Source organism: Lonchura striata, chromosome 17 (assembly GCF_046129695.1).
Source record: "Lonchura striata isolate bLonStr1 chromosome 17, bLonStr1.mat, whole genome shotgun sequence".
Lineage (NCBI taxonomy): Eukaryota > Metazoa > Chordata > Aves > Passeriformes > Estrildidae > Lonchura > Lonchura striata.
The window spans coordinates 7,022,305-7,301,199 of record NC_134619.1 but is presented as its reverse complement, the minus strand read 5'-3'; the positions used below and the strand labels follow the sequence as shown (position 1 = coordinate 7,301,199).

The window sequence follows — 278,895 nt, the reverse complement described above, 5'->3', positions numbered from 1 at the left end:
GGTACCGACATGACGCCGCCTCTCCGCGCTCGGTCGCTTTGACCTTTCCTGCGGTGACCTCGAGAGCGGCGGTGGCCCAGGGGCTCCCGCGGGGCCCGTGCCCGGCGCTTCTCAACCCAAACTTCAAGGCAGGCAGACATGCCCTTTCCCAGCGAGGCAGGGGCATGAAGAGGCATGTTGTTCCCACCCATTTGCGAGCACCCCCTGCCAGCTATGGGTGAGGCAAAACTCCGCAAACAGCCCGAATTCCCACTTGGAGATGGTAGTGGAGAAGGCATGGAGAGGCTCTGGTGAGGGCTGTCTTGTCTTCTATGGCAGGAACTTGTTTTTCTTGCTGCCCTCCTGCTTCACCCCGCTGTGGGCTCTTTCTCTGCTTGACTGTTGGGCACTGAAGTGGTGGAATTGCAACACCTCTGGGCACTCTGTCCCATGTCATCCTGTGTCACCTGAGGCTCAGGGTGCCCCAGACCTCCCACGGGCTCATGGCTCCACCAGTTCCTTATAAAAGCTGGGGCATGCAGCAAAGGAGCAAAGTGTGCCACTCTTGGCTGTTTCCCTTGCCGGCAGCGCGAGGTCTCTCATCCCACCAGGAACAAAGCCCTGTGGTGACTGCTGCTTTCAAGGATGTTTCCTTTCTAGGGTGTTTCGTTTTGGGTGATTTCGAAGGAATCGCTCTCCCTGCCAAGGGAGGAACGGGTTTTTTGAGGCAAACCTGCAGCAATAGTGATGCATCTTCAGGAGCATCTCGCTGCTGAGCTTTTTGCTCAGTTCCAACCCCATCCCTTCCAGCCAGATCCCACTACGAACAGCCCAGCCCAGGTTCCACGAGGGAAACCCGCATTCTCCCAAGCCCATTGAAATAGTTACCATCAAAGCTTTGCTTGGGCAAAGAGTTGGATGAAAACTTGGGTAGAAAGCAAATGCTTTCAACACAACGCTCCTTGCTTTGAGTTGCCTGATCACAACTGAGAAGTGTTGGCCCCAAACTGAAAACTCTGGCTGCTGAGAGCCAAGAAGACTTTGGCGGCGAGTGCGGCTTCCCAGTGAGCCGCTGCGATTTCCTGCGTGAAAGAATAGCTCCAGCAAGCCTCCCGAACTTAATTAAATGTGGTCTTAGAGTAACAACCCCATTTCTTTGAGCCAGCCATGGGAAAAAACCACCCTGGGGTTTTGAAGTGGTTTGCATCCCTGATTTTAGGTGCAAACGTGCACGTCTTTTTTTTCCATATGGCGAGTCCCTCCTGGGCCGTGGCTCAAACTAAGCTGAACTCCAGCAGAGTTGGCCCAGGCTCCCACTGCCGGCTGTTCCGACAGCTTCTGCAGAAGTGAAGGGGAAAAGGAAAGGTCCTGGAGGAGACCTTCCTGTGGGGCAAAGGCAGCAGAGATGTGGGAACCCAAACAGCAAAGCCCCGTTGAGAAACTGTGCCCTGCGGAGCCCTTCCATGCTGGTCTGTCCCCACAGAGGGTTTCAGCCGTGCTTCACAGAGCCTCTTCCAAAGGGGAATTCAGTTTCCTGCTGGGGCTCTGGCTCTTGGGATGAATTTTTGCTGATGCTGGAGGAGGGGAGCTTGGAAATGGTGGCTGCGTGTGAGCCGAGGCTTCCTCTGATGTCAGGGATGTAAAACACAGCCTTTACTACAGCCCTCCCTGGGCGCCCTGGGGTCTGCTCAGGGCTCAGCAGCTCCCCAGGGCTTTCCTTGCCTTCCCTGAACAGCAGATTCCAGGCCTTTTATAGGCAGCACCTGTTAGTTTCCGCCCCTGGCAGCCCTGCTGCAGGTGAAATTCCAGCAGGATTATTTTGGGGTTCCCTTGCCCATTGGCTTGCTCCTTCAGTGAGTGACTGTGGGGCTTCGGATGCCGGTGACCAGCTGCACGTCGTTTCTGGAGCACACAGCCATCCCGGAGCTCCTCACCCAGCTCCTTCAGAGGAAAAAAAAATCTATTTTTACCGGGAAGCATCCAAGCAGCCTCTCCTGAATTAAACCCCGGCCTCTTGCAATCTGTTCAATATCAAATACTTCAAAAGGTGGAATATAGAAAAAAATGTGTCACCAACATGGAAAACTTGCACTGCAGCAAGAGCTGGGATTATTTTGCTCCCAAATTAAACTGAATAACGGGAAGGAGGCAGGCTCTGCTAGATCGTGCTCCTGCCTCTGCTCAAGGCTGGAAGTGCTCTGGGTCTGCACTGCGAGGGTGCTCCCACCTACATGGGAACTGTCAGGTGATGCTTTCCAGGGCTCTAAAACCCTTGGCTAATTCTGGAGTGTAGGATAGAACAGATTACAGGGTCAGAGCACCTAAATGCCCCATGATCTTGGGGGCAAGAGGATCGTGTTCCAATTCCAGGTGGCTTGAAATCCAAGTCGAAGAAAAAAGGTGTCATCAGGCAGTAGGGGAGAAGCAGGGAAACAGTGAGAAATTGTGGTGTTCCATGTTTTTGTGATTTGAAGACCCCCAGCATCTCACTCCTGGTGCACAAGCATGTCGTGAGCTGCTGGGAAGAAGCTTGGCTGGGCTTTTGCTCCCACTGGCTGGGTGCCTCAAAAGGGGAAGGAGACATATAAGCTGTGTGTGAGAAGCTGTGTTCAGGGAGAAAGAGGAAAGAAGCTTTGGTGGAAACTTTGCATTTTCTAACTTGTGTGTTCTGGGGTTTTCTGCCGACTTCCCCTTTGTGTTTTCCCTTTGGGGAGGGGGGGCATTGCTGTGAGCTGCTGCAGGGAGCTGGGGTCATTCTGAGCAGGAAGGGGTCAGGTTGGGTGTGGTGTGGGCTGATGGATGCAGGCAGGAAGTGGAGAAGCCAGGTCTGGCTAGGACTCTGCTTCTCAGCCAGGAGGTGCGAGCTGGTCCTTGTTGGGGTGTTCCTGTGGTGGATCGTGGCTGGAGCTTGTGTGTCACAGATCAGAAATCCCTGGATAGGGTGATCTGAGCAGAGCTGGGTGAGGGTCTCTGAAGTAGCAGAGGAGAACACGTGGAAAAATACCCCAAAGGCTCATTTCAGTCCTGTCCGAGGGGCTTCCTGGAGCCTCACAGCATCTTCTGCAGTGACCAAGAGCTGCCAGTGAAGCCTCTGGACAGGCGGCACTGCCGGCAGCGTGAAGCCCTTTCTTTCCTCGATCTTCTGGGAGCAGTAGCAGGCAGGAAAGCAGGAAAGCACCTTGCATCCTATCCCTGGACAACAGCATGCTCTGTGCCTGCTAATCCCTGGGCAGGGGAGGCGGGCATGCTGCTGCCCCGGTGAGGAGGGAATGTGAGCTCGGTGCTGTGGAATGCATACAGACCATCCACATTTGGCTGCAAATCGGGACCCTGGGAGAGATCCCTGCTGCTTGCAGGGATAAATCCCTGCGGTTCCAGGAAGGCAGGACCCTTGTGCCAAGGTAGTGGGCAGCCCTTGCTGCACACCAGGCATGGCAGCCAACCCACAGGCAGGGCACCCAGCCACGCTCAGCTCCATGTCCCAGTGCTTCTGTGGATGTTTCACTGCAACCAAGAAATGAATTTTGGGGTTGAGCAGTGCCCACCCTGACACTCTTGGTGTTGGGGTCAGCTCTGGGGCCCCAAAGCAGGCACATCCCCAGCCCTCCCCCTCAGCACACCGCGTGCCTCATGGGGAGATGGGCAGATGGAGAGAGGGAGGATGAGGAGGAGGTGCTCGGCTCGCTCAGGTTGGGCTGTGTGGGGCGGTGCAGGCAGTTCTACCCAATGCAGGGGACCCTCGAGGGGGTAGGGGGTAACCACTCCATAGAAATTGGTTTTACAGAGGATTGCAGTGAGTAACACACTCATCACAGGGCACAGAGTGTGTGGTGGGGGTGGCCCTGACTTCCTGCTCCTGTGGCCACACATGGGATGTGTCCCTTGCTGTGCTGAGTTCTGCCCGCTAATGAGCTTTGTTTGCCTAATTTGGTGGAGCCAGTACTTGGTGTTGTAGCCCCCTGGGTACATGGAAGGGCTGGGGGTTCCAATCTCTCTGTCTGTCTTGGCCTGGTCCCTGCCTGTGTCACGTCCATGTGCGGTGGATTGGTGAGAGACAGATGATGCCATGATGCTTCTGTGCTTTTGAACTTCCTGTGTGTATTTCTCAACCATTTCTTGCAAAAGGTCTCTCGGCAGCAGGAGATGGAGAAGTCCAGGAGATGCCACAGAAGCAGATCTGGTGATGTTTGCCCTGTGTCAGTGCTGCGTTCAGCTCATGGAGTGCCCGAGACCTCTGCTCCAGGGCTGCTCCCCACAATTTGGGTGTCACCTGAGGATGGGGTTGCCTCACAGGTGCCCAGGGCACGACTGCTCAGGTGCAGACCAAGGCTCAGAGTGAATGACTCATCTGAACGTGGCATGAAGCAACTCTGTCCCTCTGTGCTTGTTTTGTGGGAAAAACTTGTTCTGATGCTGCATTAACCCTGACACGGCTTCAAAGGGAAACACCAAGGCCTGAAGGTTTCGGCTGAGGATGCTGTGGACTGCTGCCCTGAACAAAAAGCCTTTAACTGGGGCAGGCTGGAGAAACTGCTCCTGGTAATTCTGGCCATAGAAATTGAGTAATTCTGCACACAGTGGAGCAGTGAGAACATCTGTGGGTACAGTACATACCGCTGTGAGTCAGGAGGGATTAACAGCTGCCAAAAATCAGCTCTGGTCTCTCTGACAGCCAGCTGTGGCCAGAGGGGTCAGAGCAGCTTGTCCTGCAGCAGGTCCTCCTGGGAGCATCCAGCCAGAGATTATCCTGCTGGGTCCCAAGGGAAGCCTTGGCACGAGTTGCTGTCCTGGTTTTCCCTGGAAGGAGGCTGTAGCCAGGTGGAGGTCATTCTCCTTTCCCAGATAACGAGCAACAGGACAGGAGGAAATGGCTTCAAGTTGTACAGGGGAGGTTTAGGTTGGATATTTGGGAAAAGTTCTTCACTGAAAGGGTAAGAGAGCTGTCCAGGGCAGTGGTGGGGTCACCATCCCTGGAGGGATTTAAAGGATGTGTGGATCTGGCACCTGGGGTCATGCTTTGTTCAGGGGCTTGGCAGTGTTGGCTTAGTGGTTGGACTCAGCAATCTTAGGGCTTTTCCAGCCTAAAAGATTTTGTGACTCCATGATGCTGCTGTGATGGATGTGGGGTGCCAGTCCATGTGCTCCTCGTGCTGCTCAGCATTACCTGCTCAAACACAATGATCTCTGTGTGACCATGACACTGGATCTGGCTGCCACAGCCACCCTGTTACCAGCAGGTGGGTCTAAGTGGGTCCCCCACTTCTCTCCCCATGTGGCTTAAAAAAATGTTCTTTTAAGCAGTGACCAGAACTGATATCTTTTGTGAATTTAGTTGCAATAACTATATCGGCACAGGAAGCACTGACAAAATTAACCCCTGGGTAACCCATGGGTGTGTGGTGAGGGTTGTCTGGGATGTTGCTGTCTGTGCAGGGAGGTGTGGCACAGGTGACTGGATTTGGGACCAGTGGTATGGAGATGCTCCAAAAACAAGGTCTCCCTGTGGTTACTGCTGAGCAGGAACAGTGCCTGCTTGGCTGGCATTGGTGGGGGATTAGCTGTGCTCTGCTGGGATCACCAGGGCTGGGATTCCATGGAGAAATGGGACAGATTCAGGATAGAAAATGCAGTGTCACATTGGTGATGGGAGATGGCTCTTTGGAGCACTTTGTTTTGTACACTTCTTTCTCCTGGCTGACAAAGCCAGGTGGCTGTGGGAGGCAGCCCAGCCTGCTGGAGACTTTGGCAGCTGGGATGTGCTCCATGATTGATCCGTACAGAGCACAGCACAGTCACCAAGCAAAGCTCCATCCAGCTCTGCTGCCAAGTCCTGCAGGCAGAGCAGCGTGCCCATGGCCACAGCCCATCACCTGGGGTGCTCAGCATGTCCCAGGCTGGGAGAACAGTCAGGAGTCTGGCTGTGTGGTGCCAGGTGAGACCCGGTCTCTTTTTTTTCTCTAGGTGTGTGCGCCCAGGCGGGTCAGGCATTCCAACTGCAGCAGCCCCAGGACAAGGTGACAGTGGAAGCGGGGGAGACACTCACCCTGAACTGCACCACATCTGGAATCGCTGGACCAGGTCCTGTGATGTGGCTGAAGGGCTGGGGCAGTGAGAACAAGACTGTCTATGACCAGAATAAGCAGGATCCTTCCTCCCGTGTGACAAGAGTAGTGGATAAGTCTGACACAGACTTCACCATCCACATCAGGAACGTTCAGCCTGAGGACACGGGCAGCTACTACTGTGTGAAGTTTGTCAAGGGGGACACTGGTGATGATGAGGTGTTTCAGCATGGCCGTGGCACAGAGGTGTCTGTGCAAGGTGAGTGGGGCTCCTGTGGCACAGAGATGTCTGTGCAAGGTGAGTGGGGCTCCTGGAGCAGCTCCTGATGGGAACAGCCCAGCGGGCTCTGCTCAGGTAGAGCCGGGATGGGGAAGGGGCTCAGGGCTGGTCCAGGAGAGGATCCCATGGGCCATCCCCATGCCCTTGTGTGAGACTCTGCTCCAGGCAGGCCCGGGGCTGGGCAGGGGGCAGAGCCTGCTCTGATGGCCCCGTGCTTCTCCCCACAGCCAAACCCAGCCTCCCGCTCGTGTCTGGGCCTGAGCAGAGAGCGAGGCCGGGGCAGTCGGTGCCTTTCACCTGCACGACTGGAGGGTTCTTTCCTGGAGAGATTGAGGTGAAATGGTTCAAGAACGAGAACCCCATGGGGGGTCAGCCGCCCCAGATCACCGAGGGGAGGATGAAAACCTACAACATGTCCAGCAGAGCCAGGCTGACCCTGCAGAAGGATGACGTCCTCTCTCAGCTCACCTGCAAGGTGCAGCACCCCACGCTGCCGGCCCCGCTGCATGGCAGCTACCAGCTCAGCAGAGTCCTGCGAGGTGAGGGCTGGGGGACTCCCACTGCTGTGAGCTGCTGTGGGGCTGGGCTCCCTGGGAGGAGGACGGGGGTCCCTGTGGGCAGCAGAGCAGGGGACACCAAACACCGAGCTCTGCCTCTCTTCCCAGTTCCCCCCAGCATCGAAGTGCGCGCTGAGCCGAGCCCCATTGAGGTGAACAAGACCGTGACCTTCACCTGCCTTGTGAAGGAGTTTTACCCAGCAGATGTCTCCGTTTCCTGGCTGGAGAATGGGATTGAGATAAAGGTGGAGAACGCCTCTCGGCCATCGGAGCTCCCCCAGCATTTGTTTGAGCTGAGAAGCCAGGTGGAGGTGCAAGCCACCGAGGAGAAAAACGGGTCCACGATCACCTGCATGGTGGTGCACGATGCCCAGGCCCCTGCCAACAACTCAACCTTCCTGTGGATCTCCAACCCGGCCCAAGGGGCATTGAGCAACGGGTTCCAGATGGCTAAAGGTATGTCAGAGCTGCTGGGATGGGGTGCCTGTGCAGCTGTGTGGTGTCGCCCCCCAAAGAAGTTCAAAGCCCCATTAAAATCTGGTTGAAAGACCAAATCTTCATATCAGGGGGCTGGGGGATGTGATGGTGGCAGGCTCTGAGCTGTCCTCCTTGGAGCTCCATGCCTTGCTGAGCCAATCCCAGTTGTGAGGCTGCAGGGACTGGGACGTACCACGTTCTTGGGCCATGTTGACCTTTTCCATGATGTTTCAGATGATCTGCTCATCTACATCGTGGTGGGTGTGGTCTGCACCATGCTGGCCCTGCTGGTGGCTGCGATTCTATACCTGATCAGGACCAAGCAGATCAAGGGTAAGGGAGCCAATTGTGTGGCAGGGAGGCAGCTGCTCCCAACCCCATTTTTCCTCTCTTTCCCATGGGTTTCACATTGCCCCATTGGACAATAACTCCTGGCAGTGCAGCTGCAGTCCTGCCCAGTGTGGGTGATGGATAGAGCTGCCCAGGTTGTTTGCAGGCTTCAGGGAAAGCTCTGGGTGGTCTAAACCCTGCCCTGCACCTCCCGTGCTCCCCCAGGAACAGTCCTGAACAAAATTGATTGAAACTCCAGGGAACTGCAGGCCCTTGCCTCTGGGAAAAGATGTGTCCTTGTCCTTGAAGCAGTCTCTGCATGTGGTCTCTGTGCCCAGGGAAATGGGGCATTTATCTTGTTTCCTCAATTAATTTTTCCCTTTTTTTTTTCCTGATTTTTTTCCTTCTCTTTCAGCAGGTAAAAGCTCACCATCTGCCAGGTAAGTGTAGATCTCTTCTAGTCACTGGGTAACCTGTGGGGACTCTGAGCTGGACCTCCAGTCCACAGAGTCCCTCAGAAGTGGGACAGAACTGTATCCCCAAAACTTGTGAAAGGGAAGACAGGAGCACAGTCTCTGTCCATCTTCCCAGCTGGGCTGGGGATTTTTTGCTTGTGGTGGGGCTGAGCAGGCTGATGGGAGCTGGTCTCTGGCCAGCAGAGAAGCAGCTGGACCAGCACAAACCAATGCTCAGGACCTGTTTTGCTGGGTGCAGCTGCAAGGACCTTTGCTTGCATCTGACCTCCTCAGCTGATCCATCACCAGGGAAGGGGCAACAGGACTCTCCATCCATCTGACTGCTTTTGTCCCTCCTTCCAGATTACATGAGCCAGAGAAGAGCAGCGAGGCCACGACACAGGTGGGTTATCCTTGGACTGGGGAGGGAGAGTGGCCCAGAGCCACTGGAGAGGGGACTGGAGGGTGGTGGTTCATCTCAGTGTCTCTGCTCTGTGGCTGGAGGTGGAAGGGAGGCTGCCCCAGGAAGAGGATAGCCACTTCCCAGAATCTTTTCTGCCTTCACCCTCCTTCCTCCTCCTCCTTCTCCTCCCAGTAAAGTCTGGGTTGGTGCTGCCTGGAGAACCAGCTGTGCGATAGCCAGCCAGGCTATTTGTGGAGTTATTTTGCATTTGGTGACGCAGCTACGAGCGTGAAGTCGTGATCAGCAGCAATCTATTCATCCCACCCAGGCTCTGCCAGCTCCCGTGTGGGCATCACTGGGCAGTCTGGCCCTGCTGGGATGGAGTGGCTCCAGTGATAGCTCTGGAATTGTGGCAGTGGTTTTGAAGCCAGAGCAGGGTGACAGGGTGGCTCATGATGTGAAGCTGTAGCATGGGGTAGTGCATGGCTTCAGGATGGTGGCTGCTGGCCTTGTTCCCTCATAGAAGCAAGGTTGAGGTGCCCCAGGCTGAGCCGTGGTGGGATTGACTCCAGAACAGGGCTGTGGGTACAGGAGCATGCTCCCAGAGGAGGAACTCTTGGTGCCTCACACAGGAATCCGACCCCAACAACCTGACCTATGCGGACCTGAACTTCGACAAGGAGAGGAAGAGCATCCGGCGGATGGTGGAGATGAGCCAGCAGTCGGAGTACGCCTGCATCCAGACCAACCAGGCACCCAACGGCGACGACAACCTCACCTACGCCGACCTGGACATGGTGCACCTCAGCAAGGCGCCCAAGCGGCCGGCCCCGCGCCCCGAGGAGGCTGGCTCCGAGTACGCCAGCGTCCAGATCACCAGGAAGTGAGCAGTGGCTGCTGGGACCCCCTGTCCTGCTGGGAGCAGCTCTGCTCCTCCCCAAGACTGTTCTCTTGGAAGCACCGGGAGCCATGTGAAGATGCGCTGCGGTACCTGTGTTTTGGGATGGAAATGGAGCCCGCAATACTTGTGGGGATCTTCTCCCATCCACAGAGACATGATTTTTGGGGGTAGTTTGGTCCTGGGGCCACCAGCTCCATCCCTTCAGGACCCCCATCAAGGGTTGCTCAACCTCAGTGTGCCGGGTTTGCCCGCAAGCAGGTTCAGCCAGCGGAGCAGCGGCTCCTCGGGCAGCTCCAGCTGGGCTGAGGGGACAGGTACAGTGCCTCCACACCAGCTCTCATGGGGACGCCACTGCCTGGCCCACGGCTCCCCAGGACCAGCAGGGCCCCCACACTGCCTTCTGGGGCTCTGCCACCACGCCTGGACACCAAACTCTGGCTTTAAAGGAAGGACCGACGTGTCCTCCTCTCTTCCCAAGTGTCCCTTCTGCGGGACCTCTGTCTCGCCACAAGGCCAAGAGGCTGCAAGGCCGCTGAGCCAAGGCCCCCGCCCTGCCGTCCAAGGGAGCTCCAGGTCAGGCTCCCCAGCACCGAGCATCCTCCTCATCCTCATCATCTCCCTGTGCACAGCCTTGCCCTGCATTGGGACCCACCAGCGCTGCCCCAGGCTTGTACAAAGCGTGCGAGGGCCCCCCCAGCCTGGCTCCCCCCAGGAGCTCCCCGCAGGTACCGTGTAACATGTTTTGACTGTTTGACATGTAACTGTTAATTTTTAGAGCTGAAACCCCCAATGTTTTGTGTTGTACGTGGGTGTACTGCTGTGTACTTAACACTAGAATAAGATGTGCAAAATTAAGACTGAGGCCTCAGTAAAGAATCCCCCAAACCCTACAGAGTTTATAAGAGACTTATATGCTCCCCCCACCCCAGTTCTGTCTGGGGGGCCAGGCAGGCTCCCCCCAGCCCAACCATGGGGACAAATGTCTTCCATGTGCTCCCTACCTGGGCCACTGTGTGGAGTCTCAGCCTCTGTTGGCTCCTGCAGCAGTGGAAGTGTGGGGGGCTTGAGGGCACCTGGGGTTCTTGAGGGTGCTTTGGGAGCAATGTGACTGCTTGTACAGGCCTTTTTTTGTTTTGTTTTTTGTTTTTTTTTTTCTTTTTGCTTGCAAGATATTTTTATAATAAAAGTGAAAAGTCCTGTGCTGCTCCCACACATCAGCGTGTCCCTGTGCTCAGGGGGGGTCACCTTGTCACTGGCATTGGGGCTGCAGGGTGGGTTTGGGGGTCTGTGTGTCCTGCAGGGAGGAGGAGAGGAGGGCTCGTCCTGCACAGCCCTGTCGTGTGCGCTGGAGGGAGGGAAGAGGAAGGCAGGAGGTCAAGGCTGGGATGAGGGCTATGGTGCTGGTTCCCCTGGGCACCATGAGGGAGGGGAGCAGTGCACCCCATGCACTGCTGCATCTTTGGGTGCAGGGAGCTGAGCTGGAGCTGGGGTGCCCAGACTGGTGTGCAGGTGGGCTGGGTGCTGGCTCCAGCCCATGCTCTGAGTGAGCTGAGTGTTCCAGTGCTCTGCAGTGACCTTCCCCCCTTTCCCAACCTGGAGCTGGTGCCTGGGCTGTGTCTGGGGCATGAACTGTGCCTCACCAGAGCCAGGAACTGCCCTGTGAGGCTACACAGATGCCCAAAAGGGAAGTTGGTGCCCAGGCTGGGCTTCCTCAGCACGGAGCTGCTGTTGGGTCACATATGATCAGAAAAGGGACAGTTTGCCCCCTGCCCTCAGCACAACTGTCCCTTCCCAGCTGGAGCAGGAGCTGTGATTCCCAAGGGAGTCTCTCCTGCCTGCTGCTGCAGGAGGTACCTTGCCAGCACCCTACACACCCCTGCAGCAGGCTGAGCATGCCTGCCTGCACTTGCTCAGCTGCGATGGCCTTGTCACACTCGGGATGTGGCTCCAGAGGTGAGTGGGGTCCCACATTCATTTTGGCACCCATAGCACAAGAATGATACCACCATGTGCTGCCTGCAGGTCTCACAGCCAGCACCCCTGGCACATTTGGGCACCCCAGTTTGGGGTGCTTGCTCTGCCCTGCAGAGCACGATCAGCACCCAGTATGGCTTCAGCTTCGTTGGCATCTGCCTTTTATTGACTGCGGCGGGGGAGTTGGGTGTTGGGGCATGGGGCTGACCCTGCCTCTAGAGTCACTCTTGGAGGGGGAGCCTAGGGGCACCAGGTGGGTGCTGGGGTTAGTGGGACACTGTGAGAGGCTTGGGGAGGGGAGTGGGGGCTGGGCTCAGCACTTCTTGAGCACCTGGTGATGGTGCTGTGGCTCCACCAGCCACCTCTGCCCATGGCCATGGCAGCCACCTCCCTGATCCTGGTTCATCCTGCTTCATTCCCAGTGCTCGGAGCCCCCTGCACTGTACCTCAGCTGTGATGGTTTCCAGACCCTGTTTTTCCAGCAGCTATGGGAGGATGGAGGATATAGATGGGTATGTGTCCCCAGCAATACACCCCTGGGAACCCTGGGCTGGGCCAGCAGCCAGAGGAGTGGCACTGCCCCCTCCATGCACAGGATGGGCAGAATGAACCAGAGAGGGACAGCTGGGGACAGAACTCATGGTCCCCTCAGGGGAATGAGGCAAGAGTGACACCAGCCACAGCAGGCTGGGCAGGGGCAGGGCTGGGGGCGATGGCACAGTCGGGGTGGCAGTGTGGGGACCGCGGTGCTGCCGTCCCACGCCTGGCTCTACAGGTCCGAGACCTCCCCTGAGTAGGCGCTGGGGTCCTCGTCCGACCGCGTGGTCACCTTGAACTGCCTCCGCAGGAAGCCCCCATAGCGCTTCTGATTGTCCCACTTGAGCTTGGGCCTGATGCGGCGCAGGAAGCCCCCGTAGCGCTTGTGCAGCTGCGCCAGCTCCGGCCCCTCGGCCCCGGCACCCGTGGGATCTTCATCCCCGTCCTCTGCCGGCCCCGGGGAGTCCTCGGGGGCCGCTCGCTCCCCCGGCTTGCGGCTGAAGCCCCCGGACTTCTTGCTGAGGCCGCCCTTGCTGTGAGCGTTCTCGCGGAGCAGGGACAGCAGCTTCGCCTTGGACATCATCTTCATGAAGCCCCCGTAGCGCTTGGCCGGCGCCAGCGGCAGCTCTGCGGGGCCCAGACCCTGCTCCGGCTGTGCCTCATCCTCCTCTGCCTCCTGTGGGGACGGGTCTGTCCCTTCTGCCAGGGCCACCAGTGGGGCCAGGAGCGCCAGCACCTTCCTGCACATCTCCCACTCAGGGCCGGGTGACGAGGAGCCCTGGCATTCCCACAGGCACATCTGTAAGACAGCGGCCGAGCGGCCCCAGGTGCTCGGGCTGAGCCCTTGCCTTCGTCCCACGCCACCCCAAGCCCAGGGGGCTGTGCCCACCGCGCTGCTCAGCTCAGCGAGAAGCTGAGGTTTGCACAACCCCAGCACCCTGCGGTGCCCATGAGCACCACACCAGGTGCCACCCAGCTCTGCCACCCTGCACCCGTGACACTGCACTGCTGTGGGTCCCTGGCTCAAGCCCGTGTGGGGCCAGCACTCACCAGGGGCTGGACGCTGCTCTCGGCACCGCGAGTCTGGGCTGCGCAGAGGGAGCACTGGGTGACACAGTCGGCAGATGCCACCACAGACAGGGACAGGCAGAGTGCCAGTGCCAGTGCCTGTCGTGCCATCTCGCCCTGCAGCCTCTGCCTGGAGAGGGAAGACAGCACAGAGCCTGTTGCCATCCCTGTGCCAGTTCTGGGGGGCCATCACCACTCCACAGGCACTGGGCACCTACCATCTCCATCTGTGAGCTGCTCCTGGGATCATACACAGGGACCTGTGCCTGTGCCCATTCCCATGTCACTCACCTCCAGGTGCTGCTTCCACCAAGGACACCACAAGATGTGACCCCTTACCCTGGCTGCATCCTAGTCCTTGGCACAAGCCCAGAGCCATAGCCAGTCCCTGGTGGCCACCAAGTCACTATGGACAAGACCACTGTTGCATCTTATCTCAGTTCCATCCCATCTATCCTCTCCAGGTCTTACCATACCATTAGAAAGAAAAGTCCCTTTTGTTCCCCAGCATTGGGTTTCTCTGTGATTGCCACGTCTGCGTGGCGCAGGCAGATGAATCACCAGCTCTTCCCCTTGGCCTTGGGGAAAAGAGCCACAGCAAATGGAGCCGTGGTGGCAAGGGGATGGGGTGAGGCCATGGCCCAGTGTGAACTCACCCCAGGCTCCTTAACCCCATGCCAGTGCAGCCTCATCTCCTCTCCCTCGCACCCACCAAGTCTGCTGGGCTGGTGCATCAGGAGAAAGGGGGGGAAAGGAGGACTCTGGGTTCAAGCCTACCTGCAGACCATTGCCATCCTCCAGACATTTGAGAGCTGTGGTGGAGCCTTTGGCCTCTGCGGACGGACGAGGACACTGTGCTCAGCTGGGAGAGGGGTTCTGCAGGTGGCAGTGCCAAACCTGACTCCAGGTGAGGCTGGAGGGGCCACTGCCAACCCCAGCTGCAGTGCCACAGGATCACTGTGCCATTGGAGCCATGACAGCCCTGGAGTAAGAGCCAGCCCCAAAGGGTGCACTGCTGCAAACCCCTGCCTGCCTCTGTTGCTGCTTTTATCTAGGGTGGGTAAGGCATGACCCAGAGGGATCTGTTACACATTAATGACGCATATTAGAGACTATTGTGCTCTCTAGCAGTAGCTGCTAATGTACTGTAATTGGTACTGATGAAGAATTGTTAATGCCACAGTATTAATTCATGCTAGATTAAAATTTAATTTGAATTATCTGCACCATCGTGTGTCAAGCTGTCTGCATTCCTTGGCTGCACAGCCACCAGCTCCGTGAATCCTCCCTATGCCCTGGCAGTGTGGCAGGGAACAGGATGGCAGCTGCCCAGGATGGCAGGGGCTGAGGGACCTCAGCCAGCCCTTGCCACTGAGACACGGGGACAGTCCCTTATTGCATCAGGGCCACCGAGACAGCACCGAGGAGCGAGGACAGGCCAGCCACACAGGTAGGTGCCAGCTGCAGCACTAGGGGGAACGAAGCTCCCCAAAAGAGCTGATGAGTGCTTCGCAGGAGCCCCACTGGGAATCTTTTCCTTCCCTTTCCACACCTGCTTCCCCTCCCTTGCTCCTCTGCTGCCGGTATCCCCGTGGGTGCCGCCAGAACAGCGCGCAGGAACGGCACCGGGGATGTGCCCGTGCTGGGAACAGCTGCTGGTTTGTCTGACACTGCACAGTTCAGACCTCTGGCATTCTGGACACAGTGTGTCCCATCCCTGTCACCCCACTGCCGACAGAGGATTTCATGGCACTCAGGGGAGCTGCAGTTCTCCGAGCACGGCATGGCCAAGGACACTCTGGGACACCCCACTGCAAACGTACCGTGTCCAGGTGGTGTCACAAATGTCCCAGCAGTGCTCTGCCTGCTCCTGAAGCTGGGATAAGGAGGACTGGCAAAATGGGAACAGGAAAAGGAGAAGAAAACAAAGGGCTTTGGACAAAAGAGGAAAGAAGCAGTGAGGAGGGAAAAGCGAAAAGAACACAAAGGGAGGAAGAAGAAAAGCAGAGTTTGAGCTCAATCCTGTGTTACCTGGAGGAGCCCAAGGCTCCGGAGCCATCCCTCCTGCAGGAACATCTTGGAAGGATCATGGCAGGATCTGACAATGCCAGCATTGAGTCCCAGCCTCTGTGGCCACACTCAGCACATTCCACCTGTGCCAGGTGCCTGCTGGTGTCCCTTCCTCCCCTGTCCCATTTCCACTTGAGACTTCAAAGACCAGGCTTTACTTTGGAAAACCCCCAAGCTGCATCCATGCACCCCAGGGGCCAGTTACAGACCTGGTGACCCAAAGGAGGGATGAGGAATCAGGACTGTGTGTGCTGGACAGCAGAGACTGGCCCCATCTTGACTAACCTGTGATTATACCTAACAAAGGATGTGAATGGCTCTCCCAGACTGAGCAGATCCCTCCTCCCACACAGGTCCAGCTCCACAGGTTTTGATCCTGCACATAGCTCTGGTGGAGAAGAGCAATCAACCTTCCAGCATCTCCTTTCCTCACCTCTAAAAATTTCCTGGAAACACTGTCAGGACAAGGCTTCTCCAAAAAGCTGGTAACTTTTGGAATAGAATCACTCAGCACTGCAGCCACACTACTGCTTGACCAAAGGAAGGGGAGAGAGAATCCCCCATCCTCTCTGCCCACTCCCTTTGCCCCTCCAAGCCTTGGGTGATTCTGCTGCCAGGACGGATGGAAATGAATCCCAGCAGAGCTCTGGACAGCTGTTCATGGGCTCTGAAACCGCTCAAGGGATGAGACGGACCTGCAGCCATGTGGAAGCTCCCCAAAATAACACAAGTCCAACCACAAGCCACTCTCAGCAGTGCTGCTCAGGGGGTGTTCTTAAACTGTTGCTTTTTGGGGAGCAAGAGCGATATCCCCTGGTTGTGCCCACGCAATGGAAGGGGGATGACAACCCCGGCAGCCCTACCTGCCGCTGCTCCCCGTCCCGCCGAGCACCTGCTTCGCCAAGTCAGGACGGGTCGTGGCTGATGGATGTCCCTCCACGGGCGTCAGGCTGCGCCAGTCATCGGTGGCAAGGCCACAGCGGCGGGTGGCCCCACGGTGCCGCCCGAGTTGTCCACCGGACTCGCCGGCGGCTGCCTCTCACCCCGCTTTTATGGCCACGGAGTCTCCTCCTGCGGCGGGGCCCGGCTGTGCGCGGCGGCAGAGCCAATCGGGGCGAGGGAAGCTGTGAATAATCAGCCCCGCAGCATCCCCGCCACCTCCCGAGCAGGCTCGCCCGCACCGCCGAGGCCTCCCCGCAGCCCCCGGCCGCCCCGGGGATCGGGGTGCGCATCCCACCGCTGCGGCTGCATCACTCGGAGACTTCCGTCGTGCCCCGCCGCGGTCCTCGGGGCCGAAACGCGTGCCCCAAACAAGGAAGGTGGCAGAGAAGTGGGATGGGGTCTGTCGGTCTTCCCACACAGCTGCTTCCCAGAGGGGTTTGGCTGCTGGGGGTGTGAATCCCCTGGACACTGAATTCAAATAGTGTCCAAGAAGGGTGGAGGGGGAAAGGTGAATCCTTGACCTCCTCTCACCCTGTTCCCCAGGCTGGGGAGAGGCACCGTCCTCGTGGAGAAGCTGGGGAGAGAACTGAGCCCATCCAAAGCTGCTGGGAAGGGAGAGAGGGTCTTCATGCCCCGGGAAAAGGATGTCCCAACCCACCCAGCCTAGCTGCTGTCAGGTGAAAAAGCTTTTGCATAGAAACCCCCCAACCTCTGCAATGTCAGAGCTCAGAGCCCAGCTCCACATCTCCCTGAGCCCCCTCCTCATGAGGGCAAACACTGAGATGAGCCAAAGAGGCAAGGGGGGCTGGGTGGGGGCAAAAAACCACCCCCACTTTCCCCACTCAGCCCCGATTCCTGTTCTCACACATTTCCAAGTCTGATGTGGGGATAAAGGAGAACAGCACTGGGGCAATGACAGGCAATCCCTGAGCCCCTACACCCCTGTCTCACTGCACCATGTCACAACACACGTGTGGGATGGGGGTCCGAGGTGCAGACCCCACAGGACATCCTGCACTGGCCCCCCACACCCCGGTGGGTGCAGACACATCCCCTGCGTCGCTGGCAGTGCAGCCAGTCCTCTCGCCTTGAAGATGGAGCTATTTTTATCGGAGCTCAAGAGGGATGTTTCCCAGCAACCTACTATTCTCCCAGCTCGAACACCAGCTGCTGGACCTGGTGCCCCCTTGCTCAGCCCTCCCAGCACTGGTGAGGGAAGTGGGAGCCATGGACACTGCTGGGATCCTCTGCTGGGCATTCGGCAGCCACGGCAGCCTGTGCCCCTGGTCCTGTGTCAGGGATGGTGATCAGGTCCCCCCCTCTCCCCAGCTCCTTGAAAAGCAGGTGGGACCCCACGGCTTTTGTCTGGAGGTGGATTTTAACTCATCCAGGCTGGGGCTGTGCTAACACGGAGGGACCAAGGGAGCAGGGTGTGGGGTGAGGGGGAGGGCAGAGCCCTGCATCCTCCTCAGGGCCATCGGAGGAGCCCATCCCTCCATCCCTAGTGCTGCAGCGAGGGGGGATGGAGCTCAGGCCCCGCAGGGGCACAGGGCAGCCACGGCCCCGCCTCGCTGTGTCGGGGTGTGCTGGGCTGTGAGGGCACAGAACAAAAGCTGAGAAGAACAAAACGCATCTGCAAACGACCACAACACCCTGGGCGAGGGGCTGTGGGCAGCCCTCGGGCGGTTTAACCCTTGCTGCTGCGACTGATGGCCGTGCGGACACCACAGACACGGCGGGGGGGAGCATTTCCACACCAAAGCCATTATTTTTATATGAATATGTATATATGCACCCAGCGGCCTGGGGTGCAGTCACCTCCCCGCACAGGGTAATTGCACACGAGGGAGATGTGTTAGAGATCGAGCAAATCCTAAGAGTGAAAAGTCGTTTGGATTAAGGTTACTTCCCTTTGCTCCGGGTGGGAGGTCGAGTTACTCCGGTCCCCAGAGCAAAGTGCCACAGATCTACTGAGCTGGTTAAGAGGGTCCTCCACGGGTCCAGGGCGTGGAGGGTGTCAGGGTCCCCCGGGAGAGGAGCTGGGAGCCAGCCCACCCACCAGCAACTCAACTTAATATTCATCTGTCTCTTCCTAATGGAAAGTGTCTCTGAGTCACACTGACATTTCCCTGGGACAATGGTAATTAAGTACCTGGGTAAGTGAAATGTGCGGTAATAGAAAAGTTAACTTTTCCAAACTACGTGAGTGAAAGGCGCGCTCGGCGAGGAGGGGGCCGAGCGTGCCAGGCACCCGCGGAAAGCAGGTGGGAGTTAATGTCAGCTCACGTCACACGGCGCTGCCACTCTGCCCCTGAGCCCCCCCGAAGGACTCTGCCCCAGAGCAGGCAGGGCTCCCCATGCCGGGATGGGGTAAATCGCCCCTGCGGCTGCTACAAGCTCTGCCAGCCGCCGCGGCTGTCCCCAAGCAGAGGGACCGCGACCCAGAGCTGCCGGCTACGCTGTGGTTCCTCCAGCATGCTCAGCTTTATCCCATTCAGGGACAGGGCTTTTCCAGGAACTCCCAAAACGTTTGCTTGCATTCCTGCCTGGCTTTGCCGTAGGCAGGAGAGGGAGGTGTTCAGATGCATTTTGCAGGACATGGGAAGAAACGCGGGTGGGCGATGCCCGGGATTCTGCTCGGATCGAGCGTGACCGCAGCGGAGCGAGCCTCCGGCAAAGGGAGCACCGGAGCAGGGGGCGGGCAGCGCTGCCCAGGCGGGCACACGGTGACCTCCCTGCGTGGGCAGGAGGCACAAGTGCCACTCGACGGTGGTACGAGAAGCGGCGCTCTCGTAAACACGGCGAGTCACGCCGCTGCCACCGTCTCCGAGCGGCACCGGGGACACGGGGCTGCGGCACGACCCCCGCAGCCTCCCCGGGAGGTGAAGTGGCTCTATTTAAAACCAAATTGAGGTCAAACCACTTTCAGGAGCTGCAGCAGGCGCCGTGACACCGCGGGGCAGCCCCGCATTAGAGTGGCCGGTGGCTCCGGGGGTCGCCGTCCCTTCCCCGGGGGGACCAGCGCGACGCAGCCGAGAGCCGCTGGGGCTGCGTGACGGCAGCGGCACATGGCTCAGCAGTGGGTCAAGAAAACGGAATTTTGAGAGTTCCTCCGTGAACCTGCGCTGAAGACGCTGTCTTTGACCGGCCGCAGTGCCCGCTGCCAACGGCACCGCGCGGGGGGCAGGAAAACACGGGAGAGGCGGCTAGAAAAGTACATTTTGCAGGGTCGGATCGCCATTCCCTCCCCAAATCCACGAGGAGCGAGACGGCAGCGTGCAAAACCCCGAGCCCAGGGGGCTGCCAGCAGCGTCAGGAACAGGATGAGACATCCGGGCAGCCCGGAGTGGACGGATAAGCGTGATGCCCACGGCCCGGGGAGTGAAAAGCAATTTCGGGATGGTGCGTGGTTCATGGACCTCTGTGGTTCACCCCACCTGCTCGCAGGAGAAATACCACCAAACCAGCCAAGATTCAGCCCCGCGGGGACACGGCCATCCCGGAGGGACACACTGCAGCCCCGCGGTCTCCCCCCGGCCCTCGCCGCCCCTCGGGGTCCCCGCGGGCAGTCGCCGGGTCCCGCTTTTGTCGTGCCCGTCCCACCAAACGGACACCCAGTGGGTGCCAAGCCGCTCCACGCCACCCTGGGGTGCCCCCAAAAACCTCGGTCCCGGCCCGCAGGGATCCTCTCGGGATCGCAGCCCCTTTCCCGGGAACTTCCAACTGGAAAGTCCCCGGTGATCCCCGGCAGTGGGGTCGAACCGTCGGGATGAGCGTGGTGCCCGGGAGGGGCCCCCGAATGCTGCCAGAGCTGTGAAACTGGCCCCGAGCCGCGTACCCGCCCCTCCCGGTGCAGCTGCACAGCTCCAGCCCGCCGAACACCCAGCACGGCGCACTACCGGCGGCGCAGCGCGTCCCGGGGATTTACCGGGAGCCCAGGATTTATTGAGTCCCGGGCCACCACCCCCTCTCCGGGGAATCACCTCCCCGCCGGGTCATCACCTATAATGTGCGCACCGCCCCCCCTCCCCGGTGCCCCGTGTCCCGGAGCATCACTCCCCTGGCGGCATCATCACACACAGCCCTCCCGGTGCCCCCGGACCCCTGTACCCCACGGCCGGTGCACCGCTCCCCCCAACCCATCCCGGGGCATCCCGCCCTCCCGGGGCGGGGGGAGGGGGCTGGCGGGGGCGGGTCACCCCCCCGCCGTTACATAAGGGGTTACGTCAGGGCGCGCGGCCACGCTCTTATCCCACCGCCGCCGCCGCCGCCGCCGCCGTTCCCCCACCCCGCCCATTCACACGCCGCCGCGCAGCGCCCGGCCCGGAGCCGCCGCCGCGCCCCAGGTGAGCCCCGCGGGCCGAGCCCGAGCCCGCAGCGCCTTCCCCGGGCCGCACCGGGAGGGACGGGGGGAAGGGGAACGGGGGGAGCCCCGCGGCGGCGCCGGGGCTGCCGCGACCGCCCTGTTTACACCGGCGCGGCGCGTACCACCGTGGCGGGGGAGCGGGAAGGGCCTGCCGCCGCGCTGAGCCCCGGCCGCGCCGAGCCGCGCTGGCGGCGCCGCGACCCGGCTACCGCGGCCGGGGCGGGAAACCCAGGCCTCCCTTTCCGAGTACGCGGCCGGCACCGAGGACAGGCCGAGCCCGGTCGCGGCGGCCGCCGGCCCCCCCCGGCGCCGCGGTGGTTCGGCCCGCGCGGCCGCGATTGGCCGAGCGCTTAAACGGGCCGGCAGCGCGCGCTTTTCCGCCCCGCGGCGCGGCCGCGGCATCGGCGCGTGCCCCCTCGCCCGCGCGGCGCTGCCCGGCACGCGGGGCGGGGGGGGCCATGGACGGCGGCCGCCGCGGGACACAAAGGACGGCGCGGCGGCGGCGGGCGGCTCGGCGCGGGGCCATGGCGGCGGCGGCGGCGGGGCCGGGCATCGGCGGCGGCGGCGGCGGCCCGCGGTACAGCCTGCTGGCCGAGATCGGCCGCGGCGCCTACGGCGTGGTGTACGAGGCGGTGTCGGGCCGCAGCGGCGCCCGGCTGGCGGTGAAGCGGATCCGCTGCGACGCTCCCGAGAACGTGGAGCTGGCGCTGGCCGAGTTCTGGGCCCTGACGAGCCTCCGGCGGCAGCACCCCAACGTGGTGCGCTTCGAGGAGTGCGTCCTGCAGCGGCACGGCCTGGGGCAGCGCATGAGCCACGGCAACAAGCGCAGCCAGCTCTACCTGCGCCTCGTCGAGACCTCCCTCAAAGGTACCGGCACCCCCGGGGCACCCCTGGCACGGCCCCGCGCCCTCCCGGGCCGCCCCCCGGCTGCCCTCCGCACCCGCGGCCTCCAGCGGCCCCGTCCCTGCCCCCCGTGCCACCCATCCCCGCCCCTGAGCACCTGGGGCTGCCACCCATCAGTGCCCCCCACGCCCAGATCCTCCTGCTCCCTTCCCAGGTGAGACCCCTGGAGCTGGGGTGCCCCATGCAGGACATCCTGGTTTTGTTTCTCCTTTCTCCGTGGACAACCTTCCACCTCAGACACTGCTGCTGCCCTCCCTTGCTCCCCATCACGCTATTGCTCAAACCCTTCCTGGGTATTGCCTGTGCTTAAGAGCACCCAAAGCTTCCCTCAGCTCTCACAATGCCCTTCCTCCCACCCTGACTCACTGCTTTTCCTGTTCAACTGCCCCTGGGCTCTCCCCACTGTGCCCCTGAGTACCCATCAGCCCTGCACTCTTGGGGTCCTCTCTGGGGTATCTGCTCTAGGCTTGCTCCCATTACCCATTTCTGTCCTGTCCCTGCAGGGCTCCCCAACAGGGTCTCTTTGCTGCCACTCACCCTGAACACACCTGAGGGACCCATGTTCTGGATTCTATCCCCCCATGCTGTGCCATCCCCTCCACTCTACCTTTCCTGTGTGATGCTCCCAAGAACCATTCCCTAAGTCCCACCCATGTCTTGCAGCAGTGCCAGTGGAGTCCCTCCATGTGCCCTGCGGTCCTGCCCCCAGTCCTGAGGGACCCTGTTGCCACCTCCAGCCTCAAACCTAGCCCCTGGGGGACATCCCTGTGTGCTGGAGCCCTGTCCAGCACTGACTTGTCTTCCCTTACCCCCCAGATCCTGAGGCTCCATCTGCTGCCCTGGCCTGTGCCACAGCCCACACACATCCCCTTGGGGACCGTCATAGCCTGTGCCCCAGTCACAGCAAGGGGACATCTTCCCCTCTCTGCCCAGTGTACTGTCCCATCTGCAGCCTGTTACAGCTAAATATCTCACTGTCCCCGTGTCCCACCAACTGCTGGCTCTGTGGGAACAGCCCTGGAAGCACTAATGCTGTAGCCTGGGCTGATACCCTCATTTTCCCCTGGAGACCCTCAGCAGCATTATGGGGCTGTCGGGGGTCACCTTCTCCTGTCACAATCGATAGTTGCGATGGTGATATCTCTGAAATGCTCCCTCCCTCTCCTCCCTTGGCTGCTTGTCAGACCCAGCTTTGCCAGTGTGCTGTGAAGATGTGGAAAAATACAGGAGCCCTGTGCCCTTGATGCCCCTGTGCCTCCCAGCCTGCTGTGAGCAGAGCTGATCTCCCCAAACTTGTATGCCAGGATTCCTGTCAGCTCCTTGGGGTGCTCTGTCTCCCTCAGCCCCCAGACCCTGTGCCAGGCAAAGAGTTCATGAAGAACTCCTGGGATCCATCCTCTGAGCAAACCTCTGGCTCTGACTGTCCCTGCCTTGCCTGTCACCCTCTGTGTCCCTGGTGAGTGGACATGTCCAGACGTGCCTGGCCTCTCTGTGCATCCCAGCTCCTGCTCTTCCTTCACACAACCACCCAAGGGAGGCTCCCTGAGAAGGGCAGTATCCAAATTCCTGTACAGCCAGGGCACACAGCTCCCTGGGAGAGCAGCCAGCTCTTCCCTTTGGGTGTGTCCAGCTGTAGCAGGAATAGGGGGTCCTGCCTCCTCTGACATGTTCTGTGCCCTGAGGAGGCTTGGCTTGGGGGAATGCTCTTGGGTAGCTGGAGATGCCCCATCTCCAGGTGGGGAAGGAGACCCATCTCTGGGGGGCATTGAGCCTCCTGAACTCCCAGCAGTGGGGAGGGCTTTGCCTGCCCTGGTCCTATGGCCACCCCTCAGAGGGGAGCAGAGCTGGGCTCCCAAAACCAAGCTGGAGCAAATTCTCCTTTCCATCTGCCCGGCTGCCCTCGGGGCTGTGTTGTGCCAGGCAGCCTGTGCTCGCTGCCTTCCCGAGCCTTAGGGCTGGTGGAGGTGGATAAATATTTTCAAAACAAGAAGCTGGAGCTGGATGAGCCCTGCAGGTCTCCTGCTCTCCTTCCCTGGCGGCAGCAGAGCGGTGGCCGTGGAGCTGTGCTGCCGTGCCATTCTGCACGACCGCAGCTGGGCTATTTACGGGCCAGCGCAGATGCTGTGCCAACGTGCTGGGGCTCAGACACGGCGAGGATTAATCTGAGACTTTCTGAACCGGGAGCGCGACTGCCGGGATAGCAGGCGGGCTTTGGTCTCGGCTACGGCACAGAGCCTGAACCTTCATCATTTTAACGAGGTGTGGAGTAATTAAATTTAGGGGCAGGATGTGAAAAGGAAGGTGGAAGCTCGGCACTGAGCTGGAAGAGAGGCACCTGAGCCCTGTCACAGGAGCACCTCCAGTGCTTGTGCACATCACATGCCCCTCTTGTTCCTAGCATAGAGCAGTGACGGAGCTGCCTTAAGTGAACAGGTATAAGGTGTTGATTCCTGTTCCTCCCATCTCATCTGTGGGGCCATCAACCTACCACCAGCACTCAGCCTCACTCATGGGCTGCCCTGGCATCACCTGTGTGTGTTGTCATCATTCCAACTGCCTGGAATTCCGTGCTGCCAGCTCCTATCTCTCTGGTGCAGCCTCCTTGCACAGAGGGAGTCAGAGGTTACATGTGTTTGTGGGCACTGGGATGCTGCTTCTGCTCTCGCAGGATTTTTATTTCCCCTGTGAAGCTAAGCAAATTAGCATGCTGTTAATGAGCTCCCCAGGGGGGTGGAGGGGAGGTGTGTGTGTGCTGCTGGAAAGATGGAGTGCGAGTGTATGCCATGCTGTGTTTGGGCAGGGAGCACATGGGGATGCTGGCTTGGTGATAGAGAACAGGTCCAGCCTGTCATTGGCATCTCCTCAGCTCTTGACTGCTTGTCTTCCGTTTGCTAACATCTCATCTTTAGGGAGCGTCTTGCCAGCTCTTTATGTTTAAAGCTGTTTGTTTTGAAAGCAGGAAGATGATTTAACAACTAAAACACTTTCAGATTATAGAAAGAAAATGAGGAAATATTACTTTTGGCTTAAGTCTCTACTCACAATGCTCCACCCAAAGCGAAGTGCCTGGTGCTCACAGCAACTGCTGGATCCCCATCATTTTTCATGTGTTTGCTGAGGTTCAAGGGCCAAGTTTTAAATCAGAGCCTTCCTTATGCTAAAAAACAAACCTTGTCTTGTCAAAAAAACAAACCTTGTCTTGTCAGAGCTAACAGGTCCTGGCTGCTGCTGAGTCAGTGTTTGAGCCACTTCCTGTGGGAAGGGGCTGCCAGCAGTGCTGTGTGGATGCTCTCACCTGTCTGTGTGTGAGGGATGTGGGGCTCTGCCGTGCTCCCTGTCATGGTTTGGTTCCTGGCAGAGAAGAGACAGACACTCCTGCTCCGTGTTGGGGCTGTATGGCTGCAGAGGGGAGCAGGAAAGCCAAAACCTGTGTCCTGCTGTGATGTCCCTGGGATTTAACAAATCAAAGTGGTGGCAGCTGTGTGAGCTGAGGCTGTCCTGGCTGTGCCAGGGTCTCTGTTCCCAGGACAAGCAGACTCTTCTTCAGCTCCCATGCTCTCATGCCAAAGGTGGCTTGCACCAGAGAAGCTGCCTTTCCTGGTCAGCATTTTGGTCTCCAGAGCCAAGCTGTCCTGTGCTGCTCCCAGCAGGTCTTTGGGCTTTCATGGAAGTGCATCCAGTGCCCTGTGTAACTCCACCCTGTTCTTTCATCCCCTAGATCTAACCTTCAGACTTAATCTCAGCAAAAAATTGCTGAGGATGGGGAGGTGCAGCCAAATCCTTCTGTTGTGCAGATTACAATTTCCATAGCAGTAGCCATGGATACAGACTGTTTGTGCAAATAACCAATATTCCCACCCACACTGACTGCTGACCAGTGCAGCCCAGGGCTGGGTGTCCCTGGTAGTCCTTGGCTTTACCTGCTGCTGGAAGTTTCTTGCTTTCCCAGATGCTCTCTAGGGCTTTGCTCAAACAAAACCCAACTTTGTCAAATGGGTGGAGTTATTTAACTGCTTTCAAAAACACTTGAGTTCAGCTGTGGGACTTTTTTAGCTGTGGCAGAGGTGAGTGGTGTCCTCCAGCTTCTCTCTTATGGTGCTTGAGGATAAGAAAATCAATTTCTAGAGCAAAATGATGCTCTGCTGGTGTGTGTGGGCTCTGCCAGTCACCTGGGTGCTCTCTGGAGGAGACTTGGGGTCTAACCCTGGGGTTTGCATTCCTGGCATGAGCTAATGGGGATGGGTCTGTTGCCAATACTCCCTGAGGCATCCTGGCATCTCTGGGGAGCACTAGTGGCAGACTTGGCCCCATTAGCTGATATTATGCTATTGTGTTCTTCATGCATCTAATTGATGTGCAAGAGAGTTCTTCCTTAGGCAGGAGTTTTATGGAGTAAAGCCTGAGATGCTCTGAGCTTGAGGAGCTCAGTTTGATGTCTGGTGAAGGAAGAAGCTGTTTGAGGTGTAATACTGAGTAGTAGGAGTACTACAGTCACAAGTGTGGCTGACATTACACTCAGCAAACATTGTTTGCAGCATAGACCTCCAATTTCCTTTCATTAAAGACTTGTTGGCACTTAATGAAAGCTGGACGAAGTGGCAGAGTTTCCTCAGCACAAATGCAATCCTTAAATGCACAATTTTGGTATAGGAAGACCCAGAGGCCATAGGGCTTGGACGCTGGGGTGGCCACTCTTGGCAAGACTGTGCTGGCACAGTGTTAGGGGCTGTGATTTATTCCAGCTCCAGTAAAGTGTGTGGAACAACCTAGCCTTTGCCTCCTGCAGCAGAGCTTAGGTGGGAGAGGAGGCATTCACAGAAGTGATTTTATTTTTCCTGTAGACTCACTGCTAATTGTGCTTTTAACCTCTGCTGCTTTAGCTGTCAGAGCCTGGGGAGAATGGCCTGCTGGTAGGACTGAGGAAGATGTGTTCTCTGCACTTTGCTGGGAGGAAGTCCCTGAGCTGATTCCCAGCAGTGGGTTTGGATAAACACAGTGCTGGTGTGTCCTGCTCAACAGGATCCCAAAGCACTTGAAGCCACACCAGTGGTGCCTTGCAGTGCAATAGGTCCCAGTCACATTCCCAAAACTTTTACTATCCACATAAGCCAGACCTGTTCCTCAGCCATCCTGGGTTAGTGTGGACTTTGAAATGTGTCTGAAAAACCCATTCTTTTATCCCTTTTGATTAGGTGAGAGGATCCTGGGCTATGCAGAGGAGCCTTGCTACCTGTGGTTCGTCATGGAGTTCTGCGAAGGGGGAGACCTCAACCAGTACGTGCTGTCCCGAAGGCCCGACCCTGCCACCAACAAGAGCTTCATGCTGCAGCTGACCAGTGCCATTGCCTTCCTGCACAAGAACCACATTGTCCACAGGGACCTGAAGCCAGACAACATCCTGATAACTGAGAAATCTGGCACTCCTGTGCTCAAGGTGGCTGACTTCGGGCTGAGCAAGGTCTGTGCTGGCCTGACTGCTCGGGGCAAGGAGGGTGGGCATGAGAACAAAAATGTGAATGTGAACAAGTACTGGCTGTCCTCGGCCTGTGGCTCTGATTTCTACATGGCACCCGAGGTGTGGGAGGGACACTACACTGCCAAGGCTGACATCTTCGCCCTCGGCATCATCATCTGGGCCATGATTGAGAGGATCACTTTCATTGACGCCGAGACCAAGAAGGAGCTGCTGGGGACTTACATCAAGCAGGGGTCTGAGATTGTGCCCGTTGGGGAAGCGCTGCTAGAAAACCCAAAGATGGAGCTGCACATCCCTCAGAAACGCAGGACTTCCATGTCTGAGGGGATCAAGCAGCTCTTGAAAGACATGTTGGCTGCTAACCCACAGGATCGACCTGATGCCTTTGAGCTTGAAACCAGAATGGACCAGGTTACATGTGCTGCTTAAATTCAGGGCAGAGCATCACAGTGCTTTGCAGCTGGGTAAGTGATGCACATTTTTTGTCTTATTTCTGTCGGCTGTACTGGCCCAGTAGTGCACTTTGTAGTGACACAAAGGAGCCTTTTATGTTCTTAGAGCTATTTCTGTAGTGACTCATCAGAGCCCTGCTTCTGAGGTTGTTTTCACCTGTTCTACAGCAAAAATAAAGTAGAGGTGAGAAATAGAATTAGCAGCTGCACATCCTGTCACTGCCCAAGGGCCCAGTGGAGCTGGAAGTGCTGGGCAGGAGCCTTGCTCCTCAGAGGTCCTCCTGGCTGGTGGCTGAGACAGGCTGGGGCTCAGCAGAGACACCTGCAAGCACTTGGTCTAAAGTTTGGTGACATCTCTCTCTCAGGGTCAGGGAGGGGTCTGCCAGTTCTGCCTCCTCTGCTGTGTGATGTAATTTCCACAGTCTGTGCTGGAGCTCCCTGTCTAGCACCATCCCCCTCCCCTGTGACACTTGGACAGGACACCTCGGGGCCCAGCTGGCTCAGAGAGTAGGCACCAAGTGGCACATCTGCCTTGGCACAGAACTCTTTGCTTTCACCTACCAGGCATGTGGGTCCATCTTGTGGCTCTGTTTCATTTCCCTATTAAAGGCAGGACTTCCCTTTGGTGTGAACGATAGTGGCCCAAAACCAGGAGATGCTCTGGTCTCCAGCATCTGTGTTTGTAGACCTGTGTCTACTCAGGAAGGAAGCTTAAAAACAGCTCTGCTCAGATTGAGCTCAGCTCTGTCCAGAGTCCCCTCCCTTCTCCCCCCCTGCTAAACAGCCTCAAGCTCAGAGGTCCTGATCCTGAGGCCTGGGTGGTCACACATGGTCTGGAAGGACCCCAGGGATGTGGTGTAGCTGGCAGTGTCACTCACCAGTGACACAGAAGGACTGGGAGGTGTTGCCTACATGGCAAAGCTTGCCTGTAAACAGAAGCTGTTACTAAGGATTCTCCCAGCCAAACATTTCAATGAAACTGAAGAATTACAGATTACCAGGGGTGAGGTTGACATCTTTCCAGCCCACATCCTTTCTCAGGCTCCTGCAGAGCTGCCTGCCCATTTCTGGTCCCAGGAGATCTTTGACAGCCTGGCTGTGTCAGGTGCTGGCATCACCAGCCCTCCCCTCACCCCAAAACCATACACAGCCAGCTGGACTGGAGCTGACCATGGATGCAAGAGTGTAAAGAGGGAGGAAATCGTGTCCCTGCCCAGCACTCACCAGCTCTCAGCTGATGGCTGTGTGCTTGTCCAGCTCTGAGAGCAAGCCCCCAGCAGCAGGTGGTGGGGAAGGTGGAGGTATTTTGGCAGGTTTTGCTAAAACCCCTCATTGTTGCCACCTGAGGATTTCTGAGCTTATGGAAAACGCTGTGGTGCCTGACCCCCCACCTCTGTGTGCCCAGGTACACTCTGTGCTGTATGTAGAGAAACAGGGATGGAAATTAAAAGACCCATTGGGTGGGTCTTGTTCTTCTCTGTTGGTTTGTCCAAACTGGTTCACAGACCATCCCCTCCTCACTCTTCCATCACAAAATATTTAACGCCCATCTCAAGTGCGAGTAACTGGTTCAAGCACTGCTGCCTGGGGCTGGATACTGGTCCCAGTGCAAGTGTGGGCTGGGGATGAGGGTGGGGGAATGAATCTGGAAATGTGAGCCCTTCAGATGGGTGTGCTCCAGCCCCGGGGCAAGAGCACACACCCTGCCCTGTGCCCCGGGGCGAGGCGTGGGGCTGTGGGAGCAGCTCTGCCGGCACGTGGAGGGTCAGGCCGGGCTCTGCCATCTGCGCTGGCTCTGTGCTGACACGATGCTGCTGCGTTATGCAACCAGCCCCTGCCCTCGGGGGGAAATTCATCCTGCGCAGTTCTGCGGAATAGTACATGAAGGGATAACAAACACCGAGGGGACAGTCCTACCCCGCGGCTGTTTGCTCAAACCCAGCTGCCTTCTGCAGCCCCCCTCCCACTCCATCCATGAGTCTGCACCGATGGCTCCATCATGACACAGCTGCAGCAGCCAGGGATGCTCTTACATAACCCAGCCTGGCACATGGTTGCTTGGCCCAGATAGAGCCCAGCACCTGCCATATGTTCCCTGCAAACCCAGAGGATCCCTCCGCCTCACTCGTGGGGCAGCCACAATATTTGGTGCACTTTACTGTATGGTCTTCCTGGTGTACTTGTGTATTTAAATCAGCCTTCTGGTTGCTATTAAATGTAAATCTTAAATTGGAAACCTGCTTGAGAAGCTTAAAATGGGATTTAGAGCAGGACCTGAATTCTGCTCTCAGGTAATTTTAGTTGACCGAGAAACTCACGTAACCTCTTCCAACTTATTTGTGGCACTGGTGTGTTGCTTTGCTCAGCTGGGTCTTGCAGCAGGTTCTTCCCCAGGACAGTTCAGACCTGCTTAGCCTTGGTTCATGTCATAACCTGAAAACCTGTAACCCTCCCTGACCAGGGAATTGGATTTTTGCTTATTCTTTCCTATGCCACTGACCTCTTCAGATTTCACTTTGTGTCTCAGCAGCTTCAGCTTTAGTTCTGCCATAGATGCTGTGCACAGCTGAGAGCTTCATGCTCTGTTACCCTTCCAAAATGCAGGTAGGAAATGTCAGTTCTCAGACAGAAAAGTGTTTTTGGCTTGGTTTATGCTGGACACTGGGCTGCCTGAGGTGGAGATAACTCATTATCTCCTTGCTTTTCCCACTGCTAGTGGCACTGGTGCAAATAGTTTCAGTGGAGGTGGGCAGCATTTCTGTGGGAGAAACAAAGGTATTCTCTTTTTAATTTTAACACTTCTTCCCTACCTTCTGCAAATGTTTAGATAAAGCCAAGTTTATCTACAGCTCTCTAGAGTTGTTGGCAAAAGCTGCCTTTTGGGCAAAGAGGACAAAAGCCTTTCTAGTACAATTAGGAAGTGGCTGGGTTGTGCTGGGTATCTGCTGATGGGTCTCTTTCTGTGATAGCCCAGCACTGACTGCACTGCCCACTGGGGAGTGTTTCAGCCTTCCTTGCCAGTCCTGGAAAGCTGGAATGATTCTCTTTTCCTGCAATGTGAACATCTTTCATTCTATGTCATTTTTGTAGTTTCCCTCCAATTCCCTAGGGATGGTCAGGGGCCTCCCAGAGATGCTGCTCTGGTGGGATGCTCTGATGGGGTGGCTTTATGCAACCCCTAGGGAGGTTGTAGAGGAAAAGGTACAGTGGCAGTGTGGCCTTTTGCTGCTCCCTGCAGTGACACAGGGACCTTGGCCACAGAGATACAAAGGGTGAGTACAGCATCACCCGCCACTGACAGTTGTGTTTAAGAAACTTGGTAGGTTTGATTCACACAGGACATCAAACTACAATGGTTGTGATCGGTGTAGAGGCAGCTTGTTCTGGTAGACTTGTATTCCATGACATTTTCACTGTGGATAAGACAGTTGGTCTGATTTTGGGTGGATAATTAACATGAATGGCAAGAATCTGTGCAGGCTGCAGCATCTCAGGGGCTGTTGTGACCAGGAAGGTGTTCAATAGCTGCAGCCAGTCTGGTTTTCTCCAGCACTCCTCTGTCACTGGGTTTGATTATTCCAGTTTCAGCTGAAAGTGGCTGTTTGTATTTGCATTGTTCTGCTCTTTTTACAACCAGGATCTGATGCTGAACAAGCTTTTCTGCTCATCCTGCATGATGGTGTCTACCCTGGCCAGAGCTCTCTGGTGCTGTGCCCAACCACCCCCAGCACTGCTGATAAGCTGCTGCCCTGTGGAATTTCAGAGCTGAAGGAAGGACAGGGATCAGGGACACAACAGCAGCTCTGAAAGATGTCAGCGAGCAGGGAGTGCTGCATCAAGTTAGGTCTTGGTTAGTATCACTCAGGTCAAGCTTTACTCTCTGCCCTGTTAAAGGACAGCAATTTCATTCCTAAAGCAATCTTGGTTTTGACTTTGGACAGTTTTCACTGTTGTTTTGTGGATCTTGGCATGGACAAAAGCCACAGGACAGTAATAGCAAGATCAGTTCCTCTTCATAGCAGTGAATGCAGCATCACAGGGGCAACCCCACAGAGTGGTGACATCCTTATGGGCAGTGTTGATTCTACTTGGAGTAAAATGAAGCCCTGAGAGTGACCTGGACCATGGACCATGTTGCCTCTGGCCAATTGTATTGGTGTTTGTGTTTGCTCACTGTCACCCCTGCTTTGCCTTCTGGGAGAGGTCACTGCAGTTGGATTTAAGGATGCACCCAGAGAACGCATCGCAAGTATAGGTACAGAGCATGATGGAAAGCTCAGGAGATAAATCAGGCACTCAGCTCCCTTCCCTCACACTCTGTGTTCCCACACAGGGGCAGATGACATGGTTAACACGAGGAGCTGCTGGGTTATCTCTCCCTCCTCTGCACCGAGTCCTCTCTGACGTGCAGACCCCACTGCCCCTCTGTGTGACCCACACATTGGTGTCATCTTGTGTGCTGGGTGAGGGCTGCATGGGCTGCTGGTTCACATCCTGCTAATGCCAAATGAACATTCGAGCTGATTAAAACTCTAAGTGGCATCAGTGGAGGGATTAAAAGCTCTTGAACAAGCCCCTGCAAAAACGTGCGTCAGCAGGGTGAGCTCTCCTGTCTCAGAGCAGTGAGCTCAGGGCTGCTCAAGCAAGCACCTTCCCTGATAATGTTCCTGCTCCAGGGAAGCACAAACAGAAACCATGCCCTACTTGCTAACGAAGCTGCATCATAGGAGCAACCTTCCAGAAGGATTCTTGTGTGTTTGCCCTGACCCGATGTCTGTGTGCCTCTCGCCTCCTCAAACAGAAAGGCTTTATTCTGATGGCAGCCTGCAAAAGTGGCATCCCTTTGGTTAACCTCTCCTGGAAAGGAGTGCCCATGACCTTGCCTTCTGCTCTGAGCAGCCTTGTCCTTTAGAAATGTGTTCCTCAGACAGGGATTTCTTTAATGAGATTTCTTAGGGCTTAGGTATTGCAGTAATTTGCTGGGCAGTATTATTTCTTTCTGCAGCGGGTCTTTCCCACTGCTCCTTTGGTGTCTCTGCAGAGCCTCTCGCCCATCCCTGGTGTGGTGGGACCTGCTCCTGCTGAATGGAGGAGCTAAATCCATCCCCCACATATTTTTCCAGCTAACTGTCTGCATTTAGAGCCTATGGACCACCCCACTGCTTCCCAGCACAACCACTGCACTCAGCTCTGCTGGTGCCTCCTTGAGTTTGGGACATCCTAAAGGATGTATTTTCAGTACAGACATGACATCATGTGTATGTAGGTGTGCTGTTCTTCTGCTGTCGACAGGGAATTTTCTGGGTTGCAGAAAAACTGTGTGGAAAACACTGGTGGCTTATGTGCAGAGTTGAGCATTCCCATGTCCCTGAGCTTGGAGGACAGGAGGGTGCCAGGGCTGTGGATGAATGGGTGCAGGACCTCTGCTGCTACAGGAACCATGGGGGTTGTTGTCTGTTGAGGCTTCAGCCAAAGCAGGGATTGGTGCAGCAAATCTAACTCTAAACTCTAAAATCCCTGGCACTGAGCATCCTTGTGGGCTGAGCTGTAAACCTCTCATTCTCTGCTTCCAGTTCCATCAACTTGGATTTTACCCACCAAACCTCTCCTGCTCTGCTTCCAGTTGCACCAACCTGGATTTTACTCACCTTTTGCAGAGCCACTTACAATGCCTGAGCTGCTGCTGACGCAGCAGGCGAGTGGTGCAGGGCTTCTCTGGGGTTGCAGCTTGTTCCACCTTTCCTGGTGGAGTGCAGGGAGCCAGCACTCACAGACACGTCACATGGACTCTCAAGGCCAGGCTCTGCTGTGGGAGCACTTGTCCTTGTTCCAGCAGGACTGTGACTGCAGGGAGCTGTGTGGAGTGGGGGTGTGAGGAGATGCTCGGCCCCAGCCAGCGTGTCCCAGCTCAGCCCCCGGCCTGGGGCAGCTGGATGTGTGCTGTCCTTGGCAGTGTGCTCCACGCACTGCTGTTTGAGTCCTTCTGGGAAAAAAACTGACTGTAAACTGAGCCCAGTTCCTATCTGGATCAACAGCAAAAGCACTGGGCAGTAGAGAGATGTGACAGCACTTGTTTTGGGCTAACTGGGATAAGTGGGCAGGTGGTAGGAGCAGTGTCCTACACTCCTTCCATCCAGGAGCCAATGCCTGCAGTCACAGTGCAGTAACTGAGACAAACCACTGACAAACCTGACTTCCCTTTCTCCTCTCTTATTTTTTTCTTGCAGATTCGTTTACCAGGGACCCATAACCTCCATTATTTACATGCAGCAAGGAAGTCAAAGATAAGGGAAGATGATGATACAGAAGATCCCTGGTCTACAGGATCTCCGGCAATGTGAAATGTTTGGTGTTACTTTTTTATGTTGGGAAGGGGTGTTGTGGGGGTGTGGGAGGGGGCTGCAGGGGCCTGTGGAAGAACACAAGCTGGCAGCTGTCACACTCATGAGACTTTGAAACAAGATCCAGAGAGCAGAGCTGCCCTTGTCCAGCCCTCCCCATGTCTCCTGTGCTGCTGTTTGACTCAGTAGGTGTTTCTAGGAATGTGGTTCTGTAAGGAAGTGGGAATCTGCAGCCTGATGGTGAGGTGTGCTGCCAGGCACCAGCTCAGAGTCCAGCTGGGCACAGTTTTTGGGTTCAAAGGTATTGATTTTGCCTAGGGAAAATGGGAACAAAGTGATGGCTAGGTTTGCATTGGGAGTGCAGTGCTTTAGGAAAAATGAGTCTCTTGGACCACATGTTGAAGCAGCTAAGTAACTTCATAGCCAGGCAGCTCCTGAATAGGTGGTGCTGCCCTGGCTTGTGAGCAGCTGCCATTAGGATAGAGTAGGATAAACAAGCTGGAAAGCCATTTGGCAAAGCAGGTCTTCCCAAGCTGGATTTCATGATCGTCTTTGTTACTGTCTTTCTATACAGAGGGAACTGAGGAGCTGCTGAGTACATTTTCAGGTTGACATCATCTGAGTACAAGAGAAACAGAAAGCAGTCCACTGCTCTGATCCATTTAATGCCAAACTTCAGTCGATAGGAACAATGCTGTGGAGAGAAGGAGGTTTGGCCTTAATTGGTCATGGGCTGGATTTTAGCCTCCCACAGGACACTTTTCCCTGCTAGCTAATGATCTCCAGGAAGCAAAAGGCAATGCTGCTGTTCACAATGGGTTACAAGTATAGTTCAGGTCAGGAGATTGGAACCTCAGGCTGAGCACTTAAAACTCCTTGCCTATATATAAAGCAAAACTCCTGTTCCAGGGCTGCCCTGTGTTGATGATCTTTAGACTTTGCTCACTGTAAATGCAATGTAAAGCACCACCTCTTCTCCACCCTGCAGCTTCTGAACCACCTAAAATGTTTCTCTGCAGGTGAAATCACCAGTAGTGGTTTGGGATGTGGTCTGGTCTGACCCAGCATCACTGCTGAGCTGTCAGGGTGCTCAGTCTGGAGCTAGCCATGGTCACAAGCAGGAGAGGGTCCCTCTGGTCCCCTCATCCCTGGCAACCTTCCTCTGCCATCACTGGAAGGTTCCTAACTGGCAGCACCTCCATGTCTCTCCTCAGTGTACTACGCTGACCTCACAGGAATGAACGGAAATGGAGGAGATTCAGGTGGGCTCAGGCAGAGCAGGGAAAGGAAGGAGGGGTTTCCTCTCTTCCATCTTTTCCAGGACACAAAGCTAAAGTTGTGGCTGCTGGAAGGCCTGGTCCTTCTAAGGAGGACCAGGAGGCTCCAAACTGCCTGTCTGTGACTTGTGACGGTTTGGACAGCACAAATGCACTGCCAAACCCTTGTTCTCACACTGTGCTTGTGTTTGTCCCTAGGTATGCTCCTGTGAGCTGCAGCTGGGTGGGTTTCCTGCAGCTTCCTGTGCTGCATCCCACAGGAAGGGGAGAGTGAACCATTTAGCTCCCAAGTGCAGTGTTAGTGCCCTGATCACTGGACCATCCTTCCTCCACCTGGCAGAGCCTTTGCTCATGACTGTTAGGACTGTTCTAACCGAAGCCTGGCCTGAACGGGTGCAGTGAGAGGGCAGGAGGTGAAGCTGGAAGGCAGTCAGTGGATTGCCCTGTTCTTCTCGGGACAGGAGTGAGTCCAGCAGGCCCTGGGAGGGTCAGCCCTCTTGGTCCACTGCTGTTTCAGGCCATCTTCAAACCACACGTCTCCACCTCAGCTTTTGCATTGCAGATGTGTTTTTCAAGCAGCTTGATGTTAGTGAGCTAGACCGTAGTGCCTTACTTAGGATTTAGCAAACACTTCCAAGGAGGAGTCCTAGGGCTGCTAGCCTTTGGCCAATGTGGATGTTTCCCTGGGTAGTTTGTCATTTCAAAAGCATTTCTCTGATTTTGCTGCTGTTTGTGCTCAACTCCCTGGACTATATAGGAACCTGCCTTGTGTTTACAGCTCCCCACATCTCTCCTTCAGTTACTTTGGCCCAGACCAGCACTCCCTCTAGAACAATATGGGAACAGGGAACAGCTCAAACCTGCATATGCTGTGAGATGGAGAATGTTTAGGCTTCTCTTCCCAGGTGGGTCTTTTGGGCCTCACCTGCCCAGCCCCTGCAGGCCAAACTTCTTCCTCTGCTGTGGATGTTTGGCACTAGGATGTACTGCTGGGAAAATCCAAGTTTAAGAAAGCAGCACCAGGCCTGTGGCCCATTTCCCAGCTCAGGGCCATGCTGTCTGTCTCTTCCTGGCTGCAGTGATGCTGAGCATCCAGGTGCTGGGGGTAGCTGATTAGTATGGGGGGAGCCAAGCCACCCTTGCAGAACCCTCTGGGCTCGTGTGGCCCCAGATGGTGCCCATGCCAGGGGAGTGATTGTATGAAACTGTTTACTTCTGATTTTGCTGTTTACAAGAGGGATGTGGGGTGGGTGGGGGGAACAAGCCAAGCCTCAGGAGGATTGGGAACTGTGTTATCTGCACCAGCCTGCAGCAAGGCTGACACCACCAGCATCATGCAGGTGTCACGGGGATCTCCCAGCCAGCTTTGGTCCATGGGGAGGAAAGCAGAGGTGGAGCTGTAGCCTAGTGGGGTTAGATTAGCTCCCCTATATCCCCTTGCTGCTGTGTTTGAAGTTCAGCAGTGCTAGTGACAGATAAGAGTTACCCCTGTGGTCTTCCTTTACTCCTCAGGACCCAGCTCCTTCACATATCACAGGCTCCCAGAGCCTTTCTGGAGCAATAAGATGTAAAACAAGTGTTACCATCGTCGTGGAAATCCTCCGTTGTGTGCAGTGTCTGTCTCCTCCATATGCAGTATGAGTCTGGGTTTAAGCCTGCCAAGCATCACAGGGGAGCTGCTGCAGGCACACACTGGGGTTTGTTTCCCTGGGCTTTCTGCAGGTCAGAACAGGGAAACATGCTGCTCCTTTCCTTCCTTACCCCAGGCCTGTGCTGCCCAAGCCTCACACTACAGCTGCCTGGGGCAAGGGTGCTCCTGGTCCCCCTTTTTGGCAATGCTGGCATGGGATGGGTGAGCAGAGCTCAGTGCTCCACTCCTCACAGCCCCCATCCCATCAGCCAGGGCAGCATTGGGAAAGCAGAGCCCCCATTTCCTTTGCACCGGGGGGCAGCCAATGCTTGTGCCACTGGCATGGGAGGAGTTGTGCCAGTGGCTCCTGTGCTCCTCAGCTGGCCACAGGCACATCCATGTGGGCCCTTCATGTCCAGAAGCATTTTGCACTTCAGGGCAGGGTGTCTGGTGGGTGTAGCTGGAAGGGAAGTGCAGGGAGCTGCTCTCTTCCAGCTGTGATCTGCCAGATCATTTCTCTGCAGCCTGCCCAAATGCTTTTAGCCCTGAGGGTGTCTAGGCTGCTGGAAGAGCTCACAGGGGCCACACATGAGTGCCTGGTGTTCCCAGCCTGGTGCCTGTTGCCAGCAGCTGCCCAGGCCAGCATGGACCTTGAGCTCACTCACCCAGCAGAAAACAGCAGCTTTGCAGGGTGAGCTGCTTCCCTACCACACCAGAGGAGTTCTGTGTGAGCCCCAGGACAGGGGCTCATGGCTGCCCCTGCCCTGCTGAGGGCTCTCCTGGCTCCCCACAGCTCCTGTCCTGAGTTAGCAAGAGCAGAAGGCTTAAACCCAGACTCCAAACTAAAGATAATATTAGTAAATGAGTCTGTATTATTCTTTTTTTTTTTTTTTTGCACAGAAGCTGGTTATCTAGGACCTATGTGTGAACAACTTTATATAAATATTTTTTGTACTTGGTTTCCTTGGGTTAGTATGAAACATTCTATTTAAGTTTTTTGAACACTGTGGATCCCCTGATGTGTATGAATGGCAGAGGCTTTGTAAATTAAGGGACGTTTGTGTGAATAAAGCTATTTGATGGGGTTGAAAAGCCACAAACAACTTGAAACATGAGCTCTTGTGTGTTTGTCCTTTGCTGTGCTGGCAGCAGTGGGGTTGAAAGGGTGTCCCTGGCAGCAGTGGGCAGACCAAGGCCCTAAAGCAGCTCTGGCTCCATCCTGGAATGCAGGTCCAGCTAAGCCTGAGCTGGAACTGGGCTAGCTGGACTGACCTCGGGGCTTAGGGCACCAAACCAAGGCACCCTGGCCACTGCCAACCAGAATGTGGCTCATGAGGCACTTGTGGCCCTTTATCCTTGCCCTGGATTAGGATTAACCCCATTCTAGATGCAGACACCAAGTAGGACATTGTGATTACTGGGACAGGCAAGCTTGGCCTCTTGCCCCTACAGAAACACCTCCTTATCCTGCCCCTTCCCCCTCCTCTGGCCACAAGTTGGCAACCCTGTGGTTCAGGAGCCAGAAAGGACCAGCAGCCCCTCACCCAGCTGGCTGCCTGCTCTGGGGGTGCCTGCAAACCCCACAAGGGAAACAGCCAGCAGAACTGCTATTTGAGTAGCCACAATAATTTTCTCCCTTTGCACAGATCCTCTGCCCCGAATCCCAGGTGACCAAGCCGGTCACAGCAGCTGGGAGCCTCCAGCGCCACAATTGCTCTCCACGATGAGAAAAGCATCACGAGGCTGAGCTGCATCCTGTAGCCACGAGGAGTTTTCCTGTGGGCGATGTCCACGGGAGTCCAGCAGCCTGGGGCCACCCGTGGGACACGGATGTGCTGGCACCCGCCAGCCCTTGCGTAACAGCCCCGGCAGCCTGGCACGACCCGCGGCATTGCCGGGACGTGCCGGGCAGCCAGTCCTCCCCTGCGGCAGCCCCAGCACGGCCCTCAGCATTGTGCTCCTTAATCGCTGCCGACAGGCTCCTCAAATGGATGTTTTCAGCCCAGTGGGGCCGGCAGACCACAGCCCGAGCAATGCCTTGCCCCCCTCACTGGCTGGCAAGGGGGCCCAAGCGGAGTTTCCTCCTGCTTCCTGCTGGGTTATCTCAGGCATTGGCTGCTCAACACCCGCTGTGAGGGGCAGCCTGGGGTGCTCAAACATCCCCCCCCAGTCCTGCCTGCAGGCTGTATTGGCTCCAGTCACACTGGCCCCCAGTGTGGGACGAGCCCCAGGACTGTCCCTGTCACGGTGACAAGTGCAGCTGCAGAGACCCGCTGTGCTACACTGCTGTTCCCCACCAAATACAGTCACCCCCAAAACCTCTGTCACAAATGCTGTGGCACCTCCAAGAACACTTCTGCTCTTGTGACTTCCCCCGGTTTAAGCTACACCAGTGACAAAGTTCATGTTGCCTCCAGGCTCATGGCACCTCGCTCGACTCTGTGACCAGACACAAAATGTGCTCCATGAGCCCCACAGTCTCTGACTCCCAGCTCAGCACTTGAAAATGGGATGAAACTGAACCCCAGCAGGAGCTTGGGGTTGGAGCCTGGCTCACCTCTCACGTGTGCTACAGGTGAGGAGCTGGTAAGGGCAGGTGACCACACAGCACAGCAGAAAAGCACCATTAACAAGGAAGTTGATGTCAGTCACCAGGAGAGATGTTTCACTCTGGATTTGCTCTCTGGAGACCTGCTATTTCGTATGCAAAGAGGTTTGCTGAACTCCACAAAGGTGCTTCAAGCATTTGACAGCTGACAGGATCCCCCAGGAGCCACCAGCCCTGTGCTCCTCAGGGACCAGGAGTGGGGCACGTGCTGGGGCAGAACTGCACGTGGCAAAGGCCACAGCCAGGCAGCAGGGCCAGGGTGGGAAAGGCAAGGACAGCCCTGGCAGCCACTATGGCCGTGAGGCCAGTCACAGCCCTGAGTGCCAACACCAGCCTCACCTGGAGGGTTTAAACCTCAGAGTAGATGTGAGGTGCTGCTGCAGCCATGGCTTTGCTCTCCCTCTCTCTGCTTGCACACAGGAACATTTTCAAGAGCCTCCTCTCCACAGAGACTGTGTTTTACAGCTGAAGCACTAAGTCATTCATCACAAAACAATAAATCCAGATTTTTTTTAAGATCCCCTGAGCTCCTCAAGCAGCAGCACTTCAGCAGCCCTCGCTGGGCCAGAGCGACACCAGCTGCTGCTTGAGCTGGTGGGAGGAGAGCAAGGTCCATTGTATGGTCAAAGGACATTCATTTGCCTCATCCCCACATTGATGAATTGCTCCACTTGCCCGTGTCAGGCTCCAGCACAGCAGAGGATGAACAGCTAAAGCTGCACTAAGCCCACACACTCCATTGAGCCGGGAGATGACTCAGAGGAGGCTCTGGTGCGGGTGGAGGTGACAACACAAGGGACAAAAACTGAGTGAGCAGGGACTCTGCTCTCCCCACTGACCCACTGTGAGGCAGAAGCTGGGACCCTCCTCACCCTCTGTCCCCCTGTTCAATGGCAGGACAGTCACAAAGGTTCTTGGACAGCCCAGCCCCAGTGCTCTGACACACAGCAGACAAGGCCAGGGATGGCACCAAGCTTAAATACATTTCATCTCATTGCACACAATATCCCAGCAGCTCACCAGCTCAGACAGGAGCCCCCCATGTGTGTGGAATGGCTGCAGTCCCCATCCCTCCCTCTGCACCTCCAGCCCTGCCCACGGAACCCTAGGGATGGGGCAGGGGGAGTAGCATCGCCCAAACCACCTCCTGATTCCACCCAAGGCTTCAAAAAATGTAATTTTTGCCTGCAATCTGTCTCAAATGCATTGTGCAGTCTGCCCACCCCACGCACACCCCACCTGCCTCTCCCCACAGTAGGAACTGCACGTGGCAGCAGCAGCAGCTTCACTCAGAGAGACTTCGGGTCAGTCTCAGTTCCGTGAACAAAAGCTGCTTCCCCAGCTGATTTCCTGACAGAGCTGATGGCCTGTGCCCTCTGGGGACCCAGAAATTGCTGGGAGGCAGCAAAGGAGGGAATTAAGGACTGTTTCCTCTTCCAGAGATAAGATCTCTAAACAAGCTTCTCAGCCAAGAACTTTTAATTTTTTTTTATTTTACAGGTTTTGCAATGGAATCTTATTCTCCAGAATTGCATCCGCCTCCAACCCCATTTAGAGCTGCCAAAGCCTGCACTTCCCCCGGGACCAGCCTGCAAGTGGCAGAGATGGATGGGATGACATGGGCATGACTTCATCCTTCTGTCCTGCTGCTGGAGCCAGGGGCTGTCAGGATTCCCAGAGGGAGCCCCCCTGCTCTGGTCCCATCCAGCCCCCCTGGATCCACCCCCCAGACCAGAGCCATGGGGTGCCACAGCCCTGCCCCAGCCTCGGGGCTGGATGAGGCCCCGGGGAGAGCACCCCTGAGAGCAGCAAGGCAACATCAAAGCCCAGCATCACTCCAGGCTCTGACTCTGCTCCCTCCGGACAGATCCAGCCCCACAGTCACTCCTGTTACCCCAGGAAGGGCCAGGGTATTCCTGCCTCCCCTGAAAAGCTTTCTGGGAATCAGTGGGGGCACTAAACTGGCTGTGCAGAGTTCACCTGCCCTTCTGCACAAACCCAAGCAGGTCATTATCTCTCTGTGAGCCTCAATCCCTCCTTGAGGCACAGACATGCCCCAGTCCTGGCCCTTCATACAGACAAGTGTTTCTTAAAACACTGTAGCATTTAAGAAATAAAAGCCCCTGCCCTTGTCCTGCCCTGGCAGTTCGCAGTCCCCCTTGCTTGTAGGTTGTTGTGGGATCAAACGCTTCAGGCTGATTTATCCACGGGAGATGGAAGCCCAGACAGATGGGAGGGAGCACAAGCCCAGCCGGGTGATAAATCACAGCAGGGCAGGCAGAGCTCTGCGGCTGTGCCAGCGGGACCAAGGCTCGAGCCCCGAGCTGTGTCCATGTTCCCTGGGGAGGGCAGACTCCAGCTCCACAGGGGTGACATTATCCCAGCTCTGCTCCCTGCCAGGCACAGCCCCGAGCACAGGCTCAGCAAGCTTCCCACTCCCCGCCTTTGCCCTTCCACATCCAAGGAAACGTGATCCCCTTGGGAAGTTTCCTGGAAAAAGGGGAAACACACTCGCTGCTGGGATGAGGCTGCCAGCAAGGGATGTCTCGTGGGATCCGGGACAGGACAACTTGCCTTGAACTTACGCTCAAGGACGTCTGTCCTGCAAAGCTCAGCACAGCACAAAGAGATCCGGACGGGCTTTTGATGAGCTTCCAGCAAGATAAAGGAGCTCCCCTGACCCCACTCCATCTTCCCTGAGCGAGATTATCAATAAAGCAGCACCGCGGCTCGGACGGGTTCTCCACTCCCACGTCCACACGTGCTTAAATTAATGTCACCGCTGGAGAAAGGAGGGGTGTCCATCCCAGGGGTCCCCCTTGGTGCCAAGACTTGGCCGGGCTGTCCATCCATCAGCAGGGGAGGAAAGCAGAGCCTAGGAGGCAACTTCTGAGGAAATACGGGGCTCTCAGCCCTGCGTGATCGAGGCTCACACCAGAGAAGATTTTTGTCCCAAACCAGCCTCCAAAACCCCAAATTTATTGACCTGCTCTATGCAAACAGCCGCTGCAAACTCTGGCACGTCCAGGCTTTGGGGCTCCCTCCTCGGGTGCCATTAGTGCGTGTAATGAGGTGGAGATAATTGCTGCCTCGGGGACACAATTAACTCTTTCCTGCCCTGGTCCAGCTGGGGCTTTTGCATCCCACAAGAGCAATTCCCTCCCTCCTTCCCCCGGGTTCCTTAGAAAACTTCAATTCCTCTTCCTTCTCGAAGTGAGCCTCTGAATCAGAGTCTGACGAACACCACGAGTTCACTGATGTGTGGCTGTGATTTAGAGTTGGAATATATTTGGAATGTATAATTTATTTCAGGTATCTGAGGCACCAGTGAAACTGGGAGCAAGCAGTGAGTAAATCAGTCATACCCTTGTGATGATGGGGGCTGGAGCCTTTATGTTGCTCTAAAAATCCTGCTTCCACGCAGCCAGGTGAATATCATGAAGGATGGGTACTACTTGGGGCTGCAGGGATAACTCAGGTACTCTGGAGGAGATGATGTTGGGAGATTTAATGACAGTGCTGCCACTGGGACACAACCTCTAGCAAAAAGGTCAGTGTCAGCCCTCTGTCCTGGGACAGGGATCACATTGAACCAGGTGCTACCCAAAGAGCTGCTCCAAACCTGGCACCCACCTCCACCTGCCAGGTACCACCTGGAAACAGCAGAAGAGGAACCAGGCACGAAGTCCACCCTCCTCTCTGCATCTGTGGTTGTTGCCTTTACAGCAAATCTCTTTTTCAGAAATGCAGATGTGAAATATGAAGACAGAAATTGCCAGCGACTTTTAATTTGGGTTCTGCCAATTTTTCTGTTCCAGCTATTGATTTTCCATAAAGATTAATCCTTGCTCCCAGCCTCCTCTGACAGGCACTATCTGGATGTTTTGCTTACCCTGAGTGTGGAAATATATGTTTTATTAAGTGTCAGAACTAACTAATGAGAAGAAGGAGGAAAATCAATTGTCTGCTTATATCTTGATCTCAGACAGGACTAACAAGTTCTTTATTTTGATGCTGTGGACAAGACAGGCAGAGTGACAAACAGAGTGACAGTGGCTGTCAGCTCTGTCACAGAAACAGCTCAGCTGATGAGGGGGGCAAAGGGTTACATGGTGTTGGAGGCTTCAAACACATTTGTATGTGTATTAATTCAAAGATATTCATAGAATGCTATAAAATCCTACAGTTGAATTGATGATCACTGTTGCAAAAGGATGGAAAACACTAAAATTTCAGCTGTAGACTGTAAGCAGGTTTATTCTGCCATCCCTAAAGCCAAGAAAACAGCTTGGCCAGCAGCTCAGGGTAGGGGCAACCAAAGGGATTCCATTTTTCCACACTAAAGTTGGGATTCAGGTTAGTACTTATGGCAATAGGAGTACAAGCAAGCTCAGTGCAAGTCTGTGCACAGCTGCAGCCATAAAGCCCATTTCAAACGTGCACCGTGCTGTGCTCAGATGGAACAAGATGAGCATTAAGGCCCCTTCCAGACCAAGCCACCCTGTGATTCTGTGGTTCCATGATTCCTCCTTGGGCATCTGGCACAGGGCCCAACTGGAACAGGAGTCAGGGTAAGCTGGGCCTCCACAGGACTCTTCTCACACCCTCAGAGCACCAAGGCTGATTGCAAGGGGCAGCTCCATTTCCCAGCACACGCAGTCCAAACAACAGGATCGAGACCCATGGCACGAGCACGAACATTGATTTCTCACAGAAACTTTGTGTAATTATCAAATACTAATCTCTGCTGGCCCTCCTCCCCAAACAGGGCTAAGAACCTGCTTTCACTCATATTTGTTATCTTCCTTGTCTGTGAGAGGATCACACCTGACAGTTGTATAGTTAATCTCTTGGCAGCTGTGAAATGAAATGGTAAGCTCTGGCTGCCTTGAGAAGATGCATTGATTTCTTAAAATGACACATCACCTCCTCCCTTGATGTTCAAGCAGGAGCCCAGGGCTGGCATTATGAATCCTGCCTGTCATTCAATTAAAAAAGCTTAGCAGAAATGCTCCAGCTGAGCCCACCAGACAGCATCAAGGCTAAGCCTTGACCCAAAGATTCAGTAGCAGGGAGTATGAAGGCACCTGCAGCCCCAGAGGCTTGAGCAGTTTGCTGATGAGTTCACCAGCTGTGGCATGGAGCTTGCCACCTTGAACCACACCAGCCACTCTCTTCTCCACAGCAACACAGCTGACTGGGCAGCCAGGTCCCATAGGAAAGCAGAGCAGGAAAATCCCTTCCTTCCCAGAAGGAAGTTCACTGCACTTAATGGAGCAGTCTATACACTATTTCAACACAGCTCTTTCATAATGATTATGTGTCTAACAAAACTCTTGACACAGTGAAACAGCTTCAGTCTCACTGTAGAGTGAAGCCCTGGTGTCTGGCCTCAAACTCTTGACACGGTGAAACAGCCTCAGTCTCACTGTAGAGTGAAGCCCTGGTGTCTGGCCTCAAACTCTTGACACGGTGAAACAGCTTCAGTCTCACTGTAGAGTGAAGCCCTGGTGTCTGGCCTCAGATGGACTTTGCAAGATTCCCCCACAAAAAGCCCCCATTTGCAGCAATGCCATAAAGCCCAGAGGACTTTATATGAGATTTAGATGGGATATTAGGAAGAAAGTCTTCCCTGTGAGGGTGGGGAGGCCCTGGCACAGGCTGCCCAGACAGCTGCTCCATCGTTGGAAGTGTCCAGGCTGAACGGGGTTAGGAGCAGCCTGGGATAGTGGAAGGTGTGGAACGGGGTGACGTGCAGCCCAAGCCAATTTGTGAACCTGTGATTTCATGGTTCCACCTTCCCCGGTTCCACCAGCCCATTGTGATGCCGCGGCGGGCACCGAGCAGCGCGGCGCTGGCCCGTGTCCGGCCGTGCCACCGCCACGCAGACGCCGCAGACACGTCCGGTGGCACGGGCAGCGCAGGCCCGCTCTCCCACGGCGCCCGGAGTCACCGAGCTGAGGCCTCCGACGTCCATGGCTGGGCCGTGGAACAGGATGAGCTCTAAGGTCTTTCCAACGCAAACGAGTCTGTGAATTACGGGTAGGAACGATTCCGGGGCTGTCCTGGTTCGGCCGCAGCCCCGCAGGCCGAGGGCTCGCCGTGGCAACAGCCACGTCCTGCGGGGCCAGGCCGGGCCGGGACCGGAGCACCCGGACACCGCTCCCGGGGTGGGAACAGGACCTGGACACTGAGTGAATAGCACCTGGACACTGCTCCCGGGGTGGGAACAGGACCTGGACACTGATGGAATTGCACCCGGACACCGCTCCCGGGGTGGGAACAGGACCTGGACACCGCTCCCGGGGTGGGAACAGGACCCGGACACCGCTCCCGGGGTGGGAACAGGACCTGGACACCGCTCCCGGGGTGGGAACAGGACCTGGACACTGCTGGAATAGCACCCGGACACTAGTCCCAGGGTGGGAACAGGACCTGGACACTGCTCCCAGAGTGGGAATAGGACCTGGACACTGCTATCAGGGTGGGAACAGGACCTGGACATCACTCCTGGGGTGGGAATAGGACCTGGACACTGCTGGAATAGCACCCGGACACTGCTCCTGGGGTGGGAATAGCACCTGGACACTACTCCCAGGTGGGAACAGGACCTGGACACTGATGGAATAGCACCCGGACACTGCTCCCGGAGTGGGAACAGGACCTGGACACTGCTCCTGGGGTGGGAACAGGACCTGGACACTGCTGGAATTGCACCCAGACACTGCTCCCGGGGTGGGAATAGGACCTGGACACTGCTGGAATTGCACCCGGACACTGGTCCCAGGGTGGGAATAGCACCTGGATACAGCTCTTGTGGTGGGAATAGCACCCGGACACCGCTCCCAGGGTGTGACAAGGTCGGCCAGGGCTGAGCAGGCAGCCCCTGGGTGCCCCTGCAGCCTCTCCAAACCCCGGTCTGGGTGAACTCAGAGCCCCTCCTGGGGCGATGCAGCTCCTCCCGGCTGCAAACAGAGCAGCAGTGCAGGGAATACAGCCAGCCCTCCCTGGCAGGAGGAGAAAAAAGGGATGTAAAAACATGGGGAAAAGTGAGGGAAAATAAGCACAATGACAGCTCGGTCTGTGGGCAAACACATTGCTTGGCAGAGCCAAATCCCTCCAAGAGTGGGGAATGTCACCTGGCACATGTGCTGGTCCTGCTGCTTCATATACGATGCTGGGAGCTGGCACTGCTTTGGTTTAGGTCGGGTTTTTTTGTGGAAAGAAAAAAGTGAAAAGGAAATACAGCTTGTTTTTCTTCAGTTGACAGCTCTCTTGGAAGATAAAGTTGCAAATGAATGACTTACTATAAACTGTGGTGCAGCTCAGGGCCAGACGGCTGAAAGCTTTACAAATGCTTGGAATTCCTATGAGGAAGTGTTATTAGCTCTGTTATGAATTTAGGGAAAATGAGGCCAAGAAAAATGGCTTTGTTAAGTAGATCTCACCACTACCTTCTACAGGGCATGTAAAAATTAAGATATCCCAATTAGGTTTTAGTTTCAGAATACTGTATTTCTTTTGTTTTCAAATCAGGTGTATTCAGCATGTGAAAGCCACCTAAATATCCATCTGGGTTTCCATTATAGTATCATTGACAACAGGGACACAGGCATTTATTTAGCTAATTGCTGTTTGTGGTACATAAGCTGTGTGAGCCACAGGCACTTCAGCTAAAGCACAACACACAAACACCTTCCACCTTGGCACAGATGGCACCATCAGCCAGGGCACATCTTTGCCAGTAAATGAAATATAAAATCATCCCAGAATGGTTTGAGTTGAAAAGGACCTTGAAGCTCATTTCATTCCAATGCCCTGCCATGGGCAGGGACACCTTCCACTATCCCAGGCTGCTCCAAGCCCCATCCAACCTGGCCTTGAGCACTTCCAGGGGTGGGGCAGCCACAGCTTCTCTGTGCAGTCTGTGCCAATGCCTCACCACCCTCACAAGAATTTCTTCCCAATATCCAATCTAACCCTGCCCTCTGTCAGTTTGAGGCCTTTCCCCCTTTTCCTGTCACTCCAGACCCCTGTAAACAGCTAAGATTATGCCAGCAGAAGCAGTGCTGCAAGAACCACTGCCAAAATGCCCCCACAGCAAACTGTTACCTGTTTACAGGTGCTTTACATGTGTCATCCTCTTGCTGTACACTGCAGAAAATCCAAGTAGACCTCATGGTCTGAAATGATTCAAACTAAACCCAAAGATAGGGAAAGCAGCACATACAGAAAACACTGTCAGGGTATGACTGTCAATCCACTGGTGAAGCTAGAAGCACAAGGAAAACGCTGTCATTCCTCTTGGAAGCTGTCGTGAGGTGGCACTCAGTGGATTGTGTTGTTCTTCCTGCTGCATTCCAGCTCATGTGGGGGCAGAGGGTTAATTTGAATCACCAATGTGATTATGTAGCTGTAGGAACTGGCTGAGAAGATGGGCCTCAAACCTCAACAGCCTGGCAAATTACAAAGAGAGAAAAATAGGCATCTCCAGAGAGGTAGAAGAATGGAAAGAAATTGCTTACAGGAGTACAAAGGCAGCTAATTAGAATGAAACAAGATAATAAGATAGGGAGAAATTTTGGCAGAGTGTATCAGAGAATAGCTCCTGTCAGTGAATCTATTAAGTAGAGACAGAACCTCTCAAGGGCGGGTAGAGGGAGACCAATTGGAACACATATAAGTAGAGGATACGAAACATTAGACACCAGGAAAGTATAAAGGAAAATTCCTATGGAACTACATCTAGTCTGACAGTTCTTTGTAAGCTAAGCTTTAATTAAGAGAGAAGAGTCACAGCCATGATTGTACTCCCTCACAGCTGCTTTTCCTTTGGTCCTTAATGTAATTATTGTTGCTTTCCTATACAGCAGCTAAGCTTTGGAAACATGGCTAAGATTTGGCATGAGACTGAAACCACTTTGGACAGTACCTCACCCAGAGAACAACAGGACGAAAATGACACCATGAAGCAGTACCTGAGAAACAAAAACCTTGTTCTGGAATTCCTGCACTCTGACCTGAACCCCCACCACCTCCAGTACCACTGGAACAAAGTTCATCTTCTGAAGAAGTGTTACTTTTATTTGAAGTTTGAGCCCAGACACGTGTGCGTGAGAGACCAGAACAATATGATGATTTTTGCTGACATCTTGCAAATAGCAAACCCCTGCCAGCTCCAGAAGATCAAGAAGGTGGGAAGAAAACAGACAGAAATCCAGCTGGCTCTTTTAACTGAGCTCTTGGAACAGCTGGAACGAGGTCGGGAGGAGCTGAGCCGTTATGTACAGATCTGTGACGTAGAAGCTTTCCTCTCCCAGTGGAACTTGAACATAAAGAGAGTGCTCAAGCTCTCCATGTTTCTCAGTAAGCTCATTTCCTTGGAAGAGCCGAGGAAGCTCCACGTCAAGCACAGTTTGGTATCACAGATACATCTTGGAGGTGCCCTACACCCTCCCATTACTTTTACTCTCTATACGAAGAAGCCGCCGATTTTTGATCGGACGGAGTCATTCGCGTGCCAGACCTGGGCCCAGCTCAAGTGGTTCACTGAAAGCCAGGAGTCACACCTGGAACGATGGCAGCTGGAGATGAAGCTGGTGCCAGACGACAGTCAGACAGAACCAGGATACCATCAGACCCAGGAAGTCATCTCCAACCCCTGTGTCATCAACCACCTGATCCCTGGCAGGTCGTACGAGTTCAAAGTGAGGAGGTCTGACACTCACACACTCGTCTACTCGCAGTGGTACGACTGCATTGTACTGAAGACAAAAACTCACCCTGCTGAGGACACCAAGGAAGCCCCCAGCCGCAGCCTGATGAGGCGGCTCACAAGACCGACTCCTTCAGTTAAATGGTTTAATGAAAAAGGTGAATAAGAGTAATTAAGAATAAATTGTTTAAAGAGTTTGCTTTAAATCAAACTTGTTCTGTTTTCAACAGCAATTGTACAGGTGCCTTCCCAAAAATCTCTCCGGGTTAGCAGTAAGCCATTTGAAATTTCTCACAAAAAATAACATCTTTAAGCAGCATTTGGGACTCAACAATTTTGTCCCACTGCAATGGTGGGAGCAGCCAGAACCAGAAAATCTTGAAGGACACCTCTAAAGCAAGCACAAGAGACAGAAGCACCTCTACCATCCAGTGCTTTCCATCCACTGAAGGATGCTCAGTGTCAGCTTCTTCCAGTGATGTTTTGGGTTTGTATTGTCCTTCCTCCAAAATACCTGAACTCAATTCTTAAGCTCTTCAAATCACCCACCCAACCTTATGTCCATCACTGGTTTCTCTCACCATCTACACCCTGTGCCATATAGGTACCTAAGCATGACCTCACCCCTCTATAGTGCATGAAAAGATCACTTTAATTAAAAAAAAAACACCAACCAAAACCCAACAATAAATACAATAAATAATCCCCAACAATAAATACAATAAATAATCTGCCAAAAACCTGAAGTTAATGTTTTCTTTTTTACCACTTGGTTCAGTCCAAACAGAGCTGTCCCCACACAGATTCTAGTCAAACCATCACATAAACAGACCTTTTAGTAATAAAATTTATTATTTAAATAAATTCAAATAATTTTTACAATTATGGCTTAAATATCAAAAAAGGAATGTTGAGATTCATTCTTATGAACAGTCAAAGCAGATAAAAATATTGGTATCCAAAAGGTCATTTGAGGTTTGCTGCAAGTCACAGACATACAAAAGATAAAAACCTGCCCCATTTCAAGTTCCTTAATTCAGACTTCATGATACTTGACATTTCATTTCTATTTTTAAAAACCCCATCGATTTATTGCAGTAAATTGATTGTCCTACACAGATCTGTCCAAATCCTCAAAAACAGTCCAGCCCACCTGATGCTGGGCTCACTCCTGGCTGCCTGCACAGGTTCCCCTTGTTCAATTTGTGCTCAAGCTCATGCTAAGGAAATTAAGTTAATGCTGTTGGATGAACTGGCATTTGTGTCCTGCAGCCATGTGCTTCTGTCTTTGACTGTGGAGAACACGGAGCCTGTGACTGGACAGATGCCCTGGGCACCACACTGCCAGGGTGTTCCTATTAGGATTACCAAAAGTTTGGTATTTTAAGAATATTGCTCAAACATAAAATTCTTCCAAAAGTAAATTCAAAATTCTGCATGCAAATGAAACCAGGCTAATTTGAACTTTTTTTCCTCTATTGATTTCTGTGATTCACTCCATGAGCATAAGGACAAGAACATGATACTCAGCTGTCACTACAGTCTATAAAAAGTTTAATTGCACTTTCTGCTATCCCTGACTATTGCATGACCTCCTGACAACACCAGCAGCCCGAGGGCCCAGCCTGGCTGTAACTGCTGCTTGGGTGCATTTCCTAATCACCAGTTATAAAATACATCCTCAGAGGAAAAAAAAAAATAACCTATATATATGTTCTCTTGCAACACAGATGTTACCAAGCAAAACATTTCATTCTACCTCCAAGGAGTAGAAATAAACACTTTTTTCCTCACTAAGGACAAAGGGAATTGCTTTATAAGGGCTCCCTCTTGGCCAAACCCCCTCCAAGAGCATTGACTAAGCCACTACATCAAGGGTGAGGCTCCTTGTTTGTGTTACATGTATGAAATAACCAGCACAAAACCCAGGAGAGAAACTCTTCACTTACAGGAGATAATGAAAATGAGACCCACAGTTCTAAAGGAATCAAGGTGGCTTTGTTAAATGAAGCTGGCACAGTGCTAAAGTAGTTATCCCAACAATTCCAGCATTTTTTGCAAATCTCATCTTGGAGCTAGATGATTTCATATCAGTAGTCCAAAGAATGATGCACAGACAATCTTATTTTGGAATTGCAATAATATTTGCTAATCCGGCTGGTGCAGAATCCTTTAAGATCCCATGCAGGATGACTTCAAAGAGAAACAATGAATTTTACACCTTACTAGCTTTTACCAAGCATCTTTAGAACCAGCAGGAGATACTTCCTATGGGTTTTTATCCTTCACAGAATTGCCAGCCATATGCCACTTTTATGTTTCAGTAGGACAAGAGCAAGCCTGGGTGGTCTTTGGCATACAGCTCAAACCCCCCAAAAAGAGACTGCAAGAAGGCAACTTAGACTAGGAAGAGAACAACAAAACCTCCCCATAGGTTCTGGAGGCAAGTCTAACAGAGAGTCATGAGAAGAAACACAGTGTTAAATTGAGACTTTTACAGACACAATGCTTTCCTATTGCCATTCCTCCACATGGGAAAGAACCACACTGGATTTCAGTTGCAAACAGGACAAAATTCCTCCTGCCATAGCGCTGTGACATCACCGGCATCCACACCACAAGGAAAACCTGTGTGATTGCATCTCAGCTCCATCCCACATGAACACCTAAGGACAGCCAAGCATGTGGTTTAGGGAGAGCCGAGGCAGGCCCTTCACACATTCAGAATTGAAATGAGATAAAAGACACCGCCCCTCAAAATTGTCAGGCTTTCAAAAGCAGCTCCATGATTTTCAGAGGGCACCATTCACCACAATACATCTCTACCAGCCACATGTCACTGGGTGAAAGCAGCCTCTCTAGTGAACCACAGCTTCCAGCTCACAGCAGTTTGGCTACAGAAAATATAAAAATACATTATAGGCATACACTCCTTCACTGCTCTTAAAAACTCAGGCCATAAGGCTGTGAAACAAATTCACAGAGTTAAAAGTTAATAAATTAAAAGCAGCTTTAAAAAAAATGGGGTAGGAAAGGGAGGGAGGATCAACAGGAGATTTCAAATAAAATTCTGAACAGTTTAAAATGGGTTGACAAATCCCAACGTTTCCTAGTAGGAGAGGTCCCCGCTTTTCATTGCCTTTATGCTGGTGAGGACAACTTCTTTTGTACAAAGAACACTTAAATCTATTTACAAAATCACCTTGGCCTTGCCGCTGCGATATTTACATGCTCAGAGAACATCATTTTGGCTAGACAAAGAGTGGTACATGCATCTCTGATTGCTTTCCTCCATCATTTAAAAAAAAAAAAAAGTAAAAAGTGGGAAGTCTTAAAAATCTTTTGTCCTTGGATTTAAAATGAGAGGCAGTGCTCAGAAGCTTTGGTCCTCCACGTCAAACAGCATCTTGCTGCACTGCTCCACTGCACACAGTTGTTCCACCCCGATGAACAGACTGAGCATTTGATCCCCAAAGTGCAACCCTGACAGCTGGAGTAAATATTTGGTCCCCCCAAACTGCAGCTGCAGCAGGATGAGGGTTCTGCTGAGCAACTTACAGTTACAAAAACAGTATCACCATCAGTAAAGTCACATGCCCATCATCTACCTTCAATGCCTTTTTGGTTTGCTAGAATTGAAAGTTCCTGCCCAAGATTGCACTGATTAAAAACACCTCAAGACGCTGAAGCAGACGCTGAAGCCGAGTTGTCACAGTGCTGGTAGCTCCCAGATCCCCCGCTGCGTTTGGCTCCGTAGGTCATTGAACAATGGGAAGATTTGGTCCTTCCCAAGGCACACAGAATGCAGTTCAGGCAGAGAGGGCCCATCCTCACCGGGAGCGGGCTGGGTTCCTCCTGACACGGATCTCCTGGGCTGCAGTGCAGCTGTTGTGGCGGTAGTAATGCTGCACCAGTCTCTTCCACAAAGGGTTGCACTCCAGGAGGTACCGGTTCCCTGTGGGCAGCAGGATGGGGACAGCAGGTTAGTGGCTCAAAGAGGTTTGGCTGATACCATTTGTGTCTATAATCTCTAGCTGAGCGTGCTGGGTCACTTGCAGGGGCATATCTGTGAAATCCCAGCTCCCTTTTCCATGCTGTCATGTCTGTGAGCAGCATCCTTACACATCACAGCCTACACCAGCATGATTAGGAGTAAAATGAGAAGCCAAATTTTTGTTAGGACAGAGTTCTAGCATGAAAGCAATAGAAACACCATGGTCCAAAACAAAGGGTGAGAAAAACTAACTATACTTGCTGTATTCAAGTTATGAATGGGCTTTGCCCAGATTCCCCAGTTTCAAAACCCCAGACTAAAGGGCATAAGAATAAACCAAGATCACTGGTTGTACTAGTTTGGATCACCATCCCTTTATCCAAGAATCCCATTCCCCTGAAGGCTTGTGCATGGTCCAAGGATACCAACCTATGATGCAGAGCCCTTCCTGAGCTCGTGTGATGCCGACATTGACCTGGTTTGGGTCAGTAATAAACCCCAGGTATTTCTTCTGCCAGCTCTTTGTGGGCTTCCTATCGATCTCAGACCGGGGGCAGGACCGTACAGTTGACAGGATCACATATCTCCATTCACTTCCTAGAAAGGGGAAACAATCCAGATTTTCTTAGAGGGAAGCATCTGGCCATAGATGGAAGCATCTACCCCACAGGACACTCATTTCTCTACTGCCACCCTCTGGGTTTCTCCAGCTTTGGAGGCCTTTGGACTCCTGGTCGTTGCTTTCCAAAGAGAACAGAAGTCTTCTGGCAGTTCTCTAACACCCTTTTCAGATATAGAAGCACAGAATAACAGAATGGTTTTGTTTGGAAGGGACATTCTGTGTTCCAACTTCCCTGACATGGGCAGGGAACCTTTCACTAGAAATCTTCCACTACAGATCCTTCGCCTTCCTGCCTTCAGCAGCCTCACCCTGCCCAAGCACTCCAGAGGCTTCTAAAGGATTTATTATAATCACAAATCACCCAGAAATCTGGTCTTCCACGGCTGAAATGACCCTGGGGTAGGGTTTGCTCGGAGACTGTATCTGTGAGCAGCTCCTCAGGAAGGCAGGAGGGGACAGACCCAACGCTCCCCCTCCTGTGCCCTCACCTTGACTCTTCATGATGGTGCAGACGGTCACCCCGCGGACGCCCTCCCTCTGCAGGCTCTTGTTGATCTCGGACACCTGGGCGCTGTAGGGGCTCAGGATGGCGATGCTCTCCGGCCGGATGGTGCCATCTAGTGTCAGCTGCTTGGCTATCCTCACCTGCGAGACCAGCGTCCTGCTCACCTGCGAGCGTCCTGCTCACCTGCGAGCGTCCTGCTCACCTGGGAGCATCCTGCTCACCTGGGAGTGTCCTGCTCACCTGCGAGCGTCCTGCTCACCTGGGAGCATCCTGCTCACCTGGGAGCCTCCTGCTCACCTGCGAGCGTCCTGCTCAGCTGGGAGCATCCTGCTCACCTGCGAGCGTCCTGCTCACCTGCGAGCGTCCTGCTCAGCTGGGAGCGTCCTGCTCGCCTGGGAGCATCCTGCTCACCTGGGAGCCTCCTGCTCACCTGGGAGCCTCCTGCTCAGCTGGGAGCGTTCTGCTCACCTGCTCACCTGGGAGCATCCTGCTCACCTACGAGCGTCCTGCTCACCTGGGAGCGTCCTGCTCACCTGGGAGCAGCCCGGAGGGAAGAGCCCCCAGCACCCCTCCCCAGGCCAGCCATGGTGCCTGCCTCACCATCACCTTGTCCTACACCTGCGTCTGCCCAGGGGCATCCTGGTGTGCTCCAGACCCAGGAGGTACCAGGCAGACACTGTTGATCTTTGTATCTTTATCATCCCTCCACAATTCCAGCATATCACCCTCCCTTCTGCATCCCCAGCAATTCCCCAGGCCCCTGCTCACCGCCTGTGCCACTTCCTCCAGGTTAGCTTTGGAGTTCTCATTTCCTTCCTCAGTAGAAATCATGAGGGAGTGCTCCTTCCCTTCCACGTGCCCGAAGATGATGGGGCAGCAGTTGTTATCTCTGTGGTGGAGCACGCTGGTTTTCCGAGAAAGCTGAGGACATGTTCTCAGCCGCCTGTCATAGAACTCCTGGGATGGGAACTCACAAATGCTCTTGTGCTGGCAGAGAAAAGGAGGGAATCTGAGGTGAACAAAACCCAGTGAACTTCTCAGCCTGCAGCATCTTTCTGGGCAGGCTTCAGCACAATGCCATTCTGCTGGAGCTGGCACTGGCATATTCCAAGATATAATCCTGTGTCTAGGAAGGGGAAGCACTAGTGGAGACTATCTGATGCTTAAGGCAAGCCTCGATTTTCTGTGATGGAGAGAAGACAATCCACTGGAGGGCCTCACCATGCGGTACTGCGTGTCCAGCATCCACGCCTGCTCCTGGTAGCGCTCAAAGAGAGACGTCTCCATGCCAAGAGTCTTGCAGACATCATTGTTAACCACGGGCCGCAGCTGTTTGTGATCCCCCAGCAAAACAACCTGGAAGGAAGAGCAGACACCTCAGCTGCGAGGTGGTGGCACTGTAAAGGCCGTCAGCTCTTTGAGAGGCTGTCTGCACACAAATATTTGGTGGTACTTATTTATGTTACAGCAACCTCAGCCAAAGACCACATTGGACATGACATAAAGGTCCTGTCCTAGATAATGTTTCCATCTGATGGGAGGAACACAAAGAACCATAGAATTCTAGAGTCACAGAATAGTTTGGGTTGGAAGGAGCCTTAAAGCTCACCTTGTTCCACCCCCTGCCATGGGCAGTGACACCTTCCACTAGACCAAGCTGGCCCAAGTCCCATCCAACCCAGCCTTGAACATTTCCAAGGATGGGGCAGCCACCGCTTCTCTGGGCTCACTGTGCCAGTGCCTCACCACCCTCACAGGGAAGAATTTTTTCCTAATAGCCAATGTAACTCTGTCCTCTGTCAGTGTGAAGCCATTCCTCCTTGTCCTGTCACTCCATGCCCCCAAGGTCATTCTCCATTGCTCTTGGAGTTCCTTTGGGCACTGTAAGGGGCTCTAAGGTCTCCCTGAACCCCTCTCTTCTCCAGGCTGAACAGCCCTAACTGTGTCTATGCTTCTTGTCATGTTAATACTTTGTACCTGAGCCAGAATATTTTTTCGGTGGCAGCAATACCCACCCCATAAAGAAGCACAAACCTTAAAATCCTAACAGTTCTTGTAAAAGCAGCGTGGTAAGGGATGGAAAAGGTTTGAGAGCCCTGAGCAGCTGTCCCAGGGACACGTCTTTGGCAGGGACATACCTTCTCAGCACGGCGGTGGCAGACCAAGGGGATGAGGGTCTCGGGCTCTGTGGACATGGCACACTCGTCAATGATTATCTGCTTGACATTGAGGTGCTCCAGGGCGCTGGCAGACGAGGTAGAGCAGGTGCACAGGATGACATCGTGACGTGCCAGCTGATACGAACGACCTTGTGACAACCAACTTTTGTACCTAGCGTTGATGCAGAAAACACCAAGTTATGAATAAGGGAAACACCTCCAGATTCCTCACACGAGAACCAGGCAGAGGCTGTGCTTTACCAAATGTTTATGGCTTCACCTTCCTCCCCAAGATGAGCTGGTGCTCTCAGAAAAGGGCTTTGAATGGACAGTGTAGGAAATGTACTTTGTCCTGAACTCAACAGGGCAGGGGGTCTGGGTGAAGGATTCAAGGGTCACACAGGCAGAATAGGAATTTTGGTCCAGATGGACAACAGCACCAGTGCAAAAGTGATTTTGAGGCTCTATGCTGTACCTGTAACCTCGAGCTCATCACTTTTTATCATTATTCTGAACACACAGTTTATTACTCTGTGCTTCAGAGGTGGCACACAGTCAAAGTCAGCCATCTCTCACCAGGGTCTCTTCCTACTCACTCCTTTGTTTCTTCTTCTGTGATCTCCTCTCCATTCCTCACCCGAGCGTCAAAGTGACAGATCCTCTGCCAGAAGGGGCTGGGTGCCCGCCGGATGCGATGATGCAGGATTATTTTACTGAATAAAGAGTCAATATATAAATATTTTCCCTCAACACTGAGACCTCAGTAATTTCTTCTACAGTGAAGCAGACCACACCACCCGCCTATGTGGAGAAACCCCATTAGCTAAAAAACGCACAGCCAGACTTTCCCATCTTTGTAGACCAAATAATTCAACCTTGAGGACATAAAATACCACCACTTCCCTTTAGCAGCTGCAAGCAGGAATTAAGTCAGAGGTGTTCAGGGCTGTTCCAAAAGGAGATGAAAACATCTAGGGACTTTTCAACAACCTGGATTTCCTGACTAGGTGCCACATTAGAGTGTACACATTCACTTGAAAAAATTCACTACTAATTAATTAGAAAGCAAATAGTTTCATTCCACCACTGCTGCTCTGCAGCGATGGAATAAAACTATTTGCTCTGGTTTGTTCAGTGTCACTGACACAAAAGCCACCTCTCCCCAGCACCCTAGAAGCCTGCAGGGCCATGTTGTCCTACCTGAGCTCACGTTTTGGCTTTGCATCCCGTAGGGATTTACGGGAGATGTTCCGGTTGCTGCCCGGGTATGGGAATTCCATCGCCTCAATGGCCTCCCCATACACCCTCAGTGGTTTCAGGTCCTTCATCTTCAGCAGCATCTCTGCAGAAGGAGGGCAGGTCTGCTCAGACAGCACCAGGCACTGGTGGTGCTCAGGCCTGTCTCTCCCTGTCCCTCACTCACCATCCCATCTCCACTGGTCCTCGCCCTGCAGTGCAGGGTCTTCCATAAGGACCAGCCCCACTTGTGGCCCCTCCACACCACATGTTCTCCCTCCCACCAGTACAAGCCACTTCAGGGGCTGGAAAGATGATAGTTACCAGCAACAACATCAACAGACTTGTTGGATGGGCCACAGTACAAGATGCACTTTGCCTTCTTGTCCTTTTCATCTTCAAAGCACGGTGTTTGGTCCTTCTCAACACTCTCCTCATTCAGTTTGTGGAACCAGTAGACAATGTGAGTTCCAACAACAGTCTTCCCTGTGCCTAGAAAAAAAAAAAGGAATATGCTGAGAACATTTTAACCACAACACTCATGCTCTGGATCTGCATCCAGCTGATCAGTCACGAAATAAAATCAAGAACGGAGGGGACTGCCTTGTACAGCTGTGGGTGATGCCAACCCATGCTCCCTTCTCCTGGCTCTACCAATGGTCCTATGGAAAGCAGCAATTCACCTCTCACCTGGGATTCATACCACAGCAGGTACGTTCTGCTGTCCCCCCCTTACCTGGTGGGCCTTGGATGAGCATGAAGGAATTTTTTAGAGCATCCAGAACAGCCTGGTTCTGACTCTTGTTAAGTTTCCAGTTACTGTCAGGGATATCAAAGGATTTTTGCTGCAGGAATCTGGATGTTGTCACTGTTACAGCAAAGAGCCAAGAAAACAAATTTAAAGAAGGTTACTGAGGGCAGCACAGAAGTGATTCAGCAAGAGGGTGCAGCAGGTACCTAGTGATGGTGGCCCATTACAAGACCACCTAGAAATAATCCTTGTCCCATGCCATGATACTTTGCTCATGAACCATCTCTGAGAGTCCTGGGGATGACAATTTCAGCTGTGCCAGCCACCAGCAGGGCATCCCAAATGACATAGCAGCTCGTCTCATCCCCTTGTCAGGGGAACCTCCCGGTGTGGGAGCACCACCCCTATGGCAAGGGCCCACAGAAACTGCCAGGGCACCTGCCTGGCCAGAAGCAAGTAGCCACAAGGTAAGAAAGGTTAATATTTGCACTTACATTTTTGAGGAGGTTCGTGGCCAAGGGCTATGCATTTAGCAAGGTCAGAAGCATACTTGAGCTTCCAAAGTGCCTTTTCTTTCCGTCTGACAGACAAGAAAAAATAGGAATGAATGGAATGCAGTATAAAATAGCAAATACAGCTTTGCTTAACTGCCTTACTTATTCCTTCTCTCTGCTTTGTTGTTGCATTAGCTCCTTCCATAAAGAACTTAAACCACAAATAACTTAAACTTATTCTGCTCCTCTGCATCTGGGACCATTTGTTAACTGACTGAAGAGCTGAGCCCGCAAAGATGTTGAGAGCAAGCAACACAGCTCCTGTCCTAAGTCTGTTTTATTATGGCCCACACAATTTTACTGGATTAGCTTCCAATATTTCCTAAAATTCACGATGCAAAAGGAAGCACATTCTGCCCTGAGAGTGCTGCAGCACTGGGGGTGCATAGCAGCCTATGCTGTGTACAAGGAAGGGCAAGCTAGGCATCAGCTCTGATTTTAAAAGAGCAGAACTTGCTTTGCAGCAACAACAAAGAGGAATGATTTAGAAATCAGGGAACTCTTCCACTGAGAAAATCACACTCCAGGTCTTCACTTGGCCTCTTAAAACACATATTGCAGCAACCCAATAGCATAAGAAACAGGTGCCCAGGGAAATTTCACCACCTTCCCTTATCTCCCCATTCTCAGGGACAACCAGAAGAGCATGAGACCCTCTGGAGAACAGATATGAGGAGTGCTGCCACCCCCTCCAAAGACCCACAGCCCAACAGTATGGCCAGTCAGAGCAAGAATAAAGGCAGGTTTTTCAGGGGATCAGCCACAGCAGTGAGGAAAGCCCTGGGTGTGCAGCAGGGGCGTCCTGTGGGAAGCCACATTAACCAGAGCACACTTACATGTCTGGCAGCATCTTTGGAATGAGCTCCACTGTGAACCTCGCAGAATCCTGTGAGATCTCCACAGGGATGGTCTCCATAGACATATAGTGGATGTAAAAATTCATAGTCTGACAACCAGACCTGTCCGACTTCTCGTCATCATTGAACTCCTCTGTGACCCCATGAGCCACCCAGGTGTAGGTATCGGGATCAACCACAAGTTTGTTCTCTGATTTGCCATTGTCAAGCAAAGACAGGCTCTGGAGGCCATGGCTAAGGCATTCCTCATCGCTTTGAGGGCTCTTGGGAAGCTTCAGCCCACCTAAACGAATGCACAGGTAACAGTGGAGGAAGTCCACTTCAATGGAGCAGTTCTCCAACCACTTCTTGTTCAGCAAAAAGCTCCCTTGCAGCTGTCCTTTGCTTGTCCTTTGCTTTGCCCACTTTATTTTAACATCACAGATGACAATTGAGTCATTCTCGGCCACGGCACACGACGCAGACTCCATGGCACTCATGGGCACCCACACCTTGTTGTACTCCGTTGTGCTCTTGTACCTGTCCTTGGACTGCAGCGTGGCATAGGCCGAGAAGCAGTCAATTGGCTTCTCCATGTGCTGCAGGCAGACGTCAAACCCCGGTGTCACACACCACAGCTGCACAAAGGGCACCAGGAAGCCGCGGCTGACGTCAGTGGTGAGCTGGAACCACAGCGCGTCGCCGGCGCTCAGCTCCAGGGACAGCTCCATGTAGTGGGAGCAGGAGCTCTTCCGCACCCAGCCTATGTGCCGGTGGTACAGCTCCTTGCTCTGCTGCAGGAGGGATGCGGCCCTGTCAAACTCCTCGTTCCTGATGGCCGTCAGCACCTCTTGCCACGTCTGGGTGCGGAAGAGGGTGACACTCTTGTCACAGAGGGGTCCTTCCCGCAGGCTCTGCTCCTTTGTCTCTGCAGAGTACATCCTCCTCTTCCAGGTCAGCTTGATGCTGCTCCGCTGCTGGATGAACACAGGCTGCTCTATCAGCTGAAGGGACCTGTAGCTAATTCTCTGCGGATCCGGAAGACTCTCGTTGTTCAGGGGAAACAGGGCTTTAAAAAACCTGCTCACTTCTTCGATATCCACCACAAAGGCAATCTTCTGCAGGACTTGGTCCTTCAGCTGGCTGGCCATCTGCAGGGAATGGGCTCTCTTCTCATACGTCATCGCCTGGCTATTCTTCCTGTTGAAGTCGTGACAGAGAAACTCAATGTCTTCCGCAGAATAGATGAGGGGCTGCTTGCGGAGCACAGAATGGAGGTGCCGCTGCACCACCACATCCACGTAGCGGCGGATGGGAGAGGAGGCCCAGGTGTAGGAGTCAACGTGCAGGGAGTAATGGCCGGCCTTCGACTGCACCGTGGAGTTGGAGCGACAGAAGTAGGAGCGGCTGAGCAGCCTCCTGAACTCCAGGACCACGGGAGCCAGCTTTGGGTGGATGTCATCAGTGACAACGAGGTCGAGCATCTTCTGGAAGTCACGGGCATTAGCAGCTGACTGCAGGTGCTCCCAGATGGGGCCCAGAAGACTGAATTCCACATTTTTAGGGGACTCTTGACCAGGAGGCATTTCTCCAAGGTGATGCAAGAGATGAATGGACAAAGGAATGAGGTGGCTATACTTGTTTTTCATGTGTGACAGCTGTCCAAGGCTTGGCTCACACTGACACCGGAGAGGAGTGACGCTTCTGGTCACCTCCTGGTTGGTGAGGAACTCGGCCACGAAACTATTGAACATGATCATTAACTCCTCTATCATCTGATGGGACCCCCTGTTACCTGGGGAGCTTTCCTCATCCAGCCGGTCATAGAAGCAGTCCTCCTGCAGCCGAAACTTCCGATGGATCCTGGAGAAGTGATAAGCCACAGCTATGCAGTCCTCCAGGGTATCATAACGAAGGGCCTGTGCTGCTCCCCTGTAGCAGTTCTTAATGCAGAGTTCTGCCTCTTCGTAGGACAGCTGCCTGTCCGAGCGGATCACAGAGATGGTGAAGATTCCCTTTAACATCTGATCAGTCTCCTTCTCTACGGTGACAAACAAGGAGATCACCCGTCGATCTTTCTGCGGGAGGAGGCTGCAGACATCTTGGCTGATTTTGGGTGGGAACATGCACAGAGGCTCCTGCTTGGGAGCATAGAAGGTGACACCCCGCTTCTTTGCTTCCTGGTCCAAGGCACTGCCTTTGGGAATTATGCCAGCCACATCTGCAATGTGGATCCCAATCTCATAGTGACGCCCAAGATCTCTAACGCTGATGGCATCGTCCAAATCCTTGGCACCCTGGGGGTCAATAGTGAAGGTCATGTAATTCCGACAGTCCTTCCGAGTTTCCTTGGTGAGGTTTATGTTGCTGTTGGAGTTGTATTTGGCTGACTCTCTGGTGACAGCAGCTGGGTATTTTTTCTCCAAACCATACTCCAAGGCAAGGATCTTTAAGCCTTCTTCCAAAGTCAATGCTGCCTGCAGGATCTCTGTTATTATCCCCAAAGGGTAGTAAAAGCCTTCCCGCCAGGAGATGACCTGGACACAGAAGAACTGGCACCTCCTTGTCTCCTGGCTGATCTTCTCACACTTGACCACTCTGTACTTCCCATTGACAAGCCTGCGGATGGGAATGACATTGGGTTTCTCCTTCAGCCCCGGGACGAATATTTTGGTGACAGTGGGATCGATGGGTATCATCACACGGGGATCAAACTCATCCATCATGCAGACGAAGGTCCGTTCTCTCTCGGCACGCTTCAGGATGCCCACCACCCTCCCCTGTGGGCGGTAGCTGCTGCTGTCATCTGTGCTGTTCTGCAGGATTTCCACTAGCACCTCATCCCCAGTGAAGGCTGTCCCACAGTTAACTCTGCCTTTGATCTGGATATTCATGGCAGGGGAGTCATTGAGGGTGAAGGCAGAAGCTCTGTCAAACCCCTCTTTGACCAGCTCACACCTCTTGTACATTTGGGGGTGCATATGCAGGTACTGATGCATCATCTGAGAAGAGAAGCTGACATACTCCCATTTGTCTTTCCGCTGGTTTGAAGCCTCAGCCTTCACATTCAGCAGCCCTTCGTCAGACACTGTCACCAGCATGTTCTTGCTCTCATCTAAGAGCTCCTGGAGGATGGGATCATCGGGATTCATGCTCTCGCCCTCAGAGCTCGAGGAGTCTGTGTCGCTGTCCTCCTCGTCCCCCTCCACGCTCCTGCTCCAGCTCTCCTTGTCACACGCAGCCTGTTTGATCTGAGACATTGTCAGGCTCTCCGGGAAGATGCTCCCCTTGTCGATGCACTGCTGGATGAACCGTTTCCACACCTTGCTGCACTGGCCATGGGAGCACAAGGCCACGGCGTCTCCCACCACAACCACCAGGGACTGAGCCCGGGTCATGATGGTGTTGAGCACTCTGGCCTCGTTGAAGAACTCGAGATGGTGGGAGGCTGAGACGCGCAGGCTCTCGCTGGTGTGGACTGTGCTGATGATTATGACCCGAAACTCACGCCCTGCACCAGAGGGGACAAGGGAAAAAAATCACTCATGAGAACCCAGCAGGGAAGAGTGTGCCTGGCTGTCACCTGTCCACACTGTGTCCCTGATGTAACCCTGCTTGGCTGAAACATGGGGGTCACCCAATGTGAGTAAAGCAGCTCTTGGGGATCGTGAGATCCCCTGTGCATGAACCAGGATGGACATCACCAGGCACCGTCACCCACACACCAGGGAAGGACAGCTTGGAGATGGGATAAAGGCTGAGCCCTGGACCAGTGCAGCCATGAGCACTCATAGTGTAGCCCAGCATGCCCAGTGCCACCAGCAGCCCCTCCTTGCAAACATGGGTAGAGTTTGCTGTGAATCTCAAATTCCCTGAGGAACTGAGGGTCTTGCAGAAACAAGAGAAGTGATCATTTGCAAGGATCCCTCTCCCCTCAGGAAAAGTTCTGCTGATCACAAAACAGATAACCAACAAGAGGCATCCTAGTGATGTCAGAGCTGGGAAGAGGCTGCAAAGAAAGGGTGTGGAGATCACAAACAACCCCTGGCGTCAGTTATTCTCACCACAAAAAGTCACAGCTGCGCAATAAAAAAAAGATAATGAAAACACAGATGAGTCATAAATTAAGTCCTTGAGGACAAAACCAGCCTTATCCCTCTCTTGTCATCCAGAGCAGGAGACTCCTCCTCTAGTGAGCTGTTCTGTGATTGGTACCCATCCTGGTTTCAATTCACTTCTGTCACTAGCCTCCCTCACTGGTACTTAGGGCTTCACATGATTCACGCATACTCAAGTCTCTGGAATGGCACTTAGAGGGTTTGTACCCTCCTACAAAGCAACGTCCATATATTTGAAATGAGTTGACAGCTGGGTGCAGATTTAATTCAGTGTGAAATCTTATTCACTCAGGAAAAGACAAACTCAAAGATCTTCCAATCAGAAGGGTATGGAAATCAGCCAAAGGCACTCCCTCCTAATCGGTGTTACGTGGACTGGACTGTGGTGATGGCAGAGACACTGAGAGGGCAGGGTAGCTCTGCCTGGCAGCACCTCCCATAGAGGTATTTTTCCATAACAATAGCCAATTTTTTGCATTTTAACAAGGAGTAAAATGTATGTTAGAAACTCCTCTGCTAATACCCCAATGTCTTTTCCCTTTGCCTGTTACCCCGTGGCTGTAGTTGCTATGGATCCCCATGTCCACCAGCATGACTGCAAAAGCTGTGTGTGACTCTCACACAGAAGACCACCCCAAAATGCAGCCAGGCATGAGGGACTGTTGCACAAGACACACACCTGGCAAATTTTCGTAGTTTTCCACAACCACCTCTTGTAGCTGCTTCTTCCTCAGCTCTTGTCTTGTTGCAGAAACCTGGTAAAAACGAGGCACAGGTGAACTCAGCTCAGAAATGCCACCCTCCAAACACCAGGTTCCTCATCCTGCCCAGCTGCAGGTTCCCCAAACTACTTGAAAGCAGCCACACATCTGGGCTGACTTCAGCCAGAGTTCCCACTGCCCTGTCATTAACCTGCCTAGAAGATGCTGATAGAAATGTTTAACTTAGCCATCCCACCATCTCTTCTCCAGCCACCCAGGACACTCTACCTAAATGAAGAGTGCCTCAAAAAAACACTGAAGGCACACGAGACCCCAGATTTCCTATTTTCACTAGCACAAATACTAATAAATACATTACAAGGGTCTTTCTTAGGGAGTGTTTGGTCAGCAGTGCAGGCATAGCCCCCTCAGGTGGAATGCAGGATTCTTCTACGCACCTGCGTCCCATGGGAGACCACACAGATCTTCTTCAGATCCCGGACACCCCACTCATCTGGCCACCTCTGATAGATCTCCTTCACTTTCTCAATCACTTGTATTATCTCGGAGACGTTTTGCCAAGAAAGCATGGAGATATCCCTTTCAGCCACACCACACACATGGCAGAACACGAGGGGATAGATTTCGGGATGGGGTGGGACATTCCCACTGGCGTGGATAGCATTGCCATTGCCGATGTAGAAGTGCTTGGAGATGAACTCAATAATGCCGGCAGTGGAACGATAATTCTCATTGAAGATGATCCTGCTCTTCATGGCCACCTCATGCTTCTCCTTCTTGTAGAACAGAAAGAGCCGGTTCAAGAGGGTGTGATCAGCAGATTGCCCACCCCCAGCACAGAACAGCTTCGGGGTTATCTGCATGTGGTCCCCAGCCAGGACAATGCGGGTGTTAAAAGTGGCATAGGAGAGCGGAACCAAAGCTTCGCACTCCAGCATCTGCGCAGCCTCGTCGATCATGATGTGGGTGAAATAGCCAGGGGACACTTTCAGGTCCTTGGATAGCATGGAGGTGGTGATAATGATGTGGTGCTTGTCGATCTCGGCCCGCGTGGGCTGGCGGAAGGAGCGCTGGTCCGGCGAGAGGCAGCAGTACATCCGGGTGATGGGGTCCGTCATGTTGGTGGGCCGGTCGCTGGAGATGATCCGCAGGGGAACAGCCCATGGATGCCCCGTGGTCACATAGTTATGAAAATACTCCCGTATGTAAATGTCAGCAGCGCTGGAGGGGAACAAAAGGGAAAAGCATCAAGGAATCTTTGCTGCTGTTCTTAAATTCTGTGACACGAAGTTCTCTCTCATCATTCTGCAACACACATCCAGTTTCTCTCCTGGCTCTGGTGACACCACACTTGTCACAGCAGACATTCACAACTGCACAAAGGAACCAGTGCCTACACAGCCCCCAGTTCCCAGCCTCTTCCAACAGCATGATTTAAATAGGAACTGGTATTTGAGACTACGACATCTCTTGACACTCTTATGGAAAACTGTGATGTGCCCAACAAAACCTGTGGCCCTGATGTTGTGCAGGACCAAGTGACAAAGAGCTCTCCTCTGACAGCAAAACATCCCCATCTCCTGGTCAGACAAGACCTACAGGAGAAGCTTCCGTGCAAGCAAACAGCCTGGAACAGGCTAAGATTAGCAGTCACCATCTATTATGCATTAAAAACTGAGGCAGTAACAGCCTGCAGGATCAGATGTGGACACTCTTTTCAGTGTAACTGCTCTAATTTTAACAGTCTTGGCCTGGTTTCTCTGAAGGTAGATCCAATGGCATTCAGAACAGATCTGCATTTTCTCTTCCCCAAAATCTACCTGGAAAAGTGAATAGGTTGGCATGTACACAGAGCCAAACAGTCTTCAATGGCAACTAGAGCACAACATTATCCCAGCATGGTCAGGCAGCAGCTTTCTACTTCTCGCAGTACACAGTAAAGGCTGGAGAAAACTGTCTCTCCAGCCACATTCCCATTTTATGATGAGGATGGAATATGTGAAGTGCTCAAAGCTAGGATGGACAGGGCTTGGAGTAACCTGATCTAGGGGAAGGGTTTGGAACAAGACAAGCTGTAATGTCCTTTCCAACCCAAACCATTCAGGGCCTCTGAGTCTGCATTGCCTCTTCCACAAAGACTTCCACCCATACCAGGCTTCCTCCCACCAGGAAGTAGAGCAGTTTAAGACAAATTCAACAAAAACTAATTTATTTAAACAAGCCATTGAAGTGCACACTGAGAAAGGGGCAGCTCAGCTCTGGCTCATACTCCCTGGCTCCCCTTCACCCCCTCAGCAAGCAATGCACCAGCTTGCCCACAGTTCTCATTGCCTCTTCCCTGCTAACCTGTTTGTGTGAGTGCAGATCAGCACCCGTGTGTTGGGCTGCCTGAGGATCTCCAAGGTGGCCATGGCCAAGGTGAACGTCTTCCCTGTGCCAAAAGGCCCATAGATGAGCAGAGGTGGGACCTGCCGGCTGGTGGTCGGCTGGCCTGTGATGAAGGAGATGGCCTGTTTCTGCTTGCTGTTCCCTCTCTGTGGAGACCCAAGAGAGTAGGGGATGGAGCAACTGGCAACATCTGGCAGGACCAGCTTCTCATCAAAGAGGGAGTCCACAGCTTGGTGCCACTGCCGGAACAGCAGCTGGTCTATTTGGAACTGGATCTCCACCTTGTGGGAGGTGTTTGCCTTGAAGTTTAGCTCCGAGCAGCATCTGCGTGGTATCTGTAGCCAGATAGTCTTCTCGGTGGTGGCTTTACGTTCCACAAAAACTTCATAAACCCGATTGTCCACAGGTGGGTCAAGCGCCAGGAAGGCGGTGGGCACAGACCTGATCAGCAGGTACCCCTCGTCCGTGTCTGGCGAGAGGTTGTAAGGGGTAGGCACTTCAGCAAACAGCTCCCCAGAGAGAGCAAACTTCACCCCCATGGAGAGGCTCTGCAGCATGGGAGTCAGCGAGATGAGCACACGCAGGTTGAGTCTGAAAGGAGGAAACACCCAAATGAAGAGCAGAGAAAGGATCTGTCAGTTCCTGAGCCCTCCTCCATGGAGAAGGAATTGCCACCTACACCCAGAGAGGGTCTGCCAGCCCCACAAGCACATACGGACAGAAACCATGCTCTAGCTAATCCACGGCCACAGGATGAGACCCAGCAAGCCATCCTTCTTGGTAGGTTTCCAGTTTTCTGGGAAGGCACCACAAGATTCAACCAGAATGGACAGAAGACCCCAGGAGCAGCATGGCCCCAAGGGTTAGCAACAGGCCTGTGGTCCCCAGTGAAGGGGAACTCCAAAAGGGTTCACACCTGGCACTTACTTGGCAATCAGAGCCTGCTCAGCTTCTTCCTCACGGAAGAGGAAGCTGTGCATCTTCTCCCGATAGTTGAGCCGGGTGATGGGAACGACTGCACTACTCTCACTTTGGCAATCCAGTGCCAGAGCAGGAGGTTTGTACTTTGCCAGCAGAGCCACATCTTCATTAGTCTTTGGCACGCTGGGAACGATGACGCGGTTACCCCGGTCCCAGCGCACAAAGTTGACGGGGCGGCTGCTCTCCCTGGTGCTGGGGACGTGCTGGGGGGTCTCCCGCCGGCCCACCTTCACCTTGATCTTCTGCAGGAGGACGGGGCGCTTGCCGAAGTCGAAGACCACCCACTGCTCGAAGATGCCCAGGACGCAGCACTCCAAGCTGACCTCCACCAGCGCGGTGCGGGGCGAGGAGAGCACGGTGGCCACGTGCTCCCCACAAATGTACTGCAGGCCCCGGGAAAGCCCATTCCCTGAGAAGTAGAAGTTGACTCCAGGGTCCCGCTTCAGCAGGGCCACGTGCTGTAGACGCATCTGCCATTGAGGAGAAGACAGGGACACAATGAGGGAAGCCCAGGCGAAGAGCCCAGCAGCTGGTGAGGTGCTCCAGCAGCATTTCCTAGGAAAAGCTGCCAGAGGAACCAAACTCTTTGCCAGTCTCACCACAGCTTATTCCTCATGCAGTCACACAGCAATTACCCTAAGGTCTCAGAGAACCTCAGGTTTCAGTTTAATATCAACCAGCATGCAGTAAATGGGAAATCTACTTTGGAGAAGACAGGCTCTTGTCCCCAACATCCACAAAATCCTGGTCAGGAAAGCAGCTGAATATTGTTATTTGTGATGATACAGGGGAAGTGTTAAGAGCAGCCAGGTCTGCCCCAGGACTACTGCACAAGACAGAAGACACAGTGGCTACATGCCCTGCACACAGCCCCAGTGCAGCTCCCAGCACTTGTTCTCATATAAACATCCCAAATCCCCATTCTTGTCCCCCTTGCAGACGTAATAACTAAAAAGCTCCCCAACCAAACAAAACCCGACAAAGGACTGAGCTTACCTGAGAGTGGACCTTGAACCGCCATTGGTATTTCTTCTTCCTGTCCTCCAGCTGCACATGCAGAGGCTGCTCACACATAACTTGGACACCTTCAACATGTTCAGCCATCTGTGGGGAGTCATGAGAGGAGAGAGACTGAAGACAGCATCCCAGAGACACACCTTAAAGCCCTCCACAGTGCCATCTTCATCCTTGCCTGTAGGCTACATCCTCCCAAGAAAGATCAAGAGTACATCCTCATATTCCATCCTTCCCCACCGCTGCTCCGGGTCTCCAGTCAGCAGCTTTGGGGAAGCAAGAGGACCCACGGCATAGCTTGGGTACCCTGAGCAGGCTCTCAGGTTGCTGTCTCCAAAGAGATGAAGGAAGGAGGACGCCACATCCCTTTTTGCATTCCCATTAGGAAGCTGAGCAGTGGGCTCCATTCCCAAGCTCTCACACCAGAGAATTCCTGTGATGCCCTGGACCAAAGCGCTCCCACCCTGTGCCCACCACTCACAATTAACACCTCGTTGGAGCACATCCGATACTCAGCAAGGAGCCGGTCCTGGTAGGACAAGAGCCCATCCTTCAGGGCCTGCTTCTTTTTCTTCACAGAAACCTTCACCCTCTGGATCCACTCCTGCAGCTCCTCTTTGGAATGAGCCTTGGTGCAGCTGTTCCCCATTTCACACACTTCCGCTCTGTCAGGAGAGAGGTGTTCCAGGTGCCACCCATGCCTGGTGGCACGGGGATCCTCCGGGAGCCAGCAGCTCCCTGCCACCCCTTCCCTCTTCCCTACTGGATGTCTTACCTGCTACACAGCAAGAACTTGGTCAGCCCCAGCGGTGGTGCACGGTGGACCCACTGCATGGAGCTGTCGGCCGAGAGCATCTGCACGTGCTCAATGGAGGAGCAGTGGTTCTCAAAGCTCTCCTGCGAGCTGCAGGTCACCAGGCAGATGCGGCAGTAGAAGTAGACGGGCGCAGGCGCTGCTGGCTTGCCGCTGGTGCTGCCGGTGCCCACAGATGGCAGCAGGTCGGAGCGCAGCAATCCGTGCTCCCTCTCGGCCTCCCAGACGGCCATCTCCACGTCACTGTGGGCGTACTGGCAGCGCTGCGGGCCGTGCCGGCAGGGCTGGCCCCGGGACACGAAGCAGCAGTAGGTGAGAGTCTCGATGAACTCGGGGCAGGGCCGGATGGCCGTGTACTGCTGCTTCTTCTGGCTGTCCAGCACCACGTGCACCAGGAGCGGGTCCCAGGTGCGGTGGGACTCACAGAGCCGCCCGCAGCCACCCGCTGTGATGCGCTGGGGGCAGCCAAAGAAGCAATGCTTGCAGATCTCCTGGAAGTGGCCCCCAAACTCGCTGGTGATCTCACTGGCAGCACTGGCAGTCAGGTGGGGGGTGGCAGCAGGTTGGTCCCCCAGCTGCGCCTGCAGCACCGCTGCCTTCAGCCAGCGCCGCTCCAGCTGGTGTTCCCTCTCAAAGTTCCAGACTGTGGCCTCCTCCGCGCTCCAGGCAAAAGTGCACTGGTTCTTGTGCCTGCTGCAGCCCAGGCCCATCACGTAGTACCTGCAGACGGCGTAGCGCGCCGGGTTGGGGAAGCCGGGCCGCCGGGACACCTTCCTCCATGCTGTGCTCCGGCGGCTGCGGCAGCGCGCCAGCAGGATCTCGTACATGCACTTGTGCTCCACCTCCTGCGGGTGGTAGGTGATCTCATTCTCCTTCACACTGCACTTGGAGCAGACCAGGAGCAGCTCCAGCTTTTGCTGGAGGCTGCCCAGTGGCACCTTTGGGCCGTTGGATGTTGGCATCTTTGGCAGCAACTTGAGTGGGTCAAAATTAACGGTGGGAAGATCTTAGAAAGTGATGCCGTGGGGAGGAGGTGCCATGGAGCGAGTGGTCTTGTCCTAGCTCACTGCACGCCTGCCGGTCATCGGTGCGAGCTCATGAAGCCTGACAAAGGAACAAGGAACAAGTGACTTAGCAGGAAATATCAGACAATCCCTGGCTGGGTGCATGCAGAGGCACTGGCACAGCCAGGAACCTCACTCAGGCAACCTTGGCCTCAGCACCCTCTCCCCCAGCTCTGTTCCCCCGCCACCCTGGATCCCAGGTGAGTGCTTTGCACAGGGATCAGGCTGCCAAGTGGTGCTGGTTGCCAGCAGGGCTCAGCCTGGTCCTCAATATCCCTATAGACCATCAGCATTTACCATCCAAAGTGGCAAAGCAGCAATTGCTCCAGAGGGCCCAGCACGGTCCCCACAGCAGCCACTGATCTTCCCCTGACCATGGACAAATGATCCAACTTCCTCTTCCTGCTGCCAGCATCTGGCCCACCTTGGTCCCTCCTGCCAACTTTCTTTATTCTGTTTTCCTCCCTGAGTTGGCCAGGCAGCCCCACATTGAGTGGGAGGAACCCAGCTCCAGCTCCTCAATCTATCCGTCCTGTAGCACAAAAGATTAATTGGAATTAATTAATAAAGCAACCACCCTCTTTGCTCCTGGGATGCAGCACCCAAGGCTGGGAGATGGGCATGCTGGAACAGCAGCCTGCCAGCATCTCTCCAGCTGACAGCTTGGTAGACATCCAGCTGAGAGGGCTCGGCCCTAGCGGTGGGGAAAGCAACTCAGGGCTCACTGCCCTTCCCAGCCACCAGCTCCAGCATTTGCCATCAGTTTCCTGGGTAACCAGAGGGCAGAAGCAGCCCTGGAAATGATGCTGCAGGGTTTGGTGGCTGGGCCACATAGTCAGGGTGAAGGGAACATGCCGGGGCACATCTCTGGGCAGAGCGTGCTGCCAAGAAAAGCCACCAGCCTCGTGCTGAACACCCAACTCGGGCTCCTGGCCAGCAGCCATCGTAGACTCTGGCAATGCCAAGGAAGAGCAAGATTTACAGCTGAGGTCCAGTGGACAATGGAGCAGGAAGAAAACTTTGCATTGCTTCTGCATTTTTAATTAAGAATCCTTTGCTCTTTTCTGGGATAAACAGGGTGCTGGGGAAAGTGGGCAAGGAGTGCTGAGGCTGCTGCTCCAGCTGGAGCTTCAGACAACAAACACCAACCTGGAAGTGGCTGGAGCATCACCCACATTCCTAGTGTAATATATATTATGGAATAATTTGTGCTTATGTAAAATATATATGTAATAAATGGTGCTTCTATGAAAAATTCTTAAAGTTTTTAAACCACAAGCCACAGCGAGAGAAAGGTTGCAAAACCACAGATGGCAGCAAGCAGAAAGACCTCATTTACAAATGAAAAAGTGGCTATGTGGAGATGGGCCCTTCCCTGGATCATCCAGGAGACGTCCAAGTGATGAATACATGGGAGATATCTACTATCAAGATAGTCAGAGTCGATCAAGATAGTCAGGAACATGCACCCCAATACCAGGTTCCTGTAACTCCATGATCAGCATTCATCCCTTCCCAGAAACAGCTTTGTCCAGCCCAGCACAGAGAAAAGGAGACTCCATGAATATGTGAAGCAAGGAGAAGAATAGAAGAACCTCTGCCCCAGGCAGAAAAAACTGTATAAAGCTAACCAGACAGGGACAACATGCGTGAGCAGAGGGATCTGAAGGGTAGAGTCTGGATCAGTGTTCACCCAGTGCTGATCCTGGGCTCGGCACTGTCCCTTTGATTGCAGCTATCTAAGACCATGAAATAAAAATCGATTTTATTAATTATCAGTTTGTCTTGGTCATTTATTACCTAAAACACCAGCATACCCTTAGAGAGCTCCTCACCTCCCATCCCAGTGTCACAGCATCCACCTGCTGCTGAGCCATGGTGTCATCTAATCCTGCTTCTCTGTGTGCATCAGGTCAGACACGTGCTCAGTGGATAAACACCCGCTCAGTTTATCTCTCAAGGCCTGGCAGCAAGCCTGGCACTGGGCAGAGCTGCAGGTTTCCATTTTGAGAAGCTGTGGGATTCCGTGGTGGACTCCCACGCCAGGGCTGGCTTGATTTGGGTCAGTGTGCCACGCCACTGTGCCATGCCACAAGCTCTGCATCCAGAGCTAAATCACCAGACTCAGCTCTGCGCTTTCACTTCCAAACCTTTGCTTGAAGCACTCAGTGCAGGCTGGCAGTGAAAGAAGAGCAGTGACCCCGAGCAGCAGACAGCCAGGGTATTCCTATCCTCTGGCTGTAACAAGGCCATGGTCACTGGATAAAACTTTCTGTAGTCCAGGGGTCAGGAGCTCTTTGTTTGTTCTGGTTCTACTACAGAAAAAGAAAAATTGGAGACACAGCTGAGGTTCTGGTGCTCCCTAATTACTGATTGATGCAGGTAAAATGCTTTGCTCTGAAATGAAATAATTTGGGAAAATTTGAAAATAAGCACCTATAAAGAGAGGAGGGAGAGTGGAACAAGCTGTCTCATGCCCAAGGGCATCGAGGGATGCTCCTCTGATTCCCAGCAAGACAGCAAAGACAGCACGATGCTGGTGGGGCTGCAGACCCCGTGGAGCTGCTCCTGCCAAACTGCTCCAGGCTGTGAGTACCAGAAAAACCCCCGGACAATGGAAACCAGGCAACTGTCCGGGGAGACCCAGACTGGACTGCGGGAGGGAAAAATCCTGCACCTTGTGAGGGTCAAAATCCCTCCTGTTTGAGCTTGGGGACCCTATTTGCTCCAAGGGAGCATCCCCACTCGGCTTTTCCCGGGAGATCAGGGATGGGCCGGAGCTAAGCGGGACGCCAGGGCAGAGGGATTGATTGTAACTCACGACCGCAGGTTCAGCCTGCCCGGGGCAGGGGGACACGGGCAGGGGGACACGGAGGCAGCGGCGGCCGGGCTGCTCCCGAATCGCCCGGAGCGGGACACGGGTCACGCTCAGCCGCCAAGAGCCTTCCAGCTCCTTTGAAGCTGGCGAGGGCAGGACATTCCCTGTGGAACTGACTTCTGCACTTTCGGGAACACTTTGGCATCCCTCCCTTACAGTTCCACCTTCCTTCCTCTGGAAGTCTCCGCCTCCGGCCGATCCCTCCTGGGAAAAGCACTCGGGGTTCGTGCGACATCTGTGTAACACTGTAACTGGGGAAAACTCCTGTAAACCTCAGTTATACACACGGGAGAGGAAGAAACCTGATCGCTGGCGCTGGGCTCCGTGCACACGGAGCCGAACTTCCCGGCCCGGGCACATCCACGGCCGCAGAGCTCACGGGAGACCCGGTCCTGCAGCACCCCGGTACCGACCCACCCCGTCAAACGCTTCAGGACTCAAAAAGACCGAGCAGGACAGCCAGAGTGCCACGAGAATTCATGTCTAGGCAGGGCATCCCAGCTGGAAAAAGATAAGAGGGAATATTCCACCTTTAAAGAGGTCAATTCCTCTGCTGTTTATTTTTTTAAGAAGGCGTTTGATTTTGAGCAAACTGCCAGAACATGCTCTGGGTCTGGAGGTGGGAGGGAAGAGGAAGTGCAAATCCCGCTCTAAGTGTCTGCTCAGCACTAGTGCTGATGCCAAATTAAAGCTGTTCTCTCTCTACAGCACTCTTATACTAGGAAAGGGAAAAAAAAAATAAAAAAAATCTAAGGGAACTTTTGCAATCCAAGCTCGGGTGGAAGAAGATGCAAGGCACAAGGAAGGTCAGGGAGTTCTGCCCTAAGACAGCTGTCCCATTGGGAATAAAACTGATGTCAACGGGGCAAAATCCAAATGCTTCAGGGAAGGTAAGAGTGGAAGGAGAGCGGTATTTACCAGCAAGCCACAGACCATGATTTACAAGCTGAATTTTGTATATTTCAAGAAAAAACAACCATTTTTACAATGTTCCTGAAAAGCTCAACCTGGCATTTAAAGCCACTCAACCATGACAGACAGAGGCTGGTTTATTGTACCCCCAGCCCCATCTCTGCGAGTTCTGCCTCTCTCCCAGGCACCACCAACACAGTCCCACACACCCTCTGCCCAGCTCTGGTCCAGCCTTGCCAAAAACCAAACCCAAACAGAGCACACCATGGCCTCGCTGATGGCATTTCCTCCGTGCTCAGGAAAATGCTTTGGGTCAGGGCCAGGCCATGCTGTGTCCAAGCATCGTCCCTGGCAGGCACCTTGCAGGGCTCGCTGCAGCCAGAGATAATCACATTTCCCTGGAAATGGCCAGGGGAAGCACGGCTGTGGTAGAGAAATGCTCATCGTGCCCCTGCATCCCAACGCTCCGCACCCATCCTACCCAGCAGGAGGAAGGTGGCCCTTCTCTGAGCTCTTGGCTTCGTTAATTATTGACAGAATATTGGGCAACGCGCTACGCTGGAGTAAGCCAAGTGCTCCTCAAACAGAGCAAGTGACGTGGATCAGCGTGCTGGGAGTGGGATGGGGACAGGGGACCCTGTGCCTCGGGGGGCTGCAGCCCCACACCCCGGTTAGCAGACCTAGCCAAGCACTGGCCCTTGGAAGTTTTTCTACAGCTACAAGCAGCACTCAGAGCAACGGTGCAAGACCTTCCCAGCATCTCCAGCACCCCACCAGCGATCAGTGCAGCCAGGCTGGCCGGGAGGGTGTGGAAACGGTGGAAGAGGAGCTGCCTGGCAGAAGCTGGCCAGTGCCACCCCACCACCCGCAAACCTCCTGGCTGCACCGGAGCCGCACCCCTCTGGAATCTCCCTCCAGTGCAAAAACAGCCTCCAAAGTTCTTGGCGCTCCCCTTTCCCAGCCTTTTTCAACCAGACAACTCCCTCCACATCCCATCCAAGAGCCGGCACTACCAGCCTGGCTGCTGCAGTGACCGCCGTGACACCGCTGCCCGAGTGTGTGTGCAGGCACAGCCCCTCCAGTGTGTGCAGAGCCCCGAGACACGTGGACCCCCGGACGCTGCATTTGCTTTTATCCAACTGTAAGAAGTTCATCGGGAGCTCCCAGATGCCATCCCCGGAGTTCTGAGGCGGCAGCAGGGTTAGAATATCTCTGTCGGGGATCGCTCAGCGAAGGCAGCACTGTGCACCCCCGGGGTTCTCCCCACTCTCCAAACAGGGCTTTGCACCTCAAAACCTGCACGCCGGCTATGATCCTCCTCTCCCGAACGCATCCCAGCGCAGGCAGGGACGCTGCGAGCCGCGGCAGGGGCTGAGCGGGATGCGCTCCCCGCACGCCCTGCAGCATCCCGCACGCCCTGCAGCACCCCACGGCTCGCTGCGGGGCTACCGGGGGCACCCTCGCTCCTGCAGCCCCCCAGGGCGTTCCGCTGGCCGCCCATCCTCGGAGCTTCCCCTCCCCCCGGAACGCCCCCCGCCGCTCTCACCGCCGCCGCCGCCGCGGTGGGGGGACCCGCGGGGACCCGGGGGCTCGCCGCCGGCGGCAGTTTCGCTTCTCGGGCCTCCCCGCATTCAAACCGGGGCCGGACTTCGCGGAAATTGCATCACGGCGGCCCCGCCCCGCCCCGCCCGCCGGCACCGGGGGGAGCAGGAGCCGGCACGGGCACCGGGAGGGGGAGATCGGCACCGGCGCTGACGGGAGCCCCAGCCGGCACCGGGACCGCCACCGGGACGGGGGACCCGGCACTGGACAAGACGGACAGGCAGCGGGGCGGGGGGCCGGGCACCAGGGGGAAGGGGCACCAAGGGGAGCGGGCAGCAGCATTCAGGGCAGCAGAAGCCGGTGCCGGTACCGGTAGCGGCACCGACGGGACAGAATCACCCGCATCGCGCAGCGAACGGGACGGGCGCTCCCGGGGGTACCAGCCGCACACCCCGGTCCCGTCCCAGCCCCGCATCCCCGCGCATCGGGGGCCGAGTCTCCCCGCGATCCTGTCCCCCCCAAGTGCAGCCGCTCCCGCGGCCGCTGCTCACCCGTCCTTCCTGCTCACCCGCAGGTCGGGATTCCCCGCGCTCAGATTCGGTCCAGAGTCGGGAGCGGTGGCACCGTAGTTTTAAGTGAATATTGAGCGGCAGTCCCGGTCCTTAGCCCAGCGCCCCCGGCAGCCTCCTTTTTAACGGGGCTCGGGGGCCGGGGGTGGGGTGCAGAGCGCTGTCCTCCTTTCTGTTCATCATGACTTTCGTTTTCCGTTCGGTTCCCTGCCTGGCGCGATGCACCCGCTGCAGAGCTCAGCCTCGAGCCAAAAAAACCCTCAAACCCCAAATCCACCCCCAGCAGCAGCCGAGTCTCATTTGCATCGTGTATTACTGTGGCAGCACCGACAGCCGGGGGTCAACACCCCGCACCCCAGTTTGTGGGCACGTGTTACCACACAAGCAGCATTAGCTGATGCTCAGAAGTGAGGGATCCTCAGCACCGGACTGTGGAGCTCCTTCTCAGCCCATTCGCGCTTCACCAAACCCATCCCACAACAGCTTAGCATCTCATCCCAGCCCTCCCCCTGTGCGGTTTGGTGATGGGGCAAATGTGCGGTAATACACACAAAACCAAAAAACCTTGCAACCCGATATGACCCCAAAACACACACCCCCAAGCAAAATCCCAGGAAGCTCCTCTAACAGCCCCAGCCCCAGGAAACCATAACAGCACCCCGCATCTCACCAGCCGGGACACAAGACTTAAGAAAGCCCTGACCTGTAAAGCAGGTGCCGTGCCAAACACTGAGGTCCAGCCCCAGCATTCCCACCTAATGGAATTGTCTTCATGCCAGAAGCCAGCTGCAAGCACTGGAAACAACCAGGGAAAACGAACACACCTCCAGCTACAAGAGGCTGTAAAAAAATCGCAGGCCCCAGAGGCAAAGTGTCCCTGCTGACAGGGACCTGTTCAATCCTTCCAGCAATTGATGGGCATGTCGGTGCCGCCTCAACACAAAGCCACCCTTAGCGACAAAAAAAGTTCTTCCTCAAAGCAAATGGGAGGAGGAAACACAAAGCCAGCCTGTGGGGCACGGCAGTGGAGCAGGAAGGAAGGAGGGGCAGAGACCAGTTTCTGGCACGTTTGTCAACACCGGTGGAAGGAGGAAGAGAAACGATGTTTTTGACCTTCCTGCTTTGTGCAGTTGCAGCCACTGGGTGCCTCAAAGGGAGCTGTCACCTTGCTCCCGTCCAGCAGCACCCTGCAGAGCCAAGGAAAGGGTTTTCCCACCAAGGAGAGGAGTGGGGCAGCCCAGGCCTGTGGGTGCTGAATGGACCCTACTGGAGCAGAGGGCACTGTATGGATCCCAGCAGAGTACTGTGTGGCTGTGGAAACCAGACATTCCTGGGCAGCAAAGCCACCAGGGCTGTGCAACAACACCCTGGTCACTGCTGGACCCGTGGCAGGATGGCCACCTGCACAGGGCCACCTGCCCAGCTCTGCTGCACTCTGTGCTCTGCCAGCGAGGAGCAGTGGGTGGCTCAGCCTCACAGCAGGATCTGACCCTATGGAGCCCCTGTGCTCAGTGTTCCCATCCAGGGGATGGGAAAGGGTTCCCCAGCTTTGTCCTTGCAGCTGCCATGGGAACTCTTACGGTTTGAGCAGCACCAATCCCATCCCTGCCTGGGAAGGAGTGACCAAGCAAAGCCCAGCCCCGGTATCGGAGTGGTCCATAGTGATGGAGTCCATCCCCATTTGCTACTGCCTGGGGCAGGAATACCCTCTCTGCAGCCCTGACTCTAAACCACAGCAAAGCTCTCTGTGACAGCACCAGACAACAGTGAAAAACAAACAAAATACCTGGCACTACTCCCCTGAGGTGCCCGAGCTAGGACGGGCAGTGCCCAGCTCACCCAAGCAGAACAGCCTTGGCACTGAGGCTTCACAGGTGGGATATCTGGCGGTTTCACTGATTTTACAGATGGGATATTTTCCCCGCAGCCCTAGAAGCAAACAGCTTTCACTGTGTTATATAAAGCTTCCGGCCCTGCTCATCACGCCACAAGGAGCAGCGGAGCAGCCCCGGGAGCCGCCGGCTCTGCCGTCCCTCCATCGCTGCGGAGGAGCGCAGGAAGCCACGGCTGGAGCAGGGAGGAGGCAAAGCAGCGTCACCACATCCACAGCATTAGGGCGGGGGAGAACCGAAACCCAGGATCTGCCGATTTTAGACAAACAAACACCGAGTCGAAAGCCCTGAGTTTCGGTTTCCATTCCTGAGGGGACACGGCCGACGGTCACAGAGCGGTTTCCCCAGGAAACCATCGCTGCTGCTCCCCGCCCCAGCGCCAGACACGGTGCCCTTTGTGCGCTGCACCCCCCCGCTTGTCCGAGGAAGTTGCTGGGAGCTGGGAGAGCCTTCCCGCGAGGATGCTGGAGCATCTCCTGTCCCGGTAACAGCCCTAACCTGCCCAGAGAGACGCAGAGAGTGAGGAATCAGGGATTTCTCACAGCCCCCCCTCCCTGGCACCCCACAGGCAGCTGCCAGGCAGGACCGTGGCAAATCTCTGCCCACGGTGCTGCCGGGAAGTGGGAGCCTCTGCTCTTTCCCAAAAACTGCACTCTGCTCCCGTGGATACCTGGAGGAGAAAATGCAAGGGGCTGAGTCTCCATCACCGCACAATCCAGGGGAAAGCAGGGACCTGGCATGAGTCATCCGCAGCTCTTACATAATTTTGTCTCTGGGTGCGGGTCCTCTACAGCCGGCTGCGAGCAGAGCGGCCCTGTGCTCCCCACGGGAGGAAAGGGGAGCAGATCTCAGCCTGAGCACCCAAGAGAGACCAAGGGGACCCCAGGAAGGCAGTGCCGGCAGCACCAGGCTGCCAGGATGGGTGCTGAGAAGCCCAGTCCTGCCCAGGGACCCCAGGCTCACAGAGCAGGTTGACCCGCCGGGATCCACAGCAGTGTCCCAGCTGTGGGATGCACGACACCCACGACACCCACGGCAGCCACAGTGGGAGGTGCAGCCCCCCGGGGGGGCTTGGGGGGCTCTCCCCTGCAGAGCCCCAGAGCTCAGCACCGTGGGGAGGGACAGCTGACCCACAGGTGGATGTGCTCTCCACAAGCCACGCTTTACCACCCCTGCCGAAACCAGGGCTGCGAGACCAGGATCTAGTGCCACACTCATACGGGACTTCCCCCCGGCCAGGGAATGTCGCCAGATCGCCCACGGCCGCATCCAGCCCAAGGCCACTCATCCAGACACTGACAATCTCTGCAGACAACTTCCCCTCTTTGCTTTTCCTTCTCAGCCCTCATCCTACCGCGAGCTGCTGACTCTGCAAGGCCCCGGCTGCCCTCGGCCGGGCGGGGAAGCACCGCGGCACACCCGGGAGCAGCACAGCCACCCCAGGAGAGGAGCACTTCACCGGGGCATCCCCGAACGTCCCAGGCGGTCTCTCGAGGGAGACGGGGCTGTCCCACCGGCACCTCCCCGACTGGCTGCCCCAAGAGCTGCTGCAAAGGGAGGGGAGGATTGCACCAGCCCAAATCTGCCTGCCGAGCTTTTATTGCTCTGGGAGCTGTTTACATCCCAAGGAAGCGCTGCTTTGCAGGGCAGAGTACACCTACGCTGGGAATGCTTTTCCGATGATGTGATCTATAGTCGCCAGGGCAGGTAAAGGTGCACGGAGCCAGAGAAGAGCTGCTGCCTCCTGCTTGCCCTGCTCTGCCCCGGTCCTTGCTGCACCACACCAACACAGAGCTGACACAAACCCCATCCCATCCCACACTCCACTGCCACCTCTCAGATACCTAGAAGGAGGCAGGAGGTCTCTCCAGCTGCCCCCTTTCCTCCCGATCATTCCCTCTCCCACAGTCCCTGGATAACCCAGATGAATTTGGCCAAAGCAGAGAGGGCTGGAGTAGTATGCTCAGCCCACAGCTCTCCAGGGCTGGGCAAAGGCACCACAGCTTTTCAGCTGTGCCACTGCTGAGGAAAGGTGTCCCTGTGTTGCAGGACATTCACTCACCATTGCAGCACAGGAAGGGGGGAATTCGGGCTGGAAACCCACCTCAGGTGTGGCTCAGCACTGCTGCTCACGTTAGAGAGGCAAAAGGCAGCTCAGGGTGATCACAACCCTTTATATGTCCTCAGTCTGACATGCTACTGCTGTCCCAAGTACAGAGATAGGACGGCGATATCTTAGCAGCAGCCAGCTGGGAGGGAAAAACCTCTGATAAGGCAGGACTCCTCCTCATCAGCTGTGGCCTCAGCTGAGTCTCGGCCAAAACGAAACAAAATCTAATGCTTCAGAGGAATAGATCACTTTTCTTCCTGATTACGTGTCAAAACTCTCCTAACCACAGGTTGGGGACCAGTGGTTATCAGCACTGGGTGCAGCCACGTCCCAGCCGTGCCATGGACAACCAGACTTTGGAGTCACATTTCAGGCTCCTTGCACACCCACGGCCAGAGGGAACACAAAGGACACATACATTTATATTTAATAAAGTGTGTTCCTGTCCTGCCTTTACCCCATTTCACAATCCAAGCTGTTATACCTGGACATAGAAAACACAATACACCAGCAACATTCTTTCAAAAAAATATTTATTACTCAATAAAGTGACCTGTCGTTGCTGCTGTTGTCAGATCAAGTTTGGAGAAACCCCAACACTCCAAGCACCCGACTCCTTCCAGCCAGAGACACTGTGAGACACACAGGCCCTGGCATGGGACCTGGTGAGAGTCACAGCAAGTGGGGTGGCTGAAGGAGAACTGGGGGGTTGACCACCCCGTTACAGAACAGCTGCTTGAACCCAGCAGGGAGGGGATGGCAGAGCCCGGCTCCCATGGGGTGCTGGGGACTGGGGACAGCAGGGTCTGCCCTCGTGAGGAAGTGTGAGCTCCTTGGAGCACGGCCGTGGGGCTCAGCTCTGCGCGCTCTGCAGCACGGCTCTGCCATGCAGAACGAGCTTCCCAACCAGGGCTTTGCTTAAAAATCGCCATTGGCTTAAAAAAATCCCAATAATGGATTTTTTTTTTTTTTGAGAAAACTAGAAAAAGACCCTAAATCCTCAGAAGTCACAGCTCTTCTCAGTCCTCTGGGTTCCTGTCTTCCTGCTTCTTCCCCAGCAGACCTGGGCAACCACCATGCCCACTGTCACAACAGCTCCCACTTGTTCCTGCCACCCAAAGCCAGTGTCACGCACAAAACCCAACCTCCAAGGGGCTGTGCCCATGCTGCCAGAGCCCTTCCTGGTGTCAACGATTGTACACATCCACAGAATTCCTGCTCTTGGCATCCCTCTCCGCTCCTGCAGCCCGTAGGGATGGGGAGCAGCCAGCTCCCTGCACATCAGACCCCTCGGCAGCTTCCTTTTGCTACCACCTTCTCCCTGCTCCTGCCCACTCCTCCAATGGACACTGCTCCAGCTGTGCCAGCCAACAAGGCTGGGCTGATGATCCAGAGCAGGAAAACTACTCCAAGACAACAGGGGAGGAAGGCTTTATAAAAAAATAAGCTCTTTTTTTCTTCCCTCCTCCAAACAAAGCAGAGCATTTCTGCCTTTCCCTTCTCCAGGCATCCTTGCTCCCCCCTCCTTCCCTCTGACCTGAACCTCCTTGCTCCCAACACGAGCTGCTCTGAGTCTTGTTAGCCCGTGCCCCTCATGACACCACTCCTCGCCCCACAGTGCAGCCAGAGAAGAGGCAGTTCCCCCCAGAGTGGCACGGCCAGCGTCCCTCCAGGCAAGTCCCCCCTCTCACTTCTGCTCCGCCTCATCAGCCACTGCGGTCACCTCGATGGCGGCGGCCGCGTGCTCGTCCCCGGCAGCCTCGGTGGCACCGGACGGGACAGTCACGACCGTGCTCCCACTGGGAGCTATTTGTGTCACATTCTGGATGGTCGTTCCAAGTCCTGGAAGCGTCAGGAGCTGGAAGGGGCTCACCACCTTCACCACCGTGCTGCCGTCCTGGACCGCAGCCGTGCTCAGCACCGTCAGGTTGGAAGCGTCCGGGTGGATCTCCACCGTGCCGGGGAAGGTGGAGCCGGCAGAGGCCAGCACCGTGTACCCCCCCAGCAGAGGGGAGGCCGGGGAGCTGGCAGCGGGGGGCTGGGCCGGGCTCTTCCCCAGCACCGAAGGAGGGAGGGCCGAGACCACTTTGCCAAGAGGGAGATTGGCAATCTGGGACACTGGCACGCCGGGGGTGACAGTGAGCTGTGCTGGCTGGGACAGGACTTGGGAGGTGATGGCAGCTGGTCCAGAGGTGGCCCTGGTCAGCCTGGGGCGTTTCAGAGGCGTGGGAACAGAGACGGGCGTGAGGGTCATCAGGACGTTGTTGAGATGCTGCGATTTGTGCTTCAGCTCCTTCGCTCGCTTGCGGTGCTCGTCACACTGCTGCTCCAGAGCTGGAGAGAGAAGAGGTTTGACTCAGCCTGGATCCTGGACAAGCTTCCCAGAGGTCTGTGGCAAGGCCTGGTGTGGCTGGTTTAAAACCACTGGCTTCAACACAACCCCCACTTTCTCAGCCCAAAAGAGAAGGCGCTGGCAGCGATGCCCGGTGCCACACTGCTGGGTCCAGGGCATACCTGCCAAATCCCGCGTGTACTGCTCCCTCGAGCGATCCATCTGGCACTTGTGGCTGGCCAGGACCTTCTTGACCAGATCCAGCATCCCAAAGTTCTGGACTACGTTGTTGAGTAAAACAGCATCTTAAAAACAAGACACAGAATCTTTGAGGAAGCAAAACTCCCTGTGTAAACTATTTGTGGCTTGGCAAAAGCCACACAACAAACATGTCCAGCTGAGCCAAAATCTGTGGGAGGTTAATGCAAGGGGCTGGGGAAGAGGAGAAGGCAGAAGCCATGAGAAAGGGCAAGAGGTCACTGGTCGTGTAAACAGTCCTCTCTTGCCTAGCAGGGGTGATAAGCAATCTGCTGGCACAGTAGCTGCTTGTTGCATCGTTATTCCAATTGCCTAAATTCCACCTCAATTCCCAAGCCAAGCATTTGTCCAGACCCAATGCCAGAGAGAGGAAGCCCCAGGCATGGGGAATTGGAAAACTGAGGTCACCTAAATTATCCTCAAGCCCAACCTCACCAATCAGCCAGAAATTAGATTTTTTCATGATGAGCTATGTGTGCCATACAGATATCCCTAAGGATAAAAAAATCCACAAGCCCCTCTCCCAAGATAACTGACCACCCGTGTCCAGGTCCTTACCCCCAAGCTGCAGCGGGGGATCCTGTGCTCGCTGCTGCAAGCCCTTCATAATCTCCACCAGCTCCTGGTGGAACTCATGGATCACTTCTTCCAAGAGACCACTGTCCTTCAGACCTTGCCAAAAAGCAAAGGTGTCATCTGGAGAAAGAGGAAGCAAGGGAGAACTTCAAAATCCTCAGCAGGGTTTAATGGTAATCTGCTATGGGTTCCCTGTGGATACCCCTGTAGGGGTGCAGTCCTGCTGGGCTGGGAGAGACCCCTGAGGTCACAGGGCTGGGGCAAAGCCCACCCAGAGCATGGACACAAATGAGGATACGCTCTTCCCACCCTTGTCCCACACCAACAGGACACTTTGCTACAGCCAGTATCACAGAATCACAGAATAATGAGGTTGGAAGAGACCTCTAAGATCATCAAGTCCAACCTATGCCCTAACACCTCAACTAGACTATAGCACCAAGTGTCATGTCCAGTCTTTTTTTAAACACATCCAGAGATGATGATTCTACCACCTCCCTGGGAAGACAATTCCAGTACTTTATTATTCTTTAGGTGAAGTATTTTTTCCTAATATCCAACCTATACCTTCCCTGACATAGCTTGAGACTGTGTCCTCTTGCTACCCCAGTAGCACCAAGGAGAATGATTTAATGACCTCTCTGAGAAGAATTTTTTTCCCTGGAGCCACATTTGGCCTGGGCTTTGATGTGTTGGTGCTTGGAAACCACTTCATTGCAAGGCTGTGCAGCCAGCCCACACACCGGTGGGATGTAACACAGCGCTATTCCATCAGCAGAGAAGGAATAATCCCAGTGGAAGCTCTTGCAAGATTGCTCTGGTAAGAGGGTCCTTCCTCTCCTTACCCTGCTGCTTCCCTCTCTCCCCACATCTCCTGCACACAGGAGCCCTGCAGGATCCCAAGCCATACCTCCAATGCTGGTGCTCCAATCGCTGGCATCCTCGCATGTTTCTATGGTTATTGTAGCCGGGGATCCGTTCACTGCAACCAATAGCAAAAAAGAAGGGAAAAAAATTCCCAGGTCCTCATTTTAACCTGTATTTTCACAGGCTGTTTCCAAAGGAAGCACTCCCTTGCTGCATTTCTGTGAGTTCTCCTTTATATTGCAGAGGATCACATCTGTTTGAATGCAGATCTCAATGCTGAACAGAGACACCCAAGTGGCTGCTGTGGCAGCTGTACTTCTTTTCCTACATTAAAGTGCAATCCCCAGGGATTGCTCCTGCAACCTTTGCAGCACAAGAACACATGCCTGAGAGCAGCATTTCCCTCCTGTTCCCCCCTGAAAATACACCAGCACCGCTCAGGGCAAAAGTCAAACAGATTGAGACTCTGATTGTTTTGGCAGCCCTTTTTATCCAGCCACCATTTGTCTGGAGGATTTCTAAAGCCTTCAAGGGAAGAGCAGCCCCCCACTGCACAGGAATGCAGGGGGGATCCCTCTTTCCCTCCAGCTCTGCCAAATCTCAGCAGTTTTGTTACCATAGAGCCGGGGAACAGGCGTCATTCACGCCGTGCGCAGGAGCAGGATGGATGGGAATCTGGCCAGAGCCCCACAGAGCTGTGCAGAGCCTTTGGAACGCTCAGTTGCAGCCATTAAATCCAGTCCCTCTGCTGCTTTACTCCACAGCTTTCAGGGCTCTGGTTATTTCAGCACAGCCCAGCAGCTAGCAAACATCTCCCATTGGTGAGCTCATGTTTAACACGGGTTCTTGGAGTGGGCTGGGCTGTGCATCAGCTTCCTCACCACTATACCAGCATGTGGTGGATGGGTGCTCTGCAGAACCAGCCAAGGGGCTTATCCTGTCCCAGAGACACCACCAGGAGCTTGGGGTGTGAGGCCAGGGCTGTTCTTAATGCTCAGGAGCAAAAGGAGTTAAATACAGAATTATTTGGAAATTAGAACGCTTTCTGATGAAACAGTTGCCTGTAATTATAGGTCAAATTCATAAAATCAGAGAATGGTTTGGGTTGGATGAGACCTCAAAGTTCATCTCATTCCAACCCCCTGCCATGGGCAGGGACATGTTCCACTAGACCAGATTGCTCCAAGTGCTGTCCAGCCTGGCCTTGGACACTTCCAGGGATGGGGCAGCCTCAGGGACCTTGGTTATGTGGCACTGGTGAGCTTTGATGTGTCAAGGCCCTGCTGAGGGTGAGGAATGGCTGCACATACCATCAGCAGAGGCAGGAGTCAGAGGGATGTACTCTGTTGATGTCTGGCTGGTCAGGGACACCCTGGCTCCTGTCAGGTCAATTTTGGTGCTCCGGCAGGTGTTGGAACAGACCTTTGTGTGCTGATAAAAATCCAGCTCTCCTGAGTCCATAATCTTCCTGAAAGACAGGGAGCAAGCACAAGGACAGGCACATCAGCAACAGCTAAGAGCTCCAAGATTGCTCCTGGCAGCCTTCACCCGAAACTTCTGAGTCCCAAAACACCAGGAGAGCAGGCAGATCCAACAGGAGCCCTTACTGGGACTGATTTAACTCATTTCTTGAAGAAGGAAGGGGAAGAGAGAGCTCCTATCTGGTGCCACCAGCACATCCCATCCAAAGCTACAGCTTCCAAACAAAGGATCAGCAGAAGTCTAGTTCAGGGAGCTTCTTTCTTGCCTTTTTGACTCTATAGCTCGAAAGGAGATAGGACATAACCATATTTATAAACTAAAATCAGGTTTCTCATCTCATTCAAAGGGAGTGGCAAAACTGGAACATGGGATCTTCCAAACCAAGAACATTATCTCCAAAACATCCCCAAGTCTTGCTGGCCAACAACCACCTAAGCTTCCTGAGATTTGCTCCCATGGGCTGCTGGGTTTGCCCTCAGACATTCCCCTGAAACTTTTTTCTCCCTCTCAAAGCCCTGCCTTGACGAAGCCTAAACCTATTATGCAAAATTTATGTGGAGCAAAAGCTGCTTAAAAGGAATACAGGAGATGCCTGCATTGAAGCAGAATAATACAGGGAAAGGCAATGTCACACTGTGAAAAGAGCACAAAACCACTGACAATTCCTGGGGAAAGAGGTGATTCTTTTTTATCCTGCCCAAAGGCAGAGAAAGACTTTAATTAAATCACAGTCTCAGGCTGGTGTTCAGAAGGACCATAGAGGAATTGAATTACTGTAGTTAATACTAGAGAAGAGAAATGTTTGCAATAAAGAAGCTATTTTTTTTCTTTTTTGCCAAGGACTTATTTAGAAGCGATGTCAAGCAGGAGTGCTGCAACCAGAGCATTGGTGATGACCAGACTGATTTCATTTGGTGAGTCATGCTGAGAATCCACAGACACCATGGCCCAACCACCAACAGCCATTAAAATTTCCAATGTCCCTACACCAGCTGGAAACTCAGTGTGGTTCAAGCCCTGAAAGGGCCAGAGAAGTATTTCTTGCCCCAGATTATTCTCTAGGCACAAGGACAGAACAAAGCCATTGGACTGACCACATTTGGGACCCGGCTGTCATTAAGACAAATGTTTATAGTGGTTCATTTTCTCCCTCAGCAGCAAAACTGCCATTGCAAAGGTTCTGTTCCACCCCACAATCCCCCAGAAAGAAGTGTCCAGAGACACAAAGGAAGGCACTAACCGGAGCATGATCCCGTTCATCCGGATCGCCCGCTTCCAATCTTTCAAGGTCGACTTGCCTGCCAGGTGGACAAATTCCTTGGGGCTGATTAGGTGATCATGAAACTGCAAAAGGCAGGGGTGCAACATCAATGCCATGAGCCATAAACAAGCCAAGGGTGCCCTGTGAGCAGGGTTCAGCTGTAGTCTGTGCCATTTCCCAGTGCCCAGCAGCGGCTGCAGCCCCCACGTGTACTGAACACCCCCAAAACACAAGGCTGCCAGGCACTCCCCACCCCACAGAACACTGCCCAAGTTAGAAAGATTAAAGCCAAACACTGCTGTCACCAATGGTTAGTTAACAGCTGCTCCAAGCCAAGGCTTCAGGGGTGTGTGAGTTTGCCCAGCTCAGGCAGGACAGCTGGGAAAACACCCATAGCTTGTGCAAAGTCTCATTAACAGCAGGGAGCTGCTCACACTCCCACTAACAACAGACTCAGTGAAAGCTGGGCTGCACTGCTAACATTTGGGTCCAGGGGCATGTTATGCTCCATGGGGGAGAGAGAAAAAGCCCACTTGGTCTTTGACCTCCTGTTCCCAAGCCCAACCATTGGTATCAGGGAACCTCTGGCCTTTCTGGCCGTGCACACCCACTGCTACTGCAAACCAGCTTCAGGGAGCTGCACACACTGTGCCAACTTTTCCCTTTCTTTTATTGCCCTACACACCCAGACATGCCTGAACCTATCAGCAACCTGAAGGATCATAGAATTATAGAATCACTAAGGGTGGATCTTGGAGAAGTCCTCCAAGACCCTCTAGCCCAACCATGACCCAGGCAGTTCTCTTTAAGAGCTGCATTACAGCCCATCTCAAAGGATTTCCCAAGTCCAGGCCTCCTCTTTTCCATGACTGTGTTGACCAACATAGAGCAACTCACTGTTACTGCATGAGAAACTGCATCTCTGAACAAGGACAAGGGCTTCAGTGCAGAGAGGACAGATTTTAAGAGGCAGCAGCATCTCTCCTCTGCCTCATGGATAGAGAAGACCACCTCTGCTGGGAAGGGCAAGGACTATCCTTTGGGAGCCCAAGGAGACTCTCCCTCAGCAGAGTATTGTTTAGGCTGTGTACAAATGCAAGCAATGACTCACTCGTGGCATGTTTCTGAATTCATGTAAATTTTAACCATGGGTTACCCAGGGCACAGCAGCAACTCTTCAGTAGGTCCTCAATCAATACATTTGTCAAATTATTAACTTTACAACTGAGCAGATACCGCAGGTACCCAAATTTCTAAAATTTTCAATAACACATTAAATTAAGCACCATCTCTCCAGCCAGAATGACACAATTTAGTCAGGACAAATATCAGGTACCCAGCACCAGGAAAATGTCATCCTTTCCTACCATGACATGGTTCTGATGCAAAGCAGCTGATCAATGCTTATCATAACCAGGCCAAGCCAGGTGACCTCACAATATGGGCAAGGGGAAAGCACAAGTCCAGTGCTGGGCTCTCTGCTCTCACCTGCACACACTTCACATTGATTCCAGGGCACACAAACTTCCTCCAGATGAGGTTGGCTTTGCTGTCCCCGCAGGTGATGGGGTAGACAATCTCTGCCTCCAAACTGTCCTCATCTTCAGCCATCTTCACTTCTCACAGGGATCAGAGGAAGAGACAGATCAAAGAGAAACATGAGCCACAGCTTCTGATTCACATGCCTGAGCCACCCATGCAATGATAGTTTTGAAACTCAGAAATATAAAATGATATATAAAATGATGCATGGTGGGGTGTGCTGGGGTTTGTGGCCACCACTCACACTTTGCTATAAGAGTATCCAAACACCCGAATTTCTCAGGCAAAACAGCCCAGGCAGATTTATGCCAATCCAGCTGCAGCTGAGCACAGGGAATACGAGAAGTCATCCATTCTTCATAAAAGAGAATGAAGTTATCTGGGTGGAGTCACCCTTGGTTTTAAAGTATAACTGGTTTTAAGTCAACACTAGCCCAGTCTTTGCTCCCTAAACTCACTTTTACTGCAACCAAAGCCAGCAAGTTGCTGCAAGACTGACATCCCCGTGGCAAGCTGGAATGGCAGGAGCCAGGGGTGGCCGGACACAAGGACTCATCCCAGACCAGGAGAGGGCAGCAGCAGCCCAGCCAGCCGCTGCCAGCTCCCTGCTGGTCACCGAGCCCCGTGGATGCTGGGAGAGCATCCCTGGTACCCTCGGGAGAGAGCCCCAGGGCCCACAAGAGAACACCCCGGAGCCCCAGCAGCTCTGCACAACAGTGCTTGGACTGTCCCATCTGACACCAGCACAGGGCTGTGCCACACTGGGGTGGCAGAAGAGGCTATGGAAAGAGCTGACCTACCTAGAACTGCTTCCTTCAGGTCTGTGGAGGCTGTGAAGGCAGCAGCAGCTGCAGCAGCTGCATTTTCAGTCTCCAGAGTGTCTTCGTTGATGTCACCACTGGGGAGAGAGGCAGAGGCATTCTTAAGCCATGTGGCTGTGCCACCCCCACACCCGATGCCCTGTGGAGACATTGCCTCAGAAGTCCCTCAGATCACATTTTCCCACAAGAGCTAAGAGTCAGCTCTGGGTTTGGGAGGCTCAGCTCCATTTTTTCATGTGGAGATGAAGAACTCCACAGCAGGCAAGCCCCTGTCAGCAGCTTGGCCAGCCCTCTCTTGCCTCTCCTTTAATCCCAGCCCTGTGGATCTGCCTCCAGCTCAGCCCGTGCTGGAGAGCTGGCATGGAGAGATGCTGTCAGCACAGCCCCTTGCTCAGAAGTCACTGCCAACCTTTGGAAGCTTTGCCTGAGATTTCCCCAGGAAAAACATGTGGGAAATACGCTGCTGCTGTCTGGGCAATGGACTGGCTGAATCCCCTGGTAATGCAGGATGCTCGAGGGAGCAGGACCTCAAGGAGCCACAGAGACACTATAAAGGAACTGGACAAACCCCAAGAGAAGATCTGTGAGCAGAGATAACATAACATGAGTAACAGACACTTGCAATACAATCTCTGAGCCTCTTAAAACTTGATATATCCATGACATTCATTAATAGCTGGCTATCCAGCTGCTTCCATTGTCCCCAAGCTGACATCTCCATCTTCTCTGGGTGCTTTGCCCATGGAGTCATACAGTGGGTCCTGCACAGCACCCACTCCCTCACTGCTCTTCCAGCTCTGCTACAGCAATACAGGGCCCCAAGCCCCTCCAAGGAGCTTCCCACACTCAGAGGGAACAGGCACTTCTGGCTGGGATGGGACATGCTCCTCACCCCCTCAGCTTTGGAGGTGAGGCCCCAAAGGGAGGGAGCCCACATTGGTGCCCCTATGGATCCACCTGTACATCACAGCCAATGCCCAGCAGGAACCACTCCTAATGGGTTTTCATACAAACACAGAATGGTTTGGGCTGAAAGGGATCTTAAAACTCATCTTGTTCCAACCCCCTCCCATGGGCAGGGACACCTTCCAGTATCCCAGGTTGCTCCAAACCCTGTCCAACCTGGCCTTGAACAATTCCAGGGATGAGGCAGCCACAGCTTTTCTGGACAGCCTGTGCTAGGGTCTCACCAACCTCACAGGGAACAATTTCTTCCTAATACCTAATCTAAGTATGCCCTCCTTTTAAGATGTATGTTTGGTGGTACCGAAGCCAACTAATTGCTGCAGAAAGCTTGACCCACAGGGGCAGGGGGAGACACACAACTAGCTTTTCACATACTCTGGCATATAAACTCCATAGGAAGACTCCACAGAGAAAATAAACCTGAGAACTCCCTCAGTTTGGTACCATGGATGAATTAAAAGACAGTCCTAGTGACTCACTGGCAACCACTTTTCTCACCCGTGATGCCACAGGGACAAAGAAATTCAAGAGCAACTGGTTTTTCCATTCTGGGCTCCCAACACAGCTCCAGGGTGGAACTGCAGCTTCAAAGCATCCCTCCCCTCAGCAGCTGCAGGGCAGGTACCTGTGGGGAGCAGCACAGACATAGGAATGTGGGCGGCAGCTCAGCCTCACCAGGTGAGCAGCTCACAGATGCTGCTCCAGAGAGGGGAGACAGCTCCTGCTGAGACAGAAGATGGACACAACTCTGCAGCTCACAGCAACCACCAGCCCAGAGCCCTGGTGGAGCATGGGGAGGGTAACATGAAAGGACTCAAAGAGGTAAACTCTGAGCTAAGGCATTTGCACACAGGTGATTATTACACGAGTGACAGTCTGACAGAAGAACAGAAGAATTCTAACCTGGGTTTTTTCATCAGTTTGCTGCTGGGTTCTTGCATTTCTCCAGGTGAAAGGCCAGCAGTGGCACTTCAGCAGGGTGCCAGAGGAAGCACCCCCTTCTGGCATGCAGAGCCCAGACCCCACAGCCCTGACCTGCCTCCAGATCAAGAACCTCCACCAACTTACCCAGAAAAAAGCCCTTCAGCAGAAAAATCAGCACCTTTCAGAGCTCTCTCCAGAACTCCACCACATTTACACCACTCCGAAAAATGACCAAAAGGCGCAAGTGGATGGGGAGGAATAACCCAGCCCACGCCTTTAACCTCCAGAGGAAAACAAACAAACCAACTCCCAGCTTGCATGAAAAATTCAGGCAACTGAAGTCTGCATCTGCCATGGACACGTGGAGGAGAGAAAACCACAAAAAAAGGCTAGTGTCTCCATGCTGTTTCTCCCATCCCAGGGAAACAGACCGAGGCAGATGCAAGGGAAAACACAACCACCTTTCAAGGCCCAGCAGTGCAGCCCCCCAGCTGGCCCTGCCTTTGCCAGTTGCCATGACGAAGGCAGGGGAGGATGGTTCTCATCTTCCTCCCCAGGAGGATCCATAAACCAGATGGGAGGAATAGAAGAAAGCATGTGCAGATAACTCAGCGGGCTGACGTCTCCTTTCTTTTCTGCCCCTGCCTTGCCTGGAAACTTGAGAGAGAAAAAACTCCCCCAGAATCCTGTGCTGATCAGAAATACAAGCACTTTATCAGAGCATCAAGCACAGATCCTCTCCTCTCAGAGATCAAAGAGAAAAGCTTCTTGCTCATTATTTTTTCCCATTTCCCTCAGCCTTTTCCTTAAGAACACATGAACTAATTAAGCTCTTAACAATTGGTTGTACAGAGGGTTTTTTTAATAGCAAAACCATACCCAGATGAGCACCAGAAAAAGGCACCAACCCCCAAGCTGAGTTTGGTTTAAGTGTCACACCAGGCAAACAGAAAGCTCCCCATGTGAGTTGTGACTGAGCCAACACCAAGGGATCCCAGCCCATGCCTGCAGCTGCTCTCCTGACACCAGCTGAAGGAAATCAGAGGGAAAGGGAGAAAGAGCTAGCACCACCATGACACTGACCCAGGAGGAGCAGAGCCTGTGGGGGGCAACTGTCCAAGGCCACAGAGAGACCATGGGTGGCTTGTGCTGCCACCCACCACCAGCCCTCACTGCTCAGTGAGGGGAGTCAGGCAGGTTTTACTCTGTGACACCAAAATTCACATCCTTTCCATTAACCCACCACTATCCCCAAGAATGGGGGAGCAAAGAGCCTGTCCAGGAGCTCTTCTCCAGAGATATGCATGGAAAACTCTCAGGGAATCTCTACATACAGGCCAAGACATCTCTGCTCACAGCTGTGACTAAATGAAAGCATTCCTCTCTGTGCACTGTGGAGCTGTCCTGCTCCTGACCACCCAGGGGACACTGGGAGGGAGAGAAAAGGTTTCCAAAGAAAAACAGGAAAGGAACTTAAGAGTGAAAGGAAACCAACTGATTGAGCCAGCCTCTGGCATGATCCATTTTCCCAGACAACACCACAATGCTGCACATGGGTCTGTAGAGGCTTAAAGCCACATGACAAACAGGAACCATTCTGCATCCAAGAGCAGCCACATCCCAAGTGTCACATCTGGCTGCTTCTCCTCTGAGGGAGACAAGGGAGTCTCCATGGGACAGAAAACAAGAATAGAGACCTCGTTCCTTGCCATCACCGTTCTTCTGGGAATTGAAAAGGTTTTGGAAACACTCACAGAACCAGGGTGTGGAGGAAGAGCAGGGCAGATCCTGCCTATCCGAGCACCAACAGCCCTCATCTCTACCTGTCCCTGCCCATTCTTTACCAAAAATTCATCTATTAATGGGCTTTATCTCAGTTGAAGCAGCACAAGGGGAACGCCCCCGGACTGAGCTGTCACCTTCTGCCCTGCCCAAAGCTCCCGGGCACTGACACAAAAGCACGTTTGAGAAAAGAAGACAAACCCCCTGTGAAGAGCAATAAACAGCCATTCAACACCCACTTATTTCAGACAAGCCTGCCTGGATGCAGCTCCAGGTGTGAACTTGGATTTTCTGCCCACTGAAAGAAAACACACAAACGTGTGCCCCACCCAAAAAAACCACAGAGAAATAAAGCAGAGTCCATTGCTATGTGGGCCTCAAGGTACCAGCCAGGCTCTTAGGCCATGGCCAACCTGCCACTGAACAGACCAGACCTAACCAAACAGCAGCCCTGAATATAAAATGCCAATAAAAAAGGCAGAAATTGGGCAAAACAGCAACACTTGAACAATCAGACCTTCACTCTGTGGTTTTTTTTTTTTTTTTTTTTTTTTTTTTGAGCAGTGCCTCTCCATTCAGGGCAACACCGTTTCAAGGACACCTCTCCCACTCCTGTTGCTGGCAGTGGAGGTTCCTGCAGAGCTCAGCCAAACACCAGTCAACCCCAAACTTCCTCAATCTTCAGGGAAGGGGAGCTCAGCTGCACAACCCTCAACCTGGTGAGGACAAACTTGTCTCTTGGAGTTCAGAGCTTAGCACAGCCATCATGAAATATAGCAGGAGAACACTGATTTAGCTACTGGTGTCCTGTTCCAACTGGATTTGTATCCACTCCAACATGCAAATCCACGCAGAAAAAGGAATTTGGGGTTGGTCTTTCCCCCCCACCTCAAAAGAGGGAACGAGTGGAGCCTGTTCTGCACAGAGCTGCAGAGCCCTGGTGTGGGAAGCCCTAGCAAGGAATTGGACACTCCATGGCCACCGCTGAAGTCCCCGCAGTGAGCAGGGATGCAGGAGGAAGCAGTGGGGGATAAATCCCAACCTACAACCATGTGTGGGAGGGTTTCCAGCACATCCCTTCAGCACGCCCCAGCCCCAGCTCTTACCCGTGCTGGGACAGGTTGGTGGTGACCAGCACTGTCTTCACCTCCTCCATGCCACCGCCGTCCATCGCGCCGTCCGGCGTGGTCACCACCACCACCTCCTCCATGTGCACGCTGACGTCCGGCGTGGCCATCGTGGCCGGAGCAGGAGAGCCACCAGCTCAGTCACCAGCTGCTTGTGGGGGAAAAGCCCAGAGTCAGGAGGTGAACTCGGTCATGGAAGGATCCTGGGTGTGGTGGGAGCAAGGAGAGAAGGGACTGCAGGGACCCCACGCTCCTAAGGAGGAAGGCATGAGCAAATCCCCAAGTGCTCCATCCCAGGAGGAAGGATGAGGAGAAGCTCAACCCAACACATGCTCTGCAGGCTGGGTGAGAATGATGGGCCTGGGTGGGACTGGGGTGAAGGAGGTAAAGGGCAGAGTGTGAAAGAGGTCCAAAAAAGAATGTTCCTGGCATCCATCTATGAAGCTATTCAGTTTGAAGGTGCATTTCCAAATGTATTTCAAACTATCTCACGATTTCACACTGTTGGAGGAGCTTGTCACTGTCTCCTCCACAGTAAAACAGGGATTCTTCCCTCCTCCAAAGTCACACTGACAAAAAAAAAATCAAATTAAAAAAAGCACATCAAGCCTGTAGAAACAGTGACATCTGGAAACTATTTCAAAGTGTGCATTTCAAATAAATCAGCAATAGATGTAAGACAGCACTCCCTCCCCAGCTCTCTTGGAGCCCCTTTAGGAACTGAAAGAGACTCTCAGGTCTCCTCAGAGCCTTCTTTCCTCCAGCTGTTTCAGCCTGTCTCTAGTGCAGAAGTGCTCTAGCCCTCAGAGCATCTCCATGACCTCCTCTGGAATCACTCCAGCAGCTCCACATCCCTCTGATGCTGGGAGCCCCAGAGCTGGATGCAGCACTGCAGGTGGGGGTCTCACCTGAGGAGAGTAGAGGGGGAGAATCCCCTCCCTTGCCCTGCTGCCCAGGTAAGGAGAAGCTGGTGCCTATTAAGCATCTCCTACAGCACTGGTGTAGCCCTCACAGAGACAGGTAAGGGAACAGCTCATCCAGGTTTGGCTGTTCCAGGCTCAGACCCCCATGGAGAACTCCAAGCAGCGGCACAGAGCACAGCAGAGATGCCACCTGGCTCCCACCACTTCCCCAGGCCACGGCCAGAGCAGAGCACTGATCCAGCATGTCCAGTGTGACTTCACAACCAAGTTCATGCCCTGCAGAAACACCTGCCCAACCCACAGGGACACCACAAGGTGCTCCTTACCTCCACAGAGCCCATAGTCTATCCAAGGTGGAATAGCCCCTCTGTGCCAGCCCAGCACAAAGCCACCAGCAGAAGGACTTCAGTTTTCACAGCAGCACAGATGCTCAGCTGCCTCCAGCTCACCCATTCCAATTTTGGTTGTCACTCTATCCTTAATTTTGGGGTAAAACCCCTCCCACTTAGTGATTAGCATCACTCAAAACACCCCTGAGCTGGGACTCAGTTTCAGGATGCCCCAGACATCCTGCCCAGCATCACGGGACTGAACTCCACGTGTGTTGGTCAGATGCCTCTGGGAGGAACCAGCACTGACTGGAGAAAAAGTGGGCTGAAAACATAAGTAATCAAAAAAGTGGCTAAAAACACACCAGCAGTGGGGCTGTGGAGGGGGACAACGAGCACCCCAGCTCTACCAGGACTCAGGGTGTTCATGCCTGTCCCTCCTGGTGCACCTTGCAGGGTGCTGAGAGCGTGTCAAGGGCTCAGCGAGGGGAGTCAGGCAGAAAAGATTTGGGGTGAAGCGAGGAAAAAAATATAAAAGGAAAAAAAGCATAGCACAGCTGGGAGAGCAGAGAGATTTTTGGGTGCAGCATCAAGAGGGCAGAGACCAGACTACACTGTGGGCAGCCAGCAAGGCTGAGCGCAGAGAGGGGGATGCAGTGTGGATGCAGAGAGGTACTGAGAGAGAGGGGATGCATGGGGCCGTGGCTTCAGGGGGTTAAACAGAGGCGCACAGGGTGGGGGAGTCATGGGGTGCCAGAGGGTGCTCAGGGGTACGTGGAGGGAGAAGATGGAGAGAGCAGCACAGCCAGCACGGGTGGGGGGCTGCAGCTGCACGGGGGTGTGGGGACACAAGCTGGGGGTGCAGCGCTGGGGGGCTGCCCGGAAGAGAGCGGCGGGGGAGCCGCAGGGCGATGGAGAGCGGGCTCAAGGAGGGGGGAAGAAGCCGGAGTGCGGCTCGGGGGGGACACAGAGAGGGGGTGCCGGGGGGGCTGCGGCTGCAGGGCTGGGGGCGGAGGGCGCTGCACGTGGAGGCGGCCCGGGGAGGCTCTCCCGGTGCCGCCCCGGGTGCCGCCGCGGTGTCCCCCCCACCCTCACAGCCCGGTTCCCGTTGCGGGCGGCGCGCACGGGAGGGGGTGCGGGGAGGGGGAGAGGGGCGCGTGGGCGCGCTCCCGCCGGCAGGGAGAGGGAGGAGGAGGAGGAGGAGGAGGAAGAGGAGGAGGAGGAGGCGGGGGGGCCGCGGGGCGGGCGGGCGGCCGGGCGCTGCCGCCGCCGCCGCCGTAACGTCCTGACGCTCCGCAGGGACCCGGGCGGCGCGTGCGGCGGAGGCCCCGCGGCGGGCGAGGCCGCGCCCGGCGCTTACCTCGGGCCGGGGTGCCGCGGGCCCCGCTCGGGCTGCGGCGGCGGGCGCTGGGGGCCGGGCGGCGGTGGGCGCGGGCAGGGCGGCAGCGGGGCCGGGGGGAGCGGGGCTCCGCCGCGCGGCTCTGGGGCCCCGCGCAGGCGCACGGCCCGCGCCGGCTACCGAGACTTATTTGGCGCGGGCGCCGCGGCCCGCGCTCCCCGTGAAATAGGGACCGGGCGGGCGCTCTGCGCCTGCGCCGCCGCCGGGCGGGGGTGGGAGGGGGCGCGGTGCGCGCCGCCCGGGGGTCCCCGCGCGCGGGGTCCTGCGGGGGAATCCCCCCTTGTGTCCCCCCGCTTGTGTCCCCCCCTTGTGTCTCCCCCCTTGTGTCCCCCCCTTGTGTCTCCCCCCTTGTGTCCCCCCCTTGTGTCCCCCCCCTTGTGTCCCCTCCTTGTGTCCCCTCCTTGTGTCCCCCCTTGTGTCCCCCCCTTGTGTCCCCCTCTTGTATCCCCCCCTTGTGTCCCCCCCTTGTGTCCCCCCCTTGTGTCCCCCCCTTGTGTCCCCCCCCTTGTGTCCCCCCCCTTGTGTCCCCCCCTTGTGTCCCCCCCTTGTGTCCCCTCCTTGTGTCCCCTCCTTGTGTCCCCCCCCTTGTATCCCCCCCTTGTGTCCCCCCCCTTGTGTCCCCTCCTTGTGTCCCCCTCCTTGTTTCCCCCCCCTTGTGTCCCCCCGTTTTGTCCCCCCCTTGTGTCCCCCTCTTGTGTCCCCTCCTTGTGTCCCCCCCTTGTGTCCCCCCCGTGTCCCCCCGCTGTGTCCCACTCTGTCCCCCTGTGTCCCCTTTTGTCGCTTTGTGCCCCCCATGTCGCCCGTCTGTCCCCAACCCGTGCCCTTCGTGTCCTCCTCCTGGTTCCCGCTACCCCCCCCCCCCCCACCCCGGCCCCTGTGTGTGTGCCCTGTGCCCCCCACATCCCCCATGTCTCCTGTCTGCCCTTGTACCGTGTCCCCTGCGTGCCCCCGGTGTCCCCTGCATGTCCCCCCTGTCCCATGCATGCCCCCCCCATGTCCCTTGCATGTCCTTTTTTCAGGTGTGACCCCCGGGTCATTTCCATGTGTCCCCTCTGCCCTGCATGTCCCCTTCTCAGTCCTCTGTGCCCCCCAATGCCCTCTGTGTATCATTTTCACAGGCTCTGCATCCCCCTCATGTCCCCTGCATGTCCTCCCTGGGCTGTGTGTGTCCCCTGTGTGTGTCCTCCAAGCCCTGTGTCCCTCTGTGGCTCTCCAGGGTTTTGTGTAACCCTCAGCTGTTCATGGCTGAAACTTCTAGTGATGGGGCAGCCACAGCTTCCCTGGGCACCCTGTGCCAGGGCCTCACCCCCCTCACAGGAAGAATTTCCTTCCAATACCCCATCTGACCCTGCCCTCAGTCAGTGTGAAGCCGTTCCCCCTCGCTCTGTCACTGCAGGCCCTTGTCCAAAGTCTCTCCATCTCTCTTGGAGCCCCTTTAGGCACTGGAAGGGGCTTTAAGGTCTCGCCAGGGCCAGCATTTAACAATTCCCAGCGTTTAAAAAGTTTGATTCAGGGCCTGTTTCCCTCTTTGAGCCATCCCAAGGTGCTGCTGCTCCTCACCAGCACTAACTCTCGAGCTGTGACTCTGCTCTCCGTGTTTCCCCAGCCACCACAAGCTGTCACAAGTTTTGGTTAATTTCTGCTATTTTTGTGCCTGTGAGGGCCCAGGGTTTAGGAGGCACTCAAGAATTTCTCAGCGAGGACTTTTAGCATGATTTTACCACATTGCACTTCTTCTGTGAGTAGGTGGTTAACACGTTCTGGGAACGGATGAGCAAGGCCAGAGGCCCCAAAAGTCGTGAATCCCTTTTGGAAGCACTCGCTGTGTTTCCATTCTGTCAGCTTTTCACAGCTACTGGGTGGGTGGCTTTTCCTGACAGGTGTTCAGGTGGCATTTGGTCTGTTTAGTATCTTTTACACAAATTTCTAATGATCCTGCCTGATATATTTGTGGTGGTTTATTTAATTTTTTTTTTTCCCCAAGGCTCTTCCTCTTTTTTTTTTTTTTTTGTGTCCCCATGCAAACCAACCCTGCCTGATAACCAGCTGCCAGCTCTATTTCCTTCATCTTCCCCCTTACCAGTCTACGCACTTTAATATAATTAAAGTGCTGTTGCACAAGGAATTGTATTTTTTTTCCTCCCCCGAGATAAACAGTGGTAACCAGCAAGGTTAAATCACCCACTGGAAATGGTGACTCCCTTTTCCTTAGCAACGTCTGTCTGTCTGCCAGCGCCACTGCTGCATCTTTGGGACCCCAGTGGGGTTGGACAGGACAGATAAAAGGTCCCTTTTTCCACTAAAACCGTCTCCCTGCAATGCCCAAGAGCAGTGGCCTTATCAAGGTGGTAAGAAGGCAGCAAACCCCTAGTTATGCTGCCCTCCCTACTCTGGTTTTCCCAGCAGTTAGTGGCCTTTTGGAAAACAAAACCTGGCTTTTGCTGTCAGATCCCAGGACACAGGAAGGTCTCTGGGCTCCTCCTCGCACAGAGAGTGGGATGATTTCACCTCCTGGCACCTGATCTGCTCCCTGCTCTGCCCCTTTATCAGTGGGCAGACTCGCTCCAGCCATGGTGCCAGTGATGCTGCCGAAACAGGGTGAGCTGTTATGCTTCAAACCAAATCACTCTGCAAAATTTCAGGGTTTTGCCTGCCCAAGGGAGTTTTTGCATTCACCTTGGCAGAGCCTCTGATCCCTTCCCTTACCTCAGGCACAGCTCAAGCACTTTGTAGGGATCCCTTCAAGAGTTATGTAGGTATTTTGCTTTCTTGACTTGGTTTTGATTTTTTTCCATAAGGAACTCTTGACATGGCATGGAGTGACAGGGGGCAGGGTGAGATTGGATATTGGTAAGAAATTCTTCCCTGTGAGGGTGGGGAGGCCCTGGCACAGGATGCTCAGAGAAGCTGTGACTGCCCCATCCCTGGAGATGTTCAAGGCCAGCCTGGAGAGGGCTTGGAGCAGCCCTCCAAGGTGTTCCTACTCATTGCAGGGGGTTGGAACTAAACCATTCCTTGATTCTATGATTTTGTGGGTGCTAGAGTCTGGTTCAAGCCTTCAGTAGTGTATCTTCAGCACTCAGCCCCGCAGGGCTGCATGGAGGTGGGGCTGGAAGGTGGTGGGAGTCTCTCCACAATTCCTTCCACTCATCCTGCCCCAGTAGATCCCATGCCTCTGTGGTTTTCTCCTTCAGATCACAAAAGGATGTGTCTTGATTTAACTAGTTAGGAGATCCATGCTTGGTCTCATCAGTATATCTCGAATTGTCTGGCACCAAGGACTGTGCCTATTTTCCTAAGACAAATGCAGGGGTTTACTTTGCTACATCCATGTTTTAGAAGAGCCTGGGTCAGTGGACTGTATCAAATCTCAGAGGAAAAGGGAGCAATGCTGCGTTTGCAGTCAGGTTGTTATCTCCGGAATCAGGAAGGTCAAGCTGCAAAAATAGAATTCCTGTTTGTGCAGGCAGCAGCATCCTGAGGACACATGGGAAAAGCATCAGGCATGGGCTGCTTGCCACTGCCACCACTGTGATGGCCCCAGCACTGTCCTGGCACTGTCCTGGGAATTAAAATTAAAATCCCCCCTGCCTTCCCCTCAGTTTGTCTCCTTGTACACCGAGCTGAACTCTGTGGAAAGTCTCCCACACTGGTTGTTTTGATGGATCACAAAATGTGGGACAGCCCAGGAGGATGCTGCCATTTCAATATCCCCTCAAGGACAGAGAGGACAGTGACCAGTGACACTGGGCACCACCTGTGGTGGCAAAAGCTCTCCCCACAAGACAAGTGGGGGAACCTTTCCCCAGCAGCGAGGAAAGCAGCCAGGCACCCTCCCACACTGTCCTTGTGGATTATGAACTTCCCTATTTTCAGTTGTAGCTTTTGGACATTTTTGTGTGCCTGGCTCCAGGGATGGCACTGGGAGCATTGGCCATGCAGGGTCTCATGAGTTGGGGCCCATCTCTCTGAGGACTACAGCCCTGCTCCCTCCCACTGTGTCCAGCTCAGACTGGATCCTTTCTCAGGAAAAACTCATGAAGGAAGTATTGGCCTTTTAATAAAGAAGCTCACGTGGTTTCCAGAACTGCACTTGTATTTGTAACTGTTTTGTATCTTTTTTTGATCTTCCTGTGTAAAGACTTTGCACACCCTCACTCCTAGCCACAGGGGGTGGCAGAAGGATCCTCATTAAGGCATTTATTATGTTGTCCCTCTGAGAATGATGATAAACTGTCAATTTCTGCCTCTTTTATTCGGCGTGAAAAAGTAGTCACTGAGCATTCAGAGGATTAGGGTCTATTTTGTTAAATCTTTAGGTCAATTTTCTGTTTAATGCTGTTTATTGGTATTCTCACAATACAAAGAGAAGCCTTGCAACTAAAACAACCCGGAGAGAGACGGACATGTACGGTTTCATACCAACTTTATTTCTTTTTTTTTCCTTTATTTTTTTTTCATGATCACTTCTTTTGCACAACAACAACCTCAAGTTGACAATGAAATGCATGTGGCAGACCAAAGGGAACCGGACAAGGCTCTGTTAGGGATGGAAAGTCTTTCCATGACACTGCACCCAGCACAAGGGATGTGATCCTGGCTGTGGCAGGAGGAGCACATCCTGCCTGGAGGGCAGCTGGGGTGCTGAGCCCGGGGGTGACAGCTCAGCCCTGTGCCCACACAGTCATCTTCCACCCCTCTCCTGCAGCCACGGGCTGGGGTGTTCCTCCCGGGGTGCACAGCTGCGTATCCCAACTCCATACTTTGGTACTTTCCATTTCAGAGCACTTCAGAGACGTGGAGGCATCGGCTCTCCCGTGGTCCCCGTGGGGAGGGAGCATCTATGTCCCCTTGTCAAAGGATGTGGGAAACTAAGGCACAGGGGATGCCAGGGCAGGGATGCCCAGCTGTCCCCTGTGTCCCTGCACCCCGGGGACCACAGAGAACCCACACATAAGCATGGGCCAGTGCCCCTTTGCTGCTTTACTTAGACAACTGACTACAAAGGTGGAGTTTATTGGTCTTACTATGTCATCTCATCCCTAGCATGGAGAGAAAGAAATCTCTAGCACCGTAAACAGCCATTGCCTGACTCATTTCAAGTGGTATCAGAGTGAATGTGCATATATTGTTTCCACAGATGCGTTTCTGTGCATGTGTGCACAGCCGGGTGCACAGCCACCGCGAGGAGGACAGGAATGCCATGGGAGGGAAATAACAAACCCTGTGAGACAGGATTGCAGAGCCAGGGCCACAGTCACACTGGGCTAAGCTAAAGCAAGCAAGCTGAAGTTTACATTTGAAAGGGAGCAGCAATACTGACCTACCCCCGAGGTAGGATGCATGCAACTCCTCAACTCCCACTGGCCCTGGAAGGTCAACTCAAAGGGAACCCCACAACTGGGCTAGAGCAAGATTTTTTAATTGCTCCAAAATAATAAGACAAGGAATAGGCTCAGACCAGAAGTAGTCGAAGGGGCCAGCATCCTTGGAAGTGCCTGTTTACAGGCAGAGCTGAGCTCTGCTGTGTGGAATAATGTGGGCACAGAGCTGTAGTTCGGACTACAGCTGGTTGTGCCTTTCCTACAGCTTCACCCATCACCCAGCTGTTGGAGCCAGGTGGGAGCTCATTTAGCTTCAGCTCCTCATTCTTGCCTGAATCAAAGGCTCTTCTCCAGGAGGGCTCTTGGAAGGCCTATGCATGCACATAATGATGTCACCCTCCTGACTTTCCTCCCTCACACTGCTGCCACACTTGAGGTCCAGGCAAGGATGCTGTGGGTGCCCTGAGGATGCTCCCCCTACAAGGCACATTCCCATGTCCATATGATGCTGCTAAAATGGGGCTGGAAACTTTTGGTTGAACTCGATTCATTAACACCTTCAGGGATCAGTGGAGACCTCAAACCACCACAACAAGGAAGGTGACCCCAAGAACTGGAGGGGTTGCATGCTATGTCCACATCCACGGTACATGGGAATGCTCCAGGAATGACATAGGCTGGGGCAGTAAGGATGTTAATGAGGATACTTAATTAGTCTCATTTGAGTCATGAAGTATGCAGCTGCACATAGCCAATAGCATGAAAGGATATGGAAAAGCGTGGAATAACCATGATCCTGGCCCCTGCCACGTGCTGCAGGTTGGGCACGGTGCTGCATGAGCTCCTGGCCACAATGGGTTTGGAGCAGCAGTGGACACTCCTCATCCAGCCAACAGCAGCCAAAGCAGTCACACATTTCCCTGATAGTGCCCAGTGGCCCTGGACAAGCTCCTGAACATCCCTACTCCATCCATCTGCACCAGGCAAACACGGCTCCGGGACACGTAAAGCCTCTGGCCCCACAGGTGAGGCTGTTTCCTTGGCACGGCGTGTCTCAGCAGCAGCTCCCCGACATTACCAATGCACAGCTCTCCCTGCACATCCCTGCTCCTCTGGTGCAGGAGCTTCTCCTGCAGTAACACATTTCCCAGCCATCTCCACCATCCCTCACTGCGCCAACCTGATGGAGGGGAGAAGAATTAGTCTCCCAGTGCTCACACCTGCATGAGCACCATCTGCCAGGCCATTCTGCACTTGCCATGGGAATTTTTGCCAGGAAAAGCTATTGCAAGAATAAGTCTCCACTTGAAACCCATCTAGGCTCTAGGGAGGGGGAAGAGAGGGACGTGGGACAGCACAAGGGATGGAGAGGGAAAATCCAGGCAGGAATTGAGCCTGGAGACTCAGGAGCTGTTTGGGAGGATGGTTCTGACCAGCACAACCTGTTACAGCTCTCTTCCAGCACATGCTAAACCTGACAGATCCTCCAGCTTCCACGGGGTTGCAGGGAACCACCTGGAACCTCCACACGGGGAGGTTTAGATCAACACTAAATTAGATATACTGGAATTGAAGCATCACTTATATTCTTCCTCTCAGCCCTTCCTTCTCCTCCCAGCATGAGGAACAGCCGTCCCCACTCTCACTGCCCTGCCTGCAGGACTCGGCTGCCTCCAGCTCCCAATTCCATCATTTTCCAGCTGCTCTCTGGTCCAGCATCCCACTGGCACCCTGCCTTCACCTGGCCCAGCCTCCGACTCCTTCTGAGCCCCCAGGAGAGAGTGAAAATGGCCATTTCTCTTGTTTTCAACTCTTGCTCATGAGTACAACATTTCTGATAATAATAATCATAATAATCATAGTACTAAAAACAGTATTTACAACAAGCTCCAGGTCAGAATTACACACCAAGCAAACACTCAGCACCACAGAGAGTAGGACAGGGTTAATATCCCGCAGATACCTTCTCAGATCCCACCAACGTGGGACACAGACATTTGACAGTTTCAACCATTTCTTACACACAAACATTTCATTTAAATTACTTTTTAATTTTTTTTTAAACTTTTTAAAATTTCTTGTCACTATATGGATGAGGTGATGCTGGCGGCGATGCCGCGCTCTACACAAATGCTTATCTAGGACAGCTGCTACTATAAACTGATCATTAGCTACTGTTAAGAAATTCAACCCTCAGTTTCCTTATTCACCCTAAATCTAATTTTCTTTTGTCACTGACAGCACAGGAGCTTTCTAACAGCCCTATTGTCCCCCCAGACCAGGAGGAGGGCTTTGGGAGTAAGGTAGCCCTTCCTTTTAGGAGCAGAGTCCCCTGACATCAAGCCATGGCCATGGAGGGATCCCTCCCACATCCAGCTGGGAACTCAGTGGAGATCAGAAGAGAGCTCCAGGTTTTGGTCTCCAGCAATCTGCCCTGTGATGGCCCCAAAGAACCACATCCATCACTGGAAAGAGGGAAGGATTCTTCTGTTCACTAAAAGGCAATTTCACAACCATGCACCGTCTCTGTTGGATTTACTTTCCTCGCAGGGTGGAATCCTATCTTGTGGGAGCACTGGGGAGTCTACAGAGGACTGAGGGTCTCTCCCAGGGCTCCCACGGAGCTGGAAATGCAATCACCACCCACAGCTCTCCCCGGCAGAGCAGCCAAGACCTCTCAGTCCCCCTCAGCTGGGGAGAGGGTGGCTCAGTGGCCACCCAGGGCATCAGGCAGTGCCCACTGTGACAGGGACTTGTCATGATGTGGCACCTGGCACCAAGCTTTGGGTGGAGCCCCTCAGCTGCTTCCACACGGGTTCTCAAAAATCACCCAAAGATGAGGACTGTGGTCACTGCCTACCTGGGCTGGCTCTGAAGGCAGCCAAAAGTTGGGGGTTCTGCACACTGCAACTCCTGAGCCATCCATCCCTCTCCTTCCTCTCTCCTACCATGGGCAAACAGGAGACTGCTCCCTATTTTACTTCCCACACAGAAATCATAACTTATTCCCATTTTCCTGAAACTGATATTTGGCTCAGAGCAAACACCAAGAGGAGGAAAAGCCCTGGATAAGAAATCCGTATCTCTGTGACACTGGTGGTTGAATTTATCAATATCTTCATTTGGTTTGTTTTGGTTTTTTTTACATCAGTTTAAGAAATATTATTTTTTTAAAAAAGGACAAAACCCTCCAAAGAAGCTGTTTGATTGACTGATCGACTGATTGATTCTCTATTTGATGTGAACTAGTTGCTATTCTGCTTAGAGGTCCCTATGATCTGTGAATCCCCACAAGCACTGACGATTGGGGATGCAGAGAGAAGCGTGTAGCTGGGGGACGAACACCGGGGAGGGGGGATGGAGAACCGAATGCTGCATCTAGACAAACAAAATAAAATGTGTTGGTTGGTCAACTGGTTGGTTTGTTAACAGGAATCAGGTGCTAGATGTGTAGAAAAGCCCTTTATCCAGAGATCTCCTCCCGCTGTTCCTTGTTCCTGCGGACTTCGGCTGCGTGCAGTTCCTGCAAAACGGGAGAAACGACACCGGGCTAACACGCCCTGCTCTTCTGATCAATATTTTCCTCCTGCACACATGATTTCATCAGACATAAAAAAAGAGACCAGTTTCTCATCCAAAACATTCCAAGGGCAGGGGTTTACACCTGCAAAGAGTGAAGGATCATCTGTGGGAGCTTGGAGGTGATGGAACCTCCAGCGAACTGGCTCCTCTCTCCTACAAAACCCTTCGGCCACACAGCCCATGGTGGGACTAATGCTGTGTCTTTAGACTTGCACTTACCAGGATTACTCAAGCTATGTTCTCTACTCACCTTGAAGGACATAACCCCCTTCCTCACACTGCTCTGGAGCAGAGCTCCTCCTTAGCCACCAGCACCAAGGGAACACCCTGTCCCTTGCACCCATCACACCGGGACCAGATCCCATTTTTCCATAAGGACCAGCACCCCCAGCCCTGTCCCGGGGGTCCCACTCGCCTTCTCGCGGAGCCGCTCCCTCAAGGCAGCGAGATGTGCCTCACGGATCTCCCTGCTCAGCTCCATCTTGTAGTTGAGCTTCTCCTCGGCCAGGCGGCTGAAGTTGTTGTTCTCCTCCAGCGCCTTGTGCAGCACCTCCCGCTCGTGTTCCCGCTTCTCCGCCAGCTGCTTCAGCACCTGCGCCTCCTGGGTCTGCGAGGGATGGGGTGAGGCCACTGCTCTTCCAACCTTCATCTCCCCCGAGAGCCTTCCTGGCTCCCTCCTCTGCTCAAACCACTCTACCACTCCCCTCCACCCCATAACACAATCTTCTTGCTTGGAAGATACTTTTGCTGCCTTTTTGCTGCTATCACAGAATTGTCTAGGTTGGAAAATCCCTCTGAGATCATTGAGTCCAACAGGTCCCCCCAGCACTGGCCAGCCCACCACTAACTCATGTCTCCAAGTGCCTCAGTGATCACATGATGATGATAATGGACTCAAATTCCCTGCTTAAATTACACTGCAGAACCCCACTCCATTATTCCTATGTCTCACCTGACAATTTCCAGTGGAATAACAAGTGTCAGAACATTTCCCAGCTGTTTTAGATTATTCCCACTGAGTTTTAGGGTTTGGTGCAATTAGCAGCAGAAAGGTCACTGCTTCTACAGGACATCTCCTTACCTTCCTCCTCTCTTCTGCAGCCTCCAGCCTCCTCTGCAGCTCCTCCAGGGACAGGTCCTTCTTCTTGGGAGGGGAGGAAAGGATTGGGCTCTCAGGAGATAAATCTGAAGGGGACTTCAGGATCACTTCAAAGCTCTGGCCTGATGCCCTCTTATCCAGCTGCTTCACCTCCATATCTTTGTGGGGGAAAAAAAACAGTGACTCTGTGAACCTGTTCCATTCAAGAGAGTGACCTGAGGTCATCAAGCTCCTCACACAGGACTTAAGATCTACCCATGTCCTGATCTGGGTGATTTTGTTTTATCTCCAGAATATCTTGATTAGTGATCACCTTCATCCCCTCCATGCAAATGCAATTAATTCAAAGTCATGGCATAATTACAGAAAGGTCACATTGCTGCTAATACCTTGTATGTCACCCTTGCATGAAGCAGAGAGACTCTGACTCTGGTAAGGTCCCACATTGCCTGTGGGAGAACAATCCAAACACTGCTGGAGCTCCTCTGGGAGCAGGTGACTTACCTCCATACTGGTAGATGGTGTTGGGATGGGGCTGGGTGTGGAAACAGGAACAGATGAGGGAGAGCAGAGACAGCTCCTTCATTTTCTCCTTGTAGGCTGAAAAATATGAAATGGCAATGAGAGAGATTCTAATGGCAACAGCATCTCTTTTTCATGGAGAAATTAAGCAAGCATCCCATCTTTAGTTATCAGACTCTATGGAGACTTTTCCATGCTCCCAGAAATCCCACTTGCAGCTACCAGACTCTGTGGAGACGTTTCCATGTTGCCGTAGCTTGACAAAAGGTCCCCAAGGAGTGTCTGATCTAGAGCAGCCTAAATTAGCTGCCAGTGTGGCAAATGTTATGGGAACACACAGAGCAGGGATTTAACACATCCAGGGGTATAAGTTTCTGTGCAGAGTTTTCCCTCCAAAGGAGCTGGGATGCTGCAGCCTGTTTAGTTAAACACGTTGGGACAGTTGCCCCACCCTTTCTCTGGAATTGGAATTTCCAGTCTCTGAGATAAATGATGCCCACTGACACCTGGAAAAATTGCTCAATCCCTGGCAAGTTGGGAATATTTCACAATTCAGCATTTCTGAGGTGAGGGTGAAGAGGCAAGAGGAGATCAGCAATGTGGAGAACAAAGGGACATTTGAGTGATGAAACTGTTCAGGAGCTCTGCTACCAGGGGAAGAGCTGGACCCCAACTTCACAAGGAACCTCCTGCCCTGCAGCAGCAGATCAGGGAGGATGTGAGTGGATTCTGCCACCACCTCAGCCCACACAGGCAGAGGTTGGCACAGCCTGTGACCACAATAACCATCCTTCTGTAAAGGACAGGAAACACTCAATCCTTTCTAGCTCTGCTGCTGTGAGCCCTCCAGTTTGCTCATTGTTCCTGTGACTGGAGGATGCACCACAGCAACCTCGGTGATCACAAGTGCTGCCCCAACACAGATTGCCCCAGAAGCAGATTGCTGCAATCTTCACCTGTATTTTTGGAGTTCAGCACAGTTAAGACAGTCAACTGTTTGCACACTGCTGACAAAGAACCTCAGAATAGAAGGAGTTGAGCACAGTGAGGTGCTCTGTCAGGCTGTCATGATCTTTATCACATCAGTGAAACCCTCACAGCATCACTCCTCTGTGGCAGGTCTGCAGCTGGAGCTCAGCTGTGAGTGCTGCTGTCTCATGGGTCCTGTGAGGCTCTGTCCTGGGCTGACTCCTTGGGTGACACCCAGGCTCCTGTGGGGACAGTGTCTTCATGGCTGCATGTGCTGACAAATCTGCCCCTACTCCTGCCCCTGCCACAGGCACAGGCATTCTGCTGTCCTGCCTTGCTCTGCCTCTGGGTTTCCCACATATCTTGGTGCTTTTGGCCTTGGTTTGTCCCCTCTGTTCTGAGCTCATTTCATGCTCCAGCCAGAGGCGACTCTGCAGTTCAGCTTCCAATGCCACCTTCAGGGCAAGACCCTCCCCTGGGCCAGGACAGGGAAATTCCCCGGAACACTGTGATCTGAAGAGGCATTAGACACAGAACAATTCTGAAAAAAGGAACACTGTGTGTATCACGTGCCCTTAGGAACATCTTTCAGATATTCTCCACTGCCTTCCCACAGCTGAGTGGGAAAACCTATGCCAGTTTCATGCTTTCACTGATTTTTCCTCCTAGGTACAGAACTTCACCACAATTATCACCGTTCTTTTGCTAAAGTACCATCCCTGAAGCTCAGATCTTGACTGAACACTTCTTAAACTTGCTCCCCATTCTGATTTAAACCTCCTGCCCAGTCCTGCAGTTAAATGCAAACCAAATAGGAATAGTTTACACCAGCAGTGGCAGCCAGACATCTTTGATTTTGTTCTTAATGAAAAAAAAAACTCTGGAGAGCCTCTGAGAGGCCCAAAGCCATGGCATGGAGCAGGCAGCTAATGCATCTCCTAATGTGCTGCCAAGAGCCCTGAGGAGGATCCCTGGGAATAGATGAGAGACATTATCATTTATTATCATTTAGACATCCTCATTTAATACAAACAAACCAGTCAACAAGGTCGTTGCTCCACCATTATGTCTGGTCCTGGGCGAAACCAAGGCATGAGGCAGATGTGCCATACCCCCGAACCCCTCATTTAATCCAATTTAATTGTCTGACAGCACTTGTTACAGAGCTCAGTGCTTTGTATTCCATGCCTTGGCCTTCAGCACTGGCACTGTGTGCAGATGAATCCGTGCTGCATTCCCTGCCTTTCAGGAGGTTTGCCGTGGTGATTTCACAGCTGCCTCCATTCCATCGGGATCTCCCCTGTCCTGCTTTCCCTTCCGTAGAGCAAACTGACCGTCCCTCTCTGTCAATTAAAGTGAGGAGGAGCAGGAGGACAGCAGGCTGCGGCAGAGCTGCGCTGAGCTGAAGCGCTCTGTGTCCTTCCCCCGCCCGGGGCTGCAGCTGCCCCGGCGCCAGCCGCCCGCTGCAATTAGCGGCACACGGGAGCGGGGCTGGAGCTGCCGCGGCCCCGGGGACCGCCGGGGGATGGTCCCGAGCAGCGGGAGGAGAGCGGGGAGAGCAACGGGAAGGGGCGGCGGGGAGGACCGAGCCCCCGGGAGCCGCCGGGGGATGGTCCCGAGCAGCGGGAGGGGAGCGGGGAGAGCAACGGGAAGAGGCGGCGGGGAGGACCGAGCCCCCGGGAGCCGCCGGGGGATGGTCCCGAGCAGCGGGAGGGGAACGGGAGAAGCAGCGGGAAGGGGCAGCGGACAGGACCGAGCCCCCGGGAGCCGCCGGGGGATGGTCCCGAGCAGCGGGAGGGGAACGGGAGAAGCAGCGGGAAGGGGCAGCGGACAGGACCGAGCCCCCGGGAGCCGCCGGGGGATGGTCCCGAGCAGCGGGAGGGGAACGGGAGAAGCAGCGGGAAGGGGCGGCGGACAGGACCGAGCCCCCGGGAGCCGCCGGGGGATGATCCCGAACAGCGGGAGGGGAGCGGGAGAAGCAGCGGGAAGGGGCGGCGGACAGGACCGAGCCCCCGGGAGCCGCCGGGGGATGATCCCGAACAGCGGGAGGGGAGCGGGAGAAGCAGCGGGAAGGGGCGGCGGACAGGACCGAGCCCCCGGGAGCCGCCGGGGGATGGTCCCGAGCAGCGGGAAGGGGCGGCGGGGAGGACCGAGCCCCCGGGAGCCGCCGGCGCGGCGCTCCCGGCCGGAGCTGTCCCTCCAGCACCGCCACCACCGGACCCGGCCGGAGCTGTCCCTTCAGCACCTCCGCGGGGCATGGGCAAGGGGAAGGACTGACTCCTGAAGAAATTAGAGAATCATACGAGCACAGAATCGGCTCAGGTTTGTTGGGATTGGGAAAGCTCTCCAAGATCACCAGGTCCAAGTGTTCCCCCAGTACAGTCAAGCCCACCACAAAACCATGTCCCCAGGTGTCCATCTACATGGCTTTTAAAGCCATCCAGAGATGGTGACTCCACCTGGTCCCTGGGCAGCCTCTGCCAAGGCTTGACAGCCGTTTTGGTGAAAATACTTTCCTGATGTCCAATCTAAACCCCCCCTGGCTCAACTTGAGCCATGTCCTCTTGTCCTGTCACTTGTTAATTGGGACAGGAGGCTGAGCCCCAGCTGGCTGTGCCCTCCTGTGAGGGAGTTGTGCAGGGTGAGGAGGTTCCCCCTGAGCCTCCTTTTCTCCAGGCTGAGCCTTCCCAGCTCCCTCAGATACTCCTGGTGCTCCAGACCCTTCCCCAGCTCTGTTCCCTTCTCTGAACACCGTCCAACCCCTCAATGTCATTCGTGTCCTGAGGAGCCCCTGATCCATGCCCTGAGAACAACATGGCTCACTGAAAGCCCCACACGTGTGCTCCAGAGCCAGCAGTTACACCCGTGGGACACGGGAGCATTGCAGTGATGGCCTTGCGCTCATGACACCTTCTGTGACAAAGAATTGTTTTATCAAGCTAAGCAAGAAAAGGCATCCTGTGAGGAGAGGTACATCCTCATATTCAGTAACTAAAATAAAGATCCCTGACCTCTGGGTTGCTATTTAGGAACCTGTGAAGATCAAACCTGAGATTTTCTGAAGCAAGACTTGGGCTGAATCACAGCTGCTTAAAACTCAGGGGTAAAAGATTGTCAATCTCTGCACTAGAATTTGCTTCAGAAGTATCTGCACTCCCATATGCAATAGATTTAAGGTTTTGAGGACATGTCTATGCCAGTGGACAAAACCCTTGAACTAGGAAAAGACCAGAATATGACATGGCCAAGGCGATCCTGCCCAGAAAGGATGGGTCTAATGCACAAATGGACATGTTTTAAGAACAATTAGACAGGGAATGCTGAACTTTTTACTTGAGCATCTATTTGCATTTTTACTTCTGTTAACATAGTAAAAATCATTTCAGCTTGCACTGAGCAAATATTTCATTTCTGTATAAATTCATCTGACTCAGGTCCTCAGGGACTTGATACCAAAGCATTAATTCAGTCTCAGAGGTGCAGCAAGAACTCTGCCTCACTGGTGGGAAGAGGATTAGGACAGGCTGCTCACTCAGGTGTGGCTTACTGACATTTTACTTCTCTTTTAAGGCAAACACTGCAATGGAAGGATCATCAGAAAAATTCCTTCCCATTTGTTTGTCTCAGCAGCAAATTCATTCACTTTGGTATGGCCTTCCTCACTGTGTCATGACAATTCACTGCTGTCATATCAGAACTGGGGTGAAACATTGCAAATAACTGAGTGGTGTAAACCAAGAAGTGAATAAACTGTAGAAGTTAGAGAAAATATATCAGTGTCTCATCCTCTAAAGTGGAGTGAGCTCATATTTTGTTGGCTTTAGAGGAATTTGAGCAGTGATTAAGCTACAATCCATAAAGGTGCAGTCAGTTCCTCAACCCTTCTGAACATTTCTGCCCTGCAATCAGCACAGGCTGATTCTGGTTTGGTTGTATTCCACTCCACACCCCATGAGCCAATCAATCTTTATTAAATTTTTTCATCAGGAGGTGCCCTGAGCCTTCACCAAGGCACCAGGAGGCTCAGGGTGCTCCCAGCTCTCTCTGGTGACTCCTTTCCTGTGCTCCCTCTAGTGCTGCAGGGAACAACCTGCATTTCCATACCCCCACTGCTGTGCACACCATCGATCCATGTAAAGTGTTTATCTCCAAGTCAACCCCCGGAGACATTATCCAGCTGCTCCCCAAGTGCTGGTGGTGCCAGAGATGGAGGAACAGCTGGGAATGGTGTGGTGCAGGAGCAATGGGATTCATTTTCCTGCTCATGATGTGCCTGGATGGTGAGGCTGGAAACCCATTATTCATTCAAAAGTTTTGTTCTCTGTTTCCTAAATACAAGAAGCTAAATTGCTGCCAGGTTTTGGGGTGGTGTTTAATGGCATCCACCAAAACAGAGCGAGGCCATCTCGGCACGACACTGACATGGCATCAGTCACAGTGAACTAGAGGCAGAGCAAGGTTAATTTATGGGAAATTTAAATGGATGAGACTGGATGTGCTCTGTCTGATAGCAGGGTCAGAGGAAGGTTATTACAAGGAAATAATTTGGTTTGTGAAGATAACTTTGGAGAAGTAAGAATTGCTTCCACAATGAATATTATCTCATGCAAAAATAAGAACAGGCCAATTATAAATGCAATCAAAGCTTAAACAGAAGGCACAGAAGACAGAGAGACAGGGAACTGAGACCTGCAGCACAGACTGCAATGCCACACAAACAACAAAAGCAACCAGAGTCCTCAACAAGCCTTGAGTACAGCAGGCTTCAGATATTCTCCCCTGCTATGAATTCTATCATAAAAAGATTGGCCCTTCAGTCTATTGCACTTCCACCTTCTTGCTCCCCAGCTTCCACAAACAAGTCAGCAGCAGATCTTACAGAACCAGAAAATAGCAGTGGGATTTTTGTTTGTGTTTCTTGAGGGGTTTGGAGTTTTTTTGCCAGCTCGGTAGCTGTAGCCCACACTGATGGTATAGGGACACCACGAGATCCAGGCCCAGAAATTACCATGGGCTCATGTGGAATCATCCATGAGAAGAGGCAGATGTGAGGTTTACTCTGCCTTCTGTCAGACATCTGCTAAACTATTGCCCAGGAATGGTTTCCAATCACCCACCTCCTTCCCCCCAGGTTTTATTGGCAGCTCATGAATGTCACAACAACCCGGGCTGTGCACAGCCAGTGCATCAGCAAATCACTCGAGCTGCAGCACTGGAACATGTGGGCTGCTCCCAGGAAAATAAGCAGGGAAATCTCCTCTTGTATGGACTCAGCAACAGAGAAGGGCCCAAGCTGTGGAGCAGAGCCCTGGCTGGGGGGTTACTCTTGGAAGGAGAGAAGCATGGCCTGGGCTGTTTTATAAAGCAGAGGAAGGAGCAAAATGGAAGCAGCTAACCCAGAGTGTTTGAGGAATTGAGGCAAACATGGGTTTGGATGGTCAGGTTTGGGTGAGACAAAGAGCTGTGAAAGAGCTGGGGAGCTGATGAGGCAGCAGTTCATGAGACAGTCAAAGACAGAGCCCAGTGCCTGATGTGTCAGGGACAGATGTGCTCTGTGACCACAGACAGTCATTTGGCCTCTTTGGATCTTGATTTCCTTCCCATTAAATGAGGATTATTGTATTTCCCCATTATATAGTGGTACTATTTGCATAAACAAATTCAGAGAGGATAAGATTCTCTAGGAGAGCAATAATCATGTAGAGGTACCTTGAAAGAATAAAAAAGATTATTTGTAATATGCTGAGCAGCTCTTTACCATTTGGGAGATGCTGAAGTAGCACAGCACATGCACATGGTCTTTGGTTGCTCTCTGGCTCTTTTGTATTTTCTAAATCACACTCCATTGGTTTAACTCCCCTCTGGAGGGGAGACTTTTATTTTTAAAACATAACTCACATCTGGAGGAGTAAAGCCCATGTCAGTAGGACAGCTGCGAGGGATTAGCCAGGCATGTTTTTCCAGTTAATTTAGGGGTATAGAAGTTTGGGTGAGTTTCAGGTCTCTCCAAGGATTGTCATGAAAATCCCTGGCCCTGTTCACCCTCTGCTGCCCATACTGCTGTCACAATGGGCTTATTTGCAGTCTTCTTGTTGCCACATCAGACCACTAAATATCAGCTTTTACTCAAAAGAAGGAAAATGTGTTCATCTGATAAAACAGTGCCTTCACCAGATCTGAACCAACAATGACAGATTCCAAGAAAGGGCTTATTTGAGATATTGGAAGCACCTTCCCAGAGTCTACATAGAACAAGATATTATTTATACTTTTTAAAATATATTATTTATACAAGGTATTATTTATATTTTAGAAAGAACAAGTATTTGCTTATTATTTAGATCCATTGTTTGGATGCACTGGTGAAAAAAAAAAAAAAGCCTACAATAATAGGCTCTTTAGGCATGTAAAACTGAATTCCCAATAGAAGAACCATAATCTTTTAAGGCTACTTCGACAGCCAAAGAAAAAGACAATAGTTATCTCTTGAGAGCACAGAGAGATGGAGAGCTTGATAGAAAGGATAGAAAGGACTCTGACTCTCCAACGTGGGCAGCAGAAATGTCAGGTCAGGGCAACACCACATGGTGTCCTTCAACGCCACCCAGAAAAGGGATCAGGGGCTAACCCAGAGCTCCATGAAGTCCCTCAGCTCTCACATTTCAGTGCAGGACGGGAAAACCTTGGCATGTGCCAAGGCGCATTTACCATGCCCAGTCATGAGGCCAGGAATGACAACCTGGTGTTTCCTCTTGGCTCCACCCTCCAGACACGCCAATGCCGGAGAAAGCCGGCGGGGATGTCACCTTCTGCATCATGTCACAACCTCGCGTCTCTTGATTCAGCCCGGCCGTGCCGGGAGCTCAAGGCACAAAGGCACAAAGGCACAGAGGCACAGAGGCACAGAGGCACAGAGGCACAGAGGCACAGCGCCTTGCGGGATGCTGCGGGATGCTGCGGGATGCTGCGGGATGCTGCGGGGCTCTGCCCTGCCGGGCTGCCCGGCGGCGGGGCCGGCTCCGCACTCAGCCGGCACTGAGCATGTGCCGCCATCCCGCGGCTCCAGCGCCCAAAACAGCCCCAGGAAACGCCTGAGGTGACAGGGAGACAAGAGAGAGGGCAGCCAGGCTCGGGGGAGCGAGCCCTGCTTCTTTTCATCCCGAGGATTTTGGTTGTTTGTTTAAACAAACCAAGCGAATCTTCCCGAGGGGGGTAAAGCCCCCGGGCACCAGCCGCAGACTGCAGCTGCCCTTCCCTCGGCACGGATCGGCTTTTGCTGAGAATAAAAAAGGAAATAATGAAGAAAGCAAACAAGGCTCATTCCTTAATTGAAGGATTCATAATTATTTTTCCTCTGTATTTCCAGCTACTCTCCACTGCTGCTGTACGAGCTGTGGGAGATGGGGAGCTGCTCCTGCAAAGGCAGCTGGGCGAGGCTCAGCCCCGACCCTCCCTTGGCACACAGCGCCCTATTCTCTTCCCTCCTGCCACAGCACTGCTTTCTTTGACTTTCCTTGACTTCCTACTTCTTGAAATTGCTTCTCTACTTGATCTGAGTCACAAGGAAGCCCCATTTCACGCTTCTCCATGATCTTAAGTCTCCTTGACAGCAAAACTGCATCTCTGGGAGAACGAGTTGTGCTGTGGGCACGCAGTGGGTTGGGAGGGTGAGAATGCACCAACTGGAAATCGCATGTTCTGCCTACGTGTGTTTCATCCACCACCTCGTCCATCTCAAGTTCGATGCAACCTTGGTTTGGAGGGCTGGTAAGTCTGAGCCTTCCCTCCCACCCCCACTGTGCAAACGAGGTCCAATCCTGCTCGGTAGGGAAGGCAGGAGATGGGTGGCACCTCCCAGGGGTGCACTGCTGCAGACGTTCATCGAGATAGGGATACTCGCAGAAATATATGCAATATCTGGAGCTTTTCTATCATAAACACATTTTGGCAATGCTGTTTTATATCTTTAACTGCATGCAAAGCCCACTCAGATTCAGCTGCGCCCTTATACTCCCTCCACATACACACCCCTCCATCTCTCCGTGCTTCTTCCCCCTGCATCTAGTGGTCTTTTAAAAGGAGTAAGGAATAGAAAATGCATGGCAGAAAACCTCGGCAAAGGGCAGTGAAAGAAGCAAGAAATGTTGCCTGGTTTGTGGACTGGTTCCCTGCCTGGGGGCCACAAAGCACTTTGCTCTTCCTTTTTGTCTGTCGCTCCTACACAGCCCTCCAGGATCTCACTTCCCCCTCCCAAGCCCCTCTTTGTAGGCTGCAGAATTCAGAGTCATTCCAAGAAAGAAAATCGGTTTTCTGAAAGAAAAAGACCCTCTAAACCCACCCACTGTTCATTGTACCATTTCAAGCTTCTCCTTCACCCACACTCCCGATTTCAGCCACTCGAATCCCTCTTTCCCAGTCAAAGGGGGCAAGACGGGTCTTTAGGAAGCTGGACCGAAGCAGCACAGCATCCTGGGCTGCCATCCTGAAGCACCCGAGCAGCTCCCGGGCAGCCGCGCTGTGATTCCCGGCACTGCTGCAGGAGGGAGGAAGGGCTTCCCTTGCAGCATCTCTTTTCACCCAACGCCATCAGAGGACCGCTCCCCTGTAGCACCTTCGAACCAAAAAATGTGAGCTGTGCAAGAAATCTGGGGCTGGGAAGCCCGGAGAATACACAAAAACACATCCAGATTCTTCTAGTTGGCTTTGGGGGATATTTTTAGGGCATTTCTGACTCTTGCCCGTGTCTTCCTCTTCATTACCCATTCAGGCAACACATGATCTTCACAAAACAAAATGTAATTTCTGATTTCCTTGCATCCAGCTGCACTGTATGCAATTTTTTCTCGGGGGAAAAAAAAAAAAAACTCTACTATGTTACAAAAATAAGATTTAATTGGCACGTAGCAGCATCTTCTAATGGCACAATGAAATGTCAGCAATACTTTAAATTGGCAAGTTTATTACACGTGTATTCATATTAAAATAAAAAGCCCACCTGCTATCTTGCATCAGAGGGGTGTGTGTATGGGGGAGGAAGGGGAACAATGCTGCCATACCAGCTGCCTCCTCAGCACAGAACTCCCCCGAAACCCACGGAGGGGAAAAAAAAAAAAAAAAAAAAGCAGCAAAAACCAATCCAAACCTTCAGAATAATGATAAAAAAAAAAAAATAGAATAAAACTTGATGGTTTTAGAAGCGCATTGATGTCAAGCCCCCGAGAAGCCGCCTGTCCTACCTGAGACGGTGCTGGCCATGCTGCGGCGGGAGCGGAGCGGTGCTGCAGGAGCAGGAGGGAGCGCAGGAGCTGCGGAGGTGCTGCAATGCTGCGGGGAGGGAGGACTGACTCAGCTGGAGGGGGCTGCAGCCATCCGCGGCGGGGAGAGGCTGGAGCGCCCAGAGAAAGGCGAGGGGTGGAAAGAAAAAGAAGGGTCACTAGTTCAGAATATTAATGAGCGTATCAGGCCTCCTTTCCTGGGAGGCTTTGACGGCAGATCCCTCCCAGGCAAGCCTGCCTGCCAGGAACACAGCCCCACGGCGGGGGGGGGCGAGACACACCCAGCCGGGCGCGGGCAAAAGAGGATTTTTTTCCTCCTCTTCCTCCCTTTCTTGTCTGTTCGAGATGGGCTAAACTGTTTTTTTCCCTTGCTGAAAACAGAATTAAGATTTTTTTTTTTTTTTTTTTTCAAACCAGCCATTCCAAGGCAGCCTCACCTGCAGGGCCAGGTCGGGGGTCTGGCTTGACTGGGCTGAGGTGTGAAGCCCAAACTCCAAACCTTGCAGCAGCTTTAGGCAAACAGCAAAGGGAGGAGGGATCCCAGCAGGTTTTTAGGCATGGGATTAGTTGGTTTTTTTTTTGTTTTGTTTTTTTTTGTTTTTTTTTTTTGCACCAGCACTGAGGCACTAAAAGAGCTGCAGTTTGGGGAGGAAACTGCTGTAAAAGTAAAGGAGAAAGAGCAAAATTGAGCTTTTCAATTTCAGTGAGAATTCTCTGGGTTTCTCCTCCACCCTAAGCACCAGGACCTCTTTTCTTATAATTTTCTGTCTGTTCTTTATAATTTCTATCATTTCCATTTGTGGCTATTGCCAGGGGCCAATGCTTCTGTGCTTTTAGAGCAACACACACACACTTGGGAGCAAGGAATCCTCCCAAACCCACACATCTCCTGGCACGCTGCAATGCAGACACTCCCAAACAATTCCAGCTGCTGCAGAGAACCACAGGTTGTTGGAATACCTGCCAGCGCTCTGGCTTGCTCAGGGGCAGAAGCCACAGACACTGCCTACTAAATTCAGTCTGAAAGATTAGAGATTTTTCTACTTTCCTATTTTTTTCCCCAGTCAGTGCCCTAACACTGTCATGGGAAAAAAAAAAAAAAAAAAAAAGAAAAATAGAGAAAATGTCTAACTCATAAAAAAATTAACACTATCCACACGTTTTCCATGTGTTTGCAACGGGACTTTTTTTAATGACCTTTAACTGCTCCCTGTTTTGTCCAAGCCTTTTTTTGTAGTTCCAACTCTCTCTACTTTCCCCTTGGATTGAATCTCCAGGACTTGACAGGTTATCTTGTGTGTGTTTCAAAAACACCTTTGCCATGATCAGACGAAGGCAGCCATCCCAGGCACCTGGCTGGTGGAGTGACTTCCCCCTTCTGTTCAGGATGAACTCTGGCTTTGATATTCCCAGCAGTCCCAAGAGGGTCTGACTACCTCTTGCAACATTCTGGATCTTTTGGCATCAATCCAGCACACATTGTATTAATTTTATTGAGGAAAGGGTGTGGAATGATTTAAAGGTGCCATGGCTATGTGTCCCACTGGAATACACTGTGAGAGAAGTGGGGAGCAAATGATTTGGAGGGTCAAGGTGGAAAGCTGTGTTGTTACTTCCCAACAGTAAATGGACTGCAATGCTCTGGACTATCAGGATTAAAAGAAATCAGATAATTTGAGGGGCAAACAAAAACTCAGAAAGACAACAAATGGCAAGTCAATCCTCCTCGATCTGAAAAGAGGTAAATAACCTTCATGCCAACCACAGGAGTTTCACAGATGGCCCTCGTTGCTCTTTTGTCCCATTCTTGAAGATTCCTGCTCCTCTGGCAGCATCTGGATCTCATCTGGAAAGAGATCCTGCCTGGGCAGCCTCTGAACAAACACGGCCATTATTCACTTTGCACTTCTGCACATGATCAGTGTTCCCCTTGCTGGGGTCTCTGGTGTGGTTCAGCCTCTCCCCACAGAGGTAAAGGACCATCTTTCACAAGGTTTTTATTTTGTACATTCGTTTCTTTTTCTCGAAAATGAAAAATAGTGTATCCAAGACCTTAAAACCCAGGAATGAGTGAGAAGTGGAGATGGGGTGGTTCCTCCTGGCTGGGCTGGCAGGGACAGGCTGGGCTGGCACACAACTCTTTGTGGTGCTTGGACAGAGTTTTCAAATCTCTCCTTCCTCTCCAAAACTCTACTTTGTAAGAACTCAGGGTCTATCTAGGCAGACAAACACCAAGATGGCAATCCAGTGTGAGACCAACACCTTTATTTATCATGTCTTTATCCCAACAGATGCTGCAGCTTCACTAAACCTCCACAACAAAGAATACATTTTTCTCTGTAAGCTTACAACCATTTCCTGTGTTCTGTTTTCAGAAGGCCAGCAGTGCTGGAGGCAGCCTGCAGCCCTGGTCAGGTGAGGTCACTGGTGCAGAGGAGCAGCCTCCAGGAGCTGCTGATGCATGTTTGCTGCTGGACACGGGCACCTGCTGACTCACAGCCCACTCCTGCCTCGGGCTGCTCACCTCCAGCTCCCCTCTCTCAGCAGGCGACACTGCTTCTACCAGCAGCACTGCAACAAGGCAAAATATTCTCCTTTGATACACTTCTGATATTGTTCTTCCACGTGGGAAAGATGTGTTTACAGGAAATAACGATAACAGAGTATTCCATGTATTTCTGAGGAGTTTTAAATAATTTTTTCTCCCCTAAGGTTATCCCACATTCTCATTTCACCATCTTGACAAAATGATCTCTTTTGCAGCTTCATCATGTGTGACTGGTATCACAGTGAAGAGTTCAGTCAGAAACATGAGCAAAACCAGCTGTTAAATTTTGTGTGGAGCACACAAAGTTCCACAGGAATAACTCAATTTTCCAGCTCATTCCCTGCAATTCAAGACAGCTTATGATCCAGGGAAGTTCAGCTGAAGGAATTTAAAGGCTGGCCACCAAAACAGCAACACCCATGAGCTCCCCTGACCCAACACCATGACACAGGAGGTACCACGAGTTTGGGAGCAGAACAAACCACACAATGTTTAACTTATATAGTTTAAGGTTTGCTCCTTTTAACATCAGAACCCTTCTACACACAAACAAGCTGTGCAGCTGGTCAGGAGTAAAGCATTTAAAAGGTACAATAAAAGAAGCCACATCCTGTTCTACATCTATGCAGTGACAGCATGAGACACGGCAATAAACCACAGAGATGAGTACCAAGTATTTTCTTCCTGCCTTCTTTCTCATATAGCTGCATAAAACACAGTTTTACAAAATTTGGGGATACAAGTAAGCCATGCCTATACATTTATTAAAACCAGATTCTTACAAAATTGGGTAATCCATCAATCCAGAGCAGTTCACCACAGCCACACGGCCTCAGCACCTGGAATGTGCCGACAAACCCTGGATGTGCCTGGATGCACTGGCAGGGGACTGAAGGGTGGGAGCAGAAAAGCCGGGAACAAAGGAGCGGCACATTCACCCCTAACAAAAGAGACCCGTCAGAATTCATTACCGCTCCTAAGGCAGGAGCTCAGCACAGAGGCACAGATCCCTCCCACCTCAAACGCCGCGGGTTCCACAAAGAGCCCCGCCGTGTCCTGCCCTGTGCTGCGTGCCCGGGGAAGCGGAGCCCGGGGAGCGGAGCCCGGGGAGCGGAGGCCGGTACAAAGCGCAGCAGGGCCCGGCACACGGGCTCTGCCCGGGGGCACCGAGCATCGCTCGCTCCCGAGCCGCCCAAAAGGGGACACACGCCGGGCCCGGGTGGCCCCGGCGCAGGGCTGGGAGGCTTCGGGAACGCGGCTTTTCGCCAGCGAGCAGCCGATATTCCGCCCCTCCGCGGCCGAAGCTCGGCCTCCGCCCCCGGGGGAAGCGGCTGCGGAACCGGCCGGCTGAACCACAGGGAGCGGAACCGGCTTCCTGCAGACCTGGCGGCGCTCAACCCCCAGCGGGCCTGCGCCGCTCCCGCCCGGGCCCCGCTGGCTCCCCGACACCAAGGCCCGGGCTCCGCCGGGCTCCCGGGCCGGGCCCGCCATGGCCGCCGCCGTTACCGGGGCAACGCCGCCGCTCCCGCGAGAGCGCGCGCAGGAAGTGACGCGCGGGACGCGTGAGGGGACACGTGAGGGGACACGTGACAGCGGCGCGGGGATTCCGAACGGCGCGGCGGGAGGTGAGGGAGCGCCGCGACACCGGGACAGAGGACGGGGGGACACCGGGACAGGGGACACCGGGACACCGGGACACGGGACAGGGGACACGGGGACACCGGGATACGGGGACACCGGGACAGGGGGACACCGGGACTCGGGGACACCGGGACAGGGGACAGGGGGACACCGGGACTCGGGGACACCGGGACAGGGGACAGGGGGACACCGGGACACGGGGTCACCGGGACACCGGGACACGGGACAGGGGACACGGGGACACCGGGATACGGGGACAGGGGACAGGGGGACACCGGGACTCGGGGACACCGGGACTCGGGGACACCGGGACAGGGGACAGGGGGACACCGGGACAGGGGACGGGGGGACACCGGGATACGGGGACACCGGGATACGGGAACACCGGGACAGGGGACGGGGACAGAGAGACAGGGGGACAGGGGGACACGAGGACACCGGGACACGGGGACAGAGGGACACCGGGAAACCCGGAGCTCAGGGGTCTGGGACCCCGGGAACGCGGGGTCACAGCGATAGAGCACACGGGGACACGGTAGCCCCGGAGCTCAGGGATGTGGGACCGCGGGCCGGAACGGGCGGTCCCGAGTGCCCGTGTCCCTGTCACAGTGTCCCCATGTCCCTGTCACAGTGTCCCCATGTCCCTGTCGCTGTGTCCCCGTGTCCCTGTCGCTGTGTCCCCGTGTCGCTGTAGCGGCCCGGAGCGGTGTGACCGAGCCGCTCCCTGCCGTGCCTGGAGCGGCCCGCAGCGAAGCTTTACACGGGCCCGGGGTGCCAGGACAAGGGGAGCGGCTGCAGCCCGGCTGAGGGCAGGGGTAGGTGCGGTATTGGGAAGAAATTCTTCCCTCTGAGGAGGGTGACAGCCCTGGCACAGGGCGCCCAGAGAAGCTGTGGCTGCCCCATCCCGAGTGTCCAGGTTGGACGGGGCTTGGAGCAGCCTGGCGCAGTGGAAGGCATCCCTGCCCACAGCAGGGGTTGAATGAGGTGAACTGCCAGGTCTCTTCCAGCCTTATCATGGCACGGTATCACCAGGACAGCAGGGTCAGCATGGTCTGCCCTTCCTTGCAGGCAGCTCAGGGAAGGAGCCATGCCCAGGATCACTCTGAACGGGATCACGGTGGATTTCCCCTTCCAGCCCTACCCATGCCAGGAAGCCTACATGGCCAAGGTGCTGGAATGCCTGCAAAAGGTGAGCGAGTGTCCAACTGTGTGTCATTGCTAACTGCACTAAATGGTTTCTCTAAGAAGAGGTTGTCATAATTCAAGTTTTCTTTACGTGCTTTGTATGCTTCCTTTCCAAATCTTCTCTGACCTTTTACTTGTATTTTTATTTTACTCTGTGGTAATGAAAATCATGGCTGGCAGGTGGCAGTCAGTAGAAATATAGATGGGATGTTCCTGCCTAAACTGGGAAAAGGAAGAAAGACTGCTTGTATTCATGCAGTCTGTTCTTGACAGATTACAGAATCATGAATGGTTTGGGTTGGAAGGGACATTAAAGCTCACCTTGTTCCACCCCCTCCCATAGGCAGGGACTCCTTCCACCATCCCAGGCTGCTCCAAACCCCCTCCAACCTGGCCTCGGACACTTCCAGGGATGGAGAAGCCACAGCTTCTCTGGACAGCCTGTGTCAGGCTCTCTCCACCCTTACAGTGAAGAATTTCTTCCTATTCTCCAATATAAACCTACTCTCTGTCAGTAGGACTCCATTCTTCCTTGTCCTGTTACTACAGGTCCTTGTAAATTCTTGTAGCCCCCTTCAGAAACTGGAAGACCCCCGTTAGGTCACCTTGGAGCCTTCTGTTCTCCAGGCTGAACAATCCCAATTGTCTCAGTGTTTCCTCATAGGAAGAATTTGGTCTTATCTTGTTAATATTTGGACTATTTATATAATTTTCCATTTTCTGTGCGAGAGGATAATTTTAATGAATGAATGTCAAAATAATAAAATGGTTTTTTCGCAGTAGTTATCTTTTTTTTTTCCTGGACACATCTTCATGGTCCCTGTTCTGAGGGACCAAGCAAGCTTATTGTGGGAACTGTGGCTTTCCACCTGGCTCTGCTGTGGATCACGGTATCTGCTTGGTGCCTCCTCTCATCAAACTCAAAGTGTTGTGAGCTCATGATAGAAATTCCTTTCACACTCTTGAGCTCAGCTGCTGCTTTTTTCCAATTTTTAGTATTGTCACACACTTAAAAATTATAACATCCTGTAGGTCGAGGTGTTCCAAGTGCTGACAAAGTTCTGTGCCTAAACTGCCATGGGATACAACCTTAATCCTAAAGGAAACCAGCACTCTGTTAACTGGGAGCCACTTTCTGGGCTGGTTTTTCAATAACTTCTCATATTTTCATTTAATTCAGTATTTTATAATGAAACATGATACACTCGAATGGCTCTAAGAGTGGAGAATTGAATTCCTATGCTAAATAAATCCGTTGGCTGGTTCTGGGTGTTTGATTGAACCTCATTAAATTAATTAGAGGGTCCTACAAGTTGATTAGACCTTGTTGTGTGGGTGTTCCTTGGTGGGGCTGCCAGCTGGTGTTTGCTCCTTGGCAGAGGACATGCAGTGCTGCACTAAGACCTGTCCTGCTGAAGCCTTAAATCCCTTTCTTATTTCTCTCCAACACAGAAGGTAAATGGCATTTTGGAGAGCCCCACAGGCACAGGGAAGACCCTGTGCCTGCTGTGTTCCACCCTGGCCTGGCGGGAGCACTTCAAGGACACCATCTCAGCCCGGAAAATCGCGCAGCGCATGAACGGGGTGGAGCTCTTTCCTGACAGACCACTGTCCTCCTGGGGCACTGCTGCCACAGATGGAGATGTCCCAAGTGAGTACCACCACCTCTGCACTCAGGGGTGGTAGTCAACACGTGCTTTTATCTGTCTTTTATAATAAATATATCTGTCTTTTATAATAAATGTACAATTATACAAGTTACAGAGCTGTTGTTGAGCAGCTGAAGCACAGTTTCACTGTTTTATACATTTTCAAGGTGTTTTACCTAGTTTGAATTTTTCTGGGAGCTCATTTAGTTCTTTAGTTTCTTAGAAAAATCATTTAGCTCATTTTATGTATGTGAATAGTTAGATGACAGCATTTCCTGCTGTCTCTATAAGGCAAACTGTTGCCATAGTACCAGCTGGGGAAGGAGGCTAAGAATATCCCTAGTTCTCCTTTCTATGCTTATAATGTCTCTCTGCTTTTTTTTCTCTTCTGTTTGGCAGCTTATTACACTGACATTCCAAAAATAATTTATGCCTCCAGGACTCACTCCCAGCTTACACAGGTCATTAATGAGCTAAAGAACACAGTGTACAGGTGAGTATGATTTAGGGTAGTGTCCTTATTCAAAGAAAAGGTAGAGAAACCCCTCAGGTATAGTTATTGTTTGAACTTTTGTAGATGAACGCATAAAAGATGATATCCAGAGAAATATAGTTCCTTTAATGTGCATGTTTAGGACCTGGTTTTCTTTGTTGATGGGTTTGGTTTATTTTAATACTTCACAGCTTCTCTCCTTCAGTCATAGAGTTTTCTGAATTTAGTCTGGTTTTGGTTTTTTACTTGACACATTAACTAATAAAATTGCCTTTTTAAATTTTTGCTCTTTCTATTTTTCTGGGGACATTTTTAAAGGCAGTGGGAAGCCATTACCAGGTTGCACTCCCAAGGCTGATGTAAATCTATGAAGAACTTTGTGGTTTTGTTATACCAGTGCCTGTCACAGTTTTCAGCTGTTCACATACCAGCGTGTGGCTGAGCTCTTTGGACAGGCATAGTCATTTGTTTATGTAGCACTTGGAAAGATACAACCTTGTAATAATCAGAAAAGTCCAAACCATGGTGAATGTTTATAGTGAACCAGTTCTGTCCAAACCTTGTTCTGAAAATCACAACCAGCTTGGAAAAGCTTGTAATGGATGGCAGGCCCCAGCTGCCTGGGGTGAGCTGTCATAACAGAACCCAAATTTTAAAGTGGATGGTGTAAATTGCTGCTTGTGACTTCTTGCTGTGAGCTGCTGCTGCTCATTAACACCCACTGCTGCCAGCAGAAATGCAGTGCCTCAAAGTCCAGTAACACACACAGCAATTACAGACAGACTAATTGACTTGTTCTGGCTCTGACCCTTGCTTTGGGCTCATCTGTTTCTCCTGAATCTTTCACTTTTGAGATATTGAATCTAAGCATGTACAACTCTGTTCTTTCTTGCCTGATTTTTAATGTCAATTTTGTGTATCCAGGCCAAAGATTTGTGTGCTGGGATCCAGGGAGCAGCTCTGCATCAATCCTGAAGTGAAGCGACAGGAGGGCAACCACATGCAGGTGAGATCAGAGCCTGGAGAGGATGTTCAGGGAGAACATGGAGGCTTTTGTGTCATTTCTGTGTCATTCTTCATTCTGACATTGTTTAACTACAGGAGGCTGCAGGGAAAACACAGTAGTTGAAAATGTATTTTTAGGAGTGTTTAGTTTCCAGTTTTGTGAGTGCAAAATGTAATTCTGAGTCTTCGGTGACGTTTTCTATCCAGAGAAAGATGTCACTGTATAGAATATGACAGTTATTAATTTGTAGTTTCTGATCTGCTATTTATGTGTTTTTCAAGAGCAATAATAAGTTCAAAACATTGCTTCTGTTATGGATTTAGCTGTTATTTTACAATATGAAAGATTACTGTTTTGAAAAGTATTAATGGTAAAATATAACACATTTTTCTCTCAGCACGTGTGTGTTCTGTGCTGCAAAAAAAGCCTAACCTGCAAGGTGAGCAGGACATGTGGTTTTAAAGCTGAAGAGCTGTGATTAGCATTTATTCATTTGCTGGTGTTAGAACTGATTGCACTCTTTAACCTGCTTTCAGTGCCTGACAAGCTGTGCTACTCTGGGCTGAAATAGGCTTTGTTTTACAGATCTACATGTGCAGAATGAAAGTGATGGCTCGTGCTTGTCATTTCTATAACAATGTGGAAGGTGAGTGTGGCTCACCTTAACCTCCCCTGGAAGCAAAGACCTGGATTTGGAGAGGGATGGATTTGCTAGGCAGGTGGAGAGGTTTGGAAGAGTTGGCAAAATCCATCTGTGTTTTTTTTTTTTACTGTCTTTCAAGAATGAAATATTAGTGGATGAGTTTGATGATCAGGGTAACTACAAACCTTTGTGTGATGCCTTCACCTAAGCTGGTGGTTTCAATGTCATCTTTTACAGAAAAGAGTACAGAGAAAGAACTGATTGAATCAATCATGGATATTGAAGACTTGGTTAAAAATGGAAACAAGCACAGGTGAGTGATCCTCTCTGACCTTCCTCCCCCTGACTTGTGAAAATAATGAAAATTGTTTCTCTGTTCACTTTTATTAATCCATTTATGTATCAGAGTGCATGAATGTTGAATGTCCTCTTAATATTTCTGCAAGCAATATAGTCTGTACTGTTTTTTTTTTTTAAACAGAGCTTGTCCTTATTATCTCTCTCGAAGCCTGAAGCAGCAAGCAGACATTATTTTTATGCCTTACAACTATTTGCTAGACTCAAAGGTAACATGTAACTTTGCTTTTAAATACAATTGTTCTTCTGTTTGTCTTATGTTGGCTTTTAGAGGATAAACAGTGAAGAGTGATGCCTGGCAAGTGGATGCATTAGGTATAAAATTGTAAATGCAAGGAAAATCCTCTGCTTTACACCCCACTTCTCCCAGATCTCTATTGCCAAAAATGACTCAAAGTGATTCAAATTAATCATTAAACTTTCTCAAATTAGTTAAACGAATCCAAATATGGCACACCTGGGTTGTTTTTTTTTTTTTCTTTATTACATATTGTAACCTTGGTAAACATTTACATTATACATTTTAGCACCTTAATTTCCAGAGAAAGTGATTCTGTGGTTTCTGCAGTGGGCAGCCACAGCCATGACTTGCTGTTTTCTTCAAGGTAAAAACCAACCCAACTACAAAATACATGAAAACTCAAAAGTATCTCATCATTCACTTTCTCAGCCAATCCAATCCATATTTCTCAGTGGCCTTTTTGTCCATTTCATTGTTCTGATTTTGTCTTTAGAGCAGGAAATCACACAACTTGGACCTGAAGGGGACTGTGGTGATACTCGATGAAGCTCACAATGTGGTGAGTTGTTCTGGTCTGTTATCATTCTTCAATCTGCATCCAAAGAGTAAAACAGACCCCATCCTATTAGAGACAACCTGTAAAATCTCTATTCAGATGTATGTTGCTAATATTCGTTAACATGAACATTTCTTGTTTCTGTGACAATTAAATTTTTGTAGTTTAATTAACAGTCCTTTGACATTGCTGATTTTTTTTTACAAGGTGATGGTTTCTTTCTAAAGGGTACATCTCCTGATTCATAACATGCTTCTTTTCTTGGAGACTTCTAAGAAAACACTGTGTAAGAAATCATGAAAGACTCATTCCTGAAGGCCAGCTGGATCAGCTCTGCCAAGTGCAGTAGATGGCAAACAGGATTCTTTTAACATTTCCAAGTCCTCACGCATAGAGGAAAACAAGAAAAAAATAAATAATGCTGCCTAAGGAGTTCTTCCTTTTAGCTGGCTTGAAACTGCAGCACTTTTCCCAAATGTTGAAATGCAAAGGAACATTTGAAATATGTCCCTTTCTCTGCCACACGAAGCCACAGTGTCCCAGTGGGATTTCTGCTGAACAGCTGTGGTTTCTTGTCTGAGTGCCTTGTGTCCTTTCAGTAAACAGCAACCCAGCTCTGCTTCGCTGGAGAGCCTTGCATTGCTGCACCCAGGCTTTGCTCCTTTCGTCAGAGCATCTTTCTCTTGAAAAATGTGTGGAAATCCTGTCACAGTTGTTTGGGGTTTGGATTTGTTTTTCCCTTTATAGTGTGCAAGAAGTACTAATTGATGTCCACATGCAGAAATTAGCCAGAACAGCTTCTTGTTTTGCAATAGTTATATGATGATGCTGTCTCTTCCAGATTAATATGTGGAAATTTAGTGTTTACACTGAAATAAAATTTATTTCTTTCTTTACACATGCAGCTCACTCAGAACTTATTTTCTTTATAACTTATTTCTTCATAGCTATTACAGTCAAATATTTGTGTAGGTTAGGCCTTATTATTTATCATCGTTCCTCAGGGAAAATTATTCTTTTTGTGAAAGAAAATTTCTGCCAAAGCAACATGTGATTTAATTTTCAAAGTCAAAGAAAATTTTGTTAAACTTACTAATCCTGAGTGTTTAAACCATTACTACTTTTTAAATAGAAAGTAGAGAAATTACTTTTTTGAAGAACAAACCAATTGTCTAAGTAAAAGAATTTTCCTGCTTGAACATCAGACAATTACTGTCTGTATGCTCTAAAATGTTGATAGTGTGGAAGAGGCAAAATCTGTTTACATTTCAGAAAGAATGTTGTTTGCAATAGTCAAAGTCTTCAGGTGTTTATAAAATATCCTCTGGCCTGAGCTGGAGATCAAAAATAAAATCAAGCCTGGTTGTCTGGACTTCATCATGTCTGAAACTGCCTGAATAAGCAGCTCACAGAGTGGTGAGAATAATTCTTCCATTCCTTTTATTTTAGGAGAAGTTGTGTGAGGAGTCCTCTTCTTTTGATTTGACTCCCTATGATTTGGCTTCAGCAATGGATGCAATAAATGTTGTCCTGGAGGAGCAAGCCAAAGTGGTTCAACAGAATGAAATCAATGCTGAATTCAACATGGAATTGGCCAGTTCAGGTGTGTTGACAGTGACACATCTTTGTCTCTGTGGGATTATAAAGTGCCACTACCAAGAACTAGAACATAACTTTTAGAGAAAGTTTCTGGGAAATTTACACTCTCCATAGTAAATAAATTGCTGTTAATTAGTAATTGTTGCCAGACACTGTAAGATTTGATCAAACCAATGTGACATAAGGGATTACAAGAGAGAACAGTGAAGGGAATGCAAAAGATACCTTTCCATGCACACAATTCTAACCTTCATAGCCATCATTTCTGGAAAGGCATAAAGAAACTGGGAATGAAATAGATGTGGAACAACCTCTTTGAAGTCTTCACTTTTTTCAACAGGACTGAACATGGAACTGGAAGATATAGCAAAGATCAAGAGTAAGTGTATTTTTTGTGCTGTTTAAATAGTTTTAAAAGGTCAGCAATTACAAATCAAGCTCACGTAGCATGGCCATATACATTACTTATAACTGAGACATTCATTGACATTAAGTTGTCTGGCTTTTCTCAAGATGTTTTTGGAATGTTTAGTTCGTTTTTTCCTAAGAAGAGAGATTTGGCAGATGAATGTGTCTTTTCCTTCGTTGTTAGAAGTTCCCATCTTTTCTAATGTTGTCAGTGTGCTGGAATTGCTTCAGTCGCATCATTCTGCTGTCAGCACCTGAAGTTAACATCAAGGGCTCGAGATACCTCATGTATACAAAGCATTTCCAAGAACAACTTTCCCTGTCTGTAAAGAGTTTAACATTTAGCTGCTGACTTCAGCTTCATTAGGAATTGAGGTCATGGAAGTTCTTAGAGTTGAATATGAATATTTAAACGTGGTATCCAGGAAATTAGTTTTGATAATTTTGATTTTTTTTACAGAGTTGAGAGAAGAACAGCTGGGCTGCTCTTTTTTGTAACAGCCTTTATAATAGAGTACATTTGAAAAAGTGACTTAGATGTGCCCCAGACATAACTTTCTGTGCAACCTAACTTTTTCCTCTTAATTTTCCTAAAGAAATTCTTCTTCAACTTGAAAGTGCTATTGATGCAGTAGAGCTGCCAGCAAATGGCAATGGAGTCACCAAAGAGGGAAGGTATATTTCTTCTCATTAATGTGTTTAAATGTTAAAAAGAACAGCAAATTGGAGCTGGGGCAGCTATTGGAGTTATAGCTCTATTCTAGTTTCTGGGAATAGTATTTATTGAAGATTTTGGTTTTCCTTAAATCCCCTATCTGTAATAATCATTATTTTTGGAGGAACTCCCTTTTTTAGTGATGCAAGAGTAAAAAATCCTCTGCTTGGGTTTCCTGAGCTGGAAGAAGCTCCTCATTGTGCTTCTTTCAATTTTGTGTCATGATTTAAGCAGAGGTACCAGTGCTGCAGTGATGTATCTGAGGTACCTCTGAGCTCTGGAAGACCATTTCTAAACTGATACTTGTACATGCTGAAAAAAAAATCACGAAAATTGCATGCCAATCTGCTTCTAACTTAATATTGGATTGTATGTTGGAGAGGAATGATGGGAAAATGGAATGATGTGGTCTGTGTGCTTCTGCCATGGCGATATTGTGCACTGTCTTTATAAGCAAGTACTTAATTTTATTCTTGGAAATTTTTCATTCATATGGAGACAGAAATGTGTATTGTTACCTGATGGTGAAATTGTTGTTCTGAAAGAGTAACATTATTTGTGCCCATTTGATTCTCTACAGTGTTTACTCATTTCTGCTTTTTCTTTGTAATTTGCAGCTACATCTTTGATCTGTTTGCAGAGGCCCAAATAACACTGCAGACCAAATCCTCCCTCTTGGAGTCACTGGAGCAGATTTTACAGTTTCTTTCAGGCCGTAAGTGCATGAATTCCTTAGATGTTTTACTCAGAATTTTCTACTTAGTGCAAGAAACTGGACATTTGTGTTGTTAGGGGTGACAATCAAATGACAAAGCTTCTACAAGCTAAAAACCTGACCTTAAGGACTTGTCTTTTTATTAAGGTGTGCAGGGTCCTCTGCTGGGAAACATATTTTATGTCTGTTCATGTAACTGAGCTGATGCTGAGAGCCACCTTGTGTCAAAACATGAGTGTCTACCCACGTATGGGTCCATGCATGCACATAGACACTTTTGCACAGACACTATTTTTCTCCAAAACCACATGGATTGTGGTGTGAAGCTTACTGACATTTTGCTGATGGTGCTTTTCGTGTCTTGAGCTCTTCTTTGGTCCTGGAGTTAAAAAACAGGAAGGTGGAGAATTGTATAATATGGGGTTTTTTTCTTCCTTGATTTAACAAGCTTATCTTATAGTGTCTGTCAGCATCTTGTTCTTAAATTGCTCTTCTGTAAAGAAAATGTTTCAACTTCTACATGTGTTAAGAAAATTATTTCGCTCTTACCAGCAGACTCTTCAGAAAAAATATTGAAGGGAGTAGAATACAGACTGTCAGTTCTGCAGGGACATCCTTGGATGACACATCCACCCTTCCTTTTTTCTTTGCCCAGCACCTTTCTCCTTTTAGGCCATTTGCATTCTGGCCTGACAGGTGCATCTGTTGATCATTTCTGCTGCAAAATCCCCACCATCAGTGTATTTCATATGTTAACTGCTCCTCTAATTGCTGCTTTAATTAGCTCCTTTCCCATTTTTAGGACAGAGAAGATCTTTATTAAGTGTATTTAATTTTCTGGGGTGACAGCTTCCCCGTGTCTCAGACATGGAATGCAAGTTTTATAGTTCTCTTTGCACCTTGGATAATGATGAAAAACTTGAAATAAATTATTTGTTTCTGAGAATATTTTCAAGTCATATTCAGTGTTGAGCTGTTCAGATAAGGTGTGGCTATAAGCAAGAGGATGTATATTTGTATTTTAAGAGTAATCTTTTGTTACTTTCTGCAGGTACTGGGATATTTGTCAATACATCTGGATTGCATAAGGTCTCAGATATTATTCAGGTAAATATTTGATGTTGCTTCTATAAATATCTGAAGGATAGAAGAGTTGGTTAAAAAGATGTGGAAAGATATTGGATCAATTTTATTCTTGCTGGCATGTACTCTTGTGCAATGGTACAAGTTTATAGGTTTTGAGGAGAAAGCTGCTGCCTGATGGGATGGATTAATCTGATTTTTACCCAGGTTGTTCTTTTGTAGTTCTGGTCTCCCTTTCTGGAGATGCTGGATTTAAATTTTGGCTGGGCTTAGCATCCACCAGGTGGAGCTGAGTCATTGAACTTCTCTGCAGCAGTGTTTGGGAATATGAGATCATCTTATGAAATAACAAGAGAGGCTAAGGAAAAGAGCAAACAAAAGATAATTTTACGGTATTTTTAAAATTTAATTATTAACTTATGAGATGTCTAAAATAAAAATGTTTCAGTTCCACAGGAACTGAATGTGACACTTATGGATATCCACATAATGTTGTCTGTCATCTCCCTGTTGTGCACTTCCAAAACTTTGATTATGAAAATCCCAAGGCCCATAAAATTTAGAGGTGCAGTGGGCCAGTAGTCTGTCTAAAATATGTGTGCAAAAGAGCACCAGAGATTAACACCCTGTTTAAAACTGAAAATGAAAAATATATTCAAACCTTGCAGACCTGTATGATAAGACAAGTCACCTGGGTGTGTTTTGAATGGTCCTGGCAGGTTTGCAGCACTGAATTCTGAATGCATGGGTGTCTGTGAGGGTGCATTCACAGTGGCATACACAGGATTTTGTTTTGCTAGCAGTGGTTAAACAAAACCTTCATGTGTGTTCCAGTACAGTAGTAGTGATTTATGTACACTGGTTCCAAATGGTTTGAACTGGGAGATGTTGCTGTTCTGAGGGAAGGCCAGGTGAGCCTAATTTAAATTGGTTTTCAAGGTTTCAAAGCTGAGAGATGAGTAAATTCAGATATAGAAACTAGGTCCCCTGATCCCAGGGGACTGTTGTCTAAGACTGGGAATAATTGTCTATGTGTGCTCTTTTGGGCTGTGGATGGACAAAAGGAGATTTGAATTTGGAGGGGAAAGCTCAGGTCCCTTTTCTGCTGAGGACATGCACATGAGCAGTGCCTGCAAAGGATCTGCCAGGGGAAAGTTTGCCACCTTGAGACAGGTGGGACATGGACAGAGTTTTTTTTGGGTAAACAGTGTTTGCTTCTTGCAGAGTCTTTGAGTATTAGTCTATCACCAGCTTGTTTTAATGAATAGTAATTTTTTTCTTACTTTTCAAAGAACATTATAAAAATGTCTTTTGTACACCACATCTTTGGCTATTTTTCAGAAGTAAATATTTCCAGGAATTATGCTTTTTTTTTTTTTTTTTAATTTGCTGGGGAACATCTTGTAACTAGCTGATACTCTTATGAGCTTGGCTAATTCCTATCAATGTCTGGAGAAATTTTGTTTAGAAAAATTAGCAGAGTTGTAAATATTTGAGAACCACAGCTGTTTTCATTGAAGTTGCATGGGGATGCTTTATGTTTTAAAGAGCATCATCTGTAGTCATGAAACATCACATGCAGGAAAGGGGGGGAAAAGCATAACTCTGATAGAAGCTTTTAATTTAATATATGGGCAATTAGATATTATTACAACTTGATTATTTTTCTAAGCAGAATGTTATTAGCAGAGGGACCACAGATGAAATTTTAAACTGAAGGAACTCAAAAAGTTCTTCTGTGCATGGTTGTGACTGATCTCCTTAGAGTGTTTGTTTATCCACAGTCAGAGTTATGAACAGTGTGAATAATAATATTGTCATTTGTATAGTTTGAGTATATTTAGATACTGGGTTGCAGTTTTTGGAACAATGAGAGCACCATGTGGGTAGCAGGAATTGCCTGGAAGAACTACATTTATTTAAGGTTCTCTGTCTTGTTTGATAACAAGAGTAAGGAAATAAATTTAAGGTTATTGCAGCAGTAACTTTTGTGGAGACATTTCTCAGTGCAAAGACACATTAGGGGTTTTACCAAAAGCATGTATGGGTATGTATGTATCAAAAATAAAGTGGCCAGCAGGACCAGGGAGGTCATTGTCCCTCTGTGCTGGGCAGTGGTGAGACTTCACCTTGAATCCTGTGTCCAGTTCTGAGCCCCTCATGACAAGAAGGACATTGAGGGGCTGGAGCATGTCCAGGGAAGGGAATGGAGCTGGGGAAGAAGCTGGAGCACCAGGAGAGGCTGAGGGAGCTGGGGGGGCTCAGCCTGGAGGAAAGGAGGCTCAGGGGGGACCTTCTCACCCTCACAGCGCCCTGACAGGAGGGTGCAGCCATTGGGGGTCAGGCTCTGCTCCCAGGGAACAAGGGACAGGACAAGAAGAAATGACCTCATGCAGTGCCATGGTAGGTTCAGGTTGGACGTCAGGGAGAATTTCTTCATGGAAAGGGTGGTCAGGCATTGGAACAGGGTGCCCAGGGAGGTGGTGGAGTTCCCATCCCCGAGGGTGTTAGAGGAACGCCTGGATGTGGCACTCAGTGCTCTGGGCTGGTGACAAGGTCACAGGTTGGACTCTACCATCTTGGAGGTAATTTTTAACCTAAATAATTCTGTGATTCCATTTCCCTCCATTTTCCAGACAGTCTTCAGCATGGATCCCCCAGAAGGAGTCACAACAGGGTTCCTGCCACGTCAGGCAATATCTAAATATTACAAGGTATGGGAGGCTTTGTGTGCTGCATTTATTCTCACAGCATTTGATGTCTGTACTCCTTGTATCTCAGACTTGGAAGGATGTGGATAGTACAGCACATGATGTTGATTACAGGGAGGAAGAAAAGAGCACACAACCTAAAAAAAAACATCAAAGGAACCTGTATTTAATTTAGATTCTGAAGAAAGCCACAATTTTTAAAGGAGTTTGTAAATGAATTATGACAACGCAGCAAATGTAAATTTCATAAAAATTTGAGACTGCATATTAAGCAAGAATCAATGTGTTCTTCCACTAAAGTATTTTTAGTTTAGACCAGTGCTAAGCAAATGCAGCAGAACCACTGAACCTCCTCCCTGAAGTTGTTTTAATTTGTTTAAACTTTGGAATTTATGGGATGTGTTGTTATGATGAATTTCAGGAACAGATTTTTTTCTAGCTATCACATTTAGACTTGATACTATTTTTGTTGCCAAATGAAGCAAATCTTTCCACCACTATAGTCTTCTGTATTTAATCTGTGTAGTTTATGCTGGTGGAAATACCCAAATAACTGGGTTCCTGGTCTCTGCTCGGATCAGCCCATGAAAAGGTCTTCCCATCATCTGACTCAAAAATGACTGGTTGGATGGTGATGCACTTCTTATGCTCCTTAGTTTTGAAATATTGGAAGCAAAATAGGAAGGACACAGGAAATTATACAACCTCAGTAACAATGTAAAAGTGGTGCTAATTGCATTAATTTCTCTTAATGTAGGCCGGGTGTTTTTTGAAAGATGAAGTTCAAGTTTGTTTCTGCAGCCATTGCTAGAAATGTTTGTTACTTTCATTCAGGTACATATTCATGTGGATAATGGTAATCAGAAAAAGAAACAAAGGACAGATCTCTGGAACTCATCATCTTCAAAAAGACAAGGTACAGGACTGTTCTTAGGGAGGTTCGTGCAAAAGCTGGATTGAAAAATCCTCAACTGCTCCTTTCTGATTCAAATAGAAGAAAATAAGTGCAGCTTCATTGTGAATACAATGAGTTGGGGACAGGCTTTTCACTTTTATAGTTATTTCTGAAGGGGAGGTGACATATGCCATCTCAATATAAAAATGTCTTGTACCATTGGTGTTTTGTGCACTGCTGGAGTTCTTTTAGGGCAATGATTCTGGTGAAAGAAGATCATCTCCATCATGGAATTGTGTGTATTGTTGTAGAGAAAATCTTTAGAGCAGCCAAGAATGGGGAACTCTCCTCCAGCCCTCAGGTTGATATTGAAGTTCATGACAGGTTCTGTTCTCCTCATACCAGCTGGATTTCTCTGTACAACTGTGTTGAGTTAAACACAAAATTGATGTTGAATAAGGTTGTAACTGCCTGTGGCAAGAAGGGGGTTCAGGTACAGTTATGATGGCAAAAATGTTTGTCAGAGATTGTATAGGAGTAAATTCCGTTCCATTCTCTGTTGAAATTATTTACATTGTGGAGGTGTTACAGTTTGACTCATTTTTGGAGCTCTGTAGGAAAGGTTCATGTGATGTGCCAGAGAGCTTGTCCAGATCACGTGAATTCTTAGGCAGAAAATGTTTTGCCTTGGAGCATGTTTACTTTTACTGGGATCACCTGCTTAGCGAAACTTCCTAATTTGAGCAACTTTCAAGATGTGTTGTCAGTTCTTGATAGTTTCAGCTTCAACTATATTTTCCAGTTCGACTGGGATTTCTCTCTCTCCTTGTCTCTCTCGTCCCACCCGTTTTGTTCCTTATGCTCTGCAAATCCCATATCTGGAATTACCTCATTATAACTGTTCTTCAAAACCATACATTTAGAAGAAAAGAAACTTGGCTTCTGAATCAAAGGCTTATCCTAATGCTCCTAATAAAGCAGCACCAAGCTTGGCTTTGTTGGACTGCAGCATTCATTCTTTCTGATTTTTTAAATTTTTTTTTTAACAATTAGGTTGAAAAGAAAACATTTTCAGTTAGAGAAGACAGATGCAGATCCCTTTATCTAAGCCTTCTTAACAGAGCACTGTTCAGGGATTTTTATAAATACTTTGTCTCATAACTATCTACTTAATTATTCAGTTAAGTGCTCATGATTATGTAAGTATCTGTTTCATGGAAGTCCTTCTTTTAAGGACAAAAGTAACATTTTTCAAAGAATGAATTTCCAAGGATTTACTGGGTTTGCACATAATATCCCCTTAAATATTTCCATGAAGTTAGTGTCGTTTGGTAATCACTAAATGTTGTTTTCCTGAGATATTCCTCAATTGGAGTTTTAAGATAAGATATAGGAATAATTCTGAGTAGATTTGGTTAAAGATGGGTGCAGGAAGAGGCTAATACAAACATTTTTAGGTTAATTGCACAATTTGGAGGATTTATACACAGAAATACAAAGCAGTGAGAGAATTCTGTGATTTGGTAAATGGATTCTAATATATTTATTTTTCAAATAAGAATGGTATTTGCAAGTACCTGTGTAACACACCTCAGTATGCTGAGACTTGTGCTTTATATAAGCCTAGCAGAGGCCAGACATGTTAGATGGAGTCTCTGGTTTCCTGTAATGATATAGCAAATTGTATAGAAATAATTCAAAACATTTAAGAACAGCTGTTTTCCAGGGATTTTGTGGAAATTACCCACTCAAACATCATTCTCTACAAAGTAGTTGGTGAGGAGAAGGCATAGCTTGGGGTGGCTGATGAGATTCCTGCCTGAGTCATCTGGGAACAGATGCTGTTATGTCTACAATATTGGACTGTTGCAGTTTAATTTAAAATGCTCCTATTCATGGTTTGCTGTAAACCACCATTTTGTAAACTATTAGCAAGCCATTTCTCCTTGCATTAGCTGTCCTTGTACCAGGAATGGAAAAAGCTGCTGCAGAGATTAGCTTTGTTTAACACCCAACACTTCCTGCTGGTGAATGGGACCTGGAAAATTGATTTATTGTTGTAAAGCTTAAAGACATCATTGCAGCACACCAGGCTAAAAATGTACAGCAGTCCCAACTTGTCCAGGAACTGGGAACTGGTGCTTGGCAGTTGTCATGCTGGGTTACAGAAATGTGTTTCCAGCTGAGCACTGGAGGAGCAGACATGAGGGGCTGGTGTCCTTTTCCAGGCCATCCCATATTAGCCCAGTTTGGTTTTGTGCTGGGATTTTTTGGGTTCCTGGCTGAGTGACTGTGTTGTCTGTAGATACTCACTGGCTTGTCCATGCACAGATCCAAACTACTTTGCACCAATTGTTAGTGTGAGTTAGAAAGATAGAGAATTTGCTGAATTTTGGAATGTGAGTCTTCCAGAGTTTGGACATTGTCTGTCCAAATGAAGGAATGGTAAATTTTTTAGCTAAATGTTCACTTGTAATTCTAAGCTGTAAGTGACTCACTCACTGGGCAAATACTAATGGGGATTTCCTGAAAACATCAGCCTTTTCTTTTGGAAACTAAGGCTTTGATTGACATACGTAAATTTCAAAGAAATGCATGTGATACTTGTGTGAGAGGTATTTATTTTTATTACTGAAAACAATCATGAAAATCAGAAACAGAAACAAAAGCTGATGTTTGATCTGGCTGCTCTTGTTCTTGACATGGATATTGTTTTCATTCCCTTGTGCCCGTGTCTCTGACAAGCTGATGCAGTTTTCAGCAAGCTTGAGCTGAACAATTAATGAAATTACTGATGAGATTTATTTATTTTTCTTAATAACTTACATATTTTCAGAGTCAGACACCAAAATACATGTGTGTGTGTCTATATATATGTGTCACCACATCCCACAAAAGATTTGAGCAGAAATTGAAATGTCTGGGAACTGACTCTGGGGAAAGTGGGAAGTTTAGGTGAAAGATTTATAGCCTATATAGTTATATAGGAAATTCCTCATAAAGAAGGGGTTATTTTTTCAAGCAGGTGCACAGTTGGACACACTTTCTTATTACATTATGAGGAAGCAGTGATGTTTTAATTAAAAGTCATTACACCTGGCAAGAACCAAAGAAGGACATACTGTACATCTGGAATTTTAACTTTGGATGCTGTCTGGTTTACTCTCAGAAGTTCAGGTGCAGTGTGCCATATGCTGGTCATAGTCTAGTTTTTCCACTTTGACTGACTTCTTAGTGTTTTGTCTTTATTTAATGCAGGGAAGACTTTAAGCTATTGGTGTTTCAGCCCTGGGTACAGCATGCATGAGCTCGTTCGACAGGGAGTCAGGACAATCATCCTCACCAGTGGGACACTCTCCCCTCTCTCATCATTCACAATGGAAATGCAGATGTGAGTACCTGGGTGTGGGAGCACTGCCATTCCTGAGAAATGCACAATCTGCTCTCGTGGATTTAGGTTTTATCTCAGGATTTTAAAGTGTTCTGTTTGCCCAGAGAAGCTGTGGCTGCCCCATCCCTGGAAGTGCCCAAGGCCAAGCTGGACAGGGTTTGGAGCAGCCTGGGATAGTGGAAGGTATCCCTGCCCATAGCAGGGGGTGGAATGAGATGAGCTTTAAGGTTTCTTCCAACCAAACCATTCTATAGTTCTGGAACTGGTAGGGAATAATATAATGGGTATGACTGGGATCTTCCTCTTTTTTTTTCTCCAGCCCTTTTCCTGTTTGCCTGGAGAATCCTCATGTAATTGATAAACACCAGCTCTGGGTTGGGATCATTCCAAAGGGGCCTGATGGAACTGTGCTTACTTCCACCTATGAAAGAAGGTAATGAACTTCCATGTGGAATCCTTCTTTGAAGTGTAGAGTTCCAACGTTTTGGGTTCTGTTAACAGGAGTATGCTAGCTAAGTAAGGGATCTCTGGTGGTTTTCTTGGATAAATGCTGGATAACAACGCCCTTTAACCACCCCTACTCAAGGCCTGGAAGGGATCAGGTACCAAGGGCTTGATAGTCTTTGATGGCCTTGACCAGCCTCAGCTGGGACCTGCACCCACAATCATCCCCCCAGGAGCTGCACTGAACCCCATCCAAAAATTTTTTTTTTTCGCTGAAGGCTTAATTGATTTGAAACGTAACTGGCCTTTGCAATAACTATTTTTATATTTAAAGCTTGTCACCATGCCAAGCCTCTCTTTCACCTCCAGGTTGCCTCCTTAAGGAAAACATGTCCAAATATTTGTCAAGCTTTTCATCATCATTTTTCTTGCTCATATGGTCTTCCATCACTTTTTGTCTCTGATCTGTTGTTCAGAGTTGGCAGTGCTTCTGCTGCCAGCAAAGGCCAAATTGTTCCACAGAACTGGAAAGGGACCCAGCAATTGTAATGGATTTTTACAGAGAAGTCATAATCTGGAAAACCCTAATTTCTCATTTTCAGAAGTTTTAGTGTACCATTTCAGTGCATTTCTGTTGAAGGTGCTGTCTTTTAAAGAAGAAGGGTTGGGGATTCCACCCCTCCAGGGCTTTAGAACATGGGGATTTTTTTGAAGGAAAGAGATTCATTGTGTTCACTCTGTTTTGACAACATCTCTGTGTTGATACTGGTATATATGTTAGGTATATATGGTAGGTTTTTTCCCTGCATATATAAATTTTCTGGGAAAACAGTACACAAAACTGCGGGGCACTAAAAAAAAAGGGAACATAAAGGCATGAGAGAACAGGGGAGTTTTCAGTCAGGTCTGGAAGAACATAAATATGGCTCATTGGAGGACAGGACTTCTTCAGCTAAAGTGATTTACTAAATAATAACCATAGTAACCAACTTGTGCTGCAGCAGTGCCACACCTAATTCATCAATTATTACATTAAATCATTGTAATGTTAGTCAAGCTTGGCACACTTCCTAGCAGAACTCTCACGTGTGTTGCTACTCACATGGCTGCCCGTTTCTACCTCTACATTTTGAAATATTGAAGCTTAGATTATCTTCAGAGCTATCAATATTTCATAGTATTAATAAAATGTAGTCAAGGTATTATTAATTCTTGCCCTTGGTGTTGATGATTGCCGCAGGAGGAAGAGCACCTGGGAGTCTGGAAATGTTATTTTGGATGAGTATCAAAGGAAGTCAGTGTGGATGAAAAACATAGAAAAGGAGATGCAATTGTGTTATTTGTTTTTTCTTCTTTGTAGGTTTTCAGAGGATTATTTATCTTCTCTGGGGAAAACAATTGGTAAGTGAAGCATGTGGATTTCAGAAATGGGTTAATGCCCAGGATTATTGGAAATTTAGAAAGGGCAATGCTAAAGAAGATGCAGTAAGAGAAAGGTAAAGGATTGCAGTGTATATCTTGCTGCTGTCAGGTTTTCTGTGTTTCTGCTTGCTCAAGGCAGCTGGCTGCTGCAATAGTACACAAAATTGAGTCTCTGGCCTCATATTTCCAAGTCTGGACTTCATTTTTATTGTCAGGAGTTAGTGTTTGAGTCAAAAATGTGGTTCCTAAACACTGTCAGAAAGTGACTCAAACTAGGAAATCAATAGCCGGAGATGATGCAGCCAAGGATGAGCAGAGCAATTGAGGATCACAGGAAATCAGTGCAATTTTTAGTGATACTTTAAATGTGTCAAGCCTTCCCGAAGTCAGCATTTATTGTTTTGGTAATGTTTTATAAATATAATAGAATTACAAAATCATAACACATAAGGACAGAATAAAAGCAGATAATTTGTCTATCTTGGCTAACGCAATTGACAAGAATCTGTTAAATCTAGGAATGCTTGAAGGATATGCAGGAGAAATGAAAGCTAGTTTAGCTTCTATGTTAAAGTTTACACCTTGATAAGATTATAAAATGATTTTAAGCAATGAAACAACTTTGGATACACATTCATGTCAAGAAAGTAGAAAATACTATGGAAGGAGGCCACGCTGTTGTTTTTCCTCTGCAGTCCATGTTCTCCATCCCAGGATGAAAATGCCCTCAGCTACACACTTGTCTTCTCTCCCTGCAGGTAACCTTGTGCGACTTGTGCCACATGGGATGTTGGTGTTCTTCCCATCGTATCCAGTCATGGATAAGAGCCTGGAGTACTGGAGAGTATGTTCATTGCTCTGCCTTTGTTAGGTGGTTTGGTTACTTGCATCAGGCAGCTTGTAGTTATTCCATTTAACCATGTCAATTAAAACCTTCTAGTGGAAGATGTCGCTGCTCATGGCAGGGGGTTGGAACTAGATGATTATTAAGGTCCCTTCCAACCCAAAAGGTTCTGGGATTCTATGAAAAATTCTTTGTTAATAAGTAAATTATAAAATCTGGAATGTAAAATCTCAAGTAAGACTTATTTTGATCACAATATACTGAAGTGCAGTGCTGCAGAAACCAAATCCAAAAGAATCTTAATATATTATTCCATCTGATGTCACATTTTTAGTTCCCCAGAACTTTCTTTATTAAACCTCTGAATTAGAATTGATCTCTGTGTTTCAACACTTGGGGGGGGGGAAATCCCAATATGAGCATTTCTCCTTTAACTTGTAACCATTGCAACTATAACTTCTGGTATTTCTGTCCTCATGAGTTGAATGTCCCAGGTGAGATTTGCTAGAACAGTTCTGGTTTAAATGCTCCTTGAAAAGGCAGGGGCAGAGGTTTCATGCTGTGGAGTGGGACTGGGAGGTGTGTGCTGGAACTCTCCCATCTGCCTGATGTCTGAGGTGCACCAACTGCAAGGAATCACTGCTAGTGCTCTCAGGGGGTTGCACGTTTCTGCTTCCATCTCTTCCTGTGTTTGGCAGCAGAGGAGCAGGCTGTGGTGGGGAAGTGTAGTGACCATTTCTGAGCCTTTCTGATCTTGTGGTGTGAGCACACTTGGCATTTCTGACCCGCTCCTTCTCTTTCTAACAGGAGCATGATTTTGCCAAAAGAATAGAAGAAGTGAAGCCAATGTTTGTGGAACCCAGGAACAAAGGAAGCTTTTCAGAGGTTGATTATTTGCATTATGTACCTCTATAATTTTCAGAAATTGTTTCTATGTTTAATGACCTTCTCTAAGGTGTGTTTGGGTGTGAAACTCCCCAGTTTTTGGCCTAGGGTGAAAGTAAAACTCTGCTACTTTGAAGTGTAGTTTTCCTGTGTGCAGTCTTCTTTTCCTCTCTTGTCTGGCCATGCAGGGTTCAGTCTTCATTTAAATCTGGTGACGTAACAGCAGCTAAAATACACAAGTGCTGAGTAATAGAGTTGGTGGAAAGCTGTCACTTCAGTAGTCAGCATTTGTAAATATTCTGCAGGATTTTTCCTCCAGCTCATCCTGATTTGGATGTTTAAGAATTGTGCAGTGTGTCATCCTGTTTATTTATAACTATTCTGTTTGCTTCTTGGAATAATTAATATCTAATAATTGCTTTCCTGTTTTGTCTGTTTTACTTAACGATCTGCAGAAACACAGGATGGTTCATCCTATCAGAAGTATCTGATTTTTTTTATGCTTATCCAGATGTGTTCTGGATTTCACAGTGATATAAGGATTTTGCTGGGAAAATGGCTTCTCACACTTCCAATTAGTTAAAAGTAAAGACAATTATACTAAGCCAAATTAATCACAGTTTAGATCTTAGTGTTCAAGCCAAATTTAGTTAGTACGGTGTAATACCATTCTTCCTCTTAAACTTGTTTCTATTTTAGGTTATTGATGCCTATTATGATAAAGTTGCCTGTCCTAAGTCGAATGGAGCTGCTTTTTTGGCAGTGTGTCGAGGCAAGGTAATGTAACTGATAATCCGTTTCATCTGAGATCAGATTATATAATTTATAGGAAAAAAACTTCATTTTGGGTTTAAATATATTTCTTATTATTTGACTGTAATTATATGTGGGGAAAAAACAAGTGCTCTGAAGTTTTTTGAAAATTAGGTCACATTTCTGTATGATTCACTCCTGTTTTTATTGAGGGGACATATTTTGATTTCTCTGAAGTGGATGAGCATCATACTTGCATTTCATGTTGGCTGCTCACTGAAAACATAACCCATTAGATGAGAACAGCTGTTCTGGAGAACTGTAATGAAACAAGTTAAAACAACACTGCTGCAAACCAAACATAATGCTTAGCTTTAAAACATTTGCTTTATTAACTTCCTGTTCTCTGGACACATTTGATGGCCCTTCCTTTGCATCTTCCAGTGCTGGTAAATTGACTTATGTTTATCAGTGGAAATATTGGTGAAATTACTCTTAGAGCCCTTTGCTGCTGTTCACTGTGTACCAGGAGAAGTTACAACTTCTTTTGCAATTTTGGTCCCAGTCTCCAAAGGGGCTGTTGGAGTGAAGGAAAGATGTAGCTTTCTCAAGTCTTGTTGCTGAGATTTGGAGAATTGATTCAGCTGAAAAACAAAACAGTTTTTTTTCCCCCTTGATATTTTTTCAGTCTGTTCAACTTTATTAATTTCACAAATTATTTGCCAGCACAGTGAGTGTGTACAGGGGCACATGAGTGCCAAATATTTGATGGGATGTCAACAGCACAGCTGCTGGACATGGCACTATAGTCTGGTGAATCTGATGGCTTTCTGTTATTGCTTTGAAGTGATTTTTTAAATTTTTGCTGTTGGAGAAGTTTTGTTATGTTGTTATGTCTTGTTAACAACCAGGGTGTGGAAGATTTAAACAAAGGTGTTGACATGTTCTCAGTACAGCTGCTTTTATCCAGGAGCAGCACAGCCATTAACAGGGTTGGCTGAGCTGTGCTTTGGCACAGGAAAAAGCCAAGTTTAAACTCTTGATAATAAAATTTACAAAATCTAGTTGAAATTATAAATTATTCATTGAAACTATTGATAAACTACACTTGGCCAGGGAGTTAATTGAATGGAGAAAAAAGGCAAACAACTGCTGAATTGCCCTGAAGTGTCACTTCAAACCCTGCTGATGATGGAAAACTGTCCCTGCAGGCCAGTGAAGGCTTGGACTTTGCAGACATAAATGGACGAGGAGTCATCATAACTGGGCTTCCATTTCCCCCTCGTATGGAGCCCAGAGTAATTTTAAAGATGCAATTCCTGGATGAGATGAGGAGAAGTGGTGCAGGTGCACAGGTGAGACAGGACAGCTTCTCACTCTTGGCTGTTTGAATGTTCATGTTATTGGTTCTCCCTCTTGTCCCAGTGGGTTTTGGGTTTTGTTATCCTCTCAGCATCGTGGGACCACGAATATCAAAAATTAAAAACAGCCTTGGGAATTTGTCACAAATTCCCTTTTTTTAATAATGTTGAGAGTTCCAAATTCTGGCACAGTCTTAAATATAGGCCCCAATAAAGGTTGTAATTAAAGTTTACAGAATCTTTGATGTGTGTTATCTCTCATTTTGAGGGATGTATTTCATCCAGAGAGAGCATGGGCAGGAAGCCTGTGCTGGCTGTTTTGGGAATCATTGTTTTGGAAGTGTGGTGGTGTGTGTTGGGATGTTTGGGTTTGGTCTTCTATTGCTTCAGGCACAAGAGTGAATGATGTTACAGTTTAGTCTGATCTACAGGTCTCAAAGAATATGGAGAGTCTGTTGTACTGCCAAGGCTCTGAGTACACCATATAGGAAATAGCCTCTCCAGCTGGACATTTCTTCTTGAGTTTTCTGTGCTCTGTAAGTCAGGTGTGACTTTTGAGTCCACCTGTCTTTGGTTTTCCTCAGCTCTTTGAGATTTGTCAGTACATCTGGTTGATACTATCCAACATCTGTGCTTCACTTTTTATTTCTTTAGGAAAAAAATAGTGACTATACAGCACAAAGAGTACATTTTACCTGGTAAATAATGTTAATTCTTCATCCTACCTCTCTCAGTATCTGTCTGGGCGTGAGTGGTACAGTCAGCAAGCGTCCCGGGCTGTCAACCAGGCCATCGGCCGGGTCATCAGGCACCGCCAGGACTACGGGGCCATCTTCCTGTGTGACCACAGGTAAGCCCTGGCTCACTGAATCCCAGAATATTTGGGGTTGGAAGGAACCTTAAAGCTCATCTCATTCCAACCCCTTGCCAAGGGTAGACATACCTTCCACCAGGCCAGGTTTCCCCAAGCCCCATCCAACCTGGCCTTGAGCACTTCCAGGGATGGGGTACCAACAACAGCAACAGCTTTATATCCCAACATAGGTGTTGGTATTTTGAATATAAATGTGCTGATGCTGCTGTTTGGAAAAGGCTACAATTCATAATAATAAAATTGATTTATATAACAGGTTATATAAATATTGCACAGCTTCAAGAAAGTAACCAGATTGTTATCTTCTGCTCCCCAGCTATGTAGTCTTGGAGCTGCAGAAGGAGGTTAATGGTTTTAATGGAAAATAAACCAATTTTTTGAATTCACGTTTGTAATACCATGGGAAATTATGTGACAGCAACTTATGGTTTTGCATTTTCTCCATCTTTCACTTGAGATGGCAGTCAGCAGCACTGCAGTGTTTTGACAGAAGTATGGAAATGAGGACAGATTATGTTACTGAAACAACACTATTTATAGTCATATCCTATATTAACATTATACTGCATTAATATCCATTTCTGCAATGCTAATTAGTAGAATATGTATATTATAGGCACCAGGAATTTAATTGATGGTACATGGAATCAGCAAAGTTCTTTCTCCTGAGTAAAGGCATCACCCCATTATATTTACTGCACTGTTATGTCTTTATTTGTGTTGCTGCTTCTCTCTTGTCATTTTGGATAATGTCTAGATTTGAAAAGACAGGTGTCTGCTAAGGAAGGCAGGAGCCTCTTGAAGTGGAAAACATAAACTCCCTCCCTCCAAATTATTATAATTTTGAAATTAAGGGGGTCACAGGCAAATATATGGGAGTAGAAAAAATAGTTCTTTATTAGGAAAATAAAAATGCAGTAATACAAACCAACACTGATGGAATCAGAACATTACCCTGACACCCTGTGGCCCAGTGTTAGTAGTAGTCCTGTTAAATGATGTCTGCAGTCCTCCTGCAGTGACAGGTGTGGTTCTGTTGAAGCAGGGATCCTGTAGAAGGGTGGAAGGGTGGAGTTTTCCTCTGGGGATCCAGTGGTGGTGTAGATGAGCCTGGCCTTGCTCTGGGAATCCAGTGGGAAAAGGCTGACTGTGGTGTTCCAAATCTCAGATTATATCTGGGTAGGAATGCTTGGCTCCTCCCCTGGGTGGAGCATCTCCCAATGGGATGATGGAATTTTATTAGCCATGCAGTGAGACTCAACGACCCATTAACAGAAGATGTTTCCCAGGGGGAGGATGGGTGGAAGAGATAAAAGAAAACTTCCCCACCTGGCTTTAATGGCTGACCCATTAACAGAAGATAACCACCCCACCAAATTCTAACAGCTGGCAAAAGAATACACACCCCTGGCCACCTCTTGCATTGCAACCTAAGACAGATAGTGATCTGAGTTTGTTTAATTAATTTAGCCCAACCTGGCAAATAATTCTCAGGTTTTCCTATCCTGCCCAGGTTCACAACTTGTGATATCAGAGGCAAATTGCCTTCATGGGTCCGTCCCTACGTGAACGTTTATGACAACTTCGGGCACGCGGTCAGAAGTGTCTCCCTCTTCTTCCGTGTCGCTCAAGAAATTGTAAGTGTCTTAAAAAAAAAATCCACAAAATGAACAACCACTTACCTCAGTAGTGTTGGAAACTGGGAATGCTAAACTAGGTTAGAGATGTGAGAGAATCACAGAAGAATCACAGAGAATCTCAAATTGTAAGGGTTGCTTAAGGATCACCGAGTTCAGCTTTGTGCTCCTCGCAAGCCTGCCCAACACGGCGTCACTTGTCACTTCTAAACACTGGAAGATTTACTGGAAACGAGGTATGCCTCATCTTTCTCCAAGAGTGATCTGGGGCAGGATGTTGTTCTTATCCTGGGCAACTCATTAGCTTAGATCACAAAAACAACTTCCTCTTCCAGTTCCTCCTAAATAAATATGTATTTTTTGGCTGGTATGCAAATTCTGGAGCTGATATTGGCATCCAGAGGCTTTCTATCTCAGGATGAGGTTATATGTGTGGAAGGATCATACCCCAAAATTTAAATTGAAGCTGACTAGTAATAAAGAGTAATACAAACCATCAGTTGTTATTGCAGTTCAACACTGGGTCATCTTTACTGAAAGGGCTTCTCTATTACCATTAGGAAGTTGATGTTGCCTGTAATAATAGTTCCCTGATTTAAAAAGTAATATTGTAAAAAGGCTTCCTAATTCACTGGAAAAAGTCATAGAAGAAATGGGCTGGAAGCCAGAATGGGAAATTATTTGCTCCCAAAACGGAGGTTATGATTAAAATTAGCACTTAAAAATTTCATTTACAGACTTGGACAAGTTCCTGGAAGATGCTTTAGCCAAATACAAATTGTTCAGACAAATTAGTTACATATGGATGATGCTGCAGGACTTGATGATCTTTTCTGATCATAAGTGACAGTTTCATGGTAAATCAAAACCACAACCCATGTGCTTTATCAGAAGGAGCTGTTGTTGCAAGGATAGCATTAGGAAGTGATTGTTCTTTAGCAGGTCATGATCCTTTTTCTGGTACCAGGTCACTTAGAGTTAAGCCTCCTTACTGCACTTCAGCTGTGTTTCTTTTTTCCAAAAGCCCATAAACCAGCAGTCTTGCTACCAAAGGTTATTTGGGAAAAAGGAGATGTCTTTGGATTGCTGCTGAGATTTTTGGTCACAGATGGAGTGGAAGTGGCCTTTGCCTGTGGTAACACTTTGTACACTGCTTGCAGATGCCCCCACCCCTGCCTCAGTGCCCTCCTGGACGTGCTGGTTCCCTAAGTGAAAGCAATGCAGCACCATCTACTTCATCTGAGCAGAGCCTCTCCCTGCAAAAAGCTAAAAACCTGGATGACCATGTTCCAAGTTTGAAGAGGAAAAGGAAAGGTAATGTTTGGGTCCTCACAGATACACTTTTTTGTTTTAAGCTGAACCACAAAAAGGAGGGTCAAGAAGATAGAAACTGGAATGGGAGGGAAAGTAAGGAGAGCTCAAAGACTGAATGTAAAAGTCTGGTCAGAAGGGACATAATTAAGCATTAGAAAATGGAGGAAAACAGTTGCAATTGCAGAGAAAAGAGGCAGATGGGGATGCCAAAAGTATCCCACAGAGGAGGAGGAGTTTTTGTGGAGTATCACAAATACTTTGGAAAATAAGACCTGGAAATCTCTTTCTGCCTGGCACTGGCTTCCATATGTCCTCATCTCATCCTGTTGTATAGATGACTCTTACTCAGTAATCTTAAGAAAACAAAAGGGACATGGAAACAAAACCATATTTAAAATTTTATGGGTAGCTAATGCCAAAGAATAAATGTCAGATATTCTTTCAGCACTCTAGACTGCTTGCTGGTTTGGAACAGAGCAGTGAAGTTTGTTTAAAGCTCTGGTTCCTAATCAGTTATGAGTGAGTGTGAGGGTGAGTTCACATTGTATTTAAGCCAGTTGTTACCAATAAGGCTTAATAAAGCCTGGTAGCAGCCAGTATGATTGCTGTTTATTGTTCAAAGGGATTACTTTAGTCACCATTTTTTTCCCCCCTCTCAGTTTCCAACTGTGCACTTTTTCCTCCTTCCTTTGACTTGAGTCCATCTTTTGTGCAGTTGCAGAGTGAGCTGCTGAGCTGTGCTAAACCAATTTATTTACCTTCCATACACTTGACTGCCAGATCCATCTCAAAGGATGGGCTGGAATGTGTGACTGGAGGTGAAGGGATGAAGCTGCATTTCCTGTTTAATAGAGATTTTCAGTTGCATTGCATCAGATGTAATGTCAAACTCCCCTGTAGTCATAGTGATCATAATATACTCCCATTCTTATCAAAACAGTGACTTTCCTTAGTAACTGACTGTTGGAGTTATTTCACAAAGTAGTGGAAATACATTTTGAAGGTAATGCCTTACGGAAATATCAAGCTGATACTAATTTAACCCTACTTACAGATCAAAATTCTTATATTTGAAACCTGGATTCTGATTAGTGAGAATATGAAGTTTGGACCTTGGTAACTGTGTCTTATGGGTATTGATACTGTGAGAATTGTAGGCTTTAAAAAAACTTGCACTGTTAAAAAGTAATAAATCATGTTTTGCACCAAAATCTCTTAAAAACTCCAGAGCTCAATTTTGGGAAAATCCATACATCTAAAATAATGGAACAGCTGCTTCAGTAAGACTTTTTCCCATTGATCCTAAGCCATTTTGGGGTTAAATGACTTAAGGAAAAGTTTGAGGGCAGTCTGCCAGGTTGTAGTAACAAATGCTTGAGCAATTTTGGAAGTTATGTATAAAAGCAGTCTTCTTACTAAATTATATAATGCAATTTTGCAAGAGGTGGAAGATTATTTAATGCATCAGCACATTCGTGGGTTGCTTTGTGAGATGGGGAGCTATCACTAAATTAAAGAAAATGCAGGAGAGAATGTGGAATGTGAATTTGTCTCCTGTGTTCTGCTGTGATGGCAGGAAATGGAGATGGAGCACCCAGCCTGTGTGTGGAATATGAACAGGAGTTTGTCTCACCCCGAAGAAAATGTGTTGGGCTCTTGGATGCCTTGGAACGCAGTGAGAAGAGCAGTGAAGATGCAGAGGAGGAAACTGATTTGCTAGGAGAGGAAAAGGTAATGGCAAAATACGTCCTTGTAAGTAATAATTGCAGGCTCTAAAGCAAAATGCTTTTGGCATCCAGAGAAACAGCTCAACCCTCTTTCAAGAAAAGCTCACTGTAATCAGCACCAGTAAATGCAAGTTCTCATAACTAAATTAATCAAAGGGTTTCCTTGCCACTTTCAAGTAGATGATCAACAGGTAGGTGCTCGTTCTGTGCTCCAAGGCTGCTGACCAGGAGATTACTGAAAGTTAACCACACTTTCTGAGGAGCAAGGAGCTCTTGGAGAAGAAGTTTGTAAATACATGATTTGTCCTGGGTGGCATCTGTGTCAGCACTTGGTATGAGATCAGATATTGAATTCAAAAAGGGTGGGAGAGGGTTTATGTATTAGAATTTGCATTTTCAGATTAAAATCTCTGATTTGCCCCAGAGAAAGAATGTTGCTGACTTGTAGAATATTTTATCTGAATCAAAAATCCTCTATCACATTAAGATCAACAAAGCTGCTTCTGTGCTGTTAATTTTCTTTCCTCTTGGACTGGTATTTTTGATACATCAGTGATTAAGCTGTGTTCTTACTTTCCCAAAACCCCTGTTAGCAGTAGTTGGAGAGGAGGCTACCTTTACTTGGTTGGAGTATTTTACTTCTGGCTTGCAGAGACAGTCATGGACTTCAGCAATACCTATTGCAGCATTCTGAAGTATTTCCCTCAGGGGAAGAATTCCTGAGGTAAAATGTGTAAATGTAGGAGTGTCTGGGGAATATCTGAGTAGGCCCAAGGACATGAATGGAGACACATACAAAATAGATGGAATGTACAAAGGACAGCAAATATTTAACTTGTGTGCTGCCAAGTGGGAAACAGGCTCTGTCACCCATTGGGTGGCCACGACATTGACACCAAAACCTATTCTTTGGAAAGCATGGCCCATTTCCAGGGACTCTGGTAGCTCAGCTACAGAATATTCCTAACACAGCTGCAGTGCTTTTGGCAGAGCTCAGCATTTCCTGGAGTCAGATAAGCTGATAGACCCAATAGCTTGGCAGTTGCTCGGGTCCACTTCCCATTTGTGTATTTGGCGTTGCTGCTTGTCCGAGGCTTGTGGAGAGCTCTGGGGTCACCCTGTGCTGCTCTCAAATTTGTGACCTGATCCCAGCAGTCTGGTGAGTGTAGTCCTGAGACAGGCAGTGGCTCTCAGGCAGCCAGCCAGCTTTCACTCTTGAGCCCAGCACTGAGCACTGGATTTGGACTGAGGATGGGATTGGTGTAATTTCCTGTCTTCACCATCCAGCATAGTATCTGTTTATCACTTTTCCTTTAATCAGAGTTACACTGCACTCTTGATCCCTAAATAATGAAAGTTTAGCTGGTCTCATTCTGAAAGAATTTGCTTTGCCACCTCAAAAATTCACAATAAAAGTAATAATTTCTCAATCCATTTAAGTAATAACAGTTCCCCATAATCAGATTTCTTTGTCGGTTACGCCTCATGTGTAGGAAGCCTTATTTCTGCTGAATCATGCTTTTCAATGTGCTGCCTTTACATAGCACAGGACTAAGAAGATGGTTTTGATAATTTTTCTGATTTACTGCATGTATCATAAATGTTTGATTTGCTGCTTATATTCCAATTCTTCACTCCCTTACATACAGGGAGTTCCAGGCAGGAAAGTGAAGGGGAGTGTGGTTACACTGGTTACACACAGTCTGTGTAGACTCTCAGGCTGTCCTGGAGCATTCTGCTGTGAGTCCAGCTTTGCTTAGCCAGGAATTTGTACCCTCAAGACCACCTTTGCCTTTAATTTCTTCTATTTTGGTCTCTGTGAGTTGTCTAGTAATTTTCTACCCTCTAGAAACAGGTATGTGCCCAGGCCCTGTTAAAATAATTTAGATTGACTTGTTTCACTTTCTTGGATGGTGTCATTAACTTGGTAACCAAGTTTTACTTCTGGAAATACCTAAATTTAACAGGCAATAACTCTGAAAATAATTTTTTGTATCTTATTTACTTTCTTTTCATCTTCACAGGCACATCGTCTGTCCACACTTTCCCTTCAATATGAGAAGAGATTAACAGATGAGCAGAAAGGAGGAAGGAAGAAAATAAAGCTAATCAGCAATACAGTATGTGTTTCCCTGTGTCTGTGCTATCCCTTTGATCTATAGATTGCTTTAATTTGAATTGTAAATTTCAGGCAGACAGATAACTGATGCTAGAATGTGTTTTTCCTTCAAATTGTAAATATTCATCAGTGTACATCTGAAAGTTATTTGCCATGCTCTTTTCCAAGTCCAGACATCCCAGACCAAATCAAGCACAGATCCACAGAGGGTGGTAGGTGAAAAATTGTTTTTTCTGGCACTGATTGCTTTGTGAACAATTTGACCGGGGTGGTGGGTGGTTTCATTCTTTTTGATTAAAATGGAATAGTTCAGTTGGCAGGGACTTACAATGATCAGCAAGTCCAGCTGCTCTGGTAGAGCCTCAAATGATTGAACTGACCAGTCTGGGGCAAGGGATCACATCCTACCCCTGTGAGGTGGGTCATGGTTGTGTGTTAGCTCTGCAGCTGTGCATTTTTGTTTTGCCCTGTCTCCAAACCCGGTTAACTAATTATGCAGCTAATTGCTTAAGTCACAATAAATTCAGGCTAATTCCCTGGGTGATATGAGTGCCAGTAGTTGTCCAAGGTGCTGTCCTAACTGGATGTTCCCTGTCTGTCAATCTACCAAGCACCTGACAAACAAAACTGATCCCAAAGCCAACAATATCCAAGAGATGAGAGAAGGAAGAGAACAGGTTCATGCAAAATGTTGTGTTTGCTGATATCTGGTGTTTGTTGCTATCTGATGTCATGATGAGTCACCTCAGCCTCCAGCTTTGGAATAAATGTAATTTTGTTAACCCTTCTCCTAAGAATAGAATTGTGCAATGATACTTGGCTGCCTTCTCTAGGAATTTTTCCTGAAGCTGTTTGGTCAGTAGCCAAGGTGAATAATAAATGGATTATGGGGGTGACTGCCATACCGACAACCTGTTAGGTGAAAACTTCCATGGTTTAAGTGGAGGCACTGTGATGCTGCTGGTTGGGCCATTGGACTGGATGATCTTAGAGGACTTTTCCAACCTCAGTGACTCTATGATTCCTTTCATTATCCTCTGTGCTGTTGGAATTTTAAACTGCTTCCACCTGAAACTTAACCCCTCGAGTGCTGCTTTTTACTGAGGGCCCTTTCCTGCCCGTGCAGCAGGAGCGGAGCGCGGAGCCGGCGGAGCCCAAGAAGGCGCGAGCCACGTTTTACATCGCCACCGTGAAGGACACCCTGAGCCAGCAGAACTATGAGCTCTTCTCCAAGGCTCTGCAGCAGTACAAGAAGACAGATGACTTCCATGCCATGCTGTCCCAGATGAGCTCCCTCTTTGTAGAGGATGTAAAAAAGCACGTCTTGCTGCGAGGTACTTTCAGAGTGTTTGCACGTCCCTGGTGTATTTGCAGAAGTGACTTTCATCTTTTAAACAGGCTTGGATACTTCAGAAATGTTTTAGATGTGAAGTGCAGCTCAGTTGATTCATCACTTTATATCCCCAGATAACACAGAAGATTCTCATCAATCTGTTTATCATGTGTAAGCTCACATCTTGACTTGAAAAAAATCGTATTCCGTGGAATTTTGTGTTATTTTAAGCCTTGTCTAAAAGTACAGTGACTTACTCCTGGTAGTTTTGGAGATCAAGAGTGTGGTTGTGTGAGCTGGAGAGATGCCTTCATAAGATTTCCAGTGCTAAAGCAGTAAATAAATAGAACATAGAGAGAAATTTTCTGCTTGGATAATTTGGAGTATAAAATAAAGGATTTAGGCAAAGGTAGATAGTTACGGCATTGGCTGGTTTTTTATTGCCTTTTAACAACTGTACTGACAGGAACTGAATTGCCACCAAGATTTCTTCTACAGTATTTTCTATGTAATTTTTAATTTATCTCTCAGCTTGTGAACAAATATTTGTGAGCAAATGTAACATTTTCATAAACTGAAATAATAAATGCATAGTTATGCATCTTGTAAATAATTTTAGGGAAATTCTAAGGTTAAAGAATGGGAAGCTCAGTCACTTGGTTTCCCAATTTGCTATGATCTGCATAAATAAGAAAATGTTTGATCATCAAATCAAGGTCTAAGTCTAGTTTTGAAAACTGTCAGGCACCCAAAATCTAAAGTCGATTTGATCTTTAGGGTTCTGGTGGGCCAGCATTTTGTGCTGAGTAAGTAACAGGAGTTACAGTAAAGTTAACAGTTTATCAGTTATTTGAAGTATCAGCCTAGCAGTTACTTGGATCTCATGGTTTCTGGGGCACCTCAAGGGCTGTTTCACTGAGAGGTGGGTTACTTTATATTTACCATGAAAAGATGAGGTTTTACCTACTGGTGATGATATTGCTTAATGTTTGCATGATAGCTGACCTTTGTGTAATTTGTAAGTGTGCTTATTGTATAAATATTAGATAAAAACATTTAGATTTTAATTTATTTAGTTGCACCTTTTTATCTAACCTTGAAGTTCTGCTGTTGTAGCTTTTTAGTAGCATTTATTGCCTATTGTGGATTAATTTTTTTTTCTTTCTTTCTTTTTCCCCCCATTTCCCTCTCTCTGATGCAAGATTTTTACCAGTTTGTTCGACCCCAGCATAAAAAGCAGTTTGATGAAGCGTGCTGCAATCTGACTGGAGTGGGCTGTGGCTACAAACCTGAGCACAGCCTCCCACGTGAGGAGAGGGAGATGCTGGCCAAGAGAATGGGTGAGGAGCTTGGTTCAGTTGTAGCATTTGAAGGACAATGTCCTTGTTCACCCAGTCATAGAGCAGGATGTGTCTGATGTGTAGAAATGCAAGGAAGTTCAATTTAATAAATTCTGAGCTAAGTCTCTGCTCTCCATGATGCTCTTGCCTTCCCTTGAGCTGTGCTGATGCCTGAGAATTGGTTACTGCATAGTTGATAATTATGTCATTTTGTTTCAAAAGGAGATTTTACTGATCTGCTTAAATAATTTAGTCTGGGGAATTAAACAACCTTGTGTGTGTTTTCTTTGCTGCCCACATAGTGTCAGCAGAGTTGTGAACAGAGGGTGAGTATATCCTCACAGAACTTGTCAAATTTATGATAAAATTTATGAGCAGTAAAGTTCTGAAAAAGTGGGGTCTTACCTCATCATCGGAGAAATAAATCTGTGTGGAGTCCCATACTGGTCTGGGTTGAAAGAGATTTAAAACTCACCCAGTTCCACCCCCTGCCATGGGCAGGGACACCTTCCACTATCCCAGGTTGCTCCAAGCCCCATCCAACCTGGCCTTGGACACTCCAGGGATGAGGCAACCACAGCTTCTGTTGGTTGCTCAGATGTTTTCAGCACAGGATGGCATACTTTGAAATGCACCATTCCATGTTCATTCTTCCCTGGATTGGTTTCATTTAACAGAAGAAAAACAGAGCCAGCAGAAAAGTACATTCTCCAAGGCCTCGTGTGCTCAGCTGAACCCTGGGCTCCACCTGAACCAAGGAGGATCCCACTTGACAACAGGACTCAATAGTGCAGGTACCCTCCGTGTTTAACAAAAATCCAGTCTATTCTGTTTTATTTCATCACTGTCTGGAAGTTCTCCTGGAGCAAATCGATGTTCTTCATGCTTGCTTATCACAGTGGCTCACTCTCTGTAGGTGGGAGGGATGGTAAATCAAAATTTGCAGCAAGGGTTGTGCAAAACAAAACATGAAAGTCAATAAATTAAATCAAGGTGGATGTGAAAGAAACCAGCTGAAGCCAGAGACTTGTACTAGAGGCTGAGCTGGGAAAAGTGGGGGTTGAGCACAGATCTGCTGGGCTTCCTGTTTGTCCAGGGTCCATGAAAGGGAGCCAGTTAAGGAGTGTGAGTTAACATTACGTCAGTATGAATTCAGGTATGAAGAAACTGTTTCGTTTTGTTCTTGGTGTAATGTGTACACTCCCTGTGTGGACAGCCTGTTTTTTCTGCAGAAACAGAGAGTAATAAACGTAATCTCTGCATGCATCCCTCTAATCTCACTCCGTCCAGTATTTATTTTCAAGCTCATGGGCTCACTTATTATTTAATTATGGGTTTTCCTGAGAACAGCTGGGAATTTTTTGTGTTTCTTACAAGGAAATGAGTAGTATCATTGGACAGCTTAGAAATCTTTCTTTAGAGGACAAAGAATAGTGTAATGCTAATCCTTTCTTTAAAAAACAAGCTAGTTTCCTGGAAGGCTTTAAATACTTCTAATGTGTGAAACCATACTGTTTATTTTTATTTGTCTTCCCATTTTCTTTTCTATTTGTGAATATTTGAATAAAGCAGGATCTTTAGTAATTATCTTGTCCTGAAACCTTTAGAATGGTTTCACAGAAGCTTGTTTCACTAAAAGTAGTTGAGAAAATAATAGGAATAAATGGATGTGTTATTTCTGTGCCTCACTCCTTAAGAAAACAATGCTTATATTCTGTGCTCTAGGATATGCAAATAAATACTGACTATAAAATTCACACCCAAGTTTTTTCCCTCCCAGAAAATCGAATGAAACCTGTGTTTTCAAACCTAATTATCTTTATCAAAATAAAGGTCCAGATACCAAAATATATGGCGGGTTAATTTAAATAAATTTCCTATCATATCCTTCATCCATATTTGCATGCCTATGATATGCAAACCAGAACTTTTTTTCTCTAAAACATGCCAGAAATCAGAGAATAATATTGTAAATAAGGTTTAGTTGGCATTTAGCAGGATGTTCCAAGCTGCTCCTACCTTTTCTAGACCTCCTACATGGCTCTTGTGCTCTCTTGAGTGTTGTTTCAGGTTAGGTGGTACTTCTGGACGTTGTTTTCCTGTTGGGAAACACACTTTTATTGGTGACAAAGGGTGAGAAATCTGAACTTTGAAATTGCCCATTTCAGGCCAACAGAGTTGGTTTACCCATCTCTTTAAGATGCATTTACTCCTTCAGTGGACCACAAAACCTGATTTACTGCTGACCTCCATGCCCCTTTTCCTCATCCCCTGGTGACCTTCTGACACATTTCTCCATTTAAAATTATCAAGGAGCTCCAGAAGATGCTAAAAGGGATCCCCAGAATAATTTTGCTCCGTTACCATTCCCAGGAGCAGGTCTGGCCATGCCACAGGGAGGTGTATGGCTGAGCAGGTGGGGTTGACTTCACCACTTCAAAATATTTCAGAATTCCCTCCAAATGGAGTGAGAAGTGGGATATGTTGGAGTGACCTGTTTGTTCCTCAAGCCCTGCTCACGCGTTCTTTGTCTCTCAGGGCAGAATGCCAGTGCAGCTCCAAGGAAAGAGGCTGAAAAGGCTCCAGGCTGCAGGAGAGAGCATCACCAGGCCCTCAGGACTGCCTACCTCAGTGATGTGCAGAGGGCTTTGGACAAAAGCAGCTACAGGCAGTTCTACGAGGCTCTGCTGGCTTACAAGAAGACAGATAATTACAATGCGATGGTGTCGGTGATAGCAACCCTCACCACTGAGAGGCCACAGGACTTTCATCTGCTACAAAGTAAGAGTTTTTAAAAATCACTCTTATTTATTTGAAAGGAAAGTGTGGGTACTGTGATCTCGTGTGAGGTCTCACCTTTTGGTTTAGCTACCCAGATCAGTGGAGCAGCAGGAGCAATGTGTTCAATGAATGCCATTCAGAGAGCAAAAAATGTCAAGGTTATAAAATGTTCTCTCTGTCTGTTCAGATAGAACTTGTCCATTAAAAACATTACACAAGACCTCAGTAATTCCAGTCCTAACCTTCATCCCACCTAACTTCAGTCAGAGGCTTCCATGACTGTTTTTTCTTCTCAATTACTACAATTGCCCTTTAGAAAGGACAGTGCTGACTATTGAACAGACCCAATTTTATTCCCATGACCAATGATTGCTGTACTGGTGCGAAGTTCTTTAGATCACTTCCAGGTTTCAGGATAAGTAGTCAGGCTTTTGATTTACTATTCTTTTACTGAGCTTCAGGTGAAAATATTTCTGGAACTGTGACATAATTTATTTTCTCAGAAGTAGTTTGTTTTATTTTCCTTTTGTGGGTTTAGTGATGGAAGGGTTTAGGGTTTTTAAAATTAGTAATTGGACTTAATTGTTCTAAAGGAGACGAAGAGGCATTGTGTGTTGATCCTGACTGCCTCAATGGTGATATTTTGTGTGATGTACCACCTCAGTTCCACCTTCTCTCATGTCTCTGTGGTGATTCTTTGCTGGAAATTATGCATTTTGTGTATGCTGGGAAATGCTGATGGAATTTTGTTTGTTATCTTTAGCAGATAACAATAAATATTGCACTGGCCTTGAACTGATACCATAGTCTGCAAGCTGTGAGAGAAAATCCTTATCCTGGTGTGTTAACTAGTTAGATTAGTCTTGGCAAAGTGGAGACTGGGAGAAAATGAGCTGTGTGACACTGTGAGTCATAACCTCCCCCTGAGCACTCTTTCACAGTCACTGTCTCTTCTGAGCAAATGTTTTGACCTCAGAGGACTTTGTGGTGGAATTGTCTGTGCTTGGCAGTAAGTCATAATTGGGGTTTTTTAGAATTTCTGTATGTGTGTTGTGAATCCTTGTCAACCAAACAATAAGAAATTTCCTTCCTGAGCATTTCTCTGGGTATTGTGTGTATACCTGATGTTCTTAGATCACTTGTCAGGTGAAGTGCTGGGGCGGGTGCTTGTTCTGAGCTGTAGAGAGTAAAAGAATTTCAGGATAAATTGAGATTATTTTCAATACTCATTTGCCTTCTGACAAGGAAAACCTCGTAATTATAAAAATCACAAAAGCATGAAGTGTTTCACCAAGCTGAAGATACTCTGAGGAACCTGACTGATTCCAAAAAATTTCTCCCCTCCAAAGCAAGGAGTCTTCCATGGTCAGACATTGATTTTCCTATGCATTTGACTGTGTTTTCTTTTGGTCAGGGTTTTACATGTTTGTGCGTCCTCACCACAAAGAGCAGTTCAGAGAGCTGTGTAAGGATTTGACTGGAATGGTTTGTGGTGATGGAGAGAAGCAACTGCAACAGCTGGAGCAAAGTGAAGGGAAGCCCCAGAGCTTGGAGAGCTGCACAAAAGGAATCAGCCACTTACAAGGTAGGGAATGAACAGTTGTCACAAGTTTAGAATATTACTTATTATTATTATAATGGGTAGGGCTCAACAGCCTCAGAATCACAGAATCATAGAATTGAGTTGGAGGAGACCTTAACCCTCATCCAGTTCCACCCCCTGCTCTGGGCAGGGACAATTTCCACTATCCCAGGTTGCTCCAAGCCCCATCCAACCTGGCCTTGAACAATTCCAGGAATGGAGCAGCCACAGCTTCTCTGGGCACCCTGTGCCAGGGCCTCACCACCACAAGGAAGAATTTCCCCTAATCTCTAATCTAAACCTGCTCTGCTTTCATTTAAGGCCATTTGCCCTTGTCCTGTCACTCCCCACCCCTGTGAAAAGTCCCTCTCCTGGGCTTGGGCTTCCCTGCCTGAGGCCTTTCAAGGAGAATCAAAGCATTTGGTTATCTCTACATTGGGTTAAAAAAAACCACACTCAAACAGGAGTAAGAGAAAAGGTAATATGAGATGGGGAAGTGCAAGGAAATAAGAAAGAAATTAATTATAGTTTTGTCATGTTTAAACTGTGAAGTATGTTAGGGTGAAGGCAGAATTGTTATATCTAAGTGGGATGAGAGCAAGAGTGGATCAAGGCCCATTCTGTAGGAAGAATTGCCATAGAACTAATTCAATATAAGTGTCACTTTCAGTAATATTGATTTAGTGTTTGTATCTTTCAAAAACATCTGTTGCAAAGCACTATGGCATAAAAACTAGTTCTTTAAATTTTATTTTCTTCTTATGCAATGACAAGTGAGTGAATTTACTGCTGACTGTGTTTTGCAGAGTCTTAGTGTTTGTTTGGCATGATACAGGTTGTACACTGGTTTTCTCTTTTTCTCCCCAGACACATCCACTTCTAGGAGTGGGGCACCAGAAAAAATTCAGACTAAGATTTCCTCCTTCTGCTTTAGCCAGAAAAGTGAACTTGAGTTGCCAAAGACTGAAGTGTCCAAAGAAACCAATAATGTGAGGGCACCCACAGACTCTGGAGTTGTGCCCATCTTTCCCTTAGAGATGGAGCCAGAGTGTGGTAGGTAGAGGAGAGGTTTGGGATGTAATTCTCTAATACTTGGGAATAAAGATAAATTACAGAAATGAGGCTGAGACTGATGGTGTATGAAACCACTGGGTCCTGCCTGTGTTTGCTCAGGTGCAGTGATTGGTGTGGTTTGCTGAGGAGAATCTGTACTTTCTGTACCTTGTGCTCTCAAAGTTCTTCATTGTCTTTGTCACAATGCTGTAGTAGTTTCCTGAGAACTTTAGGGATTTTTTTCTTGACAACTTCCTCATAAAGGAAGGATGTGACCAGAATTCCTACTGTGACCTGAAACATCAAGAGACTGTGAGGTCACTTGAAAGAAATAATGTGTCAGGGCACTGTTGAGGTAGTTCATTACACTCATGGTCATTGTTTTCTGGACTGCACTGGATGTGTGGATACATGAGAAGTTCACAGGTGATTACAGGAATTTAGTCATTTCCTCCCTCTCTTTCTCTCTCCTCACCCTCCCCTCTTTTCTAGGAAGATTCCACTGCTCTAACTGCAAATCTGAGGATGATGTGCCTTTTAAATGCCCATTATGTGACTTCACTTGCTGCAAAACGTGCTGGAAGCAGTTCTTAAAGGTTCTCCTGTTTATTGGTTTGGTTTTTTCCAAAACTGCTGGGAATTCTGTGCTTTTCAGGAGAATGATGTGAACAAGCCTGGAATCAGAATTCTTCTGTTTCCAGGAAGAACACCCAAATGCCAATGGAAGATTTACCACTTGATCCATTGTTTCCCATGGTTGGCAATATGATTGGAAGCAGATCTCTGCCCTAAGCTGATGTTTTTACGCTTTTGCACCTTTCCGAGCTGCCTCCACATGTTCTCTGGTCTAAAACTACAAAGGCAACAAGCTCTGGAGTCAGCTTGGAAAATTCTGGTTTTTTAAAATATTTTAATGTTTATTTAAATTTTTTTTCTTTCACTTTCATAATTTTACCCATCTAAAACCTACTGTAAAGCTCTATTGTGAGAATGAAGCAAATAAGGAACAGGCTGCCCAGGGAAGTGGTTGAGTCACATTTCTTGGATGGATTTATGATGTGTAGATGTGCACTTAATGGCATAGTTGAGAGGTAAACTTGGCAGTGCTGGGTCAACCATTGGACTCTGTGACCTTTAGGGTCTTTCCCAACCAAACAATTCTGTGAATCTGTGACTCTGAGTTCCTGCTCAGAGATCTTCTGTCTCTTGGTTTCCTCAGCTGAGTTAATTGAAATTCTTTAGGTAAGAGGATGTAGCTGGTCCCAGGGTGCCTGGGTTTGGGAGCATCTTAACCAGCATTTAATTCAGCAGCCAGGTGTTAAAAGACTTGCAAAAGCAGAATAATGCAAGAGTTGAGGGGTTTCTAAACATTCATATTTGATGAGAAGGTTGCTGATCAGTGAAGCTCAAGAATATCTAAAAACAGTACCGAAGGAAAAGAAATTTCTTCAGCTTGTCAATCTATAAGCAAGTACAAAATAATATGTTGTTCCAAGTTCCAGAGACAGGTCTTTTTCTCAGGCAGAAAACATTAAATTGTCAGGTAAGCATAGAAAAGATTGGATGACATCCAAATAAAATACAGCAGCCAAGACAGAGTTGGTCCAAAAGGAATATAGAATAAACACAGGAAGGTGCTGAGCTCTTCTCCCTGGGATTTAATGTCAGGATTCATGGGAGCTGTCCAAAGCTTTTACCAGTGAAGTTCAGACTGGATATTAGGAGACATTTCTATACCAAGAGGATGGTCAAACACTGGAAGAGGCTTCTTAGAGAGACCCTAATGCTCTTTAATATTACACTGTCATAACTTCTGCCCAACCCTTAAGAGGTCAGGCACTTGGACTGTAGGATCACTGTAAGTCCCTTCCAAGTGGAAGTGTTCTTTCTCTTCTATTTGGATATCCCATTTCCATGTTTGAGGAAATGAGTCACGGGTCGTTTGCTAGTAATGATTTCTGTATTTGCTACTTAGTGAATAATCTTACATTTATTAATTATTTATGTATTTGCCACTTACCCAATTAATCTTCCTTACAAACACACCTGTGTAGTGATTAATGTTCTCAGTATATAGGAGTGTTAAGTGGCTCATTTCATGATTCAGGCATTGTTTGGTTAATGAAAAGTCAAATACAGAGTCATAGAATCATTTCTGTTGGTAGAGACCTTAAAGAACATCAAGTCCAACCATCAACCCAACACCACCACTGTGTTTTTAGAACCACGTCCTGAGGTGCCATAGCCACTTGTTTTTTGAACACTCCAGGAATGGTGACTCCACCACTTCCCTGGGCAGCCTGTTCCAGTGGTTTATTACCCTTTCCATGGAGAAATTCTTCCTGTTGTCCAAACCTCCCCTATCCCCTTGTGGTTTATGGTGTGACTTGTGCTGATGCTTCTCCTGTTTCGAGGCAGAGCTGTGCTGGTCATGCAGCTGTGATGGAAACACAGGATTGCAAACAAGAGTTGGATTCTCTGAAACCAGTCCCAGAGGAGTCATGTCCCACCACATCCACTCCATGTCCATGTGCTTGGGACAGGGGTACCTTTACCAGCAGGAAATGAGCAACCATGTCCGAGCTCTGAACTCTCATCAGATAGGATTGGGCTTTGTCACTCTGACACGGCTGCATTCAAAACTCCTGTTTTTCTTTCCTAATAACTTACTCACTGTTTTTTCAGCTCAAAAGCCCTTTGGTGCACATTGTCCCACCAAGGAAGTGACTCAGAGCATCATTCACAACGCGGGGTTTGCAAATTGTGATCTTGTCCAATTTGTTACTTTACTGAAAGAGTGGTGGGGAGAGGCGGTGAATAATTTTGGAAGCTTTTAGAAGCTTTTGGAGGAGCAGAGCAGATGGAATTCCCTGCAGCTAGAAGCGGATTATGGGGATTAGTGCTGGAGCATGTTGGGTGATTCAGTGTTAGGGAAGCCTTTGAGAGACTGGATGAGAGTCTGCTGCTTTGGGGTGTGGTTTTCTCTCCAGAGGTTCTGTTGCTGCTTCCAAGTGTTTAAATGCATTTATTCATGCAGGTCTTCCCAAAAGAGTGAGTTCTTTTCATTTGTACTATCTGTAATACGGGCACATAATCAAAGATTTCACAATTAAATGTTACAGTTAAAATTGCCTTTGCCAAGTGCTGGCTGTTGGGAGACAGAGTGACCTTTCCTCTCCCCTTCCATTTTAGATATTTCAGTTAATGTCACCACAACAAAAATCCTACTGCCTGAGCCTACTTTGCAGTCTGCACCTTTTCTTGCAATAGCTCCCCACTGCCAGAGGTTAGATGGGATATTGGGAAGAAATTCTTCCCTGTGAGGCCCTGGCTGTCCAGAAAAGCTGTGGCTGCCCCATCCCTGGAAGTGTCCAAGGCTGTGTTGGACAGGACTTGGAGCAACCTGGGACGGTGGAAGGTGTCCCTGCTTGTGGCAGGGGTTTGGAACGAGATGAGCTTTAATGTCCCTTCCAACCCAAACCACTCTGTGATCCTCATGAGGAACTCCCACACTTCAGGGAAGGCTGTGCAGTGCACCTGATGTAGCTACCCACCTTTTTAAACCTCCTGAGCTGGCAATCTTCTCCCAAAGATTATTTTATTAAAAAAAAAAAAAAAAGATTACTATCTCTTTTTTGAAATAGACCAGTTCAGTTTTACCAGTAATTTGCAAGCTAAAAGAGGAACGGTTTGGATTCATCTGCAAGTCAAATTACTTTAAAGCTGATGATTAGTGAAGAAGGAAACTGAAACCTGGATGGAGAAATGATGCCTCTTGTGTCTTCATGTCTCGTGCTGCTAATGAGAAAGGTGTGGGGTGTTATGAAGAAATAAATGTACTTGGTTCCCCTACAAAACTCTTGGCAATGACCGTGTGTGTCATCCACGTCCGGGTATGCCCAAGAGACATTTCCCTGTCATCTGTGCAAGAGGAAGCAGGAATTCAGGGAACTCAGCCAGTTGACAGGATTTTACTCACAGGTGCAGCTGCACTTCACAAGAGCTCCTGCAGCTCCACGTTTCCTCGTTCCTGTATTTCAGTCCTCCAGATGTCTCATAGCTGGGTCAGGTGCTGTAAAGTCTGGGGCCACTTTGCATGGTGCACAAAGCCTCATCTTCTTTTTATTAGTATCAAGGAAATAATCGACTGTGTGGTAACAGGAAGGTTGCAAACAGCAGATATGATCTCGGGGACTGATGGGTGGCTGCTGTGGCTTGTAGTTCATGTTGGCCAAAATGTGGTAAAGATTTTAATATCAGAGATTCACAGACTGGTTTGGGTTGGGAGGGGCATTAAAGCTTATCTTTTCCCACTCCCTGCCATGGGCAGGGACACCTTCCTCTAGACCAGGCTGCCCCAAGCCCCATCCAAACTGGCCTTGAACACTTCCAGGGCTGAGGCAGCCACAAATTCTCTGGGAAAGATGTGCCAGGGCCTCTCAGCACCCTCTGAGTAAAGAATTTCTTCCTAAAACTTAAACTGAAACAGGGAAACATTCGATTAAAACCACTGCCCCTTATTCTGTCACTATTTGCCCACATGAAACCCCCCTCCATTCATGGCATTTTCTCCACAATAAATACATTCCCTGTGTGTTTTGCTTGTTGATTTCTACAGGTGGTGAAGAAGTGCCCCAAGTGCCACAGTGATGTGAAGAGGCAGCGATTAATCCAAGTTTTCTTCTGGTCCTGATACCACCCACAGAAAGGGCAGGAAGCCTTTCTGCCAGCAGAAGGCAGTGGCTGTGCTCTGGCTCTTGCTGAGCAGGAGCAGGATGAAGGTTCTTTTAAACCCCCTGTGATCCTTGCCTCTGGATTACGAGCTGAACACCAGCACAGATCCTTTTCCAACAAAGGTGATCAAGTCTGAAAAGTCTCACTGCAAGAGACAAAGCAGAACATTGTCCTCTGTTAGAACTAAGTTAATGTTTTACTTATTTTATCCTCTCAATTCTCCTGTGGCTACTCTTAGGCTGCAATTCTATATCCTGGAGGCAGCTGTCATTTTATGGGCCCTTCAGGTAATACCAGATCATGGAAAAACCCCAGGAATGCTCCTACAATGGAACTGAGCTGGCTGAGGAGGCCAGACTACCCGTCCCTACCCCACTGGTGTTCCTGGAAGAGGTGATTCACATTCACTCTTTGGGGTTTGGCAGCATTTTTTACTTCCATTGGTGGATGGTGAGCAGAAGCTCCCTCTCATCTGCTGTGCATCCCAAAGCCTGATTCCATCATCCATCATGGTGGGATTTTTTGGAACATGCTTCTAAGGAGGCTTTATTCTTCACTTTATTCTCAGTGATATTTCCATGTGCCTGTGTTACCTGATTCGCTTTCTAGGAGAAGAAGAAGAAGCTAAATGTTTTAAAACTTTTAAATTAATCAAATTAGATGGGTTAAAAAAAAATTCCTTAATATTTCCGCTCTCTGTGAGTAGTGGATATAAGTGGTTAAGCTAAAAAATTATATCAATTTTAAATCTTCTGTAGCTGCTGTAAATTAGGCTGTAAAATAAAATAATTTTGTCTAAATTTTATTTGGCTAAATTAAAAAAAAAATTAAGAAGACAGAAAATAACCAGATATAAAAACATTGGACATTGAGTCCTAATGGCCCTGGTAGGAGCAAGTGGAAATGTTGTACCCTGTAGGTTTTTTTCGTGTCAATGGAATTTGGAAAACTTTATGTTAATAAAATGTTATTCTTAATGGAATTGAAAGGTGAGCTCATTTTAACAAAGTTTCCTATTTCTCCTGGTTCTAGAATTCAAACCCAGTGTCTTTCAAATCTCAGAGCTGCTGGCAGTGAAATGGGAACTTTTTTACTTGATTACAGTTAACAAAGGCTTAGGCAGGAATTGAGGTAGTTCTGGGCTATCATATATTCTGTCTTGTTTGTGGGTGAATATTATCTTCTAGCCATGTATCTATTCAGTACAGCAAAACAAGAATAAAAAATGCAGATGAAGCCATGAATGTTTCAAGTATGAGTGGGGGAAATGACAGAAAAGTGTTACGTAAATACAGGTGTGTTGTAAAAATGAACAGACAAATACTTGGCGTGAGGCTGGGAGCAGTGAGCTGTAAAATGTCATTTATTGGTGGGTAGTTCAGTGCCTGCTCTGCCAGGAAACTGCAGCTGGCTGCTTGTGCCACTGGAGGGAAGCCACAGCACAGCCATGAGCGAGCTCAGGGGCAGTGACACCACGGCTCAGGTCGGGTTTGCTGATGGGAATTAGCTGCTGTGGGCTGCAAAAATGCAGCCAGAACCAGCAAGACAGAAGGAAATACTTGAAAATTATTGTGGGGTTGATTAGCCCCACATGCTTGGAAAGGGGTTGGCTGGGACAAATATTACGATGCTGTTTTTTTCCCCTCAGCTAAAGTAGTTTTAAAGCTGTGCCTTTTCCTGGAGTTGTTTTAGTATGAGGACTGTTCCACCCTGGGGATCCTCTGTCCTGAGACAGGGCAGAGAAACAATGCTGAGAATATCTCAGTGCCTCCAAGAGAGTCACAGAATGGTTGGGGTTGGAAAGGACCTCTGGAGATGACCCAGTCCAGCCCCCTGCCAAGGAAGGGTCTCCTGGAGCAGGGGACCTGGGAATGCATCCAGGTGGGTTTGGAATGTCCAGAGAAGGAGACTCCACAGCCTCCCTGGGCAGCTCTTCCAGCTATTCCCCATATTCAGGTGAAAATTCTTGAGTTTTAGTTTCTGGCTCTTGCTCCTTTGTCCTGTTGCTGAGGACATAAAAAGAGTCTGGCACCCTTGGAGATATTTTCATTGATGAGATCCCCTCTGAACCTTCTCCAGCCTGACCAGGCTCAGCTGTGTCTCCTCCTCTGAGATGCTCCAGGATCTTCATCATCTCTGTGGTCTCTGCTGGATCTTCTCCAGTAGCTCCTTGTCTTTGTTACATTGAAAGGAAAACTTGCCGAGGCTTTTTCTCTCCTTTCACCCAGGACATTCTATTCCTTTGTCCAGGGGACTCCTTCTGTTCATCTCTTACTCTTCAGAGGAAGGATTATCTTGCTGAAGAGGTTTGCAGTCACTGCCCTTCACCAGCTGAGTCCCCCAGACAAGCTCTGAAACACTGTCCCACCAGTCCATCTGCCAGTGCACATGGCTTTGGTTTGGGTTTGGTGCTGATTTCTGGTGCAGTGGGAATTGCACTGCAGTGGATCTGGGAATCCATCCCTGCTGCTGGTGGCTGGGCCAGGACAGATGGACACTAATGGGTCCTGGAGATGGGAGAACTGGATGAGCTGTGGGTCCCTCTCAACCCAAACCCTGCTGTGATTCGGTGAGACCTGGAAGAAGAGGGTCCCCAGCAGTCAGGGCTGTTCTGTCATCTGAAACTTATTGAATTTACAAGAAGGAAAGACAAGGACCGTTAATTAATTATAAGGAACAGAAAGTGAGAATACTGTTTCAGAAACTCTTTATTAGTTTAGATGCTTAGAAGAATTTATGCAAATTACTGAATGGCTTGGTGGGACAGAAAGCTGTCCTGGACACTCCTTGCTGATTTTCAGAAGCAAATGACACATGACTGACAGATCATGAAGGAAGTAGATACTGAGTTTTTGATTGCCCTTGCCTTGCAGTGCTATGACTAGACGTGGAGCATTGTGGTGTGTCATTGAACAAACCTTTCCTGCCGGTTTTTTCTCCCCCCCAAAAAAACTGAGAGGACTCACAAAAGTGACCAAAAGCTGCAAAACAAAATGTTTCATCAGGAAAAATATGAGCCCTGTCTCTGACTAGCAAAGTGGTTACTGATGGGAAACGAGAGATTTCTTTGCTTAACAGAATTTTCTATGAATGTAACAAGAAATCTTATTCTGCAAAAGCAGTTTTGGAAGGTGCTTGCTGGAGTTTTACACCCTGGAGTGTGAAACTGTGCCCTGTACAGAGAAGTGAAGTCAGAGCCATGGCAATATGATGCTGAATTCCTTTTCCATGCTACCTCCACTGGTCAGTCAGTAGTGAGTTGTGTTGCTGCTTTCTGGTAATCAGGCAGTGACCTATAAACCCATTCTGGGAGGTTTGTTGGACCAACAAAAGAACAGACAGACAAAGATTAATCAAAGGTCATTGTTCCACCAGATGTTGGAGTCTGAGGAAGTTGTCTGGGGAAGCCCTTTCTGTCCCATTAACGTTGTGTTTTGCTCTCTAGCAGCATCCATCTGACACATTTTTGTCATTATCGAATTCACAACAAAAATAATTGTTGATGAGGCATCACAGTGCAGCAAGGAGCTGCAGACTCAGTTTCCATCCCAGCGGGGGCATGGCTGGGACACAGGGACTGCCAGCAGCTGCCATTCAGGATGAAACCACCTGCTGGTGTTTCATACACCTTGTGGGTTCCATGTGAAATCCAGGGGTGGAAAACTTAATTGTGTTTCTGCCTGCGGAGAAGGAAATGCTCTGCAGCTCCTGGGTGGTCAAGCCTCAGGCAAAGGGATCCCACTGAAACTCTCCAGGTGGGAGAGCCCAGAGCAGGGCTTTCTACTGGATCCAGTCTAGTGGTGAGTTTCACCCAAAAAAACATCAAGGAGCTGTGCCTCAGTACCAGGGCAAGGCTGAGACATTCGCTGATTAATTACTGAGCTGATGCACACTGACAAAGCAGCAGTTCTTGGCTCAGGGATTATTGTCAAAATGAGTTACAGATCATCAGGATTACTTTGCACAGCCACAGGGGATCGAGATAAACGAGCAGTAAAGTGAAAAACCACTTTAGAGTGGCCTGTGAAAATCAGTCCATCACCTGTTCTGTGTAAAGTGCAAATAACACAGCCCAGCCCCTGTTGGACTGTAGTACTGACCCCCCTCCTTGGCTCTTGCTGGAGACAGAGAATTTTCTTTAACCAAGGTGGGTGGAAACTGATCTTACTGGAAGGAGCTTTGGATTCTTTCTGACCATTGTGGTTTCCTTCTCCTTCTGGGTAGTGGAGAACTGGGTTTGATTTTCTTGGTGAATGATGTGTTTAGTTCTTGTAGGTCTGATCTTTAAGAGTGTTCAGAATAAAATCCATGAGATTCTCCATCCGCAGCCCCAGTGGCTGAAAGCTGGAGGCAAGAGGCAGAAGGCAGATACAGAATTTTTAATTCTCTGTAGTGATCTGCAAGAGGAGCTGGCTGCTGACTCATGAGCAGAAAAACCTCCACATCCTCTCAGGTCCTCACTGTGGTTCCGTCACCCTTGCAGAGACTTGCATTTGCTTTTTGAGCATTTGGCTTGGTTTTGACTGTTCAGCAATGTCTGCTCAGAGGGAATTTGGTGAGACAGGGCAGGACAAAGTGCAGGAGTCCCATGTCTTGAACGAGGCACTGGAGCACATGGTCTGCCAAGGCTGTACCTGCAAGGCTGAGTTCAGTTTTCATTTGAATCCTTGGGGTCCAAGACTCAGGGCACTGTCACTTGTCAGGGATTTAAGTGCTGACCTCCTGAGCTGCTGGATGTTGCGGTGCCATGAAAGGCACTCGTGTTTGGTGTTACAGCTGGAGGTGGTGTCAGTCTCGGCGCTCCTGAAGGGAGAGGGTCGAAGCTCGGAGCTTTAGGAACGCAGAGCCCAAGCACTGGCCGTGGGGCTGTTTTGGCAGGGTCAGTGCCCTCGGAGGGGGAGTGGGGTGGGGTGTGGTCCCGGAGCCCCTGCGCAGGGCCGGAGGGATGCTCCCCACAGCGCTGGTTTCCCTGCCCGCAGCCACAGGCAGAATCGGCCCCTCGGGGCTGCCTTTGACGGGGCAAACTCCCAGCGAGAGGCAGCTGCTGTTACTGGGAAGTTATGTGGCACTTACAGCCGGGGAACAGAACGTTCGTAAGGGGATTTCCCTGCCTTTCCCCTTGCCAGAAAACGATTTCTCGCCAACCCCCTGTAAAACTTAAAGAGCTTTGAAAAACTATGGGAATCCCACTCGCCTCCTTCCTCCACACAGGTACACGAACTTCACTGCTCTGAAAGCTCCACTTTTAGAGGCAACTGCAGAAACGAGAGCGAAAGCGGCGCTCGGGTGAGAGAGGGCGCCGGTGCCGCCGCGGCGGGGGATCGGGAAGGGCTCGGGGGCCGGGATGGAGTCGGGGGGGCCGGGATGGAGCAGCGATGTCACGATGTCACCTCCCCAAGAGGGGTCTTTCCTACGGGCCGGTCTATAAAGGCGCTGCCGGCCGCGGGGAGCGGCGCGGTGCGGAGGTGCGAGGCGGAGGTGCGGTGAGCGGAGCCGGTGGTCCCGAGGGATGGGATTGGGATAGGGGAGGAAAGGGAGACCTCGGCTGCTTCCCCACCAGCTCCTGCTCCCTGTCGGCTGCGGTGGGCTGGGGTTGGTTTCCCTCCCTGGATGAGTCCACTGGCTGTGGGTGGATGCGGGGGTGCCCAGAGCCTCCCACCGCAGCCGCTATAAGGCTCCGCTCCGTCCCTGCGCTGGGGAGAGCCGGCATCTCCCTCGGAGGAAGGGCTGACTCGGAAGAAAGAGGCGAGGAAACCCAGTCTTCCCAACAGCCCTTCCTTATCAGCCCTTCCCCATCTCCCTCTGTTTTTACCCTGGCCGGCTGGGTTGAACCTGCTGCTGCAGCCAGGAGCTCCGGCCCAGCCCTGAGGAACCCTCTCTGTCTCCCCAGGTTTCTGATCCCGGCGCTCGGAAGCCCTCGGAGCGATGCCATCCTGCCACGTGCCGAGCTTGAGGCATCCATCCAAGGTAATGGATCTTCTGCTTGTCAGGCTGGGCACGTGGGCTTTGGAAAGGAAAGGGAGGATCAGCAAGCTCCGGGATCAGTCCTATCCAGAGCATCTGGGTTTCCAAAAAGTGTTAAAGGTCCTAGGGAGCACGCTTTGTATCTGCTGGTTTGGAAAACAGCCCTCCTGCTTCTTGGTTTGCAAAGGTGTCTTTTCCTGCAGCGGTGGGGAACTGACTGGGGTGAAAGAGGGCAACGTGCTGGAGGTTTGAATGAGGGAAGCTGGATTCTGAAAGCACCACAAAAGGGTTTGGGAAGGATGTTCTGTCAGCTGGGATGGCAAAAGAGGGCAGCAGCTGGTGCTTGGGCTGGGAACAGCACAGGGAGGGAGGGCAATTTCTTGTATCTACAACAATAAGAAGTTCTGTAACAGCAGCAGCCGCGTTTGCTGCTCCCGCCTCTGCCTGGGGATGAGCTGAGGCTCTTTGCGCTGTCTTTGCCGTAGTGGATGCTCCCCCCTCTGCTCCTTTTGCTGGCTGAGCTCTCCTGCGGTGCCGAGCCCACGTACCAGTGGAAGGATGCTGTGACGAGGGAGAGGATCACCTGCCAGCAGTGCCCGCCGGGGACCTTCGTGGCACAGCACTGCTCCAGGGACAAACCCACCAAGTGCGAGCCCTGCCCGGATTTGCACTACACTCAGTACTGGAACTACCTGGAGAGGTGCCGCTACTGCAACGTCATCTGCGGGGAGAAGCAGGTGGAGGTGCAGCAGTGCAATGCCACGCACAACCGCGCCTGCCAGTGCCAGCAGGGCTACTACTCGAACATGGAGCTCTGCATCAGGCACTCCGAGTGCCCGCCGGGCTCCGGCGTCGCGAAGCCGGGTAAGTAAGACGGGCGCCGTCCATCCTTGTCACGCCCCAAAATCTCCGCGGGAGATAAAAATCAAGGAAAAATACAGCAGCCAAGTACAGCAGTCAATGCTTGCCCAGAGCCTGACAGATTCCCTTTTAGCTCTGGTAGTGGCACAGTGCCATCCTTGCCAGCGTGCTTCTGCTTCTTTTCCAAGGAGGAATTTACTTGGGTTTTTCCCCGGCTATCACTTTGAAAGCTTTTGAAATCCCCAGCAGCACACTTTGCTGGGATGTGTCAACCCCGGCTACCTGCCTCACCTGCCACAGCAGGCAGAGCCAGGCTGTGACTTGGCCATCCCTGGAGCCACTGGCCCTTTTCCACAGGCAGGTGGGAAGGTCCAAGCTGCTCCTGACCATTCATCAGCTCCCTTCTCCTTGCACAGGCAGCCCGGGAGCTGAGAATGCTGATTAATTAGGCTGAAGAAGGTGGCTGATGACGTAAGGGCAGGGCTGGGGAATCTGTATAGCTCTGGGGCCAGTTTTGTGGTTTTTCATTGAGCGGTTTGGAGAGGCTGTGTTGAAAACACACAGTGGACACGCAGCCAGGTTCCAAATCCACAAAAACAACTTTGTTTCGACTCCTGAGTCTGAGATTCCATCCCCTTGTGTGATCTAAGTCCCAAGGTATTTTAGGAGATTTATTTTCCCGTTGTTTCCCCAGTACTAATTTCTCTGGTCCTTTAATTGCTCCAAATGTGTGTAAACTCATCAGTCACTGAGGACCAGGCTCTGCCTGGAAACCACAGCAGGGGACAGCAAACCAGTGTGGGCAGCACAAGCAAGCCCAGCAGTATCTTGCTTCACACTTTGGAGCGGGGAGGCTTTTGAGATATGGAGGCTTTTGAAGCATGGAGTCTTTTGAAGTCCTTCCATGTGTGGCACAGAAGAGCTCCAGGCTCACCAGCCAGAGGGAAAATATCTGTTGACTTCAGCTGATGTTTATGATTGAGATTTGGGGTTTAATTTTCCATAGGACATGACAAAATGGAGTAACACAGCAAAGGGGGAAGAAGATCTCCAAACACTGCAGGGAAGCACTTTGAAATTAAACATTAAATTTGTCTGGAGGGTTGGCTTTAGGACTGAGGAGCCATGCAAGCAAGCTGGGCATTTGAGGAGAAGCTGTTTTTATGTTATTATTATTTATTTTTTGCAAATGGCTTGTTGTGTGGGGAGGATTGTCCCCCAGCCCAGCCACCTGAACACCACAGCAAGGACCGAGTGTCCAGGGTGGTGGGCAGAGCCCTGGACCTGCCAGTGCTGGTGTCTGGATGGGGAAGGTGTGGGCTGGGGGCTGTAGGCAGAGTTTGCTGCTGTTTGGGTTGGATGAGGGCTTTGATCCTTGTTCGATCCCCCCGGGCAAATCAATTTCTTTGGGATTTCCCATTTGTAAATAGTGGCTCAGGTGCTGGGGGTTATGGCTGTGCCTCAGAATCACAGAATGGTCTGGGCTGGGAGGGACCTGAAAGATCAGACTCCTGGGGAAACCTAAAGGTGGTGGCAACACATAGGAACTGCTTGTAATTTGATTTGTGAGGAGGAGGTGAAAGGGGTGGGAAATCTGCCTCCCCCCAGCCCTCCCCTCCCCTCCCGGGGAACGGGAATGTTGCTCGGTGCGATCCTGCCCATGTGGCATCAGCCCTGTGACACAAGGGAAGAGCTGACCCAGAGCCAGGGGAGCAGTGACAGCGTGGCCAAGGGCAGCTGAGCTTTCCCCTCCACAGAGACTTTTACTTTCACTTGGTCGGGAGCCTCTGGCTCTGGGGAAAAGGGCTCTGGGAACCGAAGGGCTGCTTTGGCAGCTCAGCCACCAGCCTGGCTGCGGGCTCCTGCCTGGGAGGTGGCCTTTTCACAGCAGATGAGATGTCCTCTGGTTGTCCTCTTACATCTGTGGGCTGCTGACAATTTATCAGCACAGTGGGGCAGCACTGCTGTTTGCCCCACAAGAGGACATGCAATTCCCAGGGGAGATGCTGACAGTGATCATTTCCAAAACTTCCCCTTCACGCCCAAATGGTGTCTGACATCCCTCCCCAGCTGCTGATTGCTCCTGTGCCAGCTTCTCCCCTGGCAGTCCTGTTGTCTCCCCACGCATAGGTACCCCCTTTGAGGACACCCAGTGCCATGACTGCCCCTATGGCTTCTTCTCCTCCAACTCCGGTACCAATCCATGCCAGCCACACCAGGACTGTGAGAAGCAGGGGAAGGTGACCAACGTGCAGGGCAACAAGTACCACGACACCCTCTGCACCTCCTGCAGACTGGGGAGAGGCAACAGCACAGAGGGATCAGGTGAGCCACGGGCACAGTGTGTCAGGACTGATGCTGCCAGGGTGAGGGCAAACTTCTTCATGACTTTCTCCTACTTAGATGCAAATGAGGTGAAATGGCTTGTAAAAGCATGGAGTGAGTCATAATTAATAATAATTATGGCTAAAATAGTCTGTCTCACTTCATCTCTGTCCAGTGTCAGTCCCATAGAGCAAAGACAGGGTGCTGGACTTAAGCAACAGTCACTGCACAGTGAGAACAAAGAGCTGACAGTGAAATCCTGCTGGATCTTTCCAGGGACAACTGGGAGTGCTGGGACAGGGGATAGTTTTAGCAGCTGAGGCACCCAGCTTGGCTGCTGGCACAGATCCTGCACTCCTTTTGCCTGGCTGCACCACATGTTTTCTGGAAACTTTTATGGCAGCCACGTCTTGTGCAGGCTGGGTGGAGCAGAGCCCAAGGTTCCTTGGAGCTGGTGTTGGGTGGATTTTGACCCATCAGGTGTAAAAGGAGATGTGGTGTCAAACACGTCACCTTGACGGTGCAGATGTGGTGCTGAGCCATGGCAGAGGTGCAAGCTTGGGCAGGAGCAGCTAGTGGCACAGATCAGAGAATCCCTGAATCCCAGGTTGGAAGGGATCTCAAGGACCAGCTGGTTCAACCTTTCTTTGCAAAAGAACAGGGGAGAGGTGCAGGGCAGAGGGTGCTTTGTAACATGCTCCCACCCCAAGTTAGGGATTGAGAAAGGGACAGAAAAAACACCTCAAGGGCCCCCAAACCCATCCCAAGGGCCTGATGCCAGTTGAGGTGAGGCTTGAAGCTGTTTGGAACCACCTGTTCCACCCTGAGGATCCAGACATGGAAAACTAATTTCATGTGACTGGTTTGAATGGCAGTGTCCCTTCACCCTTTTGCTTCTAAAAATATAATCAGCCATAAAGCTTCACCCTTATGCTTCCAAAAGTATAATCAGTCATAAAGCCATAGAAGAGCACAAGATAGGAGGGACTTTGAAATTTTATCTGGTCCAACCTTTAATGGGAAAATGAGCCTGGATGACATTATCACAGTGCCATGTCCTGATAATCTGAAAAGCAATGAGGACCTCATCACATCCAGGGGAGGTTGTTCTGGAGTGAAAGAATGTCATTCTTTCATCAGAATGAAGCTTGGTAGAAAAGCGTTAATGAAACTCACCCACAGGGTGGTCAGGCACTGAACAGGCTCCCCAGGGAAGTGCTCATGGCCAAAGCTGTCAGGAGAGTTATAGGGGTTTTGGGTGTCTGCGCAGGGCCAGGACTTGGGTTCAATGAACCTTGTGGGTCCCTTCCAATTCAGGACATCCCATGGCTCTAAAAGGTTTTCCTCTGTGGCAAGGGAACATGGAGGCTTCCCCCCCCAGGCAGCTCTCACCTTTCTGTGCTCTCCTGGCACCACCAGCACAGCGATTTCTCCTTACACAGCCTGACTCACACGAGTTCCCTGCCAGGAGTGTGATCCTGACACAGAGACTAGAGAGCTCCGTCACCAGTGGGACGCAGTCCCGGGGTGGGGGATGGCCAGGTCAGAGCAGTGTTGGCAGCACGTGAGTCAGGCACCGGCCCCCGCAGCCACACCAGCCCTTTGCAGGTATTTATAGAGGGAGGAGGCCCCAGCAGTGAGAGCTGAAGGGTTTTTTAAACTCAGTTTATTATGATTCCTGTCAGGAGGCACACAGGGATCTGCTCATCATCAAGCCGAGCCTGCTGGAGAGGCAGAGCCTGAGCAGTGGAGCTCAGCCCACTCCACTATAACCAGTGAAACCGTTCCCTGTCTGCAATGGCATGAAACTGGGCTAATCTCTCCTTGATTGAGTAATCCTTTGGCCTTGGCCTCTTGAAAATTCTTTCTGTTTTCATTCCTTATTCTGGATGCGCTCCAGCAGCTTCCACCAGCTGAGGCCAGATCTGTCCCATCCCAGCGCCTTGATTGGGTCTGTGCTTAGGTCTGGTCCTGTTACAAGGTTTACAAATCTGTGGAGGAAAACAGAAACTTTCAGAAAAAAAGAATGTGTAAATAGTTACTGCAATTGCTTCAGATTTGTCTGTGTTTTTCCTCTATTCCCTGATGGGGAGGAGCATTGAATAGGTGCATTGACTTTCTACAGAAGTTGTAGAAGGTGAATGTACCTATTGACTTTCCTATGTACCTTGTTTTCCAACTGCCCCACACAAGGTGCATCACTGCTAGGAAGTTCAGCCTTCCACTAGACCAGGCTGTTCCAGTACCCATCCAACCTGGCCTTGAGCACGTCCAGGCCTGGGGCACTCACCAGCTCCCTGGGCAGATGTCCCACAGACAGCCTTGGCAGGGCTGTGCCCTGCTGTCCCATGTCCCTTTAACCCCTGGGCTGTTTCCCCCACCAGCCGCAGAAGATGATGACTGCGAGCAAGCCATGATAGACTTTGTGGTGTATCAGAACATCCCCGTCAGGAAGCTGAAGCGCCTGCAGCAGATCCTGGAGCGCTCTCCAAAGAAGCAGACAGCATGGACCAAGGCAGCCATCCAGGAGAAATTCCGGGCTTTCCTCACTCACAAGAAGGAGGAGGACTCTGAAGTCACCAAGGAGCTGCTGGATGCACTGCGTGTGGTCAAGCTCCACTCCATTGAGGAGAAGGTCCGCAAGCGCTTCCAGCTGCCCTGAGAGCGTGAACTGGACTTCTTGGGTGCTCTTTGTTTTGGTTTTTATCTTCTGAGGCTTCATTAATTTATTCATCTTTCCAAACATAACTTGAAAAGCAGCATGAGAGATGAACAATGGAGTGGCATCATGCCATGGCAGCTGTGTCACTGCGGATGGGTTGGGATGGGATGGGATGGGATGGGATGGGATGGGATGGGATGGGATGGGATGGGATGGGATGTAATGTGTAAGCAGCAGCATCCCCTTGCCAGCAGCAGGGCCAGCTCCTGGAAGCTCACCAGTTGCTGGGCACTGATTTTCCAGACCTCAGCAAGGATTAATATTTTATCAGAAGAAAAACCTGCATCCAGGGTCATTATTTCTGGGGAAGAACATGGTCCCCTTTATATAAAACTGTTTGGCTTTGTTTTAAACTGTGTAACTTTGGGCTTGTTGGGGGTTTTAGTAATTTTACAGTATTTTCCACAGAGGATTTGCTTGTGGTTTTTTTTGTCATGCTTTTGTTTGAGAAGAGAGTTTGGTGCTGAGGCACAGGAATGGGGAGGATACCCCAGACTCACTGGTACAGCTCACTTGAAATTTATTTCTTAACTACCTGTGTTTATACCACATGTGAAAGATGTTTTCTAAAGAAAGAAACCAAAGAAGTTATTTTATCATACAATTCTCTGTCACCCGAGTCCTTTCCTAGTCTCACCTGGAGGTGATGTTGGGAATCCCAGACTGTGGTATCTGACCCTGCTTCCCCTTGTCTCTTTTTCCCCACGTGCTTTTCCACATGTTGGCATCCCTGCCCATGGCAGGGCACTGGAACAAGATGATCTTGAAGATCCCTTCCAACACAAACCCTTCTGGAATTCTGTGATCACACACCCCCAGCCAACCCCTGCCCCCTGAGCCATGGTGAGGCTGTGTGCCAGCGGGATGCAGACAGTTTGCACTGGGATTTGTGGCCAGGGTGACACTCATGTCTCTTGGGTCAGCCCAACCATGTCCCTCTGAGCCCCAGCTCTGTCCCTAAACCTGACTATGTGCTCAGTCAGCCAAAAGCTGGCCTTGAGGCAGTTGAGCTGACTGCAGGAGTTTTTTTTTTTAACAGATGTTGCTTAGGGAAGTCAACAAGACAATACTGACTCCCTCTGGCTTTTTCCAGCCTGTAGCAATGATGATGCAGAGCTACATTTTATGTGGTGAATGAGTTTGACTTTTTATAGCTCTTTTTTAGTGGAGCAGATGCCAGGAATTTAGAAAATGATCTTTTCCCCTGGCTTGGAGCTGTTTAAAGCTCTCTGAAGTGAGTGCTACGCAAAAGTGCCCCCGCACTTCTTCCGTGCAAGGAAGCTGTGGGGGGAAGAAGGGAATGTTACCCTCCCCTCGCTGCCCACAGACACATCCCAGGCTCTTCCTGCTGCAGTGACAAGTTAATCCATGGCAGTCTGGATGACAGGGAATGATCTCAAGGGGCAGTGCTTGCCTCTTCACTGCTCCAGAGCACGGGAGTCCCTGGATATCTGCTAACACCTGCCTGGAACCACAGGCTTCCACTGAGGATCCCAGGCTTGACCTGGGATCTCAGGTTTGCAATGTCTCACCCATTTTGGGCTTTGAGGATGAAGCAGCTCAACGACCCTGGTGTTGTTCTGGGTCGGTTCAGCCAGGGAAGAAGAGAAGCAAATGCCTGAAAAGCAGCTGTGCGTTGAGCCTGGGCTGATCCTGGGAATCCCCTCAGTCCTGGCAGTCTCCTTGAAGCTTCATCAAGTCTGGCCTTGAGATCCTGCTAAGGAGCTTCACAGGGGACCAGAACTCCCCTTCCCAGTGTTCGGTTTTTACCATGTCTGATCTCTGTCCTCCCAAGCTGCTTTATCCCGTGGGATGCAGCTCCGTCTCTGAGTGTCACTTACTCCGAGTCCCTTGGCAGCAGCCAAGTGCCGCTGGCATGGTCCAGGAGCAGCTGGGGCAGGACATGAGGAGGGTTTCCATTGGAGCACTGTGAGAACTGAAGCTTTGCTCCAAGGCAGAGTGCAAGGCAGGACACCCAGTGCTGATGGGTTGAAAGCTGGAGCAGCCAGAGCCTCTGGCATTGGCTGCAGCTCCTTGAGGGATTCCCATCCTGCTGCATTGCAGTTATCCTGACTCAGCACGAAGGATTCGGAGTCCTCGCTCTGAAGGGGAACAGGAATGGAGAGCTGTTAGTGCACGAACTGCCTCCCACACTGAATGAGGGTCCACCACGTCCAGCCTCCTCAGGACACCATGTGTGGCCCCCTTGTGCCTTGGCAGGTTGCAGTGGGGACCACAGAGCTCAGCTCGGTGAAGCAGGAGATGGGGATTAAATAATGAGATGGCCCAGCCTGTGTCAGAGAGCTCTGCTCTCCTCACTGCCAGGCTTCCCCTGCCACCGGCCACTGCAGCACCGAGGGGCTGGCAGGGAATGATGCCCTGTGCCACCAGCAGCTCCCCAGCTTGGTGCCACCAGCCTGATTTGCTCTGCCAGGGTATCTCCTGAACACCCAGGTGTTGTTATCATGCTCCGTTCAGGGGATTTGCAGCTTCTCCTCAGGTCTCCTCCCAGCCCTGTTCCCCTCATTGCCAAGTTAGCTGGAATTTCTGCACATGGAATTTTCTTCTCACGTGGGCTTGTAGGCAGGGTGACTGAGGAAGATTTTTCTGATAAATATTAACCTTTATAAGGGTGGCCAAACACCCTGGCATGTGAATCCTGCTGGGCTTCCAGGAACTGGGCTTTGCTGAAAAAGCCAGGATGGGCACCACACAGTGAGCACTCTCAAAACAACCGTGGCTTCATCACAAGGTATTTCACCTTTTCAGCTAATTGACATTAAGAGGATAAAAATCCCTTTCAGTTTCCCCTGAAGTTTCCAAAGCCCAGAGAGAGAAGATCAAGAGTCAGCAGTGTGAGCTTTCCCCTGATGCTTTAAGAGACTCTTTCCTCATGAACTGTGGCAAAGGAGAGCACATGGTAACCTCTAAAAGTAGATGCAGTGCTGTTCCAGGATGACTCAGATATTTAGTACTCAGAGGATAATTTTACAAATGCTACAAGCACTACATAAAAAGCCAAGCCCATGCTATTCTCCATGTCAGGGTTCTCCCTGCTGTTGAATGCTTAAACCCAGATAAAATCCCACAAAACCACTGGTTGGTTTAAAGTGCTAGGGTGGGTTAGGTCGGTGCCATGGGCTCCTTGGCCACCTGTTACCACAGGTGTGGCAATGACTCAGGCTGGTGCTGATGCCTCAAACCCTGGAGCATTGGCAGCAGGAGCTGACGTGCTTCCAACCTGCTCATTGCAGGAGCAGTTGGGACACGTCTCTCCTCATCCAAGGAGAGCACTGCAGGTTCTGCCTCAGTTGCAAAGTTTGGAATGAATCTGAGTGGAAGGAGTCAGAGGGAGTTTTTCTAGTGTGTTCACACATAGCTGGCTCATGTCTGGGTCTCCAAGGGTGGAGAACCAGGATTGATAGAGGAAACAAGAGTGGGGGAATTTTTAAGGTGTGCAGAGAGATGTGACAGGATGAAACCAGGGCAAATACACAATTCATCTTGTTGAAACAGTCTGCAGCCCTCTTGGCCCTGAGGCTGCCTCCCTGTCATGCACAAGATGTAAATTCACTCTCCTGCCTGTAGATTTTGGTACTCTCATGCATGTTGCTCAGCAGCTGACAGTGGGCTGAGCCCTCCAGGCTCTGTGGGAGAGGACTCAGGGAGTTCTAATGCACACCAAACTTTTTTGTATTCTCCCATCACTGTTCCAGAGGTGCCAATTTTATCTTATTTTGAAGCATACTTCTGTTTTCCTCCTGATGGTAGTGTTTTCCCTTCTGGCTGTAAATCTATGTGTGTGTCCAGGCTGTCCCTGCTGAGACTCATCCCTCACAGCAGTCAACCAACGGTAGGACCAAATTTCCTGGTGCCAGGGCCAGAGTGGCACAGTGCCAGCCCTGTGGGAGAAGCAGAGGTGAGCCTGAGGAAGTCAGTCCTATCCTAGAGCAGGAACAGGCTGGGCTGAGACGTGCAGGGCAGCCCAGCCTGTGGGGCAGAGAACGTGGATGTCAGGACATCTTTTCCCACAGGGTCTCACCTGATTCCCTGCCCTCATTTCTGCCCCTCCTCAATTTATAATTTTTGCTCCTTTCTGTGTTCAAGGAGCTTCCTAAGAGTGGGAAATCTCCAAAAGCAAGCAAGAGAAGGCACAGCAGGTGACCTGTCCCAGATGGTGCCAGGGGGAACTGAGGGATGAGGACCAGGGAGCCCCATGATGAGTTGGTGTCACTTTGGCCAGGTGAGGACTGCTGGTAAAGCAGTCCCTGGGTGGGGGTTTATATGGAATTAATAGAATTCTGACGATGCTTGTGAAGTTTCTTGAGGCTTAGACTCAAAAACAGATTGAAGATGATCAATTCACATTGTGAGCTTCACTAACCTGCAATCGAGTACAACTCAAATAGAAGTTACTGTTCAGACCTAACCTAACAGTCCCTTCCAGCTCAAGCTGTTCTGTGATTCTGTGAAATGGGATGATCTTCCCAGGTTCCACATTCCAAAGGTGTTGGGATTGGATTTTCCAAAAAACAAAAATTATTGCTGCCTGCTTCTGAGTAAGGTGAGAACAGACAAAAGTACCTTTTATCACCGTCTCCCAGAGTAAATTCAATTATTCAAAAATATTTAGTGCTCAACAGATTTGTTCATACAATACTGTAGTGCTGAATCAACCATTTAAAAGGCAGCTAAAGAAGTACTAACATGAAATTGTCTCTTTTAAAAAAAAACTTGGATTTGGTTTTTTGTGGTAGTTACAGAGCACAGTGGTAGTACAGAGATAGTTACAGAGCACAGTGCTGTAGTTTTCACTTCTTCCTAGAGTTTGCTTCCAAGCAAGTGTTGGGACACTACTTGCCCTTCATAGGACAGCTTGGTTTTGCCCTGGTCACTCACAGGGGTAGTACTGGCCTTTGCTATCTGGTGACCAGTGACAGGACCTGAAGGAATGGCTGGAGCTGTGTCAAGGGAGGTTTAGGTCAGATTTTAGGAAAAGATCTTTCTCCAAGAGGGTGGCTGGGCATTAAAACAGGCTCCCCAGGGCAGTGGTCACAGCCCAAAGCCTGAACCAGAGCTCAAAGACCATTTGGACAATGCTCTCAGGCACACGGTGGGATTTTGGTATGTCCTGTGTGGGGCCAGGAGTTGGACTTGAAGATATTTGTGGGTCCCTCCCAATTCAGGATGTACTGTGATTCTATTTGGTCAGACATTGTTTGGCTCCCCTGACCTTGCTCACAAGGTATTTGGCTCTAATGATCAGGTCTGGGCACTGCCTCCTCTTAGCTGAGTAAAATTTGGATATACTAATAAAGGTGCCCTTTAAATGAAAAGAGTTTTCTCAGTAACAAAGCCATAGCTACAACTACAATATCCATACACAACATTCTCCCTGTTTAGAACCATGAGCCCGTGATGTGTTATTGTCTGAGTCAACAGGAGTCTTCCTTCAACAACTCTGTTTTCTTGAAAAACAATTATAATTACACAATGTTTAGGTAAAGAGGGCTGTGTCAAAGTGACTAACCAGTATTAGGGATCCCAGACCTCACAGTGCCGTGTGGGTGTGGGGAGAATTGAGGTCTTTGTTGTGGCATCCTTTGTCACTGTTCACCTAAGCATATCCCTGTGTCATCCAGTGCCCCAGGACCCTGTGCTTGTCTGGGCCCCGAGGGGTCAGGAGGAGCTCCAGTAGAGTGGTGACTTAGCTGTGATGTGGGAGTGGAGCTGGAAGACTCAATCACTTTCCTATGGAAACACAGGGAATGACAACTTCCCAGCTGTTGCTGTGAGGACACAAGCCCAGCAAGGATCTGTTGGGTGGTCAGTGCTGCTGAGCCTCAGGTATGTGGATTTCAGACTGGCTTCAGGGACGTGATCCAATGTGCTTGCTCAGCCTTGGTCAAATCATACAGATTTCTTCCTCCTGGTTTCTATTCCTGTCTCTCTCCACTTCCTTCTGTGATACTGCAGCTTGGCAGGTGATTTACTTAACTTCTTTTGATCTTCCCAGAAGCTGAGAGCCCTTTAGCTGGGAAACTTGGGAGATAAGAATAGGAGTATACATTTCCCATTTCATGACTCTGAAAACCTGAAAGAAAAAATAGCTCTGAGAATATCAACCCCAAGTTCTCCTTTCACATAGTTTCATGTGTTGTGTGCTGTCATGTCACAGAGGAACAGCCTTGCCGGTGATTCAGCACCTCTTGTCTGCAGAGATCCCCTGCCCTTTGACACACCGCATGTACTCACTGGGTACTTACTAGTCTTTCATAGCTTGTGCCGTGGGCTATCCCATGATCCTGCCTCTTCTCATGGCATGGAAATGAGCTGTCAAAATTTCCACCATGCTGAGGATGTGAGTACAGCCCTGGAAGAACTTAATCCTTGCTGTGTGGGATTGGTTGGTTTTGGTTTTTGTCCTTTGCAGGAGGTCACAGCTGCCTTTGCCCCCACTGCTGTTCCTGCAGGGCAAAGCCCTGCTGGTAGCCAGTACTGGGGGTTTCATGTGTAACTGCCAATATCTCAGTTAAAAATCAGTCTTGTTTTTGTTGGAGGAGGAAAATCTTTCAACAGGGCAGGATACACCCCCGGTATGCCCCAGGTCCTCTTGGTTCCCCTGGCAGAAGAGCCCTCTGAAAGCCCTTGGTCACAAAACCCAGCAAAAGCTCAGCATGGAGTTGAACTCGATGACTCCTGTTGGCCGCTCCCAACTCAGGGTATTTAATGCTTCTCTGAAATACTGAGTTGCCCATACATTCCTTTGTCTGTTACTATTACAGGCAGTGAGGAGGTGCTGTGCCTAACACCAGCTTCTGGGAACAGCAAATTCCTTAATCTGCCTTATGACTGCCTTATACAATGTTTTAATTCTTTGTGGGAGTCTGACACAAGAAGGAAAAAATTCTAATGAAAATCTCCAATTAAATATTACCAGTTTCTCTAAATTCTGAGAACTGGCAGAGGAGCTCCTGGCTATGAACTGAACTGCCATGCAACAGAAACAAGTCCAGAGGTTCCTGTTTCAGGAAAACACTTAAGAATATACTTAATTTTACAGTTAATTTAGTTTGCCCTCAGAGAAGTGCTTCTGGTATGTGCTGAATATAGATGGCTTAAGGTACATGGGGTCAGAGGCTTGGGTTAGTTCCTCCAAATGCTTAGCATGAAATGTGTTCAGCTGAAGGACATATTCTTCAATGATGAAGAATCAGAGAATCCCAGAATTCCAGGCTGGGAGTGACCTCAAGGATCATCTAGTCCAACCTTTCTTGGCAAAAGCATAGCCTAGACAAGATGGACCAAGCACAAAGTTACTACTCATGAATTAGCAATGTTAGTGAGAATAGTACATATTGGTCCAGAAGGGTTTTGTTTCAATAAAAGGATCCTCTGTGTTCTGAAGTGAATGTATCCACTGCCTCACCCTCACAGCTACCTTGGGTAACACATGGGAAAGGTGGGACTGCACAGCCTCAAGAAAGATGTGAGGAATGTGGTATTCAAGAGGACTGTCATAACAACATAGGAATTTTGAAACTTGATTTAGCAGCAGCAGCTTTAAGGGAAAAGTGTGATCAAGAAGGAATGAGACTCCTACCTCCTGATTTTGTGTTATTCATTTAAGAATGTCAGGCAGAATTCCAGCACTTTGTAGTTAACTGCCAATGTTCCTCCTCTCCTTGCTTCCAGTTGACGAGCATCTCATTTATAAAAACCTTTAGGTAATTTTTTCCCCCAGTGCTATTGCATACTGTGCTGTCCATGTTTTCTGTATCTGATGTGTGTCATTTTCCATGAGATCTGATTCTTTTTAGTACTCGTTTGTTGCCGCACCAGGAATTTTAAGCATCACTCCCTTCTGACATAATGGGTGAAGGCTTGTGATCGGATACAAGTTGTGCAGGTGAAGTCATTTGAGAGCAGACACTGCTGAAAGCTGGGACTAGATCATCATGAAGGCAGAGTCTGGGAACAAAAAAAGCTTGAGTGTGTGTAAAGAAATGAATGGAAAGCCCCCAGGAGTTGTCATGGAAGCTGGTTTTACCAGAGGACCAGAGAAACAAATCCCTTAGGGATTGCAGAAGCACAAAGAACAAAACCCAAGAGCAAAGTTGCAGGAAATGCCCAAGGTCAGGTAAACAATAACTGGTGTTATCCACCAGGAATGTTTCATATGGGATTTCCAGGTGGTATAAAATTCCAGTGTAAAAAGCACCTGCTCAAGTTTTTCTAGCATCCATTGTAAGAGCTCAGAAGAGGGGAAAGGTTCTTGGCACCTCATCACTCCCCCTTATTTCTCAGGAGAGAAATCTGAGGCAAATTTGAGTAGAAAACTGTGCCAGAAGTGAATTTTGAAAGGTCACCTAGCCTAGAACCTGTCTGCATGGCAGGGGTAATTCAGCCTATCTTCATTAATTGTTCAAATTGGTTTTGGGAAATCTATAGACAAATACTTAAGAGTCTGAAAACAGCCCCAAAGCTGAAGGCAAACCAAGTCTGTGGTGCTGCTTTGGGCAAAAGCTGAGGAGCAGCAGCAGAGCTGGACATGGAGGCAGGATTCACTGTCCTTCATGTGTGGATACTGCTGGTTGTGGCTGTCAGGAATTACAATCCTCATTAATCAGATTCTTTGATTTAAAGGGATATTTGTCAAGTGCGGTGACAGTACCATTCTGCCTTTCTCTATACGTTCCCTCCTTGACACAATTTGCCAGGAGAGGTATCCCAGGATAGGTTAAAAATCCAGTGAAATACATAGATCAACTCAGAACCCTGCAAAAGTACTTTAAGGCAGGTTTCTAGCTAAGCCTCACATTTCCAAACTTGTACTAGCAGGTCAGAGTCAGTTAATCAAGAACAGTTCTGGAAATCATGACTAACTCAACAATCTCATACAGCTAAAACATCACTGCTGAAGAGACTCATTCAAGATTGTGATCTGTATTGTATCAGCAGATCTTTCCCTAAACAAACTGCTGGGTTTGCAGGCTGTGTCAGCAGTACACAAGCAGGATGGAAAGAAAGAAGATATTAAAAATAACTCAGTTAGCAAAAAGCCATCCTACAGCACTGGATATTAAGTCCACTTCTTGATGATGCCTTGATTTCAGTTTATCAGAATCAGAAGGATGGCCAGGGGCACAGACCCTAAAGAGCCTCTGTTTGTTCCACTTTCTGAGACAGATGTTAGCAGCCAGAGACTTGACTAAGATGCTGGACTTAGTCTGAAGCTGGGCCTGATTTGTCTTGGCATTTTCTGTAGTTCTGTGGGACAGAATGTCGTGGGAAGTGGGATGAGCTGTGATCTCAGCACCCTGCAAAACAGACTCTCAGCACACATGTCACCACTGCCTTGCGTGAGGATGGAACGGGATTAGGTCAGACCAGCCAAAAGTGCTGTAATTCAGCTACTCTGCATCCCTCCAGAATTCCAAATGAAGATGGAATTGCCAGCACACAGGCAGCACTAGGACTCAAATAAATGCTTTAGAAGTGTTTTTTTAGCTCTCGCATCTTGCTGCTACCAGCTATTGAATATTAGCAGAGGAAATTGCAGATGGGTGAGAGAATTCCAAATGGGTGAGAGAAATGTCATCATCTGTCAATGCTCAAATAAGGCAAGTGGGATTCTCTGCTGAAGTTAGTGAACTCTTACCTTTATCTCATGGACAGCATGCCAAAGGGAACAGGGATTGCAAAGTGCAGATGATCAGTCCGTATCCCCTTGGGAAGATAAATCAGCTCTTTAGGTAAGTTCACTGTTGTGAACAGACATGGGCAAAACAGGTCCAATGCAAATGTATCAAAAATCTGTAAAACTGCATTTGAACTTTGAATTCAGAAACATTCTTGCTTTGTTTGAGGTCTAGTAGAGGGGTCACTTGAAACAGAAAAAGCATTTCAAATAAGTCTGTGTTTCCTGTAAGTATAAAATGTGAAAAACCATTACATTTCTAATCAAAATATAAAAAATTGTCCCATCTGCTGTGGAAGGTCACTTTGAATTAGAATGAACTTTACACTGGTGGTTTCAGAGAAATCCTCCCTGATTTGTTGTGGCCAGAGCACACTCATACATACCTATCCCAGCTTGGGCATGTCTCTGGGAAAACGACTCTCCCACGTCTGAGAACTTGGAATTCTGAGATCAAAACATTGGTTTTAAGACACCCTGCTGATATGGACCACAAAGCAGTCTGTGTCTACAAACTGTTTTGTCCTTTCTGGTTTCCCAGTGAAAAAAAGAGAGCAAGAGATCTGAAAACAGTATGTAGAAATCTTGGAAAATCCCCTGTGTCCCAAAGAATAGACATTTCAAGCTACTTAAGTGTTTTGACTCTCAGCAAGGTACTTCTGTTCATTAGTTACTGTTTTACATGTTCAGTTTAATTGTCTGTCAACCAAGGCAGCCAGGGCCACAAAGTCACCTTGAAAACACTGAGGCTTTCCAAGTGTTTTAAAAGAGTCCAGTGACAGAGATGCTCCTGATAATCAAAGGCCATCGGTTCTCCAGAACTTTAGTACTCTTGAAAATCTCAGCTCTGCATCACATGCAGCACCCAACAAAAGTGCCACTTCCTACAGTGGCTGAGTGATTTCCAAGGGATTCTCCACATTCACAGAACACATGAGAAAAATGACCAGGTCACTAGGTCTGAAGGAGCCTTACTTCTTCTACTGAGAAACAAAGATTCTGCACTTCAGTTTGCAATTTTTTCCGCTGACTTCAATAACTTAATGACACAGCCCAGCTGCCTTTGTTCTTTGACCTAAATGTGAACAAATGCAAGATGTTCTCTCTCAAAATACATCTATGAGTCCCATGCAGGAAATATAGCAGAAAGTTCTTTGACAGATGCCAACTAAGAGACTTTAAACAAATACTACGGACTGGCTGAAGTACATCTTGAATTATGGCCCCTTCATTATGTCAGCAAACAGCACAGAGCGTTCACCAGTGCCAGGAGTAAATAAAACATCAGAGGAGCAGCACCCATTGCCAAACCACCGTGAAATTCACGTAAAAACTCATATTCAGGGAAAAGATAACGATACATCAGCAGATCTAGCTGAGTAGGTGATGTAAGCACGGAGCACTGTTTGTCTTTTGAGTGCTGCCTTTCTGTTTTTTCCTACATTTCAAAAAAACCCCTAAGGGCTAAGTACTGCTATTCCCAAATACCACTGTTTCAGCCAGGAAAGTTCAAATAAGTAGGAAGCTTTATTGCATACTGATTTCTTCCTGCCTAGAGGTTGTCTTCAGCTTAGAAAAATCACAGAGAGGGCCTTGATTCACTCCAGTTACAGAAGATCCCAATTATCCTTAGGATTAAAGAGAATGCACAAAGAGACTGGCAGTCAGAGCAAGGCAGTGCCTCTGGAATTGGTGTCCTGCTAGGAATATCCATTTCAACCAGCACAGCTGGATTTGATGAGGTCTTTTCCAGCATTAAGGATTCCATGATCCAATGACCATTGTGCAGTTGCTGATTTTCATATCTGTTTTTACCACAGGTCAAAGTTACAAATCAACACCCCAAGTGAAAATCAAGTTCTACTTAATTTTGTCTCTCCCCACTACACAAACAGCAGCATAACACGGCCAGTAACACCCTGCAGGAACATGGAGCTGGAGCAGCAAGGATCTTGGCAGTTAGGAGGAACAGCCATTCCCTGGGCTGTTCCTCCCCTTCAACATTCACCTATTCATTTCCTTCAGAAGTTCCTTCATGTTACCAGCCTCCAGCCTGTTAGACTAACAAATCAGGAATCACAAAGTAAGATAGTAGAAAATTAAGTCTTTTGCATTGGCAACAATGTGTAGGTTGCTACATAGGATGCTCAGAGGCCAATGAAAATACTTAATGTAAGAGATTCCCACCCCCCACCCAGTTGGAATCCTTGGCTCAAGTGTTTTTTAAACACAGAAAGAGAATATTTGTCTCCAAACTCAGGAAAGAATCAGATGTAATAGGAATCCAGTGGATCACCTTCTTTAAAGGGAACACAAAAGTGTGTGGAAAGAGACTGTCCATTGCTTGGCTGGCTTGGAGTTCCTACGTGATGTCCTTCTTTCTTGGGGGGCGATGGATGTTCCTCACCACACACTTCACCATCCATTCAATTCCTTCGTTCACCCCTTTGCTAGGGAAGTAAGACAAGCAGACAAGGTTTTAAAATAAACCAACAACAAGAAGCAACCAAGAACAGATACATGGATCATACAGGCTCTAACTGAGCCCTTACATGAGGAAGGGAGGGACTCTACACCATTATTTGTTGGCATTTCTGTGTTATTTTTCACACAGGCAAACAATTGGCATCTGATTTCTTTTAGCTCAGCAATATATACCTCCATCCTTTATTTTCCTGGTGTCTGTGCAAGTCTATACCAAACTTAGTCACCAACTCTGTGGAAATCTTGGGATGAACAAACATCAAACCCACTTGATAGCTGGTTTGAGATAATTTTGCCACAAACCCCACACCAGTTGTACAAGATCTTGAAATCTTGGTTCCAGCTTTGTGTAATCATCTGTGCTGGGAATGCCAAGCAAGTCAACACCCTAATGGTCTGCACAGCTCCCCAGTCATGACTTCCATGAGTTATTTATTCTTTTAGTGCAAGCTCAAACTGGAATTTTGAAAGGAAACCCCACACAGATCAAAACTAGAAATGTTTGTACAATTAAGGTCATTATCTAATATTTCTCTTCCAGTCAGTGCTTGATCACTGTTCACTGTGATCATTCACCTGCTTAATGGAATGTGATTTGTAGCAATGCAGACAACAGATTTTTTTAATGGTTCAAGAAGTTTTTGTTCTCTTTTGCAGTAGCTTGTATGATAAGGCAGAAAAAAATTCAAAGCTCTAGATTTAGCCCAGGCAGTAATTCAACCAGGAGCGTTTCCACTAGCTGGAACAAAACTTTTGACTTATGCCAAGTAGCACTTTTCACTTCAAGAACTGAAAGTACAAAGAACAAAAGTATTGCCAGACTTAATACGCAATAATGATGCTGAGATGTCAAGAATCCAGTGGGCTGGTCAAGGTCGTGGCACACAGCTGTGCAAGCCCAAATTAGGGTCTGTTCTAGTCATCAAATCTTAAACCACAGGCAGCCCCATGCAAGAGGACTCCTGGAAACTGTGATATCATCCCCATCACAAAACCTATCTGCATGCCAAAGAAATTGAAAGCAGAAACATAATTATGGCAGCAGCAGAGAAGCACCACCCATTTCTCTGGCAGAGGCATCAACAGCAGCATTTTCAACTGACCTCTGCCATAAAAGCCAGGAGCTGCAGCAAACAGCAAGGATGATTGTGTAAGGAGAAGGGATGATACAGGACAACAAATATGCCTCCAAGTTCTGCTGCTCTCAGCCAGCAGTACATTTCCACTGTGTTTTACAGGCAGGATTTACAGATGAAGTTACTGAGCTGGTGCAAGTCCAAGGACCTTGAACAAGTATCTGTCAGTGCTGAAAGGAAGTAAAGCTCCCTTTCAAGGCTTAATAACTCATGTAGTGCTGCTCTGTGTGTGACACCCCACAGCTGCTCAGTCAATCAATTCTCAGTCTACCCTTTCTCATACTCACCCAGTAAGGGCCGAGCAGGCTTGTGTCAGACAGTCTCTCTTCCCAATTTTGTTAATGCAGTCACTAAAGGCTGTCTTGATATCAGGTATTGACAGACAAGTCTGCAAAGGGAAACAAAGTAGAGCTTGTTTGTGCTCCAAGACATGGTGACCTTCTTCCACAATGAATCCTACCATGACGGCAGTCTTGCATCAGTCAGGATGGCAACGCCGTCAGGTTAAACCCACTCACCTCTTTACATTCCAAAGAAATGAGCATATTCTTTTTTCAGCAAAGAGAATGCTGTTTGTTGACAGTACACACACTGCCTCACCTCCCTGATCCTTGATCTCTACAGTTCTAAGCAAATAGTCCTGAAAATGAACACAACCTACATTTTCTAATGATATCTCTTCCAAGCTGCTCAACAGCTTATATTTACCAGGACACTACAAGAGCTTTAATATTTACAAAGCCTTTTGAAACAGTGTCCCTGCCACAAGCCCAGCTGACTCTTTGCCAGCATCCTGGGCACTCTCACAAAACAAGCTGTGATTTTTCTCAGTTCTCAGCACATTCCTTGACATTATAGCCATGCCTCACCGGCACTTGTCTGTTTGCACTCAGAGAAAACACTGGCAGCGCTGAATGCAGCACATTTTCTGATGCCTGATGTCACTGTGCTCTTGACCCCCAACAGGACCTGAAGTTCTGTGAGTGTGCCAGGAGGTGCTAGGAACAACAACACAAATCATAACCCCCCCAGTAAATCAGTGGATTACTTTCCCCACATAAATCAGAGTGTCACCACAAAAATCTTAAAGCTACAACAAAAGCAAAGCTGCCCAGCTAAAATCTGGACTCAACACCTCCCTGAGCACTCAGTGTTCATTTTTCCCTCAGAAGCCTTGGACAAGCCATTTTAGCACTTCAGCTAGCCATGTGCCCACCTTCCCTCCTCTCTGCAAAGACATTCTGAACCTTCAGCAAGTCTCAAATATGTGTTTGGAACCTTCAGTCAGGCCCACATACATGTTTTGGACAAATGTTTACACAAATGCCAAACAGGACCCTTTGTGAGTCCTGACGATTGGCCAAGTGAACGTAAACTCTGAGAAAACAGAAATATGAAAATTGTTACCAGCCATCCATTTGCAAAACACTGATTCTGGAGAAATAAATACAGGAAATTTTTGTGGAGAACAGTAAATTTCATTGCTTGTATGTAGGAGAGGATCTTAAATGGCTTGCAAGGAGTTTAACAACACCCAATTCACCTAATTGCCTTTGACTCCATTAACTGTGCAACTTTTGATGACTGTACTTTCTTATGACCACAGCTGCATTTTAAACTTGCCCTTTCAATCAATGACCTGGAAACTGTATCCAAAATGTTACTGACATCATTCTGCAAAACCCTCAACAATTAAGGTCAGATTTTTGAAAAGTGAAAAATGTGCAGTCCATACAGATGAGCTGTCAGCACAGGATATACAGTTAATTAAAAAAAAAAACAACAATTACTAACAATTACTAACTTCAGAGGGAATCAGACTGGGCTTGGGAGCTGGAATTCAAACCAGTTAGAATTAAAACTAGGTCTGGAAGATGGGGAATAGATTACAACCCACCAACCAACCAACCTCTACTGGTCTGTAAAAGCTGCTCCCTTAACCTGGTATGGTGTCCACTGCCCAATAAGAAAGGCAGGTCCAATACTCAACAACTGGGAAGGAGAAGGAACTACATGTCAGTAATTTGAGCTATTTTTCACATCTATGGTTTTTTCAGTCAATGAGACTTGGCAGCAGGAAGGTTAAATCTCAAGGCAGCTGAAATTGAGCAAATGTTTCTCGAAATTGAGAAGCTTCTTGAAGCTTCTCAGACTTTAGTATCATTGTATAATGACATTCTTTTGAGTATATCCTTTTCTTCTTCTTCTTGAGTCTACCTTTCCTACTCCTTTTCTGAATGATGATAAATTTTAAAATATCTTAAAATAAATCAGATACAGTGTTCAAGGTATGAAGCAACAACAGAGAGCACAGTCATGCTGTCCTCGATTCCTCAACTTCTACTTGCACAGGTAGCAAAACAATCAGACAATGAACTTCCCAACACCACCAGCAGACCAGGTCACCTGCACACACCCAGCAGCACAGAGACCCCACATCCTTCACCTTGGCCCATCCTTGAAGCCTTTAAGAGTCCACTTTTCCCCCTGTAGCTAACAACTACAGCCATTTTTATCTCCCAGTATAAATCACTGTTATAACTTCTCTTTCCCACCTTCTGGTAGAGCTGTGGCCTGCCCCACCTTCCAAAGAGCTGCACAGCCATGGCTTTCCATGGAAATCTGCATCAGAAAGAGTTCTGCTTCTGAGGAGTCTTTGCACCATTCACATTGTCACAGCAGGATGTCACTGCATCACCAATACTGTTTTGGAGAACATCATTTTCCCCTTGGGATGAAGTAGAGCAGCACAGCAGACAGGTAACACAAAATGATCAATGTCTTGTTTTAGTGTTCCAGGGAAAGCCATGAACTGGAATCTCATGTGACAGCAGGGGCTGAGGCAGATTACCCATCACTTTCAGCAAGGGGCATCTGAGCTTCTCATGCTTAGGGGAAAATGTCAGCTGTGGCTTCCAAGTTCCCCTTCTTCCCAACCACATTACAAAATATTTGTTTACAGATGTGCTTTGTTTCTCAGCTGCAAACCCATAAGCCAAGGGCAAAGAAGGGAAGCTGGATCTGTGACCACATCAACAGTGCTCTATTACAATAACACAATGCACAGTGACCTTTCAGGAATGATGCTATCTCTCAGCCAGTTCACAGGAACCTCGCACACAACACATGACGAACCAGATTTCCATCTCAGCTTCCCCAAAATAACACACTGTAAAACATCTTTTGATGAAGGCTCCTCCAGGCATAATCTAGCCAGGACTGAACCAAATTCCTCCTATGAAGAGTTCAGAATAGCATTACCCAAAGTAAGACTCAGCAATGGCACACCTAAAAATCTATCAAGCAGCAAGGCAAGTTTTAGCAAAAAAAGTGGTATTGTAGAGCCTTTGCCCATTTCCCAAATCCACTGGAGCAAAGACAATGCTGCTGCCTGGTCTGTCAGGATAAATCCAGAAGCATGCATAAAATCTCAAGTAGAAGCTTATTAGTCATCTCAAGAGTAATCAACCACCAGAATGGAACTAAAAGAGAAACAACACCAAGGTGGATTGCCTAAATAAAATACTATTTCACAAAAAGTCTGACTCACCTCACCCACCTATGGTTTGGGCCTACCCTTTATACAAGTTTGTTTTAAATTAGAATTTAAGCTTCTTTAAATTTAAAGAAGGAACAGATTAGCCTCAACTAAAAACATCTTATTTAAACTAAAAACTAATTTTCCAGGGAAACTGTTGGAGGTCTTCAGTTGGGAACCAGAATGACTTTCATGCAGAAGGTCTGGTTTCTGTGTGGAAATGAAATTACTCTGCTACTCACCAGGACTCCAGAGGCATGAGGAGGCTTTTCAACATTCTGGAGATTTCAAATTAAATTTCCAAAATTTAGCATTAGATGAGGATGGCGAAACTTACTCCCATACATGGGTCATCATAGAGCACCCAGTAATTTTCAGATTGTTACATTTCAGATGCTGTTTTTGACAGGTCATGCTTTTCCAGTATTTTGAATAGTGTTGCATAATTCATTCTATCCTCATAACAGTTAATTGTAAAGCTCAGAAATATATACCTTGTGTAAACCTTTCAACAGCTGTATTCAAATCAAAACAGCAAATATCAACTCTGATTCTGCTGGTTTTTCTGCAATAAGCCATATTTTCAAAAGTGGCATTCTGAGTTGAAAGGGAGTTCACAGAAATTAGTAGGTATTAGATATTTTATTTCTCTCCTACAAAGCAATAGTTCCTTTAAAAACCTGAACAAATTCCTTTCTCCAACACACATTTGACTCTGTTTTTAAAGTATTTATATTATAGTCCACTTTTGAAGCCCCTGCTGAACACAGAGCATTCTCTGATACCATAAAACATCACATTCAGTATTGTGAGAATTAGAACTGGTGTTTTGCAGTCAATGACCATATTTTATCCCCTGGAATGACCAAATACCACTCATACTTGGCAGTGCTAAGAGGACACAATGTACCCTGGGGTTCCCAGCAGAATTCTTAATGCCTCATGTAACTTCAGGGTGCATCAGCACTTTTGTTATCTTGATAATAGAATGTAAACTTAAAAATCAAACTATGTCAGATGTACTATTTCTGATATATTTGATCACAAGCCTTCTGCTGGCCTCTACAGACATCATCATCAAGAATTACCCTTCATCTCCAAATACCAGCAAGGTTAAGTACCACTTATCATCCCTTATCATGGTTCAGGACAGAGGAATGCTGGTGAGAATTTCCTACAGTTTTATGTCTGGAGATCCAGAGCAGAAAAATTGCTATCAATGCTAATTATCAGTTTTTTCCAGAGGTCTTCCATTCTGCTAAATCAGAGGAAGAGAAACAGGCTACTGAGCTTTCTCAAACTTGTTTAAGTGAACCTCACTAATTACTGAAAAATAAGCTGTAATCCCCTTAGTGATTTGTTAATAGCATTGATGTCTCTTTGCTGGGTCCATATCCAAGATCATTCTGTAGGAGTGAACCTCTAAATACCCAGTGCAGGTATTTCTTACAAACAAGCAAAGCAAACCTCCAGTGGGTTTAGCTTTGCTAATCTCTTGTAGCTCTACAACTGCATGAAGGCACTAAGTCTGTGGGCTGGTCTTGGACCCTCCAGAGGAAGCAAGAAGCCAGATTTGCTTTTGAAAGGCTGTTCCAAATACCTCTTTCTAGCAATTTAAAGAAGCCAAATTGTTCAATTATTTGTCTTTAGTCTGGTTAGAGTGTCAGAAAAGCCAGTGTCTGCAGCTTGTAAGAAAATATGTATATACAACCAAGAGAGAAACTGGAACAACCTTCCAGGTCACTTGTTGGACTTTATCCTCAACAAGTCAAGGCAAGAGTGCAGGCTGTTCCCTGCAGAAAAGCTGTGGGGTTGTACAGAAATGTGAGAGTCAATATTCTGGTTTCCACAGAAAAAAGACAGACCATTTCCCTACATTCCAGAAACCACAGCAAAGTCAGGACCATAAATCAGGAGTTCAGACTTGATCTCATGCTTTTACATGGAATTACATTTCTCTTATTTCTAAGACTAGATAATCTAGATAATCTAAATGAATTACATCATCCAAAAACCAATCTGTGTTGTACTCATTAAAACCTGCTCTAGAGCCAAGTGATTTCTATGGAAGCCTCACGTGTTTCCACAAGTGCAACTGCTCGGACAAGTGTAAAGTGCAGAGGAAAGAACCTGAGAAGTTTTTGCATCCTTTGGAACAGAGACTGAGCCCAGCTGCCAGGTCTGCTGCTCCAAATCCTACTGCGAGCCTCTGGCTCCATCTACAGACGAGTCACTGCAGCTGCACTCCTGCAATTCCAGGTACAATTTCCAGGAGGAAACCACAAAAAACACCACTACCACCTTGGGTACTGTCTTCCTTTTTTCCATGCTGGGGGAGGTAAGGATGGCCCAGGATGTGTCACCTAAACACCACACCACCCACAAACTGCCAAACCCAAACCCTTACAGTTTACCGTTCTGTAAAGCTTTATCCAAAGCTTTACAGTCCTGAATACACTGCAAAGAATTCAAATTATATTATCAGAAAAGGAGCATTCCTTGTCCTTGCCATTCACTGTTGTCACTGATGGAATGCTCTACAACAAACTATTAAACAGATCTTATCCAATTATGGGGAAAGGATGATTTGCTTCACATACATCTGTTGCGCTATTCCTGGGTTTTGAAAGAGCAGCATAAACAAAGTGCACTAAACATTTTTTTCTGAATAAACAGGAAAAAACAGCATCAATATAGGCAGTCACACTACATAAAAAACCCACTATAGCTATGCATTTTCTTCTGTTTACATAAAGAGTTCAAAACTATGTGCCTGTAGGAAGCTCACTCATGGCACTGAAAAAGGGCTGGAGGAGAAAGGAAAAAAATACAACTAAATTCAAAGTAATTATTTCAAGTAGTAGGAAAGTACCAGAGGATCAACTCAGGACTGTGGAACAAATTTAACATGAATGCATAGTTCACCTTTCCAAGGCTTATTTGCTCATTTACGTAAATCCTCCATATTTTACCTCTACATCCTGCTTGTTGGCCAACACCAGAATGGGAACCCCTTCCAGAGCTTCACTGGTAATCATCTTCTCTACAAAGGACAGAAACAAAACCAGATTTAGCCAGTTCTGGAAGTTGTACAAATGCCTGGCACAGATTCTCTGGACAGAGGGATGAAGCCAGAAGCTCCCTCTTGCATTACAGTTTCATTTGATACAACCTTCCAGGACAGTTTGGTGACACTGTACTTACCAAAAGCTCTTTTGGACTCGGAGAGCCTCTCCTCATCAGTGGAGTCAATAACATAGATCACCCCGTGAGATTCAGCATAGTACTGGAAGGAGAACACAGATATTGGTGCCAATTCTCTCCCTGATTTGATTTTGGTACAGTTTTGATACATGTGGAGATCAACCAATTAGAGGCAGCTGTATCCACAGTGTGCCTTAACAGAATGGAGGCACACAGCCTGTGCTGCCTGTTCTGTTTGCAGGTCTGATCAATACACCAGGTGGAAAAGCTCACCTGTGTCCCCCCAAAGCTCATCTCTATGGCACAACCCCAGATCTGGGTTGGTAATTGCTGTCTAACCAGTAATGCAAATATCAACCACGGAAATAGTGGAATTTCTGAAAAAGTGTTACTGCTAAATACTTGGGTTATCAATAAGCCTGTGTGATTACCAAATGATTTTAGTGGTTCAGTTCTAAAAGAACTAAAAGAAATCACAGAATCACAGGATGGTTTGTGTTGGAAGGGGCCAACCATCTCATTCCAATCCTCTGCCAGGAGCAGGGAGACCTCCCACTAGATCAGGCTGATCAGAGCTCCACCCACCCTGGCTTTGAACATTTCCAGGGATGGGGCAGCCACAGCTTCTCTGGGCAAGTTGTATAAATCAAATAAAAATAAAACAAAACCACATTTCTAACCTTGTCCCAAAGTGACTGCAGCTCCTCCTGCCCACCAAGGTCCCAGAACATGAGCCGAGTTTTGCCAACATCAATAGTTCCAACTAGAAGGAAGGAAGAAAGGGCAATCCAATGAAAACTGTAAAGCACAGACACCTGCACAGCCCACTCAGAAATCTGGGGTGGGACAGGCTTGTAGGGGAACAAATCACAGGCAACAGCAGAGCAAAACCTGCACGGAGTGATCACAAATATAGATCAGTATCTGTGCAAATAATTCCAGAATTGGGCCAAGGAATGAACTCTGGGGAAATATAGTTTGAGGACAGCACTGAAATAGGATACCTGAAGTTTTAATACTTTAAGAGTTTTTCCTCCTAAGCTAAGAAAGTCTATTTTATTATCTATAAAAAGACTTGGATAGTTGGGAGATAAAATCTCTGCACCCAGGAACTATTATTACCTTCTGAATTCTTAAATATTTAAAACAAAAAACAGCTGTTGTCTATCTATGCAAGAAAGCTGAAAAAATTCCATGTGGATTTACTCACTGTTTAAGCCTACAGTGGTTGTGATTTTGGACAAACTCATCCCTTTGTAGTTCTTGTTAAATCGGGTTTTAGTTTGTTCAAGGAAGGTCTGAAAAAGAATAAGACAAAGTCAAACATTTTACTGGCTCTTAATTTCTGCCCAATCCTGCTAGAGCAGATAGTGCCCTACCTAATTTTGGATAAACCACTCTTCTTACTCCCTATTTTAGCAAGAAAAGAAGGGATCACATGTGATTATGGGATTACCAAAGCCTCAGCCACATCCCTCCCTGAAAGCTTGTACTAAATTTAAGTAATGAGGAAAAGTTGATTGCTTGGTGTGACATCACTAAAGTAACTCAGGATGACCCTTGCTGGAAGATTTATCCCTGGAGGATGTTTAGGATTGTGTGTGCCCTCCACGGAGTGATAAACAGCACTTACAGTTTTACCAGCATTGTCCAAACCCAGGATCAGGACACAGTACTCATCTCTCTGGAACATGTATTTATAGAGCCCTGACAGCAGCGTATACATCCTGCTCCTGCAACAAATGCCAGGAAATCAATTAACAAACAGCTTGTTCCCAAAAGCCTCTCATGCCACAGCACAAGTTTTTCCCGATGCCAGACAAACAAACGATGTTACTCTTTCATCAGTACCTCTCATATTTAGGCAATCCCAGGAAAAATCAGAGATCTAAGAGAGATCATGAAAATAGCTCACAATCAAATTTGGGGTTTAAAGGGGAACTGAGGAAGGACTCAAACACCTCTTGCAGTAAATGTAAGACCCACAGAAAATGAAGTGGGCTCACACAAATACAAAGAGCAGGTATTTGGAGCAGGGATCTACAGAAGCTCAGAGCTGGGTGCGCACACAGAGGCACAGGGATGCAGGGAGCACTGGCAGCAGGCGCTGCAGCTGACTCACGGGCATTGCAACACCCCTTCTGTTCGAACACAGATAAAGGGAACCTCCAGGCACAGCCTTTGAGAGGCAGCTGCCTCTAAGCAAGCGCGTGGTTAAACAATCACTTTGAAGTCCAACACCATTACCTAAAGGGAAATAAAAGCGTTTCAAAGCAGGAATCGGATGGGGGTTTTACAGTAAGGGAGGACAGGGCACGAAGGGGCTTCAGTCCCACAGGTACCGGGGCCGCCCTTGGCCCCCAGCTCCTGCCGTGCCCCGGGCAGGGGGAGCCCCGGCCGCTCCCCTCTCGGGACAGCCACTGACCCCGGGACAGCCACTGACCCCAGGCCAGCCCGACCGCCGGCCTGCTCCTCCCTAAGACGGGAGATCCTCCATAAGATCCGGGATTTCTCGCCCTTTCCCTCCCTGTCACAGCCAGTGACGGCTGAAGGAGATCACCGGCCCTACCGCCATTTCCCCCTAATGGCCCCGCGTCACGTCCCGGGCCAGAGACAGGTCCCGGCCCGAGCTCCCGAGGGCAGCGGGCGAGGAAAGAGCCTCGAGCCCGAGCCCCGCGGCCCGTCACCTGATCCGGTGCCGGTGTCAGCGCCGGAGCTGGAGTCGCCCCTCACGACTCCCCAGCGCCACCAGCCACCGCCATTTCGCGCCCAGGACACTGGGAAATGTAGTCCTGTCGCCGCTGCGGTGGCGGTGCGGATGGTGTCTGTGGACTACAACTCCCGGAATGCCCAGCGCCCGGTACTGCGTGGGTGACGCGCTGCGAGCGCAGCGGAAGTGGGGGCGCTGCGGCCGGAAGAGGGGTGTCATGGCGGGTGCCATGGCGGCGGCTCGCCGGGACTGAGGCTGCTGAGGGCGCGGTGCGGCCGCCGAGGGGCCAGTGGCGGCTCAGGGAGGTGCCGCAGCTCTGGGGCTGAGGGAGCGCCCAGGCTGCGGGAGGAGCGGTGCCGTGCGGGGGCCCGGTGGGCGAGAGTGGACTCCGTGGCGGTGGAGGGCAGGGCCAGGCCCGGCCTCTCCTCGGACTCTCCCGTCTCCTCTTGTCGTCTGTTTCCAGCAGGAGCATCGCCCTGGGCATTTCCGAGGGAAAGAGCGGGACGGCGGGTAGATGTCGCTTCTGCAGGCGAGGACTTGTTATCCCAAAGTACTTGAGTAAACTCTGAATGTTTTGAGTTCGTGGAGAGAACGCGGGCAAAAGCGCCTTTGTTGTGCTGAAAATGGATGAAGAGAGTCTGGAAGCAGCGATCCAGACCTACAACGCCCAGCTGGAGCAGGTGGAGCTAGCGCTGGGGGCGGGCCAGGACCCATCGCAGCAGTCGGACCTGATGCAGCTGCAGGAGGATTTGAAGCAGCTGATAGAACTGACCGAGTCCAGCCTGGTGGCTGTGAAAAAGAGCAAACTTCTGGCCACTCTGGACACAGATGCCTCCTCCTCCTCCCCAGCAGGTCTCCCAGGGCAGGATTCCCACCGGGAGAGCTCTACCCAAGATGAGGAATACGCTGCTTTTAAGGAAGCCATTGCTGGGCTTGGAGCAGATGAGGAGCCTGCAGCTGATGGCAACGAGATCTCCTCGGAGAGAGAGGGAGAAACGGGGGATAAACCCAAATCCAAGTGCAGTGAAGAGGAGGAGGAGTCTGAGAGGGAGGAGGAGGAGGAGGGGTTGAGCGGGATGAAGGTCAAAGCCCCCTACTACAGCTCCTGGGGAACCCTGGAGTACCACAATGCCATGATTGTGGGGACAGAGGAGCTGGAGGACGGCAGTGCAGGGGTCAGGGTGCTCTACCTGTACCCCACCCACAAGTCCCTGAAGCCCTGCCCCTTCTTCCTGGATGACAAGTGCAGATTTAAGGAGAACTGTCGGTAAAGAGAGAGGGGTGGGAGAGGCCTTGTCGTTCAGAGGGTTAATCCTCCTCCTCAAGTGCTCTGTGGCTTTCTTACCCAGGGAGATTGTGCCTTAGTGTTTTTAAAATGTGCTGTGGTGAGCAGTGGCACCAGTTTGGCTGCTCTCTATAGCTGATGCACAGATGAAGTGGAAAATCCTGTGGGAAAGATGCAGAGATGTTACATAACTGAGTGGCTGAATTAACGACTGATGAAGTATTTTAAAACAAAACACCCAAGTCTGTGGGTAATGCACACATGGCAGTTGCACAGGGAGGTTGTATAGGCTCCATTTTTGTGGATCTTCACCAGGATCAGCCCCAGTGAAGGTGCTGGGCTGGAGCTGGGCTGAGATCCTCGCCTTTGTGAAGGTGCTGGAGCCCTGCCTGTCTCTGATCCTGTTTATCCCCATAGTCAGGAACTTTTTAATTGGATGTGTCACTAGCAAGGAAGTTTAATTCTCTGGGGTGAGACACATTCTTTGTACCATGACATAAATAACATGTTTAAAGTGAAACATGAACAACTTTATAATTACAACAGCACGTGGTCACACCTTCCTGATTATGGTGAAGGTTCCTCACCTCTGACACTCGTGTGCATTTCTTTTGAGGAAGGAAGGGATTTTCATTTGAAAACTCCTGTTCCTCCTTCCCTGCAGGTTTTCCCATGGTCAGGTGGTGTCCGTAGAGGAGCTCCAGCCATTCCAGGAGCCCGACCTGAGCAGTCTGGGGGTGGGCTCAGCCTGCCTGGCCAAGCACAGTGATGGGATCTGGTACACGGCCAAAATCACCGGTGAGGGGGGCAGGGGCTTGCCCAGGGGGAAGGTGGAGGCTGAGGCTTATGTGGGTCTGTAACTTGGCATTGTGGTTAATGACAGAAAAACATAAACTCTGTGGCAAGATCTTGACCTAGCTGAGGAAACTGTCTGAGTTTTGTGAGGCTAGAGAGAATTGGCTGGGAAACAGGAGATACAAAGAGCAAGAATGTGGAAAGGAAATGACTACGAGGTCATTAACTGCTCCAGGGAAGAGGGAGGGACTGCAGGAATTTACATGTATAGTAGGTGAGAATGGCAGTAATCTGTCTTGTTTAAACAAAAACCAGGGGAGCTGGCCCTGCCCAGCAGCTGCTGATACAGGCCTCCCTCTGTCTTGGGAAGAGGAAGGATTTATTCCTTCTTTCCATCTTTCTTTTAACTGTTGTTAAAAGTCAGAAGGGAGCAAGTCTAACTTCTTTTTAATTCTATTTCTCAACAGCCCATTTTTTTTTTATTTGTAGAGATAAACTTTTGGGTATCAACAGAGGAATTGTGGAAATAGCTTTTCATTGCAGTGAGTGCTTCCCCCTCCCAGACAGAAATAAAAATCACAGATTAAACCCAGAATTTTTTAGAACTATTCCTTGGGACTCCCCCCTGTCCTGTGTTGTTCTGCTGGAGCTGACTCTGCTTTAGCTCCCTGTGTGCTGCAGCTCCTGTCCTTGCTGTGCCCTCTGTAGATGTGGACAGTGGTTACTACACGGTGAAATTTGACTCCCTGCTCCTCAAGGAGGCCGTGGTGGAAGGGGACAGTGTCATTCCACCCCTGAGAAGTGAAGATGCTGCTGAATCTGGCGAGTCTGATGAGGACAGTGTGGATGATTCTGGTTATGCCAAAGGTAAGGGAGTGGGGAGAATGTGAACAAAAGTGACTTGGGATTTTGTTCTTCTTTTCTCTGGGACTGGCTGACTGTCCTGGAGCTCTCACTCTGAGTGTCTCACCTCTGATGAAAGAGCACATGATCTCTTTATGTGTTCCTAAAAGATTAAGAACAGTAACTGGCTGTTATGCTATAACTGCAAACTAAAATCTTTGTGCAAATCCCTGGGCTAATGAAGGCTGGAGAACTTCCTACAAGTGGAAGAAGAGGGTGTGATATTTTAGAGTTCCAAGCTCTGAGCCTGTTTCTTACATGTCTGGCTGAGCTGAGTGAATAAGTGAATCATCCCTGGGAGCTCCATGACCCAGGAATGTGAGACCCAAGGAAATGGGAGTGTTGGGCTCTTCCAGTGCCTCAGTGAGGCTGCAGGAACAGCCATGCCCTGTTTTGCTGCTGAAAGGTGACACAGAGATTGCCCAAGTGACTTCTTGGAAGTGGCACAGGCAGTGCTGTCCCTCTGGTGGTGCCACAGCTGCATCACAGGGACAAAGTCATGTCCTAGAGCTCTTTACATTTAACCTGACAAAAATTATTGGATCCTAATAACACAGAATTAATGCCGTGGCCTGAAGGAGTCTCATACCAGAGACAGGAGCTGGAGGCACAGGATAATATTAGGTGGCAGTGTGCTAAATTCTACTCAGATGTGTACATGAGTCTGTATTGTTATCCTGGAAGGAAGGAAAAGAATCATAAAACTCCTGGGTGATTCTGCCTCTTACTGGGAGATGGTATGTACATTAAATCAAGTGAAACCTCACATTTCAATCACTCCTGTGCAGTTCATGGAAGGTGACAATTCAGTAAGAACTGAGTAAAGCTGGAGGCATGACCAAATGGTTTTAGGGTTGGAGAAGTGAATAGTACTGTCCTGTGAGGAATGCTCCACACAGCAGCTTTATTCATGATTCCAGTTTCACTGATTCTCCTCTTCTGTACCGCAGTGATAGATTCAGGGGTTCCAGAGAACGGGGAATGGACCCCTGCCTGCAGCTCCTCTTTCGGTGGCTGGGAGGCCCATACTCGTGGCATTGGCTCCAAACTGCTTGTTCAGATGGGATATGAGTTTGGAAAAGGTAAGGGGCAGAGGGTGGTCCTGGGGCTGTTAAGAAAAACCCAAGATTTTGGTTGAAGCCAGAACTTTTCTGTGCTGAAGGGCCACTTGGCTGAGGCTTAAGCAATGTGGTAGATCACAGCAGTGTTGGAGGGAAGAGGGATGAGTTATTTCATGGAAGTACAGGCATGTGGGGCACCAACCCCTGTATGGTAATGGCAGACAGTGGAGGCACCTGGAAGCACGGTCAAGTTCCTGATCAAAGCCGTGAGAACGCTGTGGAATGTTCAAAGGCTGGAGGTGGAGGGGAGCTGATCTGCAAAGCTTCTGATGTCTGTGTTAATGCATCTCCTGGCCTGGACACAGACTTCAAAGCCTGCTGAACTCGCTGCTCCCACCCAAATTGCATGGAGCCTTGGGGGCTCTGGGAGAGCCTCTGTGTCTCTGGTTCTCCCAGAGGAACCAAACCAGTTTTAAGTAGAACGTGGCTTGAGAAGCTGAGGATGTGAGGCTGAACCCGGTTTCACAGAAACCGGCCTGACAAATGGCCTCGGGCTTGGAATCACAAATCTCCTGCTGTGAAAGGCTCCTGGCCTGGCCTTTGCTGGTCCCTTGGCTTGGACAGAAGTTCCAACTTTTGGTACTTCAGAAGCCTCTTAGCTTGTTTTAAGCTTGTGACTGTCAGCGTGAGCTTGTGGGGGGAGGTGACTCGGCGAGAGAATGCTGTAATGACTCGGAGTCTCTCCTCAGGCTTAGGGAAGAACGGCGAGGGCAGAGTGGAGCCAGTGCAGGCTGTGGTGCTTCCTCGAGGGAAGTCCCTGGACCAATGTGCTGAGGTGCTTCAGAAGAAGAAGCAGGGGAAGCTGGAGCCAGGCAAATCGAGGAAATGCCGAGCAAAGGGAAGCAGCTCTGGACAGCCGGGCGGCCGTAAGGCCCCGCGCAACGTGTTTGACTTCCTGAACGAGAAACTGCGCGGGAAGAGCGCCGGGGACAGGGCTGGGGGGATGGCTCTGCCCCAGAGGAACAGCAAAGAGATCTACCACGCCAGCAAGAGCACCAAGAAGGCCCTGAGTGTCAGCCTCTTCCAGACCACGGAGAAGATTGAACAAACACAGAGGGATATCAGGGGAATCCAGCAGGCCCTGGCGCGCAACATCGGGCGGTAGGAAAACGTTCTTTGGGATCGAGTTGGTGGTGCTTTGGGGCAGAGTGGGCTTCAAATGAGATGTGGGAGGAACAAGTGAAATGTATCTGGATGGGACTTAAGGGGAAGTGGAGGAGAGAGTTCAGTGTGTGCTTCAGACCAGCATGGACACTGGCAGATGTGTCTGGAGTCCTTTGGCTGGAATTCTGTGACAATGAGAGGAGCTCTCTGAGGAAAGGTGCTGGAGTCCTTCTTGTGACCACCTCTGCAGCACTACTGTTGAGCATCCCAAGAGGACATTCCCTAGCCCAGATAGTGCTGAGCATCAGGTTATTCCTGGTTCTCAGCAGGTCCCTTGGGCTGATCCTACAGGAAAGGGCAAACCCTCCTGGGATGGAAAAAGCTTTGGATCTTACCATGCAGGATGACATTGCCACTGTGCTTCTTGCTTTCAGGCACAGCATTGCTGCAGCTCAGCTGGAGGAGAAGCTGGCTGATGCCCACAAGCAGCTGGGGCAGCTGCAGGCCCAGGAAGCCAGGCTACAGCGGGAGCAGAAGAAAGCAGACACCCACAAGAAGATGACTGAGTTCTAGGTGCTGAGGAAGGTGTTGGACTGCAGGAGTTGTCCTTCTAGTGCTCCTAGCCTCAGAGTCTCAATGAGCTCTCCTGCTGTGCTGGGCCTCAGGCTGCTCAGCCTAAAACTGGGCAAAAAAGCAGCAGTTTCTGGATTCTTCTGAGCTCTTCTGGGAGGGGGAGGAGTGCACATCCATCCAGCCCTGAAAGCATTCAGTGAGTTGGGCCTTGGATGAGGCCTAGCTACAAGGGATACAATTCTCTGCTCTCTTGCACACTTCTTTCCTTCCTTTTCCCTACAGTAGCAGCTCCATCCAGAGTCTGTGGGAGCTCAGGTGATAACACTGCTGGCTACAAACCAGCTGAGGGGGTTTGGACAGCCCCACATCCTGCCATTAACTGTGGCTTCTGTCTGTGGCCACCTGCCAAGCACAGGTGCAGGCAGCATCCCGACCATGGCTGGGTGAAAACATCAAAGGTCAAGTGCTTTAGCTGCTCTCTGCCTTCTGTTTTTTACTGTGGGTTTTATCTGAGAACTCCATTTTGGGGGGAGAAGTTCTTTGTAGCCCTCTTGTAAAGAAGAGACAGAAAACTGACAGTTCGGAGGTGGAACCAGCAGCCTGGAGCATCAGATTTCAGCAGTTTGACTGTAAGAGTATCCCAGGCCATGCTGTAGCCAAACTCATTGGCTTGGCATGGAAAGCTGCCTGGTTCCACAAGTAGAGTGCCATTGCTGGGGGAATAAGCCAGCAGCATAACAGAATTCCCAAACCTATTCAGAAACAACTCCACAGGGAACCTTGTGATTTTTGCCACCATTAGTTGGGTTTTTCTGTCCAAGGTGGCTCACTGGGCACGGGTCCTTTTACTAAAAAACTCAGGACCCAGATCCAGGTTGGACTGGGCCCTGGATGAGCACAAAGAGGAGGATCAGGATGAGCCCAGTGTGCAGCCCAGCAGTGGGAGAGCTTGGGGCTGGGCTGGAAGCAGGCCAGGCAAGCCAGATGCTCTTCCCTGCCATGTGGAAAGTGTTTGGACAGGAGGGATGTCCTCTCCCCTTGGTTACATTCTGTGGTGGTGGTGGCTGGTCCTTGCCTCAGAGATGCTGGTTTCATCATCTGGTGGGATTTCTGTGTTGTAAAGGCTTTTTTTTAAAAAAACAAAAATAGTTTGCAATTCATGCCAGTATCTTAAGGACACCAATTTTTTTTTTTAATTTAAAGAACCAACTTCCTTTTATTCTGTGAGCAATTTTTCAAATGAAAAGGTTCCTTTAGTACCCCCTTTTTTATCTATCCCTAAGAAGAGATTAAAAAACAAGCTGTCAGCCTGGGCAGGGCAGTGCCTGATTTGCAGGGTCAGGCTGCCAAACAAACAAGAAAATCTGAGACTGAAGAAGATACGATCAGAGCCATTCAGGTTGTGTGGGATTTCACGTGGCTGCAGACACACCTCAGAAACGCAGCGAGACAGCAAAACCAAACAAGATGAACATCTTCAGGAAGCCTGTGGGAGTGAGTCTGTGCTCCTGAAGAGCACCTGGATCATGCTGTGGATGTGGGATGTGTCATGGGCTGCCTCAGGCACTTAAACATCCATCCCTTCCTATTGAAATTGGCTGTACTGTCGTCATTGTTCTGAATTCGTGTTCTCCACACACGGGGCTCAACTCAAGGGTTTAACAATGGCCCTTCCCTCACAAATGACTGTTTGTTTCTCACACTTGAGTGCTAAGTAATGACAAGGATTAATGTGCCCAGCTTAGCATGGATGCTCACTGGAGCGGCCGTGATTGGAAAGCTGAGCTGGGCAGAGAAAATTTGAGGGGTTTATTTTGTGCTGTGAGGCTGTTGAACATCATCATCTCTTAGGAACTGGCTGTATGAGCCCTGTGTCTTTGCCAGGTCCTATTTTGACCCTTGGGATCTCCACAGCCTGACTTGTCAGACTCCTATTCCAGCGGCTGCCACCTCCCACCCAGCGCAGTTCACATCCCCGCTGAATAAAGTTGGTGTTTCTTTTTCCCCCCTCTCTCCTTGTAAGGCGTTGCTCATTTGCAAGGTGATGAGGATCCGGGGCTGCCCGTTCTTTCCTCGCACCGCCCGGCGCTCCCGCAGCAGCCGGGCGGGGAGCGGTGCTCGGGTGTGCCGGGAGCCCGGCTGCGAGCACAGACCCAGCCTAGCCCGGGCTGAAACCACCGCCTCCGCGGCCAGGAAGCCGTGGCGTGTGTGCTCTGTGTCTGCTCACAGCCGGCTGCTCCTCGGCGAGCGGGAGAGCTCACCTCGGGATGTTGGAAATGTGCGGGAGGCCCTGACTGGGACTTGCTGCGGGATAAAAAATGAAATTCTCCAGGCTGGCCGGCAGGGAGGAGAGCGTGATTGGATCCCTGTGCTCCACACTCACCGGATTTTGAGTTCCTGCAAGTAAGTGGTGGTGGCTTTCCTGCCTGGGAAATGAGGACTCTGCAGCTAAACTGGGGGGAAACCTTAAACCCCCAATGTATACCAAAATCAGCATTGTCAGAGATGCTCTTGGGGCTGGATAGACTGGAGAGGCAGGATTCCTGCTCTGCTCTGCTCTGGGAACCCTCAGCTGGGTTCAGCTTTGTGAATTGGGTTCCAAGCTGTGTCGTTCCGTGCTTTGTGCTCTGTAGCTGAGCTTGAAAGGGAAGAAAAGGTGGTGGAGCTTGGCAGTGCTGCTGGGATCCCATGGCTGGGGTCTGGAGGCTGAGTGGGAGCCCGTTGCTTTTGGGGTGAATGAAATCAATTCAGAGGCCCCTGGCATTGTGGAAATTTCCAGTTGTTTTGTGGGGTGGGGGACAGGAGTATTGCTGGTGTGTGCAATAGGAAAGTGCTGAGCTCTTTCTCTGGGTGAGGAGGCTTCAGAATGTGGTCCCTGAAATGCTGTCTTCTGGAAACCTAAGATGATGTAGAAGTAGTGCATCTGTGGCAAAGGAAACCACTGTGGCAGGCAGATGGTTCTGGGGAAGACACATCTCCTTAACACAGCCATGCTGTAGTTTGGAATCTGGCTCCTCATGACAGCAGCTCCAAGCTCTCTGCTGGTCTCCTGCTGTGGCTCAGATCTGCAGAAAACCTCTTGAGCTGCTTCTTGCCTTAAAAGAGCATTTTTCTGCCCAAGCAAGTGTTCAGCAACCAGGGAAGGGCAGGAAGAAAGCAAAGTGCTGAAATGGTTTCAGCCTTGAGCAGAGCCTGTGGTGTGGGCTGACAGTCGCTCACCTGAAAGTTTTAAAGTTGTATTTTATCATCAGCAGTGATCAGAACTGCAGCCAGAAGTCTGCATCCAAGTTTTCAGGCATTTGGGTCTGGCATTTAAAAGTATGGTTGGCACTCTAAATGAAAAGCCCCCAGAGGTGTTTGACCATGAAATCTCATTACAGATATAAACAAAGTGGGTAAGATCTCATGCCTGCTTTTTTGAAATAGTCTTAAAATTCGCTAATTACACCCCATGGTCCAGGGCAGATTCAATGTTGTGACTGACTGTAAACAGAGCTTTCTCCTTTTGTAATTGAAAAGAAAAAAGATCTATCTACTTCTGCTTCTTGGGCCTTTTTTTGAAGCACAACTCCCTGGGGTACCTGAGCAGAGTTTGCTGAAGCTGTGTGCACAGTGGCTGATGGAAATCAGCTCAAAATGTTCCTGTTGGTTTTGTGCAAATAGGCTTTAAGTAGCTTTGCAGACTTTTTTTCTTGCCACCCTGCACTGAACACTGTGTGGTTTTATCTGGGGAGATGAATCAGAGGCCAGGCAGAATCATCAGCAGCAACACTTGGTTTTGCAGTGAATTTAATCTTGCTTTCAGGAAGCCCAGATGAGGAACTTGCACCTTTTGTAGGACTCACACAAAACTCCCACGTCCTGGAGCAGCAACCCATCTGCCTTAAAGGTGTCTGTGCTGGGGTGTCACACAGAGGGGAGTGATCCTGCTCAGGGGGCTGTGGGTGTTGTCACACGTATGCAAGGGCTGTGCCCGCCGTCCCTCCAAAGCCACCTCGGCTGGGCTGGCAGAGCCAGCGCCTTAGGAAACGTCTGCTGAGTGTCCTGCCCCAGGGAGCAGCCCCAGGACAGGCAGATCATCAATAATTTTATTGGCAGGAAATTCAGGTGTAGGTTTCAGAAGGTGTGGCTGAGACTTTGCCTTGCAAACCTGCTCGTTCCTACCTGAGTGTCTTTAGTCAGGCGCTGGGTTCTGCTCACAGATCTGTGATTTTGGGAGACCCAACGTGTTTTGCCCTAAGAAGTGGCTTCTGCCAGTGACTGGTGAGCCTGAGCACTGAGGAGGAGCATGCACTGCATGGTTTCACTGCTCAGAAATCCTGGAGCAACCACCGACCTGCTCGACAGAAAGTAGGCCAGAAGAATTTCTCTGCATTCATTCCTACTCAAGGAAGTCTCTCAATCTTCAAAATTCAGGGATGACAAATCCCCCTGCTGTGGGATAAGCTGCCCTGTGTGTGCCTGCCTCAGCATGCTGAAAGCTCCCACCTTGATTCCAACATCACACCAGCTCCCAGACGTCAAACCTTGCTAGAAGTTTGTCTGCTCAACTCCAGCTCTCAGCTCTGCCCTGGTCCTGCAGCCCATGATTCCATCACTCTAATGAGCTGAACGAGTCCAGCAAGGAGCTCCAGGCCCTGTCTTAACACACAGGCCTTGTTGCAGGTAATCCGAATAATTAAATTATGCTCAGACAGAAAAGCTGTGTTGTCTAATTAAAACATTGGAAAGGGAGCAGCCTCCCCTTCCCAGCTCTGATCTAAGCCAGTCTGTCCAGCCTGGTTAGTCCTTAAAACCTCTTTGTCTCACTTTCTACCTTGAAATAATTGCTCTCCAGGGTTCATGCTTCAGTCAGGGCTGTTTCTAAAGGCATGGGAAGTTCTTAGATAAAAGGATGCTTGCAGATAAAAGGGTGCTGCAAATGGGCAAAGACCTTCTGGTTATTGGGGTAAAAATGTGCCAATGATGTTGTGTGACCCAGGGTGCAGGGGAGAGGGGAGCTCCCCTCACCAGAACTCATCTGGGCTTTGTCATCCGGATGAAGATATGCAAGAGGGTGAGTAAGAGGTGCTCAGCACGTCCCACAGATCTCTGGGTCCCCATCTGTGCTGGTGGAAGCTGATCCTGCTCAGCTCTGCCCAGGGACCCGACTGCTGGCCCCACCTGGATCAGCTACCGTGGCTTCTTGAAGCTGTGTTTTACTCCAGGAACTGCCTCCATCTCCCTTCAGATCAGGCATTTCTTGGGTGCTGGTGACAGGCCAGCCTTTTTTTGTAGAGCAGGGTGCACAGAGCTGAGCTGTGCAGAGCTGGGAGCCGCAGTCACATCGATGCTGGTGAGGGTGAACGGGTGTCACCTTTGGCTTTGGGTTTGCAGCGTGCTGGCAGCAGAGCAGGGATGGGGAGGGTGGCATGGGAATGATGGGACAGGGCTCACCAAAAGCCTCCTGGGGAAGGAAGGAGGTGATCCTGACAGGCTGGGGAGCATCTGTGCTTTGTGTCAGGCTCCCCAGCACCCTCCTGCCCCTGCACTGCTTGCGCTGGTGCTGCTGCAGTGTGCAGGGAATGATTTTTGCCCTGAAAAAGCACAGGGACAAGGGCTGGATTTGGGCAAGGCGCAGCTTTAGGCAGAGGAAAGGGGTGGGAAGATGGGGTGTTTTCTGCTCTGGTGTCACAGCAGAGAGCAGCTGCAGACCTGGGGCACAGGGAATGTGTGCATCCATTGCAGAAGGAAGGTGTCCTGGTGTGTTCTGCTGAGGCCAGGGCATGAGAAGGGAGAGCAAGGAGATGCTGAAGCTCACCCTGTTTTCAGGAAATTGGGTCGTACTGCCTGTCCTTCCTGGCCTCCCCTATGCTCAGGAGCAGTGTCACTCCCATCCCACAGCCCGGGTTGGTGTCCTGGTGTCCCCAGAAAGCACTCTGTCATTTCTAGTGTGTCTCCAGAGGGTTTTCAGGGCTCCTGGGCATCTCCTTTTCACCATTTCAGTGGCAAATTGTGAGCTCAAATCCTGCTGGTTCTGTTGGATTGTTTTTTTCAAAAGGAACTAAAATCTGAAGTTTTCCCTGGTGGTGACAGAGCACCCACTGCCAAGTGTCCACATGGGGTTGGGCACTGGAGGTGTTATGGTGACTCTGGGGACAGCAGTCGCTGGCCAGAAAATGGGGACACCCGGTGAAATGTCCCCATCCAGAGCATCCAGGGAGACCCCCTGCTGGGGGACTGTGCTGTAGGGGTCCCTTCAGCCCTGGGGGTCATGGAGCACTATTTGATGCCATGGTGAGCCCAGCAGCTCCTGGCTGAACTCCAGCTCGTGTTCTCTCTCCTCAGAGCTCAGCCCTGCACTGGTGCTGCAAGCAGCTCCCCCATGGCTGCTGCCAGCGGCGAGGGGACAGCAGGGACCCGGCTCCTGCCAGCTGGCACTGTCCTGGCCCTGCTCGGTGGCCTGGTCTACCTGGGCACCCTGTGTGCTGCCTGTAAAAGGTACGTGCTGCCCACAGCTCCTCCACCTTCCCTCCTGGGGCTGGGAGGGGCTGGGGATCTCTCAGTGGCATTTGGTGGCTGCACGTGGAGGCTGTGTGCAGCCATCCTGAGCTGGGACCATGGGCTCTGCTGCTCTGCTCACCCCAAGCCCCCAGCTGTGCCCCAGTGCAGCTCTACCTGGCTTGGTCCTGCATCCTGTGTGTCACAGCCCCCTGGAACCAAAAACCTGAGGAGCAGCCCAGCGAGGGCTGGGCTGTGAGCAGGAGGGGCGATGCCAGGGGCAATGCTGAGGGTGGTGCCAGCAGTGCCCTGCACAGCTCAGTGGGGTGCAGGATGCAACTGTGATGTCCCAGCCAGCACAGACCCTGCTGTGGGGCTGGGGAAGAAGCAGGATGTGGGTTTTGGGAGTGCCACACTGGGGACCCGGGACACCAGCTCCTCACCCCTGGCTTTGCCATCTGCCTTGGGCTCAGCCCCACTTCTCCCTGCAGGAAGGGCAGGAAGAAGGTCGCTCCGGATGGGGTGAAGCTCGTGGATGAGGTAAGAGCACATTTTGGGGGGCAGGATCAGCCTGGGGGTGGTCTGGGCTCTCAGCCCAGCCTGAGGCTGTCTGTTCCCCCACGGCAGGCCCTGCTCTGCCGGACACAGCTACGGTCACTCAGCAAGTCGGACACGAAGCTGCACGAGCTGTACCGGGTGAAGGTCAGAGACGACGGTGAGTGGCCGTGGAGCAGGTGGAGCCCGAGGGGCTGGTGGCCCTTGGCAACTGCCTGCAGTCCCCATGCTGCCCATCAGTGTCATGGGCAGACGTGCCACAGCGCTGGCACAGGGGTTGCCTGTTGCATCCCCTCATTTCCTCTTCTCTCCCACAGTCCAGCGTCCGGCCAGCCTGGATCTTCCCGGTCCCACGGCCCCTGGAGGCGAATCCCTGCATGGCTCTGGCCTCCTGCACCGTGAGCTGCCCCAGATCCCTGTCCCTGAGCCCCCGGGCACTTCCCCAGCCCCCGACCAGACCTACTCCAACCTGCTCTTCACCCCGCTGAGGAAACCAGCACCAGATGCTGTCTATGAGTGCCTGGCAGTGGGGGGGGAGGGCACCCCGGTGACCCCCATGCCAGCTGGCACCCAGGTGTCCCCTCCACGGGCTGTGCATGGGGCAGCTGATTATGCCTGTGTCCATAAAGTGAAGAAGGCAGTGTCGGTGGAGGAGCAGGATGGGGCTGTGGCAGGACCCCCTGGAGCACAGCACTGCGGGGATGCTGCAGGCGCTGCCCCTAAGGCCAAGGTAGGACTCTGGGGGGCAGCAGGGATGGGACACATGGTGGGGGTCATTTAATTCCTTGTCTCCTTGTAGTGCCCATATGTGGAGCAAGGTATAACTTAGGATCCGCTGCCAGAATCTTCCTGGGGATTCCTGGCATTGCCCCTGGAATTGCCCCTGCTGCTCACAGCTTCCATCAGAAGATGGGGGGACAAAATCATGAGGGTACCCTGCAGTGGGCAGGGATTGCCCCCAGACCTCCACCCCAAAAAAATTTCCTTTTGCAGCTGGAGGACATGTACTCGACGGTGTGCAAAGCCACCAAGAAGAAATCCCAGGTCTCTGCATCAACCCCGAGGGCTGTGAAGGAGGCAGGGTCTGGGTGGCCTCCCCCATGCCAGCAGGAGGGGGCCCCAGCAGCCCCAGGTCCCCCTGACAGAGCATGGGCTGCTCAGGCCCGTGGCCCTGACCCTGACTATGAGGCTGTGGACATTAACTGGAAGAAGGCAGCAAAACGGGACAAGCCAGGGAAGCCCCGTGTCCCCGAGAACCTGTACGAGAGCGTGGTGGACATCTGGGCAGGGGGGTCCCAGAAAGGCTCTGCCCAGACAGCAGCCAATGGGCTGGAGGTTTACATCACCAACCTATAGCCCCCCAGGAGCAGGGGCAGTGCCACAGGGGCTCCCACCTGGCTGGACACCGTCAGGTGCCAAAGGGACAGTGCCAGCAGCCCTGTGCTCACCACAGCCCCGTGCCCTGCACTCACTCTCTGTACATATTTTGTGTTACTTTTCTATGAGTGTCCTTGTCCCATCCCAGCCCAGCTAGTGCCAGCAGGTTGCTGGTGGGATGTCCCGGGATGGGCAGTCTGGGGGTGCTGGTGTTGTGTGGGACCCCAGTGAGACAGGGCTGGCACTGGTACCGAGATGGGGACAGGGTGGGGACCAGTCATGTTTTGGGGCAGGGCAGGTTCAGGCACCAGCCCCATGCCTTGGGCTGCAGGATCAGACCCCCATCAGGAGGTTTCTGCCATGACTGAGGGTCTCTGTCCTTGTCACACTGCCTGGGGGAGACCAGGGCCTCCTCCAGCCCCCAGGCAGCCCTGAGAAGCTTTGCTCCCATCACAGAACATCCCTTCCTATGGGGAGATGGTGTCAGCCTTGTGCCTCCATGGAATTATAGAATATCCTGAGCTGGAAAGGACCCACAAGGGATCATTGAATCCATCTCCTCACCCTGCAGAGAGCAACACAGAAATTCCACTGGTGTGGGCTGTGGGCTCTCCTCCATCCTCCATTCCCACCCTTTCAGACCCGTGCAAGGGTGTCTCCATGGGCAGCCCTCTGCCAAACACCATTAAAAGGCTGAGAGAAGGTTTACACCCTTAAACTGAGTCTGAATCCCTGGTTCTGGGGGCTCTTGCTGCTGCTGCTGCTGGTGCAACTGGTGCTGAGAGAGCAGCTGTGAGCACAATGTGACTGTGAATGCACCTGCCCTGGCTGGGTGGTTTGGCACCTCTGAAATGGGGATACACAGCCACCAAGAGCTGCTGAACGGGGTGATCTGTGCCCGAGCAGAGCCTTGCACGGGGCTGAGGTAGGAGCCAAGCTGGGGTTGCTCAGCATTTGCTTCCTTGCTCACCTCCCCATCGCTCCTGTGGGTCCTGCAGCCTCCTTGTGCCAAAAAAAAAAAGCTTGGGTGAGCTGGGTGTGTACCAGAGCTTAAACTTCCTCCTCTCCTCCGCGGTGGAGCTGCACATCGTGCCCCAAGGGCCGCCGTGGCGAGGCAGTGACGGTGGCCCTGGTCACACGGCCAGTGGCTGCCTGACCTGGTGGCACGATGGTGCTCACTGGAGCGGGGTGGAACAGCAGCCCCCGTGCCGTGCCGTGCCGTGCCGTGCCGTGCCGTGCCAGGCTGTGTGGCAGGAAGCGACGCGCCCTCCCTCAGCATCTTTGGCCCCGCACCGCGGCGAGTGAAGAGATGAAAACCGAAAACGCAGCGCTCAGCAAACCCCGCTGAAGGCGTTAGAGCTGGAGGCACCCCAGGCGTCGTCAGCCCGGCGCTCGACACCGAACCACAGCCGCCCTCGAGAGCTTCTCCCATCCCCCTGCGAGATTAGGGCGCTGATAGAGCGCGGCTGGTGCCGGTGCTGCCGCGCTCTTCCTGCTGCCAGTCCTCCACAACGACGCGTGGGCTCTCCCCACGCTGCCCCCGGCCGCATCCTTCCCCTGCTCCCCTTCTCCATCATCCCACCGCACGTGGCTGGGTCCCTCCTGCGCCACCTGCATCCCCTGGGAGCTGTTCTGGGCTGTGCTGCCAGGCACAGGAGCATCACTTCGTGTGGGATCGGTGTGGCTTCACTCCGGTCCCTGCGCTGCCCGTGGGGGTGTGGTACCACTGTGCCACCTTCCTGGGGAAAGGCAGCCTTGGGATGGCACCAGGGAAGGGAAAGCTCCTGCTGTGGCGGAGCTGAGGTGGCCAAATTTGGTCTCCAATTTGCCCCAGCAGAAGCTGCGCAGGGCTGCCCGCTTGCCCGTAATTCCTGTGGGACTTGGGAGAGCCGGGCTCAAATAAGAAAACAACTGCCCAGTCCTCAGGGTGATGGAAAACGTGCCTGGAGCCCTTGGCTGGAGGCTCGAAATCTGCCTGGTGAATGAAGAATCCATCCCAAACATCACTTGGAGCCTCAGGGTCTGGTCGGGAGGGTCGGAGCTGGGGTCAGAGCGAGGGGAGAGGGTAGGGCTGGGAGCACCCCCGCTCGGCCCTGAGGGACAGGCGTGTGCGGGGCTCTGTCGCCGCTGCGAGGGGACGGTGCTGAGCGGTGCCGTTCCCACAAGAGGGAGCGAGCAGGAGCGCAGCGAGCGCCGTGAGAGGCTGAGCGGGGCTGCACATCCTACAGTCCTGCACGCTGAGGGGTGCAGCACGGTGCTGCAAGGCGCATTACACACTGCACGGTGCTACACCTGCACGGTGTGACACCCTGCAGGGCTCTGCACCCTCTGTGCCCCTGCAGCCCGCGCAGCTCTGTGGCCGTGCGGCAGCACAGGGCTCTCCACCCAAACCAGCCCCACACCTGAGCCGCTCCGCACCCCTCCTAGCCCCCCATCCCCGAAACTCACCGCCGAGCGGCCCCGGCCCCCGGCAGCTCCGCACGCCCAGCAGCAGCCAGGGGACACGGGCACGGCCGCGGCTCCCTCTGCAAGACCACCCGGGCCAGGGGCATCACAGTCCAGTCCGCAGCCGAGCCCTGGCAAGGGCACCCAGGTGCCACGGGGGCATCTCCCAGGGATGGTGATCCTTGGGGGAGTCCTGTGCAGGGCGGGGAGTTGGGCTAAATGATCCTTGCACGGCCTTTCCCACTCAGGAGGTGCTCTGACCACTTTTTAAATTTGGGATGCCCCCCTGCCCGGGCCGGGGTCGGGCTGGTGGCACCCCGTGAAAGGGTGGGCGATGCTCGGGGAGTTGCACAACACCGAACGGAGCTGCCGGAGCCTCCAGCTCTGCGCTTCGGCCGCCGTTAACCATTAAACCAGAGCGGGGGCGGCCGCGGAGCCTCCCCCGGGCCCCACAGGCTCCTGCAGGGCTGCGCTGACGGGGGCGGCGGGATCAGACTCCCCAGGGACGGGGCAGGATGGGGAATAAAGGCTGCAGCGGCTCTGCTCCTCCTCCCGTGCTGCCCGGGCGGGTTTTGGGGTCCCGCGGGCGTCCCGGTTCCCGGCTGGTCCCCGGTTCGTGCGGCGTGCAGGGAGACCCGGCGAGCGGCCGTGCCGGGGTGACACCGGGCCCTTGGCCGGGTTCATGAGGGTTTTCCCGGTTTGCTGCTGTTTTCACTCTTAGGAAAGCACCCGGGGTTGGCGTAGGGTGGAAGCGGCACCTCCAGCCCCACCTCCACCAGAGCAGGGAAGGAGCGGTGGCCAAGCGCCCCAGGAGCCGGGCCGGGGACATCGCCTCCCCCGGCAGGGGATCCCCGGGTGCCGCCCCGGCAGCCCCGCAGCCCCCGAGCCGGGGATCAGCCGTGCCGGGCAGCCCGGGGACAGGCGGGGGGGACAGGGGGGACCATCCGGGACAGCCGCACGGACTCTGTCCCGGCCTTCGGGCTGCCGCTGGGTCAATCCAGCAGTGCAGGACCCGGCGCCCCTCGCCGCCGCCCGGCGCTCCCGGCCCCGCGGGTTTTGGGGCAGGTGAGGAGCAGAACGCGGGTGGGCGCCAGCCGGGGCTCCCCAAACACCCCATGCACCCCAAAACCTCGCACACCCCATGTATCCCATGGAGCCCACATACCCCCTGCACTACAGGTACCCCCTGCAACCCCAGGCACCCAGGGCACCCCAGTGCGCCCCAGAACCCCATGCACCCCACGCACTCCAAGCATTCCGTGCACCCAGGGCATTCCATGCCTCCCACATGCCCGGGTGGCCCATGCTCCCCATGGAGCCCACGCACCCCGTGTACCCCCGCGCACCTCAGTGCCCCGAGTACCTCCTGCACCCCTCGCAGCCCACCCACACCCAGCCCCGCCATTCTGGGGGGGGTTTGGCAGCGATTCCTCGTGGTGGGCAGGACTGACGGTGGAATAAGGGACTTCTTTCCTACTGGGAACGGCGCGCACACCCCAAAAGCCCAGACCACACCCCCTTTATAGCAGAAGTTGCCTGTAACTTTTAGGGAAGCCCTAGAGCTGGCTGGGGAGCCCTACAGGCAAGTTATAGGGGATTTAAAACTTCGGGGAGAATTTAGGGAGGAACCTACAAGTTTTGGGGAGTATAACTTTGTGAGGAGTTCTGCACCGTTTGAAGAACCCCTGTAACTTATCGGCAGCCCTATAATTTGGCGGGGGACACCACTTTTGCGCGAATCCCCCAAATTTTAACGCTGCGTGTTTCACCCCGGTAAGTCCGCAGGAGCCGCCGGGACTTTTGCGGGATGCTCCTCGTTGGCGGGATCCCCGCGTTTATTTGGGCGGCGCCTAGAATCCCGCACCGTGACACAAAACAAAAAAAAAAATGGGGAACTTTTCACTTTTCGGGGGTCCTCTGCAACTTTTGGGGAGCCCCGCGAGTTTGGCGGGAAAAGGAGGGGGTGACTTGAGGGTGGGCTCAGGGGAGCCGGCGGGGGCTCAGGGGTGTTGGGGGGTGACGCGGGCGGCGCGGTCGGGTTTTTGGGGGGTTTGGGGGTGTTGTTTTGTGTTCTTGGGGGGGTCCCGCGGCAGCGCGCGCGGCGGGAGGGCGGGGCGCGCGAAGATGGCCGCTGCCGGCGGGGGCGTGGCCGGGAGGCGGCGGGGGCGTGGCGGCCCCGCGAGGGCGGGGGCGTGGCCGGCGGCGGCGAAGTGGCAGCGGGCCGCGGCCAATCGGCGGCGCGGACGGCGGCGGCCGCGTTCCCGCCCGCGCGGCCCGGCCAATGGCGCGGCGCTCGGGGGGCGTGGCCCGGCCGGCGCCGACACCGGGGCCGCGCGCGGCGGAGCGCGCTCCCCCCCCCCCCCTCGCCCCGGGCCGCCGCCGCTCCGCGCATGGACCCCCCGCGCCCGCCCGCGGTCCTAATGCCCGCCCGCCGCCGCCGCCGCCCGCCGCCGCCGCCCGCGCCGCCCGCCGCCCGCGCCAACGCCGCCAAGGTACCGCGGGGCGGCGGCGGAGACCGGGGTGGGATCCGGGGGAGGCGGCGGCGGGGGGGTGGGGGGGCGGTGACAGCTGACAGCGGCCCGCCCGAAAGTTTCCCCGCCGGTAAAATGGCGCCGCGATGGGATAAACTTTGGGGGGCGGGAAGCGGCGGAGGGGGGTTTGCGGCGGCGGGGCGCCGGGGGCGGTGGCGGTGGGTCACGTCGCCCGCACGCCCGGCGGGATCGGCTCTCCTGGATCGCCGCCCTTTGGGATCGCCCAGGGATCTCCCGCCGCCGGGATCCGCCCAGCCCCGCCCCGGGAGATCGGCTGGGATCCGCTTGGAGCGGATCCGCGTGCAGCGGGACCGACTCGGTGCTGGATCGCGGGGGATCCGCTGGAGCGGGATCCGCTCGGTGCCGGGCTCGGGCAGCGCTGCCGGTGTCCGGGGCTGGCCTGGCCGGCGCGAGTGCGCTCCCAGCGCTGCGATGCCCGCCGGATCCCGCCAGAGCGGGATAAACTTGGCGTGTGGAGCCATAAGGTGTGGATCTATACCGGCATGTGGGATGTGGCTGCTGCCGCCTTCGAGCTGCGTTGCCAGGCGGGTGTCAGGCCGTCCCCTGGCTCTGTGGAGATCCCTGCTGGATCCCTGCCGATGCTCAGCCAGTGGGTGATGGTGCTGGCGGGGCTGGATCCCGCCGCGGCCCGCTGGGATCCCCTTGGGGTTTGCCCCAGGGGGACCCCCGGAGTGGCTGGCAGGGTCCCACCAGGGGCCTGGGGGCGCTGACCCGGCCCCCCGAGCCCAGCTCGCCATCCCACGCAGGCCGCGGGGCCCCCGCGGAATCCGCCGCCCGGGGGTCCCTGCTGCCCGCCGCCGTCTCTCCGCAGGCTCCGCTGGGATCCCAGGGCTGGCTGCGGGAGCCGCCGCCGCGCCAGGACCCGGCCGGCCAGGAGGCGATGCTGCGGGCGCTGGACGCGGGGCTGGAGCGCTGCCTGGCGCTGCACTCGGCCGTGCAGTGCATCCCCGTGCCCCGGCACAGGTAGGGACACCGGCACCGCCCTCCCACCGGCACCGGCCTCGCCGCGGGAGACGGGATTTTTTCTGCAGGAGGACTTTGGCCGCTGTTGGCCACGCCGGGATCCCCGGCAGTGAGCGGCTGTCCCGCTGTGGCGGCTCCCAGCTGGGAGCATCACCAGGTTATCTGTTTGCCAAATGCTTTCAGGTGCTCTTGACCTCTTGGGGTTTTTTTTAATCTAAATTTTTTTCCCCCACCTCAAGGAACTGGGTTTTTTTCCACCTCAAGCCATCCCTGTGTCCCTGGGCAGGAGGCAGGTGACAGCACCCTCCAGCACGGTGCTGCCCACTGTCATGGAGGGTTGCCCCTGGCATGGCACAGGCAGTGGCATTTTGGCAGCTTGCCTTCATCTCTGCCTGCTCTGCTGCCTGTGCCATGCCCAGGGGAGCTCCAGCCAGCTGCTGGGATGATCCCTGGAGGGGTCAGCAGCATCTCGGGGTGCTGCGGGGTGTGGGACACCTGTGGGTGCGTTCCACCTGGTGATGCCTCCAACATAGTGGGGCCACTGAGACCTTGTGCCACCCCTGTACCCCCAGACAAACCCGGGGTGGGTGCAGGCCACTGTGGGTGGGAGGTCCTGGCACCTCAGTGGGGGATGGAAAGCAATAGAGGGTGCCAGGGGGCCTGTCCATCCTGACACAGCCCCTCTGCTCTCGCTGGCAGGAAGCTCTCGGGCAAGGCGGGCATTGATGAGGTGATGGCAGCCGCGGTGCTCACCAGCCTCTCCGCCAGCCCGCTGGTGCTCGGGCACCCACCGGCCACTCATGCCCCAGGTGAGAGCACATCCCTGTTCCCCCCATCCCTGGATGTGTGTCCTACGGCAGGACCTGACCTTCCTCTTCCTCCTCCTCACCAGAGCCTGGCAGCGAGGTCTGGAAGGAGGCTCCTGCCATGTCCTCCAGCTGCAGCAGCAGCAGCAACACCAGTGGGGACTGGAGCTGGGACCCCTCCAGCGACCGATCCACCCCCTCCACCCCCTCACCCCCCCTCTCCAGCCACGTCCCCAGCACCTTCCTGCCTGGCCCACTGCCGGATGAGGGCCCTGATGAGCCCGACGGCACCCACTTCGTCTTTGGAGAGCCCACACCACGGAAGAGGAAGGTGGGATGAGGCTGGGGATGATGATGGGGGTGAAGTTGGGTTTTGGAAATAGTAAGAAGGGGATGAAGAGGAGGATGAAGTTAAGGATGGGGATGACAGTTGGGATGAGGTTGGGTACGGGAATGAGTTTGGGGATAGTGAGGATGGAGATGAGAAGGAGGATGACATTTGGGATGGGAATGAAGAGATGAGGTTGGAGATAGGGATGGGAGCTGAGATGGGTTTGGGGATGTGAGTGATGATGGGGGTATTGGGGATGACAGTGAGGATGATATTTGGGCTGGGATGACACTGGGGCTGGAGATGAGGTTGGGGATGAGGATGAGGATGGGGATGGGGCTGCCAGCCTGACACCTCTCTCCTGCAGAACTCCACCAAGGTGATGTTCAAGTGCTTGTGGAAGAGCTGCGGCAAAGTCCTCAGCAGCTCCTCAGGGATGCAGAAGCACATCCGAACCATGCACCTTGGGTAAGCACCTGGGGTACCCAAAGACACCCCCAGACCCCCTGGTACCCCCTGCAGGGTCCTGCAGTGCTGGGGGAGCGTGTCCCAGCCAGCCTCTGCTCTCCCCGCAGCCGGAAAGCCGACCTGGAGCAGAGCGATGGCGAGGAGGATTTCTACTACACGGAGCTGGACGTGGACGTGGACGCGCTGACTGATGGGCTCTCCAGCCTCACCCCGGTCTCTCCCACCTCCTCGGTGCCTCCCGCCTTTCCCGGTCCCGAGGCTCCTCTGCTGCCGGCGCTGCCGACCCTGGAGCTGGCCCTGGCCTCCCCCTGCAGCCCCCCGGGCCCCCCCGGCCGCTGCCACGTCCACACTGACCACGCGTACCAGGTGGGGGCACAGGGATGGAGGGGGACTGGGATGGGGGACAGGGATGGAGGGGTGACAGGGATGGAGCGGGACAGGGATGGAGCGGGACAGGGATGGAGCGGGACAGGGTTGGGGAACAGGGATGGAGTGGGGACAGGGATGCAGGGGGACAGGGATGGAGTGGCACAAGGATGGACAGGGATGGAGCGGGACAGGGATAGAGTGGCACAGGGATGGAGGGGTGACAAGGAATGGGGGGACAGGGATGGAGTGGGGATAGGGATGGAGGGGGACAGGGATGGAGCGGGACAGGGATGGAGGTGGGGCTGCTGCACTCCCTCATCACCTTGTCTGATAGGGATTGTGTCCTCTCTCTCCAGGGCTGCCGGACCCCCCCACGGCCACCAGTATCCCCCACTGTCCCCACCCCGCCACCACCCAAGCCACCGGCCGTGCCCAGGTGAGCCATTGCTATCGTGCCCCACCCTGTCCCCTCCCACCCGCGCGTGTCCCGGTTGTGACTTGTCCCCTGTGCCCGCAGGCGGCCGCGGGGGGAGGCCAAGAAGTGCCGCAAGGTGTACGGCATGGAGCACCGGGAGATGTGGTGCACGGCGTGCCGCTGGAAGAAGGCCTGCCAGCGCTTCCTCGACTGACGGAGCCGCGCCGCTCCCTCCTTCTTGCACATTTTGCACTCGAGGTGCCTTCGCGCCCCCCCCCGGCCGCCCCCCGGACTCAGGGAACGGCCCCCCGAAAGCTTTATGCACACACACAGCCCCCCTGCCACGGAGCTTGTCCCCCCTGCCTTGTTTTCCCTTTGAAAATAAGCTAAATCCATCAACCCAACCCCGCTCCCTGCCGGGGGTGGGGCTGGCAGGGGGTGTCTGGCTGCTCCCGGCCCCCACTCCGGTTTGGGGATCCCCCCATGGCTGAAATAAGCTGTGTCTGTAGCCGGCAGGGGCTTGGAAAAGGGGGTGTCTGTTCCTGCCCCCCGCCTGCTCCCGGGGGGCAGCCCCAGTGCCCAGGGCAGAGGTGGGCGCCTGCCCCCCCTCGCCCCCCCCAGGGGGGTTTTTACTCTTTGTAATGTCATTTCTCTCTCTCGTTTTGGGGAGCCCCCGCCGGGGCGATGCCCCGGGAAGTGCCTGCAGGAATGCGCCCATTTGCACTAAGCCAAACTGCACAAAGAGGGGTCTTTTTGTTTTCCTTTTATTTTTTTTTTTTCTCCTTCGTGTGGTTTTTATTTTTTAAATAAAATATATGAAAATTGGTATTTTTACCTACTCCCTCCCACAGCATGAGAGCGCGCGGGCCGCGGCGCTGCGGCAGTGGGGTTCCTCCAGCCCTGGGTGGGGTTCAAGGGGTTTAATTCACTTTAAAAAAAAAAAAAAAATTCCCCCTCAAAACCCTTTCTCCCCTTTTGTCCTGTCATTCTCCAGCCCAGGCAGCAGCTGGGGTTTGGCCAGGCCATGCCACCCTGCTCCTCTCCCCATGCAGGGAGGGGACAGGGGGGGTGGTGGCCCTGCCACCCACCTGCCCTGTGGGAAGGTTCCCTTTGCACCAGGGACCCCCCCATTGCAGGGTCCCCCTTGCAGGGTCCGACACTGCTTTGGGCCCATGGGTCAGGCTGGTGCTGTGCCACCACTTGTCCCCTCCAGGGATGTGATGTATCAGATCCAAAAGGAAAAAAAAAATAAATACTTGGATTTTTTTTTAATGATTCCTGTTCTTTAGTTACCGTTAAGACAGGCAGGGTGGGCACCCTGGGCCCCTTGGCATCTCCAGACCCATTGCTGTCACCCCCGTCCTGCATCCCACATCCCCCAGGGATGGCATCACCCTCTGCATCCTCCTGGGAGTTACTTTAATTTCAGATAATGCCCAAAAAATAAGGAAATTGCCAGCAACAGGCAGCAGGGAGGCAGGGAATGAGCCACAGGTGTCTGTTTGGGATGGGGAAGGAGGAGGAGGAGGGAGCAGCACCCCCAGCCTCGGGGTGAGCAGAGCTCCCTGCTCATCCCCATGTTGCCCCATCCTTCCACACATGGCAAGGAGGAAAATAATAATAATTATTATGTATTTAAAAAGAAAAAGCAGACAAAATTGTAGCAGCAATTTCCCAATTTATTGAACGGATTGATTTTTGCAGGTATGTCTAAGCTAAATCCCATCACAAAGGTTCTACCCGAGGGGCAGCCCCCGGCAGGCGAGGAACTGGGCAGCAACTAGAAAATAAAATCAGATTTACCTGAACTACATTGACAGAAAATCAGTACAACACAGCATGTTCTCCCACTGACTTCTGGTTACGAAATCTCCTCAACCTCCCCAAAATATTAAACACATCTTCAATACAAACACAGGTTTATAATAATTAATATAAAGTCAGTATAATATAGAATAGTCCCAGCAAAAAAAAAAAAAATCAACAATCTTCAAACACCATCCTTTTTGTGTTTGTTCAGCTTTATTTTTGTAGACAGGTTTAAAGCACGTTGAAAAATAAATATATATGAAAGCATACACACAGCACTCTGTCTAGGGGACTAGAAAAAAAAAAAAAGGCTGAAATTCAAAACACGACTCAGGATCTACAAAATCAAAGGAACCATTAATTATGGCTTTTGTAGGAGTCACACATGTCACAGAATGAGCGAAAATTAGATTATCTTTCAGAATATTGCAAAAAAATTCCAGTTTTTGCATTGTTTTCATGGAGTTTCTTCCCTCAAGGGTGATGTGCAAAAGGGGGAGCTTTGAGGGGAGGTGCTCGGGGACAGTCCCAAAACGCAGCCGCCCACCCCAAAGCCACAGCTGTGCCTGGGGAAAACGGAGTGTTTAAAGGCAGGAGTGGGGAGAGGAAACAAAAGGGGAAGTAATGCTGGAGTGGGTTTCCTTCCGGACAAAAATGACTCGTTTTGTTGTCCAAAAAACTGATTTTTGATTAAAGGAAAAAAAAAAAAAAAAAAACAGGGACAATCACTTTGCAAACCTTCATTAGAGAAGTCTCCCTCTGCTTCCCCACAAAGCTGCTCTGCAGCTGTGAGGCTTTGGGGTGACCTTAAAAACCACAAAACTGGGGAATTCATGATTTCAGGAATATTTTTGGAAATCTCAAATCAACACAAGGACCTTGTTTGTCTCCATCCTTTAAGATGTTCTGCAAGTCCATGGATCCCTGGGATGGAGGGCACAGACAGGATGATGCCCTCTGCCCCATTCCGCTCTCTACTCCTGGCACTCAGATTTAAAATAAAAAATGAGGGTAATCAAGGAATTCAAGGAGGAACATTTACATCTACAAATGCTTTTAAAAAATGAATTGCAAGTTCTCAAGATGGAGTATATCCATGTTTTACCTCTAAGGGAGTTACTGTTGTGGAACTAAGTCTGTATATATATACACACATACATACATATATATATATATATATATATATTTAGAAAAACTTAAAAAAAGGGAACCTCAGTGAAGTATACAAAGCCCTGAAGGGAAATACAAAGACGAGATGCAGAACAGGCAGAATTAGTGGGGTTTTGTTTAAATCTCCAAGAGCAGAAGTTTGCATAGGCAGTATATCCGAGAGACCCCGGAGACAAGCTGGAGGGATGTGATCACCTGGAGTGACTGATGAAGTTTATAAAGTTTCAGCATAAAAAACACGCCCAAATTCCTGTTTTTCAAACCCAAGTCGGAGCATGGGAGGTTAAAGATGAATCCCTGTGTTTCCAACTCTGCACACCTCCATCAGAACAAAGCACTTCAATAGACACCAGGTGTTAGAAGGGTTTTATTTGGTACATGGTGTGTGTTAGTGAGACAGAAGCATGTGCAAAGTTATGACATGGGAAAAGTTAGTTTTTATGTAGATTTTCCATTTTTCTCTCCCTTTTTTCTTTTCTTTTTGCTTTATTTTTTGCGTCTTCAGTTCAAAGAGCCTCAAAGTGACAGAATTTGGAAACACTCCTGAGCGCTACCCGGCTCTCTGCCCACCTTTAATAAAAATAAGGAAAAAAAAGAATAAAATATTTCCAAGGGGATTGTGAAGAAAGCTCAGCACTCCATAACTCTGATGATAAAATTGAGTCACCCAAGGGAATGGAGGAAGAGGAGGGCTTGGCCCACACGTGCTCCTCCTCAGAAGGTGGATGCACACACCAGCATTGGAGGGGATGGGCCATCGGAATGTGACACAAACCCAGGGGTTTGAACCATTTGGGCTTTAAAATTCTCTTTAAAATAGATTTTTACTTATAAAAGGCAAAGCTAAAGATAAATCTTTAAGTACTGTATGTATTTGTCTACATGCAACAGGTGAGGCTGCACATTCAGGACTTCAGGCACCCCTGAACCCCTCCCTATTTACAGGGTAAATGACAATAAATACAGAACCCACACTATGGGGGCCAAAATCAGGATAAGGGAACAGCCTCCTCATCTCTGGCACCCCCCAAAACCATTGGAAAAGGGTATATAAAGGTCCAATTGTGATATACTGGGTGGGTTTTTACAGTTTTTTAAATAGGGGAGGAGAAGGAAAAGAAGCTAAAACGCAAAATGAGATTCTTACAACTTAAGAAAGATGTTCCTGCATGACCTGCTCTGCTCTCCCTATATTTAAGGAAAAGGGTTATCCATGCTCACTGCCTAAAGCAAGTGCCACTAACTCCTCCAATCCAAGGGGCAGCAGCAACGGGGCTGAGCCACACCGAGGATTTTAGGAAAGATCCATGTTCCCACAGCACTGAACACCCCCAAATCCACAGGGCAGGAGCCTGGAGACTCCCAATGGAAGCAATGGTGAACTGGGATGATGGATGGAGAGAGAAGGTGGTGAATGCCTGCAAGGAACTGAGCAGCAGAGAAGGGGAGTGAACGCCATAAACCCAGGATGCAACTGGAAGGAGGGAAGGGAGAGAGAGCCCAGCTCCTGCAGGTGTCAGGATCCAGGCTCCCACCACGCTCCATGAAATCCTGGCACCAAGTGGCTTAAATCCTTTCAGGTTATTTGCTTTATGGGGGTTTATTGTACAATATGCTTTTAATTCCTTTGCTGGGTGGAACCAGGAACCACACTTTTCCTCATGGACCACCAGGCCTGCAGGAAGGAAAATAGCACCTTGAGTCATTTGGCTTCTGGCAATGGGTTGTCTTTCGTGGCAGGTTTCAAGGTACCACAGTCACAGGTATTGTAAAAAATTGCTCAATGGCAAGGATGGAGTGAGGTCTTCGGCTTTTTTGTTTTATTTATTTAAAAAAGCACCAGAAGCAAAGAGGTGAAGGTAGAACAAGCTGTTTCTCAGGAATAAGACAAATCCAACACATGCTGCTGCTGTTATTTAGGTGTAGCTGAAAGAAGGCAACAGTGGCCGATATGAACAGGGAGAATCCAACTATCTGGAACAGCCCCACAGAGCCTGAGGGGATGCTGGGAGAGAAACCTGGTTCTTATTTAAAGAAAACATGGTTTATTGGAAAATTTACATGGAACCGGTGCAACTAAAGCTGAAGGTTTTTGTCATGAATTAAGTAGGTATTAGACCTACCCATGTTCAACAAGAATGTTGAGATTGGCAAGGAAGAACAAGGTACCCAGGTGAAATCCTGGCCCCACAGAAGTCCATGGGATGGGAGCAGCAGGATTCCACCCTGTTGGGATCTCCTCACCTCGGCTTCTCGCTCATCCTGCACTTGGCCAAATGCCTTTGTTTTGCTACAGTTTGCATATTTTTGTGAAAAAGGCAGCTGAGCACAGGGAGAACAGTGAAGATATTTGTGGAGAGGAATGACAGGTACAGAATTGTGTCCTCTAGAGCAAAAGGTGCTTCCAGAAGCACAAACGTGTTTCAGTGCCTGTGGATGACCAAGGCTGGAAGACAGCACATGGGTAAGATGCCAGTAGGTCCAAGAAAAGTCACAATCTGTTTTTGATGGTGATTCTTTTGGAAGCTAAGAATCCAAGAGAAGTATTTGTAAGGCTGTAATCTGACTTGCCTTTTGATCTACTTGGCTCCATAAAAAATAATTAAAACTCTTTAAATAACTTTGCAAAAGGCCTGTATCGTCAGGGGAAGCCCTCCAACACATCCATCCATTGCTTTCAAAACCTTAGCTTGAAATTCCACTGCTGCTGGGATTTTAGCACAGACAAGGTGTAACAAAAACCCAACCAACCAACAAGCCTGCTTTGGACGCAAAGACCTCCCTGGTGCTCGGTTTGGAGTGGGAAGAGGAGGAGGATTCATGCTTCACCAGCCTCCTCACACCTGCACAGACTCCACCTCCCTCTTGGGCCTGGCTGACTTGGCTGAAGGGGTGGCCATGGGCAGGGGGTCACAGGGGGAAAAGGGAAAGGGAAAAGGGGGAAGGCGAAGTCAGTCGTGCCGCTGGAAGCGACCTTGCTAAGACAGTGTCTGAGTGGAACAGAGAAGGACTTGTTTAGAAAACACAAGAGTTATTTTGCACACATGGACGACAACAAGGCTACTTAGTTTTTCCAACATACTCCTTCCTCCCCACCCTCCCTCCCCCTACAAACGACAGAGCGAAACAAAAAAACCAAACAAAAAATAATCCCTAAGAAATCCAGGTAAAATCCTTGTCGTTCTCCCCAGAGTTGTCCTGCTCCTGCGGGGAGTCGACATCTTTGTCATCATCTAAAATCACATCATCCTGTGACATCCCCACGTCATCCTTCCACTTGATGTCATCGTCGTCTCCCATCTCCTCGTCTCCTTCCACTTTGATGTCATCTGGATCTTCCATGTACTGCCCTTCCCCAGGGTAACACTCCTCTGGGGACCCCTCTCCCCCGTTGTGGTCCAGGTGCCCGGCGATGCCGCGGCCGGAGCAGTCGGCGCAGACGCCGTGCCGGCGCGAGCCGTGCTTGATCCCCACGCTGGCTGCCGACATGAACACCCGGTTGCAAACCTTGCAGACGTATTTTTTATCTTTGCTGTGGACCTGGAGAAGAAGAAAGAGCACAGAGGTGAATGCCAACGGAGATGGAACGAGAGCTGCTCCCGTGTCCCTGCAAAGGCAAATCCACAACTGCTACCCGAGATCACACCTGGCTTCCACCACGAACTCAAACCCACCACGATTAATTCAACCCTGCAATGATGACACACAATAAAATCCTTTGGGACTGCTTGCTCATCAGCACACTCGTAAGTCTGAGAGAAACTTTTATCATAATTTTTTTTCTTCCTTTTTCCTTCTGTTTTTCTGGGGTGCAATAATTTTATCACACCCACCACCAAGAAGAAAATGTTAAAAAGAAATAAACAATCCACAAGCACTAGTTCTGTTCAGAGAAGAATAACCCTGACCAAAACAGTGTTAATGTCATGGTCATTTAGTGGTCTCCCTCCTGATCCCACTGCTGTCCAGAACCAAGGAACAGGAGCGCTTGGGATATCTCCTGTATCCCCCAAAAATGCATCTGAATGAACTTCTCACCTTATTTCTGACTACTTTAGTTCAACAAAAATGTTTCTCTTCCATAACTCTTGCTGCAAGAATCCTGGACATATGAAGCTATCACAGAACATGTAAAGGAAGCAAGGAAAATGCTCTGCAGGATAAAAAAATTCATTTCCAGAGCCAAACTGCACTATCCAATGAGCAAAACTGCACTTTGAGAAACACTAAACACCTGTTTAAAGGTGAAATCTGTCCCTGGCCACTTTTGCCCTGCATGGAAGGCAAGAAGCTTGTCAAGCCATCCACCTGCTTCTCTGCCAAATAAACCAGGGCAGTGAGAATTCCCAAACTTCACCACAAGGAGCCTCATCAGGCACTTTCACTTACACATATATATCTACATGTAAAATACACATTGATTTTATTTATATATAGAAAAGTTTAGCTGGAAGGGAGAATCTTCTAGTCCAACTGCCTGACTGCTTCAGGGCTGCCCAGTATGTATTATAAATATGTGTTTTTCTTTTACTTTTTTTTCTTTATTGTTTTATATGTTAACACCACATGGGGACAGCACAGGCACTCAATGCCCTGTGTCTGGCACTGATCCTCAGGAGACACTTTAGAAGTGGTGTAGAAGCACACAAGGATCCAGTGCCAGTGGTTTGGGGTTGTTCTGAGCAGTCCAGCAGCCACCAGAGCCTTGGATACCTTGGGTATCACCGGTTCTTAATCCTTTTTAACTCGTTTCTTCTTTTCATGCTCACAAAAGCCTGTGGGAAAGCTTTTGCTGATTAAAGTCCTTCCTTTTATTTTAAAGCAGCTGCCTGGATGCCTGCTCCCTGCTCCCGCCTCAGCATGGGATCACCAGCTCTCACCACGTGCCTCCACAAGCCTGTGCTCTGGAATACTCAGACGAGCTAAAGCCCTTTGGGAAGAGGACAAATTGACCCCTTGCAGCCCCTCAGCCCTCACTACTGCAGGACACTGGCTCAGGCTCTGTGTTGCACCAGTCCCAGCCGTGTTCAAAGCCTGTGAGTGCCTCTGATATGCTCTGGCTGCAGGTTCCCCTGCCCCGAGCCAGTCCCTATGACATTTTTCTACTGCATCAAGCAAAGGCATTAAATTTTATTACTTTTTTTAAAGCAGTTAGACAGGGATGCTCAGAGTCATCCAGCAGGATCTATAGGTATCACTCACTTTCAACTTGTACAAGAATGATTTTCAGGCATCAAAAGCTGAATAGGACCACAGAAGGTGGTCAGGGGCGCAGAATAAGGGCTAAAAGAGCCATATAAAAAAGGAATTATAAAACAAGTACTAAACCAATTTGTAATTATCACAGAATGGTTTGGGTTGGAAGGGACCTTAAAGCTGATCTAGTGCCCCATGGGCAGGGACATCTTCCACTAGAGCAGGTGGCATTTCTACTAAAAAACTCTAAAAAACTAAAATAACCTCTCTCCCTCTTTCCCAATGCTGACAGTTCAGTCAGCAGGTTCAAAGTGAGCCATATTCCTGGATGCAACTGAACAGAAATGAATCTTATTCTCTTTACAGCCAAATTAGTATTAAACACAGAAACAGTATTTGGCCCTCAGTATTGGACAGTGCCATTAGAAAGATGACAGATGACTGATTAAATGCCAGTATTTCAGGGAAGAGAAATGCAAATATGCTGACAACATGCTAAACTTATGAAAAAAAAAAATTAAAAAGGAAAAGTTCTCAGAAATAAAATGCTGTAGGCAAGCAGCTGGCACAACAAGGTGTTCCCTGCTGCAAAACCATACCAGATCTCAAATCCTGCTGTGTGCTTGCAGCAGGACTGAGCTCACGCTGGGATCTGCCTCCCAACTCCAGCACCCCAAGGGAAGAAGGAAGGGACATCTCAGGGAGCAGGCAGTGCCCAAGCAGATGGCTGGGCTCTCATCCAAACAGACATGGGAGCAGCAAAGGAAGGGAAGGAGATGATGGGGCACCGTGGAAAATTGTCACACAGGGCTCCAGGGTCCTGGTGAGGAACCTGGGGCATTGTCGGTGGTGAGCCAGACCTGCAACTGGAATTACTGCCTAGAAACTACCTGCTCTGCCACAGCATCACCTCCACACTAAGCTTTGAGAACCTCTTTAGGATGGCAAATCATTTCTACCCTGAAAAGAAAAATAATCAAAGTTCAGCTTAGAATTCTCTTTCCAAAGAAGCTGTGAAGAGCCAGACACCAGCACCAGCCTTGCAGTCAGAGCTGAGGAGCCTCTTTAGCAAGGTGTAACAGCATTTTTGATAACTAAACATGGCCAGAACAGAGTAGCTTTGCCTCAAGTTCTTGCTGAGCAATGTGTTTTAAAGCTTTCTGCACCAAGTCATTGAATTACAGAATTGTTAAAATTGGGAAAGGCCTCTAAGATCGAGTCCAATTGTTCCCCCAGCACTGCCAAGTCCACCACTAAATCATGTCCCCAGAAGCCACATTTACACATTTGTTAAACCCTTCCAGGGATGGTGACCCCCCATTGTCCTGGGCAGCCTGTGCCAGGGCTGAACAACCCTTTCAGTGAAGAATTTTTTGCTAATATCCACCCAAAACCTTGGAAAGCTTCTAGCTGAGCTTGGAGATGGAAGAAGGATGAATAGGCAGGCAGCCACTAGGCCTTGGAAAAGCATGGAAAAAAGCTACAGGAGAAGCCTTCAGATGAGCCCTGAGTGGCAAACAAAATCCAGACTTAAATGAGGTGAACTCCTGCTCTTTACCCTGAGCAGGAGGGCTGATGCCCCCAGCCTTACCAAGGTGTGGCGCTTCATGTGCTCGCGGCGGGTGAACTTCTTCCCGCAGATCTCGCAGGGATAGGGCCTCTCTCCCGTGTGGGACCGCATGTGTCTCTTCAGGATGCACTGGTGCATGGCAGAAAAGCTGCAGTACGGGCACTTGAACTTCTTCCTGATGACTGTGAACTCGTTGACTGCAAGAGAGAAAGCACAACACACAGATTAATCTCAGTCTTCTCGTTGACTATTTCACTGTTAAATTAGTTCACTGTGAAATCACACTCTTACCCCTTAACCACCTACATATTTTTACTCCTTATACTGTATTACAGCCCATATATTATTAAAGCTAAGAAATTGAGTACCTCCACCACAGAAGCTTTTGAGCAAGTTGACACACAAACATTTATTGACAGCCTGTTACAGACATTGCTTGCTAAAGGGAAAATGAAGAGGGCTGTCAACCTGCTAGAGTTCTGATTTATTATAAAGGATTATCCTAAATATCAAGATCTAAAATGCTCACAGTATTACTTCTGGAAGAAGCAGGGAGCCAGGAACAGAAGTCCACAAAGGTGGCACCCAAACAGAGTTTGGGTGTTATTTATGGGGTGATGCAAGAACATCATCACACACCCCAGGAGCGTTTTGGTGAAGAAGCAGAGGCTGAGGATGGCCCAGAGGAAACAGGGCAGTTCCAGCCACCATTCTCTACATTATCCAGTGACACAGTGACAGTGCCACACACAAAATACAGCAGCTGAAAACTGAGTATTGCTGCTCCCTGAGGGCACCACCCACCCACTACAAGTTTGGAAGTGACTGACCATGAGGAGATGATTTCTCCTGTTTCTCCTTCAACTGTTGCTAGTGTGTTAATTTTCACCCACTTTTCTCCTAATTATTGCTATTTCTCAAAGCAATATATATACATAACAAGGAGGGGGGAAAAAAGAGAGCAAGTTCTAGTTAATCACTGTAACTTATGTATTTGTAAATGGCTCTTGGAAAGGGAAACAGTCTATGGAAGAGACTTTCCTACTATTTTTTTTTTTACAACTAGAATATGAAAATTCTTTGTCTGTTATTATAGGAAAAAATATTTTTATTTTCTCGTAGGGTTTCACACTCCCTCATCTATACACTCAGAGGCAAGGAGCCCACGTCTTCCTACAGCAGATAGCAATTTTATCATACAAAGCTATTTATTATCAATTCATTTCCAGTCTCATTTTGCAACCGCTTGATTTTGGTGACAGGCCACACACACAGACTTGTAACAACCCTGTCACTATGGAGTGTAGACAAGGTGAGCAAGCTTTAAACTGAGCACAGGGAGTCAAGAGGGGACACAAACCCTCCTTCCTCCAGTCCTGCTCCACACCACAGTGCAGAGACACAGAGCCACTGGGAAATCTGACTGGAGATCCTGACAGCAACAAGAGCCTGGGAGCATGAAGAGAAAGTGCTTTAAGGAGAGAAACTCACAAAATCCCCTATTCCTACATCACTGGGTTGTAGGTGATCCTGCTGTTCCCCCAGTGACCGGTGCCTGCTCCCGTTTCCTGCCCACCTCTCCCTTCCCTTCAGGGCTGAGCTGCTGCAAAGCTGAAAAGGCAACACCCAATGCTGGGAGCATGAGCTGCACCCCCAGCAGGCTCCTTCCCAGCCACCTGCTTCCAGCACATCCATGGATTCCCAACAGCCTATTCCTGACTCTGTCCAACATCCCTCATGCCTGCATTCGGCTTAAATCACTCAAAACCAGTATTTTCAGCTTCTGTATTTAAAAATACTCCACAGAACACTGTTTGCAGCTATAGTTTTATTGGAAACTAATTTTGCACCAAATAGCCACATATTTAGTCCTGGTATCTACAAAAGGAAGCACCTCAAGAACAGCAGCATGGTCAGAAAAAGAAGTGTATTGCAGCGTTAACATTTTTACAGTCCTGTAAAATATAGGCACCCACAGTACATCTATTTAATGCACAAATACCAGCTTTGGTATGAGAATCATCCTTTGTCTAAATGACAATAATTTATAGCAGCATTAAGTGTAGCAGCATTAAGGTCCTAAGAAATCATCTTTAACACGATCATCAAGGTGATAAACAGCAGCACCATGGGTAAAGAGCTCCTGGACAGAGCACCAAGAAATGGAGAAGGAAACAGAGACAGTGACACAGTAAAAATCTGTGTACTTAATGCCACTAAAATATTTATGGAAATGTGTGTTTTTAAAACAAACACAATAATGCTTGGGAAAAAATCTTTTGTATTGTCATCGCAAGTAACTTCAGTAAATTTCACTGAGGCTGTTAAAGGACACAGGCTCCTACATCCCTGAGAGTAAAGGAAATGCACTAGTGATGCCAGATGGAGCTGCTCTGGAATAACTCTGTAAACTGTCATCTAGCTAATAATCACTGAAATACTACATTCTTTGGGTGATTATGAAGGACTCACAAGCTTCAGGAGAATTCTTGTCCGCTAAATCATCTTTATATTTAAAGTTATAAATAGGAAGGTGCAATTTAACTGTCAGACTCACACCTCCCATCAGCTTCCTATGCCATTTCCTCACAGTAAAATCTACTTCTAACACCTGTCCTACAAAAACCCAATAAAGCTCTGCCCTGTTATACCCTTCAGTTCTAACAGTTTAAAAATCATACTCCTGCTCCTGAAGGGAAGCACTGGAAATTCCCAGTGCTGAAGTCAGGAAGAACTCTGATGCACAGGTCAGTCTATTAGAGACAGCAGAAAAAGAATTCCATGTTGAATTAAATTCTAAAATACAAGAAAAATCAGCAAACACGAAGCCTCATTAACTATTATTATGTAATGAAACCTTTTAAAGTTTGCTGAAATTGCTTTTGCTGGCATCTTACTTTCCCAAGTCAGACAAATCCTTCCCTGCTGCTCCCAAATTTCCAGATAAGATTCATTGGGTTACAACTTTGTTTTCTGGCTCAGCTTTCTCCTTTCTCCCTAGCTGATTATTTAAGAGCAAAATAAATCATGAGGCAATTACTCTGACATCTGTCACAAGGGAAGCTGACACTAAAAGCTACACACATTCACAGACAGCCGAGATCTCCCATGCCAAAGACGTCAACGGGAACGAGAGCGGAAAAAATGAACCTGACTTTGCAAAAAGCATAACATCTAAACCCAAATGATTAAAGTGTACTACAGTGATTACATAGGAACTTACCCTCAATTCTGACTGCAGCCTGCTCAAATGAAGGGTAAGAGCTAAGCCAAGCAGGGGAACTCTGGATTCCCAGCCCTGGTGTGGCATGGAGCCGTGTCCCCGAAGCTCCAACTCCCAGCAAGAACAGGAGGAGCAGAGCTCCCATTCCTTCTGCACAAGCCCAAGGGCAGCAGGACCTGGTGGGCTCCCTCATTCACCTTTCCACAGGAAAGGGCTGGGGAAGAAGCTCCTCACTAAGCACATTGTGCACAACTAAGTATTTTCTGTCTCCCTGAGATGCAACAGTATAATGAGAAAGAACTTCCCTGAAGAACTCTAGAGAACATTTGTAGAGATTGGGTTTTTTCCTCCTCAGCTGTCTCTCACACTAAGGAAAGAAACCCCACATGCTGACAAGCTGTGCTGCACATGGAGCAGCTGGAAGCACTGCTCTTAATTATGCTACTTTCATTCCACAGTTACCATAATCTGGTTTTGTATGTAAATATATAGCAAGAGACACAGAAGTATTTAATCTTTTTAAAAAATAAGTTAATTTCATACAACGAAACAGGAATTACAGATTTCTACCCATCAGGAACAGCCATTACTGATTCTGCATGCACACCATAAGTTACAATTAAATCTATGTAAAGCCTCCTTCCTATGCTTCAACACCACCACACTCAGCCTGGCTAAGTTAATTACAGTGTATAAACCAAACGAGTCACAAAAATGTACAGAACCCCTGAAAACCACAGCTGAACTCCAGCATGTTTTTAAAAAAAGCCCTGAATGTACTGAAATATCATATCAGTAAAAGATGCAAGCCTTGCAACAACTTTCAAGCCCAAGTAACATACCCTACTGGACATATGAACAAGCAGTATATTTTTCTCCTTTGAAAGACACAGAAAACCATTTCACAACCAGCAACCCTGTGTTTCCACAGCTCCTCAGTTCACAGTGAAAACCCCTGGAATGCCCAAATGGTGTAATGGACAGAGCACTACAGCAGAACTCAGAACTGAATTCTATTATTAATTCTATTGCTAGCACTTTCAACAACCTGAGGGATGTTATTTTCCTGAGGAATTGGAGGAAAACATCCCCATTTCTTTTATAAAGCACTTTGAGATCAACTGATAAAGCAGTTCAAGGTAGTGTTAGAACACAGAATGAGCACTCCAACAAAACAGCTGAAGTGCCCATTTTATGGACCCAAAAATATTATCTTTGCACAAAAATTACCCCAAGGCTGCAGTGACACAACATCTGGAACCAGCACAGCACCAACGGATCAGCTTTGGGGAGTCACTCTATGAAATTACACCTGTGGAACATTTATTTGCAGCACAAGAACCACGGCACAATTTGCTTTTCCTAATTCAAGGAAGCGTCTCATATACAACAACAGCAGCTACGTATCCTCAGGATCCTCGCTTGGCCCTACACTGTCCAAAAGCTCCAGCCCAGCCAGGTGGGCAGAGCCCAGGTAACACATTTTCACGTGGCTACTGAGGTTCTTCTGGGTGCCAAAGCCCTTCCCACAGCAGAGACAGACAAAGGCGCGCTCGCTCGAGTGCACGGACAGAAGGTGCCGGGTTAAGTCTGTCTTGTCACGGAACAGCTTGTCACAGTTAGGACACTGCATCTTCTTACAGTGGAAGTGGATGGTCTTCTCGTGCCGATCCATGTTGGATTTCAGAGTGAAGCTGGCGGGGCACTTGGAGCACTGGAAGCGGCCGAGCTGGCCGGCAGCGGCGCCGTCGGCGAGGCCGGGCCGGGAGCAGTCGAGAACATTGAGTGGGAAGAGCATGGAGAAGGCGTGCTCGTGGATGTGCTCCTTCAGCTCCTCAGCACGCTGGAACACCCTCCTGCAGAAGCCACAGGTCAGCCTCTTGGCCAGGGCCGAGTCCAGGAAGGTCCCACTGGTGGTGACGTCTGTGTCCTCAGACCTCGGGAAACTCGAATCTGAAACAGGACCATGGGTACACACATGGATCAGCCTCTTCTGGTATAAAATAATGACAGTTTAAAGATGTGTTTTCCTCTCTGCTTACCTGAGTCAGAGTTATCGAACTGCCAAAGTGCCAGCAATCCATCAAAGGCAGCCTGCAAGGGAAAAGCACAGAGAAGTCAGGGCAGGCATTTACAAGAAGCTCTCCTGTAGGCAGAGCTGTGACTCCCATTGCTGTCACTGCCTTCATCCCTTCTCTAAGGGAGGCTCAGCTGTTTGACCTGACAACTCAAAGTGCCTTTACAAAGCTTTCACTGCCAGAGCAGTGAACTGGGCCTTTATCTTGCCTCAAAACACCTTATCATTTGGTGTTTTGAAGACAGTAATCAACATCTCTGTTTAAGTCACAGATAACTACTCAGTTTCCAGTCTCACTAAGCATCTATAGCTCCCACTCAGGCCAGTGGGAAATGCTGGACTGGATATTTTTAGTTGATACAACAGAACTGGAAAATTCTCTCTTAGCCCTCCACAGGTACTTTTCCACACAGGAGAGCCTGTAGAACACAAACACCTTCTGCATAGCTCCCCTTCTGCAATGCCCTCTGGCACTGCTGATCCAAATTCTAAATAAAAGCTGATTTTATCTTATTTTTTCCTTATAAATCCCTTGCAATATGCCAGTGTGTGGCAGATGGCAGCCCTGTATGAGGCAGAGGCATGCTGCAGCCCCGGCAGGTCTGTGCAGACCAGCTCACTTTGCTCTATGGGGATGGCAAAGCAAAATCTGTGTTTTCCACCCATTTGTTTAATAGAATATAATTCAAAACTATTAGGAACAAGAAATGCTGCAGAAAACTATGGATTTTAGGTCAAACTTCCCACTTCTGTAATAGAGAGAGCCAGCACACTTCTGTCTGAATTTATACAGCTACAAGAAACCCAAATGTCCTACACCAGAAGTGAGCAATGGGTAGCTGAGGTCTCATGCCATTATTACCTGCTAGTGTGCAGTGCTGTGCAAGTGAAGGGATTTACAATAAAAAAGGCATTCATATTTAAAAAACCCCAGAGGCTTTTGAACAGAAATTCTGCTGAGGTAAGACAGAAAGACTAAAATTGGGACAGCACCAGTCCTGACCCTCAACAGACTTCTAGTTTTAAAACAATCTGTATTTTTAAAAAAAAAAGCTCACAGATTGAAGTATAAGGTATTAGATCTTTCAAAATACTCCTAACTGGGGAGGATTTGATCAAACAGACACCTTTGCATTTCAAATTCTTTGTATTTCCCCCCCCCCCCCCCCCCCCGATCTTACCTGGGTTGAGGAAGGCACTTCTCCTTTTATCCCAGTTTCTGGTGACATTTCACCAGAAGAGCAGATCCTGGTGGGGCTCTGAGTGGCAAGGTGTGCTGAAGGCAGCGGGGGAGATGGTGCTTCCACTTTGCCATCACTTTCACCCCCTGAAGGATTCGAGCTGGTGCCAGGCCCTGGGGAACACAGGAAACGAATCTCACCCACGTGAACGAGCACCAGCTGGTGGCTTTAAAAACGGCCTCGCAAAGGCAGCCCCAGCACTCGCAGCTCATCTTCTGTCAGTGGGAGGGAATGCAGCAGGACAGGGATGCCAGGCTTTTGGTCTTTCTGGTTGATGGGTTGTTTTTTGTTTGTTTGTTTTTTTTTTAAAAAGCAGCCTCCCCACCCAAATATCTGTGTGTACTGGAGTGACGTTGCAGGGCTCAGTCACTACAGAGTCCGTCAGAAGATGCACAGTGCAGCACAAATATCCACATTTCTCTTGGAGAAGCACCATTCTGAACACATACACTTCCACTTTTAAGGAAACTTCAAACTTCATTCCACTAAATTTCTTGAAAGTTTATGTCACAGGTTCAGATCTCAAGATCTGTCCGTAGTGGTTTATTTAATATCGGACTGTCAGTATTTGATCTCAAAGTGCTTTACAAAAGATGGAAAAACGGATTCCTGTCACTCTATATTTAGCAAGGATGGAGGTTCAAATATTTGTACAAAACTGTTTGATTATACCTGACAGTCATTACAGTCTAAAAATCTCCTATAATTCAAAAGGAAAACATGCCGTGTCCGGCCCTCGCCTACACTGTAGCAACAGCCAAATGGAAAACAATATTCCAGAAACTGCCCTGAGTATCAATGACAAAGCTAAACACAAATAAAGACTGTGTCATCAATATCATTGTACATTACAAATTGTTATACAAACTTTAGCACATGCCTTGACTGAATATTGGAATGGCATACTGAGCAGGTTGTTCTTTTTGAAATGCAAGGCGGCAAAGCCAGAAGCATATATGGCATAAAATAAACAAATTTGTATTTAAAGCACTCTATGCCCTAAGGGCTTTTTCACTTTCAGCAAAAAAAGAGTCTGATGGAAACCTTCAGGGATATAAAAACACCACTTTTTAATGCAGCTACAAATAACAAGTCACAGTTTACACTGTGTCCGAATACAATGCGCTGTGATCTGGGTGACAACAAAGCACTCGAGTGAAACCACACCAAGGTTTCGAAATGTGAACAATCCCAAGCCTTAATTTTATCAGCTATCAAAGGAAATTCTGCTCTTGTGCCACAAGCTGGATGTTTGATTTGCTTTCCTCTGCTTTGATCACAGATCGATATCTTTCCCAACTGAGTTAATGCTGGGATAACAATGCTACAAGGTTTCCTTCAGGTGCTGCTCATCTGTTGCTGTTGTCATTTTTATGCAGGACAACAAAATGCCAGAAATTCAAGATAGGAAAGATTCATAGGAAAAATTGAATTTATCAGTATTTCTTGATAGAAACTGTTACCAGGAATCCAGCTTTACAGGTCCATAGCAGAATTCCTGGCTAGACAGACACAGGTTTATTTTTTTTACCCTTGAACATCCCAAACTGATTCAAACTGCCCCAAAGGCATCTCTGGGTACACTTCTTTGAACTAATGGTATTTTAGCACACAGTAAAGATAAACCAGTGGGGCCTGGCTTGATGAATTCTTTATTAGCTTGAATTTTTCCCAGAGTTTCACAGGTTCCAAAAAAACCCTCTGCACTTAATGCAAAAACCATGGCTAATGAACAAGCAATGAAATAAAGCATTGAGAAGCAATAAACTATCATCCAGGGTATACAAACACACAAAGATGTACAACACAACGAAGATGAGTTTTCAAACAATAATCAGTATTTATTTGGTTTCAACAACTGCAAGTAACACACGAAGAGAGAAACCCACATCAATGACCCACACTTGTACACAAAACCACAGATTTATGTCCATTCTGACTTGCAGTGTGAGAAACCTTTTTCCCTCCTAAACTTGTACTAAAATGACTTTTAAGGCAAAAGTATTTTAACTTCTAAATCAGAAATCAAAACCATTTTCCTTCAATCAGCTCCGCACACAGAAAATGAAGGAGGGGTTTAACAATATTTGTGTGAATACAGAATTCTTGTGACAGCTGGACAGTAAAATATTGTGCAAAGGAGAAAGGCAAAGTTATTATATCTCATTTAATATTGCATCCATTCTCCCCTAAATCTTCTTTTACCATGTACGAAAATTCCACACCAAACTGAATACCTTTAACTTCTTCCTGGGAAAGTTGACCACTGTGTAAAATGTATTTCTTAACATCCAGTGCAAGGATAAATTATTGGCTCCAATGAACCACTAACTAAAAATAACCTATTAGCTGGTTTGCCCAAAAGAAAAGGGGTCTGTGTACCACGTAATCACTTGGACTGGAAGCTTCATAGGAATTGCTTCTATAAACAGTTTCAGATGCCACAGGGTAAACAGGAAAAGCCAAACTTAGACATATAAAAAAGCCTTCAAATGTGCTATTCTGAAATGTGGAAGTCACCCTTTAAGGGAGTCATCCCCCCCACAACAATATAAAGTTTTCTTTTTCTTTTTAACAAGAAAACAAGGATGCAAACTAACCACCTCATTTTCTGATGAAAATTAAAATTCTCGTTCTCTTGATTATACTTGGCAAGACCATCTCAAAACATTCGACTGAAGCCTTTGAGACTTCTGGCCGTGTGATGTAACCGTGCGGAACAATGCTACCAAAGTTCAGGCTCATAATAGAAATCAGACATTATTAAACCAAGGAGCTCTGCAGAGCAGCTCTGCTGGAGTGGAAATCACAGAACAACCACCTGCTTTTGGAGACAAACCAGGAATACATGGCAAGACCAGGAAAATTCTCATGTCTTATCTGAAAGGCACCCCCAGCAACAACCCAGGCAGGTTCAGTAACCAACAGTTCCCCAGACGGCCTCGGTGTTACCCATGAGTAATTCACACATTTTTTTCTGCAAAACCTGCGTGTTCCAGGTTTCTGAGCAGCATATGAACAACGTCAATCTTGATCACAGATCATGAACATCAAATTCTCCCTTCAGCTGCAGGTTATCTGGCAACTGTGCTACCCAAATGGCAAGGTATTTAAGTTTTCCCTTCTGATTTTAAATGAGTTTGAACTGGTTAACTTCAGAAGTTCACCATAGTGATACAACACCCCCCCACACACATTCTGGGCTTCATTTTCCACCAGCAGAATGTCAAGTTCATACCTCATATGATCACATAATGAATTAGTTAAAAAGAACATGTGGTAAAATGAAAATCTTGGGATATCCTCTAATTTCTAAAACAGGAAGAATTATGCGGAAGAGCAAGTGAAAACTTTTAATGTGTATAGTAACTAGGAGAGTAACATCCCCTTTAGAAATAGCTCATCCAGATTTTAAACATGTTTAACACCCTCTTTACATCTGTCCACCTCCATTAAGTCTTTTTCCTCCAGAAAAAAAAACCAAAACAAAACAAAACCTGAATACTTCTCCTTGAGGCAGTTAGGCAGTTATGTACTGCAGTGCTTTGTAAAAGGAGATAATTCAGTGATAGCAGCCAAGATTAAAAAACACTTCACTTCTTTACAGTCAGAAGAGACTGATCACTTGTAATCCCTGAAATTAGTGCATTTCTTTTCAAATCAAGACAGATGAAAACCGCTGGGTTTGGTTCTCTTGTTAAATTCAGTCTCTTTCACTGTGCTCCTACCTACTCCCTCCTCCTTTTTTTTTTTTTTTTTTAAATATAACCCAGGAATTAAAATGACTCAACATCCTCAAATTGTTTTTGAAGAAAAATGTCAAAAAACACCTACAAAGCCAGCACCAACCTAGACCGTGCTTTTATATCTCCACAATCTTCCTACCACTTGCTTCACTGTCATTTTATACACCGAAAATTCTCATCAAACTTGATGTCCTGTTGTATTCAGTAATGACCACTTAAAAGGGAATCATATATCACAAGATCTTTTTCAAGTGATTAAAATAAATTGATACCTGTGAATCTGAATAAGATGAAAGAAAAATATGTCTCTTAACTCCTGGCTTCTATCAAAATCCTCTTACCAGGCCACAGCCACATCCCTGACTGCTGTGAGAGCTACAGACCAAGCAGGAAGTCTTCCTTTTGACTTGGGCATTTCACTTTGCTTCCATAAAGATGAGATAATTGAAGCTCAGCTGAATGAAATCCAAGTAATAGTGAGAAGACTGGAAAATAAGGACTGCAAGTACAGGCTGGACAGGACCCCCTGGGCCATGGCACCCCTCAGTGAAATATCAACTACCCCCTTTTCTAAATGTATCAAGCTTTATTTTAAACCCAGCTGGTCTCCTGCCTGTACCATGCCCATCCTCAAACTCTGCTTCACAGGTGGTTGGGCAATCTCTAATTTTTAACCCAGATTTATGACTGCTTCATACACATTTATCTTTATGTCAAGTGGTGCTTCAGTTTTTAAGTATAACCTAAAATCCTCCAACAAGGAGAAGGATGATGGATAGAGGGCAGCCCCGTCATTATTCCAATTTATCAAGACAGAAGATGAAATTGCTGATTTCACCTGTCAGGAGTCAGAGCCCCGAAGCCGTGGTGCATCCATCACCCGCGGCCGCACACCGATTCAGGCTCCCACCCTCCCTGTGCCAGCTCAGGGCACTCTGCTCCCTGCACCCAAACCCTGCCACTGAACTGAGCCACATCTGTGCTCTTCCACTGCAACTGAAGGATTTTCAACCCTGAGGCCCAATCTGAACTGTCTAAATCTGATTAAACTGGAGATCCTTTGGGAAGTGAATTACTGTGAAAGAAACCAGAACACTGCACCAGCCATTTCCCACAAATATTTAAGCTACAGAATAAGGTACAGAAACTTCAAGGTTTTTTGATTTTTTAAAAAACAATCCTATTGTTCAGACATGAGAAGTGAAAAGAGACACTAAGTCTGACACTGCACTGTGTAATTATTTCCCTTTGTCACACAACTCCAGGGACCAGTTGGCCACTTGGACGGGGCTTGGAGCACCCTGGTCTACTGGAAAGTGTCCCTGCCCATGGCAAGGGGCTGGAAAAAGATGATCTTCAAAGCCCCTTCCAACCCAAAGCATTCTGAGATCCTGTGATTCATTCTCTAATTCTATGGCCATTAAAGTTATCGATCTTTCCCACTAAGGAAGCTAAAAGAAAATAGAAGAACAGATATCCTAAGTGAACTTTTCATTCTATTTACATAGTCAGTTTTCTCACCATAGATAAAGATAAACCTTTTCTTCTGGAAATGAACATATAGTACTCAGAAAACTGTTGCTTTCTCTATTCTATTTCGCAAATGATGTGTCTTCTCAGAGTATTATTAAAATACAGCATTAATAATTTCTTTCTTTATGCACTAGAGAAATAGGCTGCAATGAAGCAAACAAAAAATAGGCTGAACAATCAGCTGTCCACACCTAATGGTTCACATTAGCTGTCTCCAACAGATCACCAGTAGAAAAACATTAATTTCCAGGTGCAAGTATAAGAAAATCAATAGTTGCTCACTACTTACAAGTCTAAAATTAAACTGCAAGAAGTATAGATCATGCAATCTACAACACCCCAATTGTTACCACAGACACAGGAGCAACATTCAAGCTGTTCAACACCGATCAAGTCTGGATTCAAAACCCTTCCCATAATGACTCAAATATTTTGTATTTTGTTTGTAAGTACCATTGTGTGAGATGAGAGAAACAGAAATTTGACGGCAAGCACTGCAGGCTGAATATTTTCTTCTATGATTTAAGCAGTTAACAATAAAGTTGGATCAGTATCAGACTAAAGTTTCCATATTTTATGGAAAGTGGGATTAAGCAGGACTTAAACCTGGATATAAACACACCACCAGCAACAACAAACGAGCCGGTGACCTGTATTTACTTGTCATTAAAGATTTCCCTTAAAGCGTCACTCAAAAATTTTAAAAAATAGAAAACACAGAAGAAGGCCAACTTACGGGAGAGCGAGTGCGTGCCTTTGGGGAGGTACTCGAAGAGCAGCGAGCTGTCCTCGCTCAGCATGTCGGCTTTCAGCGACAGCAAACTGTTCTTGCTCATCAGGGCCGCGCGCAGGTTGGCCACGGTGGCGGCCTGGAGCGCGTCCTCCTTGTCCAGAGCCAGGGGCTGGTGGATGTAGCTGGACTCCCCTCCCAGCAGCGCTTCCTCCACGTTGGTGTAGGGGTCCGGCCGCTCCACCCTGCTGTCCGAGCTGCTGGGCTCCGTCCCGGCCGCGTCCGCGCCTGCAGCGGGGAGATGCTGTCAGAGACACGGGAGAACCACCGGGAGCGGGACCGGGACCGCCATGGATCCGTGAAACGCAACCAGCCATGCAGCAGCGCTTGCTTTGGCTTTGCTTTTCACGTGGGAGTGCTGCCCTCACCCCCCTTTTCTTCCCTCATCCCCATTTTCCTGCCCTCATCCCCATTTTCCTGCCCTCATCCCTCTTTTCCTGCCCTCATCCCCATTTTCCTGCCCTCATCCTCATTTTCCTTCCCTCATCCCCATTTTCCTTCCCTCATCCCCATTTTCCTGCCCTCATCCTCATTTTCCTTCCCTCATCCCCATTTTCCTTCCCTCATCCCCATTTTCCTGCCCTCATCCCCATTTTCCTGCCCTCATCCTCATTTTCCTTCCCTCATCCCCGTTTTCCTTCCCTCATCACCGTTTTCCTGCCCTCATCCCCGTTTTCCTGCCCTCAGCCCCATTTTCCTGCCCTTGTCCCTGTTTTCCTGCCCTCTTCCTGCCCTCATCCCTGTTTTCCTGCCCTCAGCCCCCTTTTCCTGACCTCATCCCCATTTTCCTGCCCTCAGCCCCCTTTTCCTGACCTCAACCCCCTTTTCCTGTTCTCACCCTGTTTTCCTGCCCTCATCCCTGTTTTCCTTCCCTCACCCCCCTTTTCCTGCCCACAGCTGGGGGTTCTGTTTTTCCAGCCCCTTCCCTCCTGCCCCACCAACTGGGCTTCATCTCAATGCCACATGCTATGAAAGCAGGGCAGAGGATTTGTATTTTACCCACAACCTGGATGAAACTATTTATTTATCTTAAACTAAGATTTCAGGATAGTATGCTAGTACTGAAATTACATTAAAAGGTTTAAGTTATGTTTTCTCCCTAATTTTACACTCCAGTTAGCCCAAATTTTCACGCTTTATTTCTTTCCCATGATGAAGGTTTTGAGAAACCCAGTAATAAACAGCCTTTAATAGTGGGGTGCTGAGTATAAATCTCCAGGGGGACACTTCTCTAAAAAACACACAGCAACCATTGGTTCCCAGCATATATCACAGGGTAGGTTTTATACAGAAATGTTACAGTTGAAACAAACCCCAAAAAAACCAAATCAGCCACTTCATAACATGTAACTACAAAGAAACTGTATTTAAAAAATAACATATTAGTAACAAATATATCAATTACTGAACCCAAACAAAACCAAAAAAGCTATGATAAAGTAAACTCCTTCCTGTGAAAACACAGTTTGTCTTTGGATTTTTGGGGAGGTCTAATTGAAGAGCTTCCTTTGTTTGAACTTTGACTCTCTAATCATCTTAAATAATTTATGTATTTTTATGTAAAGGAAAATGACTCCTCTCTATTCTTCACACGAAACAACAAAAATTACACACAAAAAGGGCTGTTAGCCCATTTTAAAACTGCATAAAACCAATTGCAATTACCTACTCCACAATCTGCAGCAGCAAACACAGCTGACACACTCAAAGCCCAGCTGAGCACCTGGCAAACGGAGCTGAAGCTTCCCAACAAACTTATGCCTTTGTGGCATTTCTCCTATCTCTGTAGAGGGGGGAAAAATCCATATCCAAAGAGAAGGCACAGATAATGAGCTATCAGATGGAGAAAGAAGCTGTTTTGCAGATCCTGAATATTTTATTGCCTCCTAGTTTAAAAGAGATTTAAATCTTAATGCAAGAGGGAACTATTAGAGCTCAAACCAGTGGTAGGACACTTACAAAATTAATACCTGCTGCTTTCATAAATTCACTTTGCATTCTTCAGGGCAAGGAATTCAGGTGCTGTCCACACACAGCACTGCAATAAACTCACTCCTGTACAGAAACTCAGGAGAAGGGAGGAGGCAGAGTGGGACAAACCAGCCCTTGGTTTCCACAACTTCAAACCAGGGCAAGGCATTAATCTGCAGAGCCTTATTAAAAAATGCTAATGAGGACACTGGTACCATGCCCACCTCCTGTAACCTGGAAAACAGCTGAAGGAAGATCATTATTTTTATCTCCATTTCACAGGTGGTGGCTGCCAGAGAAAGATGTGGGAACTCGCTCAAGGTGCCCAGCCTGTGGATACAGGAGCAGCCAGCAAATTTCCCAGTCCCAGCTCAGGGCGTATCAGATTCCAAAACATGCTCAGATTGGTTTTACTAAGCTGCACTGTTCTGCTAGCACATCCTACTGCTAAAGTTGTTCCTTTAAAAAACAAACAGCCTCAAAGCAAACAATAAGGAAAAAGCAATCATAGGCAGAGTGCTCCCACACCGTGGAGATGTAGGGAATGCCCACGGCTGGGGGCTACAAACACAGTAGGAAGTTCATAAATGTGAACTACCAGAGATGCCCTCTGTTTAAAACAAACCATTTTTCCTCCTCCATCTGTGTTTTGCTTGTATAATTTCATATTATCAGCTTTATTAAATTTTAGTCAAGCAGAAGAATTCAAATGCTTTGGATTTTTACGTATTTTGTCATTCCTCCATCAGAGGCTCACAGGATATCTGCTTTTCTAGATGACAATGAAGGTTCTTAAAAAACAAGCCAGCATGCCTACATAAAGGAAAACTACAGGACAGTAAAAACCAGCAGCTGTTACAAAAGGTGGTGAAGGAAGCAAATGGAAGTTTAGCCCATTAAACTGGTAAGGTACCAGAGAGCTGCATCACATCAAAACCACAATAATACCACTGTCCCACTGCCTACATGGGGAATCACAGCACATAACTCAGGCCAGTTTTGTGTTTGCCCACAAAACTGCATTCCCAAATAACCAGGCAGGCAGGGAATCACCTTGTGCTTTCTGCACTCCTTTTCAGAGCCTGTTACAGCTGCTGATTGACAGTTGCCAGAATTGGCTGCTGCCCGCTGCATATAAACACTAATTGCTAAAACACACACAGATTAATTGTAACCACAACAAGACATTAAACGTTCCTCAAAAGCCAAGATTAGAGACAGACAGCGAAATAGATGCTTCAGAGCTTCCAGTATTTATAGCTGATGTAATCTAATCAAACACACATTATGGCAAAATAAATATCCACTTAGTCACATAAGTACTAAAATACTCTCAGCACACCAAAACCCAAAAAATGCACCAAGTTCCTCTCCACAGCGCCTCCAAAACCACTTCTCTTTTCTCTAGAATGCAGCTCCTTTTAACAAGATTTAGCCAAAGAATTATATGAATCGAAAGCATCCGTCACTTCCCAGTAATCCAAACTGTTTACTACAGCGCTTCAGCCCCGTGTAAACCAGGCTTTAGTCAATGAGCTTCTATTCTGCAATTATTCACTGCCACGGGCCCCAGAGCTCCATCCCAGCCCTCCAGAGCTCGTTTTTCACCCTGCTGGGACAGCCCCTGCGACTGCAGGGCTCCACACGCAGGAAATCCCGAGCTAAACACGGGATTAATGCTGCTCGGAAAACTGAGCTCATTAGTCTCTTTAGCAAATCATTATTTTGCAGTTATTCTATTACACCAGCCTACTTTCCAAAACACAGAAGCTTTAGAAAAGCTTTCTTAAATTTGTTGACTTGGGTGAATATTTTATTGTTAGCTTTTATTATCAAATAAAACACAGAGCCTATTTTTTGACAATTTTGGCAACAGTACTTCAATATAATTCTGAAAACAACAGTGAAGTTCTTACCTACACATGAAGCATCACATAACAGGGATAAAAGGACTGCAAGCACTTTCTCACAGACATCACCCATCCCAGCTGAGCTCAAAACATGCTTCATTCCCAGCCACACAGACCAGGCAAGCTTTACAGATCCATGAAGAGGAATAAACCTCACACCAGGACAACAAGAGCAGTAAAATATTCCCAAAACACCCAGGGTTGCTACTGTGTGAGCTCTGGAAGTCCCAGGAATGGGAAAAGCAAGTCGCACTAGTCACAAAAAATCAAGCACTACAGACATCTGGCAGCCCCCTGGAAAGGGCTATGGCACAAATCAAAGTAATGCAATGTACTAAAAGTATCCAAATGTTAATGTGATAATTTATTTTCAAAGATCTAGTAAGAAGCTGACAGTAAAAAGCATTAAACAAAGCCCAACAATTGAACAAAACACACATGCCATCTCAGCAACAGCAAGGAAAGGCTGCATTTTAAAGACTCCATTTACTACCTTAATGAATTATTTTAATACGAAAGCTAATTTTTTCGCTTGTATTTCTTCCCCCTGCTTTTGTCATTTTTTCTCATTACAGCTTAAACTCAGCTGTTACCAAAGTACCTCCTCAGCGTCTGCTTCTCTCACACCACTTATTTCTTGTTTGTACTGTGTTTTAACCTTCTGAGTAAACCCCCAGTGGGGTTTCCCAGACTCCCAGTGCTATTATTCTCTTTCATAGTTGTTTTTTTTTAATTATTTTTTCCCCTTTTCATCTTTTATTTCTGCTCTCTCATGTAGACAGCTGAACATCTAGAAATCAGTAGCTGGAGAACTAAAGCCATGAGAAGGGAGAAAGGCATGAATAAAAGCCATACAAGGTTGCATCTGCTGCTGGAAAACTCAAAGCAGAAACAAGCTTTATCTACAAGAACTAAAGGCAACCTTTTGCAAAGTTGCTCTCTCTCAATATTGCTCTTTTCATTACAGTCTTGAGGTAAGAGGGGATCAGAAATCTGTCATCTTCTCCTCACAACCCCGTTCAGCGTGGCAGGAGCACAAAGCAGGATGTTCCTCCCTTGGTGGCCCCAGTCTCTGGGGTTGTGTGACAGAGGTGACCCTCAGCCACAGGCACGGGAGTCCTTCAAAGGAGGGCAACAGTACCTCACCTACCACTTACAGGGCTTTAAAGCAGCTCCTGTGTGTTTCTCCACAAAATTCAGGAATCTTTGAGGAGCCCTCCCAAGCAGCACTGGAATGCAGGGGTGTTTCATGAGCCATCCCTCCAGCACACCTTTCTCAGCTGGTGGTCTCACCCCTCAGCACCTGGAGTACACTCTCTACAAGTCCCACAGCCTCCAAGGACAATGGCAATTCAAGCCACATGCCACAAAAAGCTCCTGAGCCTCTCCCGTAGCTCACCCCACCTGCAGGACCCAGTTTGGCAGAATGAGGGTGGAAAGGTGAACTGGAGGGAAGACACCTCCGGGTACAGGAGTCCTGCTGTCAGCAAGGCAGTAACACAGGAAAGTCCAGCCTGGAGAGAGGAGCAGCTGGACCTAATCTGAAGCGGTGTCACCATCAGATAGAGGAGCAAGAAGTCATCCTGACCTAGGGCAGCATTACTGCTCTGTCACCTGGGGTCATCTTTAAGAACTGTAGAATAAATCAGGCTGAAAGTGACCTCAGAGCTACTTTTAGAGTAAGAGTCCAGTGGCTTGTACAGCCTAGCTGTGCCATCAGCAGGGAAGACAGAGTAAAACTTCCCAAGGTCCTTCCTTCACCTTTTGACCACTTTGTGAAGAATCTCCTCCTTTCACCCTGTGAAAATCTCCCTTCCTGTAACTCATATCCATTACCTCTCATCCTTTCTCAACCCACATCTGAGAAGGGTCTGGCCCTGGATTATCCACCTACTCCCCTTCTCCAAGATTTTAAACCAAGCTGTCTCAGTCTCTCCTCACACACATCATCTTGATGGCCTCAGCTGCGCTTGCTCAAGCTTGTCAAAGTCTTTCTTGGCCTGGAAATGCCCAAAGTGGATCCTGTACTCCAAATGCTGTTCCTAAGGCAGGCAGCCAGCCTTCCCTGGCTGCGAGGGCACACAGGCTCCTCTTCAGCTCCTTACTCACCAGAAGACATTTTCTGCAAAGCTGCTGTCTCTCTCCTTGGCTGCCAACCCAAACTGCTGCACGGGGTTATCCTGTGCCACAAGGAGGACTTCACACTTGTCTTGGTGGAATTCCTGCTGTGCCTGGCACCGCTGCCTTCCAGACAATCATCCCTCCCAGCCTGGTGTCATCCCACATCCCACCACACAAGTTGTTAATGAACCAAGCATCAGGCCTGGAAGCAGCCTGGGATGGATGTAGGCACTGCACTTCCTGGGGCAGATGTTTTGGATCTCCTGCACACAGCTGGATAATTTTTAGTGTGATGGAAAACATAATTATTTTTCTGTTTACATCATGACAAGGAAAAAGGGAAGAGGTCCCAGCATCAGCAACTTCTCCCATGCCAAATTCCTGCACCCTCCCCTGCTACCCCCTCAGTGGCACCAAGGCCACACGTACAGTTGTGATTGAACTTGAGACAGGAACTAATATGCTAAAAATAAATTGATTCATTTAAAAAAAGTTATATTTAAATGCAGATCAGTTCTCCTATCTGGTTCTCTGCATGGTCACACAGAGATTTTCACCGGAACAACTGCGGGAGAGTGTGGGGGTGCAATGAAATACCAAAGCAAAGTGGGAGCCACTTAAACTCAGCTTTTGTTTCAGGCACACTGACAAAATGTGACCCAAAAAAACTTAGGTGAAATAAAAGACTTAATTTTCTGAGGTTCTTCAATCTATCTGGGTCAGGTATCTGCCTGACAGTTGATTTTATCTAGAATTCCAGGGATGATGTTTCTTGTGTAAGTTTAGGAAGGTTTGGCTTGATCTCCTTCTGTACAAAGGCAATTAATTTTTAAACTCTCAGGGAAAAAAAAAGAAAAAATAGCTTTCATTTCATAATGTGGTTTTTGATTGGGAATTGAAAAAAAAAACAGCACACAGGCTGGCAGAAAAATGACAATCTTTTACCAGCTGCTAAAAATATCCTTGAAGTTTGTATTTCAGTTCCCTCCTCCTTTCTAACAGAAATCTTCCAAAAGTGTTTCACAACTCAGTATTTGTTAAGCAAACCCCAGCATTCTCACCCACTGCAATATTTACATGGGGAAGTGATGCCATGAGCTATATTGGGTTTGATTTGCACTATTTTACAACCATAACAGCAGACATGTGGATACAATAAATGTGCACAGCATTCAGAATCAGCTCCAATTTCCTCAAGCAGGAAACAATCAAGCAAACATAGATATTTAACCACAACACATATGATCATTAAAAACTGCCTTTATGTTGAAGGCTGTAAGATATCTTAAGTGAATCCTTATGGAATAAAAAACTTGGTCTCCTTCAGGCTGTGCTTTCCCAACCCTCTTCTTTGAGGTTTGAGCCCTACTACAGCTTCTCCACCACAACTCAAAGCAGGGTGACCTGGGACTGTCAGGATTTGAGTTCTGAAAAACACTGCTGCAGGAAAAGTGCCAATTTCCAATGCTGCTCCTGTTCCTGCAGGGCTCAGGAGGAGCCCATGCCAGCTGAGGCTTCAATATAATTCTCCAGCCTACAGCCATAGGATGTTCACTCTCTGTGTTTTACCAACAGAAACATTCTCCTCACCAGCTCTAGAACACTCCTGCTAAAATAAACCAGGCTTGTTCTACACAAATATGACCTGGTTTTATGTTGCTATTCCTGCAGCATGTTCCAAGCACAAGTGTACCCCTCATCTTTGTCTTATCAGTGTACAAATAACTGGAAAATTCCCTCCACTCCTCCAGGCACCCGGAAAAAAATAATCAATTTTCATCTCTTTGCCATAATATTTGTTTTTCTACCATTGAATCAAATTCTGCAGACACTTTCCTGTGGTCAGCAAAAGGAGCTCCTGGTCCAAACCCTGCTGTTTGTTGCTGCTCCCCCACCTCCTGTCAGTGACCTCAACTCAACTTGGGTTACAGAGCAAACCTGGCCAACTCCTGATCTTCAGAAAAAAAGGCAAAACAGAGAGAAATGGTTAAACTGGGTAAGTTAATTGTTTTAGAAATTATTCTAAAGAGGGATAACACAGTATCCTTCCAGAAGCAGGAATGACTGGGAAGGGCAGAAATACCTTAAGCCACTCATTTCTCCAAAATATGCAGAGAATTGTAGAGTAATTTGAGACTATCACTTTAACAGTACTGCAAGCTTAACCTCTTTTTCTAAGTCTCTTAATTCAGGCAATGAAAGGAGTAACACTATTCCCTGCTGCTCCTCAGGACAGAGGAAGACACAAACATGAAGGGACAGAAATAAAACATTCAAGTACCACATTAAATATGAATATTAGCACTCGTGATATGACAGAATGCTGAGTTATAAACTCTGAAAATCCTCAGAACAAATATTTACCTTTTGAAACAAGTGCCTTGAAAAAAAAAAAGAGTATAAAAAATTAATCAGAGGCCAGTAGAGAAAAGCTTGGGTTTGATTTCCAGGCATTTCATCTTAAGAATAAATTCCTACTACAGTTTAATGCAAAAGCAGTACTGCAAATAAGGAAATTAAAGGCTTGAACAGGGCTGATTGCAAAGTAGGAATAGAATTTATGTTAAAATGCTAAAAGCTTATTGATTTCTCACTCATAATTTCAAAGGAAGGAACAAAAAAGGGGTAAAAAGTTTTTGAAAAGCTGAGATCTCCTTAAGGAAGAGCACGAGGAACAAATAAAATAGTGAGAAAGGCACTTGAGAGAGGGAAAATGCCTCTGATCTTTGGAGTTAAAGCAGATTAACAGAATCAGAACTGCTACCTCGGGGAGGAGGAAGAGGAGGAGGAGGGCTTGGGAGCCTGGGGAAAATGGAATGCAGGGTGGGGAAAGGAAACAGACACTGAGCATTGAGCTAAAGCTGGTTTAGGGTGGAACCATTTTAAAGCCAGGGTGTAGCCAGGGAGTAAGTGTGTCTGGGTTTAAAGCAATGATTTTAGTTTCCAAACTTGAAAATAACCTGACCTAACCCTTCAATAAAAGAAACTCCAAAGTTACTCCAGCAAAGATTTTATTCTAATAACTCCATTAGCCTGAAGCCGTGGTGATAGAGATAACCTGAATTATTCACTGAGCACCCTCTGCAAAATTCTCAATGTGGACACAGATCAGTGGTGCTCAGGGTTGTTTTTTTTTTTTTTTTTTCCCTTTGGTTTTACATTTTGAGCAACTCTCAGCCACCTCCACACAGCTTCAGGCACACCAAGAGTTCCAGAGAGGGTCCAGAAACCTGGGCAGCTCCTAAGCCCGAGGAATGCAGGCTAAGCCGATTTTGGGCTAAGAAAGAATTCAGGGGGTGGCATAAGAGCACAGAGCTGTAACCCCTCCTTGCCTGGCTGCATCACTGCTCAGCAGAGTATCAAAACATCTCCCCAGCAAAACCCCCTCAACTGTAGCAAAGATTTTAACACCTTGCACCATAACTGCAACGTCATGGCTGTAAAAGAAGGTGGAAAAATGCAGTAATGAACTTAATTTTCCAAGTGGCAGGCAATTTGTAGTTTACTATTACCTACCCTCAAAAATACTCCAACACCTTTCCAATAAGCTGTTTTAATCCAAAAACATCTATCCTGCTTAAAAAGTGATCTTTCCAAAATTAGGCAAAAAATAGGTCTAAGAAACAAACTAAAAGTGGGAAATTATTAAATTTTGAGCCTGTGTTGATTTTTAGGACATCAGACATTCATCTGACAACCGAAATTTTATCCAGCTCAGTTTTCAGTCATGGCTGTAGCAAACCATTAAAACACCTGAAGTTCTCCCATTGCAACCAGGACTCAGGCCATGACAGGGGTACTGGAGACTCCCTCTCTTCAAAGCAAAATCCATTTAAAATAAGAGTAACTGACTGTTTTCTGTCCCAGTGACTTTTCTGGCTGGATTATTTCAACACTGCCTGCTTCCAGAACTTCTCTTAGCACCGCCTTCAATACATTCACTTTTGTAGAACAGAGCAAAGACCTTTACCTGAATCCAGAGTACCAACACCACACTCATCTTTTCCCCCTTTTGTCATTTTGCAAAATATGGATTCCTCTAGTTGGGCCAATATGCTTGCCAAATACCACAACGGGAACAGGGGAATTTTCAAGGGAATTATTTAATAATGACTTGAAAATATAAATCAAGGGACGATCTGAAGATTTGCATTGACAAAGGGACAGAGACACAAAAAGCTCAGTAGCTTGCTGAGAAAAAACAACTTTGTTTCAAGAATAAAACCATCCTGTACAAAGGCAATCCACACATTCACCTGCCTGTACTCAAGTCCAGACACCTCACCTGCAGAAACTTGGTTGAGTTCATCTTGAAGGAGTCCTTCCTTGCCTGCCTCTGAAGCCTTTTGCAATGTAAGCTCCCTGTGTGATCCAACTGTTCAGCATCTGTGCTCCCCAACAGCTCCTGTAATCAGAATTTGCTCTCTGGAAACCAAGACACAAGAAGGGATGGGGAATGTTGATGACACCAGCTGTCTCCAGGCTTCCTGGGGAGCAGAGCCACACGTGTGGCATTGGAAAACCAGCGACTTCAACGGCTCCTCAGCAGCAGGGAGGAAACTTGGGCATAATTAAAGATTTCGATGGGGAAAACATTAAAGGAACTGTGAGCTCTGCAAAGTCAGAAGGATACAGCAAAGTCCTGTTTGTCCTTCCCATGGAGGTCACGAGTCTGGGCTTACTCGAGTCCTGAAGCTCTTCTTAACAGCACACAGCAATTCCAATACATATATTAAAAGAAATAAAAGAGTTCCCAAATTGTAGAGCCTTTAGAAAGGGCTGCTCTGTTTTTAAAATAATTAGCTTCATTTCACAGTCAATTGGCACACAAAAATTCACTTGCAGCTTTTGGGTGCAAACACTCAGAAGATGTGTGGGAGTACTTCCTTGGAAATAAATTCCTGAATCATAACTACCATGCTTGAACTAACACATTAATAAAGGCGTCAATAAATTCTTCAGAAGACACCCTTCAAGTGACAGTTTTCCATTACATGAAGAGGCAAAACCAGCAACACTTTGCTGGCTTAACAGTGAAGATATCCATTCTCTTTTCCAAACACCACCTGATCCTGTAGTCCACACACTCAGGACATGTAATCCTGAAAAACTTTTATCCAGCAAGGTTAAAGGAATGGGAAACTAAGGCAGACAAAGATGTTCAAGGCACAAGACTACTTCTGAATTTCATAAGCATCTTTGATATGAAAACTAGCAAAGACTAAAAACCATGCTTCTTTAGAAAACCTATAAAATTCAAGAAAAAGGGATTAAATAAAAGGCAGACCTGTTCTTTTGGCAAGTCCATGGAGGAAATTCTTCTTGGCTCAATTATGAATAAAGTTATTATTTATAAAAGCCCATCCTTCAGTTTACTTTGGCGAACTGCTGCTTCAAGTTAATGTGTCTTGATGAGGAAAACATATATATGAATGTTTCCTACAAGGAATGACAGACTGACATCCTGAACAACCCAAACAGGATGAGAAAGACAAAATGTAATGTGTTTGATGCTAAACAGACAGTCCAAATTAATAAATAGAGACTAGCATGAAAAGATGGTGCTCATCAAGCTTTGTGCTTGACTGACACCACCCTGAGAAACTGAGAGCTGAATCACAGTCCCAGTCCAGCACCTCAGTTTTCCATTTACTTTCTTCTGCAAATCCTATTTGATCATTCTTTCTTGGATGAAAAAGACAATCTGCATGGCAGACATTAACAATCTCTTGCTATTTCCATTATGTTAGATTACCATCAGTATGATTACCTCAGACACTCCTTTTTATTTTAATCTCCAATGTTGTCAGATTGCAAAACTCTCCACAGCACCCCACCAGCATATGGGAAATCAACGGATTCATAAAGAATTTTCTTACCCTTTCCACTTAAATAAAATCTATGTCTTTTTTTGAGATGTCATTGATTTGTATTTAAACAGTCTACTTAAATATTTGGGACACTTTAATACACCAGCCTGTACTGATAAGAATGTTTTTCCCACTGAAAGCAGCATCATTGCTGAGTGTGAATGAGCTGAGTTGTTTCAAAAGCAAAGTTTCAGTGACAGCAATGTGCTTCTTTGTAATGTAACAGGAATTAAATAATCCTAAATATAATAGAGGAGTAGGAAGCGTATTTTTCATTGTCAAAATCCTGCCCCAAATAATCACTGAATGTAAAGGGTGATGCAATGGTTACTTGCAAGAGTCCCCTTCCAAAACGCTGCTGAAATGCAGTGCTGTTTGCAACCAAGACCAAAAGAGTACCTTACACAATTTCAGGAGGAAGACTGAGCTTTGAAGAAGCTTTTCCATTTCCAGAATGCAATGTCTGTGTTAGCCCAGCAGCAGAGAGGTATTTGTAAACCACCCCAGTGAACCCAGCAAGAGCTTTCAGCCTTAGTAAGCAGCATCTTAAAATAACTGATAGGATCAGAAAAGTGAACGAGCCTTGAAGAACAGAGAGTTAGTTCTAGGTAACTTTCTTTCCTCTCAGTTACTTCTGAAAGAACATTCAACACCCATTTCCTCAGTGAGTGAGCAGCTTTCCATCTTAGCTTTGTACATTGCTGATAGGGACACTTCTAAACAAATGAGGTAAAAGAGAGCCCTAAACTATGAAGTCTGTTTTAAAAAATGAAACCTGACATGACTAAATCAAAGACAACTTCAAGCTGAAATTTAAACACAACCCAAATACTTGTTACAAGTGTCTGCACTGTGTCATTACCCATTTGCACACAACAAAATCAATTATTCTTCATACTTAGGAGTCAAGTATGCAACACCCCTACAGCACTGATTAATTCTAACAGGAGAGGGAGGAACCTGGAGTACCAAAATCCAGCCTAAGCACTACCCTGTAGCTTAGGATATGAAGTTTTCAGGAAAAAAATCTCCTATTTGTTGGATATGGGAAATACCAGAAGACCCTACTGCTTGCAGGGCCACAGACAGGGATATTTTTGGGGTAGCAGGATTGCTTTTACTTCACAGTGAAAGAGCAGCAGCCTCACCTGAGTGCCCGTTTGATTTCCCCCAAACCACAGGTTTACCACACGAGAGGCTGCCTGTGGACAAGATGTCCAAGGTTAACCAAAACTGAACATGCATGGATCTCAAATTCTTTGAAATCATACTGAAAAAAATCCCCAAAGACACCACAACATGACCTACAACACAGGCAGAGCTTGCAGAGACCATCCCTGCTGCTAAGCTCACATGTACTCATTCCACAATTTCGGGCCCCACAATGCAGAGGAACCTCCCTGTCCAGCAGGGCAGAAAGGAGAATTTCACCTGCATTCACCTCTCCAGATGGCCAATATGGGGAGCCCAGGAGCAGCTCAGTCCCCACACCCCCTTCCTGTTCCTCATGGACACACTGCTCTCTGCCAGCTGCCACTGCCAGCACAGGCAGCCCCAAAACCTGCTCATTTTGGACAGCAACAAGTCTTGCCATTCATTTTTTCCTTTTCTTTTACCAGCACTATTGGAATATTGATACTCCTCCACCAACCACCACCATCCAGTTGCCCTTTTCCCACCAATGAAACCACCTCCTTTATTGGAAACTGCATTTAAGGCAAGATTTGGAACAAATAATTTGTTGTGTCTGCTGACAGTGCTGTCTCAGCACTGCACTGAGTCAAGCCCCCGAGCCATCTTCCTCTCATCTGTGAACAGCCACTGCAATTTAATTCTCTAACAATTATGAATTAAATAATCTAAGTTTCATTCAGCTTCCAGTAATACAGTCTCTTCTGTTGTGCACTATTTTCCATAAAAACACTCAGTCTACACCCAGGTTTCCAAGAGGATCAGAGCTGCAGCTCTGTTTCTGCAACCACTCCAACATGTCTGGTTCACTCCAGGTGCCTCCAAACCCACATCCCTCAGCCAGCACAAGTGATTGAGCTGTTTTTATGGGATGCCATGGAAAATGAAAAAGTTGCACGAGAACAGAGACCAGGTAATCCATGCTGAGTCTTCACTCAAAACAAGGATAAAATACACGCATTGCAAAAATTGAAATTCTTCATAAATCACTGTTGCCTTAAATTATCTCGCATTTTTCTTCTAACTGACGTTGTTTAGATTTTATCATCAGCTAATTAGAATAATTATATGCAATTATCCTGCTGCAGCAGATAACCATAAAACATAATAAATCTCAAGACATTTGGAGAGTTACTGCTCAATGAAAACCACATTTAAACTCCAGTAGGTGAGCAACTTCAACCTCCTTCTTCAGCCCATAAAGACTTTAACGACTTTCAGTACTCTTTGTATTGTTTTTTTTTATCCAAATTTGGCAACATAAAAGCCTATAATCTCACACACCCTTCTCCTGGCTGACTTGGATTCTGGTATGCAATGAAACACAGGCTAACTCACAGCACAGACTAAGTTCTTGAAGTCAGCTTGAGAGAGTTTACTAATACACTCTCATAAGTCCTTAGAAAAAACCACCAAACTCCTAGTCCAGAAGCATTCCTGAATCTATTTATTGCCACTGGTTAATGAATCAAATGGGACAGTTATCTTGAGACAAAAAAATAATTACTGAAGATTCAAAGGAAGTCAAGAAAACAGTTTTCTCACTGGCTACACACTTAAAACGCAGCCACTTGTCTCAGACCACAAGAAGCCACACATCAAAATACACTTGAAGCCATAGTGGTGCCTCAGAAAAACATGTTGTTCTTGAGAGTTACTAAACACTTATCCTGCCATTACCAGCAAAAAGCTATGGTGGTTTTCTTACCAAAGAGAAAGTGACACCTGAATATCAGGAAATTCTGAAGATGCTATCAGTAAGACTAAATTACACCTGCGTGTGTGGTGTAATTACATCATCAATATACAGTGAAAGGAAAATTCTTCAACCTTGACATCAATGTCCACACCTACTAAAATAAATTATTTTAACCTTTCCTCTCATTAATCCCAACAACTAGAGTGGTGGTTTTGGGGTTCAAAACCAAAACAAAACCATCATTTTTATATGAGAACCAGCCTCCATTCGGGCTCCTCACTGAACCACACAGTGCTTGGTGCTTCTGAATTGCTGGCAACACAAGTTTCTACATTTTTGTATTTCTGGCAAGCTCCTGTTTCAGAGGCTGATAAGATCATCCCATAAACAGATCTAATTAAGTCAATGCTTTCAGTTTCATCCCCAAAAACTGAAGAATGACTTACTTGGGTCTCGACTGCTGTACGGCCATCCTGAGGCAGGTAAAAGCGGCAGCACAGGAGAATTTGCCCTGCTGTCATCCTCCACTTGCTGTGTAATATGTCTCACAGTTTCTTTGTTTTTCCTGTTCTTCCTGCGGCCTGTGGGCTGCCAGCCATCCCCCACTCCTTGCTCTGAGAACCCACTCTGTATTGCAGTATCCTTGGCAGAGTGCAGCTCACCCCCTCCATAATGGGACGGTGACACCTGCTCCTCTTTGATACGCAAAGACCCATAGCCCATGTCACTAGCCCAGAGAGACTGGGACGAAATGTCTTCGTGGCTGTCTGGTTTTGGTTCTTGATCCTCTTTCCCATAACTACTCCCTCCCTCGTGGCAGCTGGCAATGGCTGAGTCCCCAGAGGAGTTTGCTGGGCTCGTTCTCCGAGCCAGCCAGGGGGATATACTCCTGCCAGCCACCACCGCCGAGATCAGAGCGTCCGTGCTGCTGCTGGAAGGGGCTCCCAGCTCATAATCAACAAGGTCCTCCGAGGCATCAGACTTGATGCTTATGTCCAGAGCTGCTTTGATGAAGTTGTGACAGGCCTGCACGATGTCTGTCATCTGCAGGTAGCTGGCAGCCGACATCACCTCGATGACGTTCCTGCTGGTCAGCGCCAGGTGTGCGGAATACATGAAGTCAATGATTGCCTTAAAGCCCTGGGCGGTGACGATGTCCAGGTGGGTGACTGTGGCCTGGTCAGAGGTTTTCTGCACCTGGCAGTAGAGGGTTTTGAAGTAGCGGCTGCTCCCCAGGAGGACGTTTTTGTGAGCTTTGAAGATCTTGCCCTCCACGATGATGCAGACGTCGCAGAGGATCCCGTGCTGCCTCTGCTCGTTCAGCTCCCGCAGCAGGTGACGGTAGTGGGAAGCAATTTCCATATCTTCCTTTCGGTTATTCATTTGGAGATCTTTATGTTTCCTCTTCCACAAGTCCTGCAGGGGGAAGGAGATGACAGAATTACAAAATCCAATACAAGGCTGACACAAACCCCAGGTTGCACCAAAAGAAGCAAGAGGTTCATCTGGGAAGAGTGCCACAACTACAGCTACTACCTGCAATGCCTCCACATTCCTTACAAAATGCACCTTACTTTGGCCAGACTTCAAAAAATTTACATTAAAAAGGACTAGATTTAAAGCCAATCCTCCAGTGGCTCATAATACCCCAGAGCAAACGTTTCTTTAAATTACTACAAAATTGTAAAAAAACCCATCTGAAGTAACCAGAGAACAACAGCTGTCAGTTTTTACTGTGAATTTGTTGAAGTTTGGTTTTGAAAGAGATACTGCACTTGAAACCATGCTCAGATGCCCACAGCCTACTGAGAGGCACACTGTAACACATTTTCCTTGAGGGAACAAGCATTGTGTGTAGCACACAGAGGAGCTGAAATCCTCAAACAGCAAGAGCCAATTGAACCCAGCATTTCCCTTGTTATACTCCCATGGAGGGGCTATAAAAATAGTTTAAAAGTCACAAGAGCAGCGAGCAAATCCAAGAAAAGTTTTAAGTCCCCACCCAAACTAAATGGGCAATAGATCACAACTACGAAATTAATGTTATTTGAAGCTCAACTACTTACAAGCAATACTCTGCATTAAACATATTTCCTTGCTTTGCATCTCCAAGTTTACCCTGCAGCCACCCTCAGATACTGAGTAGATCACTTAAAGAAAGAATTCTTATGACCAACATAAAGCTGAGAAAAAAATGACAGGGCATTTGATCACCTTTCATAAAATTTGGCAGTATTATCCAAAATAAAAGGCTAGCTGGTGCCAGCAGCAAGGTATCTTGATCCTCCAGATTATCCTCCTCTTACACCCCAAAACAGAAAAAAAGGTCATAAATGTCAACAGCAATCAGCAGTACAAGAATTTTTTCCAGTTACTATCTTTGCAACTCCATATTTGCCTTTGATTCCACAGCTTTACAAATCCTTTGGCATTCAATTCTGTCATTTTTCTCTAGCTTATGCCACTTTTTGTGGAGCTTACTATCCAAATTTATCTACCATGGAACAGTGGTTTAATGGTCCAACTACTTAAGAGCAGCAAGGTGAAGGATATCTTACTCCTTTCTCTCAGAAACTTAAAATTTGTTCCAATAAAACTTAAAATTTACTCCAGCTGTAGAATTGATACGAGGATCCACATGTTAACACACAACTGTAAAATTGGAGCCAGTTCCAAATGTTATTATGTGCAGGCACACTCATCAGAAGCCTGCATTTAGGCTACTGGTTGTTACTTATAAAAACAAAACCTCTGAGGTCATAGAGCCTTAAAGCACACATGGCTGAGGGTTAGCACTGGCATTAAGGAGGATGTTTCCAGCCTGGAGCACCTTTCTGACATCCACGGAGCTCACACGCAAGTCCAGCCCCATCTGCTCAAACTGGCCCGTGGCACAGGGCAGCACAGCCAGGATTCAAGAAGTTTCCTTGGCACATTCAAGTGTGTTTCCTGGGCTGTGGAACACAAATCCACAAGTACCCTGCCCCCTTCCCCTACCCTGTGCTATTATTATCATTGCCAGGAGCAAAATAGCTGCAGTTTAGTCACTGTGGGCTAGAAAAGCACCTCCCAGCCCACAGAACATCCGTGAGGTGGGACCTTCTCCTGGAGAGCCACCTGATGATGCAAAAGTTCAAGTTATGCAAGACTGCTCCAAGCTCCTCCAGTTCTGCAAGGATGGAGCTGCCTCTCTGCAGCCCCAAAAATCCCAATTTGCAAGGCCAGCTGGACCCTGATCATTGAGAAATATTTGCTTCCCTCTAGAGAGGAAGGACCTTCTTCCTGCAACACCAGCAGGCTAAATTGTGTCCATCCACTTCAAACCATGCAGCTTTTCTACATAATACACAGAGAAGCCAAACTCTCTTTTCTTTTTCTTTTTTTATTGAACTGAAAGAGGTCAATACCAGTGCAGCTGCACACACCTATTTACCACAGAAATCTGCCCAGAGACCTCAAACCAAATCCTCACCCAGACACCACCTCTGTCTTAAATAAACAAAATAAATCGATGAAAATGAAACCAAGAATCTGGGCTGGGGAGTATGGAAAGAAAAATAAATTGATTTTCAGGTGTTTGGCCTGAAAAGGTTGTGATGGCAGCAACCAGCACAGCATCTCTCTAATCCAGGCTCTGGAGGTGGCTGCCAGCACTTCCCAACATCTCCATGTTGCAAAGAACCACCTCTTAAGGCCAAGTGACAGTTCAGTTTTGTCTTTATTCCAGAAACCACTACTGCATCTACTTTTAGGAGTTGAAGAGTGAGCTTAGTCCCCTTAGGAAATATGAATTGCCACATAGCATAAAGTGAGTTGTCCATCACCAGTCGTGTCTCCAACAGCTGCCATATCCACACAATTCAGGGGAAGATGTAAGAAAACCTCAGAGCCCACAATGAGGAAAGAGTCAGAATGTTCTGGATATGGCATTTCCTTTCACTGTTCCTTCATGGATATTAAAATACACATTCCAAGACACCAGCTCCTTGGAACTGTGGGGAGGAAGGGCAGGGAATCTCCTGCAAGGATAATTTTCTCTTCCTCAATTTCATACAGATTAGCATCAGAGTATTTGTCAATGTCTCCACTTGCTCTTGTGAATTTGAGGCACATTTTTCCTTCTTCAACTGGAAATTGTATCAATTCCTTGAGATTTTATTTCTTTGCTATCTCATACATTTATTCAGTTCAGTTCATTGGGTCAGGTCCCCCCCCCTCCTGATAACAGTCCACTTCAGATACATCTTGTCCTTTTTAAATCTGCCTGTGGCAGAAATACAGAATTTAAAATATGTCTCTTGCTACTTTTGGTTTAGACTGGAGCAGTTTGAGGTTCAGGCACTGGGGTGGATGGGTGGATGGAGCTCTTGCTCATCTCTTTAGGAAACAGAAGATAAGGTCAGGGAAAAGATATCAGGGAATTTTTACTAAACACAAAGACAAAAAATTCTCTGCAAGACTGCTTTCTGACCACTGAGGTGGGCACATTACAGCACCTTCAAGCAAGCAGTGAGATGGATACTCCTGTGTTCAGGGAAATCAATAAAATGTAGCAGTTTCCAAATCAGGAATTATTACTGGAGATGTCTTGATCTTCCTCTGTCACAAGGTCTGCTCCCTCACACCCATCACTCCGCATCCAACATCTGTCACAGCATTGTACCTTTTAAACAAGAGGTCTTTAGGGGAGAAAATTAAATATGCCTCAAATTCAGAGGAATTAATTAGTTTTCTGTCTACCCATGTCAAACCAGAACATCCGTTTAATGTCAAGGATCACTAGGGAATTAATCCAAGTTAAATTTAAGGCAATTTGCTAGTAGTTAAAAATTCAGGAAGCTTTAAAACCCTGTTCTTGTGTTCCAATTTCACATGCTGTTTTGTGGCTTGTTGATGGTTTGTTTAATTTTTTTTTTCCCTTTCCCTGGTAAGGATGTTTATTTCCACTTAAAAAATGTTGTGGAAAGATTTCTTCAGAAAAGCTGTACCCTTCAAACTTCTGTAGAAGCACAGTGAAGATAGAATAAATTGGAGATTTCTTAGAAATAGACCTCAGAGATTAATTATGTATTTTTTTTGTTTATTTCAGGTCTTTTTAGTACATGAAGGCTTTAAAAGTTAAGCATCTACCAGGATTCTTTAGACCACGTGGCCACAGCACAGCTTTCCAGGAAGCCAACAAACCAGGAAAGCTCATCTGAAGATTTCCCACAAAATAAAATTGTAGCAGATCAGGCTTTCTTCATAAGCCAGTTCACAGGCAGTACAGTAATTCAAGTCTATTCCTTCTCCAAAAAGAACTACAAAAAAAAAATGTCCCAAACCAAACCATTGCACCTAACAGCAAAAAGAACACAAGGTGAGCAGATTGAAGAGTCATTTTCATGCAAACTTCTGTCAAGATACAGGCTTGCTTTTCTTTCTCATATCAGAAAACCCTGGTCTTGAAAGAATCATTAATAATTTATACAATCTTTAATCCTAGCTAGAGTAAACCTATGAAAGTGGTTTATTTTGCACTGTCATTACAGTTATTTCAACATAAAAACAGCACCTGATGGCACAGTAAGAGTCTAAATCACTCTTCACTTCCCACTGGAAAGGTTTCAAGAAGAGTAAATATTTATTTATTGGCAAATTTCTCAGGCCAGGAATGAGTCTTCTAACCAAAATTTTAACATCACTAAAATTAAGGGGCAAAATTTTTCTACATCTAAATCTCAGTGCATTACTTGAATTTTGACAAAAAGTCACAGATGAGAAATGAATTGCACACAAAATCCTCTACAGAGCAGTCCCCTGGGAAATAGTGGGGACAAAAATAAACTTCCTTCCCTCAGAAGGAAAACAGGGAAAAAAAATGGCCTGAAGGTTTTTGTGGGTGGGAGGGTTTGCTGTTGTTAGGATTTATTTGTTGCTTGTTTACTTTTTCTTTTCTGAGAATGTAAGTGAACTGAAGATTTAAACTACATGGCACTTTATCTGTATCAATTTTCTCAGCATGTTTCTACACTTAATACCAAGGACCAAAGGTAAAGAGCACCAAAATGCTCACTAGTGCACTCCTCCACCACTCTGCTCCCTAGAGAAAACATGCCAACTGGAATTTCACCAAAAATGTGTTGTTTCCTCCCCCCTCTCCCTTCAGAGAAAAGTAAAAACAGATTAAGGAAGAACTCCAATTCACTCCAATGCTTTATTACACAAAAACCCAACAAACACACCCCACTTCCCTGCTTCCCCTGTGTCCTGTCCATGTTTCCACTCCCAAGACATTCCAACATTTTTAAAATTCCTCTGCAAAGGAGCTCTGTAAGGTGAGATTGGGCTTGAAATGTTTCCTTGCACAATAAGACACAGTGTGCATGCAAGTTTCACTTTTATCCAGTTAAAGACAACAGAAATGCACAGGATTCCTACTCTCCATCTGCCCTGTGCTGAAAAGAATGGAGAACAAAACCCTTTAGGAGCTGAAAGGGACAGTAAAGGAGAGAAAAGGAAGACTCAAGGATATTCATGGATGGTAACTCTCTGCAAAGACACTGCTCAGGAGCTTTACAAGCACAAATCTCCACAAGAGCTGTGTTTTCTCACACGTGTTTGAGCAACAGCAGCACACAAATCTGAAAGAGTTTTAATTTATTGATACTATATAACACCAAATAACATTCACATAATCAGCTTTCTCCAAAATAGATAGAAGTGACAGCTAACAAAAATGAACAGTTGCCAAAAAAATAAACTCCTTTACCCTATTCTGATTCCTGAAACCAATAATTTGTTGTTTTAAGTTGGTCATTCCTACCACCACTCTGAACTGAAGGAGAAAGAGGCAGATGTTTGCAAATAGACCAAACCAGACGTTTGAGCCAGAGGGGTCACTCAGAGCTCAGGGTTTCATGCAAACAAGGTGTACCACTTCTCCCTGATGAGCAGGGATGGGAACATTTAATTGCAGCCCAACAATGCATGTTCAGCCTCATGGGCTGGGACTCACAGGAAGGAAATAAAAGTTTCACCATTCACCTTGAGAAGAACTATAGAAGTAGAGAAAGGGCAGGGATTTGGGAGGCACATGATTTTCAGTATACTTAAAGAAAAATACTAATTCTATTTTCATTACCAAGTTTGATAGCCCCAATAAATTGTCAGTGATTGAAGGGCAAAAAGAGCCCCAAATTTATTAACCTTGGTCTGATCAGGATTCACTAAAATTTCTCCAACTTCAAGCCAATGTTGCCCCATCACAGAGAGCATTAAATTAACATCTCTGTTTAGAATCTGTAGCAGATACAATCCAAAGTCCACGAGTTCAAACAGCAGAGTAGAACACTGCACACTTCCAGCATCTCACCATACCATTAAAGCTTTGATTCCACAGTCCAAACAAGAACCAAAGGAAAATCTAACTCCAACAGCACAATCTAAAATAGCAGGGAGTCATCATTAAACATTTCACTCTACTCCAAAACTTTAAACCAGACACTTGGCTGTGGCCTTTCACTTGTCAAACTATTCCCCTGGTTATGGGTCAGCCAATGTGCAGAAGCTGGACAGTAATCAAAACACAGGATTTCATAGAAAAATCCATTTATTAACCTTCATTAGCTCTGACAGCACATGAAGAATTTAAAGAGAAAACCAGGACTGAAAATGAGAGGTAAGTGAAAACTGCTGTCCTCCACATTTTGGAAGGAGGGTAATTAGAATTCAAAATTTAGAAACTGTAAACGTAAATATTTTAGGGGGAAAAAAAGAAAAGACCAGATATGCATATTTTGTTATATTGTTCTTAAAAGTGACAAGTGATTTTAACTGATTTAGTTAATGAAAACATCTAAACTGTAATATTGAATAAATAAACAAGTAAAATCCAAGACAATTACTTCTTACCAGTAACAAACTGGGTTCCAGGTCTAGTGTTTCTCCTACAACAGCTGAGGACATCAACAGCCCCAGGGCAGCACAGGCAGTGCCCTGACAGTGACCTTCTGACAGCACTGGTGTGAACTCTTGTAGGAGAAAGACAGAACTATGACACAAAAGAAAACCAGAAAAAATTATTAGCAGTAAACTAACAGTGAAATATTTTTAAGTCCTTTCCCTCCAAACTCAGAGTTATGACATTCTTACTTGTGACTTCATAAATTCCAAAAAAGTCAACTCCAAGCATATCGATACACTGAAAGCAATTAAACCCCGGCTACCACTTTGTAATAATGTAAACAAGAGTTACTTCTTAAAGGTATGGGAACAAAAAGGTCTAATTTTAGCTATTAAAACTTCAATCAGACCCTTGAACAACAGGGTTTCCTGTTTGGGAGCTTTTCAAAACATTCTCACTTTAATGACTCTTTAAAGAGACTCACCTTATCTGACCTATAAAATACTCAGCTTTAAAAGCTACCAGTACAGCTCCTGAAGGAAATTTGCAGTGGAACACTCAGGAGAATTTGCTCTTGAAATGTTTAGTTGCCAGTCTGTAGTGATTGACACCATTCTGGGTTAAGAGACCAAACTCAAGATTTTTAAAGTTTTGTGTAAAATACAGATATTTAGGTATAGTAAGACACATTTACAGACAGGCTCTTAAGAGAAAACCTGAGTGTTTATGGTTACAAGGTACAAGGAGTAGGAATAGTTCAACTACACCAAGGTTTTTGTCTGTGAGGACACATCCACTAAAACTATCATCTTATACATCTATTTTTCTTGTATAAAACAGACTTTATTTTCTTCAGAATAGCATATACACCACACTGGCAACATTTAACTTACACTCTAACACTTCGGAGTCTCCTTTATTCAAAGTTTTATATTGTTAGCAATAATAAAATCCTTTTGGATCTCTGCATTTCAAATATCTTCAATACACAGATTAGCTCTCTTAATGAAAATAAGCTATAAATCAATTCTGGTGATTTCAAGACTGACCTTCTCTAGTAACAGATTTTGAAAGGAAATATCAGAAGAGAAAAGTTAAGAAAGCTTTTCTAACACAAATTAATGCCATTATATAAGGTGAAATAAAATATCTAATAAACAAATAAAGTAATAAGGAAAATCCAAGCATTCTTATGGCAAACAGCAGAACTGAAAATCTTGAAAATCAATATGACCCAATTGAAGCAAACACCAGTGACTTTGTTCTCTGTTTCTATTCTGGACTGCCAAGTCTTGCCTTTCTCTATTTCTGATTGCTTCTCCATAGCAATTGTTTTGGCGAGCTCTTTTTAGTGCTGTTATTTGGACAGTTTAGAAAAAATAAAGTGGTGAAGTGAGGGAGCCAGACCAACACAGACACATGGGAAATTATTTTGTTAGCAAACTGTAACAAGGTGTATGTATTTTCTACTTAGACTTGGGGCTATTACTGTTCAAAACTCTCATTTACACCTGTCCCAGGGCACAAAAAGAGCCAGAACAGATTGGTAAAAATGGCAAAGCTGAGCCCTGCACTTTTTCTTCTTTGCTTGGAGCTGTGCACCTGCTTCCGTCTTGTGATCAAACAGATGAGAACCGAGTGACCATGATGGATGGAGACACCTCTGCCACAGGAAGGAGCAGAACAGCCAGAGGTATTGCTCCAACTTTTGCAGATGACCAAGATTTCTAAATGAGCCCTTGTTATAATTGTTAAGTCAAGTTTTATGAAGAGGTGCCAGTCCTCATAACGATCTCTCCAGGTCCCCTTTCTCTTTCCTATACCACATGACAAAAATATCTTTGAAATGGTGAAAACTTACCGATACTTGAAAGTGTTTCCTGTCAGCAAAAATAAACCTTGCAATGTTTCACAGCTGGACAGTGCATGTTTCAATGAAGAGAGGAGAATGGTCTCTGGTAAGAAGCTCCAGAAGGTTCATCAGATGGCCTGTGTTTGAGAATGGAAAAAATAGGAGGCAAAAATTAAAATCCAAATTTTAACTCAATACAAAACCCTTCAGTGTCACATAATTACAAACAATGTTTAAAATAACTGCACATTTACAACACTGTTTGCCATTTTAACAAGAAACATTCTGATATATTCCTATAATTAATCATGCAGGAAAAATTACTTAGCCCTTGTGTTAATGTAAAGAAAGAGTTTCACATACCAGTATTAAGAGTGTTAACAACTCCTGACTATGCTTCCAGAAGTGCTTTGAAAATGTCACTCTAAAAAAACAGCAGTTTATAAAAGGATTTTTTAAAAAATTAACATTGTTTCAGTTGACATGTAAGTTTCAGTTAATGTTTCTGTGACCTCTGCCACCCACACGATTTAAATGGGGCTGGAATTAATTGCAACTAATGGTTATAGTGATTCCCCTCCAAACCAAAATATTTGCCTAAGGTCACAGAAAAACCATGTGTCCATGCTGTGTGAAAGGAAGAGATTTGAGTTTTATTCCCATCCAGCTTGACTGAATCAGAGTCTTCAAAAGCCAGCATGACCCCCAGATTTTAACCACCAAGCAGCATCCACAAAGGTACTGAGGAAAGCACTTTGCTTATCTTGCTAACATTAAAAAACTTTAAAAAAAACCCAAACAAACGACCCAAACACAAAAATGAAGATGTAAATAACTAACAGAAGCTATACTTTCCATGCCTGTAAAAGCTATGCAGCTTGAAATACAATATTCCAGTGGGTAACAAGTTGCTAATCCCACAGGATGCACCTTTGTAACAGGGCACAGGTGTGAGAACCCAGTTCCAGCTGCTCTCTTGCAGAAATATTTCCACTGCACTTGGATTTCCTCTGCATTTCCCTTATTCATTTCCCAAAACTTCCAATTCTGTCCATCTGCCTGTGTCCCATGCTGGCACAGCAACAGTTGCTCAAATCATTCCCCTGTTTTTGATCTCTGTTCTCTCTCTTGTCTGGTTGCAGCAGGAGAAGAACAGACCCAACACTCCTCATGTCATGGACCCTGTAGAACACAGCAAGAACTTGGGAGAACTGGTATAGGGTACCAGGCTTGAGAAGTCTGGTGACATCAAAAAAATAAGAATTTAGATATATCTGTTATTCTAGCAGCAAAGACTAAAAAACAACCTGAAAAAAAATTAAAATGCCTGTGGCTCATATGACATTTACCTGTCCAAGTGCCATTAGATCTCCTTAAGATCTACAAGATCTTAAGCTATTTAAAAAGCTACTTTAAAAAGTCACAAAAGAAATCTAAGCAAAAAAATTCTGTCCTTGTGCATCTATTAGTCAAAAAAACAACATAAAAAGTACCCTAAAAAAAAAGAGGATTAGAGAACTGTAAACTTATCACACTGGGAATTGCCCTGAAGAATGGTTTCCCCCAAACTTTCTCATTGGTTTTTGGCTTTTTAATTAGGGGATCTTTGCCAAAGTTCCCAAACTCAATACATAAAAAGGGAAGGAGCCAAAGGAGGAAGAATCATGAGGTGATTTTTAAAAAGAAGAAAACATGGATAAAAACCAAGAAAAAGATCACCTAAAAGACAGAAAAGACACACAAGGAGTCATGAATAATCTAAAAGAATCATCCAGTGCAAAACTAAAGATAACATATGAAGGGCTCTGAGAACAACCTAATTCTGTCTGTGTAATTCATGGTGCAAGCCCTCTGTGCCTTGGGTAAGGATCCTGGTTTACTTTTTAGCACAAATCTCATAATCCAGATTTGATCAACTACTACTGAAAAAAAAAATTAAAAGTGGGTACAAAGCCAAGAAGGACATTGGTAACAAGAAGGAAGTCAAAAAGCTCATTTTATATTTAGCCACCACCTCATTCTCCAACCTTATAGTAGCAGGACTGTTAAGAGCAACTGGGCCCTGACTACTTCATTTATTAGTACTTAAATTAGTTGGGTTTGGATATTTTAAGCACTTAATGTCCAATACAGACCATTGATTCTTCTGTTTCATGGCATGATCTGAGCACCAGTCAGGAAGGTATTTCCTCTGATGCTGTATCAGTGCAAAAGGTGCAAATTTTGTTTAACCCTTTCCTCTAGGAGAGCAATCCAAAGCCCTGAAATACCAGCTTTCTGCAGAGCCCTTCTCCATGGGGTGAGAAATACCAGGAAGCAAACTCACTCGGATGGAATAAGCAGTTTGTTCAATATATGGCAAGAGGTATGAACATATTCTTCAATATACAAAACCCTGCTCATTTTCTAAGTAGGGTTCTTGGGCAGGTAAGGCCCTAGCACACACTGACATTCTTGTTAATAGTATTTTAGTCCACACACAAGATCCTAGATATGTTTGTAGAATTTTTTGACACCTTGGTGCCTCCTTCCAGTACAGGAGATGCCAACTCAGAGTCACTATAAAGCAAACACAGGGCAACTTCCAACATTTGCAGGGTGTTTTTCTTCCCAAGGACACACATGAGTCAAGTGAACAACAGGACAAGACCACCACTGTCAGGGCTGGAACAAAAGCCAGCCACATCCCCAAAAATCAGGACAAAAAGGTGAGTTTCAGCTCTAATTCAGCATCTACCTGTCACATTTCAGCTACGCCACCTCTCCCCTTCTGTGCTAGGGACATCCTTGCCTATGCACAACTCCCAAGTGGGACACATTTCCATCTCATTAGAATGGCTGTCAAGGATCTCACCCTGTGCTCAGAAGCTATTCCAAACCAACATCTCAGCAGCAGCCTGATGTTTCTTAAATACATGGGTATGAAAGAAAGTTAAAGCAACTGTTCAGAAAATAACTGCACCGCAGCTGACTCGGTAAGGGACAGCAAACCCCACCCACGAGTCTCTGGACTCCACCACATCCCAGAGGGAATTCATCCAGGACTTCACACTGGTTTGCCTTTATGAAGAATAAGCATTTTTAGTACAATTTTCATCAGTATAATTGAAAATGTTTGGGATAGCTGAGTAAACCCCTGTTTCACAGAAGGGGAGATGGGTAACAAGAAGTTACACACCAGCACATTCAATTAACAGCTGGAGGATGGGAACTGAGTCCCAAAGAGCACTTTCCCTCTAAATTGGACACACTTATGAATCCAAACACACCAAGGCAGCACAAACCAGAAAACTATCGATCTGTTTAGGGAAGTTGAGATTCTTCCCTCTTGAATCTCAAGGGAAGAAGCCCCACATGAAGTGATACAGGTTTTTATTTCTCATCCTGCCTGAAGGACCACAGATCCAGAGGGAACTGAGAAACCCAACTACTGAAGGATGTATTTAAGGAGGCTGCAGACACAAACATACAAAAAGTCCTCGGGAAGGGAATAAAGTGAAGTTTTGAAGCAACAAATTTTAACACGGGAGCCCTGACTGTTACTGTGCTTGCCCAAATATCATAAAAACTCCCACAGAGATGGTTTAGGGATGCAGTAGGATTGCAGGACTTCCCTCACACCAAATTCCTCCCTCTGCCTCGCAGCCACTCTTCAAGGTCTCTCCTAATGTGACCCGTGCTCTGTGCACACAACCTGCTCCCTTCTGCTATTAACACACTCCCAGTTTCAAATATCACAAACAGAAAACACAGGTGAGCTCCACACTTCAAAATATTCCTGCCAAACGCGAGCCGGGAGCGAAATATAAAAACGGAATTAATCCCTCTGTGTAAAGTGTCAGAGTTTTCCAGGGTAGTGCTCACAGCCAGGAGCGGACACAGATTGCTGCCTCCTGGGAATTCTAACGGACATGTGGGATAACCATTACAACTGCAGGTAGCTCTTCAAAGACTTAAACTAAGCCCGCTCTCCCTGCCCTTCTGTTTGCCCATTAAACTCAGCACACAGGAGCATGGAAAGCCCCTGTGAATGCTTTTTACCAATTTAGGGGGAGTCTGGAAAGCGTTACAGAGTGCTCTGGAGCAGCCAGTAAAACAGGCAACACGAAGGGAAAAAAGTCCTGGGAAAGGTTGAGCTGTTTATGAAATAATTCTGCCCTGAAAGCAGGCAGTGGCAGTTTGGATTGGGTGTCAGCCTGCTCTGTGCTGCTGCTGCTGGGAGGAGAGGAAACTTTGCTTAGAAACTTCAAAAACACGGATCTAAAAAACAAAACAAAAAAAATCCACCCAAGTGGATAGCAAAGACAAAAAGAATATGCTGAACCTCACAGAAACACAGCACATCACCAGAGGAAAAGCAGGCAATTAACAGACCTTCCAAACATGAGGCATTTTTCCTTTTGACAGAGGGCTGCTGGGGAGGGGGGAGCTGCTAAACTGGTTTTCCTCTAAGCACTTCCAGATATTAAAAAAAAAAAAAAAAACCTCTTGCAAAGAACATATCCACTGTTGTACAACTGTCCCAGAAAACAAAGACCACGGGGAGAAAGTGGCCCATTTTCTCCAGTCTCCAAGAACCCCAAGTACAGGTCATGTTTTGAAAGGCTCAGTCCTACACACTCCAGAACGGAGCAGCATTTAAAGCACAGGAATAAGCACCTAACGTGAGAGTTACTCGAATGCCCTGTTTTTGGTACCAGACTGCAGTTGACTCAATTCCACCCAGGCGAACACACAGTCTATGAAAACAACCGCGAGAGAAGTTTCACTGTGAGTGAGTTTCCCCCTCCTGGACACGCTGCATCAAAACCAAAAGATTCGTTTTCTATTTCAGTTATCCCATGAACGCACCAAACCACGGAATATTTTTCAGCAATTTGGGAGCCCCCTGAATGCTGTCCTGTAGCTCTCTCTCCAGCCCCTGGGGCAGCTCCTCTGCCTGCTCCCTGTCAGCTCCCAAAAAACACCTCAAAGCTGTAATTCCTCACCACATGTTGAAAATATTGTGACTAATAATACACTCCACCCATTTTTTTCCATCACTAAGGATTTCAAAATATAAAACTTGACAAACAGAGAGTTTAGAAAGGGAAAGTCAAATTTTATTTCCAATTAGAAGAGGCTATAAAAGTGAGGTATTGATTAAAGTGAAAGAGCTAACCAGTCAGAGAAAGCTTCTTCTTCAAAAATTATGTTTTTCTCACTCTTCTTGGGTATCACTGCCTTTTCTTATAATCTCCACAGGAAAATAAAGAGAAAAAAATAATCTCTGTCTTTCATTAGTAGCAGGGCTGATCTGTGCATACAGAGAACCCACACTCAATAAATACTAGATTGACTCCACAAACCTACATCTCAATGACAGCAACTAAATGCTAAAAATGATACCAGTGATGCAATTAAAATGCATGCATGAACTTCGGTACAGGTGTCTACAATGCCACTGTTTGCTAAACACATCTCCTAATTAGCATGGCTTTAAACAATGCTGATAATAATCCCGTTCTGTAAGGCTTGCCAAATGAATCATTGGGATTGCAAAATAAAAAGCATGAGGAATTCATTAAAGAGCTGTTAAACTCTCCTTTGTTTATCTTTTCCCGGTCAGGTGTAAAAATAAATAAATATGGGTTTATGTCTCCGGATTCCATCCGAATGCTCCACTCCACAATAACGTGCCGGGGAAGAACCTCCTCAGGAGGTACCAACATTTTTTTTCCTCTCCGTTTCAAAAGAGAAATCCTCCCACTATTACAGTCCTGAAAATCTGCTCCATTCTCTATTTGTCATCTGGGATTGAGTTATCAGACACTACTTGTATTACTTTGGGAACTGACATGTCTATTTACAGAGACACAAAGGCAATCCAGCAGCACAACCCCTGCTTTTCGCAGCACCTCTCCTTCTCCCCTCTGCCAAATTCTACCAGCACTTTTTTCTGGGGAGGGGGAAGAACACATCACTAGTTTCCCAGCATGACAGAGAACATTTCCAGCCACTTTTGCACTTGTTACAGCCTTATGAAAAATCACCTATATCCCCCCAACAGGAACAGCATTATTCTTTCAAGGGTTTTTTTTTGTTTGCTTGTTGGGTTTTTTGCATTTCTTTTTTTGTAAAGAGGGTCACTTCCCCCATTTCAGCCTGCAATTAAAATGGAGGCAAGGCCAGGCGATCTATGTCTGGCTTTAGGGGGAGACAATAACCCAAAACAGGCCTGGCTTAAAAAAAAAAAAAAAAAAAAAAAAAAAAAAAGGAGAGGAGAGGAGAGGGAAAAAGAGAGACACGCAGAAAGAGAGAAATACAACATGCTTCACCAGTATTATTACCTCATCCCTTTTTCCAAGCAGTTTTGAACCACAGTCCTGACAAACTCTTGGTCCAACTTGCACGGATGCTGGTTTTTAGGGGGCGGAAAGGGTTTTAATGCTGGAGCCGGGATTGAGGCTGGCTATCCGCAAGTGGAGCTGCTGCTAAAATGCCCCCTTGTCTCTTCTCCTCTCCCTTGAGCTGGGTGTTGACGCAGCAGAAATTACCAGCTGGAAAATTCCCCTTTTGGAGGTTACGGGGAGGAGGGGGGGGCGGGCGGAGGAGCGAGGGGAGGGAGGGCCGGGGGAGGGGGGTTAAACCCGGCACTTACCAAGTTAAGCCATCCACCCACACCAAATAGGACATCGCGTCCCAAAGAAGGCTCCGTGCCCCCCTCGGCGGGCAGGGCGCGACCGGCCGCGCTCCCCCCGCGGCGGGGGGATAAAAACGGGGATGGAAACGGGGATAAGGATAAAAAAAGGGGATAATAAGGGGGATAATAACGGGGATGACACCGGGGCGGCGGTGCGGGAGCAGCGTTGGGGGGGCTCCCCGCCGCTCCTCGAGGGAATGGGGGGGGGGCGGCGAGCATGGCGACCCCCGCTCGCCCCGGGGGGCGGGGGGCGGCGCGCTTACCTGTGCCCCATGGAGGAGAGCGGGGTGTCGGAGCGGCCGGAGCGGCGGCTCCGTCGGTCACTCCGTGCCTCTCCTCCCGGGTGGGGAGGGGAAGGGGAAGGGGGGGCGGAGGGCGGAGGAGGGGGGGGGAGAACCCGGCGGAGAGGGGGAGGGGGGGGCGCCCGGGCGCGCTCCCGACGCTCCCTCGGGCGCGCGGGGCGCGAGCCCGCGGCGGGCGGGGGGGGAGGAGGGAGCGCGGGGGGGGCGGAGCCGCGCGGCGCGTGCCGGCGCTGTCCCCGCCCACTCTCCCCCAGCGGCGGGCGGTGATTGGGCGGCGGCCCCTCCGTCGGCCACGCCCCGCTCTTCGCCACGCCCCCTCTCCTTGCGCCGGGGGAGCGGGGGCGCCGCCGGCGGCGCTGCCACTGCCGGACACCGGAAGTGAGGGAGGGCGGGGGCGCGCGGCGCGCGGGGCACGCCGGGACAGCGCGGGGGCTGCGCTGAGGCGGGGGCGGTGGTGGCGGCAGCACGGGGTCGCTGCCGGTCCCGGTCCCGGTCCTGGTCCCGATTGCGATTCCTATCGTAACCCCGCCCCCGCTCCTGCTCCGGACCTCTCTGTTCCTCCCCGGGTGTCGCCTGCCCCCGGCAGGTGCGCCCTGCCCCGGGAGGGGCGGCTGCGCGCCCTCAGCGGGGCGCGTCCCCTGAGCCCCGCCGCGGGATGGAGCGGGGCAGTGCCGCAGCCTCGGGACCTTGCAGAGAAACACAAAAATCACTCTCCCCCCTGTCGTACGCGCTGAGATGTATTTCACACAATGCCCCGAAACGAAACAATGTAAAATAAGCGCAGTTCGGAGCCCCCTGACCCGTAATGGCCAGAGAGCGAGGCTGGTGGTCGGGGGAGGATGGAGATCAGAGCGCGTGGAGATCACAGGCAGCTCCGCAATGGAAAACCTCCCGCTGCAACAAAGGACAGGGCTTTGCCCTTTCGGCTGTGGCGCTGAGGGCTCTGGCAGAAACTGCCCTATATTTCAAAGGACGGAGCTTAACAGGGCAGGATAGGTCTGGAGCGTGGGGGAAGTGGGCGCGATCGCACGATGGCTGCGGCGAGCGGGGAATCGCTCTCGGTGCTGCGTGCGGTCTCTGGATTGTGAAAGCAGGAGCTGGTCCAGCAGATAAAACGTTTGCAAACTGTTTTATCAACATCTGCGCGCTGTGATTGCGCCCGAAATTGGGGAAATGCATCTCTGCCCACCGGGGTTGGCCGTTTGCATAGTTAACTGACTTAGGTGTGTAATCACAGTAATTGCCTGGCTAATCGCGTGCCGAAGGTTTAAAAATTTCCTCCGTGGTTTCCTTTCCCTCATCCTATATATTTCCTTCGTCTTTGGCTTTCAAGTAGGCAGACCTGCTATCGAAATTTTAGACTTGATTTTTATGCCTAATCTTTATTCAAATTCATTTCTATAAGGTGCTTTTAATCTGTAGGATGTCCCCTTACAAAAAGTGTATTTTCCACTTTTTAATCTGTAATTTAAATAAAAGGATGTTCCATCGTGTCTTTTCCTCTCCCCGTTTCCTTCCACGTACCCTAAATACCTTTAATTTTGAAAAGAATCTGAATAAACCTGATTAATGGAAACAAAATGCCTTTTCACTCCAGCATGTTTTTAATTACCTCTTCATTTTATATTGCAACAGAGTCCAAGCACCACCTTCCTAGAAAGAGTGCCATTAAAATGCAAATGAAGACTTTGCAGAAGTTGTTAATGCGACCAAGGACACAATTTCTTAGACTTGAGCAACTTAGAATCGGCGCTGGGCGGGGGTTCCTGCTGCCACCTGCTCTTTCTGCACGCACAATTCTGTGTAGAACATGTTTTCAGCCTCTGTCACCTGTGGGTGAGGAGCACCAGAGCTGAACAAGCAAAATCCCTTTTCCACCCTAAATGCTCGCACTGGTTTTCATGTATCTGTCCCCCCGACACCTGCAGGTATTAACCTTCCGTGCTTTGAGTCAGTCCTTTTTTAGGCTGAAATAAAAAGGTTCAAGAGGCTGTTGAAGGTGCAGCTT

The 278,895-nt window shown here is 49.2% G+C and overlaps 14 protein-coding genes and 1 long non-coding RNA gene across 25 annotated transcripts in view; 8 read left to right on the top strand and 7 right to left on the bottom strand.

Annotated features, from left to right (window-relative positions):
• Window positions 1–10,656, top strand: part of LOC110468975 (tyrosine-protein phosphatase non-receptor type substrate 1) — an 11,158-nt gene extending 502 nt beyond the window's left edge. Inside the window, exons 2-8 of one of the 2 annotated variants that reach the window (XM_021527343.3) lie at window positions 5,941–6,300; window positions 6,549–6,860; window positions 6,987–7,334; window positions 7,590–7,688; window positions 8,104–8,125; window positions 8,504–8,543; window positions 9,176–10,656. In XM_021527343.3, coding sequence (XP_021383018.2) covers window positions 5,941–6,300; window positions 6,549–6,860; window positions 6,987–7,334; window positions 7,590–7,688; window positions 8,104–8,125; window positions 8,504–8,543; window positions 9,176–9,430 — 1,436 coding nt within the window. In that variant the 3' untranslated portion in view covers window positions 9,431–10,656. Of the gene's footprint in view, window positions 1–5,940; window positions 6,301–6,548; window positions 6,861–6,986; window positions 7,335–7,589; window positions 7,689–8,100; window positions 8,126–8,503; window positions 8,544–9,175 lie in introns of both variants that reach the window. The other variant, XM_021527342.3, reaches the window with a different exon arrangement.
• Window positions 10,657–11,562: 906 nt separating this feature from the next.
• On the bottom strand, window positions 11,563–16,103 carry PDYN (prodynorphin). 2 transcript variants are annotated; one of them, XM_021527347.3, is made up of 3 exons: window positions 15,957–16,103; window positions 13,006–13,153; window positions 11,563–12,754 (listed from the first exon to the last, which is right to left on the bottom strand). In XM_021527347.3, exons 2-3 carry the CDS (start codon window positions 13,132–13,134, stop codon window positions 12,188–12,190), a joined length of 696 nt encoding a protein of 231 aa, XP_021383022.2. In that variant the 5' UTR covers window positions 13,135–13,153; window positions 15,957–16,103; the 3' UTR covers window positions 11,563–12,187. The 2 variants fall into 2 exon arrangements, with proteins under 2 accessions (XP_021383022.2, XP_031362365.2); XM_031506505.2 differs by lacking the exon at window positions 15,957–16,103 and having other exon boundaries at window positions 13,006–13,501.
• Window positions 16,104–18,656: 2,553 nt separating this feature from the next.
• On the top strand, window positions 18,657–35,925 carry STK35 (serine/threonine kinase 35). The gene is made up of 6 exons (XM_021527399.3): window positions 18,657–18,917; window positions 19,167–19,798; window positions 20,254–20,381; window positions 20,672–21,268; window positions 26,497–27,244; window positions 33,460–35,925. Exons 1-5 carry the CDS (start codon window positions 18,657–18,659, stop codon window positions 27,207–27,209), a joined length of 2,331 nt encoding a protein of 776 aa, XP_021383074.2. The 3' UTR covers window positions 27,210–27,244; window positions 33,460–35,925.
• Window positions 35,926–48,054: 12,129 nt separating this feature from the next.
• On the top strand, window positions 48,055–48,969 carry FNDC11 (fibronectin type III domain containing 11). The gene has a single exon (XM_021527397.3). It carries the CDS (start codon window positions 48,055–48,057, stop codon window positions 48,967–48,969), a length of 915 nt encoding a protein of 304 aa, XP_021383072.2.
• A 667-nt stretch (window positions 48,970–49,636) lies between these two features.
• Window positions 49,637–75,992, bottom strand: HELZ2 (helicase with zinc finger 2). The gene is made up of 20 exons (XM_021527339.3): window positions 75,898–75,992; window positions 69,459–70,601; window positions 69,165–69,348; window positions 68,666–68,773; window positions 67,616–68,139; window positions 66,647–67,279; window positions 64,738–65,521; window positions 64,258–64,333; window positions 59,461–62,971; window positions 58,565–58,650; window positions 58,056–58,187; window positions 57,644–57,811; window positions 57,284–57,425; window positions 56,680–56,796; window positions 56,063–56,255; window positions 55,146–55,280; window positions 54,693–54,911; window positions 53,908–54,064; window positions 53,227–53,394; window positions 49,637–52,758 (listed from the first exon to the last, which is right to left on the bottom strand). The coding sequence occupies exons 2-20, from the start codon at window positions 70,457–70,459 to the stop codon at window positions 52,634–52,636; spliced, it is 8,463 nt and encodes a 2,820-aa protein (XP_021383014.2). The 5' UTR covers window positions 70,460–70,601; window positions 75,898–75,992; the 3' UTR covers window positions 49,637–52,633.
• Window positions 75,993–80,980: 4,988 nt separating this feature from the next.
• On the bottom strand, window positions 80,981–97,089 carry GMEB2 (glucocorticoid modulatory element binding protein 2). Of its 2 annotated transcripts, XM_077787003.1 has the most exons (10): window positions 97,015–97,089; window positions 94,382–94,550; window positions 89,583–89,680; window positions 88,729–88,859; window positions 87,220–87,323; window positions 85,808–85,965; window positions 84,541–84,612; window positions 83,613–83,750; window positions 82,979–83,101; window positions 80,981–82,798 (listed from the first exon to the last, which is right to left on the bottom strand). In XM_077787003.1, exons 2-10 carry the CDS (start codon window positions 94,510–94,512, stop codon window positions 82,152–82,154), a joined length of 1,602 nt encoding a protein of 533 aa, XP_077643129.1. In that variant the 5' UTR covers window positions 94,513–94,550; window positions 97,015–97,089; the 3' UTR covers window positions 80,981–82,151. The 2 variants fall into 2 exon arrangements, with proteins under 2 accessions (XP_077643129.1, XP_021383103.1); XM_021527428.2 differs by lacking the exon at window positions 97,015–97,089 and having other exon boundaries at window positions 88,729–88,856; window positions 94,382–95,452.
• Window positions 97,090–101,377: 4,288 nt separating this feature from the next.
• STMN3 (stathmin 3) lies at window positions 101,378–118,350 on the bottom strand. 3 transcript variants are annotated; one of them, XM_021527337.3, is made up of 5 exons: window positions 117,786–118,084; window positions 107,563–107,658; window positions 107,041–107,216; window positions 106,375–106,566; window positions 101,378–105,900 (listed from the first exon to the last, which is right to left on the bottom strand). In XM_021527337.3, the coding sequence occupies exons 1-5, from the start codon at window positions 117,802–117,804 to the stop codon at window positions 105,841–105,843; spliced, it is 543 nt and encodes a 180-aa protein (XP_021383012.1). In that variant the 5' UTR covers window positions 117,805–118,084; the 3' UTR covers window positions 101,378–105,840. The 3 variants fall into 3 exon arrangements, with proteins under 3 accessions (XP_021383012.1, XP_031362408.1, XP_031362407.1); XM_031506548.2 differs by lacking the exon at window positions 101,378–105,900 and adding an exon at window positions 118,262–118,350 and having other exon boundaries at window positions 105,931–106,566; window positions 117,786–117,934; XM_031506547.2 differs by lacking the exon at window positions 101,378–105,900 and having other exon boundaries at window positions 105,931–106,566; window positions 117,786–118,089.
• Window positions 118,351–120,074: 1,724 nt separating this feature from the next.
• On the bottom strand, window positions 120,075–121,555 carry LOC144247185 (uncharacterized). The gene is made up of 2 exons (XR_013340892.1): window positions 121,155–121,555; window positions 120,075–120,395 (listed from the first exon to the last, which is right to left on the bottom strand). It is a non-coding gene; the product is annotated as an uncharacterized LOC144247185 (long non-coding RNA).
• Window positions 121,556–121,950: 395 nt separating this feature from the next.
• Window positions 121,951–161,273, top strand: RTEL1 (regulator of telomere elongation helicase 1). The gene is made up of 34 exons (XM_021527334.2): window positions 121,951–121,997; window positions 123,082–123,202; window positions 124,651–124,849; window positions 125,247–125,340; window positions 126,265–126,346; window positions 126,932–126,992; window positions 127,227–127,302; window positions 127,471–127,555; window positions 128,081–128,146; window positions 129,593–129,746; window positions 130,083–130,121; window positions 130,747–130,825; window positions 131,483–131,580; window positions 132,632–132,687; window positions 135,300–135,377; window positions 136,209–136,290; window positions 139,528–139,660; window positions 139,980–140,093; window positions 141,465–141,505; window positions 142,285–142,370; window positions 143,178–143,255; window positions 143,955–144,032; window positions 145,220–145,363; window positions 146,104–146,219; window positions 147,757–147,880; window positions 149,041–149,194; window positions 150,771–150,925; window positions 152,946–153,041; window positions 154,167–154,374; window positions 155,576–155,713; window positions 156,391–156,507; window positions 158,252–158,494; window positions 159,909–160,079; window positions 160,944–161,273. Exons 2-34 carry the CDS (start codon window positions 123,101–123,103, stop codon window positions 161,135–161,137), a joined length of 3,741 nt encoding a protein of 1,246 aa, XP_021383009.2. The 5' UTR covers window positions 121,951–121,997; window positions 123,082–123,100; the 3' UTR covers window positions 161,138–161,273.
• A 10,512-nt stretch (window positions 161,274–171,785) lies between these two features.
• Window positions 171,786–178,339, top strand: TNFRSF6B (TNF receptor superfamily member 6b). The gene is made up of 4 exons (XM_021527427.3): window positions 171,786–171,830; window positions 172,313–172,691; window positions 174,819–175,013; window positions 177,398–178,339. Exons 1-4 carry the CDS (start codon window positions 171,789–171,791, stop codon window positions 177,673–177,675), a joined length of 894 nt encoding a protein of 297 aa, XP_021383102.1. The 5' UTR covers window positions 171,786–171,788; the 3' UTR covers window positions 177,676–178,339.
• Window positions 178,340–189,524: 11,185 nt separating this feature from the next.
• ARFRP1 (ARF related protein 1) lies at window positions 189,525–200,571 on the bottom strand. Its single transcript, XM_021527333.2, has 8 exons — window positions 200,485–200,571; window positions 199,431–199,530; window positions 199,008–199,095; window positions 198,478–198,560; window positions 197,798–197,879; window positions 197,566–197,636; window positions 191,343–191,443; window positions 189,525–189,885 (listed from the first exon to the last, which is right to left on the bottom strand). Exons 2-8 carry the CDS (start codon window positions 199,521–199,523, stop codon window positions 189,798–189,800), a joined length of 606 nt encoding a protein of 201 aa, XP_021383008.1. The 5' UTR covers window positions 199,524–199,530; window positions 200,485–200,571; the 3' UTR covers window positions 189,525–189,797.
• Window positions 200,572–200,715: 144 nt separating this feature from the next.
• Window positions 200,716–208,299, top strand: ZGPAT (zinc finger CCCH-type and G-patch domain containing). Its single transcript, XM_021527424.2, has 6 exons — window positions 200,716–201,774; window positions 202,457–202,590; window positions 203,296–203,454; window positions 204,441–204,572; window positions 205,301–205,712; window positions 206,150–208,299. The coding sequence occupies exons 1-6, from the start codon at window positions 201,131–201,133 to the stop codon at window positions 206,286–206,288; spliced, it is 1,620 nt and encodes a 539-aa protein (XP_021383099.2). The 5' UTR covers window positions 200,716–201,130; the 3' UTR covers window positions 206,289–208,299.
• Window positions 208,300–212,652: 4,353 nt separating this feature from the next.
• On the top strand, window positions 212,653–214,679 carry LIME1 (Lck interacting transmembrane adaptor 1). Its single transcript, XM_077787075.1, has 5 exons — window positions 212,653–212,768; window positions 213,260–213,308; window positions 213,396–213,483; window positions 213,641–214,053; window positions 214,317–214,679. The coding sequence occupies exons 1-5, from the start codon at window positions 212,653–212,655 to the stop codon at window positions 214,677–214,679; spliced, it is 1,029 nt and encodes a 342-aa protein (XP_077643201.1).
• Window positions 214,680–219,535: 4,856 nt separating this feature from the next.
• SLC2A4RG (SLC2A4 regulator) lies at window positions 219,536–223,263 on the top strand. The gene is made up of 9 exons (XM_031506546.2): window positions 219,536–219,665; window positions 219,736–219,746; window positions 220,509–220,660; window positions 221,360–221,469; window positions 221,553–221,797; window positions 222,165–222,265; window positions 222,373–222,631; window positions 222,991–223,070; window positions 223,152–223,263. Exons 1-9 carry the CDS (start codon window positions 219,536–219,538, stop codon window positions 223,261–223,263), a joined length of 1,200 nt encoding a protein of 399 aa, XP_031362406.2.
• Window positions 223,264–226,382: 3,119 nt separating this feature from the next.
• Window positions 226,383–276,943, bottom strand: ZBTB46 (zinc finger and BTB domain containing 46). Of its 6 annotated transcripts, none has more exons than XM_077786999.1 (11): window positions 276,849–276,930; window positions 276,233–276,413; window positions 269,913–270,040; window positions 268,060–268,198; window positions 260,613–261,582; window positions 245,351–245,632; window positions 239,276–239,448; window positions 238,060–238,111; window positions 237,659–237,970; window positions 232,816–232,991; window positions 226,383–229,568 (listed from the first exon to the last, which is right to left on the bottom strand). In XM_077786999.1, the coding sequence occupies exons 4-11, from the start codon at window positions 268,111–268,113 to the stop codon at window positions 229,182–229,184; spliced, it is 2,406 nt and encodes an 801-aa protein (XP_077643125.1). In that variant the 5' UTR covers window positions 268,114–268,198; window positions 269,913–270,040; window positions 276,233–276,413; window positions 276,849–276,930; the 3' UTR covers window positions 226,383–229,181. The 6 variants fall into 6 exon arrangements, with proteins under 6 accessions (XP_077643125.1, XP_077643124.1, XP_077643128.1 ...); XM_077786998.1 differs by lacking the exon at window positions 276,849–276,930 and adding an exon at window positions 276,544–276,774 and having other exon boundaries at window positions 276,233–276,442; XM_077787002.1 differs by lacking the exon at window positions 268,060–268,198 and having other exon boundaries at window positions 276,233–276,442; window positions 276,849–276,943.
• Between the last annotated feature and the right edge of the window lie 1,952 nt (window positions 276,944–278,895).

Bases quoted from the DNA above. Each gene is read 5' to 3' on its own strand.
- PDYN (XM_031506505.2), bottom strand. From the start codon at position 13,188: ATGGCAACAGGCTCTGTGCTGTCTTCCCTCTCCAGGCAGAGGCTGCAG. The intron at 12,755-13,005 runs GTGAGTGCTGGC...GCTGTCTTACAG, and splicing joins AGAGCAGCGTCCAGCCCCTG to ATGTGCCTGTGGGAATGCCA.
- STK35 (XM_021527399.3), top strand. From the start codon at position 18,657: ATGCCCGGGATTCTGCTCGGATCGAGCGTGACCGCAGCGGAGCGAGCC. The intron at 18,918-19,166 runs GTGAAGTGGCTC...CCTGCGCTGAAG, and splicing joins CCCCGCAGCCTCCCCGGGAG to ACGCTGTCTTTGACCGGCCG. The intron at 20,382-20,671 runs GTGAGCCCCGCG...CACCGAGGACAG, and splicing joins GAGCCGCCGCCGCGCCCCAG to GCCGAGCCCGGTCGCGGCGG.
- FNDC11 (XM_021527397.3), top strand. From the start codon at position 48,055: ATGAAGCAGTACCTGAGAAACAAAAACCTTGTTCTGGAATTCCTGCAC.
- HELZ2 (XM_021527339.3), bottom strand. From the start codon at position 70,459: ATGCCAACATCCAACGGCCCAAAGGTGCCACTGGGCAGCCTCCAGCAA. The intron at 56,256-56,679 runs GTGAGTAGGAAG...CATCAACGCTAG, and splicing joins ACAGAAGAAGAAACAAAGGA to GTACAAAAGTTGGTTGTCAC. The intron at 55,281-56,062 runs GTATGTCCCTGC...TCTTCCTTCCAG, and splicing joins GCCACCGCCGTGCTGAGAAG to GTTGTTTTGCTGGGGGATCA.
- GMEB2 (XM_077787003.1), bottom strand. From the start codon at position 94,512: ATGGCCACGCCGGACGTCAGCGTGCACATGGAGGAGGTGGTGGTGGTG. The intron at 89,681-94,381 runs GTAAGAGCTGGG...CTCTCTCCCCAG, and splicing joins ACCAACCTGTCCCAGCACGG to TGGTGACATCAACGAAGACA. The intron at 82,799-82,978 runs GTATGCCCTGGA...TTCTCTCTCCAG, and splicing joins GTACACGCGGGATTTGGCAG to CTCTGGAGCAGCAGTGTGAC.
- STMN3 (XM_031506548.2), bottom strand. The intron at 107,217-107,562 runs GTAAGTCACCTG...TCCCCCACAAAG, and splicing joins CACCATCTACCAGTATGGAG to ATATGGAGGTGAAGCAGCTG. The intron at 106,567-107,040 runs GTAAGGAGATGT...CATCCCTCGCAG, and splicing joins CTGCAGAAGAGAGGAGGAAG to ACCCAGGAGGCGCAGGTGCT.
- RTEL1 (XM_021527334.2), top strand. From the start codon at position 123,101: ATGCCCAGGATCACTCTGAACGGGATCACGGTGGATTTCCCCTTCCAG. The intron at 147,881-149,040 runs GTAAGTGTCTTA...CACTGCTTGCAG, and splicing joins TCCGTGTCGCTCAAGAAATT to ATGCCCCCACCCCTGCCTCA. The intron at 149,195-150,770 runs GTAATGTTTGGG...CTGTGATGGCAG, and splicing joins TTTGAAGAGGAAAAGGAAAG to GAAATGGAGATGGAGCACCC.
- TNFRSF6B (XM_021527427.3), top strand. From the start codon at position 171,789: ATGCCATCCTGCCACGTGCCGAGCTTGAGGCATCCATCCAAG. The intron at 172,692-174,818 runs GTAAGTAAGACG...CCCCACGCATAG, and splicing joins CTCCGGCGTCGCGAAGCCGG to GTACCCCCTTTGAGGACACC. The intron at 175,014-177,397 runs GTGAGCCACGGG...TTCCCCCACCAG, and splicing joins CAACAGCACAGAGGGATCAG to CCGCAGAAGATGATGACTGC.
- ARFRP1 (XM_021527333.2), bottom strand. From the start codon at position 199,523: ATGTATACGCTGCTGTCAGGGCTCTATAAATACATGTTCCAGAGAGAT. The intron at 198,561-199,007 runs GTGAGTAAATCC...CCTTCCTTCTAG, and splicing joins AACCACTGTAGGCTTAAACA to TTGGAACTATTGATGTTGGC. The intron at 189,886-191,342 runs GTGAGTATGAGA...TTACTTCCCTAG, and splicing joins GCCTGCTCGGCCCTTACTGG to CAAAGGGGTGAACGAAGGAA.
- ZGPAT (XM_021527424.2), top strand. From the start codon at position 201,131: ATGGATGAAGAGAGTCTGGAAGCAGCGATCCAGACCTACAACGCCCAG. The intron at 201,775-202,456 runs GTAAAGAGAGAG...CCTTCCCTGCAG, and splicing joins AGATTTAAGGAGAACTGTCG to GTTTTCCCATGGTCAGGTGG. The intron at 202,591-203,295 runs GTGAGGGGGGCA...TGCCCTCTGTAG, and splicing joins GTACACGGCCAAAATCACCG to ATGTGGACAGTGGTTACTAC.
- LIME1 (XM_077787075.1), top strand. From the start codon at position 212,653: ATGGCTGCTGCCAGCGGCGAGGGGACAGCAGGGACCCGGCTCCTGCCA. The intron at 212,769-213,259 runs GTACGTGCTGCC...TTCTCCCTGCAG, and splicing joins CTGTGTGCTGCCTGTAAAAG to GAAGGGCAGGAAGAAGGTCG. The intron at 213,309-213,395 runs GTAAGAGCACAT...CCCCCACGGCAG, and splicing joins GGGTGAAGCTCGTGGATGAG to GCCCTGCTCTGCCGGACACA.
- SLC2A4RG (XM_031506546.2), top strand. From the start codon at position 219,536: ATGGACCCCCCGCGCCCGCCCGCGGTCCTAATGCCCGCCCGCCGCCGC. The intron at 221,470-221,552 runs GTGAGAGCACAT...CCTCCTCACCAG, and splicing joins ACCGGCCACTCATGCCCCAG to AGCCTGGCAGCGAGGTCTGG. The intron at 223,071-223,151 runs GTGAGCCATTGC...CTGTGCCCGCAG, and splicing joins AAGCCACCGGCCGTGCCCAG to GCGGCCGCGGGGGGAGGCCA.
- ZBTB46 (XM_077787000.1), bottom strand. From the start codon at position 268,113: ATGTCCTCAGCTGTTGTAGGAGAAACACTAGACCTGGAACCCAGTTTG. The intron at 238,112-239,275 runs GTAAGATCGGGG...TTTCCCTTGCAG, and splicing joins AAGTGCCTTCCTCAACCCAG to GCTGCCTTTGATGGATTGCT. The intron at 232,992-237,658 runs GTAAGAAGATGC...TCTCTCTTGCAG, and splicing joins GAAGACCATCCACTTCCACT to TCAACGAGTTCACAGTCATC.